At 39.8% G+C, this 240,901-nt stretch overlaps 5 protein-coding genes across 12 annotated transcripts; 3 read left to right on the top strand and 2 right to left on the bottom strand.

Annotated features, from left to right (window-relative positions):
- Positions 1-5,186: 5,186 nt before the first annotated feature.
- col4a5 (collagen, type IV, alpha 5 (Alport syndrome)) lies at positions 5,187-61,583 on the bottom strand. Of its 4 annotated transcripts, XM_044341336.1 has the most exons (52): positions 61,217-61,583; positions 34,470-34,526; positions 34,033-34,122; positions 33,380-33,424; positions 32,942-32,986; positions 32,703-32,765; positions 32,382-32,435; positions 32,236-32,262; positions 31,219-31,299; positions 30,521-30,583; positions 30,355-30,390; positions 30,142-30,183; positions 29,939-30,031; positions 28,674-28,727; positions 28,414-28,470; positions 28,213-28,257; positions 28,039-28,092; positions 27,893-27,934; positions 26,924-27,017; positions 26,449-26,736; positions 25,996-26,085; positions 25,083-25,153; positions 24,340-24,531; positions 24,075-24,243; positions 23,437-23,529; positions 23,136-23,240; positions 22,881-22,978; positions 22,264-22,414; positions 22,019-22,132; positions 20,797-20,805; positions 20,269-20,436; positions 19,139-19,228; positions 18,463-18,609; positions 18,201-18,299; positions 18,000-18,089; positions 17,539-17,678; positions 17,330-17,456; positions 16,884-17,063; positions 16,721-16,771; positions 16,440-16,625; positions 14,157-14,165; positions 12,300-12,308; positions 10,891-11,024; positions 10,684-10,756; positions 10,510-10,581; positions 10,278-10,406; positions 9,658-9,756; positions 9,182-9,394; positions 8,901-9,078; positions 8,688-8,802; positions 8,314-8,486; positions 5,187-7,205 (listed from the first exon to the last, which is right to left on the bottom strand). In XM_044341336.1, exons 1-52 carry the CDS (start codon positions 61,304-61,306, stop codon positions 7,124-7,126), a joined length of 5,076 nt encoding a protein of 1,691 aa, XP_044197271.1. In that variant the 5' UTR covers positions 61,307-61,583; the 3' UTR covers positions 5,187-7,123. The 4 variants fall into 4 exon arrangements, with proteins under 4 accessions (XP_044197271.1, XP_044197272.1, XP_044197273.1 ...); XM_044341337.1 differs by lacking the exon at positions 20,797-20,805 and having other exon boundaries at positions 61,217-61,582; XM_044341338.1 differs by lacking the exons at positions 12,300-12,308; positions 14,157-14,165 and having other exon boundaries at positions 61,217-61,582.
- Positions 61,584-65,289: 3,706 nt separating this feature from the next.
- col4a6 (collagen, type IV, alpha 6) lies at positions 65,290-199,126 on the top strand. 5 transcript variants are annotated; one of them, XM_044341330.1, is made up of 50 exons: positions 65,290-65,393; positions 65,569-65,688; positions 65,864-65,909; positions 136,630-136,707; positions 159,207-159,341; positions 159,627-159,671; positions 160,187-160,306; positions 160,413-160,478; positions 161,984-162,019; positions 162,233-162,295; positions 162,875-162,910; positions 163,040-163,081; positions 169,565-169,657; positions 170,912-170,965; positions 171,142-171,204; positions 171,403-171,447; positions 171,761-171,814; positions 173,142-173,211; positions 173,329-173,439; positions 173,633-173,779; positions 174,211-174,261; positions 175,925-176,020; positions 177,363-177,520; positions 177,619-177,801; positions 177,888-178,071; positions 180,049-180,093; positions 182,674-182,745; positions 183,309-183,416; positions 184,193-184,411; positions 185,272-185,430; positions 185,916-185,924; positions 189,452-189,622; positions 189,727-189,870; positions 190,009-190,131; positions 190,813-190,994; positions 191,082-191,145; positions 191,233-191,307; positions 191,861-191,968; positions 192,108-192,215; positions 192,312-192,383; positions 192,636-192,755; positions 192,853-192,969; positions 193,058-193,219; positions 193,382-193,480; positions 193,676-193,828; positions 194,312-194,428; positions 195,254-195,445; positions 195,790-195,961; positions 196,064-196,178; positions 196,601-199,126. In XM_044341330.1, exons 2-50 carry the CDS (start codon positions 65,678-65,680, stop codon positions 196,859-196,861), a joined length of 5,154 nt encoding a protein of 1,717 aa, XP_044197265.1. In that variant the 5' UTR covers positions 65,290-65,393; positions 65,569-65,677; the 3' UTR covers positions 196,862-199,126. The 5 variants fall into 5 exon arrangements, with proteins under 5 accessions (XP_044197265.1, XP_044197266.1, XP_044197270.1 ...); XM_044341331.1 differs by lacking the exon at positions 169,565-169,657 and adding an exon at positions 168,064-168,153; XM_044341335.1 differs by lacking the exon at positions 174,211-174,261.
- A 1,502-nt stretch (positions 199,127-200,628) lies between these two features.
- On the top strand, positions 200,629-212,152 carry ankrd46b (ankyrin repeat domain 46b). The gene is made up of 4 exons (XM_044341530.1): positions 200,629-200,740; positions 202,196-202,538; positions 209,465-209,623; positions 210,910-212,152. The coding sequence occupies exons 2-4, from the start codon at positions 202,228-202,230 to the stop codon at positions 211,124-211,126; spliced, it is 687 nt and encodes a 228-aa protein (XP_044197465.1). The 5' UTR covers positions 200,629-200,740; positions 202,196-202,227; the 3' UTR covers positions 211,127-212,152.
- Positions 212,153-212,830: 678 nt separating this feature from the next.
- LOC122973795 lies at positions 212,831-214,547 on the top strand. The gene is made up of 2 exons (XM_044341533.1): positions 212,831-213,560; positions 214,059-214,547. The coding sequence occupies exons 1-2, from the start codon at positions 212,886-212,888 to the stop codon at positions 214,290-214,292; spliced, it is 909 nt and encodes a 302-aa protein (XP_044197468.1). The 5' UTR covers positions 212,831-212,885; the 3' UTR covers positions 214,293-214,547.
- A 5,090-nt stretch (positions 214,548-219,637) lies between these two features.
- LOC122974029 lies at positions 219,638-235,830 on the bottom strand. The gene is made up of 4 exons (XM_044341864.1): positions 235,206-235,830; positions 225,106-226,046; positions 220,499-221,172; positions 219,638-220,379 (listed from the first exon to the last, which is right to left on the bottom strand). The coding sequence occupies exons 2-4, from the start codon at positions 225,197-225,199 to the stop codon at positions 220,125-220,127; spliced, it is 1,023 nt and encodes a 340-aa protein (XP_044197799.1). The 5' UTR covers positions 225,200-226,046; positions 235,206-235,830; the 3' UTR covers positions 219,638-220,124.
- Positions 235,831-240,901: the final 5,071 nt, after the last annotated feature.

Here is a 240,901-nt window from a genome sequence, read left to right as displayed (position 1 = left end):
CAGCTTAGGAAATCAAGACAATAGCTGTAGCTACCACACAAAGAAAAAGGAAAGAAGAAACACTCAATTTTTTTGTCTCCTTCAATTAAATTATTAATGTAATTCTCTGCTTTGCTTTTGTGTGTGTATTATAACTTTATATGAACACCCTAGTATCTGTGCACCTGACCAAAGTTTTCATTTTCTTTAATCTTATAAACCAAACTAAGTCTTATCTAAAGCATATCTGATGGAAAGATGCATATGAAGATGCATGGGGGGGTTGTTGAATTCTTGCGCAACAGTAGTGGACTGTAACTAAGTACATTTACTCAAGTACTGCACTGAAGTACAGTTTTGAGGTACTTTGACTTTGCTTGAATACTTCCATTATATGCTTCTACTTCCACTCCACTACATGTCAGAGGGAAATATTATACTTCCATTTTTCCCTTTGACATTGAAGGGTCTTTTTCTGTTGATCAATGTCAAAAAAATCCGTCAATGTTTTAAGACAAGAAAACATGAAAAATTCCAAGTGTGGTGAATACTTTTTACAGGCACTGTATAGCTGTATACAGTATAATAAAGATAACACTGAGTAGGGACAATTTGCATAATGAGTACTTTCACTTTTAATACTTTAAGTGCATTTTGCAACTAAAGCTTTTGTACATTTACTTAAGGGATGTTTTTAATGCAGGACTTTTACTTGTAATGGAGTATTTCTATGCTGTGGTATTACTACTTTTACTCAAGTATCTCAGTACTTCTTCCACCGATGAATGTCAATACTGAGTTTATAAGATGATGTTTTGTGGTCAAGTGTGTGTCCTCTGCCTCTGTGTGGCAATGCTACCATCTGCTGGTCACTTCCGACAGTTCTCTAGACCTCTAGAGCCCCTTTCAGACCAATTCTTTACACTTGAGACAGTTTCTGCATGACATTCATTCTTTATGTTCATTTTTTTATTCAGTTCTGATGCCCTTAAGACACAGGTATATTCGTCATGTGACCAAGAAAGTCCACATATTACACTATACATCTATTTTTTTATGATTAAGATGGATTTACTGCATTTATCATATCTACATATACGGTGTACTTAAAATTTAAAATATACAGCTTTCATCTTCATAAAACCACAGTGCACCACAGATATGGAAGTAAAATATCTTAATTTAGCAGGTTGAAAAAAGTCACCTGGGGCTCTGGGAATGGTGCATTTTTCACTATTTTGTGACATTTTACAGAGCAAATAAATAATTTAACAGATTTGGCAGATTTATAAATATAAATGATGAAAGAACCATTTATTCTATTTGCAACCCTGTTTTTATTTGTTATATGATGTGTATTGTGTTTGTGTAAACTATTACAGTGTCTTCTAAAGATATATAAATATATAAATATATGTGTGTGTTTGTTTGTGTGTGTGTATGAGTCAAACTGAACGCCTTTGATAAGTGACATCACACTGGTTTGGACTCCAGAACCTTTATGACACAACAGAAAGTTTCAGGACCAGATCTCAACACCAGAGACGACTGAACGTTGACAGCATCTGAAAAGTCACCAGAGACTGACAAGAATTGTAAACTATGGACAAACAAACAAGCGCAGCATCAGATGCACCACAAACAATGCTAGGAAAACAGCATAACTCTACGTTGGTCGTGGACCAACCAGAGAACCCTGATCCTCCGGCCTCTACAACCAAGGCGAGGAGTGAAGACCCGCTCCGGTTGTTGGTGACCGTCCTGACGGTCAGAGTGCTGAACAAGTGTCACGCTTTCAAGAACCAGAGCCAGGAGGAGTGCGTCGCCCGTATAAAACGTCTGGTGCACCAAACCATGGAGGGATTCACCATCACTAAAGGCGTCTGCCCGGACGCGAAAAGCGCTAAAAGATTGTGCAAATCCGTGATGAAAGACCTGCAGAAGAAGTTCTGCGGCAAGCGCACCCTGGAGACTCTGATAATCTTACAGGATCCACTTGTTGACAAAGTCATCGTTCAGTCTCTGCAGGCTCACATCAGGGAGTTATCTGCTCGGCTCACCAAGAAGAGAGCCTCCCTTATTACGTGGAAAGATGTGGTGGAACTCTTGGTCATCGCCGCAGTTACACTCACCATCATCTTTTTAGCGCTGTTGGTCCTCTAAAGCTGTTTTTGAGGAGGCTGCAGCGACATCCGCGGTCAGAGGTCAATACAGGGCCGCACAGTGGTTCACACTGTAGCCTCACAGCAATAAGAGGTCAGCACGATCCTGTACAAACACACCGTCTTCTGGCTGTGTAGAGTTTCTCCCTGTGTAGGCGTGGGTTTACTCCGGGGTCTCCGGTTTCCTCCCACACTTCCAGTTTTCATTTTTTTGGATTTCTGAAGCACTTCTTCATCCATTAGGATGAACTGAATAGATTTGTGCTTCAGACAAAACGGTTGGAATAATCAAGGTGTGAGAAAACAAAAGCATATGAGATGGTCTCTGTGTCTTTAAAAATGATTATAAATCCTATGTTTGAAATATTTCTAGATGTGATAAAAACATGATGGTTTTATGATGCTCCAAACTTAAATTACTACCAAACAACAACAGACTCCATCTGTTCTGAGAGGAAACAGCAGATGGCAGCACGTGTTCAGTGATTTCAAGTCTACTAATCAGACATTTTTGGACATCCACTTTCTTACATCACGTGGCAAATACTCTTAAAAAGAGCTACAATTGATTTATCTGTTTATTTGTTAGTGTTTATGAGGAGGTTTTAGGTGATGGGTGTGGGGACGCTGGTGCTTTTAGTATTTTGTTTGTAAGAGAATGTGTGTGTAAGTGTGTTAATGTATTGTAAACAGAACAAAAAACCATGTCTCTTAACATCAGACAGTTCTCTGCTCGGCTTGCAAAGAAGGCAACCTCTCTTTATACGTAGAGAGATGTGGTGAAACTCTTGGTTATCGCCACAATTGCACTCTCCTGCATGTTTGTCTCAGCACTGATAACTCCTTTAAAGCTGATTTAGAGCTGGTCAAGGCCTCACGGTAACAAGAGAGGACCAACATACTGTTGTTGCTGTGAGGAGTCCCTGTGTAGGCGTTTACTCCGGGGTCTCTGGTTTCCTCTCACACTTCCAATTCAAACAATTAAAAAACTGAAAAATCTTACTTTTTGTTTTTTTAAGCATTTCTTCTTCAATTATTTATGAGTGATTTGCTCTCTCTGAATCTGTAAGTGTTCTTTTTAAGGTCTAGTTTTAAGAAAAGGTGACAAACACCAATAACTGTGTTCCAGGTTTTTCTTTAAACTCTTCATACAATCAACAAAATCTCATACGGTGCCTAAAAAGACAAGCCCTGGGTTTACTCCAAATTTTAATAATAAAAATGCTGAACTGTATATTTTTCTTATATGAAGAACTTATTAGAAATAAACAAGGTGAAGATTAAATCTTCTCATATGAAAATCATAAGTGGTTTCTTTAGAGCTGATAGTCTGGAAAAAGGACAGAAATAGGTGTAAACAGTAGTGAAGTGTAGCCTTTACATTGAATTTCCATAACTGTGTCTCTTGTTTTTAATAAATAATATATGTACCTAGAAAAAATCATCAAATCACTAATAGTCTTTGTCTCTGAAATAATAATCCATTAACTAGCCTGATTATGATTTATTTATTTATGGATTATGATGGATTAAGACTCTTATCTCTTGTCAAATCAATGTTATTTATACATCCCAATATCACAAATTTGCCTCATGGGGCTGTTACAGTCTTACAGCAATACAACTTCATCTATCCTTAGACCCTTGATTCGAATAAGGAAAAACTCCCCAAAAAACAGGGGAAAAATGGAAAGTTTGACACTTATGAACTATTTTTTTTTCCTCTCCACAAACTGTAATTTATTTGGATAAATTAAGATGTTGGTGGGCCCTAGGGGGCCTCTATTGATCCGCCACCCTCTGTGCATTTTATATGTACCCTCTAGTTGTGTTTGAGACTCAGAAAACAACTGTACTGCTATGCTGTAGTACCTGGCTCCAGGTTTTGGTCAGGTCTATGGTCAACTATTTTGAAATAGGACTAAATACACTTTTATTTAGGAATATGCCTCTCTACAAGACACGATCACAAGGAGACCTTGTGACTTTTGTTAACTGATCACCTCTAGAAAAGGGACCGAAATAGTGTGGCACACAATAAAGGTGGAAATTTTAGCCAAAATTAGAAAAATAATAATTTCTGAGGTTGTCTCTGAAATACTAATCCATTAATTAGCCTGATTATGAATGATTTCGCATCAATCAATCTTAATTAAAAGGTTGTTTCCCTTACATTTCGTTTACACAGGAAATCTGAGTTTTGTGTGTAAAAAAGTGCCAAATGTTCGACACTTTTGAACTATTTTTTTCTCTCCACAACCTGCAGTTTGATAGACCTCGATTGACCCCCCTCCCCTCCTCCACTCCCACCTGTTGTTGTGTTTGAGACTCAGAAAACAACCGTACTGCTATGCTGTACCTGACCTCACGTTTTCTGATGGTCAGCTATTATAAAATTGTACTAAACATAACTTTATCTAGGAATATGCCTCTCCACAAGGGCCACAAGAGGAACCCAAGACAGTTGCCCCATTTCAAAGTTAATGTGTTCTCATTTGAGGGAGGAAGTGATAAGAATTTATATTTACAGTGCTAAATACTGACTTTAAAAGAAGTCATATGTGGGTTTTTTTGTCTTTGCACATGTAAGAGCGTGTTGACATGCTCGACCTCTGGGTGAACTGCATACTCTATACAACATCTAAGAGCAAGAGCCGCAACAATTAATCAATTAATAGATTTGTCGAGCAACAGAAAACTAATCTGCAACTATTTTTATAATCAAATACAAGTTTCTTCATTTCTTAAGCAAAAATGCATGATAGAGACTGAATATCTTTGGGTTTTGGACAGTTGGTCGACAAAACAAGACATTTAAAGACACAATTTTGGGTTTGAGTTTTTGAGTAAGCTTGGCTGTAAGGAGCGAGATTTTGGCACTGGCAGTAAAAATCTGCCAGTGTCAGCTCTTATCGAGGCAACAGCTGACCGTAAAATTGCTGGAATAATTGGAATAATGTTGGAATAAAGCCGTTCAAATGTGCTCGATGCTGCAACTCTGCTTCCCGTCTACCCTTGTAATCATACATTTTCAGAAGACGACACTTTGGACATAGTATTTATTTCAGTCTTAAAAGTTTATAACAACTTCTGGATAACATAACATGAAAACAAAACAAAAGAAAAAAAAACAATGAATACACATTTTAATCGCACCCCAGGTTGACAAAAATTAGAATTCATAAAAGCAGTTTTGAAAAAATAAAAATAACAATAAAATCACAGGAAAATATTTCTCCCCCCCTCCCTAAAACAGCTGTTGTAGACTTACAGTACACCAGGAGTGCGTACACTCGATGTGAATGAAGTGTCACATCAAGGACTATCACACCTGATTTAAATGAACACTTTAAACCTGTGTTTCAACAGGGTCGAGTGTGAACACTTGAACCAATTTTGGATACAAATTCAAGCCAGCAAAAGTGGATTTGAAGATTTTGGGTGCAAAACCTCAGGTCCTCTCTTTATAGCAAAAGCCCAGCACCTGGAAATGTAAAAAAAAAAAAAAAAAAAAAAAAAAAAAAAAAAAAAAAATAGAGACACACACAAAACAAAGACCGTGGTTTTCTCATGAAGGAGCCGAGGTTTAATTCAAATCCATCTCTAACATTCCCCAATCATTAGACTATCTAGAAGCAAATCCCCTTTAATTCAGTTCGACATTTATTAACTCTACAAATTGAATACAAAAGGTTTAAGTGATTGGCGTTGTTAATATCATACAGGCCTGTTATGTTTTAGGGAAAACGGCTCTGTCTGTGCTCGGTAGTTAGCTTTATTTCTTGGTGAAATGCATGACCTTAGTTTGTGGTTGAAAACAGCGAACAATCTCCCCTCAGCCGAATAAGTTTATATACCTCATTATCCTCTTTTTTCATATATATATTTATTATATATAAAATACTGTTTCATTCATAAAAGCCTTACTTTGTACAATATCTGAGTCGATGTGTGTCAGTGAGCAATGAAGTGAATGAATGAATGAGTGTGTGTTTGTGTGTGTATGTGTGTGCATGTGTGAGTGAGTGAGTAAGCGAGCTAAAAAGAACCTGGAAAAATTGTCTTATAACAAAACAGCTGGTACCGATTCAGGACCTAATACACTAAAAATAAAAGGTGTTTTACACAATATACACATTTTATTACTTACAAAAAAAAAAAAAGTAAGCGGAAGAAGGTGTAGGCTGATGGTTAGCAGGCAGGCTGCAGCAGGGTTAGTACCACCAAATGTAAGACGACAGAAAAATGACAGAGAGAGAGAGAGAGGGAAAGATAGAGAGAGAGAGGGAGAGAGAGAGAGAGAGGGTGTGAATGAAGAGCTAGTAATAAAAAAAAAAAAAATAAAAAAAAAAGGCAGTCAGTCTCACTAAGGAAAGCTCATCGTCAGTGCATCTCTCATCTAGGATGTTTCCGAAGTCAAAGTGCCGATTTTGGTAACCGTGGAGACCATCCGCTCCTCATCAATAAGGCCGAAAAACAAAACAAAACAAAACAAAAAAAAAAAAGAGCACTTCTGTCTAGAAATGGATGTACAGTATCACATTTTTGTTGCACCAACGTCAAAAGTGATTTTTTTTTTTTGTTAAAAAGAGAGAAAGGAAACAGTGATCCTTTTTGGGAAAGAAGGGAAAAGAATGAAAATTTGTTGTCACACATCCATCATGGCACCATTTAGTGGATATTTTTCTGCTTTCACTTTGAGGTACTTCTTAAGAAAACCAAAGACTAAATGTAAGATTTTGATCAGTTTTTTTCTTTTTTTTAAGCTGTGTTGCACAGTAGCACCATTGTTTTAGATGTAGTTTTTTTTTTTCTTTCCGGAAGACAATGCACCATTGGAATTCCACCTTGTCGCCACGTTAACAGCTTATCCGCCACCGTGACCACCGCCCCCCTACTTGTCCCCCGTCATCAAATCATTCATCTCCTGTCATCGATCAGACGTCCCCAGCAACAGTTGGTTTGCTCGTTGCCGTGTGCCGTTACGTCCTCTTCATGCAGACCACACAACGGCTGACCCGCGTCCGTAGGTTACCCGCCTTCAGAGTCTCCGACTGGGGCTTCCTGTAAGGGGCAAAGGGTGAAGGTCAAAGGTTAAGATTGGGACGATAAAAATAAATCTGAGATGTATCAATTCATGTGACTATAAGAATCCTATGTCAAGTGAAAATATTAGTTTTTCTCTTTGAAAATGAGAAATCCAACATTTAAAAAATTATTCCTTTTAGAATGAAACCCAGAAAAAATACCTGTATAGCTTGCAACTATAGAAATATTTATGCGTAGTGAAGCGTTACTAAGACATTAAAATTTTGCAGTAGCAGCATTACAGGAAGTTGGATTACTTATTGCATATTTTTTTAGTAGTGATACTTGCAGGCTCCCCTGAACCAAAACTTCTACCCATTAGGCTGCTCTGCTGACACCAATTCAATTCACTTAAATTTGTATTTATATAGCGCCGAATCACAACAAAAGTTATCTCAGGGCACTTTTCATATACAGCTGAAGCCAATGCAGAAGTACCTTAAAGTGCAGTACCAAAGACGGCCACTAGATGCTGGCCCCGATTTACTCCCATTCAAAAAGCGTCAACTGCTCTCTAGAAATACTTAGTTAATCCTTTTTTTCAATGAGTCATTATGGTCTCAATCGCCAAATATGGCCCCTCTAATAAGTTTTCTGGTCATTTTGGAAATTATTGCTCTGTTAATAAGATTTGAAGACTTCTAGTAGCTTTGATGTCTGCCGTGTGGGCGTTGATTGATAACTGTTGTTGACAGTTGGCTCACCTTCTGCTCTCACTGGCTCTAGGACTCGCACTGAGTCAGATTATTGTGATAACATTTCAGTAAGTTTAATGTTACTTGATTACGATACCTGCCCTGTTAGAACAATTTAGCTAAAGTAGCTAACATTAGCTAATGTGGTCCTAACATGTTCCTAGTAAGCTAGTGTTAGCTTCGGTCTGAGGTAGTGGGGCATGTTTCCAGAGCGTGAAAGGCAACACCCCGCACTCCTTGTATGGAAGGTTGTGGCTCCAAACTGAAAAGATGGTGCCGACCATAAGCAGTAACTCTGGGCTTCAAACTGGCTCTGATAAAACCAACGGGTGATGTCACACCTTGCTATGTCCATCATTATAGTCTATGACTGGCACATTTATCTGTACCTGAACATCTCATTGGCGTCTACTGTGGCCAGCCAGAAGCTATAGGAGTTGCCGTAGTAGTTGCATGTCCCCCTGCCGTGGCACTCTATGAAGGGAGCACTGCGGAACTCCTCCAGACAGGAGCCGGGGGAGGCCAGGGCCTGGCCGGAGCCCTCTGCACCTGCGCTGGTATGCTGGGGAGGAGGAGGAAGATGGGTTATAGATGAGATAAGTACATAAATGTGTTTAAATATAGATTGACAGATGCCTGGAAAGCTAGTTATGGCGTGGTGGTAGATCCATTCAGAAACATCTCAAATTAAAGTAAAGATTAGATTTAGGCCAAGGTTATGGTAAAAATTGAGATTAAGCATGTAGTATGTGTCATGTCTTACCATCATGAAGGAGTATCCTATCCACAGAGTCACCCAACGCGCAGGGCAACTGGGAATCTGGATGGTTTGACTGTGGACTGCAATCACCATGGCTGGAGCTTCACACACTGCACACCTAGACACACACAGAAATGTCAAATTAAACACCACACATCTTCCTTCATTCTATTCCATTACTCCTCTCCTTCACGTCACCTGTCCGTCCATCCCTACCTGCTGATGTAAGGCTTGATGCTCTCTCCAGTGATGGGGGCCATGGACATGGGCATGGGCTGGGGTGTGGACAGCCAGTAGGAGTAGTCGTTGCGGGAGGCGAAGTTGCAGACGTTGTTGATATTGCAGAACATGAAGGGCATGGTGCTGAACCTGCGCAGACAGCTGCCGGCCGTGCCTGGAAGAAAGGACCGACGAAGCAGAACGTCAAATATTTAATAAAATACGGGTGTAAAAAAAAAAGTTTTCAGGTTTAATGAAGAAACAAAAATCCTTCGTACCAAGGTCCTGTCCGTGCGCCCTCTCGTTACCCTGCACATACAGCAGCGAGTATCCGTCATAGACAATGCCAGTTCCATCGGGACAGGGTGGCACTTCCGCACCCTGGCTGTGTCGGGTGATGAGGAAGCCGTGGGCTGCCGAAACTGATCCTGGAGGACCGGGAGGACCCTGTGGACCATCTGAACCAGGGGGACCAGGGTAGCCAGGTGTACCTGGGATCAGCAGACAAGCATAGTTGGTGTATTAGAAATGGAAAGCCACTGACATTGTTCAATTTGGGCAAAATACTGTTGAATAATTTGGTTCTTATTATGCTTCTAGTTTTGCTTGAATACTTGCATCTATCAAAATGAATTATTATGCCAAATTTAGACAAAAATAAAATTTCAGCCTCTAGGTGGCAACAAAAGCAGGACTGTCAGTGTTTTTTGTCTTATTGGTGAAAACACCCAGGGATGCCAGTCTCAGCACTCACCAGGCTGACCGGCGGGTCCATTGTCTCCCTTCCTGCCTGGCGGGCCACTGAATCCAGGGGGACCCTCCGGACCAGAATCCCCGGGGTCACCAGACTGACCTGAGAGCAGAGACAGAGAAGAGCACTCTTCGTTAGATGGGTTAGGGTTAGCAAACAATGACCGATCACTTTGAGTTTAGAAACAGATCAAATCTGTTTTTCTTTACAAGTTTGATTTACAAAAAAAGTCATCACAAATTCTAATTTCTACTTAAATTTTTTATGTATACAGTTTCTATGTATGTAGCATTGAGAGGCTTGTTTTACGGTTAGGGGTAATAAAGCTGAACCTTGTTCCTTGTACTTATACAGATGTGCTGATACAAAAAATTTCAAAGGGATTATTATGAATGAGATTATTTTGTCAATAATTACTGATATATCAATACATTTAAAACATACTTTAAAGACTAAAAACATTGCTGAAAACATTATTTAAAAAATAAATGTGAGATGTAAAAATATCTGTCTTTCGAGCAATAAATATAACTTGTCATTTATTACAATAATAACTTCACTATAATCAGTAACTGAAACTTATGCAACTCGCCCAAGACATCCAAGAGTACAAAAGCACCCACCTGGGAGTCCATCACGTCCAGGGGAGCCAGGTAGTCCCGGACCACCAGGCTGGCCCACAGGGCCAGGGGGTCCTCGCTCTCCCTTCACTACGATGGGGGCCGGAGATACACCGGGGTCACCAGGAGGTCCTGTGGGTCAAAAGTTACAGAGGAAAATAATCATTGGTTTGAAATAACGTCTTTGTAGTCCAATACCTAAAATGAAGCTAACAAGGTAAATGTGTTCACCCACCAGGAAGTCCGATATCTCCAGGATCTCCGGGAAGGCCGCTAGAACCTGGAATTCCTGGGTCTCCCTTTGGTCCTGGCAAAGATACAAACAGGACAAATCTTTAGGCCTTGCCAGATCATAAATATGTTTTTGAACAGGAAGAAGAATCAGGAAATGCTGTTATTGTGAGCTAACCAGGGAATCCAGGAACGCCAGGCAGACCGATGTCTCCCTTCGCACCAGGGCCACCAGGAATACCAGAGGGACCCTGATGAGAAAGAGGTCCAGACAGTTACATCTCAGCTGGTGAGCACTTAATTTAGACATCATTGTCATAATTTGAATATTCCAGAAAACCTACTAAGTTTGATACCATCAAAATACACCCTAGTTTGCTCTTACCGAGAATCCTGGAGAACCAGGATCTCCCTTCTGTCCAGGAAAGCCAGGCTGCCCGGGCGAGCCAGCAAGACCCTTCTCTCCCTTGATGCCGCCTATTCCTTGGGGTCCACGAGGACCCTCTGGGCCGGGTGCACCTTCATAGACAGACATCAGAGGTCAGGTACGGTATGATTATGTTGTATATACAAGTTTCTGATCTTTATATTCTTCAGAGTTCAGAACAGTTTGGTTTCCATTTATCAATTCAAACAGTGGATTTTATCAAAAAAATGTTCTTTACAAGGGTGGAAATCCTACTTTTACAGCCATCAAGTGTTTGAAATTCTCTGCTCATCTTAAATACCTTAAACATCATCCTTTTTTGTAATAGTGTCTCATGAACTGAATAAATGGAAACTGAACTGACCCAAACCTTGCTTTCTACAGTGCAGCCACACAGAACAGACAGATGAAATAAACAAACTAAAAGGAATAACTCGAATAAGCATATTAACATCTTTAGTTTAAAAAACGTGACTCTAGATAGTAGAATTAATTCTTGGAAACCTTTATGATACAAAACTGTAGAGTCTCATTGATGTATTTTACATCAGTATCCAAGATAATCTTACCAGGGAACATACAGCAAGTAACGTTAGAGCCCTTAATTTACATAACAAGTAACTTTACATGTAAAGATTAATTTGAGTCACTGTTTCGCAGAATGAGAGCTGAAGTTTCTCAGTTTTGACAGTATAGAACTACTTGTTGTATTGAGCTTTAACTGCTTTTCTAAAAAAGCAGCTTCACCTCCATGAAACTTTTTCTCTGCCAGAACAAAAAAGTAGACGAGTTTAGGAAGAGGAGGAAAAGACTATGCACACAGTTTTGTTCCTCAAAATGGTTAGATGACATCGAACTCTTCATGTAAAGATGATCCTGTACAGTAACACAGTGGATGTATGTGTGTATATGTTCAGGTTTTCCCTAATAAATGTGATTGTGAGCAGTTCTGAGGGAGACGTCCAACCTGTCCTGTGGGGTAAAGAGTTGGTCAAAGCAGAAGGTTTTAATAGTTGACACATGAACTGATTCTTACTTTTCACACACTCTCACACTCTCCATGATATGTTGTTATTAAAAATAGACCAACATACCAACAAGACAACACAATGAAGGGTTGAGATAAATTCATCTTCAAAGCATTAAAAGGTAGTAAAATTGACGTTTCTGAAATTCAGTAAAGCAAAGTCTTTATCCATTAGTTAGTCACATCTAAAACATCATCTCGGACACCTTTACATTTTAACCTAAGAGCATTTGAAGTGAAGCGAACCCAACCCTGCATGAAACACATTTGAACTTGCTTTAAACGTGGCCCTTCATGTACCACAGCATGTATAAAAACCATCAAACCACTTGAGTCTAACCTGGAGGACCTAGGGTTCCCAGAATTCCCAGGTAAAGCGGAGCCGAGTTGACGGCACAGGGCAAAAAAGAAGAGGAGGTTTAGACAGAAGCAAGCATCAGTACAGAAATACAGTCAGACTAAGCAACAACAAAGATATTTTCCTTGAGTAACCTGAAGAGTCTGTTGTTTTAGTTTCTAAATGATTTATATTAATCTACTGGTGAGGACCTGGTATGTTTGCATGAATGCAGACTATTTACAGATGTAGTTATCCTTAAAAATGAGCTGCTTGTTTATATACAAGTGTGAGACCATTAAAGTTAAATCTCCGATTTTGATGTAGCTCCTAGCACCCTGGAGGTCACATGGTCGGAAAAATCCTGATGAAGTACGAAGCATGCGGATTAATAACACAAGCAAATGGTTGTCGACTAGTTATGGAGGCCGTTAAGTGTAATAAACTAGTTTGTGCTCTTAAAATGTCTTGATTTTTATGCTGTTCAACCTAAACGAGCTGTATGATATGTGGATATTCTTCAGATTTAGCCTGTTAAACAATGCTGTGCTAACATTTATTAATGTCAGCAATATTGTTAAACATTATGTTCTGTTAATTCATGCACACAAATGAAGCAATTCGAGAACTCAAAATAGTAATTGGACTTCAACTTCAACTTAATTATTATCCCAAAGGAAAACTGGTCTGCAGCCAGGCATTAAACATATAAATCAGGAATACAGTGATGACAATAAACAGCAACAATCTATAGTAGAGCTGCAATGACTAGTCAATTAAGCAAATAGTCGATTAAAATTAATCAGCAACTATTTTGACGATTGAATAATTATTTTAGTTGTTTGGTTTTTTTTAAGGAAAAATGCTACAACATTTGTTTGTTGCAGCTTCTCAAATGTGAGAATTTGAAGATTTTATGTGTCATATATGAGGGTAAACTGAATTTCTCTGGATATTGGACTGTTAATGGAACAAAGCAAGCCAGTTGAAGACATCATCTTAGGTGGTCTTCTGGCAACAACTCTACTAATATGGGCATTAAAGTAATGTAATTTGGTATTCAATCTATTGAATTTTTGCTTTTTGAATTTTAAACTGTAGATGTTAAACTGCTTGTTTTTCCATTTCTGTGCTCAGAGAATTATTTCTTTGCACTTGGGTGAGCATGCAATCCATGTGCATGAATTTCCACAGCAATATTTTTTTTTTTTTTTACGTCCATGTGACCCTGCTTTTAACAGTGAGTTGGGTAAAAATTTGGGGATTTAGAAGGTGCTGCTGGAAACTACAACAAAATTACGGAATGAATCTTCAAGCTTCGGTATGTTTAAACTATAATATACTCATATAACAAAACTACATCTCAGTACATTTGACACAACTTGAATTACGGGATGTGACACATACTAAAAAACAATGATTTACTGTTCCAGGTGAGTTAGTTATATGGTGTGATTTTGTGCACAAACTGTTGGATGCTATATGCATAACACATTATGAATGTTAGATTTAAAGGTACTACATGTGATCCAGATAACATGCTAACTGTGCCAGACTACTACTGTAATTTTTAAAATATCAGGTGTGGTATTTTTTCATTAATAACCAAAAAAATATATTTAAAAGGTGCTTACTTGTTAAAGGTGCATTATACTACCATCAGTGTGCATGGAAAGTGAAAGAAGATAATCGTTAGAAAGGAGTAAAGGGTCAGAAATGAGAAAATACAGAGATTTCCCAACAGTTTTCAGGTGAAATTTTTCCCGGTAGATCACAGAGTGGGGTTAAAGTCAGTCAATATGGTACAACAAAGTAGCTGTAAGGAACGTGCAGTAAAAGTCTGGACGCCGTTGATCTGACCTTGGGGACCTGCGGTGGCCGGGAGCGCGTGTCATCATGAGAGGGGGCGGGGCCACACCACAGTGGGTGGGGCCAAGCCACAGGAAACAGAGGTAAAATGTCATAGCAAAAACGAAAAACACTCGCAGGGAATGTTTTCTAGCCTGGTACAGTGCTGGTGTGTGGTCAACACTGACAATTACTTATAAAAAAAACACAATAAGGTGAATATTATGAACAAATAGGACACTAGATCTTACTGTTGAGGCTTGTAGTGTGTTTAAATTATGTCTGATTTTCTGTGAATTCCCAAAAAGGAGAAAATCTGCACATCGAGCAGCCTCCAACAATTTTATGCGTTAATACATGAATGCTGCAAAGTTGCAGTAATGTGAACGTTGAGTAAATTTACTCACATGTCATGGGAAATTACCCACTGAATTTTCATTTAACATCATATGTATATATTACTGCTCATTCTTTTTCTCTCAGAAACATTGCCCAGGGTGATTTCATAATTCTCAGTGCATTGCTTCCTATAAAATTTGAAGTAGTGCATTTTACAACAGTATTGTTAATTCTGGGGTTCGCCTCAGGGTGGCCACTTGTTCCAGCACTGTGTTAGGCTTGTTCTCGAGGTGTATGTTTATGTGTGCGTTTGGACAGACAGTGCCCATGCAGATGACTGATTGGTGGGACAAAACACTCAGGACAGCAAAGCCAGATGCAAACCCCAACACTCAACTTGCCTCTGGGTTTATGGTTTATTGTCGTGTACATGTTGGTCAAGAAAATGAACGTTGCCTTGTTTCTGTTCTTTATCCATTCTGAGATGGTACTACCAAGAATTTAAACTGATATTCATCAATTTTGAACTGACTTAATAAAATGCAGTTGAGAGTTTTTTTGGAGGTTGGTCGCGGGCTTCGCTGCTTAACACCAATATTGCCTCAAAATGATCCAACACAACCACAAACACTGGACACACGCCGCTTACAATGGCCAGACGAGTAGACAAACACATACACAGTACTTCAGGGCTGTGGAGAGATGGATAGATTACAGTGTCCTCCCATTTTGGGATCTGGAGAAGAGGGCAAGGGAGTGAAGAGACATGAGGACCAATGGATTGGTGGGTGAAAGAAAAAAAAAGACAAAGTAACATTAACCCATGCTTTTTTGGGGTGAGTTGTGTGTGATGAGCACTCGGATGTCTCCTGGTGAGAAGGGGTTGGGTTGTGGAGGAAAGTGCACGGCAGCAGAGACTTTAATCAGTGTTCTTGACAAATTGACTGGACAGGTGTGTTGGTGCTCAAACAGTGACGTGACTCTTACACCGGTGGTGGTGATTGGTGCAACAACATGTGTCCCATGCAAATCAATCACGGAGATGAAAGCATTCACATTTAAGGTGTAGTTGGTTTGCTGCCATTTGCTGCTTGGTTACTGAATAAACTCAATTCACAATATAATTCAGCAGTATTGTCTCTTTAGTCTGCATCTATACACAAAAAAAACATGCTGGAGGTTTTGTATGTTTTAGACCATTAACTACAAACTGCATTTTCCAAAACATACCATACATTGATTTCATATGCATCTTCCAGGCAGCCACTAGTTTCGGTTCATCCTAGCTCATAATGAAAATCAACTTTCGAGGGTTGTAACTTGCTTGCAATAGGTAACCCATCTCAGCCAGCTCCCTTTATTTGTTGTTAGAAACTCCAACATCCAAGATTTAAGAGTCAATCGGTGCACAACAACCCTTTGAAACAACCAAATTATCCATATATGTGTATTGTTAGTCTTCCAGATTTGCCTCTTCAAAATGCAGCGCCGTTTCTTGGCTAGCTTGAAATCAGCACCTTGTTGGTGGATTTAAGCACCAACAAAGAAAAACAAAACATAAGAGAATAGAGGCATCTAAATGTTCATTGTAGTGGATAGTGGCAGGGTGAAAAAGGTTGATGGTAATGTTAAGTTTAAATGATTTGTAGTTAATACTTTAAAACATGTAAAAGTATCAGTATTGTCCTTTATCCTATTTGTTATACCAGATAAGTGGGATTTATTGCATTGGAACAATTCAGAAAATGTTTTAAAGGAAGCTTTAAATACTTTCATGTGATTGTCTGACCATAATCATGTCATTGGAAATGTCATCTACAATAAACCCCAAGTCTCTGTTATTCTAGGTGGTGTAAGACAAACCAGCACTCGACCTAGGTCTAATTGAGTCTCAGAAAACCAGGCAGCAACTTCTGGCAGTACTTGTGGTGACAATTACTATATCTATTTCCTTACCTGCTCTTCCAGGTGGTCCTGGGGGTCCTTGGATTCCTTTGGGGCCTTGCAGTGCCAGTCCTGGAGGCCCAGGAGGGCCAATGCTGCCTGCATTACCTGGCAGGCCAGGGAAGCCAGTGTCTCCTTTTGCACCGGGGAAACCAGGGCTTCCAGATGGGCCAGGAAGACCTGGGTCTCCCTTAGCACCTTAACAGAAAGTAAGAGTGAATATAGAGATAGTTACATAAGTGTGGAGAAAAAATTAAAACGGTAGTATGTTTGTGTAATGGTTGGCAACTAACCTGGCAATCCTGGAAGCCCAGCAGGACCTGGACCGCCATAACCAGGAAGCCCTGGAATCAAAATGAATAAAATTGTACAAAACTTAATATACTAAAATAATATTCAAACAGTGGTTTCAAATTTTGAACATACAGTAAAATGAATACTTCCGAACAAGATTACCTGGCTCTCCTTTGACTCCAGCCGGTCCTGGGATCCCATCCCGACCTGCCTGACCTTTCTCTCCTGGGAACCCTGGTCCTCCTGGTCGGCCAGGTTCTCCTGGTCTACCAGGAGCTCCAGTGAGACCTGGGGCACCGGGCCCACCATCGAGACCCTTAGCACCGGGGATACCGGGAGAACCTGACAGGAGGGAAAACAGAGCAGACATACAAAAAAATCAGTAAGTGTAGCAACCCATTACCAACACTATGAAATGCAGCTTGATTTAACTAAGGGAAACATTTTTAGCATCTGATATTTGGTGCTTTGAAGTCATGCTAAACTTTCAGTGCTGTCAGACACATGTAATATGGCAAATGTTTCTTTGAAAACTAAGAGAACAAGAAAGAAAAGCTAAGTAACGCTACTTTAACAGAAACAAATATATACTCCTAAAACCATTGTACCTTGGAATCCTGGGAGACCGGGGTCGCCTTTGGAACCTGGTCCTCCTGGTAAACCTGGGAGACCGGGTGATCCTGGACCTCCTTTCAGTCCTGGACCTCCTGGGAACCCTGGCTGGCCTGGCTCACCCTGCGCGACACATAAAATAAAGTGTGGCTTTCAATTTGCACTTTGAAGTTTTCCTGGAAATTTCTGTGGTTGAATCATCTACCTTGATTCCTGGTGGTCCAGGTGGTCCGACTCCAGCAGAACCTGGATCACCTTTGGCTCCAGGGAAACCAGGTGCTCCTGGCAATCCTGGGGATCCTGGCCGACCTGGCTGACCCGATAAACCCTTCTGCCCAGACGGTCCTGTAATAGCAAAGGAAAGGTTTGTACAAAAGGAGCATTTATGGCATAAAAATCAATTTGATTAGTATGACTAAAAGGCATACATCATAACTAACATCAAGACCTATGTTATCATTTTGGTATCATTAGTCAGATACGTGTAAAATCATCCTTAAATAACTTCTCAAGTGGTGTTTATCACTAATCATCACCAGAATTACAATATTTTCGAAAAAAAAAAAAAAACCTTGAATAGCATAATGAATGTTGGCACTTAATCCTAGTTTTGGAAGAAATTGTAAATAAAGACTTTATAAAGAGCTTTGAGATGTTCAAACCCACCTGGAAATCCTATCTCTCCCATAGCGCCTTTCTGTCCTGGAGCCCCAGGACCACCTGGGCCTCCTGGGATGCCAGAATCTCCCTTAGGACCTGCGCACAACAGAAACAACTTGTTGGAGATCTGTTTGTATGAGTGTGTATACAGTATGTATGCATGTGTGTGTATTGTGGGGGGGGGGGGGGGGGGGGGTAAACCCATACCTGATGGTCCAGGAAGTCCAGGACGTCCATCTGATCCTGGCAGTCCAGGGTCACCGGATACACCAGCAATGCCTTTCTGACCTGGAAGACCTGGTGCACCTGTAAAACAGACACACAAAAAATTGATTTTTAATAATACGGTGAGGGGTAATCATTACTCTTGCAGAATTTCTCATATTCACTGAGAAAAATAAGATCTGAAGACTGAAGACATCATTGCAATTATTTGTTGAGGGGCAGTGAATGCGTTTTTTAGCTGTACCTGGTAGTCCTGAGTCTCCTTTGGCTCCCTTTACGGCCACTACCGGCTGGGTGGGTCCTGGAGGTCCCTGGACACCAGCGTCACCCCTTTCTCCTTTAGCACCGGGACCACCGGGTGAGCCATCTCTACCTGGGAATCCAGGTTCACCTGGGGAGAAGAACGTGAGAATATGTATTTATGTTTAGGTGATATCTTTGATGTAAGTGCTTGTTGCAGTGGTCTTTCTACACTGTACAGTACTTCCTGTGAGTAAATTATTAGTAAAAGCTTTCATGAACTGCTCTTGAAATTCTGTTTTGTCATGTCAAACAACAGAAGTAACTAAATAGACATTTATTTATATGAAAATATCATGAATTATTCCTTCCTTCCTATTTTTACATTGTATTTATGCTTTTTTCCATTTTAGATGTAGTTGACTCATAGAGGAAAAAATAATTTTCTTTAAGGTTTCTCACGACTTAGAAACTCTAAAGGGGTACTTTAAACCAGTGTTTACACATGCTAAATATTCACAGTAAAACTTGTTTAAGCATATTTTAATTTAACATACAATTTTCTTGTATTAAAAATGACACAAAGTGGGAAACATAACTTGGAACCTACTGTGTATGATATATGCCTTTCTAAGGTTGTTTGTAAGAGTTATGAGTGAGTTAGCAAGTATGTTGAATACCTTTAAGTCCTGGAGCACCTGGTCCTCCAGGGCCACCAGGTCCTCCACCAGGTCCTGGAGGTCCCATGGGACCCATGTCTCCTTTGGCACCTGCAGCCAGTCAGAAATAACAAAAATATTCAATTAAATAGGTAATCAATAATCCCTCAATCATTCAGACAGCTATAGTCAGCAGGCTAGTAGCTCATAGTCACTCAGTCATATGTTAAGAGACGGTAAGCTAAGCACTCAATCAGATAGTTAACTAGCCTTAAAGGACCAGTGTATAGGATTTAGTGATACCTAGTGGTGAGTTTGCCAATTGCAACCAACTGAATACCCCTCCCCTCAACCCCTCCCTTGCAAGCATGCAAAACTCACAAAAAATGCCCTCTCTAGAGCCAGTGTTTGGTTTGTGTTTGTTGAGGACTACTGTAGAAACATGGCGGTGCTCATCGCTCCAGGTCTTGTATCAGTCATTCTGGTTACTGAGACACCAGTTTGGGCTCAGATTTGGCTGATGCCTACAGATTCCCTCATTAGTTAAATAGCCATCTTAGTTGCCATCTAGCTAGTTAGCCAACCAGCTAACTAACTGCACAGAAAAATCAATAAACTAAATATTTAGTCAGTAAGTTAGCTAGAAAACCAGACAGCTAGTCTGTCACATAGAAAGACAGTCAGCTAACCAGCTACCTAGGTAGTTAGTTTCATCATCATCTTCCTGAAAATCTGAACAATTACATTTCAGTTTTTCAGTTTTTCTGTCCATATTCTAAACTAAATACGCATCTAGATCCTACAGCTGTACTGGATAGTAAACATTGAACACCTATTCATTTTTGCAAAGATAAATACTGATTCTTTTGTAAGCATATAACTACTACAGCTCCCATGAGGCTTTCGATAGTACTCTTGAGATCGGATATGTTGTAGAAAACTTATAAAGAGCATTTTCTGGCCAAGGCTATGGAACAGAGGCTAATTTAAAGGGGAAAGGACTTCATCTTCATCATTGCTATCTGTTAACGACTTGATTTAATCAATTAGCCAGTCTTTTATTTAGTCATCTAGTCAGCTAACCAGCTAGCCTGTCGCATACAGTTAAATTCTCAGTTGCCACTGTGTGGTTTAATGATGTTACAGTTTACCTGGTAGTCCAGGCAGGCCATCCCGTCCAGATCCTCCAGGGGGTCCTGGGGCACCCACTGGTCCTGGGGAACCTGGGAAACCGGGACTTCCTCTGTCTCCTGGTAATCCTGGGACATCTAGACCTGGAGCGCCGGGGTCTCCCTTCTCTCCATTTCCTCCTGGGAATCCTGTAATGATGATAAAAACAATTTCAGTCTCTTGATATGGGAATGTCTTCAAACTCTAGATTCACAGGATATGAATCATTCCAAGACAAGTTTTCATTTTTATTTTTACCAAATGCTGTCTGGGTTTTATTCCCTGAGTGATGAGAGCCACATCAAAATTAGATGTAAAATCTGACTGTTTTCTTCTTTATCTTCAGGCATATGCCCAATTCAGTCATGATGCAAGTAATTGTGTGTTTGGAAAAGACAAAGCAGCAAATCATCTCTTAATTAATACCTTTAATGTGTATTTTAAAACATCTTGCGACATGTGTCACCATTAAATGGCCATGAGCCTGCACCAGTATTGAGTTACAATACCTTTCTCGCCTTGGCATCAGGGGGTCGCAGGTAATGGAGGAGCGTGTGTCAAAGCGCAGAGGACGGAGCAATGGATTAAGCCGAAGATGAAATGAGGAGAACAAAGTATAATGCATTAAATGCATCAAGACGTCCTATATGAAGTCGGTTTTCGAACACTCTAAATGTGCTTGAGGTTAGAGTGCCATGGTGAGAGAACAGGCTGCTAAAACTGAGGTTGTAAACTGTGAGGTTAGTTTACGATTGGTGTGCTTGCAAAGAAAGACACTTTTGTGATGTTAAAATGGAAGCCTGACGTGTGTTGCTGTGCGCTACAGAAACTGTGCAAACAGAGAAACAACGTGTAGAGTGCAGAAGATTGTGATGCAACCAAGATAGGGTGTGAGTAATGTGGCATTTCTGGTGGCATCTCAGAATGAAAGTAGACACAAGACACATCCATGAGGAAAACGTTCATAGATCAAGGTCCGGTTTCCATCCAGTAGTGTGGTAACCATGGTGCACCCCACACCCAAAAGGATATATATCAAGAAACAGGGTGACTTTGCTCACGCTTTTCAATCAACCAAACAAAACCCTCAACATTCAGTTACGTGCTTTGAGGTGCTCATTTGGAAAGTGTTCAGTATATAGTTTAAACCCCAGTACCAAAATGACATCCAGACACTTTTACAAGCTCAAAAAGTGGACAAGTAGGTGGTCATGCACAATGTCTCAGGTGACTTTAAAAAACCAAACAAATTAACAAATATTCTAAAATCATAAACACATGTACAAAACAAAATACAAATTGTGTCACAAATAATTATTCCTATTGTTCTATTGCAAACAAGTGCTTGTCAAATTCTTTACTCAAAAGTACACACAGGGCTACTGATTTCTACACCTATTTCTCAATAATACACTGATGGGAACTAAGAACCATCTACAGTAACTGAAAAATGCAAACAATTTTGATAGCAAGTCAATGTTTTTTCTTCTACTAGCAACTTTGAATCAGCCAAGAGCTGACATTTATTTCTCATGTAAAAAATCTGGTTGTGATTGGTAAAACTATTTCTTTCAGATGCAACCGACACAACCTGATGAAAAATATTGGTTTCATTCTGCATCTATTATGTCTCATGCGAAAGTTGCAAAAGAAAATTGTTTCCTACACTGATTCTTAAAGACTGTAGATCTGTCCAGGAAAATTGGCCAAAGCCGTCCTTATGTGTCTTACCTGGTGCACCCATCACGCCTGGGGGTCCAGGGGGGCCTGGGGGCCCAACTAAGCCAATGGTGGGGGATCCGGCTGGGCCAGGAGCTCCAGGGGCACCAGGTATACCAGCGTCACCTGGAGAGAGGAAGTGATAGTCAACTCAGTGTACTGTCAGATGGGTATGGTGTGTTTTGGGTAAACAGGAGATGAAGGTGTGTGTGAGTTACACATACACAGTAACTCACAGTAACAGAAAAATAAAATACCTTTAGGTCCTGGACCACCATCAAATCCAGATCGCCCTGGTGCTCCAGGGCTACCAGGGAGACCAGCATCTCCCTTGAGTCCGGGTATTCCTTTACCTCCAGGCACTCCTGGTGACCCTGGAGGACCAGGAAGTCCAAAGCCAGGTTCACCCTGTCACAATAAGACACAGTGCGCCAAACATCAATTTCAGGTCAGTCAGGCAGGCAGCGATTCAGTTTTTTTTAATTAACAGGAAGGATTCTGGTGTAGCTAATTTGTATTTTCTCACAATTTTCTCTTTTTTGCTCAGCAACTTGTTTAATTGATGTATTTATCTGGAAAAACCCAAGGTGATGAGATATAGTTTTGGAGATATAAGTCTTCTTCAACCAAATTACATGCATTTCAAGACCAGAAAAACATAATCTAAGATGTATTTACTTAATCTTATTTTAGCCAAGATATCTGTAATTGTTCAGAATGTGTTTTAAACAGCTAGTCAATGTAAAATAACTTACTGTGTTATTATAAAAGACATTTGAGTCAGCTACCGTAAATTAACTTAAGTTTGCTATCTTGAGACCTCTCGTTCTCTGTACATAAGAAGGATTTTACTCCCAGAAGTATCTGGTTGTACCTTGGCCCCAGGGAATCCGGGCTGGCCGGGGAGGCCGTCTACTCCTGGTCTGCCTGGTCCTCCTGGGCTTCCTGGCTGGCCGGGGATACCTGGGAATCCTGTAGGAGTGAAGGTGAGGGGAATGGAAATGAGGAGGCACAAGGAGGAGGTGGTAGAAAAAAGGGACATAAGTTAGGTGAGAAAATTAGTGAGGAGAAAAAGCATGAGGAGAAAGATTTATCGAGAAAAGGATGTCAACTGGGTCTGGGTCTTTACCTTTAACTCCTGGTGGTCCTGGGAGTCCAATCCCTGGTAGTCCGGGTTCACCCTTCGCTCCTGGTGATCCGGGGAAACCAGGCTGGCCGGGCTGACCTGGGCTACCTGACAACAGAAAATAACAAAAAAATCAGACAACAGATACGTGTGTTACCTGATTTATGTGTTACCTTAAGTGGAGGTTGTATGTTATTTTTATTAAACCAACTGTTTTTTTTTTAATCACTTGATGCTTTTGGCAACAATACGCTGTATTGCGACATGGAGAGGTGTTCTTTACTGTAAAATCATGATTGTCTACCTGGAGAGCCGGGAGATCCTGGCTCGCCATCCTGTCCTCTGGGTCCTGGCAGGCCTTTCTCCGCCACTGTCAGACCTGGCTCACCTTTAGCACCTGCATGGTAAGAGAAAGCACAGATGAAAGGTCAGAGAATCAGGAAGCGAGTTTAAAGGAGTAGACCATCTCTTGATGGAAGATTGAAGAGAGCCATAAAGACCACTAGATAAAAAATCTGTTCACCAGCTAGTAGCTAAATGGGTCTGTTTGTTGTTTGGTGCCGAGCAGGTAGTGTACAGTGGATTTTTAGAGCTTTTATTCTGAAAACAGCTGCCTTCTGCGGCTGAAAATGACGCCATGAGAGCACTGAGAGTGAACCAGAACAGCAAAGTTGCAGCTGGACAGTTAAGCAATTAGTTAAAACTTACTGTAAAGCTACACAAAGCCGAGTCGAGCTGGACAGTTGCTGATAAATTTTCTGTGGTTTATCACCACGAGTGACGCCTCTGACATTACACATTTTTATTTCATACATTGATATAATAAAAATATATTATACTTTAGCGGTTTAAAGTGAGGCACTGTCCCTGAACTCCAGTACAGATGGAGGCAGGAAACAAGTGATTTGGATTTATTTGGATTATCCACTAAAATTGTCTTACCGGGTGCTCCAGGCCCTCCGGGTCTTCCTGAAACGCCCTGGATACCCTTCTCTCCTGGAGGTCCCTGAGGTCCAAAACCAGGGGAACCTGGAGGACCCCTGTCTCCTGGAAGTCCTGGAGAACCTGGCACACCGGGGAGCCCTCGCTCTCCTTTCACCAGCAAAGAGCCCTGTCACACACAGTCAAAACACACGTTAGTTATGAAACGGATCATGGAGGGATGGATCCGTCCACATGATGGACAGACTGAGCGAAAGCCACCTACAGGAGCTCCTTTTGGTCCAGGACCTCCAGGCTGTCCATCGCGACCGGGTCGACCATCCAGACCTGGCAGACCAGGTGGTCCAGGGAAGCCAGTGTCACCCTTCTCTCCCCTCAGACCGCTGACAGTGATGGCATCACCTGGGTCTCCCTTCTCTCCAGGGAATCCTGGAGAACCTTGAGGACCAGGGGAACCCTGCACAGGAGGAGCGGAAAGGCAGATGAAAAGAAAAGTTTTGATTTTAGCGGAGGCCATTTGCAATACGTATGCGATCAAAAACTCTGACTTATGACCAGGGATGGAAAAAATTCTTGACAGCAGCAACTAATTTAAGAAAATAATGAAGGTGTTATGATCTTTATTTCAAGCTAAGAGAACACATTCAAGGTTCATTTATGAATCCACCAAGATACAAAATGATTTGCAAGACATCAACCGAAGGACCTGCATTCAAATGAAACTATCAGACGTCACTCCAATCTATTCCAACAACGTAAGGTGAAAACATTTTCAGAAGCCATTTTCTGAGCTTTTTCAGAGGCCAATTTCACAAAATCTAACTTAATTTCCAGCATATAAACAATATGGCTAATTGTTAAAATTTAATCTTGTTTTTTTCCTACAATCAAACAAATAATATTTACATTAAAGGCATTAAGAGAGCACTAAAATCCCCGATTACAATTTTCTATCATGTTTAAGGACATTATGCGCTGAAAAGGAATTAAAAAGTAAAAAGTACTCACAGCGGAACCAGGTGAACCAGGTGTTCCTGGGAATCCTCTGTCTCCTTTAGCACCTGGGCTGCCAGGAGATCCTGATGGAGGAAACAGGAAAGGGTTTACATAGAGAGTGATATCAGTAAATAATGTATATTAAAGATTTACTTGTTGATACCAATCAGTCTGTGAAGTAGGAGCTTGACTACCATGTATGATTCTGTTTTTGAGTCTCTTAACATGACAAAGAAAGACCTACATTCATGTACAACAAATCATTAAAGAAAATACTGAACTTCTTTATTTAAGTCCAAGTTACTTAAGTCACTTGACAATGACAAAATAGCTTTTAACTTTCTTTAAGTAAAGGTTTTACAACTAATTTTCTAACAAAACATTTTCAGAAGCCAACTTCACAAAATCTAACTTAATTTCCAGCATATGAACTTCACTAATTGTTCAAATTTTATTCTATTTTTTCTTAGCAGCACATCAGACTGACAACATGACCTGTGTCCAAAAATCACTCACTATTTGTTATGCAGGGCACTATATTTAATCTCTGCTATATTATTTGAGTGTCCGAATTTTGAGAGTAAAATTTACTCACGATATAGTGCTACCAAAGATACCTACAATGGAACAAATAAAGTAGTGTTCTTTGCATGTACACTATTCTCTGCTAACAATCCCACAATGCAGTGTGTCACATTAAATACAAAAAAGAAAGAAAATGATGACTTGTTAGTGTCTGAAAATTTGATTTACTGCTCACTGTAGAGTGTGTACCATATAGTGAATAATGAATGAGATAGAGCTTTGCAGATGAAAAGTCACTGGGTTAATCCCAACAGTTGTATGTACTACAAGGCAAAAAGGAAGGAGAGTCACACTCAAAAGGAATACATGTTAGGGATAACATAAAATGCAGTGTCGTTACCTGGGAATCCAGGCTTTCCTGCAGGTCCTGGGGGTCCAGGGACGCCACTGGTGCCACCATAGCAGTTCACACAGGTGTCACCTTTCTCACCTGAAATGGCAGCAGATCACTGATGTCAGTGTTTCCACTGTAGAACTGCATATGCACAGTGGACCACCTTAATTATAATCTACTTCTTCTTGCTTTTTGTTTTTTTATATGACATTTTAGCAATTAGATCTCACACAATCTTACAAAAAATGTTCACGACTATAAATTTTTTGTAATTTCTGATGATGTGAGACATTTTTAAAATTTTTACCATCACAATCCTAATTTTTTTAATAGCCTAACTGTTCTACTGTATATTTTTGAGTGCAATAATTCATTATCTACTGTACATTTAACCATCATTTGCACAAACAATAGTTAAGAGATTTGTGAATGAACTGCAGCGTCTTCGTATTCTCTCACCTTTCTGGCCCGTTTCTCCTGGGTAACCTCTCTCTCCCTGCAAGCCGGGACGCCCAGGCTCTCCACCGATGCAGTTTTGTCCTCCAGAGGAATAGCCTGGAGGTCCAGGGGGCCCAACTGGACCCTGGAGTCCAGGACTCCCTGGACGTCCTGGGGGACCTGGCAGGGAAAGCCCTGGAGCGCCTTGTTCTCCCTTCTGACCTCTCTCTCCCGGGTAGCCTGGAGATCCAGGCCCACCACCAGCACCAATTGCTGGAAGTCCTGGCGGTCCTGGAGGTCCTGTCAAACCTGAATAAAACAAAAGATCAAACTTCATTAGTGAACTTAATTCAAATTTGACGTTAGCAACAATGTTTTGGGAAAAAATGGTTCTTTGTCTACGCTGACAGAGGTTAAACTAAAGCCAGCAAGCTAATAAAACAACCTGAATGCGTCTGAATGTTTTATGTTTGTGTGAGTATGTTTCTGTGCTGACCTGCTGGTCCTCGGTCTCCTTTGAGTCCTGGTGCTCCGGGGAACCCGGGCTCACCTTTAGGACCTACCCGAGCTCCAGTCTGCCCACCAATCACCTGGTGGGACAAACAGAAATAAAATAAATTCAGAAGAAAAGGTCTGTGCTTGCTAAACTGGTCCTAAGGTTCTAAGTACCTACTATTTACAAATATAACTAAATAAAGTAACTTTATTAACTAAAAAAAAAAAAGCGAGACAGATAAAGATGCATCACCTAGTGGTCAGAAGAATGTAATGCACTGAGTCATCACTCTTCATCTAACATAAAGAGCATTTTTCTTTTTCCCTTTTTAAACTTGTAATCATCAAGTAGTTTTTGCTTCATGGTTGTACACATTCACACCAGGGGAGAAGATTGCTCCAAGGATCCAAATACTAGATTTTTTAAAGAAACAAAATAATACCTCAAGGTAACATGATATAAATCAAATCAAGGCAAAAACAATCTCAAGAGAAAAGCACCAGAAAGTTAATTTATTTAGTGTAATTACGTTTTGGAGCTTTTTTCTCTTAAGACACAAAATAAGCTTATGTCACCATCCAGTAGTTAGAAGAATGAGGTGCAATGAGAAGTCACTTTCACTAGGGAGCATTTACTTTTCTTTTCATTTCTTTTCTCCTTTTTCTTTATTTTTACTTAACATTTTTATTGTTAAGATGTTTTCATCATAAATACACACATTCACACTAGCGGAGCTGCCAAATCAGCTGTGCCTTCCTCAAGCGCTCTTGGTGCTTGCAGAGTGCCCTTCGCACGATTTCTATGACGTGAATACAAATTTACAAAACGAGTTGTCATGGCAAATTATCTCCATGACTACCAAGCAAACTCCTTCTGCTTATGAGGTTGAACGCACCAGAAAGCATCTAATAAGTGAGCCTTGGGTTAAGATTATTTTGTCAAAAGAAGACAAAAAAGTAGAATACACACCAGTCCTGGTGGTCCTGGGTACCCGCGATCACCTTTTTGTCCCTTAAAAAGAAAGACACAGGTGAGGTTTTATTAAAACAATCCAAGACATCCCTTTATGAATCATTTGATGATTTAAAATTTTCAAAAAGTTTGCAAAAACCTACTCTGTCTCCATCCCTGCCTGGAGGACCTGGCAGGCCTGACTCTCCTTTGATTCCCTAATAGAAATGACGGAAAAAAGAAGAAAGACTGACACGTGGAAAAAAATGCGGAGATATCAAAAATGGATTGATATAATTTTCTCAGTGAAATATGAAGTCTTTGTTTGCAGGACTTACAGGGAAGCCTGGAGAACCGGGGTCTCCGTCTTTGCCTGGTTTGCCCTGTAAAGAGACGAAAATGGTGAGTTGAAATGACAGAGAAGGTGATACAGAACATAAAAAGTCTAGGGATGACTAGCTTGGGATAAGAGTTGCATGTAGATGTGAAAGTTAAGATTTATGTTAGGGACTAAGAAATATAAACTTCACAAAACTCACCCGTTTGCCGGCCTCTCCTGGTTCTCCTTTCTCTCCTTTCTGGCCACCGGAGGGACCCTACAACCACAACAAAACACACGTAAACAACCTGACTGTGATGTCGCAGTTTTCCTTTCTGGAGTTTTCTGGTGAGGAGAGTGTAACAGCTTACAAATCAAAACTTCAAATTCTGAAGTATCAGAATCTAATTGTTTGGCTTGACGACCTTTGGCATCCTGTTATTTACATTATGATGTTTACAGATGGCAAAAGATGCTTACGGGAGGTCCTGGATAGCCTGGATCACCTGCGGGGCCGGGAATACCTGGGTCACCCTTTAGAGAAAACACACAAAACAGAAAATTCAAAATTCCAGCCAAGCAATATGACTGCTTGAAAAACACTTCCAGTGTTGGCTGTATATCTAGAAAGTAGTGTTCAATACGTTTTTCATGATAAGTGGCCTACAAAATGTTAAATACACTTTACTTTAAGTCCTCCTATTTAGCATCTATAAGCAGTATACAAAAATGTAAAATGTGGTTTATAACACATTATATTATACTATATAATGCATGACAAGGTAGTAAAACACAGTTGTAATCAGAAGTTGTAATTGTTGACAAATATTATGCATCAATAAACACTTAAAATGTCTTTATACCTGCTTAAAAATACATTATGATGTGTTATAAACCATCTATTAAATGTCTGAATAGTGCTTATAAATGCTAAAAAGAGGGACCTAAAGTAAAGTGTTACCAGGTTGGGTAATGATGCATCAACAGACACTTCCAAAAAACACAATACTGTGCAATCTGTGGTGTAACTCATTCCTACAAACTGTTCAGTTTTGAGTTTATAGCCTTCATGCATCATCATATACTCAGTAAGGGAAAATGTGGACAAATTAAAGTAAAATATACATATATATATATATATATATATATATATATGTATAAACAGACTTATTTAGTGTCAAACTATTCTGTGAACACGTTGAGTTAACAGTTGCAGATACAATCTTCTGCCATCAAGTGGCCGAAGTGAAAGTTGCAGCCTGAGAAGTTGAAAAAGCTCAATGCTTCTCTCTGGTGGTGAGACTTCACACAGAAGTTTGGAGTTTGGAGAAAGGGATGAACTGGGGGGTAAAAACACTGTAAATTCAGTTGATCCTTTTTAAATTTGTAGACAAATATCCTGACATGAATATCTATTATATTAAATCATATACACAATAGTAAGTACGTTCTACAAAGAAATTAATGTTTTCCTGGAAATACTTCAGCTTGTATCTCAGTAGCTTTAGTTATTGGATATAGTTTCTATTTTATGTCAATTTGCCTTAAAACAATTTAATTTCAATTTTGTCGTTGTCTCCTGTCAGATTAGGTAACGAACTGTGCTGACGCTCCATTAGAACAAAAGTCTTGAACCTTGGTATAGAAATTGTATATAGAAACACTCTCTCATCCAAGCATACCCCTCCAAACATGCTTGGTGTGACTGATGTGGCATTGGTGACACTGTGAGATCCAGGTCTTACCTTGTCTCCCCTCTGGATCTCTGTCTCAGGTGGCCTCTTCTGTTCCCCAACCTGCCCTGGAGGGCCGGGAGGTCCTGGCAAACCTGTCTCACCCTGTGTTCACATACAAAATGAGATTAAGGATTTCAACAAAGGACGGAAAAGTCTTCCCATGCTTTAAATTGAACCCTCTTCCTCAGTGATTTCTGTTTGTGGACAAGCACCTTCTCTCCTTTGGGTCCTTGGAAGTTCAATCCCATGTTTCCCTGTTGGAGAAAGCAGAGAGACTCTCAGTTTCAGAGTTCTTCATGGCAAACAGGATAAAAAAAAGACAAAGTAGATAAATATAGGGCAAAGGCACGATCATGTTGTCTTTGTTAAGTTGTTTCAGTGAAATAATAATAAAAATAGGTCAATTGAAAAGTATCTGAACTCACTTTAGGTCCTGGAGCACCAGGAGGACCTGGAGGGCCCTGGAACACAACACCAGAAACATATTATGTTAACTTTAACTTCATGGTCGTCATTCAAATGGAATTAAAACATATATGAAATATAAATATAACGACATTGATATGATGTTTTGCAGCCGCCGTCCTTTACCTCGAAGCCTCTGGGTCCTGGAGGGCCGACCGGACCTTGAAACCCGGAGGGTCCTTGAGTGCCCTGTGACATTTACAAACAGAAAACATGTTAAACAATCTTTAAAACATACTTTTTCAGTTTCCATCCTTTTCAAGTTACTTTCCTGTGGAAAATAACTCTTGAAATTTTAAAAAAAGTTTGTTTTCAAGTTGCAATAAAGGTCATAAAGAGAAAACAACACTTGACACAGACTTGCAGGGCTTTATAGAAATTCACCCCTCATGTGGTGGCGAATGCTAAACGTTTGACGATAATCATGAATATAATAAAGATCAAATATTTGGAGCTTTTCAGTGTAGATTAGAGTTGGAGCACATATTTTTTGGTAATAATGGATGTTATTTTAAATATTGGATAATGGTAACTCATGATCATCCACCACCACTATGATGGAGGTTCCTCTCAGATGACTTTTTGTTTTGACTCATTGTACAATGACTTGAGATATTACAATACTTATTTTTTTATCATTTCAGAGGGAAGAATAATATTCTGGGGGGAAACTGTGTGTATCCATGCTTTTTCAGCATGCAAATGATCAAATTTAAAGAGTGAGTGTCAGTCGTGTTGGACACCAAAATCTCATTCTTGTACTATTTTAATACAAGAAAAGAAAAACAATTTTCAACAATTGTTCCCCTGTCGAGAAGACTCACAGGAACTCCTGGCAATCCGGGCAATCCCACTGCTCCTTTCTCTCCGAAACGGTTGGTGGAGATCACATCACCTGGGTCTCCCTGTAGAGGACGGAAAACACAACCAGAGGAGAAGATTATTATATGGAAAACGGTTTAATGTTTGAACATATCTGAGGTTTGTTATTTCAATATTTTCAGACACTGTATCACATCTAGTTTTACAATCTATCTTTTAATTTTGCTGATCTCTAAACAAATGACACAGCACCACCTTGTGGCAAAAACATAAAACACACCTGCTGGACAATTTTAAAAATGCTTCAAGTCACATTCACTTCTAATAAAATTAAATTTGATTTAAAAAACAAAAAACTCAATAACTAAAGACCAGAATGCACTTATAAACAGTGGGTTTTTTAGGCTTATTTTGCATTAATGACTGCCTTAGCATACACTAACTGAAGTAAATCAGCAAAATTTGACTTTGTAAAAAAATTTAAACATGAGCCTGGGATATTTATGATTATATTACAGCACAGTATGATGGGATACAAAAAGAATAAGATGCATCTTTTGAATTTTTTTCACTACTGCTACTGTTGAACAGCGAAGAGAATGATTACATTACCAAAATGTATATTAATTTATTTACAACACAGAAGAATAACAAGCACAAATTGATTTTTTTCTAATTTTATTTACTTTCATTATTCAAAATGTTATTTATATTCATTTTATTCTTAAAAATACAATACATTTTAATATATTTTTTTGTCTTTTTTAAATCTTTTTTTCCCTTTAAACATGTGATGCTGAATCTTATCTTTTCCTTTGAAAAGCGTTTGATTCTTTGCACTTTCATGTTTAAAACTGGTTGAAAAGTGTTTGTGCCTGTTATTCTTCAGCACAGCAAATGAATAAATATACAATCAAGAAAGAACTTTACAAGATCTGAAAGCTTTTATGTTTTTGCTTCCATTTGCTGATTTTGCTAGTAGAAATGTAGAAATACATCAGTTATGACGTTACTCTTACCTTTGGTCCTGGAAGACCAGGTGGACCCTACAAGAGGAGAAAAAAGGACAAGTTTGAGGGAACAGATCTAAACCAGAGAGGACATTAATTATTGTGTTTAAAAGTCTGATAATGAACAGACTTCTTCTTCAGGGATGCGGACTCACCGGCCGTCCTGATTGTCCAGGGATTCCTCCAGATCCTGGGAAACCCCGTTCACCCTGGAGAGAAGCGAAGGCATGAAACACATTTAACAGACAGTCTGTAGAAGGTTTAGTTCACGGCACTGCACAAGCTTTTCAGCAAAATCCCTCAATGCTAAAAACGTTGTGCATGAAAATACCATCTAATATCTGATTTATTTAAAGACTCACAAGTTGACTATTCTTGGATTACATCTTCTATAATATTGTCAGAAAATAATTTAATATTTTCAGTTTACTTGATTCAGTTTCAACTCTCTTAGGGAAAAGCTTTTCATCACATACTTTTGTGCCGTTGCAACCTGGTGTTCCTCTTGGGCCTGGAGGTCCGTCCTGCCCTGGCAGACCCTGGAAAACAGGAAGTAAACAGGACGTTACATCACACATGCTACCTGGTTTTGGATGTATGTATATAATAGAAACTGTTCACAAAATGTCAAGGTGTCTACAGCATGACAGAGCATTCACGAGAGACACTAGTGTAGAAAATATTTCAGTCGCATTTTAGATGATCGGAAACTTACCGGAAGTCCTGGTGTTCCTGGAAATCCTGGCAATCCAGAAGGTCCCTGTTAGAAGAAAGATATTACAAAAAAAAGTTATTTACAGCATTAAGGCTGCAGAACATGTCAAACACAGAAAACCCAGCTCACTGTGTCTTCATGACATGAATAATGACTGTGTTTGAAATAAGGACATCTGCTGGTCAGAAGGGGGTATTACAACCAAAGACACCTTTTGATAATTCACTTTCTGATCAACTGGAAAACCAACAAAAACTTAAATTAAACTGTTCTGTTAAACAAATGGAAAAGTCTGAATTGAGGAAAATTACCAAAAAATATAAGGTGAATTTGATCAGAGAGGGATTTTTTTAATCTTAATATCTCTAACGCGAAGTGTAAAGAGGAGACACCAAAAAATGAAAGGTAAAAAAAAACAAAAAACAGTTATATACTTACTCTTATTCCTTTTGGGCCAGCTAGTCCTTGAGGTCCATCACTTCCCTGAGAGGGAGAACAACACACAGACACAGAAGACATTAAAACTAGATTGTACTGCTTTTTGTCTGTAGCACCAAGAATCTAAAACTGTTAAGTACCAAAAGATCAGATAACCAGATTTGATTCACACTTTTGTTGATTTTGTACCATATTGTCTTTAGTTCTTACACAATTTAAACACTAAATGCTTCTGTAGAGGAATTTGTTTCTGTACAAGTAAATTAAGATGAGGTGTTAATGAAGTATTATTTTGGTATTGGTGCCAAAACTTTGGTATCACACTGGTACAATATGAAAAAAGTATCATATGATACCCTTCCCTAATTTAAGAATATAATAGACCTATAATATCCACCTGAACACCTATAGTACAACAGTATCCCCCCCAAAATGATTAATTCTGACTGGAAATGGAGCCAAATGTGTCCTCTTTTCTTGACTAAAAGTTTCTCTTCTCGACTTTCCCTCTTTTTCCTTCATCTGTTCGAGTAAAAACCAACAAACTTTGACCTGAGAACAGAAGCCTCACATCTCCCCTTTTCTCCTTTCCTCCTCCGACAGTTATCCGATCAATTAATCACCGCCGGACTTCAAACCAACCATCAACCCACCTTTTCTCCTCTGGGTCCGATCGGCCCCTCAGGTCCGGGGAATCCTGGGACGCCTGGCTGTCCGGTGAGACCTGGGAAACCCCTCTCACCCTGCACACAATGACACAGATACCAGAACAGTCAGTGCAGTGGTCACGTGGCGCATTTCTAGACACATGTATGGTACATAACACACCTTCACGTGTGCACACAAACATTAACAAATACAGTATCTTGTTTACCATTAACATAAAGATAAAAATACATCAATTATCTGTAACAAATCCAGCTCATAACCTCTGCACCGCTGTTAACTGTTACATCTTTTTGTCTGTATGTTCTGTTGTGTAAAACTGCTTTGTCAGTGCACAATCATCATGCACAAGTGTTTCTAAAAAAAAAAGTCTTGTGCAGCTAACTGAATGTTGTACATTATGCACGTGTATGTTGTGCTCTACCTTGGCTCCTTTTACGCCACTGCAGTCACACTTGGATCCCACGCAACCATGGCAAGCCTGTTGAAAAACACAAGAGAGAGAGAGGAAGAGAGAGGGATTAGCATGTGTTGTGTTAATCATTTTACCTTTATCGTACCAGGAAAAGTCGTGTTGTGAGTTACAGACAGAACCACCAAAGACAGAAAACACTTTTAAGGGGACATATCATGCTTTTTTTTATGATTTACTGCTCTTTTTATACTGTTATGATGTTGGATGTCTATGTTAAACATGGTCAGAGTTCAAAAACTTGAGGTGAACGTATGTAAATGAGTTTTTTCAACTGTAAATCATGACCCAGAATATAAACATAGACCTGCAAATGTGCACGATACGTCCCCTTTAATACATGTATCACAAATTGAGAATTAAACCCTATAAAAAAAACATAATCCATAGGGGTCTTAAACATATTGTAAGCACGCAAGTTTTGCAGATACAGTGGTCAGTTTAGTATTTTGCAGCTCCCAGGTTTTTATAAAATTGTGTAAAATTGTATAATGTGAAACATATTACAGCTGAAAAACACCATTTGCACTTTTCCCTGAAAAACGAAGGTAAAAAAACTACTAAGAATGTTTTCTATCTCTGTTTGCATTTTTTTTTTTTTTGCACGCAGCTGTTGGGTTGCTGCATATTCACTTCATTCCTTCACACCACTAGAGGGCGCTCCATCATTAAGCTACAGCATTGTCTCCTGCTACAGGCAGCATTTCTTCCCACAGAAAAGTTCAAGCCAGTGGATTCTCCTGCAGGTTTGTTTGATGATGAGATGACGGCAGCAAGGTCAGTGAGACCCAAAGAACACTCTAACCTTGAACAAAAAAACTTTTATCTAATATAAAACAATTTTTTTTTTTTTCCTCAGGAAAGATGTACAATTAACTTGCTGGAAATGCGCTGAGGCATAAAAAGTGAGAAAAATACAGATAAGACGGTTAAAGGGAAAGCTGAGAAGGGAGGGATGGAGCGACGGAGGGGAGTGCCAAGCCGTTGATTAACTTTTCCCATGCTTGTTGACACAGTGAATGCCAGACGGGCATCGATTGCACGCATGCCAGGCAGTCAGGTTGTGAGAAAGACAGAGAAGCGGAGAGCGCACGAGAGAGGACAGACCAGTCAGCATTCTTCTGTGTCTGCAAACCTACTGTTTGTCTGATGGTTTTAATGGTATTCCTGTTTTATCAGTGCACACACACACAATCGCTAATGCTCAGTTTAATCGATTAATCAATTACTTAAAAAATAGTACAAAATAGCCTGACAGTCCAAAACTCAAAGATATTTAATTTACTGTGATATAAAACAGAGAAAAGCGTCACATCCTTGTATTTGAGAGGCTGAAACAAGTGAATATTGAACTTTTTTTTTGCTTTAATGACTGATTGATCATCAAAATTGTTGCCGATTAACCGTCTATAGATCAGCTCCAGCATACAGTACAGTGAGACACAGACGTCTCAACCCAGTGACCCTCCAGAGATCACTGATAGGAGGTTGTTTGGTGACAACATACCACCTCCCAGACTGACTCCCTCATAGGAACAAAGGTTAAAACAGCTATTAAGCAAAGAGACAGCTGCAAATCAATCACTTGTTTTGATCATCCAATATCTAGTACTGATCCAATACCTGCCATACTGTGATAAATAAGGCGATATACCTTCTGTGGATTGCTGTAGCATTAAAAACGGAGTCTGCATGTAGTAGAAACACTGAATTTTATAATGACATTGATATTTAATACAATACCCGATCCACCTAATGAGATCAGTATCATTATAAGACCAATATGGTGGATCCAATTGGTGCAACTGTCACCTAATTTTGGAGAAAATGCATAAAGATATTTGAAAAAAGCCACATTCATTGTAGGAAGTGACAAGTTGGATATATAAATAACTTCATTTATTTATTGTTTGTTATTGTTAAAGTCAATTATTGAGTGAAAATGTGACGATTTGCTGCTTTTCTCTGTAAACTTAATATATTTGAGGTTTACACTGTTGATCAAACAAAAGCAATATGAAGACGTCACATTTAAATAATTTTCTGACATTTTACAGACTGAACAGCTAATTAAAAGAAACAGTAACGGTGTGATCCTTGCATGTCAACCAACCCAGCATGAGCAGCTGACACAAAATACGACCCATCGGATCCCGAGAGAGAGACGGCTCAGTGTGCACAAGTTTGTCAGCACTTGTGCGAGTGTGTATGTTTGTCTGTATTAAGTTACAGTACACGACTGTACTGTATGTGTGCGTTTCAACACTATGTGGATAGAATATCAGGTTCCCGGCAGGCCTGTCTGCACTCTCACTGACAACATTATAACACTTCCTGGGTCAAAGGTCAACATCAAAGCATAGTGCAGAGTGTAGATACTACTAAAGTTATGAAGTGCCTCTCTAAGTGGATTTAAAATGTAATGACATTCAAATAATTTCACATTATTACATAACTGAGCATTATTAGCTTGTATGAGGTGTGACATTTTAACTGGTGATGCAATAAAAAATGAAATCACTCACTTAGAAAGTAAGAATGAAAGGTATTTAGGGCTGATTATTGTCACTATTGATTCATCAATTTATCATTTAGTCTATAAAATGTCAAACAGTAATGAAATAACTGTCCATTAAATTCCCAGAGCTCAAGATAACATCTTCAAATATCTTGTTTTGTGCGACCAACAGTCCAAAACCAAGATATATTCAGTTTATAATGATATAAAACAGATAAAAGGACATTTGAAAAGCTGGAACAAGAAGATTTTTGGTGTCTTTTTCTTTTGATTTCTGGTTTTAGAGCTGAAACGATCAGTCAATGAATCGATTATCAGTCATTCAGTCATAAAATAGTGAAAAAATGTCAAACATTCGCTAGTTTCAGCCTTACAAACTAGAGGATTTGCTGCTTTTCTTTGTCGTTGCAACGGAAAATTCCTGTTCTTTGACCCTGCATGGACTAAACAATTCATCTGAAAAATAATCGTCAGATTAATAGATGATGAAAATAATCGTTAGTTGCATCCGTAGTTGGTTGGACAAAACAAGCAACTTGAGCTTTAGGAAATTGTGATCGGCATTATCATTATTAGTCAATCTCTTGATTATTTTCTCTATTAATCAATTAGTTGTTGAAAATGGTGATAAATGTCGATCACTGTTTCTCGAAGCCCAAGGTGACGTCGTCTTTTGTCCCGACCAACAGTCCACCATCCAAGATATTTAGTTACATTATATATATATTTATCATTTTTCTGATTAAAAATGGCTCAAAACGATTACTTGATTACTAAAATATTTACTAATAATAGTCATTGCAGCTCTAATAATGAAAAACAATCATCAGTGGCAGCTTTAATCCCTTTATCATACATCAGTTTTGCTTTTCTTTCCAGTGGCTGATATATATTATCGTATGTAACGTCTTGTTTGACCACAATGTGTTTTTATCATCTGCAAAGTAAACAGTTTGGAAAAGCTGCCACACAGTTTACAACCACATGTGGCTCGTGTCTGTATGCACATACTGTATATACAGAGAGAGTGTGTGTGTGTAAGTGTGTGTGTGTGTGCGTATTTATACATTACATATGTCACATTCCTGTGTGTGTGTGTGCATACAGGATGTCTCCACAGTTATAAACCAGGTGTTAACCACAGACTGATCTGTGTCCTGATAGACGACCACCAGCCAAAGCGCAGCACAGTATGTAGCAGCTTATCTGCCTTCCTGTGCGGCTCAGAGAGAGAGAGGCTGAAGCAAGGCAGGGAGGGGGGGGGGGGTTGATGGTTCGATTCCCACTTTCTGCAATGTCACTGTCACAGAGTTTTGGATTAAAAGATCCACTGAATGGATCGCATGTTGGCGGTAAACACAAAACGTGCGCTAGCTGTTATGTGGACCAGAGGAGGGTAGAGGGGGTTATCTACAGACACACACACATGCCTGAATACATTTGCACATGGGTAGTCAAGTGTGTGAGTGTATGTAGAGGTGTTTTTACAAGTTGGATCTCCAGATTAGTCTGGTCTGCTTCAGTTCAATGGAGTCTGCTCTCCCACGCCCAGGCCTGCAGCTCACACTCTTTTCAACTCTCATCTCTCTCTCTCCGTCCATCTGTTTTCCTGTCGTCTCTTAACTCATCCCCTCTTTTCAATTTTTTTTTTTCTTTTTTTTTCTCGGCTTGTATTTATGCAGAAAAGCATGAAAGAGCTCACCTGCTCTTACAATGGATTCAACACACAGTCTCATTAAAACCGACCGACACACCTGTAATGTCAGAGGAATCAGCGCGCCGCATGGTGCCAAACCCCTTTCACGGATTCAAATTCCCGTCGGCATACTTTTGCTTCTTCACGGTTCATTCATATCCTCACATTTACTATAAACATGCTCTGCAGACTGGTTAACAAGCGTTCACTTCAACCCCCTTGGTAGCGGTTACAGATAGGAGATGTGAGAGTATTATTTAGGCTCAAGTGCTGCCCGCTTGTCTTCTTGAGTTGCTGAAACGTATCGAGGGATCTATCAATGAATGTAAATGTACAGAAATATATTCTGCAGGTCATTTTAAGACCGATTATTAAGTATTTTTTGTTGAGTTAAGTGCATGGATGCCTTCGAGAACTACTTTCCAGCTCTGCAGAAACAGATCAGGGATTATTTTTGACAAGGCAGGAGATAAAAAATGATGCCGTTTCTCTAAAAGTGACCACAGATGCAACGCTTCTTGCAGTAGCAAACATCCTATGACCCTGTAATAATCATATAATGTGAAAACAACTAGTAATGGTGTTAAGAAACAAAGCTATATCCACTTGTGATCCTTCATCACTAGTTTTAGAGGTCAGAATGACAAGTCCGAAACAAAAAAAACATATTTTTTGTTTTTCCATCCTCTTAATCATCTCATGACTCCTCAGATATACCTTCTAAGCCCTTTGCCATAATATATATCAATAATATTTACTTGAGTGTCATGAATGGTGAGGCAGCGGTGCTAATTTATTGCATCATGTGGCCATTACCGCTTCACAAAGAGGGTAAAATGGTGTAAAAATAAGAGTAACTAATGCTATCACAGATTAAATTATGATATAATTTCTTATAAAATCGTTATTCTATTATATTAAGAGTGAACATGTTTTATAGTTCCTCAAGAAGGCATAGTATGTGGTTAATGCATACTGCACAGTGGCTGTTTATTGCGCAATCTGGCAGTCGGAGTCTTGTTTAGCTGGAGGCTTAGGTGTTGCCTCATGTTCTGTGGTGTTTGATTTACTGCAAATTTGTTGGCCTTCAGGGTACAAAAAAAAAAAGTGTCTGTGCGTGGCTAAAAAATCTGCCTAAATACAGCGTTAAAAGCATCCCTCTCTGTACCCTCTCGTTTACCCCCACAGTACTGACGAGGCATGTAATCCACTTAGAGAGGTCAGTGAACTCCAGATATTTGCTCCACACCCTCTGTCTGTATCGCTCCCTCGCTCCCTCTATCATTTCTCTCCTCACCTCCGTCCCACTTTTTCCATCACGCCAACCCAGCCTGAGGAGAGGTAAAGTCAGCCTGAGCTGACAAGCCCCGGCCGGCCCACTCAGCAGCAGCAGCACTGGAGGTCCGTACAGGACAGGTAATAACAGCGAGAGGTGCAGCTCTGGTATGAGTTGCAGAACGTTCAATGTGCACAATTTGAGGCCGAGATGAGCCAGTCAATGACCAAAAAGTCTCATAAATCTATATTTGCATGGAGTTGATTCCATGATCTTAAGTTGCCCTCAAATCCACTGCAACTAGCAGACGCTGTGCTTAAAGACAAGTGACACTCTTGCTTGTTTTCAACCTATATTTAGCCTTCATGTCCCCCTCGTAAATCTCACTGAAAAATGTGTAATTACAAGATGGTTTGTTGGTGAATTTAAGCACTGCAACGTTTGTATTTTGCCTCTTCAGCAGACTGTAAAGGAGACACTGCAGCACATCAGATATCAGGCTATTCTGTGTTGTAATAGCTTTGGCGAAAATTTAGCTAAATTGTAGCTAGCTAGCTAGCTAGTTAAGGAGTCACTTATCATTAACACTATTTGTTAAAGTGGCTATAATCAATATTTTCATAATAATGTATGACATGTGTAATGTGAGAGGCCTGACTCTGCAGCTCCTCACAGCTTTATGGAGATTTATAGCGAGTTTTAGCTAATTGTTTAGCCAATTGGCTCCAACGTTACTGTTTTGGTTCACTCTTAGCGCTCTCATAGCGTCATTTTCAGTCGCAGCAGGTAGACGTAAATCGGCTCTGAAGCTAACTCTAAACGGAGCTAAGCTGACATTTATGTGTCATATTGTACATGGTTCATTACAAGTAAGCTAATGTAGAGCTGCAACAATTAGATGATTAATCGATTAGTTGTCAACTATTAAATTAGCTAGCGACTATTTTGATAAACAATTAATCGTTTGAGTCATTTTTTAAGAAAAAAAAGTCCAAATTCTCTGATTCCAGCTTCTCAAATGTGTAATTTTCTAGTTTCTTTAGTCTCCTATGACAGTAAACTGAATATCTTTGGGTTGTGAACTGTTGATCAGGACAAAACAAGACATTTTAGGTTGCATCTTGGGCTTTAGGAAACAGTGATTGACATTTTTCACCATTTTCTGACACTTATGGACCAAACAACTAACTGATTAATCGAGTATATAATATAATGAAAAAAGTGAAAAGGAGAGAGGTGTGTAATGAGTGATGGAGAGGTGAGTCAGCCAAGGTGAGGACGGGAGGGGTGGGGGTGGGGTGGGGTGGGGTGGGGGTGTTAGGAAAATGAGGAGGAGGAGGAGGAGGAGGGGGAGCGAGCGGAAGGCATGCACCCGGGGATTAGACTGGCGAGACTGGAATTCCCCCGCTCATCAAAGACTGATGATTAGACACCTATACACACTGCCCTGCCCTGGATAACACACACACACACACACACACACACACATACACACACACACACACATACACACATAGATAAATACAAAGACACACACATACAGTATGCATTCATGCAGCGTAGAAACAAACACGGGCATACTGTAGCATGCACAAATACTCTTGTACACACAGCTGCAAAGACAACTAAGATTAATAACTAAGAGTGTGTCATATTTCCCTTTTTAAACATCATTAATACACACACACACACACACACACACACACACACACACACCTTGTGAAACCCCCCGATTTGACCACAGCACCCACAACTAATAACTTCTGCTTTCCAACAATGATCAGCAGCTCAACAGTCAGTAACCGCAATCATAAACCACACACACACACACACACACACACACACACACACAGTGCATGTGTGTATGCATTGATGCGTGCAGTGTTGGTTGTTCTGCTGTTGCATTTCTTGATTTAATCTTCTGATTATATTTAAAGGACTAGTCCGTAGTATTTCTGACCACACACATTAATATTTGCATGCATTTACACACACTAACGTCCTGTTGTAATTTGCACACTCTCACGTACACTTTGCCACATGTGTGTTTAAGTTCAAGCAGGAAGACAACAGTCGTCATCACGCTGAACTCCACCTCTCAACTATTATCCAGTTATTTCAATGGGATCTACATGCGGGTTTTCCCGTCATCCAATGATCATCTTAGCTGGAGAATATTTTAACCGTCTTACCTGTTCTGTCTCCCTCTGCTGTCATTGCAGCTTCACACCTCCACCAGTGTAAAGGCCCCATCTATGACTCCCTATAGAGGCATCTCTGATTGGTTCATCCATATAATCAATGGGGTCAAGGCTGAAGTCTATCTAATAAAGCTTCCTTGAATGAACTGTTCTTGTGGTAAATCTGGGTAGGCCACTTTCAACTATCACAAAATGCCAGAAGAAGAAGAAGAAGAAGAAGAGGATGGAGAAGGAAGTGGTTTCTGCACAACATAGGACAACTAAGAACGAATATAGTGACTATCATCTGCAATTATAACAAGGTTAAAATAAAAGAAGTGCTGCTAACTGATGTATTTATAGTAGGTTTCTCAGAAGACACCAAGATTACATCAGTGGTTTGTGTTTTGTTTTCACCTTTGCATCATCTGACTGAAAACCAGATAACAATCTCTAATGCTTCACTGATTTTTAAGTATTGGATAGTTATCTAAACTATACGTAAGACATGAAGTATCTAGGTTTGAATGAGGCTTTTGATTTGACGCAAAATCAACATATGATGTGTTTTCCATTAGATAATACATCAAAATATAGGTCTGTTTATCCTTATTTTACATGTATTACTTATGCAAACCATCCTTTAACAGCCACATAACACATTAAATAGATATTATAATTATAATTATTAGATTTAGTTATTGTTTAGTATTAAAATACCTGTCAATCTGTGATTTTCTGTCCAGATGAAATATGGCTTGTTGGCTACCTCTGGTGTATTTACAGAAATATGCATTAATGTGCACTCTCCTTGTAAAATAAGCCAATGAATAAATGCAATGAAATCAGTTAAAGAGGGGTAACGGTTTGCTTCCAAAGTTAAAGTTGATGATTTGGTGAGATATAATAATTTCACAACTCAGCATCCACGTCTCTGCGTGTCAGTCTTGGTCCATGTGTTGAATATCTGTGTATATAAGCGTGCGTGTGTGTGTGTATGTGTGTGTTTATCCTGTTTTGGAGAGTGGCACTCCAGGCTCCGAGCCGCTGCGTCAAACCGTTGATCCCTTTCATCGCGGCTGGACTTTGACTACTTCAAGGTGCTGACGCCCCGAGAGCGACGACCAAACCAAATATTTTCACTCCCGACAAAAAAAAAAAAAAATCTGACCATGTGTGTTTAGACTCGCGGGCTCTCTGGAAGAGGAAGACCCCCCGACTGACGAACCCCGTGTCACACACACATGCGATCGTGCCACACTGCTTCTCCAGGAATTCCATTGATATTCCCAGGAATTCTCTTTCTTCTCGACGCAATTTTCTCTTTTCATTTGGTCTAATGAATGTTGACCCCTGTGACCTCCCCGCTGAGAGATACCTGCAGGGAGAGCACTTTAAAGGCTTTAAGTCGCTCCCTCCAAAACTCAAAATCATGTGACTTTAATTTGATATTTTCCAGCAGAAAAATGCATCAAGTTGCATTTTTAAAACATCTTTTTCATCTAGTCGACACAGATATGTGGTGCTGAAGAGGATCTTGAGGAATTTTAGAAAGATTTGTGACGTTTTAGCGCACAAATAATAATTTATCAAGCAAATTATGCACTTAATGCTAATGTTAATGCCAGAGGTCAAAGGTCAGCGATGATAAAATACATCTCACTGCAGATACATCAGTCAGATTATCATAACAACACATGTTAAAGCTAAAACTAGTTTAACAGCAGCCTGCGGAGATCACTTGGCTCCCGATGAAGCACTGGGGATACATAAACACACAAAACCGTCTCCCTCACCTCTCTCTCCTTCCATACATCTGTAAAAACACACCTCACTCTCTCTGTTGCATTGCATTTTTTCCACAACTTGCACTGAACCATAAACAAAACATGGAACTATATGTGTTTGATGTCGTCCTGTAATGAGACGGAGGCGGAGGTTAAAGGGTCTCGCTGCTGCTGCAGGGAGTCGACGTGTCTTCTCAGTTACTGGCCGCCCTGCTGGTCATTTATGGGTACTACAGTGAGAAAGTTTATGAAACGAACAGGAAGTAACAGTGTCCTCCTTTCTTACAAACACACTTTCTAGGGGGTGTCTGGGAGTTCCTAAAACTAAACCATCTAAATGAGAGTTTATCTAAACAGGGACCTGAAGTTTACAGGTGTTTGCGTCACTAATGTCCTGCTTAGGTATGGGAACAAACTCAGCATTAGATATTTTCATTTCACAGGAGTGTGTTTATACATCTGCAATGAGCAGAGACACAAACCTGTAATCAGGTATGTATATATACTGCAGCCATCTGAATTTAACTTTCTCTTCAGTCGATACACAAAACGTGTCTGAAGAGCAGAAAAGTCTAGAAAAAAGTTGATAAATCCTCAAACTAACTGCTGCAAGGAAGAAGAAAGACGCCCCCTACTGAATATGTACTCAATGTATGAGAAATTGTAAGACCTTTGCTCATAAATTGGTCTGCTGTAAATACAAGCACCTTTAATCAGTATATTACACAAAATGTTGGTGCTTTTTCTCATTTCACTGACTTTTGAGCCTCAGTAGGGTTTTAAAAGGTTTACAGTTTACTTTGAAGCTCATATCAACTCTAAATAAATCTGCAATCTACAAAGCTGTGCAAGAGCAAACTCAGGACATGCAAATATTCAATGTTATATCAATAGTTTCTGTCAGTACTTGTTCCAAAAAATGTCCTCACGTGGATCTTATAAGCAGGAGGGAGGGGTTTAACAACCCAGCCGAGCCCGGCCAAGCCGAGCCAAGCCTGGCCACACCCGGCCTGGCCCGGCCCTGCCTCGCACAGGTTGAAACATGCCCCTCCACCTCTCTGTGAAACGCTCCACATACATCACCACTTGGCACGGTGCATCGTAGCTACGGGCAACAAGAAATTAGAGAGGGGAGCAGAGGCTTGCCAGGTGAATACCTGGATATGTGTAGCCTGGGGGCTAGACTTGAGAGGAGGCAGGTAGGAGGAGAGAGAGAGGGAGCAGGAACGGCAAGAAGGAAGTACAAAGGTGAAAAGGGAGAAAGACCTGAGAGAAGGAGGAGAAAGGAGGAGACAAAGAAATACAGATAGAAGAGAGGGAGGGAGGAAAAGTAGGACAAGTTTACCAGCTTCAGTTTGTAAATATGCTTTAAAATCGCGCAGATAAGATCTGGATTGTGGGATTTGGTGCTCTGGTTCAAAGAAGAGATAACAAAACCATAACTAGCAAACTTCAGGTCGTTAAGTTCATGAAATCAGGCAAAATCACGAACCTTTGTAGAGTTTCAGTGCTGCAGACATGACGTGAAGTGCTCTAGTACAACAGTTTTACTCTTTTAATGTTTACCTGCATCCAAGGTTTATATCTAGAACTTCCTCAAGAGGATTCATCTCAATTTGTGTCTGCTCAGGATATAATGACTCGAATTTTTTCCAGCTGTAAACTCTGGATCCGTGTTCTCAACCACAACCACCTCCTGTTGCACACGTGTCGAGGGATTTTTCACCCCACGCCAAGGAAAAATCTCATCCCTCCGAACAAATTGCAAGAAAATAAATGACCCTACTTACATTTAAACATATTGGAAAATGTCATCACGGTTACAGTGTTTAGACATCTGTATAAACCTTCAAGTAAACAGCGTACTGCTCTAAACCAAGCATATAAACCTGCATCCTGGAGGTGTATCACTGTTTGGATGAGCCGCGGCCTAACTATTTACCCAGGAGCGCTGGCTGTAGACAAAACAAGATAGCACAGCACGTACTGATACTGTATCTGTGAGATTGCGCGACAGACGGCAGGGAAACACATGACTGCTCCCATCTCAATGCTGTGAAAGTTATTTCTTATTTTGAGTTGAGCTGATAAAAAAAAAAAAAAGAGAAAAAAAAGCGTGTTAAGGATGCAAAGTCAGATTAACAGTCTTCGTATCAAACCACCTGTTTTATGCTCGAAATTCATTCTGAATTCAGTGGAAAGTTGAAGGGAGATTCTGTGACTCTGAGCTGGTTGCACGTCACAACTGAGGACTAACCTCTGTGGCCAAAAGTATGTGGACACCCGATCCTTACACCCTTGTGTGCTTGTTGAATGCCGGTTTACAAAACTATGACAGCATTTAATACCTTTTTTTCATGATGAGGACAGTAGGGCCTACAATATTTATCAAGTATATGGATTTATTGACAATTAGGTCACATTTTTGTCTTAACTTCTTAGCTTTATATAACAATGATTCCTAGAAATACAGTAAAATTAATCACCTGGTCCCAGAGAAGTGGCTGGAAATTAATGGATGGATCAACCAATTGCAAAATAATTAACCAATTTCATTTTAGTTTTTGCTAAAATTGACACTTGCCCTTCATGAGTAGCTTGCAGAAGTGACAGTGTTTGATGGTGCTGACTGAAACTCAACAAAAAAAGCTTCCTGCAGCACAATCCACCAGTCTCACTTGTAGTTTATAGACTTATAACATCTCTTGACAGCCACTGCATACCAATCAAACACAAAAAATAGAGTTAAAACTAATGTTACTGTCAATGGAAGGCTTTTTAATACCTTTATATCAGTGCAGACTAGTCAAGTTCTTCCAAACCAAAGTGGGAAAACTATTTCTTTATGGACCTGGCTTTGTGTGTATGGGGGCATGTTGAAACAGGAAAGGACCTTCACCAAACCGCTGCCAGAAAGTTGCAAGCACATAATTGTCATCAAAAAACATCATTGTGTGCTGCAACATCAAGATTTCCCTTAGCTAAGGAGTCCAAATCATGAAAAAACATTACCAGATTCAGGAATGTCCACACACTTTTGTCCACAACCCATGCCTCTACCTGTCCGCCTGTAGTACCGCATCTTCACCACATGAGGGCGGTAAGACGAGAGGAAAGCATGCAGGTGGATGATGAAAAGCATCTCAGCCACTGTAAAGACTGAATGTTATTTTTGACTCAAAATTCAAGCAAAACAATAAATTATTAATAGAAATAAAGACATCAGGTGCAATACAGGATGCAAAAACTGCAAATATAAGCTGATATAATCATGATGATGATTTTAGTTACTTACTTATTTATTGTGTCATGCACATATGCAAATGGTAAATGGAAAAATACAGCTGCAGACAAGATCATAACCTCTTAAACTGCAAACAAAAAACTTTGTCTCCTGTATTTTACAAATAAAATGAAGACTAAAGCTTCATTGAGTGAGTTCAGACTGACCCCTGGAGTCGTCTTGCACACACTGGCTCTGATTCGATTTTGCTTTATGAATGAGTTACATTTACATTTGAGCTGCTGACTGTGTTTTTTTTTTTTTTTGCTAGCGGTGGTTTGATTCAGATCCCTCAGAGTCCGACAAGCTCTCTCTTGCTTCTCTCATCCTCGGTGTCTGATCTGATCTCGTGAAGAGGCAGGTCACAGCAGGTTCCTGCCCCGCTTGCATTTCTCCTAAATATCCTCACTTTAAACAGCCCCTAATGAGGGCAAACATTATTACGTTGTCGCTGCCGAAATGTCGGATGTTACCGAGCAAATTGGGCTGTTTAGCTCTCTGTGTTGGTTTTGCAGTAAATGTTTTTGGGAGGAAAAGTGAAACATCTGCAGAGGGAAACCCGGGTGACCTCAACCTGAAAACAGCAGACTAAACATTTTGCTGTTTATGGTAAACAATGTGACAGCGCTTCAGTCTAGCTTTTTTATCATTTTAGCAAGCTCTAAGATGGTGAATAAACATTAAATAGATTATAATTACTGTCCAATAATATATATATATATCTCCAAAATGTCAGCTTGCCTTGTTTAGAGCTTTGTGGTTTAATAATTCAATACGTTTTTGGAGCCTACGAAGTTGTTCTCAACCCATTAAGGAGCACTTAATCTTCCTTTTTTTGTATAATACATGAGATAATACTCATGAATAATACTCATTTTACTGTTCTTCAGTCTAAAAAACCTTTAAAAACTGCTTTCTTGATTATAAAACACAAGATTATGTTGCTTCAGGCACTTTTTTTTACTGTATGTCCCTCCTCCTCTCGCTCCTTTCTCATCATCTTTCTTCCTAATTTCATCTCTCAGTCTCTAATTTCTCTCCCCAACTCTCTCTCTCTCTATCCCTCCACCTTCTCTCCTCTTCTTCTTCTTCTCCTTCTTCTTCTTCGCTCTTTCTGTGCTGTGACAGATGTCTGATATTTCCCGTTGTTCTGACCCGGCAGGGATCTGTTTGTCCAGAGGAGGCGAGGAATGCCATGCATTCAGTGTGGACACGCACAACACACACACACACACATATATATATACACACTCACACACACACACACACACACAGACATACCCGCATATACAAGGAAGCTAAAGTATGTCTTGTCTTCATATTTTAAATTTCATTCGGAATTGCGCGATATTGACAATACAGATGGGAAAACAAAAGTGGACAAGAAAACGCAAACGCTCATCACCATCTTACTCTTGCATGCACACATACACACACAAAAAACACACTTCTGAGGACTTAATCTGGAAAAAAAAGCTAAATTTTGCCTCCCAAAAACATGAAAGTACTTTTCTTTCCTCACCAGATTGTATGGAAGAGATTTTATTCCCTTTTCTCTACGTAATAAACAAAAATAAATCAAATTTAACCTTTAAAAAAAAGGGAAACAAACAAATATTTGTAAAATTTGCGAACCTTCCCTTTAGTACCACTAAACAACATACAGACAAGTGACAAATTAAAGGAAAAATCTGGATAAATTAGCGGAGAAACATAAATAACAAATGCACCATGAGGCGCTGCATGGTGTATAAAAATTTTTGAGGTACGAGGCACTCCTCATCACCTTCATCATCAAAACACCGAATGAGGGGATATCTTTTGGAGGAATGATGGAGTCTCGGAGAATCTGTAACAAAGAGGTGCTGAAGCTGCTCTGAAGCAACAGCTGATACTTTACGCTTTAATTTGTCACCAGTCTGTTCATCTACATGAAAAAAAACAGACCACAAAGTTTAAAAAAAAGGGGAAAAGACACCTACAAGTGTTTAAAAAACGAAGTACCAACACAGCACTGTGTCTATAAACATCCCTAAATAAGTTACTGAAAGGAAAAGGGAGGAAGAGGATTATCAAATAACTTAATAAACATGGCACAAACAAGCCATGAATTGGGTGACTTAGTCATCTGCCTCCCTCTGTGTCACTCAGTAATGTTAAAAATGCTCCAACAGAGACTTCAGACACACAAACACAGACACACAAACACACACACACACACACACACACACATATGCACCTTGCTCGCTGCTGCTGAACATTATCCCTTGACTGCATGCTAAAGGCTTAGTCGCATACCAGCCGGCACACTGACCTGGGATTAACTAAGAGCAGGCTCCACCTGAGCAACACATACACATACACACACACACACACACACACACACACACACACACACACACACACACACACTGAAGCACAGCAGTGTACAGCTCAGTGTAAAGTACAAACAGTATTTGTGTCTACTGTATGTACAGCACAAGTTATTAGGATTTAACCCCGACTCTGGTCTGATGTGGAGGGAAGTAGGGAGAGACTGGATGGAAAGAAAGAAGGAGAGGAGATGAAAACAGAAGATAAAAGATTAAAAGATGGGATAAAAAAGGAAGTGGTTCAGACAAACTAAAAGTAAATGAAAAGACAAACGTTTGAAGGAAGAGAAGCAACAACGAGTCTATTACGGTTAAGGGTCGTTTAAAGTTGCACTAATTGATATTTTTATATTAAAAATGGATCCAAACACTACAAGTAATATGAAAATTTTCGCTTGCAGTGATAAACTCCCAAAATTATCTCCCAGTTCTGCCTTTCTTAGCTCTATTTTAGCATCTTTCAGCTCATTGTTTTGGTTTAACAGCCCAGAGCTTTACCGCTTTAGTTCAAGCTAACGGCTCTCATCAGTGTTTTCCAGCTGTTTTTTTGAAGAAAACACTCTAAAAACATCACTGTACACCACCTGCTCAGTGCCAAATGGCAAACAGACACTATTAGCAACTAGCAGCTGAAGATAGAGGAGCATTTAACAGCTGAGGAGACAGATTTTTCCCTCAGGAGCTGGTGGAGACCAAAATAGAGCTAAAAGGAGAGTGAATGATGCACTTAGACAACTCCAAATGAATGATAACGTTGCTCCATGTCTGCAGGATGTGTAAATAGGTTTGCTAACACATCAGCTGTATAAGATAATATGTCAGTGTTGTGTTTACTGCTTTGTTCTGCCTGCAAGTGGCCAAAAAGTCAGTTAACGCAGGATTAAGTTTAGGTAACGATTAGGTTAAAAGTGTTAGTGGGACACAAGCCTCGACTTTAAGAGAAGGTGATGCTATAACAACATCGCGCCACGTCCGCCTTTGCTCCTGAGAGACGAGTCATAACTCGCCAGGCCACAAGAGGTCCTTGTCAGGAAAATGTAAACATCAGTAGATCATTTTGGCAAAGAATGAGGGAGGGAACAGACGAGTGGATCCGATATTTGTGTCTAGCTTGTTCTGTACTTTGAAACGGCTCCACAGGCCGAGTATATAAAAGGTAATGTGGTAACTTTATATACTGAAATATGTTAAACAGTAACCACACACACGCAGACTCATAATGTTGCCCACCTCTTTTCCCATGTGGTCATTGGGGAAACCCTGCTTCCTCCTCAGCAGTGATAGAAGAAACAGGTGCCCAGATTGGAAAAGAGAGAGAGAACGAGTGGAGAAAAACAGAGAGGAAGAGAGAACCAGATGCTCTCCCACGCTACCTGACGTCGGTACAGCGACCGCAAGAATCGTGGGTGTGTGTGTGTGTGTGTTGGGTTCCATGGAGCGAGGCAGTCAAAACACCTTTCTGCCTCTCTGAAGCAGCTCTGATGACTGCATTCATTCGTCTATAGGCGGCCAAAGAATAAACGTTAGGCACACTAAGCTGTTTGTGTCTGTTAGTGAGTTTCTGTGTGTGTGTGTGTGTGTGTGTGTGTGTGTGTGTGTAGGTTATCGTTTCTCGCCATCTGTCCCGTCTCTCACACGTGAGATGGACAGATAGAGGAGGGTAAAAAGACGGAGGCCGGGGAAGAGAGGGAGGTAGAAGATGAAGAATGGGGACAATCTTTTAGGGGAAAATCTGCAATTTTTAAGCAAAAAAATGTGTTTTTTGGATGTTTTTCTTTGACATTCATCTGCTCAAAGTGGAAAGTTTCTCCGTGTTCGCCATAGATCTGAGTTTAAGTGTATCTATGAGCGTGATTTGTGACATCACAACTAGTTTGGAGCCAATCGTGGTCCAGCATGCAACTTACACGATGTGGAAACTTGAAGCTTCCAGTGCACGAACGCTGAGACTTTTCAGAGAAGTAGAAGACAAAGTGTGTCCAGCAGTTTGAAACTTTTGAAATGAGAATCAGAAAAACTTTATCGATCCCTGCGGGGAAATCGCTTGAAATTTAAATAAAAAGTACTTGAGCCATATGTCGTTAAAACAAGAAACGAGATCTACTCACTAGAGATGATATTGTAGCCTAAATTGGCTAGAAAAAGCGAAAATGACTGGTTTATATGGTTTGATTAAGCTTTATTTCTCGTTATTTGGCAGGATAATTTCATATATTAGGTTATAAGTCTGAGACACTATGAGAGTTTCTTGTTATAACAACTTACCAACTTATCATGCTATAACGAGAAAGGTTTGTTTTAATGATATGTTGATTTTGTGAAATAACGAGAAAGTTTTGCGATCTAACAAGATAAAGTGATAAGTTGTTATCAAAAGAAACGTTTCTTGTAAAAACAGAATCTATCTAGTCATAATAAAAAAGTATGTCAGAATAACACAAAACATATTAAAACAAGAAAAGTTTCTCATTATAACAAAAAACTGAAACGCTAATGTGTTACGTTGTCTTGTTGTAGCTTAGAATAAGTTTCCCATTTGGTAAGAAAAAGTCTTTTAATACAAAGAGGTGAAGAGAAACTCGCTGACCTCTGTTTGTGTTTTTCATTCAGTTGCCAGTTTTACTGTAAAGAATAAGAGACGAGCCACAGGAAGAGAGATACAACACAGGAAGTTCGGCGTTCGCGTCTGTTCGGACGTCATTCGTAAATATTTGTTAATACGTTTACTTCGCCGTCTTGTCGGCGGGGGGAAGTTTTAAAACACAGAAAATGTATACTCTTGCTTTCAGTTTGTTAAAATAGACTCAATACTGGGTGATATGGGAAAGGAGGTGAAGAGGGAGACATCTGTAGATCAAGGTCACTAACTGATCTCAGACAGATTAAAAACCTCCCGTCCTCTTCTCGCTTCCCGCTCATCTTTTCTTTAGAAAGAAAGAATGCAAAACAAATGCTCCTGCGTACAACAGACACATGTAATGCATTTCAATCTTATATTCCTCAATCATTTTTTTATTTATTTGCTCTTTTGATCTGTTGTTTTTCTTAACTCCTCTCCGGTTGAGCTCTTCCTTCTCTATCCATCTCATTTCACTTTGTCCCGAAGCAGTGCGGGTTTCCTTTGGGCTGTAAATTCCCCGAGAAAAAAAAAAATGGAAGTATAGTGAAGAAAAAATAAAAAAGGAAAGAAAAGGGTGATGTGCTTTCAGAAAAAGGAGGTCAGGAAAACAGAGGAGGAAAGAAAGAAAGGGAGGGAGGAAGGGAGGAAGGCATGTCTTGTGACTGTTCTGTGTAGGTGGATTTGTCAGGTAGCCCGTTGGATTGCTGCCACGCAAACAACACCACAAGTTTAACCTATTTAAAACCTATACGCAGAACTTCAACACAGGATGGTCCATCAACAATGAGCAGTTTTTCTTAATGGTTTGGATTTCCTTACTAATACCACATTAATCAACAGTGTCTGGCGTCCTATGTTGAAATTCCGGATGTCTGATTTTCCCATCAGTGCATGAACACAACATAATAGTCGGCTGAAATACAAAAAAAACACTAAAACACATGACGAAATGGCAGAAATTGCACTTCCGTGACATTATCAAGAGCTTAACACAAGGCCAACAACTTCTTTCCACTGGCGCATGCATCGATAGGCGTGGACACGGAAAGAGTTTGATACGTCGCTGATGTTTCCACTGGTCTCAGGTAAAGAATAAACTCTAAGTGAGAAAAAGGGTAAAAGACGACGTCAGAGTCAGACAAGAAGGACAAGATGAAACAGATACAGACAGAAGATATAAACGCCTTTATGGTTGCAGCGGTTGCTTCATCTGAGCACATTTGGCAAAGTGTTACACTACATCTTCACATTAAGAGCTTCCAGTTGATAAAAGCGTTTAATCATTTCGTTCTGCTTTAGATCTGGTGTCGACCTGCTGATCTTTCTGACAGCGTGAGGTAGCAGATAAATGGTGGAGTCTATCTGACTGACTCTTCTTTTCCACTGACAGAAAGTGCTGCACTGAAAAGTTAAGACTGCAACAAGCAATTATTGTCATTATCAATCAATCTGCTGACTATTTTCTCAATTATTGTCTATATTATGTCTCAAAATTGCGAAAAATGCCTGTTATTATCCAAAGAAATTCATCATGTACGACAAAGAAAGCTTTAAATCCTCATCCTCACATTTGAGAAGCTACAACCAGCAGAAATTTGATATTTTTGCTTTAAAAAATGACTAAAATGATTATTATATTGTTAAAATAGCTGCAGATACATCGTCTGTCATTAAAGCTCTACTGAAAAGGAATTAGAAACACTTCATATTTGCCAACATCCTTCCTCTGTAAAAGAAAATTTCTCCTTAACATGACTAATGACTTCTTTTTATCTACTCACCAAATACAACTAAGTGTTCAAACAGACTGGAATCTCTTGTTAATTAATGCCTGATATCTGAAATGTAGATTAGTCAAGTCACAAAATTGATGACATGTCATTTTTTAAGCAAAAATGCCAAAGTTTTGCTGGTTTCACCAACTTATATTTGATCCATTTCTCTGTTTTATATCATTATGAATTAAATACCTTTATGGTTTCAACTGTTGGTCCAACAAAATTAAAAATTTGCAGATTTATAATGAAAAAGAAGTAAGCTGCAGCCCTCCTGAAGTCTATTTCTGACCCAACATTCTGCCAAACTCGCTCTGATATTTCGCCTCCTTCCAAGCGTTTGACAACCGTAATCCCTCATTTCGAGTGCAGCCTAAGACCCTTGTTGCATCTCTCATTCCCACGTTTCCTATCACCTCTTCACTATCACTAAATTCATAAAAATCCAGCATAAAAATACCTTAAAAACAAAGAAATGATGGACAGTAAAGAAGAAAAGATGTAAAATGTGATCTGTAGGGTCTCTGTGTTACATATCAGACAAAATTCAAAGATTCCAGTCGAGTCTCACTAACCTTAATCTTTAACCTAAATCAGCACAAATCCACATTTAATCTGGATAGTCTCACCGGTCTTCAAAGGAAGGTCGGTCAAACCTTTAAGCGACCGCAGTTTAACCCTCCAGATCAGGGATTCCTGACTTTTTTAACCCAAAAGAGATTTCAAGAAACTTAAATCTCTCACATGAAGCGCACCTGGTTAAAGCTCACTGTGGTTGTCATGTGGTGGTGACACAAATAACATGACTATGAGCTGTTTTGAGGGTCGTGGCAAAGTAAAAATAGTTTGTAGACTGCATGGTGGTCCGGTTAATGATCAGAGTTAAAATATAATAAGACAGACAGAGGGAGCAGACAGACGTAAAAAGAGATTTCTGACCTTTAAAGCCTCAAACCAAACAGCGAGGGATGGAGTAAATAAAGAAGTCTCTAACAAACACACTATGTTTGCCCTGCTGTTAACACTGAATGGAGGAGGGCAAGGAGGGTGAGGAGGGTGAGGAGGGGGCGAGGAAGGAGTGAGGAGGGGGCGAGGAGGGGGTTTGAGTTTAAGTGACAGAAGAAGATACTCTGTGCAAAGAGAAGAGTAGAAGACAGACATGAAATGAGACTCTAACACTAACAGGAAAATGTTGGGAGGAAGAGGAAGGAGTTATATAGGAGAGAAAAAGGTGTATTGATAATACTACTACTAATACTACTGCTACTATAGACTAGTACTACCACTTCTGTAGCCATTAGCCACTACAAATCCTTCCACTACTACAGAAATTGCTGCTCTGACAACTTTCACTACTACTATAGCTATTGTACAGTTGTTGTTGCTCCAAGCCAATTACTTACAATTAAAACTACCATGCTAATGCTACTATAGATGGTACTGAAACTGTACTGCTCGTACTACTGTTGCTGCTTCTGCTGCTACTAAATACTTCTCTGCTACTACAACTGGTACTGGAACTACTTCTACTACAACCATTATTAACCCTCTTTCTAGTACTACTGCAACTCTTGCTGCTGTTATTACTACTCTGACAACTTCTATACTACTACCACTACTACATTGCTATTTTACCTCCTTCTACCAGTACTTGCAACTAAAACTACTGCTAATGCTACTACAAATGGTACTGGAACTATCCTGCTACAACAACTGCTATAATTGACATTACCGCTACTACTAATACTGCTACTAAAACTACTGTAATCCTTGCTAGTTCTTCTACCTCTACTACTACTGCAACTCTTGCTACTGCTGTTACTCATTCTACTACTGCTGCTACCACTAAAATTACTACGGTTGCTGCTACTTCTACGTCTGCAGGTACTACTGCCTCTGAAACTACTACTACTTCTTCTACTACTACTACTGCAACATCTACTTACGATTGAAGCTTATGCAACACCTGTTGCACTCTACTACTACCACACCAACTGATGAGATTGCTACTTGGATTTATACTACTACTACCACTGCCACTATTACTACTACTGCACCTACTATGTGGGCACCTGTAGATAGAGGGTGGGCCACATGTTGAAGTGACCTTGAGCAAGACACCGAAACCAAAACTGCCTCCAGTTGATGAGTATTCATGGAGAAAAATGGACAAAAGCGTCTCTCAAATGAGTAACTAGACCAGTGCTACTACCTCCCTCACACTACTACTTCTTCTTCTTCTCCTTTTAATGCTATTACTCATTCATATTGTTACATCTTATACTGCTGCTACTCCCGCTTCCACTGCAGTACTGCTTTCTTCCAGCTGTAAATAAAGAGAATGAGTGAGAAAGTAAATGAAGAGAAGGAGGGAGGGGTGTATGTACTGGATTTGGGGTAATTAGCTGTCTAAACATTTGGCGTTAGCTCTCATTGACTTTTGTCCACCTGTTAATCCTGATGGCATCTCCAGCTCATTGACACCACAGTGCAACTTCAACCAGGGAAACACATTAAGAGACACACACATATGTACACACAAAGCAATGTTTCAAGTGTGGAAGGATAATATAAAAGGAGGCGAATATGACGTACATGCCGGTGTTCATGTGTGTCTCTTGAGAGCACGTTTAAGGAGCCCTCCTCTTCAAGCAGGTGAGATAAAGATGGAATTTGTCTCCGAGAACAGACACAAAGGAGAGAAAATGAGAGATAGATGGGGGAGAAAAAAAAACAGAAGGGGTTGAGAGAGATACAGAAGGTATGAGCATCAGAAAAAGAGGAGGATAGAGGTATGCTAGGAAAAATGTCAGTATATAAGTTTGAGAGGGAGCGTAAAAAAGAGGGTTTTCTGTGATTACTACAGCCAAAAATGAATGAATTTGTATCAGCTTTTTCCAACAAATTGTGTTAAATGTTGTGTCATATTTAACATTATTTAAAGAAACACTGATGTAATAAAAACTGCTCTAAGTTAGCTGTGAAAATGGTGTTTAAACATCATAATGAAAATCATGATACATGTAAATTACTCTAATGGAGTTGGTCTTTTGTGTCCTGAACTGTGTCTGTAAGGTAACTGCTTCCTACCATACAGTGTAGTGCTGCTAGTGAGCTCAATAAATCAAATGTCTGGTTTTAAGTATTTGATTGAATTATTACACTGAAGTATTTGACAGGAGCGATATGTAGCATACCTGAGAAGACAAGCTCTGGGGCAGCAAACCTCTTAAATCACTTATTTTTGACTTTGACCCATAAAACTTGTTATGAGATTACTTATTTCTCTGAGAAAAACTGAAGTGACTCCTCAGTTTTCCCAGCTTTAACATTTTTTTTTTGCAGTAAGGATTTGGAAGATTTTATTTTAAACGTTATCATAAATATTGAGAGGATTGGTTGGATTAGCGTTACGTCTTGCACTTGCACAGGATTTGGATTTCTTGGACAGACTGTTTCTTTACTCAGGGAGAGAAAGCAGTAAAAGGAGAGGGATTAAGAGGAAAGCAGACAAGACAAGAAAACCACGAAAACACAACAACACAAAGACAAAGAAAAATGGTGAAATATTTAACTGAAACGTGACCTCCTTTCACTCTTTCACTGGAGCAAGCAGCTCTACCGTTTTAACTCACGTCACCGATTTATCTCAACAACCTGAGGATGTTATGGCTACCTGAATCTTTTCATCACACACAGCAGACACTCCAAACTCCACCTGGGATGTGGGTCACGTGAAAGGTTGGGGAACCCATGAGAGAGTATGTGTGTGTGTGTGTGTGTGTGTGTGTGTATCTATGTGCGCAGGAAACCATGCCTCAAATTAAGTGTGTTTGTGGTTTGAGCCGCATGACGGGTTCAAAGAAAAACCTCCAGGTATACATTACCGCTGAACTCCCTCACCTGGCTGAATGGAGATTCATATCTGTGCAAGGATTAACACTGCACACACACACAGACACACACACACACAAAGACACACACACACACACGGCCAAATAGCTATGAAACGGTGATGTATGAGATGGCCCATTTATAACAAGTTAATGATTAAACACTGAATGGGAATATGATGTCATCTGCTCGTGTTTGTGTGCGTGATTCAGCACTCTCTGCATTGTCAGCTTTATCCTGTAAAAAACCTGTATCTCCAAAATGTCAACTTAATATGAATCACAATGATGAATTTTGTTAAAATGTATTTTTGAGGCAATCCAGTGAGATTTAAAGGGTTTTAGTAGCCAAAGAATAAGGAGAATTTTACACATATTTTAACATATAGCCAATAATAATATATTTTCTAATATTTATAAGATATAAAATGTTTTAATATAAGTAAAATATGTTATATTTAATGTTTGGAGATGCATGTTTTTCAGTGGAAAGCAGCGACAAAGGCAGCAAGTTGAATTCAACACAGGACAGGTTTTGGATTGTGCACACAGTCTCCACTAGGGGGCCTCGGTGAGAGCACTGGGACAGATCAGACATAACCAGGAGTACTGGGAATGAGGGAATTTTAAGTGTGTGCGTGTGTGCGTGTGTGACAGAGAGTGAGAGAGAGAGAGAGAGAGAGAGAGAGAGAGGAATGAGTTTTCTTTTGCAGCAGCTCCCTCCATCAGCATCATTTTCATCACTCACATCTTCCTTTTTTGACAAAGTTACCTAAACTCAGGGTTTACTTACTAGTTTTTTTCAATCACATCTCACAGCCTGAGCAAACTCCACTCAGTTATGAAGACTGTAAAGTGCAACTGAAAGCTAGTAAGTGGACCTTGAGTCAAACTGCAGTTTCCAAAGTCCAAAGTCAAGTCACACGCTATATTTTTTTTGGTCTTTTATCAACTCAAGTGTGATATTTTTTGCTCTTTCACTCTATCAATCATTAATCTCCCTCTTTCTCCAACCCCTTTCCCTCTCACCCTCCTCCTTCTCCTCCTCCTCCTCCTCTTCGTCATCTACCCAAAAGAAAAAAAAGAGGGGAGGGCGGGGCCAGCCACATTCCAGGGGAACCCCTCCACCCTCACCTGTAGCTTTAAATCTCCACGACAACAATAACAGTCAGTCTGTCCGCTCGACAAGTCACACCTGCAACTTTCCATGAACACGGTGTACCAAACACTTTATCGCTTTTAGCTTTTTACCTTGTTTAGAAATTTTTATGGAGGCTTGATGAGGAGAATTTAATCTTATTCCACATCTACAGACATCAGAGACTTGAGTGTTAAGAGGGCTTCACTTCAAAGCTCATATCCGCTGTTTGGAATAACTGCATGGATGGAAGTAAAATAGGCCACTAAGAGAGCATCTACAGTCCTTTAAGAATAACAACATTTTAGATGCGTCATTACTTTTGTGTGTGTGTGTGTGTTTTGACATTACGCTCTACAACAAAATCTGTCCATCTGAAAACGCCAAATTATGAATTAACCTTAACAAACCTTGAGTGGACATGCTTCTCTCTCACATACTGACATAAAATTCACCCTGAAGCTTATTAAAAGTGATCCTATAACATATTAATAGCCTTAGAAATTGCACTCATGCTCCTTAAGGTGATGCAGCGTTGCTATGGAAACCATAAACTCAAAAAGAAAGTGTTCAGATATACTCTAGAAATGTTTCCAGCTTGATTTGAAACATAAAAAGTCAGACTCATAGCATGCTGTTTTTATAAAAACTGATGAACAGCAAGGGTGCAGACCTGATTGGACACGCCTGGCGTGTGGGCGGGATCAAGTCTCCCACCATGAATTATTAATGAGGTCTGAATATTCATCATATAGAACCTATTGGAATATTACATGAGAAGTCAGGCTGAGATGCCTCCACGGATTTTTTTGGGTGACTTTTGAATCTGCAGTTTGATGATACAGCTTCATCATACAACACTCAAAGATGTAAAAGTTTGAAAGCTTGCAGCTGGACTGAAGAGCCAAACAAATGCATGAGAGTGAAGAAGGGTAAAGAATGCGCAAACACAAACACACACACACACACACACACCCCTCCTTTGCTCCCAAATATACTTCAAGTGCAAGGCGAATTTCACTTTAACGCCACAGAAAGTTATAAAAGAGACACCAAAGTGATGCTGACTGCACAGAAAGGGGTGTTAGAAACAATATAAAGCAATAAAACAACTGATTTTTATTGCTCTAATTAGAAAAATACGTCATTATGAGTCAGTAACAAGGTGCTGTCAACATGCATCACACCTGCAGGAGAAGTACACCTGGATAAAAGCTGCAACAACAACACCAAAAAAAATCACATTTCCTCTCTTCAGGGATGGAAAGTCTTTCATTAGGATGTTACCAAACTAAATGAAGCACATGTGTTGGATAGTACAGGTGGCAGGCAGACTGTGTTAAGAGCTGACAGAGCAGGCATGATGCAGTTAACTTTAATATTTTAATTAGAAGAGAGCGGGCTTGTGACGGAGGGACACGGCGCACTGCATCGCCGCGCTCCTCCAGACAACACAGATAGATTTCGTCTGAATCTTTAAAATGATAACAAGGAATAAAAATAGATGCAGGCTAGAGAGAGGAGGGGGAAAAGAAAGGAAAAAAAAGAAGTGTGCCGTGGATGGCATGTTGCTACAGGTTGAAATGGGTTACAGGGAACAGGGAAGAAGAAGAAGAAGAGAAGAAGAAGAAGCGTGATGCGCAAAGGTGGGGGTTGAAAAAGACCAGAAACTCGGTCCGATCTTCCATGAAAACTACACAGCCTCAACTCATGAAGGTGTTCCCCCTCTTCCGTCGTTAAAATGTGCTATAAAAGCTCAAAAGCACAAAGGTGTATGTTTGTCTTAATTACATGCAGTGGGGTTATTATTTTCACTGCAACAAAACGGAAACGGCAACGGGATTATTATTAGAGCAGAAGGATAAGCACTTGTTATAAAGCAGCCTCTCTATTTATAAACTTTAGTTGAGCTTGCTCAGGGAGAGCCGGTGGTGTCCGACGCCGGGTTGAGTGGTGGGGAGGGGGGGGGTAAGAGAGAGAGAGAGAGAGCGGCAGGTCTCTCTCGGGCTCTTTCGTGTTGGGTATCTTTACGGTTGGAAGGGGGGTGAAAGCTGTTAGTAAGTTTCTAAATCTCTGCAAGCAAGCAAGCAAGCAAGCAAAAAAAAAAAAAAAAAAAAAAAAAAAAAAAAAAAAAAGGAAAAAGAGTGTAAAACGCACTTACCGCTGAGTCGGATTGCTGCACCGCGACGCACAGGGCGAAGAAGAGCAGTGCTACGGCGAGCTGTCGCAGGCTGTTCAAGTCTTTACTCATCTTGCGGGAATAAAACAAGGATCCGCCTGCGTTAACACTCACAAACTCTACTTCTCTCTACTCGCAAGACATAGCCCTGCTTCCCCCTCCTGCACACCTGCCCTCAGTGAAATAGAATTAATAAGAAAAACACTTCTTCTTCTTGGCGTGTTGGCTGTTGTTGCGCTTGCAGAGGATCCCAGTGGTCCTGGCTGTGGCACCGTGCGCCTCTGCAATCCCCCTCTCTAACTTTTTCTCTCTTGGACTTGCAAACCTGCCCAGCCGGAACTACTTCCCACAGCCATGGCGCACTGATATCAGCACCCTGCACCTACACCAAGAAGAAGAATTAATCTAAAATAAAACTGCAGGATGATTTTACACCATAAACTTTTATCCATAACACGTTTTCAATGTGGCATTTTAGTCCAGTTGACGACTATTTTCTGTTATTTTAGATTATTTTTACAATAGGAAATAACTCAATAATGTTAAGACCTCTCACTGGCGGATGGATATGCATGCCTAACCAATCCTAACCAATGCCTGAGGCTGCACAAAATAGGTTTGACATTAAACCTTTATTTGGCAATTTCTATAGCCTATGCCCGGACAAGTTGCATTCCTGTCAGATTATTAAAGGTCAAATTCTTGCTTTTGACTCTTGACAGAGGGATGCTGCTGGCAGAATGGAATAATAAAGTGACTTTTTATGTTAAAGCACATCATCCTATGTTTTTGATTTATTGATGCATTCTTATAGAATCCTTAAGGTTACCAGATGGATTTGAAAGGTCATGTTCACAGGTGTTGTTATGAGCTCAGGCGAATGTCACTGATTATATGAAGAGTAATTATGGATGATATTTCAGAAAAATTCCTAACTCGCACGCAAATAAAGTTTTCATAAGCTGTAAATGCTATTGTGAAACATTTCATGGCAGACAAAGTTTTATAATCAAGGCAAAAGTGTTGCATTAAGTAACCCAGCCATGCAAGTAGAGCTGCAATTAACAATTGCTTTCATAAATGATTAATCTTATGGTTATTTTCTATGATTAATCGATTAGTTGTTTGGTCAATAAAGTGTCAGAAAATGGTGAAAAATGTCAATCACTGTTCCTAAAAGTCCAAGATGCAACCTCAAATGTCTTGTTTTGTCCCGACTAACAGTTCACAAACCAAAGATATTCAGTTTACTGTCATAGAAGACAAAAGAAACCAGAAAATGACACATTTGAGAAGCTGGAATCAGAGAATTTGGACTTTTTTTTCTTGAAAAATTACTCAAAACTATTGATTATCTGCTGTCATAGAGGACTAAAGAAACCAGAAAATATTCAAATTTAAGAAGATTTTTCTCTTTTTTCTTATAAAAATGACTCAAAATGATAAATTGATTATCAAAATAGTTGGTGATTAATTTTCTGATGATCATCTAATCAATTAATCAACTAATAGTTGCAGCTCTGTTCGCAGTGTTGGGGGAACTCATGCCCACCTGAAATGGTGGAAGAAGTATTGAGATCCTTTACTTAAGTAAAAGTACCAATACAGCAATGTCAAAATACTCCATTACAAGTAAAAGTCCTGAAAAATCCTACTTAAGTAAAAGTACATCAGTATTAGCAGCAAAATGTAGTTTAAGTATTGCAGTAAAAGTAGTGGTTTGGTTCCTCTGACTGATAAATCTGAGGAGTCGTGAGATGATTAATGGGAAAAACAAAGTTCTGATACACAAATCTGTTTTCAGTTTTTGGACTTTTTCTCTAATCTTTGATTTTTGGTGAAATATTGGACCATTTGAACATTTATTGAAATGAAAGCATGTGAGAAGTTTAGAGGGAAAAATCACTATTTGGTGGAGCTGTTAACAACTCATAGACATGTGAAATGTGACCCCGACTACACACTGCTTTTTGTAAGACGTCAAAAGCCAAAAAGGTTGGAAACCACTGGTTTCATCTTTAACAATGTGAAACTTGTTATATTATCCATTGTGTCAAATCTTCATCTGAAAAGTAACTAAAGCTGTCAGATAAATGTAGTGGAGTAGAAAGTACAATATTTCCCTCTGAAATGTAGTGGAGTGGAAGTAGAAAGTAGCATCACATGGAAATACTCAAGTAAAGTACCTCAAAATAGTACTGAAGTACAGAACTTGAGTAAATGTTGTTTTTTTAATGAAATTGTATGCTGAGATGATCTATTGTAGCATGTATGTTTTTATGATGTCTTATGGTGAAACTGAAGGCAAATTTCCACAATGTGGACAATAAAGGTTTCATATTCATATTTGTGTTTGTGTTTGTATTCGTATTTAGTTACTTTCCACCACTGCTCACCTGTTCGCCAACTTGTGCTTCTTAAGGTTCAATAACAACATCAGTATCAGTTCTTTTATGTTCTGCAATGCTAGAAGATTGGAATAAGTCACTGTACATTTTGCACATTTAAATGATGAGCAACCACCACAAATCTTTAAAGAAGGTCTAATTACAGAAAGTTTGGAAGTGCAAACTCACCATCCTAAGTACTTTGAGTAATTTCATTGGACTCCTGCATCTTTCCTATCTTTGCATCAAGGACCACAGTGTAAGTAAGTCTTTACTGTGTCATCTATGATATTTTTGTATTTTTGATGTCCTCCTTCTCAAAACGTTAAATAAACTAAACTACAGTAAAACACTACAGCCAGTAGCCAATCTGATCAAATGCAAAGAACCACCATCTCCATCTGTTACTCCATAACTGGCAAAGACAAGAGCAGGCAACTCTTTTATGATTTTATGTTTTTACACTATACTGTATGCTGGAATCAAAAATAGTTCAACTTTCTGATATTTCCAGGAAGTTTTATATTGTTTTTAAGTTGCAAATATGACCCTGAATTCAATATTTGACAAGCCATCGTTGGTTTACTTGGAGGAAATGTTTCAGACATCCAAGGTTTGAACTCTTTCTACTTAACTATAGGATTAGGATTAGGGTTGGGATTGGAGGTATAGTTTGGGTAAATCGTATAGGAATTCATACAGCAGTGAAAATAGCTAATACACCAACAAATTCCTATCCAATGTGCAAAACTAAAAAGGTCCCTGGAAAGATCCCTGCGTTACTCCGCCGCTAAAGACAAGCTGCAAAGGGGAGCAAAACTGCTTTTATCTGTATCTGATATAATTCAAATAGGAAACATGACTGTAATGCACAACAGAAGATAAATTAACATGATGTGATGAGCAGTGTTGAAGGATCACTCAGGTCACCTATAATAGAACATTCAAGAGCTAAACGAGGACTGTTTGCAACCCGAGTAACTCGGCGTCTGCACCATTTTTAGACCACAGAGCCAAACAAAGCTGTTCAAATAATCAGCAAAGGTTTTATATTACTTTAGTTAACTGTGTTACTTTGGTTTTTATATCATTTTAAGTTAGTTTTTTCTCACTTAAAATAGATAATACCCTCACAACAGGGTTATAGTGATCATGTAATGCATTTGTAGGATATGTTTTTTGTTAGAAGAGTTAGAAGAAAAACCTTTAAAACGTTGATTGCAAATGTGATTCTCTACAGAAATATCATGCAACCACTGCAGATTGAATAAAAATGTCACTCTTTAGTGGGATGATATGATCATTATATTGATTATATGTGTGATAATGTTGCATAAAGTATCATAAAGTCCCTTTAAACTACAGTAATTCAGGAAAAACTAATATTCTAGGGACATAATGTTGAAATAAGAAGAGATATAGTGAAGAAAAAGATACAAAAGTGTTAATAAAGGTTACTATATACTTATAGTTGGGCATCTCAGACATAAAAGTATTTATAATATGTGTGATAGAACAATAGCTTCTTTATTGTTGATTCATATCATGGATTAAAACCAGAGGGGGGAAAACTGCTCGTCTCCTTTACACAACCAGACTGTTTTAAAAGGTTATGAGCTCTGCGCGTGGATATAAACTGCTGTTATAGCCAAAGGTATGGAGGCATGAATGACATGTGTTGGCCCCTCCTCTCCATTGCTGCTGTGGTGCGCTGCTGAGTTGAAGCGCAACAGCCCGGAGAGCGCAGCAGCGACTTCACCGCTGCAACTTTGGTGAGTTGGATATAAGCTCTGATTTTATGAAAGAAAGAAGTTTTTGTGGCTGTGTTGTGGCTTTAATACTCGGAGCCGTGTGTGTATGTGTGTGTGTAAAGAGTTGGTTTTGTGTTTGGCGGTGGGACTACTTTATCTCCCTCTTTCCTCTCTCTCTGTGTGTGTCTCCGGGTAGATGACAGGGTTTTTTGGAGCCGTCGATGAGCGCGTTTGAAGTGCCTTGCTGGTGAAGACAAGGGAGTCGAGTCTCGACCTGCGGTTCCCCCTCTGCCAGTCGGATCAAAATGAAATTCCTGTAAGCATTTATTCACTTTTAAAACTTATCTAACTTCTCCATGGTCAAGATTTCGGCTCTGCAATCTGGCGCAGCGTTTGGTCGCGCCTGTATTGGGGCAGCTCCGGCGCAGTTTACCTGCCAGATAATCACGGGAGGAAACATACACTAACGAAAATGTTTATTTCTTTGGCAGGATTTGTATGATAGCAGTCGCCTTGGCGGTTGGATCTACACACGGAGTAAGTCCCATTTGTTTACTATAACCTACTTGGGGTGAAGTGGCTTCCCTGCTCGGGTTTATTTATAGCACTTATAAAGCCTATTAACGACCACGCTGAATTATTTTTTTGTTGTGCATTGCGACTGTGTAGCCTATTTTTTTTTTTTTTTTTTTTTTTTGTGCTGGAGCAGACAGACAAATGTTGCACGTAATTGGCTCATATGGATCAGCAGCTGAGCCACTGTGACCAAGCCGGGAGCCCACTCTGCCTGAAGCCAACAGTTTAAAGCTGTTTGTTGCATTAATTTCATTTTCATGTGTTTGTAAAGTTAATTTCATACATATGCTCTTCATAGTAGAGACCTTGCACTCTGCACAGGTCTCTCTTCCATGTCTTTACTCCATGCGTCACGCTGTGGGTGTTTTCAGCCATGCCGCACATTTATGAATATTCTTTTATCCATCTTACAAATACTATAAAGGCAGTGCATTGTTTTATGGGGGGGAACTTTTAAAGGTAAATTAAGACACGTTTAAATCAAAGTTACAGGTGCATCATTTGTGCCAAACACTCTCCAAACTGTGTGGATGCCCTCCCCCTTCTTCTCCTCCTCCTCCTCCTCTTCCCCAAAAGTTTTATGGGACTGAAGTCTGCATTTTTGGGTAGCCTGAAGGACTGGGGGGAAAAAAAAGTAGTTCGTATTTGAGTGGGCCCGCTCAGAGTCATTTGCAATTCAGACTCCGCCCTGCTGATGAATATTTAGGATAAGGAGATTATTGGGTGTCTTCTCTAAGCCACACCTAACTTCCCCCTGCTGAGGTTCACATCTGCTGCAGCGGGAGAATGTCAAACAAATAGGGCTTTGTTGCTTTCATTATACAGCTCAGAAGTCACAAATTAGTCTTTAATTTTAAACATCTTATTGTATTGACCACATGTTATGACTGTTTTAAGATATATAGCATTTTAAAAGTGATTTAAATCAGTTTTTGTTGGTTTTCTCCAGTTTTTAAATTTCTACTAAACTGTTCTACTCCTGACTTACTGATTAACTGTCAAAATATCCTTTTATATTACTTTCTATCACATCCTGCAAAGTCTTAAAACTTCCCTTAAAAATAATATCACATCAGGACCAAACTAGACACACTGTAGAAACAGCTCACTCCAGTTTATTTAAGGAGATTATGTTTAAAAACACTTCTGTTGTGCATGGAAAAGTTGAAGTTCATACTCCACACTGAATCATGAAAAAGCACAGCATCACTGTCTAGTGAAAATTACATTTACTACAGTAATGGAAAAGCATATAAATGGTTGCAGCTCTGGGGTAAAGCGTCAACTACATGCACAACAAAAGGAGGAGCATGTGCAAGTTAAAATTCTACATTATTGTGACATAAACTGACAGAGGTTCAATGCAGCACTACACTCATTACCTTAGAAATTAGAATAAGAAAGAGCAGTGGTGGTGTTTGATGGTGTCATTCAGAGTGAGAGGGAGGCAACATGGGTTCTTTATTGTTAATTTGGGGGGACATTTGGTGGAGGAGAAGCAAAAATGGAGGTGATATTTCCTTAGATAACTGTGCAACAGCCTTGAAAAGCCTAGAAAAGCAGAAAAAACTACAAGAAAATAACTTGGAGATTGGAGTTTATCTGGTTTCCAGAAGGCACCATAATCTTATGGTTCACAAATTTTCTTTGGCTGAAGTAAAAGCATTAAATTTGTCTAAACACGCTTTGGAAAAGTAATTGCAAAGCAGTGACTAAACCCTTTTCCATGCCAGTGATTGCATGCAAATTCAAGCACAGTTGGCTGAAAATCAACCTGGATCTTGTAGCGTTAGTTAACCGTAGCAGCGTCAGTGTCTTGCTTCACCATCTCAGCGAGGCTGTCGTCAGCTGTGACAGAGACGCCGACGGGGAACATGAAAGCGAATCGGCGCCTGAAAGCTTCCTGCGTCTCAATAGACCTCAGCTGATCGAGCTGCATTGACTTTGAATCGACTCCTCCTCCCACTTCCCACCTCCCTTGTTTCGAGTGTGTGTGTGTGTGTGTGTGTGGGTGGCTGAGTGGATGCATGTGTGGGTTGAGTGAGTGACAGATGAGTTCATTGGGTGGTCTAGGCTGTCGTAACCTTGGTAACCATGTCTTTGGTCCAGCCACGAGTTGAGCCGAAATGTTGAAGTTCATCGTCTTTCGCTGCCGCCTCTCTGTGCTACTGTGCACTGATAGCAGAGGAAAAGGTCTTTATCAGGTGTTATCAGTGTCGGCAGATAAGACTAAACACACACACACACACACACACACGCTTGTTTATCTGTCAATGGAAATACAGCAGCATGCCAAATGACACAAGGATGGCACTGTAACAAGCATTAGATAAGTTTGTTTAAGGTGCAGAAATCAAAATATTAGTGATGTATAACCTGCTTTTATATTTAAACTTTTAAAACAGACACCACATGTCCTGATATGTGCTGTAAAAAAGTCCTTGTAGTAAATATTTTGAGTGTTACAAGAGCCAGGTTGTATAATAATGAATGGGCTTAAATTTGGTGAAAATATAAACCATTAAGTCTTGAAGTTATTAAAGTTATTAAACTGGATATGTGACAGTTCATATTGCTCCAAGTTTTCTCCAGAAGTATGCACATGTTTGTTTTTCCTTGCAACGTTACAGCTTTAGCATTTAGCATTGGAAATACACACTCACTGTCAAATATATTAGCTACACAGGTACAATCTAATGCAATCCAATGAAGCTTATACATTTTCATTTTTGTTGACATTGTCATAAAGCTAATCTTTGTACTTTATGTTTATTATTAAGGTTGTAGTGGGTGGTGGTGTTGTGCTTATATGGAAAGGTGTTTCTAATATTTTGTCCACCTCATTAACATTAGGGGGACCAAAATATTAGAAACACCTTTTAATATACCTTCACCTTTCTGACACTGTCAACAAAAAGTGAAAATATATAAGCTTTGTTTAAATAGAATAAATGGCAGAGGTGTTGTATTGGATTGTCTGGTGGCCATATTGTTGGACTTCAGCTCTTGTACTGATTGTGTTTCCAAATTTATAACGTAGCTTTTGCAATGGAAATGGAAAGATGTTGCTGTTTTGGACAAAATTTGTTTTTTTTTAATGTGTGTGTGTGTTTAGCTTGATGGCTAGCTAACCTCAGTGTTTAGCTAGTTATCGTTTACAGAAGAGTTAGCTTGTCTAGAAGAAGCTAGCGTTGATATTGGCAAGGAGTCGCATGTTAGCATCATTTAGCTTGCTAGTTTGCGAGTTTTTTGGCTAGCTATGATTCTAAAACCAATTTCAGGCTAACTAGACTGACTCTTCTCAATCTACAAGCTACGGCTAACAAGGAGGTAGGAGCTAAAGACATAGCCTAACAGTATACTGAGCCACACTAACATAAATTTAGAATTATGTGCATCTTTTTGGACTATTTACCCTTTTTTACATCATTAGTTACCAACCCTAAACCCACATGATGGTGCCAGTTGTGGCCGATGGGATAGTTGCAACGCGACTGTAAAGAGAATTATGTTTGAGCGAACATACCAGGCGAGAAAGTCTGTAGGAGCTGCGGCTGCTGCAAAGTGTCTGCAATGGCTGACACAGCTGTTGGCACAGAGAAAACATCACACACGGGTGAGGAAGAATGGTGAGGAGGAGAGGGGAGGAGGCTTGACGGGAAGCAGAGGAGGGAGTGAGTCTGTGCTACCTGGACAGTTAGGAAATCATCCAGAAAATGTCTTCTTTTCATTTCTTTTGACGCAGTTGAAATGCAATATGGGAGGGTTGTACACATGTGGTCATACAGTTTAGTCTCAATCTGGTGAAAATGAAAGTTTAGGAACAAATTTGAGTATGTTGTATGGGATTATTTCACAACAGAAATGGGAGATATTTGTAAATCAGGATTAAATTGATGCTTTTTTAGAGATTTCTTATGGTTTGCAGACAATGACATTGCAATTTTTTAGCCTTAAAGGACCATACCAGTGTCTTTTTTGAGTTTTATTCACATTTTTGCTAGCCTATATTGAATGCTTGCCATACAGTTTGGGACTTTTTAATATTTTTGTTTTACTGTTACACTCGCCCATTGGTTTCCATTTAAATTTGTACAATATAATAATCAATTAGCAGATGGCCTATTATAATTTTGTAGAGTGTGTTTTATCTGACCAACAGACCAAAACCCAAAGATATTCAGTTTACTATCACGTATCAAAGCATGAAATCCTCACTTCTAGAGCTGCAACGGTTAGTCAGTTAATCGACTAATGGAGTGATAGAAAATGAATCGCCAACTATTTTAATAATTGATTAATCCTTTTGAGTAAAATGCTGAAATTCTCTGGTTCCAGACTCTCTATGTGAATATTTTCTGGTTTCTTTAGTCGTCTATGACAGTAACTCCAATATCTTTGGGTTGTGGACTGTTGGTCGGGACAAAACAAGACATTTTCGGTTGCACCTTGGTCTTTGACAAACAGTGATCAACATTTTTCCACCATTTTCTGCCATTTTAAAGAGAAAATAATCATCAGATTAATCAATAATGAAAATAATCACAAGTTGCAACCCTCCTGTCTGAAGAGCTGGAGCCCATGTTTGCAGTATATGGGCGAAAGCATGCAAAACAACTGGTGTGGTCCTTGTAAAACAGAAGACTTCTTGTAGTTTTTTAAAATATTTAGTTTCCTAAAATGCTCATTTTGCACAGTTTGTAATACTTGGAGATAAATTGGTGCAATAAAACTTTTAAGAGGCGAACCAACTGCATAAAATCTATAGAAATGGCATGAACTAGTAGAACTTTACTCCTCTCCTCCTCTCTCTCCCTCCCTCCCTCCCTCCCTCCCCTCTGTCGAATTCTTTCAGAGCTTGGCAGGACTTGTCAGGCTGTCTCCCGCTCCCTGCAGGTGCTATAGGCTGGTACATTCCAGAAACGCTAAGTGAGGCGACTGATCACTGCTTGATTTGTGATTGCAAGACCCTCCCCAACACAACTGAACACCCCCCCACCTCCTCCTCCTCCTCCTCCTCCTCCTCCCCCACCACCTCCTCCTTTTTCCTTTCCCTTCTGCCCTCCTCCCTCCCTCCCTCCCTCCCTCCCTCCCTCGCCTGATCATTACCCGCTGTAACCCCGCTCCCTTCCTATCACTGCCCTCACTGCTTCCACAAGTCAGGCAACTCATTACCAGTTGATTTGTGAGCGGTGGTCCCTTCCTCACTGCTCATCCTTTCTTTCTTTCTCTCTTAGTCTGCAACTATTTTGATAATTAATTAGTTATTTTTGGCGTTTTAGTTTTAAAAAACAGGCAATAAAAGAAGAATCTTCAATACGCAGAGCCACAAAAATGATTTTTAGGGCACTTAACACGATTGTAAAACCCAGTGACAAAGGCAAGAAGTAAAGGGATGACATATTAACAATCCAACGTGTTGACATGTTGTCAGAATCTGCTTTCAGTGATATGATTGATTAGCTATATAAAACAATATCATTGACAAATCATACAGAAGTAAAAGTGAGAAAAAGGAGCAAAACCACATAATTGTAGCGGAGAGAAAGCCGTCACACCTAATTTAACATGATTTATGACTTTACGCTCGGGTTAAAAGTATTTAAGAGGTTGCATAGATGTGTTTGTTTTATGTATCAGCATGTCCCTGGATGTTTAGAACATACAATAGGTGTGACTGTGTAGTTTACACCCCCCCCACCCCTCCAAGACTTTTGCCTGAAAACATGAGTGAACGCCAATGATGATTTGGGTCAGGATGAGATTAGTTGAGTTTATGAAAACGTTGTTTTGAGATGCGGTAGATAAAGAGCTGACGGGTAAATCCAGAGAGGGAGAGAGATGTGACTGGGTCACTTTGTAAACTCTGTTTATCTTTATTGGGCTGAAACTAAACACTCTACAACACACAGCAGATGTCAGAAATAGTACTTTTGTGGCTTTTTTTTAACCTAAATATCTCATTTGGGCTGTTTTTGACTCCCTAAAACATCTGGATATAGCGACATAAACTCCTTTTTACAATTTCCCAATCCAAAGTGACAGTTTCCAATTGCTTGTTTGGTTTGACCAAACAGTCCAAAACCCAAAGAAATTCAATTTACACTGATATAAAACAGAGAAAAGCTGCAAATCGTCACGTTCGAGAAGCTGTAGCTGGAAAATGTTTGGCTTTTTTTGCATTCAAAATGAATCATCTAATCAGTTCAACCACCAATTATCACAACCAGTAACTGATCTAGATAACAATTCAGATATACAGTATTCACCTCTGTTGCTCCAACCTGAAGAGAAAAGGAAGTACTGATAACTTGGTTCAATGGCGGCCTGAGTGTCATGGTATGAAACAAATTGGGAGGTTTATTGCAGCATATCAGTTTATTATCATCCATCTCTTCTTCTTTACCTGCTTCTTGGGTGAAGATGTTTGACTCGGGCAACCCTTGAACCAAGAGTCACGTACAAGGCAACACTGAATGACAGCGACCTTTATTATATTTATTTAGGACCTACAGAAGCCTGCATGGGCCAGTTGTTGATCTCTGAGGAATGTGGCGAAATCTTTGCGTCGCTCAAGTACGAACAGAAATTTGTGAAAACATCCTAAAGCAACACACAGAACGAGGCGTCGTGCGTCGGCGTGACTGTTGACAGACGCTACCCTCCTTTTCTTTTTTTTCTCCTTTGGTTTTTTATCTGCGTGTTTGTCTTTGACTTTGTAACAGTGTTTGCATGTCCATCTCTTTTTTTTTTCCCCAGCCGTTCCTCCAAACATCTGCATCGCTGTCTTTTTCCTAGTGGTGTTTACAGGTGCGGTTACAAGGCATGTAAAATCTGTTATCTTAGGTGTGAATGTGCAGCGGCTTGATAAGGTTGACTGGGATTTCTGTGATTCGTCATAGTGATTGATTTATTATCTGCTTTTCTTTTATTCGTGTTGCTTTCTGACTTTTATGTGTTTGTTGTAGGAGTTACGATGGCGTGTGATTGGGATTTGTGTGAGTCTTGGCAGCTGTTACGCTCTTCACACAATTCAGAACTTAAATATTTTTGCCAAACTGTAAAATTTATAGATTTTTGTTGTGATTGAAGAGCGAGTTTAAAGGTTGTGGCAACAAATGGCAAGGACAGGGCAAGGAAATGAATGCACTCTTACAGTCTGCCGAGCCTTGGCACAGCCACTTTCACATATCAGACCCCCCCCCCCCCCCCCCTCCTTCCTCTTTTTTTTTTTTTACCAAGCACACGCTGTCAGTTTGTTCCCCGATTGGTCACGGTGAACTCCAGAGGCCAGAGGTCGTCCGAGCACAAAGGCAGCAGGGGCTCGCGGTTGTGGCGACGGCTTAACATTCCATCGCCCGCTCTCCAGATTTGTTTATCGCACTTTTTGTCTTTTGCTTTTCTGCTTTTCATAGAAGGGGAAGACGAGCAGAAACGCAGAGAGGACAGAGAAGGAGCAGGAGGAAGTTAAAAAAAAAAAAGGAGGAGAGAGGAGGGAAAGCAGTGTGTGGAGGGGGGGGGGGGGGGTTATTCTATCTATTTGCAGGCCCTCGGGGTGTGTTTGTGAAGGTCTTTAGGTTTGTCAGAGAGGAGCTGAGGTGGGGCAGTGTTTCGCTGGCTGGATGCTCGGTGGGAGTGCTGTCCTAGCTTGTTCGACGTGCCCGGTCCTTTCTCCTTAATGCCATCGCTTCCCTCGGGGCTGTTTGCACTTAGCACACCTCAAAAAGGATTAGACCTCCAATCTACTTCTCCCCATTTGTTGGGTTTTTGTCCTCTGTATGTCTGTCGTGTCTTTCATCCTTCCTTTTCTTGCTTCGTTTTGTTTATCTTGCCCCCCTTTTCGAACTCCTCACCCACCTCCCTCCCATTTTCTTTATAGAGTTTTATACCTCAAAAAAAAAAAAAACGTGAAATAGTCTCTGCGCACCTTCATATGTAACAGGTGCGTCAGAGGAAAGGGCAACTTGAATAGAAATTAGAAAACTCCTGACATTCTGGTCGTAAACTGAACTTTACAGACCGAAACGTTTGAAACCAAGACTTACAAGCTATGAAGGCAAAAGATTGACATTTAAATAGCTTGGCTACTAACATTACAACCAATTAAACAAAACGTTGGACGTCGGTATCTCTGCCTTTATTAATCTCATTAAACTGATTTTACAGAGCCAAAGCTGCAGCCAAGGTTTCTTTTTTTTTTCTTCTTTGATCCGGATCTTGTCAGAATTTTGCAACCAGGTTCTACAGAAACCCCTTTTTTTCTCCAGATGTCGATTTTAAATCAGAAACCAAGGCAACTTAACCCCCCCCCCCCCCGTTCCCCACCCTCCCCGAGGACTTTAAATTTGTTTTGAAGTCAGGAAGCCTGACAGGTTCAATTCCAGCTTCGCTTTGATGCTCTACTTTTTTCCACTGCAACATCATTACTTTGGCATTAGACACCCAACATCAGCCCTTTAAGTCAAACATTTTTCCTCCTCACTGCAATTATCATATGCATGCCTGTGCAGAGGGAACACATCTTCTTTTGTCTCAGTTTACTGTGGTGGTCTGAAAAACGGCCCCTGCAGGGTGGATGTGGGTGCATGTGAGTGGCTTTTCTAATTACCGTTAATATTCTTCAATGGGAACACCTATTAATTACATATTTGAGGCAAAGTTAGTGTCGTTATTGTGGGTAGTGAAGGTGCAGAAGCAGCCTGACATATCTAGCAGGCAGACCAAAGCCAAACAAATGTGTGCACAGCTCTAATATCCTGTTTAACTTTACCTTTAGCATGGCAGCGTTAGCTTTAACTTGGTTTATTTGAAGGGGAAAAGCTCTCTTGCTCTGTTCCTGCAGACACGAAGCAATTGAAACTGTCATGTCTAAAAAAGTGATTTGTTCCAAGGTGATAAAGATGCTAACATCACAGGAAATAGGGTTATTGTTAGCTAGCTAGGTAGCATTTTGGTTGGACGATTGAATCACTTTTTCTTACTAGAGTGCAGTGCAGTTGTGACTGAAACACACACAAAAAACATACTGATACACAAAATAATGTCAGAAAATAGCACAAAATCACAATTTTTCCACAAACACAGCTTCTTAAAGCCCAAAGTGACATCTTCAAATTGCTTTTTTTGTCCAAAAACACACAAAAAACCTCAACAATATTCAGTTTACTATCACAAATCCTCACAATTAAAATGCTGGAAACAGGGAATGTTTGGCCTTTTTTGCAGCAATTGATCAGTCAATTATCAAAATATTTGCAGATGATCTTTATTTTGACTCATCAAGTGATTGTTTCAGCCCTAAAATTTATAGAATATTGTCTTGTGATGTTTTATCCTTGGAAAATAAAGTAATTTGGCCATGTTTGTGGAAAAAGTGCAGTCAACTTTTGGTATTAATCCAAGTGAACTACATGTATTTTTTCAGGTGTTTTAAAAGTTTTTAATTTTCCCCCAAAAGCTCCTAGCGCTGCCTCCTGCCCAGTCATTGTATCCATGGTAACCGTATCTTTGTTGAGGTGAACCCCTGGCCGCAACCCACTAATGCCCCACTGTGATAGGAACACTATCATTGGCACATCAGATGTGTCAGTTACTGTGTGCTATTACCGCCTCACTGTGTCTCTGCCTGTCCCTGTAATTAGGGATACCTCCGCTGTTTTTTTCCACCTCTTTGTCTCACACTCATCCTTCACTCCCTCTTCTGTGCCAGCCAGGTAATCCAGGCAGGCAGGTAACTACCTCATCCCCCTCTCCTTCCCCCCCCCCCCACCCACCCACCCTCCTCCGCTCTTTGAGCTTCTTATGAATGACATAACTTTGGTACATCGGGTACCTTCTTTATTGGATTCTTTCCCTGTGATGCCAGCTTGTCTGTGTTTGTCTGGCCTCCCTTTTGTCATAACTTCACTGAACCGGCTGCCAAAGTTAATGATGACACTGCTCTGAGGGAAACACAGCCGCTGGCTATGGAAGTGCCACAGTATATTGCTGTATGAGCAGACACATCTACGAATGCAATAACTTTAGTTTTAACGCCTTAAAACGTATTTTGTTCTTGCAGAACACTGTTGTGTAAACACCAGATTTTATGTTGCTTTATGCTTTTTTTTTACTGTTTGCATTCTATGATTATTTGACTGTTTAACCTTATTCTAAGAAATGTTTTTCTTGATTTCTCTCTCTGAATTTTGATGTTTTTGACTATTTTTATTCTATTCTATTTATTTCCCTTATGACTACAGTATTTTTTCACTTCATTTTACCGTCTACTAAGCGGTATAATCAAGTAGTAGAATGAGAGACTCACTTTTTAAGCAAAAATGCCAAACAGGTAGCTGGTTTCAGCTTCTCAAATTTGATGATTTGAAGCTTTTCTTTGTCAAACTGAGTATCTTTGGACAAAACAGGACATTGGAAGACGCCGCCATGAGCTCTAAGATACATTATAACAGACATTTTTTCAGTATTTTGCAGCATTTTCTAGACAGAACGATGAATCGATTATGAAAATAATTGATAATTGAAGCCCTAAGTAGAACAGAATACAATAGAGAGGAGGTAAAGCAACTGATGATATTAATTGATCACATTAACCAAGATACACAGACATTTGTCCACAAAAACAAGACTTTAACTCTCATTTTCTTTCACGGTGGTCAACCTAAAGACGAGGCTGTCTTTCTTTGCTCAGTACCCACCGAGTAACCTTTGTCAATCAGTGTTGTCCTGCCATAAATCAGAAAGACTCCCCCAATTTGTCTCCTAGGCCTATCCAGAGGGGAAGATACCACATCAGTCAGGTGTAATTTACTGTTCTTTGTAGCTGAGTGTAAAACTATCACCCACGCCCTGCGGTTGAACCCCCACCGGCACCATTCATCATCCCTGACTGGACTGACGAACAGCAGTCAGTCTTTGTGTTTTAATTAAAACTATTTTGTATGAATTCCTCTGCAAAGCACCTGCTAGATTCTTATCGATTTACGGCTTTATCAGTAAAAGCCTCGAATCAGTCTCGCCTTGCACAGGCGTGAAAATCTCAAAACTTCATCAGCGAACGGCTGCATCCCTCTCGAGACCGTTCAGGTATTTCAAACAGGCCTCATGAGTGGAATTCCCTTAGCGATACAGCGAGTCTTGTTTATGAGGGAGTAGTGGTTGCCTTTTAAAAGCCTTGGAGGAGGGAGGTGGTGAGGGTGGGGGGGGATATTTTCAGGGACTGGGTCACTCCGTCCTCTGGCACGCGCCCATAAAACAGCCTCAGCTCACTGCCTTGACCTGCTGCTGGCGGGACTCCATCCTCACTCGCAAACCCTTGGCCCAGTTTCTCATACGCTATCTCAAGCTCATACCTGGCTGACTAAGTGTAAGCAAGTGTAAGCCAACTTTTTTGGCAGGTGTAACGCTGACGTCACACGTAACAAAGAGCTCTTGTTATCAGTTTCTGCGTCCAATTGATCAACCCACTTCAAAGAGCTTTTGTGAAGGAACTCAACTTATAAAGTGCTGGAATTCATGTAGAAATGATTGAAAACCACATTTTACCATATTTGAATTCATCAGATGTGTCTCTATATGTGAATTTATCATATGTAAATGTGTTTCACTCGCTATATTACATGTGAAATTATCTTTTTCACATTTTACTTGAGAAATATTTTTTCTGTGAATAAAAAAAAAATGAATAAAACACACGTGAAACGTATTTCCTGTGATAAATTCACATGTGCTGACTTGTGAAATCAAAATATATTTGACAGAATGTAACAATAAAGATAAAAAAACGGACAGAATGTAGATAAGAAAAACATCTATTTAACCAGTTAACAAAGGTTAGTCAGCATAGTGTTCACTGTAGCACCCCTGACTGAAGTGCCTCGCAGCTTAGCGCTACCTGGCACCGTTCCCTTCAACTTCACCCTGAGCCTCGTGCTCTTAGCTTTAACTCCATTCATTACGCAGGGAAGGGCCTCAGCTAGTCCTCTGGCTCTGTTCCCTGTTGCCCACCAAGGCCCCAAATGGCCACTAATGAGGGGGGACAGATGATCAATTGTGCCAAAAACATGACCGCTTCCGGGGGTGGGGGTGAGGGGGTGAGGGGGGGGGGATTTTAATCTTGCATTTGATCTTATCATCAATTGCACAAGACTTTAGATATCTTGGTGCGATATGATGTGTTTCCTTCTTTTTTTTTTTTTTTTTTTTTTTTTTTTATGCACTGTAAGGCGATAGCGTCCTATAACCGGGGTCAGTGTGTTTGTCAACAGAGTGCAGTTGCCCCACATATTTATTTAGCTGGCTCCTCTTGTTCCTAAAATAGCACACTTGCTCACTCACTAGCTGGCCAGCAAGCAGCTTCTACTGTGTGTTAGTGTGTGTGTTAGTGTGTGTGTGTGTGTGTGTGTGTGTGTGTGTGTGGGCCAAGTGGAGGGGGGGGGGGGGGGGGGGGGTGAGGGAAGGTTTCATTATTTCTGTGAATGGTGTGCAAGTGAGAGTGTGTGACAGAAAAGAATACAAACACACTACAAATTGATACGTAGAAGTACAGTTTCTGTCATGAAGTGAAGTATTACAGGTAGCGGATTCCCCTGTTTGCACTAAACTTATTGAAAAAGCAACATAGATCTGCATAAACCTTCAGATCTGTGACTGATATGTTGCTTTGTCAATAAATTGTGTGCTTAACATGACTCGTGCTTAAATCTACTAATGTAAAAGTTTCTGATTCACTGATTTACTGTTTTATTTTTCCAACAGTTACCAAGAAAGACAGTAAGGAAGAACTTGAGCAAGACAAAAAGAAGCTAACATGCACCAATCGAGACTGTCGGGCAATTTCGTAACTTTTCTGGAGCTCTCGCTCATGGCCGCATGATCTTCATCTGCAGATGGAGTCTACCCAGTTGTTATGAAACTGCAAATGCTAAACTTCCTGTTTTTTTTTTTTTCTGAGCATTTTAGCGACTACTAATTCACATCAGTTTGGTCACGACACCTGGGAAAACTGCATGAGCCGATGAAGATGGCGAGATATGATCGAAAGCTCCCGAACGGCTACTAAATAGACCTTGTGGTGAGATTAGTTTCTGACTTAAAAACCTCTGTTTTCACGTAGTTGTACAAGCTCAAATTCTTTAATACTGATGTAATTTAATACTCTATAAACGTCCAAAAGCTGCTGAAAGAGTGAATGTAATGTACTCAAGTGTGTGTGTGTGTGATAGAGAGAGAATAACCTGAATTGAAGAGGTGACAGTAAGAACAAACACTCTATAGATAAAGAGAGCACAGAGGATCAGTTGGGTAACAGAGAAGACATTTATTGCCCTTTTTAACAATATATAACTTGTCAGCTTTTTGGCGAGTCCTTACAGCAGCCCATAGGTATGTGCATGGCGCAACACTTCAGTGCTATTCCACTTTACATGATCTCGAGCTACGTGACGTGATTGACAGCATGTGATCCGACTGACATCTCACTTATCTGAATTCCTACTTTAAATGTTGATGTTTCATTGACATTTACTGACATTCAGCGCGGCGAGCTTTATGAATCGACAGTGTGCAGAACATGTAATGTAACAACACTTTGCATACCGCCGGTGATATATCTCCAATTATCTCACCAAACAGAGCCCGTCGCAAATCTTTTTAACCTTATTAGCTGTTTGACATTGCTCAAAGATTCATGGCTCGGGGGGGGGGGGCCCTTCGTTTGAACGTAAAGGTCTTGGATGCTCTTACACGGAGGTACACACGCACTCGATAACCCTGAGCCATAACCGCGGATTGCAAACCTGCAGGCCCAAACACACTGAGGGAGATGATGTCGTTTGTTCTTTCTGCAGGGTAGTAGATTAACTGATACACAGCAGCTTGAGTGGCAGAAGTGTTTTAGTAATTGCAGGGGCATGCAAGAGCATGATTCACGGGGGTTCGCTGTGCACAAAACGGTCTATTGATTTGCTTACACGTGACTCCGCAAAGGCCAGAAAAGTTTTTTTTTTATTAAGATTGCAAAAGTTTATAAGAACTTCTCTACTTTTGTAAACTCAAGGTGAACTGGAGGTTTGCACATCCTCCCTTTTTTTTTAAAAGCCCAATTCTTTACCTTCATATTTGTCTTGGGCATGACTGAAACTCTTTAAACGGTGACGTCAATAAGGGGGGTGATGACCTCTACATACATTCATCCTTTCAGACCATGCATGAGCAGGTATTTGTGCTGTTTTGTACACAGTATAAGCTTATTAAGTGTATATGTCAAAACAATATTCACTCTCTCTTTTTGTAAGAGGGAAAATTTCTTGTGCGGACAAGTTGACCTTCCAACAGTGCCTCAAAACTTTCTTCAGTTTAGATAGAAATGAGGTCCACCGAATCGAGACTTGTTCTGTTTTACTCCTTCCAGGTACGACATATTTCTAAAAAAAATATTAGGTCACTCTTCAGGACTTGTAATGAGAAGCTGTGGTTTCGTAACACTTAACATTTCAGCACCTCGAGGTCCTTTCCTAGAGCGCCACATTTAACCCCGATTTGTACGGTTGCGACCTGCAGGCGAGTGTTGCACCTTTTCCTTCAGGAATGTTCAGGCATTCCCGATCCCACCGGCATTCCACATGACATTTAGGATCTTGGAATCCGTGACAGACAGAGAGGGGGACAGGTCTGGGCTTAGGACCCATCAGCATGTGAGGGCTAATAGCTAATGAACCGTTGCCAGGGGCGACATGAACATTCCTTGTCATCGCCATAGCTACTACCCCCACTCCCTCCCTCCCTCCCTCTCTCTCTCTCTCCCTCTCCACCTCCTCCTACTCCTGCTGCCCTCCAGCTCCTTGAAGAGGTCGCACACCTGTCTGCACCTCTTCTTTCCTTTCCTTTTCCTTCGCTTTCCCTTCTTCTTTTTCACTCTCTTCCTCTTCCATCTCACCTTCCCTACCTCTCTCTGATTCTCATTTGCACACTTTGACTCCTTTGTTGTTCTTGGTGATAAAGTATTTCTAAGTAAAGATAAAGCTAAAGATATGTTTGATGATTAGATGTGACTTTGTTATGAACTTTTATTCACTAAGAATTTCAAGTATACAACACAGTTAAAGCTTGTAATGTACATACATGCTCAAGACTGACTGATACATCGATCAGGCAATACATTAGCTGGTATTAGCTTATTGCAGATATATTGGTGTCAGCATATATGTTGGCTTATAAGTAACAAGAAGTTGCAGTACAGAAATATTCTCAAATATCAATATCAGAATCAGCCTCAAATACCTAGTATCCATCCGGCTGTAATGCAAACATACAGATACCAATGCATGCATGCATATACATGAACACACACAGAAGGAACAACATGTATAGACTACAGTGCAGTCAGTTGGTTTAAATGTTTTCACACATGCATCTGCAGATTTAGGCTTATATTCAACATAAATCACAAAGATCTTGGAGACAGTCCAGCTGTGTTTTTGATGATACTAGATATACATTAACCTGGATAACAGAGACCAGTGTCCAAAGTTAATCAATTGCCTTTTTGTGTCACATGTATATTCGTTTCAGTACATTTCATTAAGTTAATACAAGTGACAGTTTAGCGGGGAGCTGAACAGATGGTTGCCCATCTCACAGGTGAATTCTCCCCTCCAGCGTAGTTGGAAAAAAAAAAAAAAAGCCATATTTTTAAAGGTCTACAATACCCATAAATCCTTCTGTGTGGGAACCTAAATCCTGGGTCACTGATAAAAGCTGTGAGGGTTCAGAGTGGGAGCCGGAGGTCAGAGGAAGGCAATATGGTTCCTAACTAACAACTGCGAGGGGTCACTGTTATAAAAGCAGGACTTCAATTACGTAACGTTACATGTTACCTTCAGGAATTTCTCAGCGAGACAAGAGAGGCAAGAGCATACATGCATTTTAGGATTTGCACGCTACTAGAAGTATGTCATAAAGGTAAAACAGCCTGTTATGACCCTTTTTGACCTCATAGCGGAGGTCATAGCTTTATCTCTTTACTGACTTGGAAGTGTTTTCTTTGAGTTGTAGTTGATAAGAGGAGAGATGACAGGTGCTGCAGTCACCTCTGGTTTTATTACAGTGCTATAGGAAGTGACCATGGATTCATCAGTTCACTGGACGGATGAGAAATGCAGTAAATCTTGTAGTATGATCCAAAAAAATACGGATTTCGGCCATTTATTAAAAGACGGATTCCACAAGAAGTTGTCCCAGAGTTGAAAAATGACACCAACCTTTAGACAGTTATTGAAAGTGACAGTTCCTGGCTGTTCGAGAGGCTATTATTTTGTGAACAAAAGGCCTAAATTACCCAGCATTCTTTCAAAAGCACCGTCATTTGTTTTAGCACTGTGTCAGTTTGGGGTTTTTTTTTTTTTGGTTGAAGTTAAACGCATGAGAGGAAGAATTCTTGTCCAGACTTGATCTCCAGCCAAGTGACTAAGAAAGCGAAAATAGATGTAAAGGTTAAACTAAGACGAGGTAATGACCGTCTCAAATGGTTAAAATGACCGTGTACGACCTCGAGACAGAGAGGTAAACGTGAGGCCGAGACGTGTTGCTACTTACAGACACCTGGAGGGATGTCTGACCTGTCTTTTGACCATGGACTGACCTTTAGCTGGGGGTCTTGAGATAGCGTCAGCTGAAGTGTACGATAATGAGGTTTTTTTTTTAACTTATTTAAGGCTGTAAGAGAAAAACGCTCAAGACTAAAGTCACAAGAGAATTATTGTAGTCAAATGATCTTGCAGGCTCTGGCCTTGGTTGCTCTTTCATGTATTTTGGCCCATTCATACCTGTGTTCTTTTTTACTCATCTAGACGTTTACAAAATGCTGCTTTGAGGTAAATTCTGTGCGACCTTGATGTTTGTCAGTGGAGGTCATTTAGTGTCCGTCCATCTCAGGGTGCATTGGGATAACGGCCTCCGAAAAAACAGACACATAAAAGATGTTTCTTGGCAAAGATTGATTGGACAAAACAAGGTTTGAACAAGTTAGAAAGAGGAAGTCAGTGAGAGCAAAATATTACAATATAATAGCAGAAACATGCCCCAGATGCTGTTTTTCAACCCCTCATTCTTTCACCACCATAACCTTTTCTATAGAAGTAACACAAAAAGAATAGAAAACGAGGAGTGGGCCTCTTCCCCATAACTCAACCGCTGTTTACGACCAAATTAAACCAATGCTCTGCCTTCCTTCTCCTTAACAGACTTTCCCATGACGCTCTTCCACACCATAAGGTCATTGTTTACGCCTCAACACTCACTATAACCATCCAAGATGGCCAACATTCCTGCTTCCTGTTCTTGGTGTAAATCACTGGCCTCGGTTTCAGCGTTTCACCCTTTGGTTTAGCCTTTCGGTTTCCACGCTAACGGTTGAGTTTGACTTCATCCCGAAGGTTAAAATATGGAATGTTTGAATCATAAGACTCCTGTGTTTGTTAGTGAGTGTAAATGTAAGTTTGGGAAAGTTTATGCTAATGGTCAGTTTGGAGATTAAAGGACAGAGGATGCAACGTAGGTGGTCTCGGAGAGTTAATGTTCAGCTGGTGTCGTTAAGTTCTCGCTTTACACATCAGCTAAATGAGTTTTTTCCCGTGTTTTCTGTGTTCCGTTTCCAAATTTAACGCAGCAGGTCAAACCGGAGCAGCCGTAGTTGTACATTTACTTGCCCGGTCTCTCCCCTCCTTGTACTGACCTGATGTCGGACGGTCACTGAGCATTCCTTTCCCTGCACTCATCTCAACCTCTCCACAGATAAGGTCAAAGGTCAACCAGAAGGAGAGAGGGAAAAGGGAGGGGTGGTTGAAAGGGAGTGTCCTTTATTTTCCCTGTGTGTTGTATTTGCAGGTTTCTCTGTTAGTTCTGTCTTTTTTTAAAAAAAATAATCATCTTTTTACGGAGAGCGAGGGAGGGAAAAATGAGAAAACAGAAAGAAAGAGAGAAGGAGGGAAAGATGTTTTCCTTTTTCTGAACTCCCTGGGTATGTGGGAGCACTGACATGTAAGGCTTCATGGGTAATTAACCCAGGCAGGTGGATGCATTACTGATTGGCTCATGGTCAGGATTTACACAGACGTTCAGTGTTATTAGATCACTGAGTTAAATGAGCTTTTTAACTTCAACTCGAACTTCTAAACTAAACAAAAAACCCCCCCAAAAATTAAAAAAGATATTCATGTTTTACAAAATCTAAAACATAGATCTCCTTTGTGTCATCTCTGTAAGTTTTTCATTATTTTCTGATGTTTTATAGACGAAATTGATAAACTGAGGAAATAATTGGCAGATTAATTGACTTTTTAAGGGCTGGGAGCTTAATGTAAACACTGGTTCCTCTGCTTGAAATGCAGCTAAAGTTCTCAATTCGTAGAGTCTTGAAAAAACTGCTTTTTCAGATGCGTGCCTGTGATTTTATACATTTTGATGCTCTGGCTGGGAAACCCATCCATCCATCCATCCGTCACCCAAGTAGAATAAAGTAAAGCATTAATGTGTTTGATCCTCACATTGACTCCCACCGACTGGGATCAAACAGCCTCCTATATCTCCACCTTGACCCCTGCGTCTCTTGTATGTGAAGCACTTAACCCTCCATGCAGCTTCTCAAACAGTCATCCTATGTTATTTCAATATGACTAAACCCAAAATGGCTCCCATCTGGGCGCCACACACCTCTAGATTGGTGGATTTTATCTGCTTTAATGGCCTCTTCACGGGGCTGCACTTTCCTAGCCGGCCTGAAAATATTATCTCAGCAATGCACAATATTTTTAAATGCGTAATATATCTATTCGTCATCTTTAAGTCCCTCTGTGTCTCGCTGTGATGATGGGTGAGCTGTAATGGCTTCCCAGCGGGACGCTTTAACCCCCCAGTCGATCTGTATAATTTCACTGTGGTTTGATCCAAAATGGCTCCCCCTATGGGATTCGTCACTTCCAAGAGTTTCCCCCCCCCCCCTTCTACACGCTTCACAGCTGAGCGGTGGTTTCCTGTGGTGAAGAGGGAGTCGAGGGGCTGACAGCAGGCGGCTTGTTCAGGCAGAACTCCTGCGGTGTGTGAAACCTGCGACGCCTGCCAGCTGTGTAAAGCTCGGCTAAGTCCTTGCATTTCTTTAAATAAAAAAAACAAAAAGGGAGCTCTTGTTGCACAATGCAAGACACTTCCATCATCTGCACACATCTGTCTGTTTTCACTACAGTTCCACTTGTTTCAAGAACGTTCTTAAACCAAGTGATGCCTTCTTGTTTTTAGCGGATGCAACTTTTAAAAATCAGTCTTAGAGCATTCTTGAAACGAGTTGAACCCAATCATTTATTTAGGAAACAAACCACACAGGAGATGATTTGTCATGTTTTTGGCTTTATGACCATCTATGATTCAACCTCCCACCTACAGGCGTCATTCATTGTTCCTTACCTGTTGCTCTGTTGTGCGTTGTTACCGCATATATAACCATGGCAGCACAGACTGGAAGGGCACGCTACGCTACAAACTGTTATCAATGTTTCCGCAGTCATGCTAAAGTTGTCAGCGTCTAGTGGAGTGTGTCACCCAGACCACACCGACTCAGGAAACCTGCAACATGTCAACAACCACCGCTGCCAACAATCAGCACGGTTGAAACGTTGCGCGACTAAAGACTAAAGGAAAATGACTCCCAGAATCGTGATAATAGTTTATTTTTAGGGAAAAACCTGCGGCACGCGGTGCACAAACTGAAATATACCCACCATACTCCACTCCTCTCTATCTCTGATATTTACAATACATCCTCCCTTCCCTTTAAACAGTCCGTTCACATACAAACCATTAAGCTTAGACTGTAAGTCTTCCAGTATACACACTGTCACATCCTACATCTGTGATTTTAAGAAACTCCTTAGTTGGAGTAAACTCTACAGCCCTGTGTACCTGCATGTGTTTATTAAACACCACCACCAAGTTAGTCATACTTTAAGACGCCTTTTTAGAGCTGTCAAGGTATAAGAAAGTTTGATTCTCCTCCAGAGTGTCCTTTAGCAAAGGCAAGGTTGGGAAGAGAGATGAAACTCCCCGAGGGATGAACATATAGGAGTGAAAACTGCAGGAGAAAAAAAGCTTTTAGAGAGGAGTTTAAATCTTGTGGTTGTCCAAATTTCGTCCGTGTATTTTAAGAACGAAGGGTTGAAGTATCCAAAAACAAAACTTGACCTTTTATGCTTTAATTTGTTACTTAAGTGTTTATCAGTCATCTTATTTTCTATTATTTTTATGCTAAGTGTTCCATCAGAGATTTTGTCAAACTCTGTATCAGTGTTTATCTTAACTTTTGGATAACTTCCATATCAGTACATTTCAAATAATCTGTTTTCAACACACCTTGACATTAAATATGATGGTCTCTTCGTTTCGACAGACACCTCTTAGAGCTACTGAATCATCCTCTGTGGGCTTATGAATCATCTCTTATCTTCTGTCACATCTCATAACATCTGTCATTACTCTCTTTCGCTCACAGATATCACACCATTTATCAAATTTGACCTTTTTTCCTCTCTCTCTCTCTCTCTCTCTCTCTGACTCTTTCTCCTGCTGTGTCACATTTCTGAGTTTGTCTTTAAAACGACGTAAAAGTATTTTACATTTCCTAGATTTTTGTGCACCGATGTCTAAATAATCCCCTTTGATCATTGCCTGTAAAATCTAATGTATGTTAGTCTGTAAAAGCCATCAACAGAACTGGTTAAAATATTACTAAGGCTGGCTCCGCTCCAACCTGACTGCAACTAATAGATTAATTATTAATCTGGTAATGTTCAAACATTTAAACCAATATTAAGGTTGATCTGTCCCATAATTGTTGGAATAATTGCACAGAGTCTGTCTTCAGTTTCATATCTTCATCTCTTAGATTGTTATTCTTATCGCATCATCAAGCATCTTTTGTTTCATGAAAGCATCTTGCAGCAGCCGCTTCATGTCATAAATCACACAATGATCTGCGTCTAAGTCACTGAGACAAATGAGAAATATCTCTGTGGATTAAAGAAATGATAGCGAGGGGCGCTCCGTGTGTGTGTGTGTGTGTGTGTGTGTGTGTGTGAGAGAGAGAGAGAGAGAGAGAGAGGAAGGTTAAATGTATCTGCTCCTGTATTATCTGTCTGTCTGTCTCTCTACCTCAGCTTGTTTAATACCTGTTGCTCCTAGAACAAGGTCTGTTCCGCATACCTGCCTGATGGCTTCTTGGCACTGTATGTGTGTGTGTGTGTGTGTGTGTGTGTGTGTGTTTGAACACTGTGGGGACTAAAAATGGACTGTGTGTATCATGTGTTTCAGGGACAGGTCTGAACAAAAAGGGATTTGTTTGCTGAATAGGTATTATTAAGGACAAAAAAAAGTCATATATTTTGCAAAAACTGTTGAAATTAAAGTTCCTGCGACAAAAAAATGTTCACAAATCTTAAATAAATTTATTTCAAACGTCACTGTACCGAGTCACCAGGACGACTCAGGGGTCTTTGCTTCCTTCCTGCTAAATTCGACTTCTCTACCGAGGTGCTGTTAGCCAAACGTTGCCTGGGCTCTATGTACATGGTTGCCATGCCAACCGCTACCCATCACAAGGTGAACAAGCAGAGTTGACGTTTGAGAGATTCCCACCAGCTGTCTGCCGTGCACAAACACACACACACACACACACACACACACAGACCGAAGCATGCATACATACAAGTGAAGCACACACCTACGCGGTCTCTCTCTCTCTCTCTCTCTCTCTCTCCATTCTCCGCCAGTGTCACTCGGTCGTCCTCTTCCTTGACAAGCTGCTGCGACATTGCTGTGGCTTTTCATGTCCAGCCTTTCGCACCGCCCAGCAAACTTCCAACTTTTTCACCTCAACCAAGTGTAAAACTTCTTTTTTTTTTGTCAAATATCTGACATTTCCACTAAAGTTTTCAAGACTTTATGCACAAAAGCAGGCGGATAGAAGACTTTAGCTCTTAAATTATTAAAAAACAAACAAACTCATCCATCTCCTTCCACTCCATAGAGTACTTACTCCATGCTTTATCCCATAATAAACTGACTCAGAGTGTATACATATATGTAATTACAGACATAAACACAGACGTGTATTGGTCATGTCACCTAATTTGCTGTTAGTGGCTGATGTTGGTGGTCCAGTCTTCAGTTTAGATGCTTTATGTTGCTGTTAGGGTGGTTTCCGGGGGAAAATGATGAGAGGCGGTTAAAGATTACACAAACCAGAGAGAGTAAGACAGAGAGAGAGAGAGAGGGAGAGCTAACGGGTGGGTTTGTATATACTGTAAGCTTACCTGAGGTTTGCAGTGTTGTGAAGCTTTAGGTCTGTGGAATGCCGTTAAGTATATGGTGATGGATGGCTTTGTAAACAGAAGTATACAAATAAAGTTGGATTGAAGCTAGTCGGAAGGCGGAGGATGAACACGGCCTCTGTGAAAACGACGGAAAGTTGATTTCATACATGTAGAAAGCCTTTTTAAGGGGACATTTTTGCCGTGGCGGTTGTTTAATTTCTACATTTTGTGTTTGTTATGGCAAAAACTGACCTTCCATAAGGCTTTAAATAACAAAAATGGCACTTTTATGTAGCTATCATGTCAGGAATTTCCTCATCAGGAATGTAAATAAGAAGGCCTGCTTTTATATCTTGTGTCATATTTGTAAAATTGTGTATATATTAAAGCTAATTCTGCAACTCCAGATATTTAAAAAAATGTGTAAACAAAAGGAATAAAGTTTGTGAGATACTCCAGGAAATAAATAATTCAGTTTTTGTCAGTGCATTACAAGGAGAATTCACAAAATATACCCTCTCGGAGAACCTGACACCATCTATACGCTCTAAATCATCTTAAATACTGTTTTTTCCGTGACATAAAGCAAGCGAAGAGACGTAGGTCATCAAATAGTCAGCCAGCTCCAAATTATCACCATTGTACTGTAGCTCTGGGGGTTAATGTTATTTATTGATGCTATAAATATGCCAACCTTTAAATTCAGGGCTGCGTTGGCACTTTCGTGTTCGGTCATGCCGCGTTCCGGCGATGCATCTGAATATAAATGCACATATGATATGTTGCGAAGATAAAGCAGCCTGGTTCAGCAGCAGGGGGGGGGTTAAAGGGTTTAAGTTCTGCAGCAGCGGATACAAATAAAAAAAAGAGACAAAAAACCTTAAATTGTGTTTGTTTGCAATTAAAACCTTTGTACTGTTCGACGGCTGTGGCACGCTATTTTGCTCTTTACGCAACCCTGCGTCTCTACACAGTGACCTTATATAACACTGATTTGCTTTTGTCCAACATGTTTTGATGTAAATGTAATTTCTGTCTAGATTACTGACTGTTTATTCTCTAGAGACATGTCTTACAGGAAGTGCGACGTCTTTACTCTGCACAGAAGTCAAAGGTCAAGGTGGATGGTTGGGAGTAGAAATAAAAAATGGGAAAGACATTTGATTGGAGATTATGGGGTAAAGAAGCTAAAGTTATAGGTTTTCCAACATGATGGACCGAGAGCTTAACTAGGGACCTAGAGAGCTGGTTTCAATTGAGAACTGGTTCCAAATCGTCCAATCCATCGGGAATCGTACGCCTCATAGCTTATCAATTCCTCTTATTGATGCCCAGATGGTGCAGCCTCCAGACTGTCTACAGTGTGCTCACACACACATGCTGGAGTTATCTTCATCTGTCTTGTAATTCATCTTCAAAAAAGGCAGCGGTTTCAAGCATTTTTTGATTTAATGACTAAAACATTGTGAACTTTCCGCGCCATCACTTAGTGACTGATGTTAGCAGAAGCGGAGCAGCTAACTCCAGCAGTCACAAACGAGACCAGCTGACCAACACACACTGCAGCATTAAAACAAATTAAAATAACTCTGAGGTGAGAAAACGAAAAGAGACACAATTTATCTATTTTGCTTGTTTCCTTCTTGTAGAGGAAACCAACTAATGATATTATTGCTTCTTCAAGAGCAGCAATTCACTGCTACTAAAACTCCAATTTAACCTGAAATTGCTCCTGATTTGCATTTGTTTCTTCATCCATCAGAGTAGAACAGATAGAGGTGTAGGGATGTGTGGGGGTGGAGGAGGAGGAGGAGGAGGAGGAGGAGGTGAGTTAGAGTTGGTGTTTTCATCCCTGTTCTCGGCCCGGGGCTGAGAACTGACAGCTGTACCCTGCTCGAGATGGGAGGAATGTGAGGAGGACAAAAGAAAAGAGGGAGAGCCTTAGGAGGAGAAGGAGGGAGCGTAGAAGGAGGAGGAGGAGGAGGAGGTGTGTGGGGGGAGAGTTCAGGTGTGTTTTCATCTCCTCCTCTTTCTTTCTTTCTTTTTTCCTCCATCTCCTTCTCCCAAATTTGGTGCTCCTCATCTGTTTTCTTTTGCTATTTCCTCCTTTGATTTCACTCCCTTTCCCTCTCGTCCCTCCTTTCACTTCCTCCTCCCTGCATCCATCACAGCTTGTCATTTTCTCACCGGAGAACAAGATGTAGATTGACATGCCCTATAGACTACATTCCTCAGTTCTGCACACACACACACACACACACACACACACACACACACACACACACACACACATCCACTCCTCCATGCCCTAACCTGGCGATTGTGAGTGTACGCTCCCTCGAGCGTAGCCGTGTCTTTTTACTGTCAACAAAAGATGTTTAATGAATTTCACCCCTTCTTTTCGGGGGTAAACACACCGCTTTTACAGTGGCTTGTAACCGCAGTCAAAGGCTGCAAACGACCCGAGACAGGAATTCCTCAGGAGGAGGAGGAGGGAGGTGGAGGGTAAGAATTTAGGTGAAGAGTAGAAGTAAATGAAGAGAAAGGATGAAAATGAAAGGATGATGAAGAGGAACTGGACGGTGTGGAGGAGAAGGCGAGGCGTTAAAGAGTGAGGCGGGGTGGAGGATGAGAAGAAGAAGCAATGAGGGAAAGGAGGAGGAATGATGAAGAAATGGAGGGAAAGGAAGAGGAAGAGATAATGGAAGTGGAGTTGGAAAGAAGGAAAGCAGAGGAAGGAAGCAAATAATGAAGAGGAAGAGTTAATATCAAGACATGGAGGGAAAGAGATAAACAAGTTCCTGTTGAGGAAGAGTATGAATAAAGAGAAGGGAGAGGAAGGATGAAAGCAATTAGAAAGTGACTCCCTGAGCTCCGGTGACTTCATTCACAGGCTTTTTATAGACTCAGTGATCTATAATGAAAATAAGAATTTGTTATCATGCCTAAAATAGCACACACACACACACACACACACACACACACACACACACACTCAGCCTCAACAGTGAAGAAGCAAGGAGAGGAGTGTGCTACTTTGACCTCTGACCTCCTCCCCTCCAGATCTGATTTTAGTCCTTGGACACTTTTTTTTTTTTTTTTTACAGACACTCCCATGAAAACCTCCGCCCACGTATATCCGGCTAATGTTTCGCTTCTCTTCTCTCTGGTTTAAGTAAGAACAAAAAAAAAAAAACGAGAGAATCGTTCTGTCTTCCTGGCTCCGACTCAGACTCATTAAAACTTATTTTTGATAATCTTGTCATGCAGGAGCCTCATGACTCTACTTCGGGTGCCAAGTTTTCTTTTTCATCTATCATTCAGCGGAGGAGTGGAGATAAAACAATACGGATGTTCGTTTTCAAGGTGTTTTTTCGAGGTTCGACGAGATCGTTTCTATTTCCTGTTAGGGATTTGCTGCACCTTCTCGAAACAGAAAAACACAAGATAAACATGTTCCTTAAGTTTATATTTTAGTCCCGACGGCCCCTCCTCCGGTGTGCGTCCGTCTCCGGATGACTCAGACAGAATCCGACACTCCTCCTCCTCCTCTCTCTCAGGAGCCGGCCGTCACCCACGTCTCGGTTATTTTAAACCGAGAGAGAGAAGGTATTAGAGCGAGTGGGGTCGTCACCGTCGTTAAAATAGCGCTTCCTCTAGTGTGTGTGTGTGTGTGTGCAAGTGTGTGTATGTTTATCGGATTTATGTAATCTGCACCCCTGCTCCTATCAGCGCCTGTCACTTCATGCCCTGCGTGTTATGATAGCAGGGTGGTGTTTTGACCACGTGACGAGGGGTCCCAGTCTAGTCCCAGTTTACGTACTGGGAGCGCTATCAGGCTAAAATGGTCTTGTTTCTTCTTATCCAGCTAATTTGTGTTCTTTGAGTGCAGTTATAGAGTCAGTTTGACACGAGTAGAGTCAAAACCAACGTTTTTACTGAAGCTGCACTGTTGTCGACTTAAATCTTAGAAACAATCATAAACATATACAATAAAAACCATTAAAAATCTAGTATGAATCAGATTTAATCTTAATTTCAGTCACTTCATGTACATTTAGAGCATTTCTGCCTTTGATTTGAGGACAACTGCTCCTGATAAATTACACAAACACCCTTTAGTAAGATGAGGAATCTGTACCAGCTACAGTAAAGAGACATTTCTTGGTCTATTTTGGTGTCTTAATATGTGTAAAAGTAGAAAAATATCTCCATGTACCATATTTAACATATATTTTTCTTGTGTTCTTTTAATATAACAGCAACCTTCTTGGCTTTACTGTTTATATGGACCCAGTGAACCATGTATCTCTGGTTTTATCAGGCCGGTAGTTCCCAGTATAGGGGCAGAACCCGCCGATTGGTTGGTTGAGATTAATCTAATGGGTGTAAACAAGATGTTTATCAGGAATCAAAGGTTTAAGATAATAACAAAAATTCTGTTTCAGATCATGTTTATTATTTAGGCGTGTGTCTAATCTTTTCCTTTTTTGCTTTTTTTTTTTTCTTGTGAAATCGTACAAAGTTTCACGTTTTAAGGCGTCTCAGAAATGCAACAATCTGAAATGACGATCTTCCTCCCAGTTAAGAGGCGCATGTAGAGTAACTAAAGCCATTACGGGCAATGTTGCAAATTAGTGAGCAGCTCTCTTTTATTGAAATGTTGCGTTTACAGGCATTAGACAGACATCTCAGACATTAATGTGACGAGGAACCTTTTGATTTTTCAGGTATTTTTTTCACTGGATCAGCCAAAAAAAAAAACCCCAGACAAACCCAAATGTTTTTTTTCTTCTTCTACTCTCTCAACTTTGTACTACATATGCCATGATAGATATTATTCATTATATCTCACCTGGAGGCGCCTTCTATCTGTGATGAGTGTTTAAAAGGCATTCACAATTGAACAGAAGCACAGAGATAAAGACGGACAGCTGAATAGCATTCATTACCTGAACTCCTCAGGGGGGAATCCATAGAAATATAAAGAATGAGTCGCTAAAGGGCCAGTAATTACACTGAATTAGATGCACACACGCACCGAGCAATTGTATACATCAGACCCATAAGTGAGTGTATAGACCGAGGGGATAATGTGATAACTGCCTGCGCAGCATGCCTGTACAGTGTCCAGCATAGTTCACACACATACTTACACACACACACACACACACACACACACATCAGTGCAAGTAAAACACTTATCACTCCCCTTGTTTGGATCGACTCCTGTCTGTTTCATCACCGTTACGCTAATAAGCTTCATCGGATTTTGGCACATCTTTGAAGTTGGAGGGAGATTAAAAGAAAGTGAAGAAAACACAACCAAGTTTTAAAATGTTTTAGTGTGTGGCTGTTGAAAGCTGAAACTGGAAAAAATAGCCAGATAACATAAAAAAAACTGGACTGGCACCATCTTTTCTCCTCATTAAGGCCTTTTTATGGAAGCAACACACATTTTCATCACAAAAGTTCAATGAAAATTAATAATTTGGTCATTTTTTTCGCCATAAATTCAAAGTATTTACAAGGTTTAGTAGGTTGAAAATGCAAAATTATGGATGCAGCTTTTCAACAGTGACTGAAACTATGTATCTTATTCATTTGGGATCCATCTAATTGCTGCAAACAGAGCCAGTGTGATGCTGCATTTGTTTTATTTGGATACAGGCTAAATAATGGACAAAATGGATACAAATAGAAGATGCAGCAGATGAACAGATTTAGCAAAGGAAACACTTTGTCAATAATTGTTTCATATTACATTCTGGGAGTTCCCGGGGGAATACCGACCTTCAACAAATAGGACTTTAGTGAGTCAGAGACCAAATAGATGCGATAAGACGGGAGGGGAGTCGAACAAAAACAAGACCAAAAAAAATGGCCAACAAACAACAACGCCTCACGTAATCTCATGTCGGTCCGACCTCAGCGCTGACTAAAGGCGTACAGGTGGTAACACATACGTGAAGATTGATGACACGCTCTATTTGTCTTTCACAGGTGGAAAACAGAGCAGATGGTTCAGGAGTTATTTGGAGAGTTTTTTTTTTGTGTGTTTCAGTTATGTAGAAAAGGGGGTGGAGTGGTTGTTTATGGATGGATGGAGGTCCTTCAAACCAGCGGAAAATGAGCCCTCGGGATACCTGCTTGTATCAGTTAGGAATCCTGTTGGTTTTCCAAAACCTCAAAACACTCCTGGGGAATTTTCCTCTTTGTCCTGGAACATAAAAAAACCCATTTTGGGTGAGATATTAATAGCTTTTTATAGCTTTTTTGTAAGAAGGCTGCTCTATTCTTGAAATATCTTTACTTTAATGCCATATGTTACCACACAGGTGATAGATGCTTCCTAAATTACCTCAACAGCTGAAACTAGAAGGAGTTTCTGTGCTTCTTATTGGGAAGCTGTCTGGAAAAGTTCATGTGATTTGGCTGAAGTTTGGTGGACGGATACGACTCACGCTGTAAAGTTTAATCGACCGGATACAACTCGGAAATATCGTGTTATATTGGACATTTGTTGTAGCTGTGTGTATTTTTATGTCCTCCATCCTGTAATGTCAAATAAAAACAACAAAAATTACATCTGGGACTTGCAATTTGGCAGCTAAACGGTGTTACTGTATGAAACCGTTGCCGTCGTGCATCCTCTTGTCACCCACATGTAGTGAAGGAAGTTTGGCCTTAAACTCAGTATTCGGTTTCTCGCCCCCTCTCTTTTTTTCTTCTTCTCCCCTTGTTACACTTGACATGCAACCACAGGAGAGCGGAGTGGACGGTGCGTGCTTGTCATGTACATGTGTTTGCATGTGTCCGCGCTGCCGTGGACAGCGGTGTTTGTGTCTCGGCTCGTCTCCCTCAGGAAAAAGCTCGGCCAGCTGTAGAGATTACGTTACAGTGTGTGTGTGTTTGGGAAAAGCACCAGAGGGTTTCTGCAGTTCACATGCCTGACAAAAAAAAAAGAAAGAAAGGAAGAAAGAAACAGTGTCGCTTACACTCGCTGTATTGTCTTCTTCTCTGTGTGGTAAACTGAAAGACAGGATGGAGATTTAATGCTATATATTTAATGTATTTTGTTCTATTGTGTGGATTCTCTGCTTTGTTATACTGTAAAAAACTGAGTAATTTAAAGAAAATGCATCTTGCTCCACTTTTATTTTGAAAATTCTTGAAAAAACTTGAATCATGTGAGAAATAGAAGAACTGTCACCACTACTGACATATTCTGTTTCACTTTTTTTTAAGCTTTTAAGGCTTCATAATGGATTTTTCTTACAGTGTAGCTCTTGTATGATGGCTTAAAGCCAGATAATATGTGACACACAAGAGTCGCTGCTCTCAGATCAGTTATCATGTTCGCTCATACCACCTGAAAAGAAAAAGCACCGCTGATCCTTAATCCAGCTCGGAGGAATGCTCCTGTGTCAGATGATAATCTATACGACGTGCTGATCCCCCCATTCAGAGCTGCCACTTGTCAGTCACTGTTTGTTTTAAAACACCCGCAATCATCCCTCCCCTCCCTTTGGGGCGCAATCGACCCCCTTCCCGAGTAAGGGGTTTGAAAGATTGCGATTGACGGGTTGAACTTACCGACCTGTGTTTGTTTGTGAGCCTCTGCTGGACGAAAACGACGTGCGGCTGAGTGACGGGATGAGCTGATTCGGAGCGGAGGAGAGGAGACGGAGGCGGCGCGGTGGGGGGGGGGGGGGAGAGCTGTACTTTTAAAAAAAAACAAGCAGCTGCCGTGACGATGGAGGCTGGTAAACAAATGTCCCTCAAATCCATCCATCCATCCATCCATCCGTCTTCCGTCCATTTGCCTCCATTCCTCTGTCACCGTCTCGCTCCTCGCTCTACCCCAACATCTCCCATGCTACAAGCTAACATGGATCAGATCTAAAACAGCTAATAAACTAGTCTATTAGATATTAATATACAACGATTTTGTATGTATTCATCATTTTTTTAAGCAAAAATCACAGAAAACAACTGTTGGTTCTGACTTTTTTAGTCATTTATAACAATAAACTGAATATTTGGGGGTTTTGGAGTGTTTGTCGGACAACAATCGCAATCTGAAGACATTAACTTTCACTATTTCCTGCTTTTTTATAGACAAATTGTTTTGTCTGATTTTCGTAGCTTTGCCTTTTGTTTCTAGTGCCGTTAAACACTGCACTCACAAAGTTAATTGCTGAGATATGAAGACATGGTCACAAGTGGACAGATTCTTAATTTGAAGGTAAAAATTAAAGTCATAACTAATAAGTAAGAAATCCTTATTGCAGAGGAAAAACTAAGTGGTTGAACCAAGAGGTCGGTCTGTTAACTGTAAAGGATGTTTTCAACACATTTGGTAATAATTTAAACATTCATCTTTGATTTTTCTTCCAAATTAAGTTTAATTAACTTGTGGGTTTCTTTAAAATCTTGATTGATTGATTGATTGTCTGTCAGACTTCTGTTTAACGATGCCGCCTCCTTCTCAGATCTCAGTCGCCAAAACTGCAGAGACCCAAGTTTTAATAAACCAGAATTATCCTTTAACGATGTGAAAAAGAAACCTCAGCACTCTTCATCTTCTCCTCTCCTCCTCGTCTCCTCCCGTTAGCCCTCAGATACAGATACACAATAACCGGCCTCGACAGGAATTTCTATACATTCTGTAGCCGCTACAGCTTCACTCTGACACGTGTAACACACACACACACACACACACACACACACACACAGCTTTTACTTGTCAATACATCTCAGTCAGCAAGGCCCCCATGTACAGTCACCCGCAGGTTTATGCAAGCCCTTACAACACCATCTCTCTCTCCCTCCTGATCTCCCTCACTTATCTCTTTACGTTCCTCCATCTTTCAAACACTCTTCTCCTTTGCATCTTTCCTCCATTTCGCTGCTACACATTATCAGGCTTCTGACGTTTCCCGCCGTGTTTTCTTGCTTGTTTTTTGACTTCGGCGAGCACGCTAGCAGATCTTCATTAAGTGTGATTTAGGGGCCGTGTCGTGTCGCGGCAGGTTTGTGGTCTGCGTGGATGTGCGTGCATCCAAAACACACACACACATGTGGATGAGTGTATGAATCCCAGGGTTTTACATTCAATCAGTAGTAAACCCTCTTAAATTCTCTCAGTAAATTTGTGCAAGTGCAGGCAGCATTAGCACAATTTTGTACCAATTTTGAGATTTGATCATCCTCACGGCTAGATGGAAGAGGACAACCCCGGCTTCTTTTTTTGCACTGATGCTTGAAGACATTTTTGTATCCTCTTCGCTGCACCACACACGCTCTGTTTGTGAACGTCTTCTATGATGGTGTTAGGAATTTGTTTTTGTTTTTTTTTTTTTTTTATATCTGCCGTTGGCAAAAAGTGCCAGCTCCTGTTGCATCTTGTCACGTTGGACTTTTTCACATCTCTGCGTTCTTGTTTTTTTTTCGCTTCGACACGGCTTCTTGCTTTGTGCGGAATGTAGCGTTTTAGATTTGACCGTAAAAATGTAATTTAAGATGTTCCACCAAAGTGCTTCTCTTTCGGCTGTATACACCTACATTCATACGCCTCTCTTCCCCTCTGTCTGCTTGTTGTCTTACTCTGTGCAGTGCTGCTTACTTCCATCATTGATGAATCTGTTGATTATTTCTGTGTGATGTCTTAAAATAGCTTGTTTTGTCCAAACAGCAGCCACAAAACCTCAAAGATAATCACTTTATGACGATGTAAAGGAGAAAAGGAGCTTCACCTCACATAAAAATTGCTATTTTTGCTTGATAAATGACCATAATATGGTGTCAATTACCCAAGTTGTTGCTTATTTATTAATTCTTCCCTAAATCCGTCAGTAAAACCAGACTTTTACTTCCTTCTCTACACCTGTCTGATTCTCTGACAGTGGTTAATACTGTAGGTGGATCAGCATGTGTCATAGGTTGGTAAAATTTGTATGTGTGTCATATGATTGTGAAATACTGAGTGTGTGTTTGTGTCTATGAAAAGACATATTTAACCAGCATTTTATATTTTTTTTATATATTGACCAACATGTGACACCAGGAATAAAAAATAAAAAATCTGGTCCTTCGTTATCATCCCGTTACAGCTTCTCTTGTCGGAGATGAATGATTTTTTTTTTTTCGCTGTAGTGTTAAGGCGACTGATTTATACAAGTAGCCCACAATCTGTTTTGGATGACCCGTCTTGTGTGGGTGCAACTTCTCGCACACTGTCGAGGAAAGCTGTGAGAAAACAGCACTGTGTGTGTGTGTGTGTGAGAGAGAGAGTTTAAATGGGTGCATGTGTGTTTGTCATGACTGTGGCAGAAAGAAAAAAAACAATTATCTAAATAAGTATTAATAACCTGTAAGGAGGAGGAATATTTCCCCGGCAGGAGAACATCATCCCTTTCCTGACCTTAAAACTGATTAATCACCTGTGTTGATGGAGGTTTTTTATGTGGCAACAAATTAAAACATTCCTCAATCATAGAAACACACAGATGATGATATGACACACTTACTTCTTATCAGGAATTGAAAGTACAGCCAGTAATAATTAGGCAGATGCTTTAACCACAACCAATTCCCAGTTGGGAAAGTGTCAAAATCATTATCTTGGTACACAGTGCTGCCGTGAATTATCGTGCGATAACGATCCATCTGTCCATCTTGTGGAAAGGAAAAGGAGGAATTCTGTATGAATGTGCAGCACCACTCATACAAACAGAATAATTCAGGTTTGATCATGACTTATCTGAATGTCATGTCTGTGCTTGATAAGAAGCAATACAAAGTTTTTTCAAAATGTATCCACACGGTTAGATCGAATCTGTTGCTTATGTGTTGCGATATCTTTCCAATCGAGCTAGTTTAGATGGACAGAAAAACAGAAAAGGTTCAACACGGTAAAATAAAGGAGTGTTCTTCTGCTTGTCTTTTGTTGTGGAAATCCTTCTTGTATGTGCGAGAGTCGCTAGTTTCCTGAAGAATCAAAGACTTTGGGATTTGTGTGCCGTGCTGAATGTAAAACCTGACGAGGGGGAAGCCTGTGAGATTGTTTACTGAGAGTCCATGTTGAACCATGATCACCTGGGTTGCTTTTATAACATTCAAAATATCCTTTGGTAATAGTTTTCCTTAGGATTTTATCAAGGCAGGTCCATCTGGTTTGCTCCTTTACATATTAACAACAACAGGGAAGTTTTCTTGTCCTTGAAGAAGAAGGAGTTGATCGATTGTGTAGAAGATTAGTAATCCTAACTAGAGAACCTGCAAGGTTAAAGTTTGTGCTGCCTATTAACGAAATTGTTGTCAAGCTTCTTGACAGTGCAACGCGTCCTTCATAACCTCCGATAATCACCCTCCAGCCTTCCTGTGACCGACCTCCAGGAGAAAAGACACGATCACATGCATGGCTCTTTACAACCGCACGTGATGAATCCATCATACAACCCTGCTCTCTCTCTCTCTCTCTCTCTCTCTCTCTCTCTCTCTCTCTCTCTCTCTCTCTCTCTCGCTGTGCCCCAGATCTGCGATGTCCGCTAGTGACCCCGTTCCCTCCATTCATGCAGAGAGAGAGAGAGAGAGAGAGAGAGAGAGAGGGAGAGAGAGAGAGGAGACACGGAGCATGTACACACCGACATGCAAACACGCTTAGATACACTTCACACCAACTTTCTCACTGAGTTTCCACACGGGTCACTGCTGAATCCAACTTTATTAGATGTCAGTAGTTGAACTAAACTCCAAGTCAAATGACAAACTTTTAGTCCAGACATGTTTGGTATGGTTTAACCCACACACCTTCAACCATTTATTATACATGAATCAATTTGGAGAAGTACTTTGTCGCAAATATATTTTATCAGTATTAGCAACTAGGCTTTATAAGTGGCTCTGAAAGGTTTACAGCTCGCTCCTTCGCCAATAACGGCAACTTGGGATACTTAATCTTGGTATTTTTCCTTTTGTAACTGATGGAAACCATCTGTGGGAAAATCATTGATTGAGAGATGATATTTTATGATAATGTTACTTTCCAAAACTCTGTCAATGTGGTTAACGTCTTAAAGGGGACATATCATGCACATTTTATAGTCTGGGGCTCTATTGGAACATCTTTGCATGATTTACAGTTCAAAAAAACTCCTTATTTATCTTATACTGGCTCTTGACGCAGCCCTTCACTTCAGCCTCTGTCTGAATAAGGCCGTTTTAGCTCCCTCCCGATGAGCCTACTCTGTTCCGATTGATTTGTTGGCTCTGGAGTCGATGTAAACAAACAATCGCAGAAGGATTTTGCTACTCGAAATATAAACTTCTCAAATACCTCTATACAACGTTGGAGCCAGAAGTTGCGAGTTTGCGAGTTGACAACACAAACAGCATGTGAGAACGATCTGATGTCAGTTCGATGGGGAAGCAACTAATGAATAACTTTGCAAATGAAGTTCAGAGCAGGTTGAAGCCCTGGATTTTGACTTGAAGGCAACATTTTTACATATGTTCACCTCAAGTTATGGAGCTCTAACCATGTTAAACATCGATATCCTACATTACAACAGTATAAGAATGAAAGCATGTTCTCAATCTGCCCTGTTTTTGCACTTTTTTCCACTATGGTTAGTCCTGACCTGGTTGCTATCGTCCACTTAGTTGGTCCACTGGACTTAACCTTTCAAGGAACCAGAGTAGCCGAAGGATGGGGGATCAAGCTGAACCTGAACCTGAACTAAAATTCTTCCTCTCTGGAAGTCTAGAGCTGACAGACGATGTTTGTGGTTTGCGTTTACATTTAACGACTATTTGGCAGACATATATTCACAGTTTAATGTGTTTGGGAAAGGAAAGATTTGATTCACACAGGGGGGGTTGTTTGTGTATGTATGTTTGTGTAGATGTCAGGATGGTTTGCACATGTTTAGGCAAGACAAATGTTCCCGGATTAGGGATTGAGATAGCAAGAAACATGTCGTATGATGGCAATGATAGGGCTTCCTGTGGACGATGATAAATGAGTTATAGAGCTCATCCTACACACACACATATACACACACTATCTAGCAGACATCGTGTTTCTTCCTGGGTGGCCTCGGTGGATCCAACTATAGTACAGCGGGGGGCTTAGCTGTTAAGGCATCAAACGTACACACACATTCACACTGTCTTACGCACACCTTTATGACCACACTGCTTGTAAATCACTCAAAGTACTCCACCCTGCATGCGAGGTATATTCCACAGTAACTCTCAACAGAACGAGCAGATTTAGTTGGTTTAAAGCTTTTAAACACTTATTATTTTTCAATCTGGTGTTTCTTATTGCATTTGATATCAAAACAGGGGCACATATATGTAACCCAGTGACCCATTTCAAGTCCCTGACCCACCTTTTAAGATACTACTGTATGTAAATCTTCTGATTGAAGTTTTTTTTTCTTTCTCACAAAGCTCTTTAAGGGAAATCCAGATTAAAAAAAACCCCAAGATTTAAAGCAACCTGACACTTACTAGGTCATAGGTAGCACACTTGGTAGAAAAAGGGGCCAATTAACTCTTTTCTGCCACATTCACTAAAGCCCTCACAATGCCCATACCTCCTTTACGTCTACAATACTTCCATTCAAGCAGCTTTCTATCAGATGTTAAGCTAACGTATACCTGTAACCCAACCTGTATTGCTAATGCTAAAGCAGCCGAGCTATTGATCTGTTAAGCTAACGTTAAAGCTGTCGAGCTAGTATTCGCCTGCAATTTGATATCGCTCCATCCGCTTAGCTGCTAACACGGTGCGCTGGGAAGATTTGGGATAGAAAAGAGCAGAAATTTGAGTTGGATGATCAGTTTAGGGAAACAGCTGGAGTCTAAGTAATCAAATGGGTGTTTTAGCTTAGCTCGTCCTAAACGTATATTCTCTCTGCTGTTTCTAGAAGAACAGCTTGGCTTTAGCAGGAAGAGCAAACTTAGGGTTGGGCGATATGGCGATATACTCCCAGTTAACTCCCAGTTTGTGATTATAAAGTTCAGTTTTTGTTTCAGAGAGGTGTTAATTCAACTTTCAGGTCGTTTTGGAGGCTGTAGTGTGTGGTGCTGTTGAATTAGAGGTGTTTGTCAACCCCATTTTTATCAATGACGGTATACTACTGTAAGTTCCTTGATTTGTCAGGTATTTGATTGGCTGAATTAGCCAAAAACTTACATTTCCATGAACAGTTTCACAGTTTATTTTCCAGAAAACTTACTATATCATGATATCAATACAACAATATAAAATTACATAAACTGTGGTAGAGGATTTTGGCCATATCGCCCACTTCTTGTAGGCAAATTCTTCTTCTTCTTGTACTTTTTCTTCATCAGGCCTAAAACTGAGACCAGAACAAGGCCTGCATTCATGTCTTTTAAGATCTGATCTGACTGAACTCGACTTGTACTGTCAAATTTGAGACCGGAATCCAATTCTAGACCCTCAAAGCTATGCTTTTTTGCCTATACTTGCAACAAATGACTCGCACGGATGCGGATTATTGACACAGTTAAAGAGAGAAATTTGTCAATAAATCACATTTTTAAAACCTGAAACTTTACACGACAAACAGGCCCAAACAGGTCAGATAGGGGAACTTTGCTTTACCTTTGCTTTTCCTTTCTTCTTCTTCTAACTTTGTTTGTCTCAGTCTTGCAGTTTGCTCTTTACCAATTGTCTGTGAAAAGGGGAAGATGCATGCCGTGTTTGTCTTGCCGCAATCATCCCTAGACGATCAAGTTCCATCACTTATCAGATAGACATGCCTGCCCTGCCCTGATCTCACTCACCTTATCTATATTTATGTTTTTCTCGAGATTTGTTGTTTTTTAAACCATATTTTTTTGTAAAAAAAAAAAAAGCCTTCATTGAAGTGGAGTAGTGTGCTCTCTCTCCAGCCACCAGCAGGTCTTTGACCTACAGAGTCACCAGGTTTTAACTGTTCCCCAGGGGCCCCTTAAGCCCCTCACATGAAGCAAAGTGGTGTCTGGGGACTGTTCTGTTTAAAACCTCAAAGGGTATCACCGTTAAGTGTGTGTGTGTGTGTGTGTGTGTGTGTGAGAGAGAGAGAGAGAAGACAATATGTTCGCGTGCGTGTGTGTGGCCTCCGGTCCAGTAAAAAAAAAATCTGCAACAGGTTACAATCCATCTCACTTCGTTTCTGTAGACATCCCGCTGCTCCTTTAGCTGGAAACCCATCCTTTTGTGAGTGTGTATGCATGCATCTGTGTGTGTGTGTGTGTGTGTGTGTGTGTGTGTGTGTGTGTGTGTGTGTGTGTGTGACCCCCTGTAGAGTGGACTGTAGTGGAGAAGATGAGCAGCGCATTGTGATGTGCTGTTTTTACCGTAGCCAAGGAGAGAATAGCATTACCATTCAAAAGGCCTGCTGTCGCGGTTGGAGGGGGTTTTCTGCTCCTCTGTTACGAGGGGATTCTCAGCTGGTTTTACACACCATGGTGTGTGTGTGTGTGTGTGTGTGTGTGTTGCTTAAGATATTTTTCTTCTTCCCAAACATGTTAACAGCATATATTAATATATTAATTGATATAAAAATACAGAACACCGTATATTTTTTCGATTTTTACTGTAAATTTGGTAATAATTCCTTTATAAATTGCATTTTTTGATCTCTCTGCAACATATACTAACTGTATGCAGGAACAGCATTCATGCCATACATTTTTAGGGCTGGGTGTCATTAGAAATGTGTTTGTCCCGACACTGAAATGATGCTTTGAGGAATATATTCTTCCTCTTTTCAAATGATAAATGTTGTCTAAACACAAGCAGCCATACAGGAGTTAATCGTAAATAAAATAAACTGGGAAAATCATGATTTAAATCAGAAACCGCATCAAAAAATGAGGAAAAAAATGTATCTGAGCAAACATTCAAAGTGTCAATATCCAGCTCTGTTGGCGTCAGGTGAAAAGCTCCAAGATGTCAGTTTAGTTTTTGAAAATGATGCATTTAAGGTTATTTAAAGGACTTGTGAGACCAAAACAAAAATCCTTTAACTAAAGATAAAACATGTAAGTTGTTGTACCATTTTGTCAACACATGACACTATATGATTACTATAATTTCAGATTTTAATGAAGAAACATCTCACATTTCACGTCTTTTTCACTTCTGAATGGAGAAATGTCCGGCACACAGCTGCCCACTGGGGTTAAAGGTCATCCTCAGCTCCCGCGAGGCACCTCATCCAGTCTGGCATTGTGTGTGTGTGTGTCTCTCTCTTTTTTTTCAAACACAGAAAGCTCTGTCACTTATATCAAAGGGTCATCACCTTCTTTGCGGTGAGTCCTGTCGGCTTGATTAGAGCAAAAAAAAAAAAGAAGTGAAAAACGGTGGAGAGGAGGACTACAGGAATGGAAGAAGAAGAGTAGAGAAACAGGAAGTGGAGACTGAAACGATGGGAGAGCCAGGAATAGAAAGAGTGGACAGACAGAAGGAGAGTCAGAGTTATTGTGGGTGCAGAGGCTAAAAAAGATATAAAGAGACGGCTGTATATCTGTCAGTGTTGTGTCAAGGGCTGTCCGGTGTCTTTATCTGCAAAGGTCATGGACTGATTCACGCACACACACACACAGAGCTGACCTCAGTGTGCTGAGTAACTTTTTTATTAGTCTTCAAAAAAAAAAAAAAGGCTGCTGCAAATCAGCTGTTTATGAAGCTTTTGTTTGTGTGCGCGTTCACGGGTGAGCGAGTCAATAGCCTCACATCAACTCAATTTATTGACTTTTTTGCATCACTATGAAAAGCCGTAAATTACCGGGGCGATTCCCGATCTCCCTTTCTTGTCTTTTTCCTCTCCTCCTCCCCCCTCGCCTGCCTGTCTGTCTTTTATTTCTGTCTCTCTCTCTCTCTCTCTCTCTCTTCATCTGTCTGTGAGGAGGCTCATTCAGAGGGCACTGGGGCAGAGGGCTCTGACAGTAGGATGAAAGGGACAAAATTAAAAGTTTGGAACAAGCGAGGGGGAGGAGGGAGAGAAACAAGTAAAGTAATGAGAATGCTAATGTTTTGCTAGCTGTGGCTGACCAACAGCAGATTAAAGATTATAAAAAGTAAACAAACAAAAGACAAAAAAAAAAGGTTTGACGAAAGGTTTGATATTTCTGGAGCAGGTTGGAAAATACAAAGAAGAAGAAGAAAGTTTGAAATTAGACATATGTGGATCGTCAAGCAGGTGAACAAGTGCATCACCAAATGTCCATCACTGGGATGAGAGAGTTTAATTACAGAGGTATTCAGACAGTGTTTGAGTTTGTGCACCTGTGTGTATATGATGCTGGTATTTTAACCAGAGGCGTCATAAACGCAACCATGTTCTGCAGTTAATACGAACAGTTCTGAACGTCAACTCAACGACTGTCAATCAGTCAAGCCTTATGAGTGTATATGTCTCGCTCTCAGAGTCTCTCTTCCTCATTGAATACCTTTATAATTACTCTCACCCCAATGGGAGACATCTGTTGGAATGATCTTGATTACCTGGAGCAGGTGAAAGACACACATACATACATGCACACACTGAGAGCACTGTGACCGGATCAGATCAGTTTAGTGTTTTTGGATGAGAGGTGTTAAACATGTCAGTACATCTACATGGCCTGCAGGCCTGAGATTCAGCAGGCAGATAGTTGAGGAGAGAGAGAAAGAGAGAGAGAGACAGAGAGAAGTAAGGTGAGGTAAGGAGGAAGAAAAAGTAGAAGATAGAAGATTTGTAGGATTAGAAAGTTTTGCTGAGGTAAAACCTGCAGAAAGAAAAGTAAATAAAAACAGAAAGTGTGATGATCGCTATGTTAACTTTGTGTATTTCCTCAGATGATTGACTGTAACAGTGGATGTCTGTCATGTTGTATCAGCTGGTCTTTGCTCTATGCATACATTGTGCATGTTCGCGCTTGTTTCAGACACCTGTGATTCAAACACATGGATGCAAATACAGTGCTGTGTCAATCATTGTTTCCTAAAGGGCGAGGTGACGTCCTCACACAACCCAAAGATACTCAGGTTGCTATGAAAGACGCCTAAAGAGGCTGGAATGAGAGAATTTTAGTATTTTTTCTTTAAAAAATGACTCAAAATGATTAATCATAGTCAAAATAGTTGCTGATTATTTTTCTGTCAACCGACTAATCGATTAATTGACTACTTGTTGAGTTCATCAAACATTTGAAAATGTTTTACAGGGAGAGAAAAGATGTAAAAATACTCCAAAAGTGTTTTTTTTGGACATATATTTGGCTAGAGCTGTAACAATTGGTCAATTAATTGATTAGTTGTCAACTATTACATGAATTGCCAACTATGCTGATGAGTGATTAATTAATTTGAGTCATTTTTTAAAGAAAAAATGTCCAAATTCAGACATTTGAGGACATAATCTTGGGTTTTTGGGAAGCAGTGATCAACTGACATCAGACATTTTATAGACCAAACAGCTAATCGATTAATCAAGAACATAATTGACAGACCAATAATCGTTTGTTGCAGTCCTGTATTTGGCACATAACAAGAGATAGCTGAAAAACCCAAGGACACTGCATCTGCTTTGTGTGGGAAGCAAATGGAAAAAGCGGGAGGTTAAAAGTGCACCAAGATAACCTGAACATAGACATAAACACACTGTGTTTCAAATCAACGCATGTACACTCGTGCTTGCGTGACATTATTGAATTGCAATGGCGCAGAACAAGGACGATGTGGAGGCGTTAGGGGTACACACAACCAGCAGCGTAGCTAAACGTAGGCATGTCCGTACAACACTCCTCCAGTGATGCTTAGAGATGAAATGCAGAGCGCGCTGAGATCCTGAGGCCGAGCTGTATTTGCAAACATCAATGTGTGTTTGTTTTAACCTGCCTGGAGCTCCAGATGGTCACGGTTAAGCGCATCAGGGCGATTCAGATACTGTCAGTCGAGTTGTCAATCATGCAGAAGCACACTGAAGTGACTTTTCGGTGCATTTTTGTGATTGTTCCTGGACTTGTGCTGTCCCCAGCACGTCCTCAAAAGAAAAACAACAGTATATATGTTGAAAATTTAGCAGGCAAAAACGAGCTACGTTTGAGTGACAGACGCCATCTAGAGGCCGTAGTATTCATGACCCTGACGTCAATATAAAGTGACAAAATTTCCATAATCAGAGGTGGCGGGTTGGGTGGATGGCTAGATGGCAGAAAGTGGACTTAGCTACAGGAGACCACTGTTCGCTTCCCAACCTTAACCCTAACCCTAACCCTAACCCCCTAACCCTAACCCTAACCCCAACCCCAACCCTAATCCTAACCCCCTAACCCTAACCTTAACCCTAACCTTAACCCTAACCCAAGCCCTAACCCTAACCCTAATCTTACCCAATCGACCTATGTGGTCCTTTAATTACGAGGATGTGTTTGCTGCCCCGTGTGGCGCCCACGTAAGATAAAACAAAGCTTAAAAGGTATTTGCAGATGCTGTCTGACCCGGGTCTGGCATGCGTGCATGTAAGCCGTCATGGAAGGATGCTCATGTGCTACAAGCAGACATACAGAAAAACACATGCATAACAAGTTTGAACAGATAGGAAATTTTAAAGAAAGGGCATTACATTCCTACTTTAATACACAGAGCATGAAACACACACACGACAGGAAATTTACTGTGTCCTAAATTTCCTTTCTTATAGGTATGAGGCTAAAACAAACACACAGATATACCTGCGTAAAGAAATGTCTAGGTGAACAGGATATGACCCACCGTCTGTCCGCTCTTCACCCCCTTCTACTCTCTCGGTTTGGTTTCATATAAGTATGAAGACTGTGGTATGTATTAGGAACTTTAGCCAGCGACTGATAAATAGAAACACTTCCCACTAATAATATCCTGTCATCTTTGTTTTCATGTACTGTCTGGCACATGAAACATTCGTATCATTCATTAAATATACATCAACAGGTGTGTTTATGGAGCAGTACTTGGTTAAGGTTGGTATTTTTACAGTGTATTGACTGAACTAAAATACAGTTTAGAAGAGAATTTACATTACCTTTGGTATTCTAATGGTCTCTAAGGGTCTTATAACCAGTAGAAAATCTCCAGTGACATGTGTTATACATGTCTGGAAGGAATAACAGCATTTAGTTTGGACTTTAAAGAAGAACAGAATCATTTGTAGGAGCAGCGAGAGACAAAAACTTAATCAACAAAAAAGAAAGAGGAGAAGGTGACAGGTGGTCTTTTTGAAGTGCAAACACTTCAGAGCAAAGACAATGACAAAGACAAACAAGAGCGTTCATTAAAGGGATTTCTTTATATGTAATTATTCTCTATATTGACTTTGGCTGCAGTTGACAGACCAGTAGTCCTGCTAGTGCAGCATCCCAGGAATTCTTAGATCTCCCAAGCCCTTCTCCAGATAAGTAAAATTAGCCGTTTCAGACAACAGCCCTCCTTCACTGTCCCTTTGAATTCCTCAAATTCCCACATTTGGAAATGCTGAGTTCCTATATGAGGTCTCTCCAGACCATTAAGCCGAGTGATCCCGACCCCCTGCAGCCAAAAACATGACATTCCTGAACTCTGATATCCACTCTGATCCACTCCGCTGGAAACCCCACTTCTCGTCCGTGCTTTCATTTCTGCCGAGGTCCTTCCTCTTTTTCAGAGTCAGGGAGTCGGAGGAAGGGATGAAAGGTGAGGGAGAGGGAGGGAGGAGAAGACAGAGGAGGGTAATGTTGTAACGATACCAGATTATTGACTTTATTACTGAGAAATGAATGTGTTAACTTGAGTAAATGAGGGTTTTTAATCTTCTTTCCGTAGCTTTTGTTCCATATTTTTCACCAGAATTTCAAACAGTTTACTTGGATTGAGTTCAAGGTGTGACGGACTGTTCAACAGTGTGTTTGACTTGGTTTAGTTTTATTTCTTTACGCTGTTCCAGTTGGCATGTGCATGTGGTAATTGGATTAACTTGGTTTTCTTCATTTGACATCACTATAAATTGAATTTATTTGGCTTTTTGGATTGTTGGTAAAACAAAAAAAAAGCAGTTTAAAGACATAATTTTGAACTCCATGATGGGTGTTTGTGATTGTTTTTGACATTGTACAGGTTAGATGATTAATTAGTTAATGAAAAAGTAATTGATAGGCTATTGAATAGAGCCTGAATTTGGTAGATAGAGCTTAAAATTGCCATAAATTTGAAAATATTCATCAGTTATGATCCTAAAAACTCACCTTTAACTCATTTTCTTCAGCTTTCACAAACTTTCAAGGGCTTTCAAGGCCCCTTGCGAATGATGTTAGAGAGAAAAAACGAGAGACCGACATGGAGGGAGGGAGTGAGAGTAAAGAAAGAAAGTAACAATCTCGTTTTTTTTTTTTTGTTTTTTTTTTCAAAGCGAAAGTGGGTCAGGAAAAGCAGCTGTGTGTTTTGGTTTAGATGCTCCCCTGCTGACACACACACACACACAAACACACAGGCCTACACACACACACTCCTTACATACACTCGCACAGTGGTGAGGGACAGCTATGTCCGTGTCTTGTCCTGTCGTGTAGCTCTTGAGGAGATAGAGGAGACATGCGAGATAGAGGAATGTATGGCACACACACACTTGGCAGCAGGTGAGGTGATGAGTATTATATAGCCTGATGTCTTGAGTTAGGAGTCCATGAATAGCTGCTTCTATATATGACACCGTTCTACATGTTAGACGCCATGCCATAGCCGTTTGACAGGTTATTAATCACATTCTGAGTTGACAGCTATAATTTTTTTTTCGTATGTTACAGAACATAAACACAGCGACACACCCTCTTTCTTTCCCTCCCGCTGCTTTACGAGACTTTTAATCGTCTGGGGTTTTTTTTTTTTTGCGCCGTGTCTCCCTCTCACACTGAACTTTTTGCAAACTCTTCCCGATCGCTGCGTCATTTGTGTTCTGTCACAGTCCAGACATGCTAATGTAATGGGCTGAGAGACACAACGGTTGCAAGAGCAGGAAGATAAATGTGTCTGGGCACCCGCGGTTCAACTATTTAAATCAGTCATTTTAAACACAGTGTAGGAGAGGACCTGAAGGGTGCATGCTAACACCACCTGGTTTGGACTGTCCTTCCACTTCCTGTATCCCACTTGTTTCCTTCTTCATGGGCATTTTCACTCCTCTCACCTCCTGGCGACAGGAGGGAACATCTGGTGAAGAATCAATCATTTGGCTCCTGATCCATGTGATTGATTTTGTCAGTTACCTAATCATTATAGTACCTTCTCAGTTTATCATCACTGGCTTGTTGTCTGATTTGTATACAGGCTACATACCTACTAGAGGTTAGTGTTAGCATACTAGCGCTGGTTTAACACTAGCAGAGGAAACAGCCAGATATTAGAGAGCAAACAAGCGCATTTCCCAAAACATTTAGATGTTTCTTTAATTGATTTGGCTCCTTTTGAACTACAGTTTCAAGTGTTTTCCATGAGAAACTGCAGAGCAAGAAGCCACAGATGCGCAGTGATTATCTTTCTTGACATGAGTTGCATGCAGTGATTTTGCTGCCGAATCTTCATGTTGTTACAAAACAGCAACACCTCTGTCGTGCATAAAGATACACGTGTATAGTATAGAGGAATATGCAGGAAAAACATAACACTTAGTCTGATTAATAGTGTTGCAACTCACCCAAAACAATTCTACGTACACAGAACGTCTAAAGTTGGACTCGTGCGATGGCTGCACCTGTGGACTCAACATGTCTTCAGTGCACCATTTTTCCCAGACTGCTGCACAGGTGCTTTGTGTGATCTTATCCTGGCTGAACTTCACCCAGACTCAACAAATTACAAATATCATCAGTTAACTTGTGCAATAGCTCAGTCATATTTCACAGTGCATCTGATCCTCACTCTTCATTTTGAGAAAACATGTGCTAGCACGGTCTGCACAGAAACTATGACATCTGTGGCTGGATTATAAAGCGTCTTTACAACTCCTGTCCTAATTTAGTGACATACACGTTGTGACATTTTGACAGAAACAGAAATAGAAATGACAGAGCTGACATGCATTTGCTTTTGGATGCAGATGATTGAAAGTGAATCAGATATGGCACCCGATAAGGAGATTAACACATCGGACACATCAGATGAAGAGATTCAACGGCGCCGTATCTTGATGTAAGACGAATAAACAAAAAGACAAAAGCAGTGGAGGCGCATTTCTAGCCGGAGGTTTGTGGTTTTGCAGTTAACGAGACAGTCTAAGCACCTCCTGCTAATCAACGTGATGATTAGACACTTAACATGTCACAAGGTGAGACGCTGAGCTATATTCAGACCTAAATGACCTCATTGTCTGAAACCAACGATGTTTGCTCATCATAAATCAACACGTTTCTTTGCTCTCAGTACAAATCAAGACACTAATGTCTGCAAATATGCACTGGCAGGGTTTCAGACGACTTTTTCAGACTTTCTGGATTTAGATTGATAGCATAAGCACGATTTAGCACAGATGTTTGACCGGCTTGCTAAATTTGAGCAATCCCTAAAGGAAATGTTGCATCAAACAAGTGACAAAACTTTCGTCTGCAGGGCAAAATTAGCCATGAAGTCCTAAAAAAAAGCCTTTCAAGTTCAGCTTTTAATAAATACATCTGAGGCGTTATCAGATCTGGCCTCAAACTGCGTCTCTTTGTTGTGATCTGAAGCCTCAGATCCACACAAACCTTTCATAAGCGGCTTAGATAAAAATACGCGACAGCCAAAATCAGGTGGGATTGTCCCAAAAGAGCATGCATCAGCATCTTTAAAAAGATCGCCCAGTTAAGCGAGCCTGTTGTCATGTCAGATATGTGTTGCTGGTCTGGTTGCTAGGACAACTTGTTTTGTTGCCAGGTTTGTGTGGTAACATCCTCCCACTCGTCTTACATTCCAGATCTTTCTTAACCAAGTTAATGTGACTGCAGGTTTATTTGTGGAGTATGATTTCAGAAGAAGTTATGCTAATGACTGGTAGCGAATGCACACAGACAAGTTAACTTTTCAGGAGCTTATGTGGAGTCATTTGATAAGCAGATTAGGCTTCATAAAAGCTGTAAAAGTAGCAGTCTGACAGTAAAAATACTCTATTACAAGTATTAAAGATGTAACTTGTGTTGTTATTGGTTAAAGATGGAGCTAACTTTAACTGCTTTATGTACCTTTGGGTTATTTAATCTATAACAATGCAACAAATTTCATAAAATGATTATTTGAAACTCAAGTAAAGGACAAGTATATCAAGAGTGTACTGAAATACAATACTTGAGTAAACATACTGCTGATATATTTATATTTTCAATGCAAAAATACAAACTAAAATACAAAGAACTGGATGGAAAAAAGCAATTGACTTGGCATCTCTATAATAACCCCTAAAAATGGGGTCAGTTGCTGCTTTTGCTTGATCTTATCTTTCAACACCGAAGCCACATTTATCCTGAGCAAGAAACCCATCTCTATAATTATAACAGTTACATCCACATATCAGCTGACAACATCTTATTATATGCAGCTTCTGGAAACATTTAACTTTTGTTACAAAGTGAGGTGGGTCACATTTGGATGTTGAGCTCTGTAAGGCTACAGATACATGTTTTTTTGCAGCTTTTAAGTGACTCCTCACATCGTATGTAATGTATACGGAGCTCATTTGGTATCCAAGTGCAATGCAATGTTTCCCAACTTTTGCCAAGTATCCTAAATATCTCTTAGTACATGCCTGTGCCTTTCACATGGATACAGCAGGCTGAGACGCGGTATGTGGTAGGTGGAGCGCGATATATGGCCTCGACTGGCTCCTCGTTCTCAGGATGGAGGCTGTTCAATTACACATGGTATATGTGGAAGAGATACTTGGATGCTGCTTGCATTGCAGTGCACCTAGATACCAAAAGGGGAGGATAGTAAATCCCTCTTATATAAAGGAAGAGCTGACAGGATGCAGACAGCAGAAAATCACTGTTGAAACACATTTATTTGTCACTGTCGGTATAGTGGGAACTAGCATGGAGGTAGCTGTTCCATTACATATACGTTGACATTAGTGCAGATTTATTTTAGAAGCCACTCACCAAGAAGAAATGTGTAGGCATTTGTTTTGGTGCTGAGAAACACTGATTGTGGGTTCTGCGACCCTCAGTGTGGACTTAAAGGTTTAAATGCTAGAATCCACTCACTGCATTGGACCAAAAAATGTCAAGTTCCATAACTTTGATTGAAGAAAACTGATGTGCAGATTCACAAAACTAACCTCTACGTTCATATTTGTATTCACATTGCGTGCAAGCATGTACCATTTCTGTCTGGACGAGTAGATATTGTCAAACACTCATTTTGCTTCAACATGCCAAAGCTCATAACCTTTCCTAGATGAAAAAAACAAGCAAAAAATCAGCCCCCAAGTCCAAACTCTGCTGTGTCTATTATAGTGAACGTTACTGCAGGCAAGCCTTTGTCTATGGGATTCAGATTGATGTTTTTTTAATAATAAAAGTATGCCAACACAGTCTTGCCTGCAGGTACCAGAGACATTTACCCATCGCCTCTACCTCCTGTCTTTGTCAGAGGCTGCTGGGGTTGCTCCAGCTCTGTTGTAGCATGCTAAAATATGCATGCAAACTGTTCAGCGCATGTATTTCTTTCCTTTTTGCATCAATCAGATTAAAGGCTTTGGTTAGGCAAGTCATTTTTGACTTTGTTTAACTAGAATTAGCCTTTTTTCTGGGACATTACTTCCCGTAAATTAGGCACATTGAGATGAACAGTGCAACCACAACCATTAACTGAAACATCAAAAGCTGTATTCATTCAAGCAGAGATACATCTAATGATTTATGTCTGGATTAGTCATAAAATCCAGAAACTCCTGTCTGTTGTTTCTCCAACGTCTGAAGGCAAAAGAAAAGTTAGAAGAGGCACAAACAAGTTTGAAATAAGACATGAAGAACAGATTCTTTCTGTATTAAGATGCCTAAAGAAGTGTTTTTCCTAAATAAGATAAGAATTTGTGTGTGCAAAAGTACAAAGAAGAGTTTCCCTCCAAAATACAAATGCAAAGAAGAGCTTTGCTCCAAAACACAACGTACAAAGAAGTTTCCCTCCAAAATACAAAGTGCAAAGAAGTTTTCCTCCAAAATACGAAGTGCAAAGAAGTTTTCCTCCAAAATACGAAGTGCAAAGAAGTTTCCCTCCAAAATACAAAGTGCAAAGAAGTTTTCCTCCAAAATACAAAGTGCAAAGAAGTTTCCCTCCAAAATACAAAGTGCAAAGAAGTTTCCCTCCAAAATACAAATGCAGAGTTTCTGTCCAAAATAAGAAGGAGTGTTTTCCTCTTTCTACATCATATGTGAAAAGCATTGTTTCACTGATTAAGATGCATGTTGTTATCAAATCACATATGTAAAGCAGTTTTGTTGTGAAATAAGAGTTTTGCTCTGAGACAAGACACACAAAACAGTTACGTTCCTAAGTAACATGCGCCACTCCAAAATATGACGCACAAAGAAGAGTTTTGTTCTGAGGCCAAGAAGCTCTTAATATCATGATTGACTCCATACCGCAATCGGTATTTCAATTCATTGAGCTGTTAAACCGAGATGACAGATGTTCAGGCAAAAAAACTGCAATGTTTGTTTAAGGTGGCGTTTCTTTGTGTTAGTTCTTTAATCCGCAACTTCCTTTCTCATTGTCAGCATCACCCACCTTAAAGTGTAAGTCAGCGAGCCACAGGAAGGAACCGCAGCGACTCCTTAAACCGCCTTAAATGATGTCACCTACAGTGCTTTACTTTCATCATTGTTAACCACAACCACAGCTTCCGTGTGCATTTATCTGAAGAGCTGCTTCTTCACACATGTTGACTCATACACACACACACACACACACACCTATACATAAACACACACATCGCCTTAGGACCCCCAAATTGATAGAAAGGCATTTTGCAACACCTCTCTCATTATTTTATGTCTGCATGTGTGTGTCTATGTGTCATAACTTAAGGGAGTGTCTCAGGTAGGAGTCGACAACTTGGTGATTTAGTAGAAGAAACCCTCAAGCGGGATATAAAAATAAAAAAAAATAGAAACCAAATTTCCACCTCTTTCTTCGCTCCTCCACCTCCTCTGCTCCTCCTCTGACTGTCCATCATGTAAAAGATCTTCTACTGCTTTCTTTTCTCTTATTGTCTGAAGTCTCCATTTCTCATCTTTCTTTCTTTTCTTCAAAGCTGCAACCTGAAGGCAAACTTTAAAGTGTATCTGCACTGAGTTTTTTTTCAACCAAATTGTCTCCACAGACACGCAATGATTTTAGTCACATGGATGCAGGTTGCCCAAATTTACCCCCTGAACTCTTGTGTTTCCATTATTATCCTTACAGTTTCTATCAATTGATGGGAGATGAGTTGTTTTTAGGTGGCCTGTTTGCGTCTGCTTCATTGAAGCTTCTTTATATCACTAATCTATGTGGTCATTATTCATGGCTGCACCATAAATCATAACAAAATGTGTGCTTTTGCTACGAAATCGACCTGGAATATTTAGAGTTTTTGACACATTGTGATTTTGTATTGAATTTAAAAAGGTTAAATGAAGAAAAAGTGAAAGAACTGTGTTAGAACCGAGTAAAATTGGAAAGTAAGAACTTTAATAAACCAATAGATTCAATTTTAATCTTTTGTTTCTGCTACTTGGAGGTAAAAGAACTAATATCAGGCCTTTTAATTGTTTACAGTTTATCTAAATCATGTAATTCAGTGGATAATCTATGTATTTAGTTATAATTTTGACTCGTGATTGCTTGGTTTGCTGGATACTCATGTGGACTGAAATAAAGTGAACTAACTGATCTGAGCTAAAGCGATGGAAGTGGTTAAAGTTGTGAATGGTCATGTGTAAGAAAACACGTTGATACATTCTGTGTTCAGTGGGTTTTCAAGTATAATTTCATTAAAAACAAAGTCACAATGTTTTATTAGAAATAATTGAGTTCCCTCACTTTCTGTCTTACCACAGAGAGAGGACATTTTACCCATTCACACTCCCTTCTGTCTGTCTGTCCCATTCACAGCTTCAGGGTGTATTTTACTGGTTCCCATCAAAGTCCAATAGTCTGTAGGTAACTCTGTTGTTCTCTCACCGATCCCTGCCTCTCCTCTGTCTCTGTGTCTCTTTGTCACGCACTCACAATGTCACACGAATGCATTAGACGCACACACACACACACACACACACACGTGCACAGTCCTACACTGAAATGTGTGCACGCCTGTGTGTTTAGGAGCAAAAGAAAGACACACAAAAGAGGGAGCGTCAGGGTGATATTTTAACCTCACCGTGCTGCTTTAAGAGCCGATGAAAAGCTGACTGACTACAGAGGCGAGGAGGGAGGAGGGAGGGAGTCTATAGCATAGCTGGGAGTTTTTTTTTCCTGCCCACAGGCTACTTCCACTATGCACGAAGAAGAAGTGCCCTCACCTTGGTTACACTGTGTGTTTGTGTTTTTCTGTCTTCTCTAGAGATTCCCACACATGCCTTGTTACAAACACTTGCTCTGCTCCAGTGGATTAGACATGTTTTCAACCTCTAAGTCACATAAAACCCTTTTAAAATGTATTTTTTTTGTGAAATCCAGGTAGTTCTCTTAGATAAAACATGGCTGAGTGGCCCTTTGTGATCAATATTAACCATTTTGTCTATAATCATGCCTCAGAGCAGCACAGTTTTGAATCCAGATGAAGCTAATTTGTTCTTTCTAAGAGTGAGATGAAAAGTTTGATATCAGTCTCATGTCTGTGCTAAGTAGCCTCAGAGTTGGGTGGTGATTAGCCTAGCTTAGCATAAAAACTGTAAACAATGGGAAACTATTAGCCTGGCTCTGTTCAAAGCTCTTAAATCAGCTTGAGTATAGATTAAACTAGCAAGATACAACTTTAAATGGTGAAGGTATTTTTGACAGAACCAGGTTAGCTGTTTCCCCCTGTTTTCCACTCTTTATGCTAAGCTAGGCTAACCAGGCTTTGACTCCAGCTCTGTACTTAACAACTGATGACCTTAAAGGGTAGAGAGCTGTTTCAGATAGTTTAGAAATGTATCATAACAGGTGTGTTTCTGAGACTCACTGTACTGAAAATGATCAGATAGACAAGAAATCCTGCCACCACCAAAGAAGAGACCAACTTTTTCAATGAAAAGCATATAAACAGGGCCGTCCTGCTGTCTCATGTCTGAAGAATCCCAAGGTCGTTCAGGATGCTGTCCAGTGTTGTACAGTATTGTGTCTAATGTCTTATTACCTTGTGTTTTGGCAAGACGCTCCCATTTATGGACATTTCACTGTGCCGCAAGACGGCCTTGACACATCAGACTGAGAAGATTCACTCAGCAGACTTTACTGTTTTAACTCTTGTTTGTATCTTACAGTTGGAGGTTTTTTTTTTTTTAGAGTTGCAATAATCTCTCAAAACTAGTTCACAAAGTTCAGAAAGCATGTCGAGTACAGTAGGTGTCACATGTCTTTCCCATATAAGGACATCACACTGTGCAACAAGTCTGCTAACATTACAGCTCTCATCATATCAGAGGATTCACTGGAGCCTGTGAAGGAGATTTTATGGGAGAGAAGTTACAATTTCTAGAAATGAGTGTTTGTAAGCTTTTGTTGCAGATATGTGAATGCATATATCACACTCACACTCCTGTTTCTTAGTTTCTTTCTAGATGATTCCTCTTAAAGAAGTAATTCAACATTTTATTCACTTTATTCACTTTCTTGCAGAGAATTAGATGATCTTTCCGAGCGTTAGATGATACAAGTCTCATGTCTGCACGCTGAATATGAGGCTGAAGCAGCAGCTGGTTAGCTTAGCTTAGCATAAAGAGTGGAAGCAGTTAATTCTTCAGGTAATGTCTTATATCTTGTTGTGGTTTTGTGAAGGTATATGTGACTATTTCTTGGCCATACAACTTGTCACTTTTGCATTTCAGTTTTTGTACAGATTAAACAACATAACATGACAATAAATGAGCATTAGAAGTGTTGGTTGGTGGATTTTGTTACCTTTAGACAGGAGCCAGGCTAGCTGTTTCCCCTTGTTTCCAGTCTTTATGCTAAGCTAAGCTAATAATCAATCTTCTTATCTATCTCCTAGCATAAAAACAAGAAATAAGGGTAGAAACAGGGTGAAATTTTTGTTGAAACCATTAAAATTCTTGGAAATAAAATCAGACAGATGATTCAATTCAAAGACACTCATAGACAGAACATGCTGAAGATGCATATTTAAGGAATTTGAGTAAATTTACTGTAAATAAATTTTGATTTTATAAAATTACACCGTCCACACAGGCAGCAGGGAGGAGGCCAGATGTTGTAGATTCAAACCCAGTCTGCCTCCACCCTGCTGAAGTGTCTTTGAGCAAGAAACCGAATCTCTCTCCAGCTCCTGGGTGCAGCTCTGAGACTGACCCTGACCTCTGACCTCCCCTGCGGAGGAGAGGAAGACAAAAGAGACCTTTGATCATATCCACCCATCATCAGACATATTCTTTGATGCGCTCCAGACCGTCCCCACCCCGTTTAGTGCTACGTGACTTTAACAGACTTTTCCCGCACCGCAGCCAAGTTAGTTAGTCAGCATAATAAAGGGAGATTTAACAGGCTGAAGCTGCTGCTGTTAGTGAGGAGGGTAAAAGTGAAATTTAATGGACTGTGGTCGCCGCAGGCTCTCCCAGGTGTGTGTGTGTGTGTGTGTTTGTGTGTGTGTGCGTTCAGGGTCAGCGAGTGGAATTTCCCCTCTGTTTGTGATCGGACGACGGGAGGTGGGGGAAACGATGCACTTGTCTGCCTCGTCTCCTTCTCTCCGTCGCCCCTTGTGGCCAAAATATGAACCCTCAGGCCGGGGTCAGCGTCCACAACTGGCAGGGATTCACATGCTCGGATTCCTTTAACACACTTATAGCGATGAATCAGAGCTCCTTACTTAACCTCTGTGGTTTTTCTATGTCTGACTGGCTGCTGCAGCATCAACAGCGGCCACACCAGCAGACTGCGGTGACAGTGAAATGCACGCTCTATTATTGATGTGGACTGAAGTGTTTGCACAGGCAATTCATAAAGTAGACACAGCTGATGGACCAATGGAGAATGACTCAGCAGAAGGAAATTTTGTCTGTCTCATAAATCTCAAAAAAATTTGCTGATTAGATATTTTTTTTAAAGGCAGGAGGAAGAGTTTAAAGGTGTCTGGCGAGATAGACTAACTTCAGCCACAACAAAAGGTTAATCAGACTTGCGGTTGCGGTTGTTTTGCCAACGGGAGCTGACTCACCGAAGAATTAAATAAGGTGTGGTCGAAGGAAAGTGAGGCATAACAGAGGTCTATCTGAAGTCAAATTAGGCACTAGTTTGTGTATTTCTTTTCTTTAAACTGCATTTTTCCTTAAAGTTTTACCAAAATAAGTATAAAATATAATAACTCTCTTATAATTTAGTTTTCTTGCCTTACACTCAATAAATTTAGGTTTTTTTTAAACAGAACTTGTATAAAAATTGAGTTTACTTCTATTTATATGCTTTTTTCTTCACTTTGTTTGCATTTATCTTTAATATTGTGATGTTTTTTTACATTTTTTAGATAGAAGTCACGAATAAGCCTCCTCATAACATTATGCCCTTTATAATTTTATGCTTTGTCATGTCTTTTTTTATTATTTCAACTTGCGTCAGTATACTTTAAACTCTTAAATAAGTAAGGAAGGTTTGATGGGAGCAAATCATTGGATCAATTGCTTTTTCTTGGTGTCTTTTCTTGGATTTCAGCATCTGAATTTGAGTTTTTGACTTAGATCTAAATTGAGCTTATTGAAATAGGGCAACTTGAATATAGCTTTTGAATATTATCCCTGAATAATATACCCTGAAATAAATATACACTTGTAATAAAGTTTTTGAAATTGCACATCTTGAAAATGACTTTTGAAACCACATAAATTCAGAAAGATCAAGTCAAATGAATAAATATTAAGAAATCAGCATCAAAATTCAGTTTTCAGTTGCTGATATAATGATTTGCTTCCATAGTTAAACTTTAGGGTTTACTTGTTTTTTTTCCAGAGCTTTTAAGCACATGTTATGGTCTTCATGAGCAAAGAAAAGGGTGTGCGCAGATTAATCTCAGTCATCCAAACAGCAGTGACGTCAAACTGAGCTGAAATCAATCCAACAGTAGCTGTGGAGTTTAAGATGTTTTGACACTGATCCAAACAGCTTCATTAGTGTTTTATGACTGATAAGTGATAACTTGTCTTCAACTGTACAAGCACAGTCCAGGAAATAGTTTCATTTGGACCTGAAACGTCCCGTTGTTTTTAAAACAAAAGACTGGATTGACAATTGTGCTTTGACTACAGTTGGAGGAGTAAAGCATAAAAGTGATGGATGATAGAACATGTGCCAGAGTTGTGTTTGCTTTAGTCCTGCAGGTGTTGAATTCAGCAGTATGCAAACATGGGAGGTATCAAACACACAATGACAGAATGAATATACGCCCTAAAATGCACCTCACACACTCACAATCAGCTGAAATATGTGTCCAAATTTTCACCAACCCTCTATTTACACAACTGTGTAAAAAAAAAAAGCAAAGGAGTGAAGTTGCACCTCTGTTAGGGAAACTTCCGTTGCTAAAAATAGGGCCTCCTTGGCAACAGTGGTTGGCAGCCAGAGAAGCAGTGCCAGGCGTTGTTTGGTTGGCAGGGCGGCGGGATACGGTGAGGTAACCTGAGGTGCACCTTGGCTCAGTGGAAGAGGTCCGCTTAGCTGTACAAAAACAATCTGTATGAGAGTTAGACAATAAGAGAGCTCCGTCTGTTATCAGCTCAGTTGGATTCGGGCACGTAGTTAGTTTGGCGTAACCGTGGTGATGTGGGAATTTAAAGGAAAAGTCCATCGTAAAATCCTTGTTTAAGTGGCTATTTTTGCTCATTCTTGTCGATTGTTGGTGTTTTTCTTAGTTTTAGAAATAACTGGCAACACCTAGATTTGGTTTTTGGTGTCGGTCTTACGGAATTGAGGAAAATGTGATATCAGAAAAGAAAAGAAAGTGATCTAAAACATTAATTCAGGTGTTGTTTTTGGTGTCAGGTTCTCACATAGTGCGAGAGATACATTTGTAAAATAGAAAATATGCACAAAAAGAGAAGAATCTCTCGTTCTTTCATTATTTTCTTTCTTTCTGTCCAACTTTTGATCTTTCTGTCTGTCTTTTTGTCTTTATGTCTTCCCTCCTTCCTTTCTTTCTTTCTTTCTCATACACACACATGCATATATACACACTTATACACACGGCAGTATTAGGGAGCACTTATTCTTTCACTTCAATCTATAGGGACCAACTGATCGGTTTACACTTCTTGTTCAGAGGAAACCTTAAACTACACTGGTGAAGCACTTTGTGTGTGTGTGTCTGTGTGTGTGTGTGTGTGTGTGTGTCTGCAGGCCTCTGGGTAAGGACAGAGCTATGTGATATGTGACAAGTTTCTTTGCTCTTCTGAGCCACATTAGCTGTATCTCAGATTTCTGCCCTCTCAAATATGAGCTGTAATTGCTGCCCTATTGTGAGCTATAAGACAAGTACTCAAGCACACACACACGCACACACACACACACATATACTCTCCATATACTGTATATGTATATGTGTAATGTCTTTATTCTTTACCTGATCCCTTTACGTGCACACACACACACAAACACACACATCCCTCCGAGGTACAAAACAGAAATCACACCAGGTGAAACCAGATCTGGTTTTTGGGGGGTGTTTTTCCTCTTTCAAGGGCTCCTCTTCTTCCATCTTTATCCCTCCCCTGTCCTCCTCCCATCACAAGATTATTTTCACACCATCACTCCCACCATTACACTCTGCCTCCATGTGTACACCACTCTGGTACTCCCTCTCTTTATCCATTATCTTTATTCACCTCCCATCGCCGATTCAAACGCACCTCGTCCCCCTCCTGGCGACGGGTGTTTAATGCACTTCATAGCACTTATCAAGATGATGGGCACTGAAATCCTGGAATCGTTTACTATTTCTCACAGTTCACATGTCTGTAATAGTATTTTTAGGGAAGTTATATTAAAAAATAGCTTGTTTTCTTCATGGATAACCTGAAAAAATGACAAGATTACATGAATATTGGGATGCAGTGAGATGCTTTGTCCTGAATTTGTCTCTCTTGACCTTGCTGAAGTGTCGGATAGCGATTGGTTGTTCCCATTTAAGTTAGCGCTTTTGACTGGTTATGCATTTGATTTACAGGAGATTGTGTTGTTGTATGTTGTGTTGTATAAAGTGTTTGCTGTATGTGTTCACAACTAAAAGCCTTCAGAATCTGGTTTCAGTTCGCTTACAATTACGTTTGCTTTAGAAAAACAAGAAATATTCCTTCCCTCAACATGTCTCGTGGTAAAAATCTTGTCTGTTTGGTTTGCGTATAAGAAGAAATCCATTTTTATTGTTTTCAGTTTGATTGACGGTGATTAAAGTGAATAATAAACCATAATGGGAGAGAAGCTCCAGTCCTCTGCTCTGTTCATACTCCATAAACTCATGTTAACATTATACGACACTAATGGATCCTCCACTATTAGAATAGGGATTTATACTGTAAATATTAGCTTTAACTCCATATGTCTTGTTGGCTGCATTGTGCCTACTTTGCTACGCTAACTGAAATCAAATCATAAATTCTCCTCTACGGTTTAAATATTGTTTTTTCTGAACTGCTATAAGTACTGTGTTGTGGTGTAGCATTATATCTCTAATTTGTCAAACTCTGTCTAAACATTTTGTGGTCAGATATAGAGTTTTTTCTCTATCAACACATGAATAGGGGGAAGTGATTTATCAGGAAGATAATCTAGAAACAAGTGAAACAAGCAGATGTTGCACAATGAGATCAGTTGCAGGACGTAACCAGACCCAGATGCTCAAACAGAGATGTTTACTCATAGAACCACAAATCCACCTGCTTACAATGAAGCAGGCTGGAGGGATGTTCCCGGCGTTTGGCCCAGGGGTTCAATTCATATGTACGTGTCTTTGACTGCCAAGACAGAACGAGACAATTAGAAGAAGGAGATAACAGAAGGATTAACAATCGCTGCCTTTGTTTTATTCTGCTGTCGCTAAATCTTTTGAATCTTTTGAGACAGAAAGTACGTGCAGATGAGCTCGTTTTCTGTTTTTATCTGCAAGGATTCAATTAATCAAAATTCCCCCCATTTTATAGCTCTCAAATGTGACCATTTGCTGTTTTTATTCATTATATATGACAGTGAATTGAACAGAACAGAGACTCACTTTATACTCTTAACCCCTCTCAGGTTTTTAAGGGAGCCTCGACCCTCTAACCAAAGTCAGGGATGGGAGCTTACAGCTGTCAGTCAATACGAGAACACACTTCTGGTCTACTCTCATACCATAGCATTAGCTGCTGGAAGATTGTTGCTATGGCTGACTCACAAGCTAGCACGCTTCCAATACCTGCATTGATCGAAATCAGTAGTGGTTTCAGTGGTTTGGTCTTGAGTATGATGCTAGCTGTTTTACAGGAGTTGCATGTTGTAGCTTTAATAATCACACACGTGAAGCAGATGTCTGCTAGTTCTTATGATTGTACTGTCACTCATGACGAACCAAGTGTCTGTAGTTTGTTTGTTTTTCAGCTTTTCAACTTTTCAGGAACGAGGTCAGAACAGCTTTTGTTTTTAGTTTTCATCACCATAGATTTCACTGTTTATCCGGGTCAAAACAGGACCACCAGTCACCAAATTTCCTTCCTTTCCCAGCACATGTTGGCATGTAATTTATGACTGATTTACATCTTAACACACACTTCATCTGCTCCATCGATCGCTCTTCCGCCCTCTTTGTCTGCGCTCTTGTCCGGACAGCGGCTTACAGTTTGTTTTGGCTTCGACCTGAGTCTCTTCTTTTGTCTCTGTCTGTACCGACTGTTGGTTTTTTGCTGTATACAACGTCTCTAAGCCATCGGATGACATCATAGAGCTGGTGTGAAGCCATAAGGTTTGCGCCAGTTTTGCCAGTGGGCAGCAGGACGCCTTTATTGGCACGCTGAGAGTTCAGGTGGTTTGTTCCAAGTGTGTCTGAGTCTATGTTGAATAAATTTAGACTGTGCAGTCTATATTTCATCTCCGAGGGCTATTAAAGCGGTGATTCATCGTTTCAAGGAGCAATTGTCGAGGTGATGGAAAAACTTTGCAAGCCGGGGGAATCCCGATTTTATGGTTGCACCAATTGCCGAAAGAATTATGTGATTGTCATAACATGTTCTCATGTTCCCATGCTGGCATCGCCAGTATGGAAGTCTCTGATTTTTGTTTGTCTCCTTTGGTGAGATATTTTATCAGCTCATAGAGGCTTAAAAATGAAGTATATTCTCCTGCTTCTTCTATCTGATAAAAAAAAGTGTTTATTCTGATTCCAGATGAGCCTCTGTAATGATTGTTCGACCTTGCATGCACTTAAAAAGTGATAACACTGATCTATATTCGGTGGTTTGAGTCTATTTTCATGCACACAGAGTTGATATATAGCGAGCAGGCCAGAGAGAAACCAAACCCAGAACGGAAGCTCATATTCTGACGATGTGGCCCGACAGACACCGACCTGGCTGGAGATCTGAATACCGCCAGGAGGATTGAGATGGGGGTCTAAATTTGGAACAGTAAAAGACGTAAAGGGGGGAGATCATGTGATCTCGGAGATCCCCCTGCGAGGTGACATTGGTGTTGGTTGGCAGGGCAACAGTATTTTTGTTGTTTGATTGGGTGGTGCTGTTACATGTTGTGAGAGGATCCTTGACTTTGGAAAAATCTAGTCTAGTCTAAATGTTTGTGCCATGATGTCTTAGTTCACTTGAGAAGTAGAAGATAAAATCTACTTTCATTCCCTTTGATGTTTTTTATTGTCAGTGTTTTTCAAAGTGGTGTCCAAGGAACCGAAGATAAAAGGTGCCAAGGCTCCAGTAAGGTTAACACGACTATTGGTAACGACATCTATCTACTGTATCATTACCTAAAGGGTGATTCAATCACACAACAAACATTTATTGCTATAAAAATCAGTAAAAATCAATTAAATTGCAACTTCTTCTACTCTACGCAACAAAGCATTGCTTCAATTTAGTGGAGGGCACTCCTTGTATTGCACTTAACTGACTTACGTTAACATTTTTTAAGATTTATCATTATCTACTTTAGGGTTGTGGACATGAAAAAAAAAAACTGCGAACTCATGATTAAGTCACTTGATGCATACCTGACCTATAATTTAAAGGTCATTAAAAGAGTCGAGGCGTGTAATGGTGCAGAATGGGTTATTAAAGAGGTTACAGAACATTCTGGCATCGCAGATCAATCCTCCTTTGACTGATAATATCTCCTTTTAGAGATACACTTAATGACCTGGGCAGGGCTGAAATAACAGGACCTGAGGATATACTACATAAACCAGCACCAGTGCTATTAGCAAAAACATGTTGCTTAGCTCCCGTTATGTGTTATGTGTGTGCGTGCCCGTTCTCGCCCCGGTTCATTTTGTTATTAAAAGGCATGATAAATTTGCTAAATTCCCCCCCTTAAGTCTCTAATTATGTTCATGAAGGAATAAAAGAGAAGGGTAGGGGGGGTGGTGGGGGTGTATAGTAAGGGAGATAGAGCCAACTAGGCTTGGCAGATAAAGTCCTAATCCTGTCTAATAGCAAAGTTTCTGTTCTATCATGACTGTAGAATCCTTAGCCAGAGGACAGAGAAAGAAGGATCTGTGTTTGTGTGTGTGTGTGTGTGTGTGCAGGCAGCAACAAATACAGGTTTTTACATGCATGCAAGTACAAATTTCTGTTTGTTGTACATGTGTTTGTGGGTATACTATTTGTGCGGCTGCAACAAACAATTATTTTTCATTGTCAGTTTGATTAATGGATGAATAACGAGGTCTACAAAAACAACCCAAGTGCTTCGGTCCACCACTTTGGTCCAGACTGAAATATCTCAACATCTACAAAGATGGATTGCCATGATATTTTTTGCAGACATTCACGGTTCATTGATGATTCATCCCAATGACTTTTATGTTCACCTCCCTTTTCCTGAGGTGCCAACATGAGTGAAATGTCTCAATAGCTTTTGTGTGAATTGCCATGAAATCTGATTTATGTTTCCCTCCGGGTAAGGGTTTCCTCCAAACTTTTAACGTTAGCATGCTATCATTAGTAATTAGCTTAAAGCCTCACAGAGCTGTTTGCATGGCTGTGGACTCTTGTTGCTTGATTAATGACTTAAAGGGGACATGTCATGCACATTTCCAGGTCTGTATTTATATTCTGGGTGTTCTGGGGCTCTACTGGAATATCTTTGCATGATTTACAGTTCAAAAAACGCCTTATTTATCTTATACTGGCTCTTTATGCAGCCCCTCAGTTCAGCCTCTGTCTGAAACAGGCCGTTTTAGCTCCTGTCTCTTTAAGGCCCCCCTCCTGATGTCAGCTCTGGAGGCTACGTAAACAAACAATAGTACTCTGAGTTGGCTTCTTTTTCTCCTTCTTTACTCGAAATATAAACTTCTCAAATACATCTGTACATGTTCGAGCCCGAATCAGATCCGAAATATGCAAAAGGACAACACAAACAACATGTGGAACAAACTTATCTGACGTCAATTCGATGAGGAAGTAGAGATAAAATTACAAGCAAACCATTCAGAGCAGGCTGAAGCCCCGGCTTTTGACTTGCAGGGAGTATTTTACATACATTTACCTCAAGTTTTGGGACTTTTGCCATGTTTAATGTAGACTTCCGATGTTATAACAGCATAAATATAAAAAAAACATGTTACATCCCCTTTAAATGAATATTTGATCATCATTTCAGCACTACATGTATGTTGCAAGTGCAAGAATATTACTATGAAAGTATTTTGTGTGTGTTGGTGTGTAGAGTTTTCTTGGTAAAAGCTGTTTTGGGTTTGTGTATCGTTGCAGTTATATGTCAAGGTATCAGGTATCAGGTATTGTGCAGGACACACACAGGTGCACTTTCTCTAAATCTTAAATTACCTTTATATTCAGCTGCCAGTTACATTCTTGTGTCATGCTCGTGTCAAAGGTAGCTGTGATCTTTTTCACTGGCTGATGCAGAGACCTCATTGGTTGGGCAGAATTTGCATATTAGAGGTGAGCAAGTTTGGACTCTGACAAAAGATAACTCAATACATAATAAGTCGATAACTGAGACAGAAACATGGAAAGAAAGGGTTTTTTTTTAACGCACATCTGTGTGTGTGTGTGTGTGTGTGTCCTTTATTTCATGTGTCAACAGGTGAGCTCTAAGCAATTCAAAATGATTAATGACACATTATGAAGTAGAATATGTGTTGATTGGATCAGATTTTGCATACCTTATAATTCATCATCCACTTGGGATTTGATCCAAAAGCAGCTGTAGCTGTGTAGAAACAGGTAACTTTTTTTTTTTTTTTAAATCACAGAGATTGTGAAGTTTTTCCCTTCCAGTCATTTGGATAAGTCCAAAAATTACACCTCGTCCAATGTTAGTTATGTGCTTTGCTTGCAAGTAAAATACTGTATGTTTTGTAATTGTCTTCTGTGTCAGGGGAAGATACGGCATTTGGAAGGAGCTTAGCTCTCTAAATCTTAGTTTATTTTTACTTTGACAGGAAAGCCACATTATACAGCAAGTTTGGATTTAGAGACTGTGATATTAAAGTATTTCACAACGTTAACTCAGTCTCAACATGATTAAAAGATTGGGAAATGTACAGAGAAAAGTTTCCATCATGCACTACTGTTTACTGTCTGCTTACATGCAGTGCAGAACGTATCTAAGAGGGATTTAAGTTCATGACAGATGTCATATAAACTGTTAAAGGACCATATCATTGTTTTTCTAAGTTTATGCCTCCAACTGCAAATCATACGTAAATTACTGACTGATGACCATTTTACAGTGCTCGCTCTTTCCTTCAGGACAGCCATTGGTTTCCATTCATTTTAAAGGTTTAAAGATATGGAAATCAATTTGCAGACTCTAGAAGCTTGCTAGATCAAATTTGCATTTTGATTTTTTTGCAAATTTCCATAATTTTTGCATGGTTCTGCAGCCACAACTGAAGTGATTTATCTGCTTTGCATTACCTTGCATTGATTGAGAAGTGAATGGAAGCTAATGGCTGCATAGGAAGATAAGACAAATACATTCAAAAAGCTGAAACCATGCAACAAGATTAGAAAATGGTTAAAAAAGTATGCATGAGTTTAAGAAAAACGTTCAAATTTCTGATATGGGTTTTTTAAGGATGAATAAAAATCTTTGAAAAACTTCAGTTTTAGGCATTTTACAATATATTCTGCTCTTTTTTTTTTTAACCATTTACAGAGTAAATGTCTTTTTTATTGAGTTTTAAATGTTGTACAAAACGTCTTTGAAACTGTTTTTTTAGTTTAAAAAATGCAGTGAACATAAAAGTGTCTTCTCTGCATCTCTGAAAAGCCCCTCCTCTGAGGTTTATGCACTTTATTTGCCACCAACAGTGGTTTACTTTATTTACTCTTGCAGCCATCGGACATATCAGTTGGTTATGTGCAACGTCCTGTTTGGGTACATTTTAGCGCCACAAATTTCCGCTGTCTGGCCAAGTTATAGAAGACCTGACTCCAGCTGGGTGGCCCAGTCGAGGGAACACACACACACACACACACACACACACACACACACACACACACACAGACAGAAATGCTCGTGAGCTTGTTTTAAAGTACACAAAGCATGCAGATGGGCTCAGACATAAACATGCATTCAAAAATCTGACAGTTTTGCTTTCGCCTCAAATGTCCACGAATGCATACACAAGTGTGTTGCTTCTATACAATCCATACTGTACATTGATATATATACACACACACACAGCATGGAATAAACAGAAGTAAACGAGGAACACTGGAGGCCCAAACACAGCTGGTTAGTCTCCTGTGGTGGATGTCAGGGTCACAGATGGACCAGAGAGGAAGAGGAAGGATATGATGAAGGGGAGTGAGAAGACAGAGCGAGTGGGAAGGGAATGAGGGTCGAGGTATGATAAGAGAGGACTGGATAAGGAGGGGAGAATTTTAAAAAAAAAAAAAAAGAAGAGAAGAAAGAAGTAGGGAGGAAGAGCAGAAGACAAAACAGGGAAGAGATGTGATAAAGAAAAAGGGAGGGAAGGGAGATAAGAAGGGAAGGTCATATTTTTTTTTTGAACTCGTCTCCACCTTTGCCTTTCTTTATTTTCATAAACTCCCATTCCTCTTGCTTTTATTCCTCAGTGTCAAGTTCAGGTGAAGGTGAAATGTAAAGAGAGTCAAACAGTAGATCCAAATCCATATTCCAGCCCTCGCTGTCACTCAGTGGATCCCAGTGAAGTTACAAACTGACAGCGGCTCCTCCTTTAAGTAATCGGCGTGTCCATTGGTTTTGTATTGTGCGATGACATTCTTGATTGACAGGACAGGTGTTGGAGTAAACGCCGCCTCTCCCATCGGTTTCTCCCATGCTGGTTGACAGGGTGGGGATTTAACAGATTCCTCTGCAGTACTTAATGTAGTAAGGGAAGCGGGAAGGGTCAATTTTAGGTTGTAAAGCAGTAGATTCTGCTAATAGGTGTACTAATCAATATTTTTATAGTTAGAGTGGATCAAATGGCTAGATGTGCTTTATAAAGAATTTTAGGGTCTTTGAGCTCATTGTTTTGGTTTTACAGCCCACAAATGAACTGTTTTGGTTCAGAAAACAGACAAAGTTAGCGACTAGCTTGTGAACACAGCAGCTAAAGAGCTAAAGAGCTAAATATTTCCCTCAAGACTTGTTGGAGAGCAAAACAGAGCTAAAGAGAGAATAAATGTTGGACTTACATGTTGCTAGAAACTCCAGATGAATGCTAATGTTGCTAACTCCATATCTGCTGCGCTCCATATCTGTGGAAACAGGCAATTCATTGCTAACAAAAACAGAGTTTGCCAACAACTAACTATATAAGACACCTTGTTTCACTGCCCTCATCTTTTACCTTTGGATTGATTTTGTTGGTGGAGTTTTATTTATTTATTTATTTTTCTTCACCTGGTATGGTGGCGTTTTAGTAGTTTTTAAGCAAAATAAGTCAAATAATTGATGCTTCCACGTTCTCAAATGTAAGAAATTGCTGCATTTCCGTTATAATAAATGGAATATTTGTGGATTTAGGACTGCTGGTCGGACAAAAAAGACATCTTGAGATTCACACTGGGCCTTAGGAAAGTGTGATGGGCATTTTTCACCATCTTGTGATGTTTTATAGATATTTTGGCGCATTCTTGTCCGTTTTCCAATCTGAAGATCACACATTCCTTCTATATCACGACCCCGCCTTTCTAACCTTAAAGCAAACCACCAGCATCATGTTAAAAGTGAGGAATGCTATAGCATACAAAGCACACGAAGCTTTATCTCACTGTCCTGTCACATCACGCAATGTTGTCTCGGCCATATTGCTAAAGAAAACATTAGTATGTACCCTATACAGGGTAACCCTAGACTCAACCTTCATCCGGATAACATCAACAGACCCAATAGGAATGAACGGGCAAGTCCAGACGTCAGCCGGTACCCACAAGCTGCCACTCTCACGTGTATGAACTACAGGAGGTTTAAGCAGACAGGTATTACAGACGGCTTTTGAGAGTCTAATTTAGACGCACATGGAAGTGTTTGGACAGTAAAGTATGAGCAAACAGCGGAGATTGATTGGGGAACATTAGCCGAGGCTGAAAGACGCATATTGCTGGTTAATGCCGGGATGACAGAATGAAAGAAAGGATGATGTGTGTGAACACATGCTGAGTTCATGCAAACAACCGGGAATGTGCCTGTTCCATCACGTTACTGTATGTCAGTGAATGTATGCAAATTATGAGCATTGTGCTTTTCTGTTAAGTGCTGTGTAACCATGCACAAGACCTTAACCTCGGTTTAAAGGGACAGATCACCCAAATTACAAAAACTCGTACCAATATGGTGGTGAATGTTTGTTTGTGCTGCTCAAAGTGTTGAGAAATTACTTTGGACTTTTGTTGTTAACTGTTTTTTAGACACGTCTCTTTGGAAAATAGTTCTGAAAACTGAAAACTGTTCATGGCATGTTCTGTGGGTTATGAAGACGTGTCGTATTTGAGTTGATCAAAAGTAATGGTTTAATGTTTTAAGCAGCACAAACAAAATTTTACTCATCTTCCTTGTATTGCAGTAGCTGCAGGAATCTATAATAATAAATCTCACCGGATAAATCTGGAGAAAAATGGTTGTTTTTGGTGAACTGACCCTTTACTTTAAATCCTATAAGAAAACCAGCCCCAAAATAGCATTTTGAAGATGCGAAGACCTGCAAAATGTCTGACTTTGCATAAATTTTTGACTAACAATCTCACCACAAGGTCCATTTAGCAGCTGTTCTGTAGCTTTCGGTTATGTCTCACTACCTTCCTCAACACATGGAGTTGGTCCATCTACAGTTGCATGAAAACTTGGCAAACTCCATCTGCAGAGGAAGATTGTGTGCTTTACAACAGCTATTAAACTGAGCTTTTTTGTACTGTTTCATGATGATACTACAGGGTAAGAACAAGGGCACACACACACACACACACACACACACACACACACACACACACACACTCAGGTTGTGTTTTAGTGGGCGTAAGATGATGAGATGATCAAGTAGCTCTCACACTTAGAAAGCAGGATTTCAGCTCATTGTCCTCTTTTTTAGACTGTCTTTGTTGTCGATGGGAGAGCATGTGTGTGTGTGTCTGTGTGTGTGTGTGTGTGTGTGTGTGTTGTACTTCTATCTTTATGAGGGCCCGTTTTAGACATTATAAGTGAGGACATATTTGGAAAGTGGTTATGTTTTGTCTGGTCTTTCTTGGCGCGTAATGTACTGTAACTTAGAAAACACATGCAAATAGACAAAACAAAAGCAAACGAAGAAAACAACACATGTGTTCGGCATTTAGAAAAAGAAATCTTGCAAAGTGAGAAAAGACAACCAAATACAGAAACCACAACACATTAGAGAAAAGCCCTACAGATACGGAGAAGTGCTGCAAATTTAGAAAACACAACCAATTACAGAAAATTGCTGTGTTATTTGTATTTGGTTGTGTTTTCTCACTTTGCAAGATTTCTTTCTAAATGCTGAACATGTGTTGTTTTCTTCATTTACTTTATGTCTTCTTCTACATGCTGCACACAGTTTTAGGGCTTTGTTTCAGTCACAAAGATATAAGTGTGACTCATGCAGTATTACACGTGTTGACACGTCCAAATGCACGTGTCCTATTGCATTTGCATCTTGTTTACCTGCTCTAATAATTCTTTATTGTGTGCGTGCGTCCTCTCTTGTCTTCTTCCCTCTGTATTTATCACCACATCACACGGCGTCGGCTCTCCCTCGGGCGCTGGCTTAGCATCTGTTTGCCCGTATCATCCTTCACTTTTAACACAGGGTGTGGACAGTGCAAATTGAGCGAGGATCAGCGTCTGAGCACATCTCCTCCTCGCTCAGGTGGAGGCTGGATTATGTCCCAGAACAATGGATCTCAGGAGGCCAATAACAATCGCAGGCAGCCCTGCTCTGATTGGGTGATAGTCGAGGCCTTAACAAAAGGAAGATAACAGACCAAAATAATAAGCGTAACATAATATAGAGTTGAAGAATGGGATGGAATCAATCTTTTTCTTTGTTGATTTTTTTTTGGCGTTCCTTTAAAGGAGCAGTGTGCAAGATTTAGTGACATCTAGTGGTGAGATTGCAGATTGCAACCCTCTCATTAGTAGAACCTACGGTGTAGAAACATGGCGGTGCAGCATGGTGGCCTCAGTGGAAGAGGACCCGCTCCCTCTGTAGATATAAAGGACTCAGGACTAAGGTTTTTCATGGGATTTTACACTAATTAAGACATATTTATGAATATTATCTGCCAAGTCCGTTCTGCTAGATGCCACTAAATCTTACACACTGCACCTTTAACGCTTCTATTTTTAGTTTCTTGTCTCTTTAGCCTCTTTGCCAAAAGTTTAATTCGAGCTGCTCCCTCTTTTCTTTTACACTTTTTCTAACACTCCCCGTTTCCCTTTCTCGCTGCCTCCATTAACCTGAATTTCTCTCTCTCTCTCTTTCTCTCTCTCTCTTGCCCTCCTTCTGTCACTGTGATTAGAGGAGTCGAGGAGATCAGAGAGAAGAAAGCAGGACCAGCACCACTGACCTTTCCCCTCCTTCTCTCTCTCTCTCTTTCTCTCTCTCTCTCTCTCCCTGCTTTGTGCCAAGCTTGCTTTCTCCTTGTTGTGTATGTTTTCCTCTCTCTTCCTTCTCCATTGTGTTTCTTTGTTTGTAGCTTCGATGGTTGTAATTGATGCTGCCGTCTTGGGCAGGTGCCACTTTGATTTTATTCATTTTTTTTTTTTTTTTGTCAGTTGTAATCTTTGCCCTCTTCTTGTTAACTTCTACTACCACAGTATGCTCACCAGTTTCTGTCCGCTTTGAAATTCCCTTACATAATAATAATATCATAAAAGAATATATATGATGTATATTTTCAAATAAATAGTGTTGCAGGATAGAAGGAAGGAAGGCTACTGGAGCTATTAATGAAAAAAGAGTCATGTTTGTTTGATTTCCATCATCTCTTGTCTCTATCTCTATACTCCATTTAGATATTGTGTTTTCTTTAGCATATGCAAACAATACCATAGATAATGGAGCATACTATTGCGTTTTTTTGTGTGAAAATATAAGTAACATGTACATGAATTTATTATTTACAGATGTTATTAGGTTAGATGGCACTGGTTACATCATCAAGGACAGGTGTGACTGTTAGCTTATTCCTTATTGGATCTTGTTTGAAATTATTAAAATGTCAAGATAAGAGCAAAAAAAAAAAAAAATTTTAGCCATAAGTGTATAAAATGCATGTAGTCTAGAGCTGAAATGATTGGCTGATCAACCAATTAGTCAATCTACAGAAAAGTAATTGACAAACATTTGATAATTGACTAAACATTGAAGTTATTTTAAAACCAAAAACATGACATTTGAAGATATTTTTTGGGGTTTTAGAGTCTTTTTTGACTACTGTATTATTATATAATATATATTCTATAGACTAAATGATTCATGGATAATAAAACACTCAGCAGATGATTCTAATGAATATAATTGTCAATTACACTTAACTAAATAGAACATATCTGGCAAAATGTGAGTATCTATTAGATTTTAGTTCTTAAATATTACATTGTTCACAACATTTGCTGCTTAAAGATGTTGAAAGTGAAACCTAAATGAGTCATATGAGTCAATATATGTATATATGATCTGTTATTGGCTGCTAAAATAAACTAAAATAAACTTTGACGGTAGACACCTGTTGCAGATCATGTGATCAGTGAACCTAAGGAAGGCGATGTTGATCTAGATGTCTCCAAGCACAGTAGATTCACTGTATATGAATATAATAACGATATATCAATTGATAAAATACCAAAGATTGCAGTTTAAAGCCGTCTTGTTGACCCTCTTGAGATAAATATTTCTCAGATGCTTTTACATGGGATACACACTGCTTTCCCAGGCCCTTTTTATACCGGGGTTAGATCTAGACTAGACCAGCTCATGATTCCTCACAGGGGTCCCAGAGGGTCCTTGACCTTCCTTAATATGAAGACACATTCACACAATCGCACATACACTCCGCACTCTTCATCGAATTTAAGCTTTGACCTGCACACTTTCTCCTCATCTACCCTCGTCCCCTTAACCTCCGTCAGACCCCAGCCGACACCTCCTCCTCCTCCTCCTCCACGTCTCTCCACCCCCGCCGGCACCCTTTCAGCCACTAATCACATTGAAATGCCAGCCGTGACCTTTGAGTTTGACCCCCCCAAAGCATGGTCCCATATGATACATCTTATACTCATATGTTCACGCGGAAGTGCTCGACTCATACATGTATCTGTCATATATTTCAGAAGACAATTAAAAAAACGCACATATCTCCCCTCAGTATGCGATCCGTCAGCCTCCCACCAACACGCGAATAGACGGCGTTCTGAAGTTTTAAGAGCCTCGTATTTATGAGCCTCTGCCAATCATACGCCGGCTTATAAAAGCTCTCTCTGTGTGCTGCTTATAAAGTCTAAAAGCACTGCGTGATGTTGCGTAGATATGTCAGGAATGCCACCCTGAACACAAGAGGTCAATCTGCAGTTCACTTGAAGTTTAGAGGCTACAAACGCTGTGTGATTTAGTTTGTTTACAGACGGGATGTATGAACACAGCCAAGTCGGTTTTCCTGGTATTTTACAATGATGTACATTTCTGCATGAACAACCTCTTTGTAAACATCTGTCTTCTTCTCTGCTTTATCTGTTTAGTGGCTTGGAACCACTTTTACACACTATACAGTTGAAATCATTCATTCATGAGATTGTTAAGAAACATCTTGGACATGTTGGCATGAAATCCTCTCAATCCTGTTAAAGAAAACAACAAACATCCCACAGGTCAGAGTAACATTATGAACGGAGTCATGTAGAGCGCAGGGCTTCCCCGGGGCTTCTGTCGGTATCACTGGCTCTATTCTTTTAGTGAGAGGTTTGACTCTGGTTGTAGTTAAAGCTGGTTTGAGTCTCTGTTATTAATCAACCAGCAGAGAGGAGGGCCTGGAGGGAACGGTCACACACTAAGTCATCTGTCCCCCTTTAGAAACTCCCCCAAAAATCACACATTTTATCATTAAACACCCAGAATAAACTCTACCGGGATCCTTTTTCTAAATATTTTCCCTCTTTCAAGCTGCCAACTTTTCCTTGATGCAACTCACAATCTCCACATGAGTCACAGTGTTGTTACCTGAGCCTCTTTGTGCTCATCCGCCTCTGTTTCGTCTCTTTGTTTGATTGTTTATCAGTGAAGCTCTTCGCTCTTTTGCAGCAACATGCCTTAAATCGCTCGGTGACCTATTCGCTTTTGTCGACTACATTTTTCCAGCGTGAACAGAGATCCGGGGATATATTTGCAAAGCATTAACTGTAATCTCTCTCTCTCTCTCTCTCTCTCTCTCTCTCCGTGTGTCCGCAGGGTACCAAGTCTGACGAGCCGTGTGCAGGCCTGGACTGCAGCGGAGGATGCAAGTGCAACCCAGAGAAAGGCAGCAGGGTGAGTCGCAGCTCGCCTGTATGATGCCATCTTGGCTCTCGTTGAATAATTTTTCACCTCTCTTTCCATATTTCTGTCATCCTTAAAAATCACAGCACATCATCACTTTGCACATGTTTTTTCCACAGTAGATCATGAAAGGGCAACGAAATGTGAAGGTTTTATACACATTGGCTCAAAATTGAGCCGATTTAGGTCAATACAGCGACACGATACTGGGTTAACGTTACCCAGAAAGCCACCCAACACTTGTTTTGACCCAGTTTTATTGTTTGTTGGGTTATCTACCCAAACCGAACCTTGTTATAATCTACTCTTTTTAAACTTGCATGTCATGGTTTGTTATTGACACATCGTTTTGTGGAAATACCAATAAAGTTGTGACAGTTTTAAGCTAAAACTTGAGCTTTATGTGTCCAACTCTGGGTTAAAATAACCATATTTTAGTTTAGTTAAGTTTAACCCAACAGCACTGTAAAAAATAACAGTAATACTGGGTCAAAACAACTGGTTTGTACTGGGTAAAGTTAACCCAATATTGCATTGGTGCTGCAATTACCAAAACTTTTTGATTTTTATTGTGTATCAGAGGTTCTGTTTACATAGTTTATTGTAATATTTTAGCTTTGGTTTAGCCTGAAGTCGCCTTTATTTTATAATTGAACACCCAGGTGTTACGAGCTATTAAACATGATGTTTTCATATCCCGACGACAACTCAATTACCACGTCTTCTTTAAGAAACGATGACCTCAGCGCTCTTTCCATCACACAACTACCCACATCAACACCCGCAGACTATTTCACATATATCAACTCTGTCAGTCTGATGCATGTTTCAACAGTCCTTATCTATAGTCTGCATTGTGATATTTGATTCCCCCAGGCGAGAAATCAGACACACACACACACACACACACAATAAACAGTGTCTTCAGGCGAGGAACTCATTTTCTTGTCATTGCTGCCATGAAATTAATGTCAACTGCCGTCTGTTAGAAGATGTTGGCAGAGAGAGCGAGGCAGCTCGCTCATCGACGGATGGCTGCGGTAAACTCTACGTGCGCGCTTATTTCGTTACGTACAGAAACATTTACAAACACAGCTGTTAACACTTCAGTAGTGACAAACAGAGCAGCTTAGGAGGGAAGTTTTGCAGGTGTTTTATGTCAATACAAACCTGCTGGATCGATATGAATTCCTTTGCACTGACTCGTTGATGAAGGGATGAAGGCTGCAAACGTATAAGTGGAAGGATTTCTCTTTACCCTTTCATTATTTTAAGAGGCGTATGTGAAAGTAGTTTGAACTCTCATGAGGGGTTAGACTGAGTTTGTTGTTGTGGTTGTTATGTGTCTAAAAAACAAATCAAATAAGGGGAAGAATCAGATATATAGGTGACGCTATACAGCTGCAGTAGTAATATTTATAGTAGTCAAGGAAGTCCTGCTTTAAAATCTGCCTTCAGGAGAAAAAGATTCATTTTCACACTAAAGATTTCAGTTTTAGCATCTTTTGACTCTTAAAACACTGAAACAGTGTTTACTTTTTCTAATTCTGGAGACTTTTGGTTATAAAATATAAGCTTAAACCTGCATTAACAGATTATTTGGCCACCTGGAGGTAGCAGAAACAAGTCGTGAACACAACGCGGACATATCATCACCTTTTCATTTTCAGTTTCAATTCAGTTTATTTATATAGTCATAAGTCAGGGGGACAGAGAAGCAGAATAACAACAATAATAACAATAACAATAATAACGATAGATATATGACTAGCAATAACAAATAGCTTTAGCAGGACAGCCCCGCGGCGAAGGCTCACAGCCCGGATCCTGGGGTTTCTTGCGGATGAGAAAGTACAAAAAGCTCCGGGGGAAGAAGCCAAGTTAGTGACATGCATTCATGGTACATGAAGACATACAGATGGAGAAGAGGAGGAGGAGAGAGGAGGAATTTATAGGATTGTAGGAAATCCCCATAAGTCCCCATTTTAAATTGATATGTTGAACATGTTAGCAAACAGTTGCTAATTTACACATCTAGCAGTTACAGTGCAGCGTCATCAGTCCAATTTAAGTCCAATATTCACTCTCTTTTAGCTCTCTACTAACTCCTGAAGGAAATATCTGGCTCCTCTCTGCTAAATAAGCCAGTTGAGCCACTGTGTTCATCAGCTAGTCGCTAACTGTGTCTGTTTGCTGTTTGGTGTTAAGCAGGTAGTGTACGGTGGGTTTTTAGAGCTTTTTATCTAAAAACAACTTCCTGCCGCGGCTGAAAACGACACTATGAGAGCTCTGAGAGTGAACCGAAACAGTAAATCTGCAGCCGGACAGCTAAACAATGAGCTTAAACTCGATATAAAGTTGTGCTACTATTGATAAAATGACAAAAAAAGTGTAAAACAAACCGCAGCTGAGACCTCGGCGTGTTCACTTCTGACTAAACCAGACTAACTGTAAGCTGCACACTGTTGCTCGGGTCTCTTTCAGCCTCTATCCAAACAACAATTACTGTCTGACACAGAAGCCTACACTTACTGCCTGCCTACTGTACGCCACTTTAGGTAAATAACATAGCGACGGCCGCCGCATTACACCCAAGTACCTGTAGGTAAATGATATAGCTCAGGTAATACCACCTACCTCTGTACAGGCCTCATGCTGGGCCTAAATGACACAGCTGTAGCTATATTACCTTCTTTAACTGTTATTGTTGGGAGCCGTTTAAGTGGTAAGGTGCTTATTTGTCTCTTTTCAGTTTTACTTTTGTACTTACAGGTCGGCTCACTGAGGCGTGTTCTCGATCATGGCTGTTAAGAGCCCTGAAGTTTACGCCAGCGTTTGTGCACGTCAGGGACTCCTGACTGTAAAGGGAGCGATGAGAAATTTGAGAAATGAAAAAAAAAAAGTAGATAATTCTTCTTTTAAAACACAAAAAGTAATTGTGATACTTAGTTTTAGAGCAGAACTACATCCCCTATACAGCCTATATATTAAAAAATGGTTGGCAAGTTTGTAAAAAAGTGGAAAATTGGTGGTCAAGAGAAAGTACCTTCACTGGTTGTTCAACAGGGAACAATGCCAATCAATCAATCAATCAATCAATCAAACTTTATTTATATTGCACCTTTCATACAAGTCAAAGCGCTTTACATGTGATTGACAAATGCACATGATGGTAATATGGATTAGGAGACTAAAGCACAAGATACAAGTAAAATACCAAAAATTTACTGTAGTTTTGTGTAACTAGAACTACACAAAATATATAGATTACAATAAATTAGTAAGTTAATAAAAATATGTATAATTTAAATTATAAGACACTATAGAAAAGGTAGGTTTTTAGTCTATATTTAAAAATATCAATATTTTCCTCTCATAATTATCATTTAACTCTTAAATAATGATTCTTTTTAGTATCTATTAATCTTAGATCATCTAAAATCTCTTGTACACCTGTGTAGTCTTTGTGACAGGTGCGTTGGTGGAGTAGCCACGTACTAAAAAGAGGAAATGACACCCGCACACTGTCTTCGTAATAAAGGTATTTCAATAAAATGCCTTTATTGAGCAAGTGAAGACGGTGATACTTACTTTTTTTTGTAAGTATCTATTAATCTGACAGTTATCTCTGAAATAAAAGTTAATCGTTTGGTCACAACATAGTGATAAATGGCCATAGCTTTCCTCCGACATCAATTTAAAACTCTAAATGTTCAGTTGACAATGATATAAAACAGTGAAAAGCAGCAAATAATCATATTTGAAAAGCTGGAGCGTTGACTTAAATATCCAATTGATTAAGTCAGTTTACTTTCTGTCAATCAAATCAGAGGTTCAGCTCTATTAAACTGGTGAGCTAAACGCAATTATGCTTAAACAAGCAGAATTGAGACACTGGGATTTCTTAGACACTTCTGCATTGTCTCTTTTCTCTGTCAACATACTTTAGATAATTAAAGAAAAAAAAAATTCTTCCATTTCGAAGTGAGTAAAAGTTTCCTGGGATCACTGCAAATCTCGATCACACACACACACGCTGGATAGGAAAAAAAAAAAGCCAGACGTGACACGCTCTAAAACATTCTCCTCTAATTATCTCTCTGTACGTTGAGTTTGCTTTGGACCAGAATCAATCGTTGAGTCAGTTTCACCTGCGCGACTTGCGAGAGGAGGATGTTCACTATTGAAACGTCTCCTGCAAATAAAGGATGATCGTGTAGGAGCTGTGTCTGCATGAAACTTTGGCACCTCGCGCAGGAAAAATAACAACGTAATGAGATGAAGACAGATCAACGGAGTATAAATGCCATCTTGTGTGATTTTCGGTGATGCTCTGTTGATCCCTGAGGGCTGAACTTTTGTCATTTTTGCCGTTGCCTGTCAGAAGCTTAGGATCATCTGGTTTAAAGTTCAACTCTTGAAGAGATCAATCATTGGATGGGATCGTCATAGAAAGAGTATAGACGGTGCTATGCAGGTGCAACTGCTGTTCCTGTGCAGATATTGTAAATGCAAAACAAAATGCTACTTACAGAAGGTTCATATCTACTGAGTTAGTTTTTAGATTATATATATATATTAATAATATTTCCTGTGCAAAAGGGAATGCACAGAATTCAAACCAGATTGTGTTAAATAAGGAAAAGTTAGAAGATATTGATGAAATGAAGACACAACAAATTAAAGTTAAAGGTGCAGCCAGTTAGCTTAGCTTAGCTTTCATTTTCTAACTTTTCCTTGATTAAATTTATCTAACTTAAAGTCTGTGTTTCTGGCCCTTTAAAATATGAGTTATGAGTTAGTTTTTAGAAAGAAAAACACAAAAAATTGCTAGATGTAATATTTTCTATGTAAAAGGGAATAAAAGGAGTAAATGTGCAGAATTCAAAGTTAAAGGTGCAGCCAGTTAGCTTAGCTTAGCTTTCATTATCTAACTTCTTTATTAAAACAATCTAGGGTAAAGTGTGGACCACAAACACAGACTTTAAGATAACATGTTTTAATCAAGGAAATGTTAGAAAATAAAGTGCAATGTAAACTTTTGAATAAAAAGTTGCAAAAGCTGAACTCTGTGATGGGAATATATAAGTGAAACTAATTAAATTGTCAAAAAAATACACTAAAAAATGACTTGACTGCATCAACAACAGTAAATGTAACTGGTTATTTCCAGTGTACAGTCAATTATGAGCCAATTAGCCAACAAACTTAAATTTTCCATTCCTATCAATCATATTTAAGTGTAGTTTCTCCAGCTTGCTTTGCAGCAGATTTCATTAAGATAGTCTATATCAATATATCAGTTTTTGACAAGAAAAAAGAAGTACACATTTTAATTACCAACAACTGTGCCAATAACTCTTCAGGGCATCACAAACTAGAACACCGTGTTACGTATTGAAGCGGAGGGCAGACTTGGCAAGGCATAAAAAAATAGAAGCTGCCAAACCAATAAATGTGACACAACCATAATAGTGGGAGTAACAAACAACGCCTCTTGTCAATTTTATGTTCCTGAACAGGATAAAGAGGCTTGTAACAACTAGATTGACAAGGCTTCTCTCATCAACTGTAGCTCTAAATCTGTCGCTGATGCCTGGAGGAGGAAGACCCCGTTCCCCCAACACAAACACACCAGAGACACAATCCAGACGCTGTGTGTTGGCTTTAGTTGGTTTTCAATAGCCAAAGGGTTTCATTTTCTCTTAAAGTCCTGAGATTCTGTCTTAAGGTCTGTGTTCACATGTGTGTGTGTGTAAAGCTTTACTTAAGTCTTTCCTGGCTTAGATATATGTGTCATATTGAATCCATTAGGTCCAATAACATCCGCTCCCACTGGGTGAACTCCAAAGGTCAAAGGGCAGTATTAGGGATGACAGGCAGGATAGTGTGTGTGTGTGTGTCTGTGTGTGTGTGTGTGTGTGGAGCTTTTCAAGTTGTAAAGAGGTCAGGAAGTGTGTGCTTCATTTAATTTCGTCGGACTCCGTCTGTGTCAATCAGAAACAGAGAGAGAGGACTTCCTAGTTTTGTCAAGTTGCCAGCGGGATCAGCTCAACATTTTCTGTGTCATGCTGCAGTAATCAAACTGTTTCTGCAGTGATTACATCTTCAATCCAGGAGTTAACATCGTAAGTGAGGGTCTTACTAAAGGAAACATTATTGGGTCCCCCCTCTTATATAAGACAAAATAAATTCGTCAGCAGTCAGAGATGCAACATCATAGCTTTCCCTTTAATACCTTTGGTTATATTAGACTATTGTGGGCAATGTTGCAAACATTTTGCCCATTTCTAGACGTAGGTGAGAATTTAAAGTGTTAAATTAACTCAAAATAAACTCAAAATAAAGATTTCCTGATGTTTGCTGCTGTATTTCAGTATTTAAAGGACATTTTGAGTGATTTGGAGGGTCAGTCTTGGTGCAACTTGTCTTTACAGATTTCAACGCAGGATTAAATTTTTAAAAATGTTCTTTGCTATAAGCTAAGCTAACTAGAATGCTGGTTGAGTTTAACCTGGCAATCTGCAAAAACACAACCAGAGCTGCATTTTTGATTAATCGTTTTATATCTATAAAATATCAGAAAATTATTTTTACTATTACAATCTTTCCGAGCTCAAGGTGACGTCCTGAAATTGCTCTAAATACTATCTTTATAATATAAAACAGTGCAAAAAGACACCAGAATCAGCAAATGTCTGGTATCTTTACTTGATAAATGCCTCAAACAGTAAAGTAATTATTGAAATTGTTCAACTCCTATTGATTCATTAACCAGTTAATTGATTAATTATTTGAACACAGTGTAATAAATGAAGAAACACTGTGATTGGCTGAAAAAGGCGTCCGCTCCAGCAAATAGTGAAATGTTGAGATGAAGCTGGTAGCAGAAGAATCAGGATGTGTGTGTGTGTGTGAGAGAGAGAGACAAAGCAAGAAACACACACCCAGACAACAAAGGGGAAGCAGGAATAAAGGATGAATAGAGAGGAAAAGAGAGAGTGGAGCGACGCCCCCTTTTCAAAATGAGATGAGGGTAAAGTGATAGTGGATGTGTGTCTCGGTGGGATGGGAAGATAAGAAACGAGGGATGAAACCCCTCAACAGGGCCTCTCGATGAAAGACTGCATCTCTCCATCACTGAATTCCTTTACTTTAATCCTGAAGCAGGTAGAGAAGAAAAAAAAAAAGACAAGGAAGAAACAGTCGCAGAGGGAGAGAAAGAATGTAAAGAAAGGTTAACAGAAACCCTTTCATGTCAAACCAGATGAAAAAGATAAAGACAAATTGACCCCTTTTTTATTCAGTTAAAGTCCGTAAACAATAAAGAAAAGGAAGATGTGAGGGAAATGGAAGAAATGCTTGACTGCAGTATGTTGTTTTGCTCATAAAGAGATGAACAATCGAGTTGCTAGAGAACAAAGAAGAGTCAGAGACTAAATAGAGTGATATCATTGTGATTGAAGAAAGAAAAAGTCAAGATAAAACAGACTGAATTAGATTTTGGAGTGTTTTTTCCTACTTTGTATTTCATTTTCATCAATTTCTGGAAACATGTTGAAGATCCGACATCATGCTTGCTTTGATTTTAGTTTAGTGATGACTCATCAAATCCATCTATAGTGTGTTTACAGCTGCACGACCTCAATGATAATGTCACTTTGACCCCTTTAAACCTTGAATTAAAATGCGTTTTGGGTGATCGGATTGTAATCAAATGGAGTTTGACCACATGAAACTACAGGTGTAAGTGCACTGAAGATGCATTGAGGATGCAATCCAATCCAATTGGCTAAACAACTTCCAGAGGTTGTCGGGGACACATTGTGACCACGTTGAACACAATTGTAAATGCAATTGCATCGCATACAACAACTAAGTGGGTGGAAATACGTAATTAACTGTTCCAAAGCAGAGAGGTAGCAGCCATTAGCCAGTTAGCGAGCTAGCAAGAAAGCAGCAACAAAGCTATGGATATTCAAGAGACTGATGGAGACCAAATGTCTGCTTCTGATTTGATCCAATTAAAGTATACAAGTGAAACTTGGCGATTCATATCGCAATGAGCATTGGTTAACCAAATGCTGGAGAACAGCTACAACCACTCTGGCTGCAATGTCAACGAAACGTTTAACACATGAAACTGGCGTACAGAAAAACCAAGGACAATAACAAGAAAAGTGGCAGGGGCAGGCTAACTTGTCCCTTTTTTAATGAAGTGGGCGCAGTGATGGGTGATCGACCCATGTTTAGCCCTGGTAAAGGAGACGAGGAGGGTGTGACGTTCGGTTGTTTGAGCTGGACGGAGGATCGGATCTCAATGTGGACACTGGAGACACATATTAATACCAGGTGTAAATGTAATCAGGTTAAATCATATGTAGATACGATCTGGATATGAGACGCATTTTAATGGAAGGTGTGAAGGGTCTCTGACAGCAATCGAAGAAGACGTGATGACAAAAAAAAAACACTAACACACAGTTTCAGTTTATTATTTGTTGATTCATCTAATTTAAGCTCTAAAGAAAAGGGAAAATGGGAAAAAACTACAAGTTCTCCAACCTAAAAAGTGCCTTCCAATAAAGCCTGTATGCATGTTTTACCAATCAGGCGTCCCTATTGGTAGGACAAAAATACACCAACATGTTTGTTTGTCAGGTTTATAAAAATCTGAGGGCTGCAACTACGATTATTTTCTCTCATTTATATTCTCAATGAATCTATCAGTCTATAAAATATCATATATGTCTGTCAGTGCTTCCCAAAGCCCAAGATGACGTCTTTGAATGTCTTCTTTTGTCAACAACACCAAAGATATTCAGTTTAGTATCACTGAAGCTTTTGAGAAAATTTGGACATTATTTCTTTAAAAAAATGACTAAAAACACACACTATAGTTATAAATGTGCAGCTTTTCCACTTTTTGTTGTTTTTCTAGTTTAGACAACTGAGAAGTAACCGCTCTAATTTTGCTCTGCGTCGATAATCTTCACCAGAACCACAAAGCGTGTTAATAAAGTGAGCACAACCTCTTTTCGGACTCTATGCACCTGTGAGTTGACGTGCGAGAGCTCAGTCGTAATTGTTTCTTCTTTAGACGACTAAAACTATTCGGTTAAGTGTTATGAAGATGTTATGATTTAAAGAAGCGGGGGGGATGAAAGACTTATCTATAGTTTTTTTTTTTTTTGCAAACACACACAATCGCACATAGATAGGCTCGGATCGCGCGCTGATAATCTGTGCTGGCAGTCGCGCGACCCTGCGATAAGCATGAATGACGACTTTGATCTTTGTCTCTCTCTTCCTTATCTTTCAATATATCTTTCCAGCCTCTCTCTCTCTCTCCCTCTCTCTCTCTCTCTCTCTCTATCTCTCTCTCTCTGCATGCGTTCTCTAATGTGTTGTGTTTGTGATTATTAAGCTCGTCTGGGTTTCGCTGAGTTAGCGCTCCTATGTATGGGTGTGTATTTTAGGGGTATATGCATATGTTACTGTTATATATGTGTGTGTGTGTGTGTGTGTGTGTGTGTGTGTGTGACATGTATGACAATGTACCTACAGACCAGACTAATGTACAGGACTTTCTTATCAGTAGTGTCCTGTCATCCAAACATTTCTCTCCCCACACACACAGCAGTGCTGGGCCCCTGTATGGCATTTTATCTATCTCTGTCCCTTTGAGGTAGTCTAAAAATGGTGGTGGGCTTTGTTTAGGCTTCGTCTTAACCCACATACACTTGTAAAATGGCGGTAGAGCAGCCATTTTACACCGCTTATTGTCCGAAAACGGCTCGACAAACAAAAAAACGCATCTTTCGGTTCGAGCTGAAACGATGGAAGGTTGCCGTTTTTAGCTTTGAACTTCTCTCTCTCTCTCTCTCTTTCTCTTTTAAACACACCTGACACTCACTCATTGTCGGCTCATCCCCTTCACCATACATAGCGTTTAGTCTAAGAGAGGTCAAAGGTCACAGCCAACAACAAAGGCCAGAGTAGACAAGAAGGTCAGGGGCACCAAGTGTGTGTGTGTGTGTTGTAGTCTTCAAGGTCTTCCATCAGCCTTCCTTCCATCTGTCCTTTCTCGTTACACTCAGTGTCTTTCACCTATTTGGATGCTCGGATCTTGTGTTTTATACTATTATCTCATCTAAAGGTAAAACAACAAAGACAGAAACGGACAGAAGAGGATTTAAAAAAGCAAGTAAAAGAGGAACCAAACAGCAGAAGAAGTTGTTTCCAGTTAAATCTTAAAAAGTTTTTTCCAGTTTTAAGTAAAACTGGAGCAAAGCACATGACAGGAGAAGACATTCATATTAAAGGTGAACCTTCTGTAGGTGCATCAGTTTCTAATGCACTCTACTGCCCCCTTATGGCTCCTCCAGGAACTCCAGTGAGTTGGAGAAACCAGTCTGAGTTTATGGGTTATGTGGTGCATGTCCCAAACAAATAATATCTGATGCTTTTTTTAAAAAATCTGCAGCTAACTGTCATTTCAGTTTATTTAATCTTTATTCTGATGGTTTTTAACAGTGCAGATTTGAACAGAGATGCTGCTTTTCTCATCAGACTCTGCACAGATGGAAAGATGCAGTTAGTGACACTTTATAGTGAACTCGTAATAACCCGCATGCCAGAAGAACACAGCAAGATGTTCTTACACACCTGAGGTTTAATTACAAGGTGCAATGAAGGGCAAGTTCTTTCACCCTTTTAAATACTTAACTATTATTATATTGCGTGAAACATGATCCATACGTTAAGACAGTTTATTTCAAAGAGATTTGAATTTTGAAGTGCTGCAGAAGCTTACAGAAATGCACCAAGAAGATTCGGTGACATTCTTACTCATCTATTCTTAATTACAGCCTTAAAAGAATGAGAGTAAAAGGATAAAAGTAAATTAAATGGAAAACATGCCAGAGGGGAAGCTCCTCTGTTGTCGTTTCTGCACGGAGCAGGAATTAGATACCTTCTGGGTGATCTAATGGGCAAACATGTGCAGGAATGCGCAAAACTGGTTATTACTGATTTTATAGGCTCTTGTGATTTGATGTGATGATGATGGCACAACTGTTTATGACATTTCCACTCACACACACACACACACATATACACACACACTGTTAACACAAATCCAAACTATCATTTATGACATTTTCTTTTCAGCACAGTCGCCCTGCCCTGCTCATTACTGCACTCAGCAAAACTCAGTGAAACACTGTTAAACATGTAGACGCTCATCACCTCACAAACAAAAATACTTTGGACTGTGCAGTTATGTTTATATGTGTGTGTGTGTGTGTGTGTGTGTGTGTGTGTGTGGTATGTCTACGTGTGTGTGCATCGGCAGCTGGTAATATATGATGTCAGTTATGTACAATACACCATCACTTCTAAATATGACCTGTGCTAACACGTATCAAACTGTTAAAACAGCATTTTATGTACAATTAAGTAGACAAAAGAAACAAACAGATAATATGAAAAAAAAAAAAATATTTTAAATCCCTTTAAAACTTTCTCAAGGTTCAGTTGAGGCAAGATTTGAGGGTAAAAAATTAAATTTGAAGTAGAAGTTTAGTTTCCATTCAGCTCTTTTTATTCAGCTGTGAGGTCAATTACATGCAAATACATACAGTAAATAACCGGGTTACAGTCGACTTTCAGAAGCTGATTTCTTAAACATATAAATGAGAAACCAGTTTTCTTTAAACGTAGTAGGAAATAACAGAAACATGGATTTCCTCAGCTTGATTGAAAAGACCATTGAAAGACAATTTTGTCCTGCTTGAGGTAGACGTTACTCTTGAGCTCATATTTAAACCAAAATGAAGCAGTAGTGGTTCCTATAAGCCTATAAGCATGTGACAAACAACATATCCCATCATAACAGTAGCAACAGCAACGACTGTGTGTTAGTTTAGCTTTATTTTTCTGTTTTCTGATTTAAACACTTAAAGAACACCATTGTTCATGATAAAAGTAGACATAAAAATGAACAAAACAATAAAAAAGAGTAGTTTTTGGTTCCTCCTGCAAGTTGCGGTGCTTGTTAAGATGCTCTCAGCCTCCTACGAGTGTTTAGGAGTCACTCGTTAATCTACGATTAGAACATCTTGGGAAACACCTCATGAGCTTAAGAAGGTTTGTTAGCCTTCAGATTCCTTTGAAAACGGGGCTCTGGTTTGTTAAGTGCATACAAATGTACCAATTGACTGCCACTATACAGAAAAGTTGGTAGTTAAATAACCAGTGGCAGCAGGCTCCGTGGAAGAGGACCCTACGTAGATATAAAGGGCTCATTCTAAGATAATGAAAATACAACAATTCTTATTTTCATGATGAGATTATACACTAAATAAAACATACTTATGAATATTATATTCCATTTCTGCCAATAGATCCATCTAAATCTTAAACACTGGCCCTTTAAAAGGTCACATAATGACACTTGAGCAAGTTCCCCTCCCTGACAAAGGTCATGGGATACGGCTGAAAGCTTTCGGAAAAGCAAAGTAAGTGAACTTTGAGTGTAGAATATGTTATCACGTCTATGCGTTCAGGTCGAGAATGAACCCCCATGCTCGAAAAAGTTAGACAGGAATTTCAGGAGTGTTACTTATTTTTGTCTTTTGATCTCAACCCTCAGCGCATGAATGTAGTCGGCGGGGCGTCACCTGCAGTTTGGGTGGGTGTCAGATTGTATCAGGAGGGCGGAAAAAAAAAAAAAAAGTTAGGTGGCTCAGCTGTCTGCTGTGTTTCCTAACGGCGGAGTCTAGTTTTGAAGGAGCAGAGAAAACGGAGATAAGTAGAGGAGAAGAGTCCCACGCCGCTGATTCACACACACGCACACAGATACAGAAAATATGCACATTAGCAGAGTATTAACAAACTCTGCAGGAATCTCAATCCCGACCTAACTAAACACAGCTGGATCGAGCTCGTCCTCACACAGATGCACATTTTTAGTTCTTTTGTCATGCAGACAGTGATCACAACTCTCTCCGTCTGATAAACAAAGAGAGGTGAAGCTGAAGGGAAACCAGGATGTTCACGTTTATGACTTCCTGTCATAAACACATTTTTTTCTACGTCTCTGATTAATCAGATCTAAAACAACACAGCCTGGTGTCGTCTTTTACATTCTTGGCTGTTGCTGGCGCTGTTGACGCACTCCCAACGTCGTTTGGTAATGGAAGTTGGAGTCATACTGGTTTCCGACAGTCGATACCGGATACTGAACTTTTAAGAATGAGGTTTTTTGTTTGGTTTTTTGAGTTCATTCAGACTTTTTCTGTGTCAAAAATGTTGTATTTAAAGCTTCTAAAGCATATTTTGGGGCATCATTGGACAATAAAACTGTCTGAAACCAGACTAAAGAAAAGTACTTATTGAGGAAACTGAAGTCTAAGGCCGAAACTAAGGATTATTTTATTATTATCGATTAATCTGCCAAATATTTTCTCAATTAATCGATTAGTTATTTGGTCTATAAAGTGACATAAAATAGTGAAAAATGCTCATAATGGTGTCTTTGAATCCTCAACCAGGAGACGTTTGAACCAGCAAATGTTTGACATTGTTGCTTTAAAAAGTGAGTGAAACAAACAATTGATTATCAAATAGTTGATTAATTTCCTAATGATTGCCTTATCAATTAATCATTGCAGCTCTCAACACTTTTTGATATTGTATTGGCTGATTACAGATTTACATTTCAATTTATTTCCATTTAGGTTAATAAATAGAAAAAGTATTTATGTCTCCATCTGAATTATTTCCTTGTAGAAACTAAAACAAAGTTAATAAATTGAATACAAAAAATTCAAGTAATTAAAACATTTCACAGACTTTAATTTATACGTCTGATCAAATGTTTCTGGGGTGTTTTGGCGAAGTCATGACCTCAATATTTTAAAATCCTTGCTATAGCTGCCACCACTGTACAACTAAAAAACATCCAAGGAATATAAGTGCAAAAGTAAAACTTTGCAGGTTTTACAGGATTTTGTAGATGCATCTGCTTTTGTAGAGCAAATGAAGAGAAGCTGACAGCATCACTTGTGAGATTATGTTATCTGAAACTACACAGGCGTCTCCATATCTTCCCCGCTGTCTCGACACCATATGCTCTTACTTTTCCTAATGAAATAATGTGATACATTCATTACTTACAATTTTTTTTTTTCTCCCCGACACCCCTATCATCTCTTCCCTCCATATGGGATGTATCTTTCAACACTCTCTACAGTATCTCCTTCGCTGCTCCCCCTCTTTTTTTTTTGTTATTCCTGTAAGTGATGCAATCGTCCCACCTCTATGGTTCCTCCCCAAAACAAAATGTAGCACGGCAAAGAAAAAAATATTGTCTGAATCTCAAAATCAAGATGAAATGTAGAGTTTTTAAATTTATAGATGTATAGATTAACTGCAGCTTTTATTTATTGGTGTCAATCAAAGACACTTTGATCACTTTTCATTCCCCACTTTATCTCAGCATGACCCAATACGAGCCAAACAACTCCTAATTAAGCATAGTAATTCATTTTTTAGCAAACATCTGCACCTCCTTTACCTCAACAGTCACATCTGTATGGTGATTTTAAAGGTCGTCGGCATTTAAACTGGCCATACATGCCAATTACATCTGTACTCTAAGGTTGTTGTCACCTCAGGCTAATTTTTATGGACATGCAAGCTTGTTTTAGCCCAATTACACCATTTAAGTAACATTTCTAGGACTGAGCATCTTCTGGTGATAAGCGAAGGTTCTTAGTTGGAGAAAGAAGTCTGTCGAGTCTCGTAATATCCTGCATTCAAATAACAAAAAGATAAATGCAAAAACAACCAACCGGAAAGTATTCTATTTTTCTAGCTTCTTCCACCTCCTGCCCGGCAGCTGAGAAAACACCACGACTTTATGACATCATCACCGTGGGACAGCAGGGGCACTGTCCGCTAATGGGGTTTTTATTGGAGTGGAAAGCACCTGGATGAAAAGAGAGAACAGGTTGTTTGTTTAATGGCGGCCATCACCACAAACAGATGAGTCAGAGGTGGAGAGGAGGGGTGGGAATGAGGCAGGAAAAACACACACAGTCTGTGGAAGAAAGAAAAGAGGAGAAAGAGAGTGTACATGTGCACGTAGTGGTCAGATTTACTGTGTATTGATAACTATGATTGATCTGGATTTCAGTGGAATCTAAAACCAGTGAAGGACACAGTGGATATTTAGGAACCTCTGGCGGCGTATGACACTCGTCAAAACACATTGAAGTTGATTTTTGGGGGCGTTTTTGCTTTATTGGACAGTTAACCTGACAGAGATGGACAGAAGACAAATTTCAGTCACAGTACATGGTTGCTGTATGGATGGTAAAGCCCCCTGAGGCAAATTTGTGATATTGGTTTATGTAGATTTTTAAAAATTGGCTTTACTTTAAGGTGATCCATATAAGTACTTAGTATACAGGGGAACAGATCTCCGTAGGTCTGCTCATTACCAATTAATCTGTATGTCTATAAAATGTCAGAAAATAGAAATAGTCTCCTTTTGTTTAATCAACAGTCCAAATTTCAATTCATTCTCTCTTCCTATTGGCTTGCAGACATGAGGTCCCTTCTTGTTTCTTCATGTGGCAACTGGTATGAAAACAAGACAGCTGAAGGCTTCAGGCGTTTGCATCAGACTTGCCAAAAAAAATCCAAAAATCTCACATAATAACAGGTGACCAATAAACGAGCTAGACAAAATGTAAAAATTCAGCATAGCGCAGAAAGACAATTAAGTACAGATGTACGTGAGTATCTGAGACATATACTATCTTAAAAGCCCGCATCCTGAGGTAAAGTGGCCCTCTCTCTCTCGTTCTCTCTCCCCACCGTGTCTGTGGTTGCTTTGTGATCACTCATCCTGAGCAGGACAAACATGTCTGAGATAAACAAAGGTGTTTGGGTTCGCGGTCTGATCGCTAGAGCGGATAGGAGGGAAAAAAGACGACACAACCTAAACATTCCCATCTAGAGAGGATTCCCTTCTTTATCTTCTGTGTGTGTGTGTGTGTGTGTGTGTGTGTGTGTGTGTGTAGATGGGTGTGTGTGTGTGAGTGTAGATGGGTGTGGGAGCTTGCTGACTTTTTCTTTAGTGTTTTCAGTTGTGTCATTTTGTGTTCAAGAGCATCAAAAGTCCCGTTCTTTGAGCACATTTTGTAGCCATCGCTCGGCCTTTTTTTTGTCGAGGGCGTTTGAGGTTCTGCCGATTCATGCCTGTGTGTGCATGTGGCTCAAGCTGTAATTGGTTTATCAGACTGCCCCGCTGATTAAACTTGCACCCAAAGACCCAACACACCCATTCGCCAACCCCCCCCCCCCCCCCACACCCCTTCCCCCCGTAAACGTTGTTCCCATCACCGTCCCGCAGTGAGCATGCGGTGTGACAGTTGAAATCTTCTCCCTAGCACACCCGGCCCTCAGAACAATACGTCCCGCTAAACCCTCCGAGGGCCTGAGGGTGTGTGCACGTCCGCGTTTGCATGCGCGTGCGTTCGACGACAACACACACACACATGCCGGTTTTCACGCACACATGGCGGCGAGAATCTGTCTGTCCAAGCACTCTCCTCTATCAGGAAGTGAGGTAGGCCTGATGGGAGCAGTAAGTCCAGAGAGCTTAGTGGCCCAGAATAGGCTCCATTGTGCCCTTTGTGGTGGAGGGGATTTGGGCCTACAAACTGACCAGTCTGCTGGAAGGTGATGAGGGTGGAAGGTCTGGAAGAGCCGGGTGGAGATCCGACGCTCTGGCATGAAAACAGACAGAGATGCCAACTGGCGAGGGCATCTGTGGTGAGATGGTGTTGGGACTCGGGGAGACACTGGCAGGAAGAGACTGATCTCTGATAAAAACTTGTCCTGATGTGTATAAAAAGAAATGCACATTATTTTCATCATGTCTGCAAATTAGATCACACGAGCAATATGTATTTTTAAGAACCAAAGTATACCGAATAGCATAATCTAACCCTAACCGAAATATTAAACCCCCTCCCAAAAAAAAATTATAGGAGTGACACTAAATATTAAGGGTCTTTAAACTTCCATTAACTGATTTTTTGGCCACTTGGTGGCAGCAGAAACCAATTATGAACGCAACACTGACATATCATCACCTTTCAAGTTGATGTGTTGAACTGGTCAGCAAACAGTTGTTTATTTACAGCAGTTACAGAGCAACATTATCATTCATTTTAGAGTTTCTGTCTACCTGGTGAATGTAAGTCCAATATTCACACTTTTTTTTTAGCTCTCTACCAACTCCTGAGGGAAATATCTGGCTCTTTAGTTGCTAAATGCTCCACTATGTTCACCAGCTAGTCTACAGCTAACTTTGTCTGTTTGCCGTTTGGTGCTGAGCAGGTAGTGTACATTGGGGTTTTTAGTGCATTTTCTCTGCAAACAGCTGCCTGCTGCGGCCAAAAATGACACTATGAAAGCACTGAGAATGAACCAAAACAGTGAAGTTGCAGCCAGACAGCTAAACAATGAGCTGAAAACTCAAATACAGAGGTACATTGACAACCTGGGTGGAAGATTGCCACCTAGTGGTCATTTTCAGAGCAGCCTCATCGTCCAATCTAAATTTACTGAGTTTCTAAATCGTGTGATTGTCATTTAACAGAGCTCTCATTTGATCTTTATTGGTATTCTGTGTTTTTCCCCTTTTTTTGTTCCCTTTCATCCCTTCCCTTTTATCTCTACTCTCCACTCTTCCCTCCTCGCTCTCTGTGATCTTCTTCTCCACTGCATTTTTTAATTCCATGCCATGTTTGGGAATAAACAGAAACCCTCGGAAACACACTCACTCACTTCCTCTTTCAAAAACTCAAAGACACTCACTTCCAGCTGATCCTCAAAGAGACTCTCTACAGACTGAATTTAAGTTGCCACTAAAATTTAATAGCTTTTCAAAAGTTTGGAATAGTCTATTATTTGCATGCATGTTTTGTATTTTTTAAATTTGTCTTTCTTTTAGGATGCTGGACATCAACATCTGTACTCTTGTAGATGTAAATATGAGCATGATTTGGCAGGTCAACTATGATTAGGGCAAAGAAACCATCTTTTCACCTTAACTAACACTTCAACTCTCACCTCCTACATAAAAAAGCAGACAGAATACCCAGCAGTCTCTGAAAGTGACCCATGTGACCTGAAAAATAGATACTAGACAGACGTTGCCTTTTGAGGAGATGACCCTGAGAGACCTGAGCAGGTTCCAGAAGGATTTTCAGACATTACTAAACAGTTAATAGGGGGGTTTGGCACTTTTACTGTGATTACAACTGAGGTGAAGACAGGTTAGAGGCAGATAGAAGGTAGAGGGAGGCAGAATGGTGAAAAAGAAAGAGGACAGGAACAATACAGGAGACAAAAGTCATGGTGACAAAGTTGAAAAAGAAAGAGTGATGGAGAAAATGAGCCAGAGGGAAGGTGAGGCGTGAGAGAAAGTGGCTCTCTGTGGGACCTCTGCATATTTTCCCTGGGTGAAACCAGGTGTGAGTGTGAGCTGTGAGCCAGACAGCTCCAGCAAGCCGCCTTTACCTGGCACAGCCCTGTCATTACACCGCCTGCCCCGAGGCCGCGGGCTGGAAGCAGAGCTGCAACCTCGACCAGACGCACAGTGTGGTCAAGGCTAATCCAGGATCATTGTCACTTCTAAAAGCCAAGTGCAGTAAACGAAAAGGAATTTAATCTCAATGACATCACTGCAGTCAGAGACGTTATGTTAAAGGTTATGGCTGGTGATTTCTCAACAAATCTCATATGCAGAGCCAAACCAGTAATGTATGTGTATCCAAAGCCTGATATATCTTATTCCTCTGTGCTGTAGACCTCTGAAACTATTAAAAACATGCTATGACATGTTCCTTCATTATGGAGATTACAGTAATGGAAGTTTGTTTAGAAAGACTCCAAAGAGCAGTCACGTTTTCGGTCTCTGGAGAGCTGTTCTGTGTAAGTCAGACGTCACTGAGCGTTAGATTGTTGTACTACATATCACAACCTCTTGAGAAATGAACAATGTAGTATCTTCTTGCATGCCCTTTACGTTAACTGGTTGACTGTGAACTCAGCGGAATAGCTCAACATTTTGGGAAAAATTAGTAGATCAATATGTCTGTGCAACAAATATGAAGCAACAGCCAGGAGATGCTTAGCTTAGCTTAGCATAAAGACTGGAAACAGGGGGAAACAGCTAGCCTAGCTCTATCTGAAGGTGACAAAATCCACCTATACCATCACCATTTAATAATATTATCATGTCTTCATCTTCTAAGTGCATTTTGTTTAAGTCACGTTTGAGAGAAGTCATTAGGCGATGTATATCAGATACAGAAACGGTAATCACTTAGGTGCCAAACAAGTCTGCTTTACCTTATACTAGGATAAAACATAAAGTTTAGACAGTCACAAGAAGGCATTTAAGAGTCAGTGTATACTTTTGTATGACTGTCAGTTTGTATCTAAATGGTTCGGATGCTATAAATTGTCCCTGATGTCCCCAATTGTGAAATTTGATATGTCAGAGATAGCTCGGATCTGGTTTAAATGGTTTTGTGTCTGCAGGCAGAGCAGTTATATATGAATAGGACCAGGTGTGGATTGAAAATTACCTTCCTTTCTGTATTATGTATGTATGTGTGTGCATTGAACTATTGAGGGGTGTGCGAACCTTATCTTACTGTGTGTGTAATGAAGGGTGTTTAACCTCTGTGCATAGGCCTATATGCATGCACCGCAGTCTATGGTGTGTCAATGTAATAATGTGTTCATACGTTTCTGTTACTTTAACGTTTGTCTTTTGGGTTTGGAAACTAAACATTAAGGAATCAAGACCCTTTTAATTCCCCTTTGATAAGTTCTGATTTAAGTGTATATAACTCAATAATCTGTAAGGTTAAGTGAAGTGCGATGTTAAGGGGTTTAAGACAAGAATGTCGTCGTAAAAGTTCAGCGCAGTCAATGAAACATCCTCTCGAGTCTGCAGTCAAACACAATATACATGCATGCAAGCATCCACATGCATCTCAGCTGTATAAATAAATCTACAGATGTCTCATAAATGTTAAATGCACATCTGCAGCACTGGTTTACATTCCCAGTTAACTTTATTGTGTGACATTTATGTGAATTAATTTATGAGCACATTTCCGTATAGGGGCGGAAATGAAAAGAATTTGCTCATATTGTAATTTCTGATATGATGCACACTTTCCCAAACATTCAAAAACCGTTGTATATATTTTCATGTTAGGTAAGCACCTTGTAGTTTTAAGTTATATTATATTTACACAATAATAAACCAGATTTCAGTGTGCAGCTCTGCAGCACAAATCCTCTGACTTTTTGACCCGAACACAAGACATCTGTCCCTCTCTCCGCCCTCTTCTCCCTCCATCCGTCTCCTCTCTCTCCTTTACCCTGTTATACTGCCTAAAATATGAGCTAATGGCAGGTTGTCAGTAGTTGAAGTCGTGAGTGTGTGTTTGTCTTAACGAGCCCAGTCTCATAGGAGAGGGATTTCTCTGGCGTGTTCATTCATCCAGCTCTAAATCAGTGCAAACCCACCTGTTAATGTTGCTTCGTTGTTTTTTTACTGCCATCATGTGGATGAAAATAGGTAGTGCAGCCTGTCACCTGCGGCACAAGTACATTCGTGTAAAAATAAAAGCTTTACAATGAATTTTGGGCTCTTTAACACGTACTTTTTACTCCCAAATCATCAGTTATTTCCCAAAAACTTAATTTTACCTGTGATGTTCAAACAGTAATCTACAGTAGCAGCTTCTCTTCCAGACCACCATCTGAGACCACATGCCACTACATGCCCACGTAAAGCACTTCACCATCTAAGACATCTGAGATGTGGGATTGTGAGGCACAATCATGTGAGAAACCCCATAGCTGGGTTTTTCCGCCCCGGCTTGTCCCTGTCTCATGTAAACACACCCGCCAAATCTGTTACACAAGGACAAAATGGCTTCCCCAGCAATTTGTTTGCAAGTGTCCCCATCACCGCATGTAAACTCCCGCATCGGGTAGATGATGGTATTTAATTGAAGATTTTGATGAAAGGTGGGGAGAAGTGACAAAAGTGGTTGATAACGGGATTTACAAGAGGATTATATGCATACTTGTGATGATCGCATCTTCAACAATAAGAGACTTAAATAAGCAAGATGTCTGAGACAAACAGTAAAAAATTGCCGTTCTCGAGCAAGACAGTGAGGTGCAGAAAGGGATCGGTGACTGTTTGATGTAAAACAAAAGAAGACAATGCTCAATTATGATTGCAGTCATTCGAAATGGCCAAACTCTATCATTTTAGGACGTGAGTTGGATGTTGGCACATGAAAAATAACCTGATAAATAGGTAAATTTATTATTAATGGTAATGGCAGGGATGTTACCTTTTTACTCAATACTTATGGATAGTGAGGAGTTTTCATTTCATTTAATTTGATTGTCAACAACACAAATCGGACATAGTTAAAAATAATCGTCAATAAAAGCACAAAAACGTCCAAGACATCTTTCTGTTGGGCTCAACTTGAACCTGAAGATATCATCCAGAAAAGTTCATAAATACAATCTGAAGATACTACTTTAAGAACTGCAGACTAAACAAATATAGAAACACAAAGTACAAACTTCAAAATCTATAAAACATTTATCAAAGACATAAAATATGCTACAATTTTATATCTTCTAGTGGATTAGTTTATAATTGAGTCAACACATCAAGTAGCAAAATGTCTTTACTTGGAATTCATATTAAATTGTTATTAAGAATAATAATAATGTGTTTCATTATATTGTCATTCATTACCTGTTTATATATCAGCATCCAGTTGCGGATACTTATCAGGAGGTGTAAAAGGTTGTGACAAATACATCAAAAAACACTCAGAAGATCTTATATTTGCTATAGTGTTAAAAACCATTTATTAAATGTTTACAATATGCTGCATATATAGGGGGCATTAAAATCAAATGTTACCTTTTCTTTTGCTGTGTTTGAACCGTTTCAAAGGTCATATTTTCCCTTTTGGGATAGGTGATGCCACCCGTTCAACTTATCTTTGGCTTCATCAGGTTGATTCTCATAAAAGATCTTCATAAAATCAACATAAATACTGTGTATTCATGCTTCATTTGAAGGACTGACAATACTTTGCACCGTTGTACCTTTCATTTTTTAAATAAAATGACACACAGCACTCTTGCTTACAACAATATTACTTGGTGTTGAAAAAAATAAAATGTGTTTCAGAGATTATACTGGTGTTTGATGGCCTTTATAATAGGGATTCATTTGATTTACAGCAAATAAATTGGCTGTACAGTTTGGTGCATCAGGGGCCTCGAATGTTGTCTGTTCTCTGCTCTCAGCTTGCAAAGTGACCGTTTCTCCTCTCTTCTCTCAGGGTCGTCCTGGGACTCTCGGTGAGGTTGGTCCGAGCGGGCCAGAGGGGCCTCGCGGGTCTTTGGGGTCTCCAGGGCCTAAAGGAGAGAAGGGCCACCTTGGACTGAGAGGACCATCTGGGCCAAAAGGAGACAAAGTGGGTGCTATAGATCAAAAGAAATAACATGGTTGACATTTTACTTTTACAGTGGAATAAAGGACAGAGAACCAGCTGCAGTACTGCACAACATCCTTCTTATTATATGAACATTTACAAAAAAACAATAATTATTTAACTGGAAATTTTGATTTTAACGTATTTCATATAGAAAATCATCCACACAATATCGATCAGAACTGTCTGCAGTAACATGGTTTCACCACCAGGTGCTGCTGTTTAATTGGATTACAAATTAACACAATGGATTATTAATTTCTACAGGGACCTATGGGAGTGCCCGGGTTCCAAGGAGCTGATGGAGTACCTGTAAGTAAACCAGAAACAAAAAGACACACACCAACACATTTACAGTAGAGAGAAACGGCCGTATCCATATTTCTGTCCCTCTTTTCTCTGATTAAATATTTGCACGTCCCTGATTTTACGAACCGGTTTCTATCTATAAGCGTCGTCTTACTAGGTTGACCATGTAGGACAATCAGTGTTACTTGCATTGAATAAAATTTAGAAAGAAATTGTTGTCATAGTTTTTATATTTTCAGTTTAAAATCTTTTAAACACCTGAATATGTTTAAATTCCTAGATTAGTGGAGTCACCAAATAACCAATGGTCATATGTTATTCCTTTTAAGATAACATAAATAAAAGGAAATTATGATATGGAGACATTTTAAGGAATCTTTTGAGGCTATTTAATATTTATTTTATTTTATTTTTCATTGTAAATGTGTGAATTTGTGATCCTGGATCGATTATAATCTGCAGTTGGAAAGTTTTTTGAGATGATTCCAGTATTTTTTTTAATCTCCTTCTCCCCGTAGGGTCACCCTGGTCAGGACGGTAGCAGAGGAGCACCGGGACTGGACGGTTGTAACGGGACCAGAGGAGAACCTGGAGATCCCGGCTTTGGGATAGGACCACCTGGACCACCTGGTTTGGCTGTGAGGATGAGCTTCAGTTCTTCTTTTTTCAGTTTATATATTTTAAATCTTTCAAATCCTGTGTCAATCATCCTGTGTGTAATGATGGCGTTGTTTCCTCCAATAGGGGCCTACTGGGCCAAAAGGTCAGAAAGGAGAGGCTCGATACATCACGTCGGATAACGAGATCGTGGTAAGGTCTTACACACATATTTAAATTAACACACACATACACATCTTGTTTCTGATGCTATGTGAACACTACTACAGCACTTGAGAGGTAAAAATTGCATCAAATTATGTTAATCTTAAGTAATGAGTGTCAGTAAAACTTTTCAGTGCATTAAGATTTCCTTAAAACCAAAAAGGTTCCTCTTTCTTACTCCTTCCCGTTCCTACAAGTCACTTTTTCTTCTCTACACTTCTTCTTCTTCTCCCATCTACCCCGTCTTCTACATCCCCCCACCAGAGATCGCTTTTAAAGGAGTCCGTTTGAGGTTGATACCAATTTCAACAAATATTCTACATCAACTTCTACTTTTTTCACTTTTTCCAAATAAGGAAAAATAATATAAATGTGAACATATATGTGTATACATAGTCACATATCTGCAAAATGATATACCATCATACACGACAGATTAACACTATACGGTGGATAGTGTACATATACTTTACATACACACCTAGAAACCTACTAACAAAATTATTCCTACAGAGAAGTTCTACTTTTTGAATTAGATAAGTTTGTTATTATTTTGTAGACATGTTCGTTTTGTACATTGTCCTTTGCAAAAACATACTAATTATTAGGGCTTTCATTTGCTTTATGGTTGAATTGACCTTTGATTTGATAAAATGTAGCTTTGATCTTTAGCCTCTTTTCTATGTATTTGAAAATGACTACAGTTATCCATCTAATTGTATGAAAAATAAGTTTGTTTTTCATTTAAGCTCCTCCAGGGAAATAACGTTTTCAGTCTGATATGGTCTGTTAAGTAGCAGGATAGCTCAAAAACCTGTCAGCAGAATTAATTAAATTTGATGGAAAGTTAAGTCATCAGGAAAGGAATAAGTATTAGATTTGGTGTGGATAGATAAACAGAAATCAGTCAACTTTGTTTCCCAGAACTTGTGAAGATTAGAGGTTAAATTCTTTTGTTTCTCTGGTTTTTCTGCATGTATTTTGCCTTTTTGAGGGTGTTAAGAAAACACTTTTTCACCACTCAAACGCCAGACAATCTCCAAACATATTAAGTACAGAACATATTCAGATGGGCCTCAAAATATATTTTTTCCGTAAGATTTGTTACTAATTTATTTTGTGTATGACTGGATTTTACAAGAAGATGACAATGTGTATCAACTCTGTGTCAGCCTGCAAACTTTGACAGCGTGTGGCCAGCAGGTGGTGCCACTGTTACATGAAAAAATTTAATTCTCATAAGTCGGTGGTGAGTCAGGCTCACATGAAACTTGGCATAAATCTCATACAAAGCCTAAATATTCTAAAACACAATCTAGGTTTTCTCCTTCAGCATGATTGTCTGTATATTGAGGCAGATCCTGATTCACAATATACATAAAAATAAAGTTTTCTTTTATTAAAAAAAGAAATGTAGAGAATTGTGGAACCTCGTTAGAGGCATTTGTTTAAGTCCTTTGTAGCAAATCTTTTTTTCAAATTTTCTCTTTCAGAGTTTACCTGGTCCCCGAGGACTGGACGGAGAGCCTGTAAGATTTTTACCTTTTCTACTTATTGATCAACATTTTTTTTTTTTTATTATTATTTCACTTAACTGTTTCTTATAGTTTACATGCAAAATATATTGAATTTGTGATTTTATTTCTTAGTTTACCACTAAGTGTTAGTAAAACACGTTTGTTAAAATAATGATATATACATTTGTAAATCTGTTCTGACCTGGTTGTGTTGTGTCCCTGCAGGGTATCAGAGGTCCTGATGGTCCAGTTGGTTTGCCTGGTCCAAGAGGCCCTGAAGGATTCGCTGTATGTAAAAAAAAAACATATCTGTTATATTACCAGTTATATTTTTATGTTTTAATACATTAAATTTTCTGTAATTTGTTACATTTCTGAAGGTGGCTTGTTGCAACTGATAATGTAATAACTGCAAGATTACTTTGGCAAAGTTTTACAGTAAATTAGTTGAAAATGTACCAAAACCTGTTAAATATGTGCCAAATGTTCTATTATTGCATAAACTAGTGTTAATTTACCCATTAAGGCTTTTAAGTGTTGGTACAATAATAGTATTTCAACATAAATTTAGCTTTTATGTCACATTTTGTGTTATGCCACATTGCATTATTAAAATCTATATAATTCATATATATAAGGAATATAACGAATAATCAACAAATATTGTTTTTATTGCAAGTTAAAGGGTGCATATGCAGTTTTGTGTTTGTTAGAAGATTAGAAAGTACTTTTTGACATGTACAACAAAATACTAATCTGTCTATCCATCTAATTATTATTTAATTATTTCCTTTTTATGTATTTTTCAATCTTATATCTGATTTTGTTGCTTTATATCTGAAACTGAGCTCTATTGTCTGTGTTTAGGGCCCACCTGGTCCTCCCGGTCCCCCAGGGCTAATGGTAAGTAAAATGATATTATATAAAGGCAATAAATGGAGGATGTACAGAAGTGTTGCCTCAGTTTTATCATTTAAACATTTTTGCTCTTGTTCCTCCACGTGCGTTTTTGTTAACCCTTGTTGTTTTTAGGGGAGCCGTAGTGACGGATATCAAGGCGAGAGAGGAGACAAGGTACGCATCGCTAACTGAAGAAGTCATAGAGACTAATTTATGTGTCTGTAGAGATTAATACACGCACATCTCCACACATAAGGTCTGTTACTGATAGTGAGTGCAGGTTTGTGAAAAATTAAATGAAAGTTGTTCTTTTCTCTTGTTTAGTTTTAGGTTTTTTTTAAAATTATTTAGTTATCCATCAATTACACTATAAACAAGAGAAGATAGAACAGTTACACAGTTCAGCTTGTCACACATCATGATAATATAACCAGGGAAGAAAAATAGCTTGCACATAAAAATGTCTAGACACTATAACTATAATACAAACCAAAGTTATTTGGACAGTTTGTGTCAGCCACACGCATTTAACCCTTACATACTGTTCAGGTCAAATTTGACCCATTTTGACATTTGAAAGCAATAAAAACACCTTAAATAACATTCTTTAAGTCTGACATTTTATGACATTTTCCTAAAGAGGTCCTGGAATAAAAAAAAATGTAAGTATTTCAAAATGATTCACTTTAGTGCAGCTGATCATGGTTTTAATGGTAATAATGAAACCTACCATTCAAATGTTGTTGTATCCACAATAAATTAATAGAAATAATTATGTTCTCTTGTTTTGGATAACATGACATCATAATATAGTGTGATTGTGAATATATTTTCTCTATAAATTAGTAGTGTCAAACCTAAAGAAAATCACCCATTTATTAATGACTGACAAGATATCTTATATATATCTTATTATATATTATTATCTAATTATAAAGGAATACTTAAGCCGGATCAAAAATGACCATTCATACTGAATATGTCAGAATATGAACAGTATGTAAGCAAAGTTATTGAAAATGACAGATGAAAAGAAACATTCACGTAATCTGTAAATCCACTGTGAGTGAGACTCAGGATACTTTATCTCAATAACATCATCTCAGGTGCTAGTTTGAGAGTGATTTAAACACCAGAGTGAGCGTAAAATCCACAAGACTGTGCGTAAAAGAAAAGTTCAGGCATTTTGGGGAAGTAAACTTGTTTACTATCTTGGCCAAAGTCCAATAATCAATATCAGTTATATATCGGCCTGTCTAGGTGTGCATTCAGGATGTTAGATACTAGCTAGCTTAGCACAAAGACAGGAAGCAGGAATGAGGTAGTCTTGCTCCTTCATAAATGAAAAAATTAGAAAGAACAAAATATACACGCACACAATGCCTTATTTTTACTCTAAAACAGGTTTGGGTTTGTTGGAAGATGTTTTTAGCTTGCTATTAAGCTAATTAGCTAGCTAGAAACATTTGTATTCTCATAGTTATTGTGCTAACACAGTGCACTAAGCTAACAAGTTCTAGACATAATGTAAACACATTAAAGAGGTAGTCTAGCTCTTTTATAAATGAAAAAAATATCAAGAACAAAACACACACAAAGAATGCCTTATTTCTACTTTAAAACCTAGCTTTTTAGACAGTTTTGGGCTTGTTGGAAGATGTTTTAACTTTCTATTTAGCTAGCTACTTTTGCCTTCTTACAGTCTTTGTGCTAAGCTACGCTTGGCTAACAAGTTCCAGACATATTTCTGCATTGAATGCACAAAACACAAAGTTTCTGCCCCATTGACCTTATGTAGAGACCTAATGCTCAATCAGATAATCAATTAAGGTTCCCTTGAAGTTGAAAAAAACTGATCACAGAAAATAAAACACTCTTCAGGCACTCTAATAGGCAGAGCAAGGAGAAAAGCTTTATTATAACCTTTATTTAATTGGGTTTGAAATGCCGACCTTTTGTTTTGACTTCACACGTCATTAAATCTGAATACCTGCTACTCTGTAGACATTAAACTGTAAGTATATTGACAATGTGAGGTCATTAAACCATTAGATTTTAATATACTGTACCTTTTCTCCTTGCTCTCTAAGAGTGTCCAAACTTTTTATTTTTCTGTGACTCTTTGCATCAAATTCGTTGAACTTTTTGAGTTAAACATTGTGGATTTTACGCTTTCTCTCATGTCATCTCCATAAACATCAGCTACAGACTAGCTCATGAAAAAAAGCAGGCTTAGAGTGCTCTAGCTGGCTCCAAAGTGTGTATGTGTGTGCATGCGTGTGGATATGTATGCATTCCTGTGTGTTTGCATGCCTGCTTGAATGTGTTTGTTTGTAATAAATGGATTGGTTGGACATAATGCTGTGCATGTTAAATTCTCGGTGGTGGTTTGACAACCCACACTTCTTCCGTCCAACACATTAATTTACCCCTTCCTCCCCCTCCTTCCTTATAACCCCACCCATCCCTGCATCCCTCCATCCTCCTCCTCCTCCTCCTCCTCCTCCTCTCTCCATCCCCAGATTGACACTGAACTGTGTGTTGCATCCATTTCCTGTATGATAAAAAGATCACATGAACCTCTACTTGATTCAGTCTGGTTTGTTCTTTTCAAATGATCTGTGCTGCCACTGAGACAAGTCTCAAACTCGCTGAAATGTGCAGACATTTCCCCATCAGATTCTGACTTTATGTGTCATTTCAAATCATATTTAAATCCCAATCCAAATTCTTGCCATTTCTACTGTTTCCCACTCAGATTCAAATTTTATAGTGTGCTTTAAATATGGTTTGTGAGTTGATCAGTGGCATTACACGCTTGTTTCCCTTACTGTTGAATGACAGTTCAGAGATTTTACACGGTGAAGTTCCTTTTTTTTCCCCGTCAAATTGTCTCAAAAGTAACAATTTTCAAGCGAAACTCATCCGATTTTGGTTAGGCCATGTAAGATCTTGGCTTGACTGTGCAGTATTTGATGTTATTAAATATGAAAACTCCAAAATTTAAACCAAAAAAATGTGAACAATAAGAAAAAATAGTTATTAAAACTTCAACCGTGTTCAAATTTCTGAGCTGTTTTTTTTTTTGAAGGACAATCTGTGGCCTGTGACTGGGTGCTGGAATCACTTGCTCCTACTTCCTGTGTTGCTCTAATTCCTCCCCCCCTCCTTGAACACATTTGGGCATCTGGTGGTGAACTCTGGGATTTGTAGTTCATTAGCCTGCTCTTCGACTCCTCACCCCTCCATCCATCCACCCATTTTAATTGAACAATCACACACGAGTACTAACAGTCATCTTCCTCACACACAACTGCATGCATGTTATGCTCAACCAAACCCTCAAACACTGAACGTTTAGACAGATTCAGGGTTGCGCTGAATGTGGGAACAGCTGGATTTACTTTTTAGCCTGTTGAAATACATTTTTGTAGGATGAAATTAAAATAGTTCTGTTTTAGCCCCGTGAAAAGAGGGGCTCTAAATTTTTTTTTTTAAATGATTAGAAACTCAAGATAAAGTATCTCTGCGCTCTCTCTTCTCTTTTTCTCTCCTTCTATCTTTCTCTCTCTCTCCCTCTCCTCCTTGAGTCTCCTCATCTTTCCTCATTTTGTTCCTCCACACATGCATTTACTGCTCTTCCCTCCATTTTTTTATTCTCTTTTTTGAATTTTATTTTCTGTATCGCTTCTCCTTTTAAGCGTGAACCTTGAAAACTGTTAATTTAAGGTCTACTAATAAGGCTTTTTTTTTTTCCTGGAGCTTTCAACAGCATCTCACATCTATCAATCTATCTGTCTACACTATATGGCCAAAAGTATGGGGACACCCCTCTTGGTCTGGAGCTGTTGTATCATGCAAACCAACATTGTTTACATGATTTATCACAACTTTTGTTGCTATTGTATTTACTTCTGATTGTTTTTTTTTCGGTAATTGTGTTTATATCTTTATGATTATTATAATTCTTTGACTGTATTTCTTGATAATGTCTTCACTATATTGTTTTTGCGATAAATTATTTATCCAGTGTTGGTTTCCATGGCACTATACATATTTTATTGAGTCTGGACTGGAGATTTGCACTGCGTCTGTGGTTGTAGCCAGACCCACTGGAGGGACTACTTATTCAACGACCCAAACCTGGTAAAGAGGCAATTAGGGATCAGTTGTGTTGTGCTTTTTCTAAATTCAATACAGAGAAATGTTTTTCAGAATGAAGCATTTTACAGCATTCCAGGTATTGCTTGTTGTTGCTTACCTTTTAAGCAGAAATGATCTACAATTTTTTTGGACTTATATGATGTGTGTGGTCTGCACACTGATTGTGACTGTACGCCTATTGGGTAGGAAAGGATGTCTCATATGTCGGTGTTTTAGACGATGTTAAGCAGGTTTTTTTATATAGCAACTTTCATAAGCTGATGTCACAAAGTGCCTCACAATTTAAAATAAAGCAACAGACATAAGAGGAGTAAAAAGAAATCAAAACTAAACAAAAGTTTCAGTTAAATGTGTCCACAGGTCTTAAATCTTAAGTTTTAGCAGCCGCAACCTCAAGAGCACAAACTACTATAGTTTGGAGCATAGAGGGAGGCAGAAACACTGATCAGAGACTCGGAGGCAGAACTCTAAAAGTGCTCTCAAAAATATTGAATTTGACTCTGATCAATGTCAATGATCAGAGTCATTGACATTGATCAGTAAAGAATGAAGACACTTTCAGAAGACTTAGTCAAAGGTTTTGCAGCAGCATTTTTGGACCGCTTGTAGGCAGTCCAAGGACTTTTGTTCTGCAGCAGGTGAAGGAGAATAGTTCAGACGGGACCTGCGGTCAGGTTCCAAAACCTTGTGGAAAGCCTTTGGAGGCTGTTTTAGCAGCAGATTAATACCCATGGTTTTGGAATAAGATGTTTAAAAATCACATATGGCTGTAATGTGCAAGTGTCCACATACTTTTGGTTATCTATCTATCTATCTCTCTGCTTCACATTTTTTTATTTCTTCATTTTTCATCTTTTGCTGCTCCTTTGTCATCTCTGCCCCTTCCTCTTCTTTTCATCACTCTCATCTTTTCCTCCTCCATCACAACCTCATTCCTCTCCTCCGCCTCTCCTGATTGGCTAACGGTATGTTGTGTGTATTTCGGACTCCAGGGCGACGTGGGTCTTCCCGGACCCAGTGGTACTCCCGGCGACGGGTCGCTAAGAAGCGAACAAACTCTCACTATCTACAAAGGAGATAAGGTAACACAGCAAGAGAAGGGAAGGAGCTGAGGTTGTAGCGCTTCCACGACACACACACACTCGCAAACATACCACATGTGGATGTGGTGGGGTTTGATTACAAAAATGATATCCCTAAATCCACACAGCAGGCAGTAGACTTTAGAAACAAAAGGTTAAAAGAGGAAGAGGAGCAATGATTGCAGCAAACTTTACGGCCATGGAGGGGAGGACATGCTGGTGTAGAAAGGGAGGAGTCGAAGGAGGAGAGGTTGGTCTGGACTTTAAAATCCACCAAGGGAGCATCAGTACGTCTTTTTCATGGCAGGTTGGAGTTTGTTATACAACAATCGCTAAAGACAGAGTTGTTCTGGAGGCAGAAATTAAACTTAACTGTTGAGCTAATGTTTTCTGCTCCACTGAACTGCCCACAGAATTTTCTTATTGATGTAATGATGCAGTCATGCTGTTGGAAATTGGATTTTACTTTCAAGTATGATATATCTTAGCTTTAAAGGACGGGTTCACAATTTTTCAAGTATGTCTTAAAACAACAGTCAGGTGCCCAAATGAACACTGACACATGTTTTTCTTGCCATAAATGAACACAAAGAGGGAATTTGATGCTAAAAAAGACTGTAGATGTGACAGATATCCACTTCATTTGACTAACTCAGACGGCTGAAGCAAATACATTTTTGCTCAAAACAATGACTGTGGATTCTGTAAGCGCATTATGAAGGGATCCTCTAATGGTCAGTATGAACAGGAGGAATGATTACAACAAGGAAAACCTGTTTCAATGTTCATAGGGGCATCTTACTGTTTTAAGACAGACTTGAAAGGTTGTGAACGTATCCTTTAATAGACACACTGAGACAAGCAAATGCACATTTTTGAAAAGTTTATATAACTTTTAAACTACAAGTACATTTTTAAGAGAAATATTGGGAACATGAGGATTTAAGTGGCTTAATCCTCCATTATTTGACATTATACTGAAGCTTGTACAATGTTAAGTTTGATCAGTTCTTACTCTGCTAAAACTAGACCTTTGGATCAACCAATGAGGTAATTTCTGCCTCCAGAGACCATCAGTCTATGAGAAATTTGTGGTAACTAAAACTCCAATCTGCCACCTTTCACATCTAGCATTATACTTTATACTGATTTCAAAGACCAGCCTCTCATTAACACTCCAAAAGCTCCTCACTCCTCCCCTCACTCTGTGCACAACAACCCCTCCAGAGGCCTCATCCACTGTCACACGGAGCCCATCCTTCAGTCAACAGTCCCCCAAACGCCCCAAAGCTCTGCCGCACTTCCCACCGCCTTTCCCCTTCCTCCTCGAAACCCCTCGTCCTCCCTCCTCGCTCTGCCTCCTCCCTGGCGCCTCGTAGTAAACTCTCTCTTCCTTGGTTACGGCATCCAGGGCGACGTGGGCTTGCCCGGTGACCCCGGCCAGCCAATGATCAATGGCGTTGTGGAGTTTGTGGGTTTTCCCAAAGGAGACAAAGGATTCCAGGTTTGTTGGAAAACGAAACTTCTCTCATAGTTTCTAATGCCAGGCAGGATAACGTATGCTGTCAGAGAGCATCGTGTGTCCTTGAACGCCCTACCTGTCCTTTATAAACTTCTCTTGGTAATGAAAATGCTATATAGGCCTATATTTATGTCTGCTAGGGTCAATTTTTAGATATCGTACAACAATATTTTATACAATATGGCAAATTAAGTGTCCACTATGCAAATTTGTAAATGCACCTAACACATTATTAACTATAAATTCTGGCTTCTTTGCATCACTAGTGAATTATTCTTATGGATGCTAATGATTTTCTACCCTCCAGACAGAACAATATGAAAGTCAACCAGCAGGGACTCGAAATTTACTGTACTGGCAACAGATAATCCATCACGGTGAACATTAAAACTTAGTAGAACTTTTTATAAAACTTGGTGTTTAATAGCAAACAGTTGCCATCGGTAACTGTTTCAGAAAATTATTTCTTTAGTACATTTATGGACACTTAAATATCCAACATTTGAGTGTTTTCTGCAAAAGAGCAAGACTTTTTAATCCAAGAAACAACCAAATTATCATTTGTTGAATCCTTTTAACGCCATCTTTAATGATTGTCTTGTGAGTAGGATTTCATGGAACAGATAATTCATTTAATTGTAACTTTGACAAAAAACAAAAACATAAAGGTGGTGATGTTCACTGTGATCTATTACTTATCTCAAGGTCAAGTTTTCAGGTTTCTGCAAGGTGCCTCTCTGTACACTTTGCAGAGATATAAACTAAAATCCAGCGGCAAAGATCAGGTTCCCTTTAAAAAGAAGTGGATACAGTTGAAGTTAATACTGTATGATTTGGCAGAGTGAATATTAGAAGCAGCACTCGATCCTCTTGTTGCTAACCATCGAGACGAGAATAATCTGGATCATCCAACCTGGATTTCAAGCCCAGCACAGTGCATCCTCTCAGGGGCTGGGTGGGGACAGAGCCTGTCCACTTATCCCAGAATCCATTTCATCGTCGCCATGAGCCACATTTTATTCCCCTCATCCTCTAGGCCAGTTTAAAACAATTAAGTCCTATATCAGCTGGGCATTTTTTGTTGTTTTCCTCTTTCTTTTATTATTTGCGTGGACTTATAAAGGTAAGTTCACATTTAAAGAGCACGTGAGATAATGTAAGAACATTAATTGACGCCTTCACAAATTCACCTTTGTTGTCTCTCTCCCACTCTCTCTCTCTGTCTCTCTTTAAAAGGGTGAACCTGGACGTAAGGGAATCCCTGGGTACCCTGGCAATCCTGGCCCACCTGTAAGTGTTTTTGTTTGTTTTCCAGAACCATCAGTTTTCAGTAAGTTTTTACAAGCAGCTAGAAATACGGATGGTTTTTTGTGAAAGTTCCATAGCAAACAGAAACTTTGTTGAAACATCAATGAGAGAAAATCTGGTTTAAGATAATGTTAATAACATGTTTTTCTTGATTTCAGGGACCTTTTGGCTATCCCGGTGAATATGGAGAGAAGGGCATTCCTGGATACCCAGGAGCAAGAGTACGAGCTAATGGCTTTTTTAGTCATGAATACAATTACATTTTCTATTGTCTTGTATTCAGGAGTATTTGTTTTTGTTCTTCGTCTGTTGTGACACACAGTACACTAATAAGTATGGTTTCCTGTCTTCCTTTATGGTCATCTCTGATCTTTTTCTCTTCCTCTGTGGTGGATGTGTTCTGTAATTTCACCAAACAGGGCGCTCCAGGTTTTAACGGACCTCCTGGCGCACCAGGACAACAGGTAAGCTTTTCAATACCTTCTCTAACCTTGCAAACACACTCACGGAGAGGTGCAGACCAGTTTGCCACCTCTTGTATATATTCTATTTTTAAAAAAACTATTTTAAGAATATGATGATAATTTTGTTTTGCACACTTTTTATCAATGGTGATCTATGAAATAATGGATGAGGAAGACGGCCATGACGCAGAAAGCTTTCCTCCGGCTTTACCTCATCCATTATTTTCCTAAATTGGCACACATAGTGCGTTATCAACAGCCTCGTCATTTGTACAGTAAATGCAGAGTAATTCAAACATTTATTCTGACACAGGGATACAGAGGTGATTCAGGTTACTCCGGGCAACAAGGATACCCTGGAGCCAAGGTAAAAGGACAGCGTTTGTATGTGGTTGCGTAGGCGGCCTGTCATTGTAGAGTTTGCTGTACTGTAGTATGCACTATATAGTACTAATCTTAACAGTATGTATATATTGCAATTAGTATACAAGTAATCAACATACCTAATAGTTTTATACTAACACTTTTATACTGATACAATACTTTTGGCATCAGGTGTCAGTCAAACTTTGAATTGACTGTCACTGCCAATTAAATATAACAAAAGAAAGAAAGGTCTGTTCAACAAAATGTATTTTTCTTGTTTATTTTCTTTTTGTTTGAGGTGTTTCATTAGTTTTATGTTTTCCATGTTTTCCTCCATTAAACTTTGTGCATTGCATTGTGGGACAATAGTGTCAATCACTAGCACACTCAAACTTTTTAACTGACTGTTAGTACACTTTAGTTTGTCATTGTTCGAGGATGAACACACTTCATTCATACTACAAACCTGCTTATATGTACAGTAGTATGGTTAAGGTATGGTTTATAGTTTATGTGTTTTCTTGCCATCCCCTTGTTCCACAAGCAGATGGTGCCAGTGTTTCTTGAATGAATTTTACCAAAGTTTGTTTTCTTCAGGGAAGAAAATGAAGAAAATTTCACTTTACTGTTATACAAGATATTTGTGTTATGTAGAATGATGCTGTGAACTGGTAATGACTCAATTTCATGCTTCTGAGGTGCAAATAGGTCTAAAGGAAAAGTCTGACATTGTGAGAAATATGTTTTCTTGCCAAGAGATATAAATGAGAGGATCAATCTACAGACAGCAGCTACCTAATTATCTTAACTTTAGCTTATCAGTAACAAAATGATAACCGGTTCCATAAAACTACAACATGTTGTTTTTACTCTTCAGTTTTTGTTGTGATTAAATGAACAAAATGCTAAGTAAGTGCTAAGTTATTAGTGAGCTTTAGAGGTGTTGGTAGGTGGATTTTGTTACCTAGTGTGTACAGAGCCAGGCTAGCTGTTTCCCCCTGTTACCAGTCTTTATGCTAAGCTTTAGGCTAAGCTAACTTTCTGCTGGCTGTAGTTTCATATTTACCATAAAAACATGAGAGAGTTGTCAATACTCTCATTTAACGCAAGGCAAGAAAACAAATAAACATAGCGTCATTTCCCAAAATGTTGAAGTATATTCCTTTAAGGTAGATCAGTACGCATAATAACAAACTGTCAAAACAACAAATAAGTAAAACTGGATTACTTTCAGTTAGCATAATTTTATCACATGGGATTTAGTTAAATCTAAATAGTTTATATCTCTTTGCTGTGATATTTTGTCCTGAACTGTGCGTGTCTATTAGGGAGAGCAGGGAGACCCCGGAGTCCCAGGACCTCCTGCTTACGTTACTGGTCTGGGCACTTCTGTTCAAGGTGAGACACAAACACACACAATTCAAACTAATAATTTTATGACTTAATCACAAGTCGATTGTGAGTCATTATTCAATATGTTCCTGTGTTGACCACCCTTTCTCTGATTGGCTGTAGGATCACCAGGTGACCCAGGTCTGAATGGTCTGCCTGGTGCTCCTGGTGACCAAGGAGCTCAAGGGTTCCAAGGGCCACCAGGTCGACCAGGAATTGGTGGTTATGGTTCAGGTGATGCGATGTCACAAAGTTGTTGCAACTGTTTGAAATTTATTTTTTTCATTTAGGGATCCACAAATCATATATAAACTGCACTAATAAAAGTCCAAAGCAATGAAATGAGTTTATTTTTACAGTAACATATCAATTTAATCAACTTCTCTATCGATCAATCTTCTTCTCTCTCCTAATGCCACATGTGTAGGTGCCGGCTCTCAAGGTTTTCCAGGGACCCCAGGCCCAAAGGGAGAGAAAGGTAACCCTGGCATACCTGGCTATGGCTCCGAAGGAATCCCAGGCTCCCCAGGACTCCCTGGATCCCCCGGCCCTCGTGGACCTCCTGGCCCTTTTGGTATGTTGATGCAGAATCTGACTAAAAAAGGTCTCTGGTCCTTCCACCATAGGGAGGGGGGTTGTGATAACGATTGACGTGGCTTATTTGGGAGATGAGATGAGAAGTTAAAAATCCATAAAGGGCGACTGCATTATAGCTATGTATGTAAAAAAATGATCATTATAATTACTATTTTAAACTTCTGTTCTTGTCTTTTTTTAAACATGTTTTTAATTTTAACTGTGGTTTATGTTTTCAGGACTTTGAGATGGATTCACTGTATGAAACAAGCTAAAAATGACAAAGTTTGTTCTTATTTTTATGAATAAAATTATGCAAAAATCAGAAATTTCTAGATAAGGATACAGTATCTTAATCAGTCTGGCACAGAGCTGCAGTTCGCATAAAAGATCTGTCAATATAAAAATGGATTTTTACTGTCCTCCAAGGATTGTCCGAACCCTGCGTCATCTATCCTGATGGGTCCATCGGGCCTAAAGGCCAGTAAAATGCAGGTATCCTAAAGCAGTGGTTCCCAACCTGGGGGTCAGGACCCCCACAAGGGGTCGCTGGATTTCTTTATTTTAACTCCTCAAGCCTCTAAAAGTTATTCAAATTAAACAAAATAAGTCATCTTTCTAGAGCTGAAGATTTTCTTCTAGACAGAAGATTAATCAGCAACTATTTTGATAAGTGAATAATTGTTTTAGTCATTTTTTAAGCAAAAATGTAAAAAAAAAAATAAGCTGGTTTCAGCTTCTCAAATGTGATGATTTATTGCTTTTCTTTATCAAAATTGATGATAAACTGAAAATCTTTTAGTTTTGGGCTGTTAGTCAGACAAAACTAGACATTTGAAAATGTAACCTTGGCCTGTGGGGAACATTAACGGATATATTTAATTATTTTCTGACATTTTATGGACAAAACAGTTAACCAATGACTCAAGACAATAATTGGTAATTTAACTGGTAGACAATGCAACATCTGACAAGGGGTCCCAGGTAGACGTTGCTTTATTTTAAGGGGTTACAGGGCAAAAAGGTTGGGAACCACTGCCCTAAAGGCAGCCATATTGCTATGGTTGCCATGGCAATATTCAGCCTGCCAAAGCGAAAATCAAAACAACAAACTCAACTTTCAGCAAGCAGTATCTTAACTGCCAAAACGCTCTTCTTTACGCTGTACTCTGTGCAGGGCGCGGTGGTAAGTATAGCTGAGAAGAACGCAGCTGTAAGCTTCCTCTCTGCTCCAAGCTGCTTTTCTCATCTTTGGCCACAAGGTGTCGCCTGTGAGCGTAATTCACTGATTTTACATGGACATTAATGCATGGCAGCAGCCTTTACAACCGGGATTTTTCTTCTTTTTTGACACAAACACATCAAGCAAAGGAAGACTTTATGATTGTTGCAAGAAAAATGGAGACATAACGTGACAGGAAGTCTAATATAGTCCCACAAAATCTTTTTCTTTCAGTTCATCATGAACATGTACTTGCATCATACGCAGGAAATATCTAATTTTCCCTGTTTTCTATAATTACATAACAGAAACCAAATAAATGTCTACATATGACACATTAAATGAATGTCTTTCCTTGTATTTTTATGTTGTGTTGGTGCCAAACTGCAACACACTATACATGCTGCTTATGTGGCAAGTATCTCTTAGCCACTACAGTCAATGTAAAATCACCGAATTGGTTCATGCTAACTAGTACAATGCTGTTTATATTTCAATAAGATATAACCAATTTAATGCTTTTTTTAAAAAAAAAGATAAGCATCTGTCATCTTGCAGCAGCAGCTCAAATCTTCTATCAAATCTGATGAACCAAACAGAGCAAACTAACCCTGATTTCACACTGTGACACCAAGTTGCACTTGCACTGTGCTGGTTAAATATTTGGGTTACTGAAAAAGCACATTATAAGAAAATGAATTCCTCCAAGAGAGGGGCACAACAGGAATCAATTTTTTATTTTGTTTCTATTCTGGTTGTTGACCACATTATGTCCACAATCGGTCAGTGCAATTCAGCTCAAATCAAACAGTGTGAAATCTAAAAAGTCACAGAATAATATTTTGTTCCTAATGACTACTTACTCTAATTTGTCAAATTTAATTTTTTGAACTCTAATTGATTTCATGTGTGTCTTTACAGGTGGTCCGACAGGGACAGGAACTAGTTACCCTGGACAGCCTGGGTCGCCTGGTTCCAGAGGACCTCAGGGTGACAGAGGACTCACAGGGGCCAGAGGTACACATAAATACTCATACATGCAGTCTGAATTATGATTAAAAGAAAATAAAAGATCTTTCTTCAGAGTCCAAAATACAGTTCCAGATGTTTCAATCATGTTTTTGTTTTTTTTCGGAACAATGATTGCTGCTTGAAAACTTAAATTCCTCACGTTGCGCTCTGTTGCATTCTCACAGTGGTTGATATCATAAAAATGTTCTATCACTTTAAAAATCACATCCATTTTCCCGCCGTGGCTGCAGCTACACATTTAGAAATGTTGCGGTCATGAGTGTCCCCTGTTAAAAGAATTTCTTCCTAATGACCTTTAAATAATGGAGACTGGATCTGAAGTATCGAAGTTTAAGTTGACTTTATTTTCTTGAGCAAGAAGGAGCGTTTCACAGTGCAACACACAAACAGGGTTACAGAGAAAAAGACTCGTCTTGGAGCATTCACAGTTGGTTTATAACCTTACAAATGGGCGTCTCAGCTTCCTCCTAATGTTTACAGACATATTCCACAGATGACGTCATGACATTTTCTCATTTCTCTGATTGGTGGCCAGCTGTAGATCCTTTGATCAAGATGACTCCCTTCTGACCTGTCTCTGACCTTTATTCGCTCCTGACTTCCTCTAACATATGCACTGGCCTCCCGTTGTTAATCTTAGCTGCTGCGTTTGCTGTTTCTACAACTTTGCAGAGCATAACAGGAACATTCATCATGACATGTAAAAACAAGAACACACACATAGTAAGGTTTTAAGACATCTTATCACAGTATAATTCTAATTTTTATAACAATCCCCCCCAGACACAACACCTCAATGCAATTTTTTTTATTAATTTGGATTTTTCCTTCTTTTTTTTTAAATAGACTTTTTTTTTCATTTTTCCCCTCTGTTTACATTTATATGTGAGTCAATTGCGACATACTGTGTCAACATTGTAAAAAACAAATGCAAAGTTGCCCAAAAAAAGTGTCAAATTTAGAGACTTTTAACAAGCTTTTGGTATAAAGTCATACTGAGGACATTAACTGGGTATCCTTAGTGTTAGCTGCAGCTTTGTTTCCTGCAAAAAAAAATGACAGCTCTGTTCTTTTGTCCCGAAAAATTACAATTTCTGTCAAATAACAACAAAAATAAATGTGATGTCTTAGTTATATCTGTGGTTTGGTCCTGGATGAGTCTACACAGTCAGTGTTTTGTAACAAATTGTATGAATGTTGGAAACATTTTACGTACAAATAATCACAATTTTGTCTTAAGAACAAGCTCCATGATTCTTTCCACTAATATTCTCCCGCTATGATTATACTTTTCCTCTCCTCTAATCTCCATCCCTCTGTCCTCTAGGGGCTCCCGGTGACTGTGCCTGTCGTGGAGGAGGCACCTCAGGGTACCAAGGGTTACCTGGTTCTCCAGGAGCCGATGGCAGCCCTGGTTTCCCTGGACGAAAAGGTGAAATTGGTGACACTGGATCCCCCGGCTTTAACGGTGTTCAGGGACCTCCTGTAAGTAAAGTCTTCACTCACACACAGCTTTCATAGCTGAATCCAGTGAATATTTAACAATGAACATTTCATTTATACCATCTGTTGTCCTTCTGCAGGGTCGTCCTGGTCCTAGTGGCACCTACGGCCGTAAAGGAGAAAAGGGGACGTCTTACTACCCCAACTTGGGTTTGGGAGTGAAGGGAGAGCTCGGATCTACTGGACCCAGAGGACCTACGGGTGAAACTGGAAAACCTGGCAGAGATGGACTGCCTGGCTTCCCTGGAACTCCTGGACCCCCAGTGAGTACTTTAACAGTCAGAATCAAAAGTAGGTTTTGGCAAGGAATAAAAACAAGTATCACTTTAACATCTCCTCTCCTCTCCAGGGTGATGCTGGCTACGGCACAGTCGGGGAGAAAGGTTTCCCGGGGTTCCCAGGGGCGAAGGGTCGTCCTGGAGGCCCCGGTGAGGGTGGTGCAGGTTACGTCGGAACGCCCGGCTTTCGTGGAGAGCCTGGAGAGCCTGGTATAGCAGGGTTGCCAGGGGCACCAGGTTTGCCCGGACCAAGAGGTAAGTGATGACAAGTGAAGGAGCGTCAGAAGTAAAGAAAGGAGGTGTGTGTGTGTGTGTGTGTGTGTGTTTGTGTGTGTGACGTTGAGAGAGAGAGAAAATAAGTGAGAAAGTGTGTGTGTGTGTGTGTGTGTGTGTGTGTGTGTGTGTGTATGTTATACTGTATTCTCCCCACAGGGTGACCCCACAACCATACATCCATCTCATCCCATCACTGTCCATCCTCCATGTACTGTAGTTGCCATAGCAACCTCATCCTAACACCTTAAACCATTAGAAGCCATCTCTGGGGACAAACAGCTCCTGGTTCCCCAGCTCCCCAGGACCTGAAGGGACAACATGGCTCTCGTTAGATTTTCTCTACCAAAGCAGCTTCCTGCCCTTCATGCCTCGGCTGCAGCCGCATACTGTTAACTACATGATTAATGGTCTCCATTAATGTGCTTATACACTTCTTCTATAATCTATAATCCATAAACTGCTTCATTAGTTGACTGATTGATGCACAATGATGAGACTTTATTTGCTGATTGCGCAACAGCTACTGTGCTTCTTTAGTCTCAGAGGAGGTTTTATTTTGGCAACGTCAGTCACAAAAATGATTCACAAAGCAGTGAATAATTCCTGATTTTGGTTCGGTCTTTTAAAGGAGGATGCTGGTGTTTTTTCAGCCTCACTTGTTTACATTTGTCCTGTCAGTGTCCGTTCACAGTCAGCAGAGTTTAAAATATCAGAAATTCTTTTTCTGGTTTTTCTTCTTGAAAAATAGCTTTCACTACAAAAACCTATGCAGCAGAGTGTTGTTTAAAAAAGTAGATTCCAACATTTTAGGCAATAAAATGACATCTGGATTAATTTGAAAAAATTAGAGCTGCAACAATTAATTGATCAGTTGATCGCCAGAAAATTCATCAGCAACTATTTTGATAATTGTATAAAAATGTTTTAGTCTTTTTTTACGCAAAAATGCCAAAAATTTGAGGGTTCCAGCTTCTCAAATGTGAAAATTTGCTGTTTTTCCATTTTATTTGACAGTTAATTGAATATCCTAACGGATAGTCAGATAAAACAAGCCATGAATGCCATTTTTTCACAATTTTTTTAACATTTAATTTCATATTTCTAAACAATTAAATGAGAAAATAATCAGCAGATTAATCGATCATGAAAATAATCATTAGCTGCAGCCCTAGAAAAAAAGACACCATCACATTGTACTATTCATATCTTATAAGTCCATGTTTTTTGCATCTTTATTAGCTGGAACAAAAGCCAATGTCAAGTTTGTAAAAAAGCACAACGATTAAAAGACGATTAAAACAAAAAAAAAAGTAATTTAACAAAATGTAAACTCTGGGCTCTGACTCTAAATGACACCAGCAGTCTCCTAAAAACATGATTCTCTTCTTCCTCTCTGAGACTAAATGACACAAAGTCCTCAGCAGCAGCTGGCCAAGTATGAATGTGTGCTCTCATACCGTGATGCTAATGCTAAACAACTGATTCATTTTGCTCTTAATATGAAGGTTATTGTCACTCACAGGAGCTGAGAGAGATTGAGGAGAGATTTTTCTTTCTTATATCACTTTTGTCACTTTTGATAAGTGTTTGTCTCTCTCTCTCCTCTCGTTGAGTGGAATAACCTGTTTTTAAGCACTTTTACATTAAAGCAAGCATTTTAATATGCTTTTGCCTTAACTGAATGAGCCTTGAAGTAATTGAATGGAACTGATTGCTGATATTTGTTTGATGATAAAACAAAAAAAGATTTAATTGCTTGATTGGCGCATGCAAATGACCCTGACTGGCTTTGTATGCTGCCATCTTCTACCTCTCTCTCTCTCTCTCTCTCTCTCTGTCTCTCTCTCTCTCTCTCTCTCTCTCTCTCTCTCTCTCTCTCTCTCTCTCTCTCTCTCTCTCTCCATTCATTCATCCCTCCATCTCTCTGACCTTCCTTGTGCATGTGTATCTGTCCAGGTGAAAACAGCTGTGGAGGGGTTAATGGCACCGGAGAGGGAACGGGTGGGTAACTAACTTTTTCATCCACCAGCCAGAGTAACGTGCCTGGGACCGAATTTTGTAGCTTTGAGTTTCAAGCAGCCCAGCGACTGGTGGATTTAAAAAAAAAACATCCCTCGAGTAAAGCTTATTGTTTGCAGAAGTTGTAGAGCAGAAAACTGAAGGCAAGATTTACTTGTGTAACTCACTAATCTGCCCAACAGGAAATGACCTCAGAGACATCATTAGATTAGAAATAAACAGTGCAACAAAGAGGTTTGGCCAACTTTATTCAGTCAGTCAGATATTGCTATTTACTTTCCTCACATGTGTTCACGATGCAAGCAACTTGTTTAACAGGTCACTGTATTCTGGCTAAAAAAAACTATCTATGCAGTGTGAAGATGTTGTGTTTAGAGCAGACAAACTCTCTTTGGCTACCTTTCTTTTGATAAAATTACCAGCTGAAGAACAAAACACCTACAAGTTTGGTTTCAAATGCCAAATGCCATCAAATATCTGACTAAACAAGCAAGTTAAACTTAGAAATATAAAGAGCTTAACACTCAAAAACCAGTAATGTTCAGTGAAATCTTTGCCTGGGTAGGCAGTGACCTATCAATGTGACGTATGTCTACATTCAATTAACACAGCAGCCAAAGTTCATATCACGCATGGATTGATAAAATATAGTCTATTAGTTAGGCTATAAATCAACAAAAAATGTCTTGAAGAGCCGCACGATTGAGTTGTTTTATCTTCATTGAAGTTAGCCAGAGGGCTGGAGTATGTGTAATCCTGAGACAAATTATGAATAAAAAAATACATAAATAAATACCTAAAATAATGAATTATGAATATGAAGAAATTATCAATAGATACAATTTTAATGTAATCTCAACATTTCTTTTTAGCTTTGGTGAGGCACTGTCTACCCTGTACCCTGCTAACACGGTTAGCAAACAGCCCAACAAATGTCATCAGATACATCAGATAGATATTTTAAAACAAAGCCAGTGAGAAGAGTAAGCAAAAGACATAAATATAGAAACTTCTCATGTGAAATAAACACGGTAGATAATTGATGTTCATTATACTAGGAAGCTGGTTAAGAAAATCTAAAATATGATTTATGAGTGAAAACTTTGCCATCAACCCAAACAGTGGATGCAAACATTCTCAGAGCTTCTTTTTCCTGTGAACTTTCAAATACAAGCTGTGAAGTGAATTAATTTAGTTATTTATTAATGAATTTATGCCTGCAATCAATCATTCATATGGAATTTACACAACAACACTATCATAAAACCACTTCAGTAGAGAAACAACAAAGAGAGAAAACCTAATGATGGATGATAATGGAAAAATTCAGCTCTGGGCATGTTTTTACATCTATAAGAAGTAGCTGCCAATGGAAATAAAGTTAAGTGACTGATTGATCTTTTGTTTGCAGTCTGTACACGTAGTTAGTGTTATTCAGAGGAACGTCTCTGAGGATCAAGACAGATGGATGTTCTGTTGTTGTAGCCAAATATTTTAAGTGAAGTCTATAATGGCTCAGTTAACCAGCAGCTGACAGTATTAGATAGACTCCAGGAAAGCAGGTAATTCTGGGAAATGAAGTATTTTGCATTCTGAAAACGATTGGCTCGCTATCAATCATTTGTTCATGACGAAGCCAATGGAAGCCTCTCGCTCCCTGCATCTCAGGGATTCCATTCTGGCCGAGTCAGTCGATGATTGACAGTCGAGTTTGAGGTTTTATCAGAATTTGAAGTACTTCAGAGCGATGCTACCTTCTTGAAAAACATGACAGGTGTTTCGTCCGATAATCATTGGACAGCCGCAGTTGTTTGTACTCTCCTCTTCCTCCAATCAAAGCTGCTAAAACCTGGCGCATGTTTTCAAGCCCTGCCTCTGCTAAGTGCTTTTAACCAGTGAGGGGTTTTTTTTTTTTTTTTGAGGGGGGGTGAGGGGCAGCGGAAATGGTAGAATTGATCCCCAGACACAATCTCAACAAAAAGTTGAATTTTTCTAATTTTCTTCATTGTGATGAATTTGCTACTAACGACATTTGACCTACAGTACAACACAAAATAATTCTCATGATCAGATTAACCTAAATGAAAGCCTGTTATTGGCATGAATGGAGGCGACAGACAATCAACATTGCGAGATATTCACAATGGAGTTCATTACAGAATATTGTGTATTTTATTATCATTACTGGAAAATTGTTCAAGGCATTTAGTGCTATTTTCTTTCAAAACTTTTGGTTTAGAAACAACATTACTCTGTTTTTCTTTGTATTTACTATATGTGTGATTCAGACCTGGGCCAAATGCTATTTTTCAAACAACTACAGCAGCATTTAACATGTTCAAAACCTCATACAAAAATTGAGTTTTTAGTTTTTGTTCCATGTTGCAAATCTCACATGAGTAAATTTTATTTGGGCCAGGTCTGATGGCACATAGTAAGAGCAGTGTGTAGTTATCTCTTGTATATAATGTAGAAATAGTTAATGTTACTATTGTGAGTCCATGTGTTCACTGTATATGTCTATTAAAGTGTATGTGCTAACCTGTATATGACTGCTACCAGGCCAAGTGTTACCTTGCACCATACCTGGTGAGGATGGAGCACCCGGTTACCCCGGTTTACCTGGACCACCAGGTAAAAGTCAAAAGATGTTTTATGGTTTGTTTTTGACATTGTGCGCATAGTATATGTGATTCACTGATTAAATCTGTCTGGTTCAAATATTTTTGTGCTAAAATAAGATTTAGATTGTTTTTGTCTGCACTGGAGCACATTGTGTAATTTTATATGTATTTTTTATTATTTTTTACTGTAGTTTAAGTGCAAGGCCTCCAACATTTTTTCAGCTGATCAATTACTATTGGTTTTTATATATTTATACATATTAATATTCAAAGTGCACAACAACACTGCAGTTTTACATTACAACTTTAAAGCTTGTATTTATGATTATTGCTTTCAAACGACGAAGTTGTATTATCTGTGGTTGTCACTATTTCCTTTGACTATTCAGGATATCACTGTTCATTCTCACTACACAGTTCTTCATCTGTTTGTAATAAAAGAAGACATTAATCTACTATTTATGAAACTTTTCTCCGGTTACTAAAGTATTTTTCAAAAAAAACCTCCATCATTGCAAACTGTCAAACTGAAAAATGGTCATCATTGGAGCTGTACTTGTCTACACCTGTCAGGTCCTAAAGGTCAGTCAGGTTTCGCAGGAGGCTCTGGACGTCCAGGGTTTGATGGTGCCAAAGGAGAAAGAGGAGACCCTGGCTTTGGAGGCCAGCCTGGGCCACAAGGTAAACCTGCTGAGTGGCTTTTTTTGCACAGGTATCTAGAGTAGAATCAGGGCCAATATTTACTGTGATGAACAGTAAATGGCTCTAGATTCAAGCTGTTTGAAAGGTATGTTTACATTTTGTTTCTGCAAAAGGCTAAAAAGAAATATTTACAAGCGAAGGAAATGCTTGTATTTCTCATGGGCAAGTTTTTGTTTTTGCAGAAATCTCTCCAACTTGGAAATGTTAATTTATTAAGTTAATCATCAGGTTGTTTGTATTATCTGAACTGTCGCTTTATTTGCTGAAGATAATCTTTAAATCTTCCACAAGTGATCAAGTTACCATTTTATGATGCCTTGTTACAGAACGATATTAACAGCAGATGTTAATCCAGCTGGGATTAAAATTTCCTTCACAATCAGAGTTAAATTAAAGCAAAACTGCTACCTCTAGATGAAATTTATAGATGGAACACTGTCACAGTGTAAAGATAATGTTGAAAAAACAAAGTCAGCCATCTGCCAGAGATAATCACTGACATATTTGCTCTATATGAGATTAAATTTCTAGATATCTGAATAGAATTTGAGGCAAGACATGGAAAAATGCACATTGTTCATCCCAAATTGTAGTGGAGTAGCTTAGGGAGTAAAAAAAAAGTGGCATGTCTTTTAGTTCATTTTTAAATAGGCTTTATTGCTGATCCATTCAAAAAATTAAGTGATTTAGACTTCGATCAATCCCAGACCTCTTCAATCAACTCTACTATTTCCTCCACCCCTTCCTCCCTGCAGGTTTCCCTGGACCAAGAGGTGATCCTGGAGGTCCAGGTGGTCCAGGATCCAGTTTCGACGGAGCAAGGGGAAAGGATGGTGCTCCAGGGCGTCCTGGAGCCAAAGGTCAGCCTGGAGATGTAGTGGGAGCCACACCTGGAGCTCCAGGACGAGACGGTTTTCCGGGAGTCCCTGGAGACAAGGGCCAGCCCGGGACACCAGGAGGGCCTGGATTACCTGGTGGGTGTGAAAGACTGTCATTGTAAAACTGAAAACTGTAGCAGTATTGTCGTTAGAGTAATTGTAGTAGTTAGTTGAAATAATAGACGTTGCACCAGTTGTAGAAGTAGCTGCTGTAGCACCAGTGGAAGTAGCAGTAGTAGCATTCATCATACCAGCAGTAGTGGTAAAAGTAGCAATAGCAGTATCAGCAGTTGTAGCAACAACAGTATTTGTAAGTGGTAGTAGTGGTAGTAGAAGCCTACTACTAGTAGCACTAGCATGTAGCAATCATAGGAACAGTATCTTCTAGTTATAGCAGCAGTAGTATCTAGTAGCAGTAGCTAGTACAGTACTTAGCAACAGAAGTATCTTGTGGTAGAATTGTTAGCAGCGGTAGTAGTAAATATTGTTGTAGTAGTAGAAGTTATGTCAGGAGTATTGGTTGCAGTTGTGGTGATAGCAGCAATGGTGGTATCAGTAGTAGTTGCAGTAACAGTAGCAGCAGCAGTAGTAGTTTAATGCCAATAATGGTGGTGGTAGTAGTACAGTTTCGTAGCAAATTTGTATTTGTTGTGGTGGTGTTAGTAGTAGTATTAGTAGTAGTTTTTACAGTAGTAGTATCTTGCTGTAACATGATGATTATTATTAACAGTAACATTTAGCAGCAGCAGTAGTAGTTCTACTAGCAGGAGTAGTATTGGTGGTGGTGGTCGTGGTAGTTGTAGTAGAAATATCTTAGTAGTAATAGAATTATTAGTAACAGTAGCAGTTGTAGTAGTGGTAGTATTTAGTAACAGTGTTATTAGTTGTAGTAGTAGTAGAAGTAGTAAACCAGTTGTAGTAATATCTGTGAACACGTTTCTTTCTTCCTCCATCAGGTTTTGACGGGCGTTCCGGTGTTCCTGGACTGAAAGGAGAGCGTGGAGTGGATGGTTATCCCGGTAGTCCCGGCCTTCCTGGACCTCCGGGTCGGCCATCTAATGGCATTACCGGTCGACCCGGAGCTCCTGGCAGCAAGGGACTGAGCGGATCACCAGGTGAGGGAAAAGATTCAGTAACTGTGTCCGTGTTTTATCACATGGCTAACCAGACTTCTGATTAATTTTGTAGAACTTTAGACATTTTAGACTCCATGTTCTGTATTTGAGAAATCTTAAATAGAGAGATTTGTAGCCTGATTTGGAGTAAAAGAAGAAGAAACATGATTAATTTGATCTTGGCTGCTGCCTTACACCACTTATCCATCCACGTTTACCAGTGTTGGTTCATTCCTCCCTTTTTTCTCTGTATTTCTTTCACAATTCTTCATTTACGAATCAGACGCCACAGTTGCCTGTTTTGTTCTTGTTGTTTATTTAAACATCACCCAAAAGAATCTCTTCTCCTGTTTTGTATTTCTCCTTGTCTTGTGTTTCTTCCTCCTTTTCTTTCCCTCTTTTCTGCACACCACCACCACCATCATCTCCATCCATCCTCTCATCCCTCCATCTTTTTCCTCTTGGTGTTGGGTCATTCGCTATAGGCTGCCAAGGTGAGACACTCTCTCTCCCCCATCCATCCATTCTCCCATCCGCTCCATCATTTGCTTCTATCCCTCCATCCTCCTGCTGTACACACATTGGGCCAAACACTTTAACTGCCATCTCCATCAAAGTGTTTGCCTACTTTCTATCTCTCATCTGCTGCAAAAAATGTCCATGTCCATAATTAGATTAATATTGGAGTCAGTCTTGGGGTGTGACAGTATTTATTTATTTTGGAAAAAAGGTGCAGAAGAAGTCAATTTGGTCAGTTAAAATAGTTCAAAATACACTTTTAAATACAGTTAAAATGTTTCTGATTTTTTTCTGGAATCAGTTATTCTGAAGGAAGTGCTGTTATGTTCCTTAAAGGACATATTTCAGTCCTTTTACTACAAATCATATACTTAAAAAACTTAAAATTGTTGTTAAATTATTAGATTAATTTCCCTAATTCCAGCCAGACAATCAGTTCATTGCAGTATCCTTAAAATAAATTACTTCCAGACACTTAAAAAATTAATCCATCACAGTGAACTGTTTAGTCATCAAAGTCATTTGTTTGTCAAAGTGACATTATCATGCAGTTAATAGCTGAAACTAACTCTTGGTGGTGTGTTAATCCACCTGTGGAAAACTCCAGTATCAGAAACTTACAGTAAGAGTCGGCTTTGAACAGTAACAATTTTTAGGCCACAAACTACTTAAGTCACATACACCATTTCCTGGTGACCTCGATTGGTTATTCCTCATTTGATTTTCCATCAGCATGGCCTGTAAATGCAAAGCCTTTTGGAGCCGACTCTTAAATTTGGAAAGAATTAAAAGAAAATTTTCCCTTTTTGCAGCTATAACCATACTATAAATAGCCGCCCCAGAAATGTAAACAAAAAATTATTCCTATTTTTCTTAGGGGAAAAAATGTTGCTTACTCCCTTCTGATGAATAAACTGAGTGTAAACAAGGTAGAGAGAACATTACGCCAACTCATGTTGTAGTTGTAAGTACTCATGAATCTTGCAATCATAATGTTTAGTCAAAAACTGTATTTAACTGTACAGTTGTATGCAAAAGTTTGAGCACCCCTTGACAAATAACATATTTTGGTGGGTTTTTTTAATAGAAAAGATGTAAACACAGCCTCTCTTGGAAATGGAACATAAAACAATAATTTAAGCATCACAGCTTGTAAACGCTTTTTGTTACTAGCTAAAAGTCTTTCAATTCTTGTATTTGGGATTTTCTCCTATTCTTCCTTGCAAAAGGCTTCTAGTTCTGCAATATTCTTGGGCTGTCTTGCATGCACAGCTCTTTTAAGATCTACCCACAGATTTTCAATTATGTTAAAGTCAGGGGACTGTGATCGTGATTCCAAAACCTTCAGCTTGCGTCTCTTGAGGTAGTCCATGGTGGACTTCAAGGTATGTTTAGGATCGTTATCCTGTTGTAGAAGCCATCCTCTTTTCAGCTTCAGCTTTTTTTTTAACAGACGGTGGGATGTTTGCTTCCAGTATTTGCTGGTATTTACTGGAATCCATTCTTCCCTCCACTGGTGCAATGTTTTCTGCAACACAACCCCAAAGCATGATAGATCCAACCCCATGCTTAACAGTGGTGTTCTTTTCATGAAATGCTGCTCCTTTTTTTTGTCCAAACATATCTTTGCTGAGTTCTATTTTAACTTCATCAGTCCACAGCACTTGTTTGAGGCCCCTGTAGATGTTTTGTTGTATACTTCTGACATTGGATTTTATAATGAGGACACATGTAAGGTTTTCTTCTACTGACTCTTCCATGAAGGTCTTGTGTGTGCGAGCATCGCTGCACAGCGAAACGTTGCACCACCACTCCTGAGTCTGTTAAATCTTCCTGCAGGTTTTTTGTAGTCAAATGGGGGTTTTCATTTGTGACCACCATACGAGCAGTTCTCTCTCAGAGTTTTCTTGATCTTCCAGATCTCATCTTGACCTCCACAGTTCCCCTAAACTGTCATCTTTTAATTACATTTTGCACTGTGGAGACTGGTTGTGGTGTTCGCACACGGTTTGAAGAGTCAGAGTATGTGTAAAGCTTTGAAACTAGCACCTGCTGACATTTCCTAATGACAATTGTTGACATGCCTCAGGCCTAAAGTGCTGATTAAGGTCTGAGACCTTGTAAAAAGAATCTGAGACTTTGGAACTCCTAGGGTGCCACAATGATGTTTTTTTTATTTTTTTATTTTTGTTCAATTTATGACATACAAAGTAACAATGCATTAATGTTTTTTCCATATCCTAGAGAGTTTACCTCTTTTCAATTAAAAAATCACCAAAATATGTTATTTGTCAAGGGGTGCCCAAAATTTTGCATACAACTGTAATTCAAGATAAACAGTAGTCCCCTGCTTCAAAAAAGTTTTTAAAACACATAAAAGTATGACACAGAAAGTAAATGGATTCATCACACCCTGCTGGAAGACACACTTAGTTGTATTGATAAAAATTACTTTTTAAAAGTCAGTTAATGGCTTGAGATGGACATTTTAGATGTGAGACATTCAGAAACAGAGAGTTCTCTCAAGAAATGTGTCTGCTGATGTTTGGTTTTGTTTTTGCAGCAAGCACTAACCCCCGTAGTTCATTTACATGTTCAAGTCAAATCTGTGCTACTATAGATTTGATCATTGCATTAATTGCAGTAGGCTTGTGTGACAAAAAGGCTCCTTGGTGCAAACGCAACTTAACAATCTTGCCTCTGCTTTTATTGATTTAGAGGCTTTTTCTACACTCTTAAAAAGGACTTGTCATTTTCAACACAGCCCTCTGGTGTGCAGATTAGCAACAATTTGGACAAATATGTTAGGTTTCTAACAAAGGTGTTGAAAGTGGGTCATCTTTTTAAGAATGTAGTAGTAGACTTTAGTGTGCTACAAACAAACCTTAGGTGGTTTAACCATGTTAATTCAGTCTGGAATTGCACTTGAATTTTCAGTTTATTTTGCATATATTTTGCAATTAAATAAAAGCCTGAGAGCAAGAAATTTGGATTTCTATTTGGGAGTTGCTGATTTGATCTAGCAAATATTTGAACATTTAAATTCCCTGCATATGTATCTGAAATCAGCCACATCATGCTTGTATCCATTCAATGATATTTCCAATCAAAGTGCAATTGCAGCCTAACCAAGGCAAACAATGTTTGTTTACATTGTTGTCTGCTTTTCGCCAAATTGTGTGCATTGTTGTGTTTATTCAGATTACAAATAATCGATCAATTGTTTGTCTTTATCTAAAAACTGTTGTGTTGGAGGTAAGTTGAAATATTATTAAAAGAAAGGTAAGATTATATGTTTGTTACTCACTATTTGTTGGTTTTTCATTATTTGTTGAAATTCATGTACATATTATTATTTTCTGTTACTACATTTTTTTCTGTAGTTTTTCCCAACATTTCCATTAAAAATGTAGATTATGATTTGTCTCTGACTGAATTTCTCTCTTTTTTTGTCTTTCTCGTCATCCATCATCTGTCCCATCATCCATCTGTCCACCACCAGGTTTCCCTGGTAGAAAGGGAGAAAGAGGAGGCCCAGGTTTCCCAGGGCGATCTGGTAGGAAGGGAGCCCCAGGACTGCCCGGCACCCCTGGTTCATCAGGGCCAGTAGGACCACCTGGACCTCCAGGACCAGGAACCAGAGAGGGAATCCCAGGAATACCAGGAAGGAAGGGTAGGCTACAGCTACGGCTCTGTTACTCATCAGTGTCTCACTTATGTAGATAACATCTCCTTACAGTGTCTAATACCATTTATATTCTCTGTTTATTTACACAGGTGAGAGAGGTTTCGTTGGACTGATAGGTTTCCCTGGACTACCAGGTCGTCCTGGTAGCCCAGGGTTTTCTGGAGGGAAAGGACTTGCTGGAGGAGGAGGAAGAGATGGAGTCCCTGGCAGTCCAGGATACCCTGGACAGAAAGGTAGAGTGTCCAGAGCCATGATTTTGGATGACGCAAGGATACACACAAGATAACACTATGGTCCAATGTACCAATACCAGTAGAGTACGATGATGAAGCCTGTGAGTCACACTAACATCCATGTGTTTTCTTCTGTAGGTGAGAGGGGATACCCCGGCCTCCCCGGTGCCCCTGGTCCTTCTTATCCCGCAAGCTATGCGGAGAAAGGAGACCCCGGTTTCTCTGGAGGCAGTGGCCTTCCTGGCTTCCCCGGACCCAGAGGTAACACTTACTTCTGTTTATTTTTTTATTATTTTACCATCATTTGACAGCAGAGACAGAGACTGTACATGTTTAACATGATGTTGAGAACAAAGTACCTCAAAAAACTAAAATACATGCTATAAGTTTTTCTTATCTTGCCAAATTTTACATATTTATATTATAAGACTGCTAAAGAAGAGTTTTATTATAGATCAGTAGTTTCACTGTGAACTAGGTTGAAGAAGTATTGCAAAGTAAGAGTTGCAGCATTACAGTGTATAAAAATAGTAAATTTTAAGTAAAAATCTTACTTAAAATAAAACTACATAAGAATTAGTAGTAAGTACTCATGCAAAATAGCACTATTTAGAGTGTTATATTTATCATATTTATCATTGGATTATTACTATTGTTATTACTGATGCATGGCTGGGTAATCTATAACAATGCATCATATTGTATAAACTGATCATATGATTCATATGTAAAATCTAGTAAGTAATTAGTAATTATAGCTGTCAAATAATGTATTGTAGGAAAATTAGCATCAAAATTGAAGTAGTAAAAGTAAAAGTACCTCAAAATTCTACTGAAGTATAGTACTTGAGTAAATGTACTTTCCACCATTTTCCAAAGAGCTGATTAAGATTTTCCCTCCATGTTTCACCTCTAACCACTGTTCTGTGTCCGTTTTCACAGGTGACAAAGGTCTGCCAGGCCTACCTGGTCGTCAGGGTCTGCCTGGACTTCCTGGTTTCTCTGAGCAGAGTAAAGGACAGCCAGGACAGCCTGGATACCCTGGGCAACCAGGAGGTACAGGCTATCCCGGACAGAAGGGAGAACCTGGAATCATGGGATTCCCCGGCACGACTGGACCAAGGGTAAGGAAACACACATACACGCATTTACAAACAAACTCATGCAGTAAGTTCAGACAATGAGCTTCAAGTTCTGATGGTTTCTTTAAGGGTGATGATGGTGCACCTGGTTTCTCTGGCAGCCCTGGAGAATCTGGTCTTCCTGGCGGCAAAGGTGAGTATAAATAACAGACCACACACACAAAAAAATCTATGCATTCAGTCATATAAATCCATCCATTGACTCATTTTTGTTCCTCAGGTATACCCGGAGACACTTATGTGTATCCTGGAAGTCCAGGAGCTAAAGGCTTGCAAGGAGATTCAGGCTACCCAGGTAAGACATAATGACCTAATGTGTTTGATCATGATAAAAACCACATACCTTACCCAAATATAGTTCTGTTTCCTGTAGACTGACCAAGAATCGTACCTTTAAACTGCTCTTAACATTATTTAGAAAGCAAGAAATGGTGAAAAAGTGTGTGCCTAGACTAGTGTCAGCTATTATGTGTTGTTGTTTTTATCTTATTACATACAACTACATTTTAATGGTTTTTATTCCTCTTTTTTCCATTTGGATTTCAGTTTCTGTATGTTCAATTTCCACAGAAATGTTGGAGATGCCTCTTCAATATTGGAAACATACTGTATATGATATCGTATAAGGCCGTATCAAAGGGTGTCAGATTCTCAAAATCTAATTTCTTACCTTTCATTGTTTTTTGTTAGGTGGAGTTAACATACAAAACCAACTAGATCACTATCTTGCTATGTTTTGCCAACATTTTGGCAAAGGGGTGGTCTCCATTGATTTATCTTTAAGTTTTAAAACATCTGATACATCCTAAAAAGATGTCTTACCTATCAGATTGATTGTCTCTCTCCAGGTGGCCCTGGCAGGGATGGCACCCCTGGTGACAACGGCTTTCCAGGAGGTCCAGGTTTCCCTGGAGCCAAGGGAGCTCCTGGTGAAGCAGGACGGCCTGGAATAATGGGTGAGACAGGCGAAGCTCCAAGGACAAACATCTGAATTTTAAGAAAAACCCTCACATTTCTGTCAAATCAGCAGAGGGAGTCACATTCTGAGGAAGCCACAGTCAGGAAATTAACATGCTTACCTCATCCTCTCTGCAGGCTCCCCTGGTTTCCCCGGACCAAAGGGTCTGCCCGGCTACCCAGGAGGAAAAGGACAAGATGGACCTCCTGGCCTACCTGGAAGTTCTGGAGGACCTGGAACCAAAGGTGAGGAAAAAAAACAATAATGCACGACCACTTTCTGTTTACAAATGACAGCAAAGGATACATACAAACACATTCATTTTGTTGTGCTTTTTGCAGGTTTGCCAGGACCCCCTGGTTTGGATGGACTTAATGGCCTTGGTGGACCTAAAGGACTCGCTGGAACCCCAGGTAATGACTTCATATACCAGATTCTAATAGTGCATTTTCCAAAGCTGTTTTTATCCTTCTGACGAGTATGAAGAAGGTCACTGTGCACTGTTCAAGCAAGAACCCTAAAATTTTACAAAACCTGAACATTGTTATAAAGTTGTGTAAGATAAGGATCAGTTGAAAGTTGAAGAAGAACTCATGGCCTGTTAGTTTTGTCCTCTATAAATAATTTCTAGAAATGATGTAAGGTTTTGGTGCCTTTGGTTCCAGGTGGGAGTGGAGGAGGTCCCCCAGGTTCCCCTGGTTTTCCTGGGGCGAAGGGAGAGAGAGGTGTCTCCTACGGTGGAGGTCCTGGCTTCCCCGGAGCGAAGGGAGAGAGAGGAAACCAAGGTTAGACATACTCCAAAGACAGGAAAGCACTAATGGAATAAACATGAAATAAAATCAAACAAATCACTGCCGGTGTGTGTTTGTGTGTGTGTGTCAGGTGCTCCTGGATCCCCAGGGTTCCCTGGTCGGCCCGGACCTCCTGGTGAGACTGTGGGCTCAGACATTCCCGGACCTATGGGAGACTCAGGCCTTCCTGGTTTGGATGGAGAGTATGGTAAATACATTTCCTCTAACCCACTTACCTTTACTTTCCTCTCCTCAACTTCTTTCTTTCTCTAACCTGTGTCTCCTTTCTTCTCTAGGTTTCCGTGGTCCTACAGGTCCTCCAGGGCCACCTGGTCCAGGCACAGCCCAGGGAGACAGAGGTGACAATGGGCTCCCAGGCTTCCCAGGATCCCCCGGCAGGAAAGGAGATTCAGGAATCCCTGGAGGCTCCGGACTCCCCGGCAGCCCTGGTTTCAAAGGTGAAGTATATCGTCATTCAGGCTTTAAACAAAGACATGACATGAACCCAAATGTTTTCTCTTTTGCCTGTAGACAGTATCAATTATTTGTTTTGCAGAAAATAGAGAGACACATTCTCTAAAAAATAAGATGAAATATAATATTGTATTTTTGCGTTTCAGGAGAGCAAGGTGACAGTGGTTACAGCGGAGGAACTGGTCTCAAAGGTTTGCCTGGTGACTCTGGCTACTATGGACTCAAAGGACCCAAGGGATTAAGAGGTAAGAGGACTTTAGTCTTTCCACAGGTGGATCGTGACAGTACAGGAAATTAGTGCAGTTTACTGCTACCTTATTTGATCCATTATGAACAAACACATTTATTTCTCTAATACCTCCTTCTCTTCTTTCAATTCTTCAACTTGTCCATCTCCCCCTTTCTTCCATCCTTCTCTTTCCTTATCCCTTCCTCTCCAGGCCCTTCTGGTGGTAAGGGTCCCCCCGGCATCGTTCTTAATTTGCCACTTCCACCCTATGAGCAAAAATTCGGAGACATGGGAATTCCCGGTGAAAGCGGACTTCCTGGTACCCCCGGAGGGCCCGGCCAGCCTGGAGTGCCTGGACGTCCAGGTGAGTATTTTGAATAATCTTTGCCATGTGGAGGACACTATTAAAGAATAATGCCAAAAATGTTAATTTCTCATAATTGCGTATAAAAATCCTATCACATTTGCCTCTAAGAATCAGACACTATAAGTCTTCAAATCATATTAGCACACTTATAAGAGTGTCCAAATTCACAATTGAGACCATAATGACTTGCTGAAAAAATATATTGATACAGTATTTCTAGAGAGAAGTTGATGCTTTTTGAATGGAAGTCAATTGGAGCCAGCATCTAGTGGCCATCAGTGGCATTACACTTTAAGAGACTTCCACATCTATTCAGCCTCACGTCATGGTAGTTGCTGCTTGTTACAAACCTACACACTGGTTTTTTCATTCAGTACATGCAGTAGATGAACCCCAGCACAGTCATTAATAAAACACAGAAGTGTCTGTCTTTGGTAAATTAGCCTCTGTTAAATCTATGTAAAATACTCTCTGCTTCAGGTCCTAAGGGTCGTCCTGGCGCTGTGGGTAAACTGGGCAGGACTGGCTCTGTTGGTCTGCCCGGACCACTTGGTGACGCCGGACCCCCTGGTTTCCCTGGACCCAGTGGAGAACAAGGTCAGCGGTCTGTGTGTCTGTCTGTGTTTTTCTCAGCTTATTTACAGCTATTTTGTCTCAGATCTTAATGCAACTAATAACAAATATTGACACAGCTTTCCTCTAAAGTTGATAGAAAACATAATAAAACCTGTTTATATTTAATTATAGACTCAAACTATTACATATACACTTGTCATTATCACTTTATAAAGTTTAATATTTTTATTTTATAATATGACACTGATAGTGACTGATAGAGGAAGAAATCTTAGTTATTACATTGTTCTTAAATAAAAATATGTCTGACTGCATATGTCCTGTTAATGTAAAGTTTTACTAAATGTTTAACCAATTATAGTGACTTTGCAATACATTTTGACAAATGTAAAACATTATGTAATAATGTAATTTAGTTGGTTAATTACTTATCCAACAGAAAAATGTCCTAAAAATTGTTTCTAAGATGTGAATTGTAAAAAAAATGGATGCCAATGATGCTTTAATTTTGGTTAAAATGCTGTTTTATCTTTAGAAAGTCATTCATTATTTATTTCTTGCAGCCTAGACATTGGTTGACTATTAACAAAAAAAATGTTTTATTTTTACTCAACTATTTTGATACCACAACTCATTTTATTCACTGTTTGTAATGTAACATTTACTATCCAGTATATCACCATTAAAAACAACAATAGAGCTTCTGAAAACACTTAAAAACCATCTTTTAAGCCATTTATCTCCCCGCGCCATTATTGTACTGGACTATTATTACATTAACATGTAAAAGAAAAACACTACTGGCCCCTCTAACAGCTGTTACACAACTTGTTTCTTCCTCCTCAGGTCGCCCCGGTGCAGTCGGTCGTCCTGGTCCTGCCGGCGGCGTCGGCCGCAGCGTCGATATCGGCTTCACTTTGGTGAAGCACAGCCAGAACTCCCAGGTTCCCATGTGTCCTCTGGGCATGGCCCAGCTGTGGGAGGGATACAGCCTGCTGTACGTGGAAGGACAGGAGAAGGCACACAACCAGGACCTCGGTATGGAAGAGTTTTTAATGTTCAGTCGCCAGTGTGTCATTATGGAAGTGTGAATTTGTCGTATTCCTTTATCAACCTTGATAAGTGACCAGTAGCAACCGCTGAATCTATGATAAGACTAGAAACTGTCTGGCACAGCTCCATCCTGTCTCCTCATCTCCTTCAGTAAGGCAAAGAAAAGCAAAGAAGTTAAATATCTAATATTTTAACATCCTAAATACTGGCAGAAGTAGAGGCTACAAAGTGAACTTTTAAAGTAACATCTGATCAAAATCTCGTCTTTTAAAGTTTTACTTCGTTTACGTTTAACTTCTCTCTCTCTCTGTCTCTGTCTGTCTCTCCAGGTCAGCCAGGGTCCTGCCTCCCCAGATTCAGCACCATCCCCTTCCTCTACTGCTCCCCCAACGAGGTCTGCTATTACGCCAGCCGCAATGACAAATCCTACTGGCTCTCCACAACTGCACCCATACCCATGATGCCCGTGTCCGAGGGGCAGATACAACCTTACATCAGCAGGTACTGTTTTGGCTCAGTGAACTCCCAACAGCCATCTGGGACTCCAAACAAGAAATATTAAAAGACCAATGTCTGTTTTTGTGTACTTCCTGTTCCATCCAGGTGTTCAGTGTGTGAGGCTCCATCTCAGGCTGTAGCGGTCCACAGTCAGGACACGACCATTCCCAACTGCCCCGCCGGCTGGAGGAGTCTCTGGATAGGATACTCCTTCCTCATGGTAAGTGATAAACTAAAGACTCTAGATCTCTCTAGAAATAAAACTGAAATTTCTCAGGAATACAGCACTTCAAGCAAATACCAGCATATACACACAAAGTGTAACTGTGAGGCAGCTGATGAGGTGCAAACATTTAGTTAGGCAGCTAGACAGGTCCAACTAGGATTAAAAACTCACATTTGAAGTTTTCTTTGTTTTAATAAATGTAGAAACTGCAGCTGAAGAGATCAATTTCAAATAAAATGTCCACTATTTGATAAAGCATTCTTATAAAACAGCCAGGAAATAAATTGAGGACTTTTACATTTGCTCTAAAATCTAAAGTTCTACATTTTGCTCTCCTGCAGCAGCAACATGAAAGGTATTGTTGAATGAAATAAGTCATTAACTCTCTTGAATATTTCCCCCTCTGTCCAACACAGCACACAGCAGCTGGCGCTGAGGGCGGCGGTCAGTCCCTGGTGTCTCCCGGCTCCTGCCTGGAAGATTTCCGTGCTACACCGTTCATCGAGTGCAACGGAGCCAAGGGCACCTGCCACTACTTTGCCAATAAGTACAGCTTCTGGCTAACCACCGTGGAACCCAGCCAGGAGTTCCTCTATTCACCGGGGCAGGAGACCCTGAAGGAAGGCCAGGAGCGCATCAAAGTCAGCCGCTGCCAAGTCTGCAGCAAGTTCTTGTAGTAGGAGGAGGTGAAGGATTGAGGGAGGGAAACATCGGGAGGTGATATAGTAACACCTCAAAGAAAAGAAAGAGAGGTGTTGGAAAGAAATCTATGAAAACAAGAACATGTGACTGAAAAAGAGCCCCTCTCCTGCTTCACTGGTGGTTTCAGTATTGAGTCGAGCAACGTCAGCCCCCCCCCCTTTTTTTTTGATCCCCTTTAGGAATGAATGGCTTATTAAAAAAAAAGACGCAAAAAGAGTAGGAGGGAGGAAATGGAAAGAGAAGGGCCCTGGTGTGATTGCTCTTCTCTAGATTATCACTGACAATGGTGCTATTGTTTATGTTCTTTGTGTTTATTTTATGTCTCTTCTCATTACGGTTTTGGCGAGAGTCATTCTCGGCTACCTCGGAGAGTGCCACCCCTTCGGATAGCACTGCACCGCTTACACATCATCAGGGATGGACGTCTGCGTCAGCTGAGTCAGTTCAGAGAGCAAAATCAAATAGCAGCAACACTGAAAAGCTTGTTTTATCTTACAGGTAAATAAAATCTACAGTTAGTTACATTCTTTTTCTGAACTGATTTAACTGAAGCGGATGTTAACCTCGCCTGATTCAGATATATTTAGTGAAATGGCCACCGTAAAACGTTGCTTCTGTTGCATTTACGTTACAGTTTATGTTTTTCTTAAAAGCTGTGCCCTCAGCAGTTACTGCACTGGTGAATTTGCATGTTTTGTATGATTTGATTTGTCATTTATGAGGTTAAATTAACTCATAAATACCCTTTACTGTTTTAGATTGTGACAGTAATTTAACCTCATTCATGTATACTTCAGTTCACTTTGCAAAATGCCCCTCGATAATATGATATATGCATGATTTCATTATTGTGCCAAAACATGCAAAATTACCAGTACAGTCCTTTAACTTTACTATACATTTTACATGTTTTACACGCCTGTGATCCCTGTACATTTCACGATGTGACTCTTTGGTGCTACAAAAAACCCTGACAGTCGACTTGAAAGGCAACATGTAACATTACGCGCTTGTTAAACAGCTTGCAATGAATGAAAAAGGCAAACCAGCACTTTTCCTCAATATTGCTGAAACAAAATCTCCAAAAAAAAAAAGAAGCTAACTCCAGGGATGAATGACTTGAATGAGGCCACCCATTCATACATACATATACATATATATATATATTGCACTGATGTGAACTCCTACAATGGGTTAAAACAATAAACAAGTCAACTCAAGGGGGCACATGTCTCCATTTTCACTTTCACAGGCTTTCATTGTTATATTGTGACCAAAATACTTTTATTAAAATCCCATTAAAACACTTCATTTTCACTAGATTTTCAACAGGAAGTAATCAAACACAACACACGCTGCCTGATAGATTGTTAATTGTTGCTGTACATAGTGCTTACTGTATTTCCCAGCAAGTATGTTAGAGCAAAAGTCTAAAAATGCTGTTAGCTCCTTGTTTTATTTAGATTTTTTTTCCAGTCTCTGTGTCATTTCACTGTCCTCGGATGAAACATAGGAAGAAGTCTTATTATTTTCTGCCTCTAAATTGAGATTTTTGCAGCCTTAAGTGTGACTGCTGAATACTCTGCTGCAGAAATAGGAAAATACATGGTATGATTTATCAGAATTTATCATTTTTATACATTTAAACATATGAAAACGAGTGAAACTGGTTAATATCAGTCTTCTCTCATTATCCCTGGACAGTGAAAGCTACTGGGTGACCATTATGTAACCACTATGACCACTGTGTCTAGCACATAGCTCTGTCTCTCTGGTGGTAGCCCTGATTTTATTACTATGTCACATTTTACTTTTCTATTTTCTTTTTTTTTTTGTCTGCATATGTTGTTTTGTGATCTAGATTGTAATTATTTGACCTAAGTCACGATACTATCCCCTGGTTTTATTTACTGAGATGGGAGGGAATGGGAAGATAATGATGTGTACATTAAATATTATGACAAAAAAATGCCTTTTTAGGATTATGTTTTATATGGAAAATATATTCATTCTGATTTAGCAGACATAACAACTGTTTTTATCGTCTGTTTGGTCTTTACCCCATGTTTCAAAACCAACAAATCTTTTACGCAGCAACATACTGTAAGTGCCTGGAGTGACAGAAAAGAAATGCAGTTTTTCCTCAAAGAGGACCGATAACAAAAAATGGTAATTACATGTCTGTTAATGTAATGTGTATTTCTGTGCTCACACACTTTGAAATAAAGTTTCAAAAATAACTGGAGTTTCCTAATGCAGAATTATTTTTATTATTATACGCAAGACAATGAGAAACGTTTGAAGTGGATTCAAAGATGAAATCAATATTTTCATGGTGCCAGCAGGTGTTTCTGATGTCTTCTGTTTGTACATGTAACCCTCACTGAGAATGTTACATGTGGTTTCATGTGTTTTGTTGTGCTCAAGTTAGTGTAAAGATAATGCTTGAGATCATTAGATAGTTAGTAGTTTACTTAGCTTAACCATATTAAAAACATTAACAACTTGTAGCTTGATACCTTTTTATTTAACTACCTTTTTGTTTACAACCAAACATCTATCAAATATCAGATAAGTAATCTTAGTAAGTAAGTAACCTAATAAGTAACCTTAACCTACCTTAGTAACCTATGACATGATATCTCGTACTGTAGAAGACAATGAATGGAAGCCTGCAAAACTTTAATACCTCACAGAGAATGTGAGAATGTGATTCATTCATTCATTCATTCAAACCTTTATTTATACTGGGTAGGCCACTGAGAGCAAGCTCTCTTTTTCAAGGAAGCACTGATAACAAACAATAAACATAATCTGCAAATATAAAAAGCAAATATGAACAGATAAGCCATGTAAAATATAAGAAACAATGAAATGAATATATAAAAGCAATCAAACACGTAATATGAAACATATTAAGGCAATAAAATATATGCAAATAAAAGTTAAAGCTCATTAAAACACACATTCACACTGCTCCATGTCAGCTAAAGGCTAGCTCATCTAACTTTACTATCCTCTGCAAGTTGTTACACTTGTGTGAAGCAAAATGTTTATAAGCTCAGTGCTTACATGTTGATTTTCAAATAGTTTTGGGACCTATAGTGCGGTGTGAACTATAACTATAGTTAATTATTAGATATAAGGTAACCAGGAAGTTTGCCAAGGAGAGCATCTCATAGACATCTGAAATGTGACCCTGACAACACACTGTCTTTTTGTAAGACGTCAAAAGCCAAAAAGGTTGGAAACCACTGGTTTCAGTTTTAACAATCTTCATCTGAAAAGTAACCAAAGCTGTCAGATAAATGTAGCGGAGTAGAAAGTACAATAGTTCCCTCTGAAATATAGTGAAGTTGAAGTATAAAGTAGCATAAAATGGAAATACTCAAGTAAAGTACAAGTACCTCAAAACTGTACTTAAGTACAGTACTTTAGTAAATGTACTTTGGTGTTTCCACCACTGTTGTGAACTGAAATACAACATTTACTGAAACATTAATGTGTATCGATAGTTTAATGCTAGTACACAATACGCACCACTAGATGGCGACAAAACCCGTAAAAAGAAACTAACGTCACAACAACAACAAGCCATTTTTTTCCTAGGAAGGTGAAGTCATATCCCGCCCTACTCTGCCTCTGATTGGCTAGTATTCGTTGCCTTCGTTGATCGGGTTGGTCAGGTTTAGACATGAGGGGTAAGATTATCAGGGTAAGCCAATCAGAGGCAGAGTAGAGCGGGTCATGACTTCGCCATCCTAGGAAAAAAAAAACATCGCAGACTGCACGTAGAATTAGCTCGGAGAAAGCGAAATATATATTTTTTCGGCTGAATTGGACCATATTAACAGGTGACTAATACAACTGGCAGCCAATATATCGTGTAAAGTACAAGTTAATTGTACGTGCGCGTTTCTACAGTCGTTAAGTCACATAAATATGTGTCAGCTGGGCTACGATAGCTTTGAAGCTAACGTTAGCTCTCCTAGCTTCTCAGCTAATGTTATCATCGTTACAAACGTTAGCAGCTATTTAATGCGTCATTCTGAAACAATTTGTGAAGTTGCTCATGAAAACATGATGTGTATTGATCCAGTGTTGTTTTCCTCTTCATTATTGTGTGCTAAAGCGTGTCGTTGCAGCTACAGCTAGCTAACTATCACATACTGTAACGTTTTAACGCTTTGTCAACATAAATCTGTAGCTAAACGTTCACTAAAAATGACACTGTTTTGTTATGTCGTCTTAAAAGTAAGTGTTACTTGCAGGATTCACGCTGTCACGGGTCATTTTTGCTGTTGATTTAATGTGATACATGTGCAAGTGAAAGCAAATACTGGTAACATATAACAATAGTTGATGTAATAGCTTTAAAAAGCTTTATGCAGTTTTTCAGGGTCATTTACACTCAAAGCAAAGCGTCGATTGTACAGAAAAGGCGAAATGATGAAAGTTGAATAAAATATTACACAGGTATTAGTCTCACTAAGTTTTGAAAGTATTTTGATCTCTGTTGTCATCACTACACACTTTCATTATCGATTATTTTCACGATTAGTCTTTTGGTCTATAAAATGGTGTAAAATGTCAATCACTGTTTCCCAAAGCCCGATATGACATCCTCTAATGTCTTGTTTTGTTCTGACAAACAATCCACAACACAAAGATGTTCAGTTTAATATCAAAGAAGACTAAAGAAATCAGAAAATATTCACATTTGAGAAGCTGGAATCAGAGAATTCAATTAATAGACTACAAAACAAAATAGGGAAATGATGAACCAATAATCAAAATGGTTAGTTAATGGATTAAGCCACCAATTGTTTCAACTGTATCATGTAAGTAACCACTATGGTAAAATATCAAGATAGATCGAGGTTCTCGATTACATGCATCAACACTCACCCGTAATAACATCACTTGAGGCACTTTGTTTATTTATGTGCTGAACAAACAATTTAAAGCCAAATTTTGCTTTGGCACTATTGAATGGCTCTTGAAACCTCTTGATGTTATGTTATGCAGCAGTCTCTTGGGAAAGTTACTTTGTTCACACTGATGACTGTATACTGAAACCACTTTGTAGCCTTCTTGTGTGCGCCTAATCACCAATATCATGTTTCACTCTTACTCTACTCAATCTGACTCTAATTCACTAATTTCTTGTAAAACCTGGTCTTGAGCTACAATATCATGCGGATTTATTACACTTTACTGACAACTGAGTACATTAAAATAGTAAATTAAGTGTATATTTGTGATACTGAATCATTTTCTCCTGTTTTCCTGCTTGATCCGTAATCCAGGTACGCTGGAATTTTCTGATACCCACTCGGACATGTCCTATGTCTTCATCAACGACTCGTCGCAGACCAACGTGCCTCTGCTGCAGGCCTGCATTGATGGAGACCTGCCATTCGCCAAGAGGCTCCTCGAGACCGGATGCGACCCCAACATCCGCGACAACCGGGGCCGCACCGGCCTGCACCTAGCCGCCGCCCGGGGGAACGTAGACATATGTCGCCTCCTGCACAAGTTCGGGGCCGATCTGTTGGCGACGGATTATCAAGGGAATACGGCGCTGCATCTGTGTGGACATGTGGATACTATACAGTTCCTGGTGTCCAACGGGCTGAAGATTGATATCTGGTGAGAGATATATTGTGTCCTTTTCATTAGTGATTCATCTGCAGAATCTACATTGAAAGATATTGGTCACAGTTTCCTAAAGTCTGAGGTGACATCTCAATAGATGAGTACTAAATGCTATTGAGATGAGTAACAAACTGTATAGTGTAGTAATTTCAGTAGTAACAATTTTTTTTATTTTTACTTCATGTTTACACAAGTACTGCTGTATGCCTTCACAATACCTATTGAACTACCTGCATAGTGTATGTGTAATGTTGCATTTCTTTTCATTTCTACACAAACTCTGAATTAGTATTGAAAACAGACACATTTTCCTATTCAGTATCATATCATGCTTTGTTAATTTGCATATAATTTATTCTTATCAAACAAGAGTGAGCTTATACACAAGCTTTATTTCAACAAATTTTATTAAATGGACTGAATATTGTCCTGTAATTTACACTTCAGAAATCATACATAGAATGAATTATCACATTTTATTGCATTTCTACACAATTACATTACTTTTTTGTTTGGGGCCTTTTTAAAAGGCTTTGTCCTCATAATAATTTATTTAATTATTAATTGCCTTGGATCTGCTTTATGAATGTTGCACATCTTTCTGCTCAAGCTACTCTGTACAAGCTTTTACTTTGTGAAAAGCAAGGTCAGCAGACCACTGATCAGTTTCCAGCACATGTTGTAGTGAATCTACTACACGTGGTAGTCCTTTAAGGACAGACACATAGGAAAACATGACAACGAGTGTAGCTAGCCTACACGTGCATGGTATAATTAAGGTGTTTAGAACTGAGATGAGGTGGCCTACTTACTTTCAAACACCACAAAAGTTGTTCTTCGCTGAGCATTCTCTCTTCCTTTTTTTGGTTCCCCTTTTCCATCATATCTATTTTGCTCAGCAGCAAACCTCTCTCACAGGAACCCTCATCATTATTACAGCTTTCCTGATAGATAGATAGATAGATAGATAGATAGATAGATAGATAGATAGATAGATAGATCGTCTCATTTTAGGTGGGAGAAGGCAAAAGAAGGAAAGGTGTCATCAGTTATTCTCTCTCATTGGTACAAATATTATGTGAATTTTATTCAAGTGTAAATGCATATAAGCGATCCGTGGATTAACAGTTTACGTATCTTCCATGACCATCTCCCATGAGATATCTATATGAGAAATTACTTTCCATCTAAAATGGTTATATAGCTTCTTGAAATGAAAACTTGTCAGAATTTATGAGTAATAACTGGGTCAGTGACAAATAAGGGTTGGAATGATGTCCAAATCAAAAACATGCTCTAAACTCCTCTTAGGGACCTGGTCTAGTGCAGCCATTTAAACTGATGGCGAGTGAAGGCGTCCAGCTGCTTGTTCAGGAGACTGAGAAGGTCTGCCATCCTGCCACTCTTTTCAATCTTTTGATATTTTGCAGATGTTTTCTCCTCCTCTGTAACAACAATCCTCTCCCTCCTCACACGCTTCTGGTTGGCCGCGTCACAAACAATTGCTTCCAGGAGATCCGAAATGCTGTTAGTCAACAAAATGCTTTTCTGACAGAGCTTGTCAACAATCATTTTAAAGTTGTCATGGTCATAGCAGGCACAGGTGTTTCGGTCGGACTCTTTTGCTGGAGTACCATAAAAAGGGCAGTATCTGAGGAACTGTCTGTATGAGACTGCATGGTGTTTCAGGGCGGTTGTATTGTAGTTGGCGTGGAGGTCTTTCAGAGACTGAAGCAGCACTCTCCTTTGGTGTTTAATTTTGTTTTTTGTAACAGTGTCTTTTTTACCCGACAGCATGCAGGTATTTTCGTCCCTACAGAGAAAGCTGACTACCCTCTCCTTTTTCTCCTCTGCAATTTTCTTTTTGTCTCTCTTCTTGTTTCCCTCACTTACTTTCTGTCCTTTCTTCTCTTTGAGTTTCTCGAGTTTCCATTGCAGCTTTTTTGCCTTCATTCTTTCAAGTTCCTTCTTTTCCTTCAGCACTGCTATATGTTTGCTGGTACTTTTCCGCACTGCCCTTACAGGAGTTGATGATGCCTGTGGTCTCTCTAAACTTGGTTGCACATAGTCATGATCAGCAAGGTTTACTCTCTGGAGGGACACTAAGCTTGCCATTTACTGTTGAATTCAGTGAGGGAGGAGTAAGGTTCAAAACATCAGCAAGCACCCTTTTCTTCTCTCTGTACTGCCTTTGATACTGCCTCCACTTTTCCCTCATCTTCTCCTGTTTTTTCCTGGGCAGATCTGCAACTGGGATGTTTGTGATATTTCCCTGTCTCTTTCTGCTTTGATAGCTTAAGAGTAAAAAAGATGAATGCAATACTTCAACCTTTCAGGGGATCTACATCGCTGATTTTACTTTCACATTAAGCATTAGTGCGTGCGTGTGTGGGTCTTATGCAGTGGGCCTTTGTTTTCTTTTAGCCAGGGAATTTTCCCTTGCAGCAGGATGCGCATTAACTCACACTCTGTGGCGAGTCACTATTTCCGTACTTGTAAGAGGTATCTGTCAGGAGAAGAGGAGAGTTTATTGTTTGCATGCATACACAAGTTTCGACCTACAAACTGCTTGCTTATGTACATTATCCTATAGAAATGTGAAATTAAAAGCATCATTTACAGATTTTAAAGTTCTTTTTAGATCACATTTCAAGCTGCACATTATTATTATCATTATTATTATTAATAATAATAATGATCTAATTATTATCATTATTATTATTAATAATAATAATGATAATAAACATTTGACATTTCAAATTGAAAACAAAGTTTGCAGGCATTATTGTGGACGGCTATGTAAACACTTGACCTTGGTTTGAATATTTAAAACTACTTTTCATATTAAATTGAATATTTTATGATGATTATGATTTATTAACATTTAACTGAGGTCATACCATTTGACATGTAATCTAATCATACCTGACCATGGCCTGAAAATGCTTTATTTTGCCAAATTTTAGACTAACCTTGACTTGTGGCAGTTGGGGTCCTCATGGGTCCTTCTGTTTGACATCATATCCTGTCACATGATTGATGACATGAAAATTTTCAAAATGGTGGTTACACCACTTGACATACCAGAAGTTTGACTTGGCAGACATGATTCCCCATATTAATAAAAATATGCAGAACTGCTATGTTTCTCTACCATTATTTGGTATTAAAAAATATAATATAAAAATACCAATGTATTTCAGAGGCCATTTAGGGCTAAATTACACATTTTTTCAGCAACTTAAATTCTAGGTGCTACACTTTTATTGTTACACCATTTAGACAATTTTGCCCTTATTCTCTCAATATTCTCTCAAAACTTAATAAAATCAGGCATTTCAAGATAGGGACCCAAAGAAAAAGATATTTTAAAGTAAATTATAACATTATTCTGAAATTTTCACATTTTTAAAGTTATTCAAACCTCAAGGACAGAAAAAAAATGAGCGGCACGTCTTTCACCCAACTAACTACATAAGCAACCAGTAGTAAAGAAATCTGTTGATCACTACTTAAAATATATGTAGTCTTGCTGTAGTGTTGTAACTACATACTCACTATACAAGCAAGTAGTAGAAGCTCTACACGATTACTATTTAAAAGCCTGTGTAGTATAGCAGTAGTGTTTTGACAACTTATTCAAGTTATTTGTTCAACTTATTCTGCTTGATTACTACTGCAGAACTCTACTGGTGTGTCATGAGTAGTACTTAAACTACACATTCACTGCACAATTCTTACAAGTCACTACATAGCAACTACTACACAAAGAGGTTTTGTGTAGTGAGTTCAGTAGTGCAGTTCAGTAGTGCTTTTTAATGAGGGAAATCCAGAGATATTCAATTTACTGTCAAATCAGACCAAGAAAACCAGCAAATCCTCACATATTACTGGCTGAAACTGAGGAATGTTTGACATTTTTGCCTAAAAAATGACTAAAATGATTAATTGATTATCAAAAAGGTTTATTCTTTTCTTGTTGGTTGACTAATCAATCAATTGTCGCAGCTGTAGAGCTTTCTTGCCGCCTTAACGGAGGACGAAAATTCTTTGGTAACCATGTCTGACAACAAGTCAGGGATTGGTCAAAGAAAAATACTGAACTGAAACTAAACAGAGCTGAATTCCCATCCTTTCTGATATTTTACACGGGTAACATTTTGTCAGTTAAGGTGTGGCGTAAATATTTGGTAGATTAAACCTCACCTACGTTGATTTAGTTGAACTGTTGGCACAATAACAAGGTGTAATGATGTGTTCATGCAGCTGTTTAGGCGATGACACCGACAATACTTAACCCTCTGGAACTGAACCTAGCTTCAACGCTATGCTGGACCGTGTTCTACAAAACATGAAATAACTTTGGAACTGTTCATGATATCGTCGAGCTTTGTTTTTGTCTGAACCGTGAGAATCTCAGCTTTCCGAGGCACCTTGTACGGCGCCTTTATGACCATCAGCGCCGATTTACGGTGTAATTACGCGATAACAGGAACAGAAGCTTGCTGGCTTACAGGCTTCACTTGAGTCACCGTGTGCACTCACTTTGCAAAAAGTAAACAACTGCAGTCTTCCATATATCATCAGATTAGGTCGTCCATTTTCCAATGATATATAACACTTTGATATTTACTCCCAAAGGCCTATTCCTAAGAAGGAGGTACGCTACCTGGAATTTCCCAGGCAACGACAAAGAGGTGAACTCACGTTTTGAAACAGCGGTGCTCAGAGGCTCCCAAACACTATTGATTTCCAAAAGAATGGGTATTTTGCGTTATTTTTAGTATTTAAAAAAAATTTTTTGGGCCTGGTGGCGGTTCTTGTTGGCCTGGTGGCCCACCAGGCCTGTAGGGATACACTGATGTGTCATCACAACTCTAAGCATATTTAGCACATGTGCGTCACCTCTGCATGAAGTGACTGCAATGTCATAGTACCACATAAATGCAGCTCTAGCCACAATCCCAGCAACAGCAGGGTATGGAACTTCAGTACCACGTACCGAGTATCCAAAACTGTCAGATATTGAAAGCTGGTAGTGCACATCTGGTCATATCCAGCTATCCATGGCAACATGATGAGCCTCACCCCAAGTTCGGGTCATCCTGGCTAGCTCGTCATGTTTGGTCTTCTAGATTTTCTTTTGCCATGAACGAGTTCTTCTCAAGGCTCAGTCTTTGGGATTTGATCCGCCTCCCTTTTGAAGCACATGGCCCAGCTATCAGCCTTATTTCAGTGTTAATGTTGCGTTTGGTTTTTCTGTACAACTCCAGGTTTGTGATGTTATGATTGTATAACTAAACTAAACTAAAAGCTTTAGAACCATACATTAGCATGTATTTAATGTTGCTCTACTATAGATGAACCTTTGTTTTTAGGGTGTATTGCTTGACTTCCAGATGTAGTGGAGAACACATCCTGGACTTTCCTAAATCTTACCTTAATGTCCCTCCGTGTCCTGCTGCCTAAATAAGCGGTCTTTCTTAGAGCTGCAACTAATGATTATTTTCATTATCGATTGATCTGCCAAATTTCTTGTTTTGTTCCAACCAACAATCCACAACCCAAAGATATTTAGTTTACTATCATAGAAGACTAAGGAAACCAGAAAATATTCACATTTAAGAAGCTGGAATCAGCGAAAACAGTTGGTGATTAATTTTATTTATTTGCGATTAATCAGTCAGTCGACTGATTAACTGACTAATCTTTGCAACTTTATATCAAACTTCTGATTAACATTCTAAAATCCAAAGATATTCATTTTACAGTCATGTATGACACAAAAAAGCTTCAAATCCTCACATTTGAGAAGCCGATACCAACAAATATCTGCCATTCTTGCTTTAAAAAAAACCCCGCCGGACCTACTGACGCTTCTGAAACCCTTGAAACCACCTACACGTTTAAGCTCATGGAAAATATAAATGACTGTTAGGTTAGATCAGTTTCAGTGTTCTACCTCGCATGATTGTTTAGTCATTGTAGGAACTTTGGTTGTGGTTGTGTATTATTTATTGCAGTTGTTGGGTTATTTAAAGAGCTTCTGCATTCACACACCTAGGTCTGGGCAGGAAGGAGGATTTTTTCAACAGTCATTTTCTGCTGTAAAGTCTCCTTTTTTAATTTTATTTCAGTATGAATTATCCGAATCTCGAAGAAGTTGATTTTCGTGTCGTGCCATCAAAGCTGTCCTCACATTTGAGAAGCTGCAACCAACAAATATTTGGCATTTTTGCTTTAAAAACAACTATTCAATCATCAAAATAGCTGCTGTTGGTCAACTGATAGACCGATAGACTAATTGTTAAAGCTCTAGTCCACTGTTTTAAGTGCCTCGCCATTAAATCTGGTGCAAAAGGTGTGTCTGAGGTTTGTGTCAAAGTTGAAACTCACATCCTTGAGTGGCTAAAGATAGTACATTAATATTCTTTACACAGAATAAACACGATTTATCAACACTTGGCAGTTCACAAAGTGTGTTATTTCCCATTTAAGATCATTATCTTAACTATCTAGTGCATACAGTTGTGGACCAAACCACAAAATAATCACAAATAACCTCTGAGCTTACATGAAGTTTCACAGCTCAGAGGAAACTACAAACGCAGAGAATAGTTATCTTAGCCTGGGTTTCATATCTTGCATGATTATCTAGTCATTCTTCTCCTGTAAAGTCTCCTTTTTAATTGTATTTCAGTACGAATGATCCGAATCTTGAAGAAGTTCATTTTATTGAGCAGTTAAAATACATATTCTTGTCTGTGTATCTTTGTGTACAGTGTCAAGATGTGTATATGTGGCTGCTGAAGTCCAGTTTTTAAAACATGATAATCTGTGAATTTTGTTTCCCCGAAGCACAGTTCCTTTGACTCTCGATTCTAACGGCGCCAGTGTTTGTTATCCCTCCTCCGTAACAGTAACCACAATGGGTCGACGCCTCTGGTGCTGGCGAAGAGACGCGGCGTCAACAAGGACGCCATTCGTCTTCTGGAGGGACTGGAGGAGCAGGAGGTGAAAGGCTTCAACAGAGGGCCACACTCCAAACTGGAAACTATGCAGATGGCTGACAGTGAGAGGTAAGCAGTGTGAGGAGAGGACTGGGCGGGGTTGGGTGGCGTAATCTGTGAGAAAGAATGACAAACAGGTTAGATAGATGAATAAGGCTACAGGCTTTAAAACTATTTGAAACTGACTCACAATCCAAAAGTGTCATTCAGTGGTTTTATGATCAAAAGGATTGTTTGTTTTCATACTCTCTTGTGTGTTTTGTGAGGACAGCGATAAGCACAAGAGCAAACACGCTTCACTGCTGATAAGCTGTGAGAGTTCATTCAGGCACAAAAAAAAAACCAACAAGGAGGAAAAGTTGGCACTAAATTTTGTGCTACCATGACTTTTCCATTGCACTTTGTGTTAAGTGAGGTAAACATTACTTGCTAAACATGAGCATGTTAACTCAAAGTCTAACTCATTATTTGAGGAAAACCCCTGCTAATTAGGCATAACAATAGAAAGTTTAAAGTGCAATATAATCAGTAATTATAAAAAATTATAAAAAGCAGGTTATAATAGTACAGACCGGGTGGGCCACCAGGTCAACAAGAACCCCTGGCAGGCCAAAAAAAAATTCTCAGTGAGTCAGCCTCTGTGTCGTTGCCCGGTAAACTCTCGGTAGTGCAACTCCTTTTAAGGAGGACACTATATAAGGCAAAGCAGTCAACCTAGGGTAAACACTGAAAAGGAAATGGGTGGAGGGTTGTGTGATAGTTGTGTAAAACAAAAAAACAATACAGGTGGGAGCAGATAAGGGACTGGAAATCAGAGGCTGAAGAGATGCAAATTGTTGCATTTGACTGGGAACTCATTTGACTGGGAACTCATTTGACATTATTGTCAGTCTGTTCTGGGAATACATGCTGGATTAAGAAGATGGACTAGAGGACAAAAGCTGATGCAGAAGAAGCCCAGTCTAGGCCTAAACTATAAATACAACAGTACATGTTCAGTATGAGCTGGAGTTTGCCAAAAAATAAATACTACAGCTCTTCAACAATCAAGCAAAGTGTGCTAGTTTTGTTTACCAGCAGCTGAATATGTTGACAGAGTTTACATCTATCTATCTATAGTATAATAATGAATTTTCTGTTTTTGTGTTCTTAAGTACTGAATAAGGTAAATAAATCTGTCTAAATCCAGGTTTTTCTGTTTGTTTTTGCAGAGGTAAATGTGACAATTAATCATGACATTGATATTAGGTGACATCACCAGCCCTGCATCAGGCTGTCTGGAGTTAAATGAACTCCTTTATGAGGCAGATTTTATCTGTTGACCCCTTTTTAACAGTTGTTCTTTTGTCTGTCAGTGCGATGGAGAGCCACTCCTTACTCAACCCCAACCTGCAGAGCAGCGAGGGCGTCCTGTCCAGCTTCAGGACCACCTGGCAGGAGTTTGTGGAGGACCTGGGCTTCTGGAGGGTCCTGCTGCTACTGGTGGTCATCGCCCTCCTCTCCCTGGGCATCGCCTACTACGTCAGCGGGGTCCTGCCTTTCTCCACCAGCCAGCTGGAGCTGGTGCACTGAGGAAAGGATAGGAACGAGAGAGAAAGTAGTGAAGGAGGAGCTTTCGGCTGTTTACACTACAACAGAAATTCAGATTTTTGTTTTATTTGCAGCCTAGAGTTTGTCCTTTTCTTGATTGCCTAAACAGGGAAACATCAGATTGTATTGTTAGTAAAAAAAATGTATTTCTAATAAGCAGCGATCCAAAAGAACAAAACACACTTCCTCAGTTTAAAAAAAAAAACAGTTACATAAAAAAACCAACTTGCAAGTGTGATGGGTTGTGAGGTGATTGACAGGACGACCCGGGCAGTTTCTTCTTCTGATTCATTGACTCATAAAGAAAATTACGTTGGTCTTGTTTCCATATTGTGTAACATATCCCCTTTAAAATGAGATCACAGTTCAAGATGCTTTTGAAAATGACGAATGATGCACTTGTTTAGTTTATAAGGACGTTTCATTGTATAACATCTTTTTTTTTTCCATTTCATTCATACCGTATGATCTGTTACAAGCTGTACATTGCCAACGTTTTGTATCTTATTTTTCTCGTTTGTCTGATCTCTCGATTGTGTTATTTATCAAACATATTCTGTATTAATTTCCTCGCATACTGTATGTTTTATTGACATCCTGCACCCTCGCCGTCTACCCTGCATCTTATCTTATTCTGACCGTTTTGTTTTGAAAGTCGATGGATGCAGGAACGTCGTATCTTCTGCGTACGTACAGATCGGAGAAGCACCTTGACTGTGTGCCTTTTTTTGAGAGAAAGCTTCATGTTTCACAGAAGTTCGTTAAGACATTCCCGCCAGAGGCATGCAGCTTTGTTGCATTAAAATCTACCGTGTCATTGTAAACTTCATATTTAGGCTCAATGCTTACAAACTGTAGGATAATGGCAGCAGATTCATGATTATTACTTGTTTTGTTGTATTTTCATTTTTATCTCAATGTCCTTGTAAACCATGTATATTTTAGTAGTTGTAGGTTTTCCACCGTTGATTTTCTGTGTACAATAACAATAAAATTCTAATTTAATGTGGAAAATGAATAAAATCATGTGTATGTATGATTCTAATCAACAAGACGACTACTTATAGTGTTAAAACAGAGCGCATCACTTCTTCTCCTGAACCAACTTTTAATTCTCCCTGCTGTTCAGAGTATTCAAAGTTTATCCCACAATTCACCAGGATCTCTTGTGCAACATCAGTCCAGCTGTTGGCCGTAAAGCGATAATCAACAGATATGAAAAAGTTGGAAGTTTATGACATGTTAGGTTCAGTTTGAATATTATTATTAATGTCCAAACACTAAACAGTTATGGCAGAACGTCCACAGACGGTTATCACTTAATATTAGAGCTCAGTTCTTGATGAGTTTGACTCCATATTTAGAGACATTTGAAGTAACGGGTAGAAAATAAAGATGTGAAACCAACACAGCAATACAGTGATGTAAAAATACTCCATTACAAGTAAAAGTCTCTACTGAAGTAAAAGTACATAAGTATTATGAGCTTGATGTAGTTAAAGTATTGCAGTAAAAGTAGTGGTTTGGTCCCTGATATATTATTATATATGACATCATTAGATTATTAATAGTGAAGCATCAATGTTAGAGCAGCATGTTACTGTTGTAGCTGCTGGAGGTGGAGTTAGTTTCTCCGCACTCCGCCCTCCGCACTCCGCCCCCGCGACTGTCCCATCAAACACTCATAGACCGAACCACGCGCTGACCATTTCGCTCCTGGCGCACCAGAAGTAGACTGTCAATGGCACCGCTGCGCTATCTTTTTTGTCTTCTTTATTCTGTCAGCTCTGTTTTCGGAGAATATCAGCAGGTGATTTTAGGAGACGCGGTGACATTTACCGCGACTGGAAAATGTGCGAAAGGAAAAGAAGCCAGACTGGAGTACCGGGTGGACGAGCGCATCACTCGGCCAGTGGCTGTTCTTCAGCAAGGTGTATGGCTAGGCCTACTATCCGACTATTACAAAGACAGGGTTATTAGTCGGAACTCTTGCGTCGTCTTCAACCGCACATTTTACACTGACACCGGATCGTATGAGTTAACCTGCGGCGAGGATATTAAAATTATCCAGCTGGTTGTTGTTTTAGCCTCTAAAGCATCCGTGACTGAGGGGGAAACGGCCACACTTCAGTGCTATTACATAGGTCAATATGTGAGGTGGGAAAGAAACGGAGAGCTTGTGTTGGAGCTGAATTGCTCCTCCGGGAGGATCAGATATGGGACTGGCTTTGAGGGAAGAGCGTCGGTGTCATCTGACTGCAAACAAGGAGATTTCTCGCTGATTTTGGAGAAGGCAGAGATGGAGGATAGGGGTGACTACTTCTGCTATGGGCAGAGCAACGGGGAGAAAGAGAGGGGAAATCCCGCTGCTGTGAGGTTAACTACCAACCCTGAACAGACCACCCCCTTCCTGAATGTAAGTCCTATCTCACTCTTTGTTTATTAAAGCGTTTTTAATCGATGGATTTAAATAAATTAATTAAGGAGGAAATTCAGGTCAATTTTGGGTTATGATCCATAACCGTTATGGTCCATTTTAAGAGGGTTTTACCTCTCAAAAACCCATTACACCGTGCAACCATTAATTATCACCATGTTACCACTAAATCTGAGGCATATTTACCTGAATACTGTTTGGAATACAAATCCGTGCAAAAAAAAAAAAAAAAAAAAAAAATCACTTGAAGACAAAATTCTTATAATTTCCTTAAATAAAACATTAAATAAACCCAAATACTGTTCGAAGGTAAAAGTAGAATCATTTAAAATGTCATTTGTACCCAAAAATACTTCATCCAACTAATGTAATAATCAAATTGATTCCTAAAAGAAGATGTTTTATTTAAATGATGCTATTGTAAGTTTAACTGAAGTCGCTTCTGTTTCCTCTTTCACTCTCTTCTCACACTTGTAGACGACACAGAGCTTGACTGGAGAGGAAACGGAAACTTGGACCAATGAGTCTGTGATCGCTTGGCTTGCAGTTGCTATCGTGGTTGCTCTTGTGGTTGGTATTGTGGTTGGTATTGGGCTTGGCTGGCTCCTGACGTCCAGTGCCTCACCAGGACCCCCTGCTCGAGGAGATCTAGATGTGGCTTTGAGACCCCTGAACAGTCAGTCTGCTAGTCCTGCTCAGGCCAATGGGTGAGACATCCAAATGTAAGTTAGAAATAAGTGCTGGTATTTACCTGCACTATTACCTGCTAATTTTTTTTAAAGCATTACTTCTTCAAATTTAAATAATAAAGTCTTATTACCTGTTTTTTTCTACGCTGCTAATGCACTATACCTAGCAGGGTCATGAATTAATATCACCTGTGCTTGTCAAAGGTCTGATTGCTGCTTCCTGTTGCTGCTTTGTGTTTTCTCCAGCTGTTATTGTTGTTACATTTTACTGTCTTATGTTGTTTTTATGACTGTTTTGTTTTGGCAACACTTTCTGATAGATAACAGAAACCTTTTTTTTTTTTTTTTATCTTTTCAGGTCTTTAGGCTAATTGATCAGAGGATCCCTCCAATGGACTGTTGGACCGTCCATCTTCTAAGATCGAGAGGGAATCTGCACCAAAATCTATTTATAAACAACTGCAGACTTGATGGATACATTAAGTGATCCATGTTAAAAATGATCAAGATTTTTTTTTAGAAATTGAGAAGTTCTTTTGATTTTTATGTATTTGTTGTGTTTTTGTAGTTTGTGCAGTCAGGTGAGGGGCAAATTTCCATATACTGCGGAAGGGGTCGAGGTCAGTGGGGGAGACCAGGGACCATTGTAACACTCTTTGCGATTTTCCCCTTAAATCAAAAACCATTTACACTGGAACAGTCCTGGAATAGTTGTAAAAAGGCGTTACAACCGCCCCAATATCACCAGCCATGTTTTCACCACATGTGAACTAGTTTCACTGCTAGATTGACTCATGTTAGCCATTTCTATTTTTATCTTATGATCTTAGGACAGCAGTAAAAAAAAATACATCTCATAGAAAAGTTGCATTTCCTCTGCAACAAAGTTTGCACTGCTACATGAAGCCACAGCGTCCGCACAATGCAACAGTATGAGTCAGGCGACCAGGGTGTATTGTGCAAGATTTTGCATATTAATCTCTGAAGAAAACATTGATGATCCACAAAATCCACAGTCCTCCTTCTGTACAAAAGTGACAGTATTTTTAGTGCCAAATTCCCTCTTTTTGTTACAAAGTTTGAGTTTGATTGACATAGTTTATCAATATTTTAAGCATTATTCAATTGCTGTGTTAAGTTTGACATCGTTGATAAAATCAGCAGAAACACACATGGTTCAGAGAAGTCTATTCTCAGTGCAACCCGTTTTCCACCAAAATACCAAGGATTCAAGGATTTCAAGGATTCAAGGAAGTTTATTGTCATTCCAGAAAATGTTGATACATGAAAGTAACAAAATTAGGTCCTCATTCAGAAATAACAATAATAAAACAATAAAACTGCTGCAAGATGGCGGCAGGTAGAGCAGAGTGTCTCTGTAACATCTGTCCAGGGTCTACAGATGGAAAATAGCCTCTTGGTTAACTCTGGCATATTTACAGCAATGTTTATTAATGTGGACTGTCTCTGTGAAATAGCCTAAACCAACAAATACATAAAAATAAAATCAATACTAAAACAATAAAATAAGAAGTTCCACACTATAGCCAGATTATAATAAATAGTCAATAAATATGAATAAGTGTGATCAGATAAGGGAGATAAACAGCTTTGTTTTCCGCCAGCTGGCATGCAGTCATTCCTGTTTAACAACCTGTCAGTCCCAGATAGGGCGAATATAACGGGGCTGAAATGTGGGCAGAGTTGCCGCAGAACTGTTTCTGTGGCAATAGTTCGCAATATATTGTGTATATATATTGGGGAGGGGCGGGACATGAACAACGCAACAGGTTTTTCTTGCTTTCCACAGTTGGTCCAACTTTCAGAGTTCAGGAGAGCTGAGTATTTGCCTGAATCTCTCTCATGCATCTATTCATCTAATGTGGTCAACGGGTGTGTCTTAGTTTGGCAGCCAAGATGCAAAAGAAGCAACCTTCGCGAAGACACAGACACATCCAGTATTTTTCCACAGTGAATTTTATCTGTCCAAGGTGTTAATGTTACACATAAACTCTTTGTTGTACAGTCCACCTGTTTATTGTGCTGCAGAACTTGTTGAAGTAAACCCGTCTGCTCTTTGCTTTGCTCATGTTTATATATATATATATTAAAATACTTTTCAAAAGTGATTAGGTTTTCTATAAGCTTATTTATGGCTGTTTGTCGTTTTTATTTTATTTAGTGTTTCCATATTTACTTCAAGCTACAGACTATTATGTTGCATATTTTTAGTTCCAGTTTTTAATTGGTTTAATCTAATTATTGATTCTTCTACAAGCACGACGAGAAGTGAGACCAACCCAGCGTCACACAACATGATCGGAACCGGTTCACCTGGTTCAAGGCCATGATTTTATTTCTGATATGTTTTGGCAAATATATATTTTAAAATACATTTTAAAAGTTAATCATTATTTTTACATTAATGAGTTGCTGCAGAAATCACAGTTTTTCATCTATTTTGTTCAATAAGTGATTCATAGAAAAACAAAATTATGTTTCCACATTCAACCACTGTAAAAACAGCCTGGTCGCTAGAATAAAACGTTGGCACTGTACGTTTCTGCACAGAAACGTTGAATATCTACGTTTCAACACGTGAAATACGTAGCGTATTAACATTTCAAAATGTATCATATCAACATTTCTACAAAACGTAGCATATTAACATTTCAACAATACGTATCATATCAAAATGTCAACAAAACGTATTATATCAACATTTCCTAAATACGTATGATCTCAATATTTCTAAAGTGACGTAGTTTACATGTGATCCATATGAGTTGATCTTCCCTACATAGGAGGCGAAGGGGCCGGTGGATGGTTAGTAAGTTTCTTGGCAGCAAGTTGGCGAGAAAACCGGCTTTTTTTAGTGAGACATCGGCCGTTTTTATTTTATTTTTTATTTTTTGTTTTTACTTTAATCCACACCATGATCTTTCCCTAACCCTAACCAAAGTGGTCTTTGTGCCTAAACCTAACCAGACCTTAACCACAGCGTCGTCACACCATAAAACATCATTATTCAACGGGTAGAAATGTTAATATGCTACGTTTGTAGAAATGTTGATATGATACGTAATTCACGTGTTGAAATGTATATATTCAACGTTTCTGTGGTTTGCAGAAACGTTCAATGCCAAGGTTTTCTTCTGGCGACTGGGTTGGTAAAAATCTCATGACTTCACAATAGTAACAATCATTGTTTCATCAGTCGTAACCATTTAAAACACTCTCAACAACTATTTGAGTTAAAGGGCGCCATTTACTTTCGAACCAGCAGTCCACCAGAAGTCCAATCTCGAAACCCACATCTGTCGAAGGTCTTCCATCACTGTGTCCAGATGTTCTGCGGGATTTCAGCCACCAACCAAACCAACCGGCTGAAAGTGCAAAAACCACAAACATCACAGCGGCTGTTATGAGGACAGTGGTCCAAATCCCCGTCGCTTTTTCTCCAGTGTCGCTCTGTGGCGGCTGTAGCGAGCGAAAAGACAAAAAAGGAAATGCAAGAATTTAGTTAAATTCACACATTATTACACCACGAGTTTACGTGAAGCTATACGTGCTATTTTGAGATGATGTGTTTGTACTCACAGATGCAGTCAGCGGTGTGAAGGCGATCTGACCAGAGTTCTTCTCTTTGAACTTCAGCCTAACAGCAGCAGGGTCTCACGCATCAAATATAAATACTCAAGTAAAGTACAAGTACCTCAAAATTGTACTTAAGTACAGTACTTGAGTAAATGGACTTAATTACTTTCCACCACTGCTGATAAATATTGCCTGCTATTGAGTGTTGAAAGTGTCTGTTAATGAATGGAAAGTGTTTACCCCAGATTTGATCTGTCCATCCAGTCTGGGGGACAGCTGTTTATCTGGTCATGTGAGAGGAGTATGAGTATTTTGCCACAGCCATATTGGTATGTAAACAAAAGCTGTTGGAACTACTACTGCAGCACCAGGTTGTTTCTGAACTACTGAGGGAGAAAGCACTGCAGCAGAATCAGGTATTTATTGATATCTATAAAACAGTAGACATGTGTGCGTCTGACAGGTAGAGTGGAGATTAAATGAAATTGCTTACATTGTAACTACAGGTTAAGTCTGTTGTTCTTCTGATATAGTTCCTGTTTTTTTTTCCTCTGCTGTATGCGGAGACATACCACATAAAGCTGCCTCACACGTGAAGCAGAGGAATTTGAACTGAGAGACACAGTGGAAGCTGAGCTGGACCAACCAAATCTGCAAGGAGGTTTTTTTTTTCAACAGCAGGAGACATTGGGAACTGTCAAAGGTCTCAGCTACTGCCTCGAAAATGTCTGAACATGAACTTTTTTTTTTAATCATTGTTATTGTCAACAGGGTTTTGAAGCATAGTCAACTCAGCTATTTTATAGTTTGGTAATGGCTTTTCCAAGGTTCAGACATTTGCGCCTCATCTTAATGAGGACATTGTTTATACATGAAAGACAATCTTATTTAGACACATTTATTTTCCAATTTAGTTTCAAGATGTTATCTGCTTGTTTAAAAAAGGCAACCCTGCTGAAGGCAAAGAATGTGTGCTCTCAAGTGTTTTTGGCAGTGAGATTCTCACAGAATCTCATCTGTGAGATGAGTCACTGTTGGAAACACACATACACACACACACACACACAGAGAAACTGGAGTCAGGTCAACTTCCTTCTCACCGAGGCTTAAGGTCTGAGGCTGTGCAATGCAAAGGCATTTTCACTACCACTAGTAACAAAGATTAGCCTGCCAACCCCCAAGGCCTTAATCATGACCTTGTTTGGTGTGAATCCCTGAATTTGAAATTTAAGGTCATCTTTGAAGGTACAGATAATGTTTTCTAAAAAAAACAAAAAACAAAAAAACCTTAGAAACCCCGACGTCCTTTAAGTTACTAATACCAAATTTTAAGTAAAAATACCTGAATGCTGTTTGGAATACAAATCCTTCAAGAATCCTTCATTTTTACTTGAAAACAAAATTCTTATTGTTTCCTAAATCGAAGCTATTGATCGGAGTTTCAGGAGCAAGACCACACCTCAACCATGCCACTTCTTGTCCTTAATGAGTCATCAACACGCATTTTGTTGTTGGTTTGGTCCTTGCTAATGAAATAAAACATTAACCTAAACACTGGACGTAAAGTAGAATCATTTAAAATATAATTCATTTGCACCCAGAAAAACTTCAGCCAACTATTGTAAATGTAAATCCCACTTTCTGATAAGCCTCCTTTATAAGGGATTCATAATAACTTTATTAATGATTAATAAATAATTTACTAATACAAACTTAAAAAAAAAATCTTTTCAGGCCTTTAATAAATCATGGAGAACCCTCAAATGGCCACTGGATTCTGGTTCCACTAGCATTTCCTCAGTCCGCATTTCAGACGTATCTTAAGAACACTATTCGACAGATTGGTGCAGCGTTTTTAAACTCCACAATACATTTTAAAAGGTAATTAACATTTTCCATTAAATAGCTATGTATTTTGTTTAGATTTTTTAGGGTTTCTATCACTATATTTATGGCTGTTTGTTTTATTCAGTGTTTCCATATTTACTTAAAGCTACAGGCTATTATGTTGCATGTTTTCAGTTCCAGTCTCACGTGAAGTGAGACCAACCCAGCGCCACACAACATGATCGGAGTCGGTTCACCTAGTTCAAGGACATGATTTTATTTCTGATATGTTTTGGCAAATATATATTTTTAAAATACCTTTTAAGTGTTAATTATTATTTTACATTAATGAGTTGCGGCAGAAATCACAGTAGCCGTGTTTATTAATAAGAATACGACTTCATAATAGTAGCAACCATTGTTTCATCAGTCACCATTTAAAACACATTAAATCACCATTTAAGACCCCATTAACTTGAGAACCAGCAGGTCCTCTATTGTTCACAAGTCCCATCTCCACATCTGTCGCAGGTCTTTCATCACTTTGTCCAGATGTTTTGCGGGATTTCAGCCACCAACCAAACCAACCGGATGAAGGTGCAACAATCAGAAACGTCAAAAAGGCTGTTGTGAGGCCGGTGGTCCAAGTCTTCATCGCTTTCCCTTCAGTGCAGTTCTGTGGCGGCTGCAGAGGACGAAAAGACAAAAAGGAAATAGTAGAATTTAGTTAAATTCAGACACTATTACACCACAAGTTTACGTGAAGCTATACACGTTATTTTGACATTATGTATTTTTACTCACAGATGCAGTCAGCGGTGTGAAGGCGATCTGACCAGAGTTCTTCTCTTTGAACTTCAGTCTCACAACAGCAGACTTATTTCTTCCGTCTTTCTCTCGCAGGTAGAGGAAGAAATCACCTTTATCCTCCAGCTGAGCTTGCTCCAGTTTCAGAGACAGGTCTCCTCGTGAGAACCAGTCGGGTGACACAGACACTCTTCCCTCAAATCCTGTCCCATATGTGACGTTCTCGGAGGAGAGATTCAGCTCAAAGACAAGCTCATCGTTTTTTTTCCATCGTATAAACTCCACATCAGGTTCACCTAAAGTAGCGTAGTAGTATGGAAGTTTAACTGTTTTTCCCTCAGTTCCCAGCACGTCATGGGGCACAACGACATCCAGCTCCACGGGTACAAAGCTGCCACCACAGGTGAACTCATACACTCCTTTATCATTGAGGGTAATGTCGGTTAAGACGACGGAAGTCTTTGAAATGTGTTTCACCCGGTCTTTGTAATCTTCCTCTGGCACCCAAACATCATTTGCAAAGTGTCCTACGTCCTTTTCGCTGTCATCTTTCAGCCGTCGAGTGAGTTTGAACTTCTTGTTATCCATGCAATAGTCACTCACTGAAAAGGTAAAGGGGTCTCCCAAAGTTGCGACGTGATATCTCGAATTTTCTCCCAAAACGCACATGGCTTTAATAAGGAGAAAAAAAGCACAAAAAAAGACGGTCTGGAGCTGTGCCATTCTCATTGCTGCGCGCCGAACGTTTCTAGAAGAATAACTGCTGCGAATTGTCGCCTGTCTCTTCAGGGGCGTTTACGTCTCTTCAGGGGCGTTTACGTCTCCACGGATTTCTTGTAACTGTTACGAGCTTCCAATTTGTAGCGTTAACATCAGCATTCATGTCGTAATTAAAGCTGGAAAGCTTGGATTTTTTCTGGAAGCACCGATATATCCGACGTAATCCGATATACATATGAGTGTTATATTGTCAATGAGCAGTAATGTAAAGATCAAAGTACCAACTCTGTGATTTTCCAACCGAAACATTCTCATTTCTCCTACTCGCACCTAAACGCAGCCTGCCTCTCTCTCAGCCTGCCTGCCTGCCTGTCTCCCTCTCTGCCCCTCTCTCTCTCTCTCAGCCTGCCTGCCTGCCTGCCTGTCTCCCTCTCTGCCTCTCTCTCTCTCTCTCAGCCTGCCTGCCTGTCTCCCTCTCTGCCTCTCTCTCTCTCTCTCAGCCTGCCTGCCTGCCTGCCTGTCTCCCTCTCTGCCTCTCTCTCTCTCTCTCAGCCTGCCTGCCTGCCTGTCTCCCTCTCTGCCTCTCTCTCTCTCTCTCAGCCTGCCTGCCTGCCTGCCTGCCTCCCTCTCTGCCCCTCTCTCTCTCTCTCAGCCTGCCTGTCTCCCTCTCTGCCCCTCTCTCTCTCTCTCAGCCTGCCTGCCTGTCTCCCTCTCTGCCCCTCTCTCTCTCTCTCTCAGCCTGCCTGCCTGCCTGTCTCCCTCTCTGCCTCTCTCTCTCTCTCTCTCAGCCTGCCTGCCTGCCTGCCTGTCTCCCTCTCTGCCTCTCTCTCTCTCTCTCAGCTTGCCTGCCTGCCTGTCTCCCTCTCTGCCTCTCGCTCTCTCTCTCAGCCTGCCTGCCTGTCTCCCTCTCTGCCTCTCTCTCTCTCAGCCTGCCTGCCTGTCTCCCTCTCTGCCTCTCTCTCTCTCTCTCAGCCTGCCTGCCTGCCTGCCTGTCTCCCTCTCTGCCTCTCTCTCTCTCTCTCTCAGCCTGCCTGCCTGCCTGCCTGTCTCCCTCTCTGCCCCTCTCTCTCTCTCTCAGCCTGCCTGCCTGCCTGTCTCCCTCTCTGCCTCTCTCTCTCTCTCTCAGCCTGCCTGCCTGCCTGCCTGTCTCCCTCTCTGCCCCTCTCTCTCTCTCTCTCTCAGCCTGCCTGCCTGCCTGTCTCCCTCTCTGCCTCTCTCTCTCTCTCTCTCAGCCTGCCTGCCTGCCTGCCTGTCTCCCTCTCTGCCTCTCTCTCTCTCTCTCAGCCTGCCTGCCTGCCTGTCTCCCTCTCAGCCTCTCTCGCTCTCTCTCAGCCTTCCTGCCTGCCTGCCTGTCTCCCTCTCTGCCCCTCTCTCTCTCTCTCAGCCTGCCTGCCTGCCTGCCTGTCTCCCTCTCTGCCCCTCTCTCTCTCTCTCTCAGCCTGCCTGCCTGCCTGCCTGTCTCCCTCTCTGCCCCTCTCTCTCTCTCTCAGCCTGCCTGCCTGCCTGCCTGCCTGTCTCCCTCTCTGCCCCTCTCTCTCTCTCTCAGCCTGCCTGCCTGCCTGCCTGTCTCCCTCTCTGCCCCTCTCTCTCTCTCTCAGCCTGCCTGCCTGCCTGCCTGCCTGTCTCCCTCTCTGCCCCTCTCTCTCTCTCTCTCAGCCTGCCTGCCTGCCTGCCTGCCTGTCTCCCTCTCTGCCTCTCTCTCTCTCTCTCAGCCTGCCTGCCTGCCTGCCTGTCTCCCTCTCTGCCTCTCTCTCTCTCTCAGCCTGCCTGCCTGCCTGTCTCCCTCTCTGCCTCTCTCTCTCTCTCTCAGCCTGCCTGCCTGCCTGCCTGCCTGTCTCCCTCTCTGCCTCTCTCTCTCTCTCTCAGCCTGCCTGCCTGCCTGCCTGCCTGTCTGTCTCCCTCTCTGCCTCTCTGCCTCTCTCTCTCTCTCTCAGCCTGCCTGCCTGCCTGCCTGCCTGTCTCCCTCTCTGCCTCTCTCTCTCTCTCTCAGCCTGCCTGCCTGCCTGTCTCCCTCTCTGCCTCTCTCTCTCTCTCTCTCTCAGCCTGCCTGTCTCCCTCTCTGCCTCTCTCTCTCTCTCTCAGCCTGCCTGCCTGCCTGCCTGTCTCCCTCTCTCTCTCTCTCAGCCTGCCTGCCTGCCTGCCTGTCTCCCTCTCTGCCTCTCTCTCTCTCTCTCTCAGCCTGCCTGCCTGCCTGCCTGTCTCCCTCTCTGCCTCTCTCTCTCTCTCTCAGCCTGCCTGCCTGCCTGTCTCCCTCTCTGCCTCTCTCTCTCTCTCTCAGCCTGCCTGCCTGCCTGCCTGTCTCCCTCTCTGCCTCTCTCTCTCTCTCTCTCAGCCTGCCTGCCTGCCTGCCTGCCTGTCTCCCTCTCTGCCTCTCTCTCTCTCTCAGCCTGCCTGCCTGCCTGCCTGTCTCCCTCTCTGCCCCTCTCTCTCTCTCTCTCAGCCTGCCTGCCTGCCTGTCTCCCTCTCTGCCTCTCTCTCTCTCTCTCAGCCTGCCTGCCTGCCTGCCTGTCTCCCTCTCTGCCTCTCTCTCTCTCTCTCAGCCTGCCTGCCTGTCTCCCTCTCTGCCTCTCTCTCTCTCTCTCAGCCTGCCTGCCTGCCTGCCTGTCTCCCTCTCTGCCTCTCTCTCTCTCTCTCAGCCTGCCTGCCTGCCTGCCTGTCTCCCTCTCTGCCTCTCTCTCTCTCTCTCTCTCAGCCTGCCTGCCTGCCTGTCTCCCTCTCTGCCTCTCTCTCTCTCTCTCTCAGCCTGCCTGCCTGTCTCCCTCTCTGCCTCTCTCTCTCTCTCTGCCTCTCTCTCTCTCTCTCTGCCTCTCTCTCTCTCTCTCTGCCTCTCTCTCTCTCTCTCTCTCTCTCTACAAATGGAGAGTCTGTTGTTTGTGTATTACTATTCATAAAACGAAGGAGGGAAATGTAGCAGCATTTATGCTGCCAGTAAGGTGAGAACATTTATCAACTATATAAAATAATCCTGAAGTATGAGCCTTGCTTTTCCAGTTTACCATTCTGCAAGAAATGTGTTTTGTCAACAGTTTACAGTCTAGTCAGTCATTTCTGGTGGTATTACGGCTGATTGATGAGACATAATTCTCAATATTGGTTTAAGACGTCTAATTTATAGTTGTCGATTCCAAATTATATGTGTAGCTTCCTCTTTTCTTTTAATCTCTGCAGCTGTAATCACTAATGTCGCCTAAATATGCCGTGAGGCCTCTTATGGTGTTGACAGTATTCGGTCAGCAGATGGCGCCATTGTCCAGACATACTGATCTGCTAGGACGTGCATTTTCTCTCTTTTGAAGAACCACACAAGGATAGAGCAAGCAGAGGAATGAAAACAGTCTTGGCACGAAAATGTCTTAAATTGATTCCCATTGGAATTATTTTCTTTTGGGTTTGAAAAAAATATGCCTACAATCGAAATGTCCATTTTATTGTTTTAATTTATTTCTTTAGTTAGATTTAATCTAGTTATTTTAATGATGATAATTATTATTTTATAATGTTTCCTATGTTGTTGTTGGCTTAAATATTGCTTTGTGTGGGTTGGCTGGTTTTCACATTTTAATACTGCTGATAATAAAGCCACAAAGAATTCAAATCCACTGATTTATTATAAGCAGTGGTGCTTCGGCGCCCCCTACTCGTGACACAGTAGGGGGCGCCGAAAGTCTTTTTACAATTACATTCAGTCTTGTGTTCCTGCATTACTTACTAACGTATTATTATCACTAACAAGACTTGCTTGTTGATTGAAAAATCAGAAATATTTGTTTTCATCGTTGTTGCTCGCCTCAAATCTTTCCAAAACCTAAAAACGCTACTGCGCCACCACAAGTTCACGCGAAGCTCTTACAAATGATATGTTGAGATTATGTATTTGTACTCACAGATCCAAAGTTCCTCTTTTTGAACTTCAGGCTCACAGCAGCAACCCCTCTTTATTATTCCGTCTTTACATCGCCTGTAGATGTATAAATCCATTTCGTACTGCGACTGAACTTTCGTTTCCTCTTAAGAGCCAGTTACATGATATACTGATCACTCTTCCATTAAATCCTATCCCATATGTGACCTTCCCGGTGGACAGATTCAGACTCCACATCATGGTAAACTGCAGTAAAGAAGTGGGATAGAAGTTTCGTCGTTTCTCCATCAGAATCCAGTATTTAAGAGGCGACAACTGCGCTGACACCGACTGGTGTCTGTAGGCTATATGAATGCGAAAGCGAAAGAAAATTTTGAATAATGAGCCATCCGGTCTGTCGGGTTTTAATGACTGTTTTACTGGGTCATCATCAAGGGTGTGACACACACACACACACACACACACGTATCTTTAAAAAAAAAGTCAGAGCGGGAAAAGTGTCTACGTAGTCTCATGAAACGAGAATGCCATCCAGATCCTGGATTTAGCTGTTATTGTATTATTGTTGTCACATTTTACTGGCTTCGGTTGTTTTTATGACTGTTTTGTTTTGGCACCACTTTCTGGTGGTGGCCACTGGAGTCCTCAGTCTGCATTTCAGACATATCTTCAGAACACTATTCGAGACATTCCTTCCACATTGGTGCAGCGTCCACAGCAGCCAGACTGGGCATCTCAGGCCAAACCATGCAGGTCAAACAATCTTAATGATCTCAAGCCCACAGTCAACTCAGTTCAATTTATATTGGACTCTTCTGGGTGCCTGTAATCGGCTGATGGAAACATGCTTGAGACGGAACCCTCACACTGAGTCTACCTCCACCTGGTCTACAGTACGTCCTCCCAGTCCAGCCGAACAGAAGACATCCTCCTTCCACCTTTACAACCGCTCCTCCGATGCCCCTGAGGACAAAAAATAAAATAGACAAAAAAATACACTGTAAAAAAATGTCCGTGAAATGAACAGTGAAGTGCTGTAAAATCATGGCATAAAAAAGTGTAAATAGAAAAACGATGAAGCAGCGCTTAATTCACATTTATATTTTGTAAAATGCTTAACCAAGCATAACTGTTATTTTTAAAGTAAGAATATGTTAAAAGAATCATATTTCTTGGTATAATTTACAGATTACTGTAGTTTAAACACAGAAAACCTGTAATATAGAAAACAATAAAATACAGTTAAAATTACAACATGTTAGTGTTAAAATAATGTTTTTGTCCGGTAGATTTTTTTAGACATAGAAAAAACGTATTACATTTTTGTATGTTATACTTTACAGATAAGAATATGTACAAATACAGTAAAATTATGTTAAACATGAAGGGAAAAAACATGTGATGTGTCTGTTTAGAATTTAGTAGACCTATATTCAACACATATCAATAGACTAGTAGTAAGACTGTAATAGGGTACATATCAATCATTTTTATATCCTCCTGATAAAATAACTCATGAGCATGTGTAGCTAATAGCCAATGGATATCAACATTTGAGTGTTACTTTGAAATGTTGCGCGAAACCTTTTTATTCCTATTTATGTTCACGAACAAAATAAAATGTGCTTTGCATAGCTAAGTATAGGTAATTGCAGTGGACATTTGTAAATATTGTGGACAGACGAATGACGGATTTACAGTTAGGACCATACATTTTAAGACATTAACAAAAAGTTATTTTGCCTGCCTGTCACACCATATTCAAATTGAAAGAAAATCATCATCATTTTCTATGTGTAGATTTTCAAGTTTCAATTTTTATTTGAAGATATTTACATATGAATGATAATGTGAATGATCAATTGTAAATGATAAATCGAAAAGTTTCAGTTTTTGTCATTTGAGAATGTCATTTAGTGAAATCTATAGTGCCTTAAGGCCATGTCAAATAGTAACAGTAATGATTTTCAATGTAAATTTTACATACTGGGAAAACAAACGTCTGTATTTGAATTTCAAAATAGATGAGCTCTGCCCATAGGCTCTGTCTCGTCAACTGACAGATCAGTAGATGTTTCTGTTCTTTCATTGGACTAATGATTTATCGCGGGAGGAGCCAGCTGCTCGTGGCTTGTGTGGCGTGTGCCCAACCTGCCGGCACCTGGGGCTGTGTTAACGTGGTGGGATCATGGACACAGGTATTCATTTCCTTCAAACTTGAAATACATAACATGACCGTTTGTTGTCCGAAAAATATTAGCCTCTGTTTGTGACCGAAGGTATACTTTGAGTTAACGCCGACTGACGGGGTTAAGTGGGTTTCATGCTAAACGCTGAACTCGTTCGTTTTCACTTTGTTTTTTCCATGTTTTTGTGGAGCGGTGTTTTTTTTTCAGCGTCGTCCGAAGAGGGTAAAAAACGTTTGGTTGTTGTTGTTTGTTAGCTTGCAAAAATGATTACCTGCCGTTTTTGCAGCAAAACACTAGATACGTTGAGGGGTTATGTGTTGCATTGTAGAGTCCACAGGAACAAACCCCGTTGTTTTTTTTAAATTGTGTTGGCGCGGACTGCAAACGTACATTTTTTTTTTACTTATGCAGCTTTCAAAGCTCATTTCTATCGTGTTCACAATTTGCCGGCACCCTCTGCTACTGCTAGCGCTGTTGTTACAGATCTTAAGTGTGCAATTTCGCTGTGTTCGCGCCAATTTCACACAGCGAAACAACTTATATCCCACTTGAAAGAGCATATAGAGGAGGGGCGACCTGTGGCATGTCCAGTAACTGGTTGTAAAAACACGTTCACTGTAAAGTCATCATTTACTGCTTATATGTCCAGGAAACATAGAGCATGTTCAGCAGATAGCATAAGTGACATGTACAGGGAAACTATTTCTCAGTCTTCTGCATGTAAAGATGCTTCTCAAAGCTTACATGATGCAACAACAACAAATGAAAGCATTGATTTGCCACAGAATTTCAATGAGACCTTTCTTAGAAATGTATGTTTATTCTACCTAGAACTACAAGGGCAGCTCCTTCTCCCAGCTTCAACAATACAGACAATTGTAGAAGAGATGCAAAATGTGCACGATTTGGGACAGGATTACACTTTAAGTAAACTTCGTTCACTTCTAAAAAATTACATGAGTCTAACAGATGATGCTATTGCTAAAATTTGTGATTGTGTGAAGGATTCAGATCTGTTGTCTGTCTGTCATCAGGGACCGCTGAGAACAACATATTCAAGAGCTCAGGCGTTCCAAAAAATGTTCAAATACATAGAGCCTAAAAAAGTAACATTTGGAAATGATGAAAATATGTCACAAAGGTTTGCTTACTACATACCTGTGAAACAAACAATAAATAGCTTTTTAGAATCCGAATTGTGGAAGAATTCAGTGTCACAACAGTCTTGTGAAACAGACTCAGATGTTTTGGGTGACATAAGTGAGTAAACTTTAAGTCCAACCAATTCTTCATTGAAAATCCAGGATGCCTGAAGCTAATTCTGTACCAGGATGCTTTTGAAGTAGTCAATCCCCTTGGCTATTCTAAGAAAAAACACAAAGTTGTTGCAGTTTATCTTTCTGTGGCAAATTTACCAGCTCACGTGCCTTCCAGTACTGATCACATGTCCCTTGTCCTGTTGTGCGGAGAAAATGACCTGAAAAAATTTGGATGCGCTAAGGTTTTCTCACAGATATTAGTGGATTTAAAAGATCTGGAGGAAAATGGGATAACTGTAGGTGGTGAAACTGTAAAAGGGGCTCTGTATCGTATTGCTGGTGATAATTTGGGTTCACATGGCATTGGTGGGTTTACTGAAAATTTTAGTTGTTCATTACTTTTGTAGGTACTGTGAAATAACACGAAGTGAGTTTGAGAGTGATGATCCAAATGTATGTGGCCCACAGCGCACCCCTGAAAGTTACGATTCTGCTGTTGGTGATCTCCAAGCTCATGACAGTCAAGACATCAAAGGCATAAAGGTAAACTCCGTTTTCAATGCTCTGAAATCTTGTCATGTTTGCCAGCCTGGTCTTCCACCTTGTTTGGGCCATGACATAGTTGAGGGTGTCTTATCCTATGATGTTGAACTGTACTTGAAGTATTTCATTAAGAAAAAGAAATGGCTTACATATTCCCTTTTGAACCGGTGCATCAAGCAGTTTAAGTTCAAAGGATCTGACGCCCTGATAAAGCCATGTGCTGTCAACTCTGAGGCATCCAAGCTTTCAGGTCAAGCCATTCAGAACTGGAATTTCCTAAGGTTGCTACCTGTATTAATTGGGGACAAAGTGCATGATCCAGAAGATGATGTGTGGCAGTTAACTCTCCAGCTTAAAGATATTGTAGTGACTTGATTTCGACCAAAACAAAACCTAAGCCACAGTGAGGGGCTGTTACCGGGACATGTAATTGACGCGTCGTCATGTGGCGGCTCCGTGTACTAAATCAAAACATCCTCGGACTTGCGCTTCAGATATTTTATTTATCACCGTGCCCCACTAAAGCATTTGCTATTCATACACTTACATCTATAACTTGCATGAAAACAACAAAAAGGCATAAAGATTAGCCCCTAAACGGCGGTCAAAAAACTGTGTGCTTCTCCCGGTAAGCAGCACACCTGAGGAATAATTGCCTCTTCCTCTACATATACATTTCCGTAGACTGCTGTTCAACACGCCACCTACTGTGGCAACCAGGGAGTAACCTTAACACAGTTAGATACAAATGGCTTTAACACACCGGCCCCTAATTGAATGGCCACAGACATTACAATTACCTTCACGTGTAAACAAATAGAGCCATAACTTGAGTGACATGCATATAAAAGTGAACCCAAACAACAACAAAACAAAAAAAAGAAAATTCAAACATTTGTAAACATAACCCCTTTTTTTTTTGCGGAGGTCACTATACCTCATCCCTAATTGCTTGTGGCTTCCTGCAACAAGCAAAGCTTACTGACAGGTCTTTCCAAGACGTTTGTCTTCGTCTGGAGACGCACAGAGCGTACTAACCCTTTTTTGTCTGGGAAAGTTTCCCTCACCAAGAGCTTGGTGAGGGGACGACCATTCAATATAGACCCGACCTCACGCAGGACTGTATGAAGACCATCATCATCCAGAGTTTGCAAGTGCAGCACAGAAGTGAGAACTTTCCTCACCATCCGGATAGCACGTTCCCAGACACCACCATGGTGTGATGCTGAAGGTGGGTTAAAGTTCCACTGGATGCCATCTTGCAACAGAACTCCCTGTATCCGGTTGTGATTTAATGATGATAGCGCTTCCCTCAGCTCTTTCTCTGCTCCCACAAAATTGGTTCCATTGTCTGAACGTATACTGGACACTTGTCCTCTTCAACTGATGAACCTTCAAATAGCATTAATACATGCATCAGTGTCCAGGGATGGAGCTACTTCCAGATGAATGGCTCTGCTTGCAAGACAGGTAAAGATGACACCATAACGTTTACAGAGACTTCGACCTCTCTTTACTTCCAAAGGCCCGAAGTAATCTACTCCGATATTTGTAAAGGGAGGGAGATCAGGAAGAAGCCTTTCCTTCGGTAGGTCTGCCATTTTTTGCTCGCCCACTCTTCCCTTATGTCGCCAGCAGAAGCCGCATTGTGATATGATTTTCCTCACAGCTGCATTGGAATTAGTTATCCAAAACTTGTTGCGCAGCTTGGACAGAGTGTGATTTCTTCCACCATGACCCACCTGTTGGTGAATATGCCTCAATATGAGCATAGAGATGTATTGATCTTTTGACAGAATGAGTGGATGCTTAGTCTATTCTGGCAAAGCAGCCTTACTCAATCGTCCTCCTACTCTCAAAAATCCATCCTTGCTAGCGTCAGAGAAGTTGTGCAGCTGTGCCTTAATGGGCTGTCCAAAGTCTTTGGGCTTAATGCATCTTTCAACTTTGAATGCTGCCAACCTTTTCAGGTCTTCCAGCCACCTTCTCCACTGATGTCCAATGTCTGCAGGTATGTTGTCGTCCCATCCATAACGTCTCCGACAGAGCTCTTGCAGCATGACTTTGGGTGGGAGGGTTACTGGGGCAAGAAAACCCAGAGGATCATAGACCGAGCTGATTATGGACAACATTCCTCGCCTGCTCTGTGGTTTTTCTTTCATCGCCATTTTGAATTTGAATGTGTCTGACTCCACACACCATTGCAGCCCAAGAGCTCGTTCGACTGGAAGCTCATCTCTATCCAGATCCAGTTCCTTCAAGTGTTTCACTCTATGCTCCTCTTCAATGGTTTGCAGTACTGCCCTGCTATTACTGATCCACTTTGTCAAAGTGAAGCCTCCCTTTTGGCAGATTTCAGTGAGAGCTTGAACCATGGCAACTGCCTCCTCGTCTGAGCGCAAGCTCTTCAAACAGTCAACATAAAAGTTTCTTTTGACTGTTTCCACAACGTCTAGTGAGAAATTAGCCCGATTATCCTCTGCAGTTCTCCTGAGTGCATAACTGGCACAACCTGGGGAAGAGACAGCCCCGAACAAATGAACTGCCATTCGAAATTCTTCAATCTCTTGGTTCACATTGCCCTCCACCACAAGAAGCGCAGGAAGTCTTTGTCCTCTTCAGCCACCCTAACTTGGTAAAACATAGATTTAATGTCTCCCATAAATGCCACTGGCTCCTGTCTGAATCTGGTTAGAACACCCAACAGTGATCTAGTGAGGTTTGGGCCTTGTAGCAGCTGGCTGTTGAGTGAAGTTCCCTTAAACTCAGCTGAACAGTCAAACACAACACGCAATGTACCCTTTTTGGGATGGCGTACACCATGATGGGGTATATACCAGAGCTTTCCATTTTCACCTTCCAGCTGATGTTGAGGCACTTTCTCTGCATAGCCGTTCTTAATTACATCAGTGAAGAAGCTGGTATATTCCTTGTGGAATACTTCATCTTTCCTGAACTTCCCCTTTAATCCCAGCAGCCTTTGCTTAACCATAGAAAGGTTATTAGGAAGCGAAAGCTGGTCCTTTCTGAAGGGCATTTTCAAGCTGTAATGTCCATCCTGCAGCTGTGTTGACTCATCCATCATCTTTAAGAATCTAATATCTTCTCTCGAAACTCCTTGTTCCTCTGAACTTCGCTCATTGAAGTCATGACTGTATTGGTTGCTCAGCATTTCCTCCAGCTTACAGACAGAAATCCTATTGACAGCAGCCACAGAGAATCCTGTTTTAGGCCTGCTGCTCTCTCCATCTCGAAGGGGACCATTAACTACCCAGCCAAGTACAGTTCGTATTGCATATGGTCCATTCTCTCTGCTGTTGATGACCTCCCATGGTTCCAATACCTTAGGGGCGTTAGCGCCAATCAACAGGTCAACATTAGCATCAATGCATGGGATCTGTACATCCGAGAGATATGGCCATTTCTGCAATTCTCCATGTGTGATAATGTTACTGGTGGTCACAGGCATTTTATTTTGTGTGAGTACTTCTGGGAGACTGTAGAAGCTGTTACTGCCAAGACCAGCTACCTCCAAACCATTCAGGGTGCTAGTTGACACAACCCTTTCCTGTCCCATAGTGCGCAAAAGGAAACTGGTTTTCCTACCAGTAATGTTCAGCCTTTGCATAAGATGTTCTGAGCAGAAAGTAGCCGTACTCCCAGGATCCAGGAAGGCATATGTTTGTATTATCTCGCTTCCCCTGATGGATTTAACCTGAACTGGCAAGATAGACAAAATGCTATCCTCCTTTCCGGCCCCTGTATGTCCACAAGTTTCTGATGCAGGTGGTTTAACATGTGCTATGCCCTTAGTGTGTTCACTTCCTGTGATGGCTCTTATCTTTCCAGAGATATGAAGCACTGTAGGATGGTTCTGACCACAATCTTTGCAAGTTAAGCGCCTGTCGCAATTCTTGCTCCTGTGTCCACTACCCAGGCAGCCAAAACACATCCCCTTTTCCTTCAAAAAGTCAATTTTGTCCCAATGCTTCTTCCCTTTCAGTTTTGGACACTCTTCCAGTCTGTGAAACTGAGAGCAGCAAACACATGCTTCTTGAATGATTCCCTTTAAGTCCAGCCTTTGTGGGACTGAGCTTGGAGTTCCACATCCCTTGGCTGCGTCACTTACAGTAACTGTGGCGAAGCTGTTACCTCTGACCTTGCTGAACTTTGAATGTGGCTTGAACTTGTTAACACTCTTTACTGCAGGCAAACCACTTATCGTGTCTTGGATGTCGCCAAAAAGTGGATCAGAAATGATCTTAACTTGGCGTTCGATAAATGAGACCATGTCTTTAAAGCAAGCTCTGCGATTGTACCTCTCCAGTATTTCATGTGCCTGTATCCTCCATTTTTCTCTGTACTTAAATGGCAACTTTATCATGATTGCTCTCATGTTAGTTGGCATGTCCAGCTCCTGCACATATTGAAGTTCCTCCATTACATTGCAACAACTTCGCAGAAATAGAGAAAAAGTTTGCAGTGCTCCCACATCCTCTGCCTTCACTGCAGGCCAAGCCAAAGCCTTCTCCATGTAGGCTGCACCAATCCTATATTGGCTTCCAAAGTGTTCTTGGAGAAGCTCTTTAGCCAGCTGATAACCTCTGTCAGGAATCATGTGCTGACAACTCCTCACCAATTCTCTGGGCTGCCCTCTTGTAAATTGCTCCAAAAAATAAAGGCAGTCAGCTTTGCTAGCCTTTGATTCCACACTATGTTCAAAAGCTTTTATGAAAGTTTTATACTGAAAAGGATCACTGTCGAATGCTGGAATGTCTCGAGAAGGCAAGGACAACAAGCGCTGTTGTTGAACCAGAACTGCTGTGATTTCATTTTGTCGGTGCATTATGGTGCACAGGTCTCCTTGTACTGGTACAGAATATAAATGCTGTTGCTCCACTGATGCAGGCTGCACATTGTTGACTGGCAGAGAGAGGTTTTGTTGTGTATCTCCATACTGCATTGTTCCAGATGTTTCTGTTTCCTTTTTCCACTTTGTCTCATATTTTGATCCAAAGACCTGATGTGTTTTTCCCTCAGAGTGTGCGTTCAGTGCACTTGAATCCTTTTGGGCTACTGAGAAGCTGCTTTGTGGCATTGCACTCCATGTGTATGGTTTAAATGAGTTTGCTGCAGGATTGAGTCCTTTGGAATTTAGGTTTTGTTCTTCATTCCTTTGCAAGTAAGAATTCATTCCATCAGAAGGTGCTTGAGAGTTACTGGAACATTCTGAGGCAGCTTGAAATCTGCTAGCTTTGCAGTGGATGCAGCTATTTCAGCATCAATCTCAAGCTGCTCCCTTTTTCTTCTCAGCTGCTCTTCCTGGGCCTCTAGAGCATGCCTTTCCTTTAAAGCCGCAGTTCTAGCGAGAAGTGCAGCCCTTTCTGCTTCTGCCTTAACGCGAGATGAAGCTGTGGTTTTGCCACTTTTGTTACTGCCTTTACCACTTTTGTTACTTCTTTCACCACTACATGTGCTTTTTCTGTGAGAATGTCTACTGGCAACATTTGATATGCTGTCATCAGGGTGAACATCATCACCATCCTCATCACAATGATCATTTGCCAACCATTTTTCAACCTCAGAAATGAAACCATTTTCAACAAGCATTTTTGCAGCAAACCAAGTGTTTTGTTTGTCACTTTCTTCAGTGGACATTAAAGGCAACAGAGCCACATGAGCATCTTTGGCTTCCCCACACAAAAGCACAATTTTTTCCAGTGTATGTTTTATCTCTTTTGCATTACCACTCTGCATAAGCTCTTGAGTTACGTTTCTTAGGTTTTTAGCCTTAATTAATTTGTCTTTTCGTACATTTTGTAACCTTTCCACCTTTGCAACAAGAGCTTTGTGTGTTAATGTAATAGACCGTTTACCTTTTACAGATTCTGTCTCATTAACAATTCCCTCTTTCACCGAAGCTGCAGCAGCCGCTGGCTCCGCGGCAGCCACGTCTGGTTTACCGTCCATAATGTCCTTTAATTCACACCGCAACGCACATCCGAGATGAAAGCAACGAGATAAAGTTCAGTTTGTCAGTGTTGTTTTAGCGACCAATGCATTGGGATTACGCTCGCAAAGTTGTGTGCACACTTTATTATGGCCATAAAGTTGGTAGCGCTACTCTTTACCTTACACGCGGTGGGCGCCGTGATGTCACAATCCAGATGGATGAATCAGCTGATGACCGGTGCGTCCTCCGTCTCCACCTCCCATGCTTTCAAACAAATGCAGGAAATCCAACGTCGAATCTTCCTCCATGCATGATGACTAACGAACTAACTGAAGCTAGTTTTTTGACTTAAATGTAGTGACTTGATTTCGACCAAAACAAAACCTAAGCCACAGTGAGGGGCTGTTACCGGGACATGTAATTGACGCGTCGTCATGCGGCGGCTCCGTGTATTAAATCAAACATCCTCGGACTTGCGCTTCAGATATTTTATTTATCACCGGGCCCCACTAAAGCATTTGCTATTCATACACTTACATCTATAACTTGCATGAAAACAACAAAAAAGGCATAAAGATTAGCCCCTAAACGGCGGTCAAAAAACTGTGTGCTTCTCCCGCTAAGCAGCACACCTGAGGAGTAATTGCCTCTTCCTCTACATATACATTTCCGTAGACTGCTGCTCAACACGCCACCTACTGTGGCAACCAGGGAGTAACCTTAACACAGTTAGATACAAATGGCTCTAACAGCTTTATTAAAGATTAATAAATAATGTGGTAACACAAACTTTTTTTCTATCTTTTCAGGCCTTTAATTAAACAGAGAGAACCCTCAAATGGCCACTGGATTCTGGTTCCAGAAGCGTTTACATAGAGGTTTGCATTTTAGACATATTTTTAGAACACTACTCGAGACATTCCTTCCACAATGGGTCACTGTCCACAGCAGCCAGAAAGGGTGTTTCAAACCAAACAATCCCTGGCGGGAGAGAGAGTAATCTGCTGGCTGCTTCCTTACCCCAAATGGGGTGGTCAAAAACTTTTCTTAATTCAGCAATTAACAAAGAGTTTGAATTACAAATGGGAGACTCCCTATCCCAGTGTGCTGTAGCCCACTGAGCAGCTCTCCCAGAAAGTAACCCCACTATAACACACCATACATGACATCTGTATGATATGTGGCGGGCTGCTGCTGAAACACAAGAGAACACTGCAAAAGAAACTACTCACAAGCAAATGCCCAGAAAAGTGTTAGCAGAGTTAACCAGCTCTAGCAATTTCCTTGACACCGGGGTCGGGGTGTGAGGCTTCTAGGAGAGCGTGACTAGAGAAGTCTGAGCTGGGGGACACGTGTGGACAGATATCTGTTCCCACTGAGCAGTGAGTTGCCCTCTAAGGGGCATTCTTTTTAACACAGGGGTTTTTTCTTTATATTCTGAATCACAATATAAAATGTTCATCTTAATTGGGAAAAGTAGTTTAATAAACATTTTCCATATAAGTTCATTCATGGCTGTTTGTTTTATTCAGTATTACCACATTTACTTAAAGCTATAAGGCTATTATGTTGCATGTTTTCAGTTCCAGTTTTAATTGGTTTAATCTAATTATTGATTGATATTGATATTGATATTCTGCAAGCAGGACAAGAAGTGAGACCAACCCAGCGTCACACAAAATGATCGGAACCGGTTCACCTCATTAGAAGAAATATGACACAGACAATTGATACAAAAAAATGAGCAAGAAGAGGAGTGGAAAGCCCTAGACTCCTCTTCTGTATGCTGTCTGGGAGGGTACAGCAAGGAGGAAAGGGATGGCAGGGACAGTGTAGCAGAGACAGAGGTGAGCTACCAAGTAATCCAGATAGCATACAGAAGTGGGCCACTTCAGGCAATGATGCGGCACTGCTGACCTTCCTCTGTCCTGGACAAAATGGATGTGAACCTGAAATGGCCCACATGTAAAATAGCAAATATGGTCCAAATATCCCAAATCAAATGTGGGCCAATTCTGGTTTATCTGGTTTGTTCTTGGCTGACATACAGTTTACTTGTGGCCCAGATCTGGGAAACAGGAGTGGACCACCCAAGTACCATCATTCCAGTGTCCCTATATGGGCAGGATGACAGTGCCGGAAGTGTCAGATGTGGGCCAGTGGGGGGTTTGTCGATCACGCAAGTTTAGTCTATATTTTGACTTGTTTGTACCGTGATCAAAGAGTACAAATTACAAATGCAGGCAGAGATCTTTCCCCATTGAGTGGTGAGTTGTGAAATACTGACTGACTAATCTGCAGATTTTTTACTTTTTGAACCCACTTCATCCACCCACACAAAAACTGACTGTGTAAGGAGAAAACAGCGAAAACAGAGTAATCAGAAGAAATATGAAAAGATTGGAGAAGAATAGAGCAAAAGAATAGAGCAAGGTCTCTCTTTTAACACAGATGTTTGGGATTAATAACTCTTTGAACCATTTATGCATGCTATGATTCTTTCCCATATCGCATCGCATGTTGGGCGCAGACTGGAGAAACAGCCATAAAACCTCTTGAGTCCTTATACAAACAAACTCTAAAAACTCTGGATGCATTTCCATGCATTCCATGCATTTCCATCACTGTACGGTATTGGAGAAATACAATTTACTGAGCTTTGACAATTTTAGATTATTCTCAAATTTGTGCCTAGTTTATAAAAATTTTAAATTGTTTGGCCCCTCCTCCACTATGTGACTTTGTGTACACTCGCTCAGTAACTTCTATTAGATCCTCCAGAATATCATCTATAGGAGATTGTACCATACCATTTCGTCACACTGCATTTGGGCAGTCAGTGGACATTGTGGGTGTATGTGATGTGCTGTTGTGTGTGGCTTTGTATTTTGTATGGTGTGTTCTCCGGTGCAGTGCATCATTTATGCTTAATACTGCACACGGTCCTGTTCAATAAATCAAATCAAGTAGATTAGGGGAAATATAAAAATTGGTTGGTGTACAATGTGGTTGCGGTTTGTATTTGCTGATTGTGTTTCTTGCTCTGCTTTTGGTTTGGTTTAATCAGCGTAGTGTGGCACATTGGTGTCAGTCCAAGAGACAAGCGGAGCCTTTTGTAATGTGATGTCACGGGTTCACCGTCTTAGTGACTATTTTTCATGTTGTTCTGATTTCTAACTCTCCTGTCATTGCAGATCCTGCCACACCATCTGCCCTGCAATCACCCCATTCCCCTCACCTGAGTTTCCTCACCTATCTCCTCACCTGGATCCCATTAGGCTCATCAGTCATTCCTTATATATTCACATGCTCCTTGCCAGATTGTCTAGTGTGTTTGCCTAGCTTTCCAGCAGTTCTATATCTACCTGTTCGCTCGCCTGTTACCTGAGATCCTACCTGTTTCCCGGTCTTGAGATTTGCCTAGTCCCTTGGAGTTGTTTGCCTGGTTTGTGACCCCTGCTTGTTTGGTTTTTTTTTGGACTGATTAAAGAATACTGGACTCTGCTCCTGTCTCTGAGGTCTTGCTGTTGGGTTCTGAGGTTCTGAGTCATTACACGTGATGGCTTTAGAATGTGTGAGCATACGTGCAGAAAAACTTGTCTTCATATTTGTCCTTTCAGCTCAGACTGAAAAACCACTCCTTCAACACTCACACGCACAAAATCACAATATCACACTTGATGCCCCTTCTCACTCTATTCTTCCTCCCTCCTTCTCTGCTCATATAATGGAACATGTGATGTACTTATATGTAAATGACGCATAAGCAAACTAAACGCCTGCTTACAGTCCCCACGACAACATCACAGATCGTTAAACAAAAGCAATCTACATGCACCAGTTCAAACATGATATTCTTGCTATTACTAAGACAGAAGTTATGAGTAAATGTAGCTGTACATTGATTATCTGTCTTCACTCCTGCTCTGTTCAAGACTGGCCAATAGAGACGTGTCTTACATCTTTCAGCGAAATTCAGCTCAACAGCAAACAAAACTTTTGGATTCACAAACAAAACTTTTGGATTCACAAGAAAAGTTTTTGATTTGCATTTTAATCACAAGTTTATTTTACTTGCAATAAAACATTTTTGATTGCAGTGTCGATGGTTTTACTCCCAAATCTATTTTTTGATTGCAAACCTATTCCGTTTAATTGCATAATAAAGACACAAAAGTAACTCCATAGCTGCCTGGACTACAAAAAATTGGAGGTACGCACAGAGCCTCGATAAACACCCTCTGATGTGGAAATTTATGTCACGTGGACCCTTGCATATTCACAGACGTGGAAAGTATGATTTCGGCTTAAGGAGGGCCCCCAAAGAAAATCTTGCTTAGGATCCCCTGTTGTCAAGAGCCAGCCCTGCCTGCACCAACCTCACTCTGGCTGTTTTCATCCATATCTGTGTCATCCAAATTTGCAGCTAAAACACAAATACACATCACAAAAATTCATGCTTGTACTCCGCTAAAACCATGCCATCTGACAACTATAACAACTATTAGTAAAAATGTTAAAGGAAAAGACTCAATGCTTGAAACATTTAGAGAGAGCTCCGGTAGAACAAAACCATTAAACCTCATCACCATAAGGGACAAGAATTCAGGTATTTGCTTAAATAAACTCACATCAGTATGTCCATTTGTCATGTTATATAGAATGCAGTTTTTTTTATTTTTTTTTATTTTTTTTTTTTTACCATTATTATTATCTTGCTGTGTCTTAATGTTTTCTGACCTGGTGAAGAGGGGTCGGAGCTGCCTTGAGCTTGACTTTGGCTGGACTCTGCTAGACTCTGTTCCTCTCTCTCTCTGACACTGCTCTGAGTCATTTCCACTAGCTGTTGTTAAACGTCTATACTTCAGTTAAAAGTAGTTACAATACTGACAGAATGTGGCCACATGCGGCCCAGACCACCTCCGAATGTGTGTTAAAACCAGCTGATACAAATCATATAAACAGGCATAATCAAAAAACTAGTACCGACAAGAACAATAACAGGAAAATCCAAAACAATTCAAGTCACCCGATGAGATGTACCACATTATGTGCAACGGCCAAACAATGATCGATTGATTTATACATTAACAATAAAAATAACATCATGTGCAGCATCTCTGTAATAAATATAATAGTCTACAAATGCGTGTATATACATACGAACAACCACCTTCAAGTGACAAACAATTAAAACAAATTGGAACAATTTAATTGCTAAAAGAAGAGATACACCGTAGAAGCGAATGTGACTTTTATCATTTACGTCAACAATTTCCTGGAAATCAAACCTGTTTTCACATCATCTTCAGCAATGTGCAGACGAATCCAAGACACTATTACTTCCTCTCATCAGTGGCCGAACAGTCTCGATACCCATGAAGCGTAATTCTGCATGCCATGGAGTTTCCCAGGCCTCTTATCTGGCTGTTGCAATCGCAACATATGATATTTGTCCTCTTGTCATTCAGAGACATATTTTTCTTGTTACTACTTTTTTTTCTTGTTACTGCTTTTTGCATTTTTATGGAGGTTTTGCACACGATTTTTTGATTGCAAACCTATTCCGTTTAATTGCATAATAAAGACACAAAAGTAACTCCATAGCTGCCTGGACTACAAAAAATTGGAGGTACGCACAGAGCCTCGATAAACACCCTCTGATGTGGAAATTTATGTCACGTGGACCCTTGCATATTCACAGACGTGGAAAGTATGATTTCGGCTTAAGGAGGGCCCCCAAAGAAAATCTTGCTTAGGATCCCCTGTTGTCAAGAGCCAGCCCTGCCTGCACCAACCTCACTCTGGCTGTTTTCATCCATATCTGTGTCATCCAAATTTGCAGCTAAAACACAAATACACATCACAAAAATT

This window comes from Thunnus albacares, chromosome 22, assembly GCF_914725855.1.
Source record: "Thunnus albacares chromosome 22, fThuAlb1.1, whole genome shotgun sequence".
In the NCBI taxonomy this organism is placed as follows: domain Eukaryota; kingdom Metazoa; phylum Chordata; class Actinopteri; order Scombriformes; family Scombridae; genus Thunnus; species Thunnus albacares.
Note: the sequence above shows the minus strand (reverse complement) of the source record. Positions and strands in the feature narration are given on the sequence as shown.

What these genes read in the sequence shown, in the direction of transcription:
- LOC122974029 (XM_044341864.1), bottom strand. Translation starts at nt 225,199, where the DNA reads ATGGATTTATACATCTACAGGCGATGTAAAGACGGAATAATAAAGAGG. An exon ending in AAAAGAGGAACTTTGGATCT is followed by an intron (nt 221,173 to 225,105) that starts GTGAGTACAAAT and finishes TCCTTATTAAAG; the next exon opens with CCATGTGCGTTTTGGGAGAA. An exon ending in TCACACCGCTGACTGCATCT is followed by an intron (nt 220,380 to 220,498) that starts GTGAGTAAAAAT and finishes CGTCCTCTGCAG; the next exon opens with CCGCCACAGAACTGCACTGA.
- ankrd46b (XM_044341530.1), top strand. Translation starts at nt 202,228, where the DNA reads ATGTCCTATGTCTTCATCAACGACTCGTCGCAGACCAACGTGCCTCTG. An exon ending in GGGCTGAAGATTGATATCTG is followed by an intron (nt 202,539 to 209,464) that starts GTGAGAGATATA and finishes CCTCCGTAACAG; the next exon opens with TAACCACAATGGGTCGACGC. An exon ending in CAGATGGCTGACAGTGAGAG is followed by an intron (nt 209,624 to 210,909) that starts GTAAGCAGTGTG and finishes TTTGTCTGTCAG; the next exon opens with TGCGATGGAGAGCCACTCCT.
- col4a5 (XM_044341336.1), bottom strand. Translation starts at nt 61,306, where the DNA reads ATGAGTAAAGACTTGAACAGCCTGCGACAGCTCGCCGTAGCACTGCTC. An exon ending in CTGGTTCACCTGGTTCCGCT is followed by an intron (nt 24,532 to 25,082) that starts GTGAGTACTTTT and finishes CCTCCTGTGCAG; the next exon opens with GGTTCCCCTGGTCCTCAAGG. An exon ending in TGGCCTGCCTGGACTACCAG is followed by an intron (nt 19,229 to 20,268) that starts GTAAACTGTAAC and finishes GACTGGCTGCAG; the next exon opens with GTGCCAAAGGAGACATGGGT.
- LOC122973795 (XM_044341533.1), top strand. Translation starts at nt 212,886, where the DNA reads ATGGCACCGCTGCGCTATCTTTTTTGTCTTCTTTATTCTGTCAGCTCT. An exon ending in AGACCACCCCCTTCCTGAAT is followed by an intron (nt 213,561 to 214,058) that starts GTAAGTCCTATC and finishes TCACACTTGTAG; the next exon opens with ACGACACAGAGCTTGACTGG.
- col4a6 (XM_044341330.1), top strand. An exon ending in AAGGAGACAAAGGATTCCAG is followed by an intron (nt 169,658 to 170,911) that starts GTTTGTTGGAAA and finishes TCTCTTTAAAAG; the next exon opens with GGTGAACCTGGACGTAAGGG. An exon ending in CTGGCGCACCAGGACAACAG is followed by an intron (nt 171,448 to 171,760) that starts GTAAGCTTTTCA and finishes ATTCTGACACAG; the next exon opens with GGATACAGAGGTGATTCAGG.